The sequence below is a fragment of the Puntigrus tetrazona genome, chromosome 1 (assembly GCF_018831695.1).
Source record: "Puntigrus tetrazona isolate hp1 chromosome 1, ASM1883169v1, whole genome shotgun sequence".
Taxonomy (NCBI): Eukaryota; Metazoa; Chordata; class Actinopteri; order Cypriniformes; family Cyprinidae; genus Puntigrus; species Puntigrus tetrazona.
This window is the reverse complement of record NC_056699.1, coordinates 5,737,148-5,984,162: the sequence shown is the minus strand read 5'-3', so window position 1 is coordinate 5,984,162 and position 247,015 is coordinate 5,737,148. Positions and strand designations below refer to the sequence as shown.

Sequence of the window (247,015 nt, the reverse complement as noted above, 5' to 3'; positions counted from 1 at the left end):
TGAATTCTACACAGAGAGCATACAAATCTCTGATCACATGGTTCCACAGGCCTCACCAGATGTGGTCCAGAAGAAGCAGACCCCTCTTGCAGACGTTCTTAGATCCTTTGTTGTACACTCGCCCACACACTCCTCTTTTCTTCTTCTGTTGATCATCAAGATATGGAGTCAAACCTACCTGTACTTCTCAGCAAAAGAACCAATAGAAACCAACAGATAATTCCAACACATGCAGTCATCAGCTATGATATGCCATCCATGAGTGACTCAGACAAGGGCTGTGTGTCTGTGTAAGTGAGAGGATGTGTGTCAGGTTTTTAGTTCTGTTACAGCGCTGTAGAAGGAACCTTAATTTGTCAGCTCTACTTGCCTTGGTGTAACTTAAGCTTGGGTCTCATTCCAGCATAAATAATGTAAGCACAGAGGCCTGTTACTACACAAATTGCACACACACTCACACACACACAAACACAAACACACACACACGCACGTGACCACAGCAGAAACTTAGCAAAATTTGATTAAATTTCTTTCATCTAAATTTACCTTTAAAGTGCCCATATTAAAGTGCACGCTACCTTTCATGCAGTGTGTAACAATGACTGAAAACATCCTGCAAAGTTTGAAATCTGAAAGTGTGCTGTAAAATTTGTCTATCAAAACAGTTGACCCTGAATCACTGAAAGGAGGTTTTTTTTTAGTTTTTTTTAGTCAACATGAAGCATTAGCATATTGCACGCCAATTTGTTGCTTGTGCAGACTTGGGAAAACTTGAAAGTGTTGGTTTGAAATGCAAATTCATTCTTGGCCACTAGGTGTTGTACTAGGTGGTTAAAAATAGCGTTAAAAGTTTTAGCGTCAAAAAGTTTTCCCTTATAACGTGCACAAAGATTAGTCATGCAAAGGAGGAGTTTGGAAAAATTAATTGTTAAGGAAAATGTTAAACAATTAAAGTAAAAAAATGCCTATATAAGACAATGAAAGTATTTACTTTTTTATCTTGCATGCATGTCAACTTTTTTTGGGGACTCCAAAAACCAAAATATGAATCTTTTATAATAAATAATAAGCCCACTTTAAAAATGATTAAGGGAACAATGACTTTGATTAGTAAAACAAAACAAACTGTAAAATACTAACCTGAGTTTTGATATATTATGCTCATTTCTTGCAGAAATCGACTAATATGAGCAACATTTCACAACATTTCAGCATGTTATTCTTATTAAGTGAGGGTCACTTTTTAGGATTTTGTACCCAAACAAAATCTCTCGGAACCCGAAACATTGCACAAGTGGAGACTTCAGGAACGTTGCAGTTCTGGAAATTGATGGCACTGGAGACTAAATGGTTCCTGATGGATTCTCACCTAATTCTTGAAATTAATTTTATATTCTTTTGCAGTCTTTTTTTCTGACTCTGCTAACCCATTGCTAACCCAACGGTCATTCCTTTACTTTGCTAATTCTATTATTGCATTAATATTGCATTCTTCTCATGGGCATTTAATCATTTTTAACTTATAATCTGACACCTGAACATAAGGAGTTTTTGATTTTCAGCCTTCCAGGACAATTATATATCACTTATATATGATTACATAAAAAAAATCAATAGTAGTTATTAAGATTGATGTAGTTTGGTATTGGTAAAATGTTTTTGAGAAAAAATATGACCAGAATTTCAACTTGCATAATAATTCAGAACTCAATATATATATATATATATATATATATATATATATATATATATATATATATATATATATATATATATAGTTATTTCACTTTCAGTCTTATAAACAGCTTGCTGTGCGTTGAAAAGTAATGGCTTGTTGATTTATAGCTTACTAATTAGCAGTAGCTGAATATTTCATAAATGATCACTAACAATCAAAGTGTCACTGGAGCACTCGCACAGGAGTAATTACAAATATTGACGTAAGGTTGTAACCATAGAAGTGACCAGGTCAGTGCCAAGAACTGGTGTTACCTGGCATCTAAGAACTACTTAAAAACTGGAGTCCACGCTGACACTCTAATTTCAGTAATTAAAAATGTAGTGGCTTCGTCCCCAATTGGACTAAGTGCAAAGGTGAATAATGATAATTGTCTTAAATGAGGATATGGGTGTTTATGAGGGTGTGTGCACTGTTTCTTTGGTGACCTACTGACACCTATGAGAGAGAGAGAGAGAGAGAGAGAGAGAGAGAGAGAGAGAGATTAATGCAAATGCCAGTTAACTCTGCTGTTATTCAGAAATTCTTAAAGGCATTTAAAAAAAACAACTTAAAAAAACTTCATAACTATGTCAAGAAGTATCATTATGTTCAGTGTATGCCTAGGAAACATATTAAACTGTATATTAAAAATAGCCCATTAATGTAAGTCAATACTAAAATCCTGAGAGATTATTCAGTATATGCTAGTGCAGTCTACATTCATTTTTACCATGACTGAACTTCATATATTTATTAAAAACACGCCTGACACCAGTTCTGCAATCTGCAATGCAAAAATGGTTCATAAAAATGTAAGTTGGTTCAATGGAGTCTAATGTGATGTAAAACAGTTCATAAATTTAGACACGTGTGTGTTTCTTTAATGTAAGTAATCACTAGGCTGTAAAATTGAAATGTTTTTCAGTATGCTATACTGCCACCAAATGGAGTATTACGGTATATGCGCAGAAAAAAATAATGTGAGTCACAAATCATTATGATTTGTTATTCTCATATTCAGAATTGTAGTATACTTCACTTCATTAAAGAATATAGAGCTGCTCGATGAGACTACAAACTATCATATCAGTTTTTTTTATCATTTAAAATTCTATTCAACAAATCATTCATAGGAAAACAGTATTCTTAGACAAATTATAATGAAAAAAACATTAACATTAACATTTATATATCCATCTAATATATTCGAGTTGATGCTGAAGCCTATCCTTCCATTCAAATCTATTTTTATAATATTCTATATTTTGTATGTGATCCATACTGCAGATCTATAGCTACTGACAATTATGAATGTCTAAAAATGACTGATGACTATGAACAATTAAAACGACATAAGGACATTACGGAAATTCATCATTTATTTAGGCTATTATTGTTATCATTTTCTATAGCTGGATAAAAGTCATATTCCGCAGGTAAAAAAAAAGGTAGATAAAGTGATCTGATCTAGACGGTTAATCATCCAGATCACCAACATTTATGCAGTACAAAGCAGAAAAATAAAAGTAAGCTCAATTAAATGGCATGGTTTACCTGACCAACCAATGGTAATCTATTTCAGCCTTGGTTATAATAGCCTATCAACCCCAATTATTGTTGATATAGTAGTTCATTTTTTATTAAAGGAGAGGCACCGGCCAGCTGTTCTTGTCCAACCATTCTTGTGTGCTTTTTAAGTTGTAATATGTTAGACTAACTCTGGAACATATCAGAAGATCAAGATCCAGTCGGTGTTTTCTACCGGTGCTGCTTCAGTTGTTTTATTGCCTGTGCACAGCCACACATTTATCCCCATCCCAAACTCGCTTTTCGGTAACTACGTTTAAAGTCAAACTGACTCGTTTGTAAAGCGTTGAGTGGACTTCCCGGTAAAATTGGAAGCCGCCATCTTTGATCATTTTCTCCGAGCCGCCGTCAGGGCGGTTATATCGCAGAAAAACAAAATATAGCAATGTGAATTTTTTTCAGTTATCGCGCAGCCATAGTATAGATTGCAGAATCACCACATGTTGCTCAGAGACGCAAAATAATGCCTTGGTTATTTTTTTTGTGGACACAGCGCCAAAACAGGAACTATGGTGTCTAACTTGTCGAAAAAAATCTAAACAAACAAAACAGTATCACATTTGCAATCATGGCCATTTTTTGAGAAAATAAAAATTACATTCTTTTGAAATTAACTAGTCAATATGAATTTATAAACATAAATTTTCTGTCCCCGTGTCCTGAATTTGAGATTAAATAAAATAAAAAAATAAAAGTTTCCATACCGAATCGCTATATTATATTTCTAAGCAACGACGTGTTTTTGAAGTAACTAAACTCACAGCTTGTTTGTAGGGACAGACATTTAAAGCACACGTATAATCTCTAGCTCTCGCTCAAAATGGGACATATTTGAGAAAACGTCGAGTATTCGCTTCACTAAATTTAAATTTCTGATTTCTGTCATTTAACATTTCGATCCTAAAACACTTTGCTAACCTTAAATGATTTACAGGCTCTTGCCTCGCTCTCAATAAACTGACGCTTCGCGCTCAGCGTCTGCGAACTCTAAACCCCGCCTACTTTGATTTGATTGGATAGCTCAGTTATTTTGAACACTGAAAACGAATCCCTATTTTGCGAACTCAACTGATTCAAAAGATTCGAGTCACTGAGATGAATCACAGGCGCGCGCTCGACTCTGGGCGTGCACGACAGGGCAGGCACCCGTGCACGCGCTCGGCTCTCCTCTCTTCTTCCGCAGAATATCGCACAGCAGCAGCAGTCGGCGCGCCTCTGGGAGGATGGATGGAGCGGGCTCGTTCGGAGCGGGCCGAGCCGGTTCGGCCTTTGATCTGATTGTGTTCATCAAACAACCGCAGACGATCCTGAGAGTCCTGGCATGGGTAAGAACGGCAATCCTCTACGAATTATGATTGACAGAAAGATGCGTTGCCATTAATGGCCGAGCGATTATTTTAACGAGGTTGATTTTTCACCCCGCGTTTTATAGCTATGCTTTCTTTTTTTTGTATGTTGTCATTGCCTAGCGTTTCCCTGGCGTCTGTAATCGTTTAATGTAACGATCGGGTGTTATAGGATGCTGTCTTCTTTAGGTGGACGCGCGTCAGATGTTGCCGTGGTGGTGACGCACGCGCTGCGTGCGCGCAGATTTAAAAGTGCTGTAGTGCCACTGGTTGCAATGTTTGGGTCATTTTAAATATTAGTATTAATACTACCACTGCTAATAATAAACTATAGTGTTATTTAACAGATTTCAGATATTTAATACACCGTATAAAAATCTTTATTCTTTTATGTTTTTTTCTAGCATTGTAATAAATAATATGCTATTAAAAGAGATTGTTCACAGGCTGATTTTCCTACAAGAATAATTGATTCACCCATGAATGTCATGTTCTCACTTGGTTTAGTCTATTTATATAGCGTTGGTGTATAATATATCGATTTTAATCTGATCAATAGATTTGTCTATGCCGCTGTCAGTGATGTTACAATCCTTTCTGTATTTGTGCACTGCAGTTACAAATTAATTTAAAAAGGTTTTATGTCTAGTAATGTGCTGATAAATATGAACCGTTGACATTTATGAGGGGAAGTGTCAGATTTTGTCAAAAAGAAAGGTCAGCATTATTATTAGAAAATATATATTTTTCTTAATATGCAAATGGAACACCAGAGTTTTAGGGTATTGAAAATACTATTTAAAAAAAAAATGTTAAAAACTTCAAAATATAAATGTCAGATCTCCAATGGTGTTTTATTAAGAAATGATAAAGTGAGCTTTAACTATGAACTTGTATTACCTTCATGGATGACTGATATGTTCATAAATGCACACCCACCGAGCCACAGATCTGCGCCTGAGGACAGAGGAAAATTGTGTTTTGACTTTCGAAAAGCCTCTGCACAATGTAGAATGTTTTGTACTGGTTTAAATGAAGATGTGTTATTTAATATTACTGAATCAACCGGAGTACATTAGGTGACATCAGCAAAAGAGGGTCAGATGTAGAGCTTCGAGGCATGTTTAGAGACACGTTGGATGTTGCTTCTTCAGTGTATTATCTAGCCAGCCAATAGCCAAAGCAGCTGTAGCTGTTTCTATGACGACTATGTGATGTGATGTACACGTCAGTTTATGGGGTTTCATTGCCAAAAATAGCACATGGCACCACAGTAACTGAGCATTGCCGATGATTTTCTCTCACTTCAGCACACACTAAACTACACAAGATTTTTACTTTTTTGTTGAGCTCTCTTGTGTCTCTCTTCGGGTGGGTGTGGTTGTGCGTGATCTGTTGCATTAGTGTGAATTAGCCACATTTTCTCCCTAAGGTGCAAATTAAATTCTTGTCGGAAAAATGCATAACACGGCATCAGCACAAATAATGATGTGTCACTTCCATTTAGCATGCATAATATAAGAGAAGAACAGCCTCACTTAGATGCCTTCTGAGAATGCAAATAATTAAAAAGGGTTTTATTAATTTAACAGTGACCAGGGAGGAGGTTATATACCTATTGCTGTGACTCATGTCTTTTTTTCCCTGTCTCTCTCCAGATCTTCTCCATGGTGGTCTTTGCTTCTATAATAAATGAGGGCTATGTGAATATGGGCAGCGAGCGACTGCACTGTGTCTTTAATAAGAACGCGGACGCCTGTAACTACGGCATCACTATAGGAATTGTGGCTTTCTTAGCCTGCGTCTTGTTCCTGGCCCTGGACGTCTACTTCCCTCAGATCAGCAGTGTTAAAGATAGAAAGAGAGCCGTGCTGGTGGAGATAGTTTTTTCAGGTAAAAATATACACCCTTGAAACATTGTGATTAGTGTTAAAAGTTTTGGTTTATATAATATGTGAGTGTACTGTGTGTATTTATTATGTATGTATAAATACACACGCATTCGGTATATATTTATATTTGATATTATATCTAGATATTTGTCATATACATTTTTCTTTAATATGTGCATTTTATTTTTGTGTTTTCCATTTTCGTTTTAATTTTAATTACATTTTCAGTAACTCATTTAATTTATATCAGATTTATTTTTATGTCCACTTTCAGATATTAAACGAAATAGTTACATTTTTATTTATTATTTTATTATTTTTAGTCAAACTAAATTAAAATAAGAAATTAAATTGACAACATGTTTGCATGATAACAAAATGTAGTGTAGCCGAAAAGAAAATAAACCAAAAATCACTTTTGGGGACTGTGTTTGTAATTTCCCGCACATATTTTCCAATGTCCTCTCTTTAGGATTCTGGACGTTCCTTTGGTTTGTAGGATTCTGCTTTTTGGCCAGTCAGTGGAGCCGTACGTCCCCTGAGGAGCTGCCACTGGCTCAGGCGTCAGACGCAGCACGAGCGGCCATCGCCTTCTCTTTCTTCTCCATACTCACCTGGGTAAGACACTCCATCTTGTACATGCAGTACACCAATTACTTTTATATTTGACCTGCAGTGTTTTTGTTCCAGGTGTGTCTATGTCTGCTAGCAGTGCACAAATTTAAGAACACTGCTTTTATGGAGGATAAACAGAGGCTTTTGTCCAAACAACATAACGGTCTCTCAGTAGTGTAGATGCAGATTTCATGTGCATCACTAAGTACACACTAAACTGCTAGTCTGACAGTAGTACAAAGTGCTATTAGTATGGTAAGGTACGAATCTATCACTACTAGTACTACTACTACTACCTTTTTTCTTGGGTTACCACCTAGTGACAGCTTTGTGCTTTTTTCTTTGAGAGTGTACAGTGTGTGCACTGTTCAATGATTTGGATTTATAATAAACATTATAAATCTATGAAGCTTAAAAGCACAAGAATAACGTGTCATACACGTTGATAACATTTTATATAATTGAATATTTGTTATTGCTGAGTATTATGCTGCCTAACTTTATAGATATTAACCGACACTATGTATGAATGTACTATATTCTAATGATATAATATTTATCTGCCATCACAGTTAACCAGACAATATTTTAGGATTTTCTCAGATAAAAACTCTGCTAATAACCCAATAGAATAATTATTAGGAGTGATTATCAGAATTGATTGATCAAACAGACATTTGGCCACTGTACAGCATATACAGTAGATGTATAACTATAACATGCATTATGACACATTACGATTGCTATCAAACTAGAAGAATGGCAAAAAATATTTTGCGTTAACCTACCTCAAGTTTATCTTTTTTTTTAATGGGAGCAATATATTTTAGTCAGAGTAGATGATATATATTTTATTCTTAAATTATCACTCTTAAAAACTGTAAAAATAAAAACATGCATACACTTCTATCCCAATCATACAACTTTATATATATTGCATACTCTGGTTTTTCCTTCACAGTTGCAAGAATGAACTTGGTTAACACAAGTACTCCAACTAACCCTTGCTGCCTCATAACCATGATTGTCTTTCTCACTAACATGCTAATCGGACTAATATGCAATATAATATCCTGACTAGGCGGGCCTGACGGTGTGCGCCGTTCAGAGGTTCCTGCTCGGTACTGACATGACCCTGTTCACCACCGAGCACATGCCTGGCCAGCCGCCCAAGCAGCCGTACCCCTCCAACGACGTCATCGGTCAGACCACCATCCCCGTCAACGCTTACCAGAGTCCACCGCTCATCGAAACCGTGGAGACCCGCCCCCCCGGATACAAGATCCCGCCTGCGTTTTAATCCACAACCAATCAGAAGGCAAGGAATATAGCAGCGCTAAAGGACAGAGTATAGACTGCCGTCAATGTTAGCTAAATGTATCGTATTGTAACGCGTTTTAGTAACGGTTTGGCAAGGGGATGATGCTCACCTTCTGTAGTCCACACTATAATACAGTCTGATAATGTATAGTCTCACCTTAACCTGAGCAAAGATGGATGTTCTGGGTTGACTGTGATTGCCTACTCAGACCTTTTACATTCGGCTACCAATAGCTGTGAAATCACCACAAGGAAATTATTTTGTTTAATTAAAGAAATGAAAATTACTTACAGGTGCACTAAGTATTGGCTGTTGCGTCATTTAAAAGCAAAAGTTTTTGGTGGGATTTAATTTTGACAAATCATACAGATGATCTAAATGATGCCAGTGCTTATTAAAACATTTTTGTTCATTTAAATAAGGCGATTGAAATAACACTGATTAAATAAAATATAAATCTCACCTGAAAACTTCAAACTTGAAAAAAACTTTTGACTTTTTGGCCAATAATACGTAGTAATAATAATAATAGTCATATTTCATATCTAAAAGTTACTACATATTTTCCTTTTTTTCCAGGGTAAATTTTTTCCCATATGCAAAAGTTACTTGGTGCACGTTTAAGAATAACAAAAGTGAAGCTTAGATTGTTATTATTTTTGTGTTTCTGATTATCAAATGATGCAGTCTTGATTGACGGAAGTACCAAACGATACATCGATCAGCGTCTAATGCAGTTAAAGTTGTGTCAAAATCTGTTGAGAGAATATTAGTAAATGTGTTTATAAGTACTTAAGAGTATGTCACTATTAGGAGAGAGAGAGATAATGAGAAACGGTGAAGAGAATGAGCAAATGAGTGTGTGTGTGTGTGTGTGTGTGTGTTAGCTGATGGACTGTAGCAGTCAGAGACATTCCGGATGAGATAACTGAGATTACTGGAACAGATTGTTTACTTTAAAAAGCATATTTGTGCATATGTGTGTGAGTTTGTGTGTGTGTGTGTGGGAGTGTGTGTGTATAAGTGTGGCTGGGATTGTGTGTGCTTGCTCTAATTCTGTCTAATTGCATGATATGGTAAAATGCCACAAATTCCCACTGAAGCAGAGATGTAATTGTTATATTTTGTTAATGGAAGAAGTTACAGTGGTTATTAAAGTCTTTAAGATGACATATACAGTACCATGAGGTCCTGAATAAAGAAGTGCAGTGAAGCAGACGGCTGAATGATGTCATTTTGTGTGCTGGGATTCCAAAGTGACAAAAAAATATATATATATATATATATATATAACAAAAAATAATGACCGAATTTTTGGGTGAACTGTCACTTTAATTAAGTTGTAAAACTGTAAAGTAATATATGACTGGGGCTAAAAATAAAGTCCTTTAATTCATATATATATTATGGCTGCATAGATATATGCTATATATCAATATTAGCAAAAATAAAATAAAATAAACTAAATAAAAATATTAATAAATACGAATAATATTAATTATTAATATTAAAATGTACAGTTTAGCGAAGCATTTGCTTGTGTGCATTCAATGTGAGAAAATGCTTTAGATGTAGGCATCAAAAGACGGCATTCCTCCTAAATCATTTCAATCAATCCAGTTTAATAAGCAGACCTTCATGTTTCCATAAACCTAAATGCAATTAAATGCCCTTGAAAAGAAATCTGAAGCTATAAAATGTTTACAGGTATGTAGCTCTAACTAGATTTATAATACAGTGTGTCCCTTATGGTAGTGTGCTTTATTATGCCATAAGAAAAAACAACAGAAATAAGGGCAAGATACAGTTGGGTTGATATACATGCTATTATTACCAGGTCAACACCCAGAAGCTTTCCGGGGCTGTCCTTGTTTATCATTTCAAATACATTGGGATATATTACAAGGTACAGTAATGTTTGTTTTTCAAAAACCAATATGAATAAGCTGGATGATAAAAACCTCGCGAGTGAAGTTTGGAGGATGGACGTCTCCACAAATAGGGTACAAACTAGTGTCCTGTTACGCTTTTGTAAAATAAATACATATAAAAATATCATGATCTTCAGACAAAGAGCTATTGATGTTTAATAAACTATTTGCTAACATAAAATTCACAGCATGCCAATAGCTAGTTTCAAATTCAACCCTGTTATTAAGGTTACATTAAGAAAAAAAAGCAGTATTTTTGTTACTTTATGGGACATATACATTAATCAATAACTACAAACCAACATTTAAGTCTAAACTAAAGCTCCCATAATGAAAGATTTAGGCAAAATGCCTCCTTTTACTGACATAGTTTTATTTTTATTATTTTTAAATATTCCATTTATTATTTTAAGCCCTATTTTGTACCCTATTATTGGAAAGTATTGACATTTTGCCCTGTTTATACGCTGATCCGCCTCTCAAAGTTTTACACATAATGGCAATGGATTACAGGAAACATTGGGAGCAAAATAGAAATCTTTTCAAGTAGTTAACAGTCTCTAACCGTTTAATGTCCATAGTTTTTCAACAAAATGTATCTTGATGCTAAGTGGATGCTCTCATCTGTAGATGCACCCAAAAGCATCATGAATCAGTCAAACAGCATTCTGGATCTCACACTGCATACAGGACACATATCCTGACCTCAATACAGCGATACTCATTAATATTTAGCAGCCCTTGGTTTTCCCAGATACCACCATTACACTCTAGTTAATCACAAAATACATTTTTTTAAAGAAATGCCAGGCATAATAATATGGCCAGTACATAATGATATGTATTAGCATGATTTTGAGAATGCGTAAACTGCAATCAGTAAATCAATCAATCAATCAATCAATCAATCAATCAATCAATCAGACAATCAATCAATCAATCTTTAGAGGGCTTTTCACACTTTTCCCACAAATCATTTTAATGTATCGTTCTAATAACTGCTTATTTATCTGTAGAAATGTGCTTTACTGTTTAAAGGTTTGTGGTAGGTAAAACATAAATAAATAGATAAATAAATAAAAAATTGTAATAATAATTATTTAGTTTCATAAGTCTGTTATGCTCACCAAGTCCACATTTATTTAATTAAAAATATTATTATGCAATATTATAATATAAAATACTGAATAAAATAATGAAATCACTTTCTATTTGAATTTATTTAAAAAATTAGCTTATTCATTTTATGAAAAAACTGAATCCTCAGCATCCTCACTGCAGTCTTCCGTGCCATATGATCCTTCAGAAATGATTTAAATATGCTGATTCGCTCAAAAAACATTTATTGTTTCAAAGAGTTGTTAACCCAGGTTTAAGTGTGAAAAGCCCTTACGTGACTGGTAATGCAAGGGAATGTTTTCTGTGAGGAAATCACATCTGCACTAAACAAGCGTTATGTTGTTGTGAATACCGCAACACTGAAAAGAAAGGAAATAAGCTTATTCTCCAACTGCCCGATAGCAAAAGCACTTTTAGCATAGCTTAGCATTGATTACTGAATCCAGTTAAACCAGTAGCAGTGTATCATGTAAGCTGGGGACTATTTACTACAGGCGCTGAGTGATATCACTGCGCCTGCTGCGGCCATCTTACAGCAGCAGGATTATTACGCCAGTATGGGAGTGTATCATATCGGTCTATAAAATCACAACCTTTCATTTTCTGCCAGTCTTAGTACACAATATAATTACAAAAGAGCCAAGTTTTAAATAGGAAAAACACCGAAACTTTTGACAAGATGCTACTGGATACAATGACCTATGCTAAGCTATGCTATAAGTGACTCGAAAAAGACTCAAAGATCGGCTGAATAGATTCCAAAATGGTAAAACTGAACTTATTAGCCTATTTCCAAAAACAGTGGAGTGTTCTTTTAACGTTCATGGGCTAATTATTACTGAATTCATCCCACGATGGTCCAAAACACCAATGTTGTCAAACCAAAATAGGTGTTAGCATTCATGCTAGCTCGTTTCTTTGGAAATCTTTATGTTTGTGCATGGAAAAAAAAAGGTCCTGATTGAAAGTTTACATGAAGCATGTCAGTGAAATACAGTTCAAAAGAAGGAACACTTCAAATTTATGTAAAGACGTGTTTACAGTAATGCCTTACAATGAACGTCAGGGGGGAAAATATTTCAGAAGGTGTAAAGGAAAAGTTCTTTCTGTAAAAGATGAATTTCTGCTCACTACCCGTGTGTTATTAATCATTAAATTAAACAACATTACAAGTTAAATTAAGCTCTTTTAAATATGTGTATATATATATCATTGGCTACACTTAATTATGGTTAAACTTTATATTGACAGTCCACATATTCTACTAAATATAAATAACTTTCTAGCTACATGTCAACTATTTCTCAGAGTATACTATTAGGGTTTAGGGTTATTAAAATAAGTTGACATATACTTGTGAAGTTTCTAAAAGTCAGTATGTTGTTAGGGTTAGGGTTGTGAACCCATCAAAATAAAATGTTAGAAGTTATTAAGCAGACTACCGATACTCTAACGACTGCTAGTTGACATGTAGTTGCTTACCGTTTATAGTGGACTGTCAAATAGTTACCTAATTTTTCATTTATTGATTTCGCTCCAGGTCCTCCACAGACTGTAAAATTACATTTTACAAGAAATATTATTATATTTCAGTATATTTCAGTTCTGCTTGAAAATGTAACGCTCACTTCAATGCATTACTTGCCATGTGAAACAGCTTCAGTGTAGAAATTGGATATAACTTTGCATAGACAGGGTTATTAGGAAATGCTATTACACCAATGTCATGTCGACGCAATGCTAAAGTCTAAAAACAGTGTCTATTTTATCCTGCTGCAATGCTTTTCCCCATAGACGTCCACTGCATCACTGTACACACAAACGGAGGAACAAATCAAAATGATTTTCTGTAATAATCTGCAGCACAGATGTGGAGCTTGAACCCGGAACATTCCTTTAACACGTTTCTTCCTGAAGGCCAACAGCATGTAAAACTCTGACCCTTTACAAAAATATCACATGCCACGCATATATGCAGTAATCATCTCATTCATTCAGCTACACAATCTGCATTATGAAACATGCATGTTTCAGCTAAAATATCTCGGTGTCGTTTACTCTGTAAGACAATAGGGTGTTACAATTAGGTCATGACTTTAATGTTAAATAATCACGTGACGTAAGGGTTTGCTTGAAGATGACCAATATAGTGCTACCATTTAACCCCCATGTTTTGTTGAGATTGACTTACTAATAATTAGTCATTTCCCTTCTAGTTATTTTATTATGTTCCTCAGACTGAATCAAAACTATTACTGAAGTTGAACCTCTGATTTATTATTATATTATATAATCTGTTTGCGGTCAATGTGATTAAAAAAAAAAGTTAACACTTTATAATAAGGTGTCAGTTGGTAATATTAATTAATGTATTAACTAACATGAACAAACAATGAACAGTACATTCAGTATTTACTCATCTTTGTTATTGTTAGTTCATAAAAATACAGTTGTTCATTGTTAGTCAACGTTAGGTCACAGTGCATTAACTAATGTTAGCAAACACAACTTGTGATTTTACTAAGCATTAGTAAATGCTGAAATTAATAACTAACATCAATAAATGCTGGAGAAGTATTGTTCATTCTTACTTCATGTTTAACAATATTGTTAACCATTAACTAATGAACCTTTTTGTAAAGTGTATTATAAAATGTTTTATAATTTCTCAGTAAATCTTGACAGTGCAACAAGAAAAAGTAAACCTACACTTCTGAAAGATTATGCATGTTTGCTAAAAAAAATGCTCTATTACAATTTGTGTGTCAAAATTAAAAGACAAAAACAAGCCATCAGTGCTTCCTCCTCCTGGATGTGGTGTTTTATTTAGGTGAAATCTTTACTGGCATAAGTAAACTTAAAAATAATTTTTATATTTTATACATTTACTGGATTGAAGCAACTGCCCCCAGGCAAACTCAAAAAAAGCACTATTTCATCTAAACGTTCAATAAACTTACATTTCATTTGTCAGGTTTTACAGGGCATCTTTTAATGACACGTTTTGAGTTAACAAAATATGAGGGTTAAAATTGCACGATCATGTGCGGTAATCATATGCCACGATGCAACATGTTTCTGTTAAGGATGAACTCACATAAAACGTCACAACATCAGTGTGTGTGATGAACACTAATAAAAGTTCCCTAATCAATATGATCAGGCAAAAAAAAAACAAATCATCAGTTCCATCAGAAACACATTTGCATACTTTTGCCAACGCCGCCTCTTCCTGTTATTAAAATGCTTTGCGAAGAGGTGGAATGCGAGAGAGGCTTCCTGTGTGGTCGCCTAGGCAAACGAATCCTCATTTCCTGGATCCCTAGTGCTGGCCATTCTGACCAATACCTTCTTCCTGAGTGGACTCTGAGCTGCGTCTCCCAGCGCCCCCGAGCGCGCCTCGGGAGGGAAGGAGTGCGTCGACTGGTCACTGTCCGAAAGCAGTTCCGACATGCTGCTCAGCGAACTTACATCCGATTGGTCAAAAGAGAATTGTGGGAGGGGCAAATGACTTGGCAAAAGAGGTTCATCCTGCATGTCAGGAAGATCTATGGACTCCCGTGGGAGCGCGGAGTCGAAGGACGGTGTCCGTCGTCTCAGGACTGTGCTGCGCTCCTGACCGACCAACTCTGCGTCGGTGGGAGGGTCGATGGAGATGCACGGCGGGCTCATTTTCTCCTTCTTGGGCGTTGGAGAAGGTCCTGGGGGCTGCAGTAGCTCGTCCCCATGCGTCGAATGACGCCGAGGGACGTGGAGTTGAGATAGGAAGCCACTGTTTTCCATACTGTTGTACTTCCGTAGACATTGAGCTGGCTGGCGGGACGTCCCACCTTGCAATGAGTCTTCAGACTGGGCTTCTGAAGCGTAAGGGGACAAGTTATGGCTGCGTCCCACACGCTGAGAGGCTCTTCTTTGGGTAACGTTCGTGTTGAGTCGGGCCACCTCGTGCGAATCCTGTAGTTTGGTTTGTGCATGTGCGTGCATTATGTCTGGAGGTTTTCGAGATTGCGTCTCGTACGCAGCTTGTCGACAGGGGATGCTGCGCTGGCTGTACACGTGTCTGTTTGTTTGTACGCTCGCTGTCCGGTTGCGGAGGGGAGGGGGAGGGGAGGCCTGGGGCGAACACGGGGCGGATCCACCGGTGAGGGGAATGCTGGGTACTTTGAGGTGAAGATTATCACCGGAGCTGGGTTTGCTCTGGGTTTGTAAGGTGTCTCTGGAGTCAGCGTTTGTGGAATCGATGGAGTCGCTCTTTATTGCTTGCTGCAGGTAAGAACACATGTACTGTAAGAACACACATTTAAAAATTATAAACTGCATGACAATACTTCATTGCTCAAAAAGACTCAATCAAAAAGACTATATATGTATTAAATATTAAATATTTAAATTTGTATTAAATATTATTTGTATTAAAATTATTTATCAAACTGTATAACAATTAGATATAGATATAAATAAATTGATTTTTAATTAAAATATGCATTTATATCAATGTAAATGTATATATAAATATATACGTGATATATTTTTTTATCGATAGACAGATTTTATATTTATGATCTATTTATGTTTACCAGCATAACAACATGAATTACACAATGTTTTTGTATTTGGTTTGCTCTTTCTGTTTAACGACAGCAGCTTCAGTAAAATCTGATGATCATGCTCTTAACATTAATCGAGAAGGATCAAATAAAAGCAAAAGCATTTGACCTTTTTATACAAATGTTCACATGATCAATGTGGCAATCGATGACAAAGACATGCATTTTATGTAATTGAATCTATTGTCATCCCTATTATAAAACAGTTGCGACTCTCTGCAGCACCTGTCTCCGCAGGGCTCTGAAGGCATTGCTAGATCTTGCTCTTTGATTTAGAGGATGGGGAGCAGGAACGGCAGCCAGGTTTCTCTGAGACGCAGTTCCTGGAACCTGCATTACAGCACTATCTTCACAGGGATGGGTGCCAAGTGACAGAGAGGAGCCTGAAGAATACACAAACAGCTCTAGTCATATTCTCTCTCTGCACGTGTGCCATGACCAGTAAGAACTGCTTTCTATTTGTCACCTGGTAGTGTGGAGTCCTGTTTGGAGACTCTCTCATGAATGGACCCGTATACAGGCTTAACAGGATAGAGCATGTAACTGTCATTAGGTAAGGACAGCATCCGTGATATAGACGGCCTGCTAACTGTCAGGAAGTTGCCGTAATGAGAGTCTTGACCCTGTGAACACACCGCATCGATATTATGTGCTGTAACGGTTATGTTTTTCCTTGGTTTAAAAACAGGTTTGAAGACACAGCATATTCATATTAAAACGTGTATTATTATTATTTAAATTAAATATTCAATATAATTTTTACATTTAATATAATATGGAAACTTCCTGTATAAAAATAGCTTGAACTGCTTTAAAACTACACATGTTGATTTTAAACGTTAACTACAGATGAATTTTGAACCCTCTGATATTAAAGGAATAAAATATATTTATTATTAAAAATATTCAATGTTGAATTCTATTTGAGAGGGATTTCATGATAATAGATTTTATTGACCTGTAATTTATGCACTATTTCTCTCTCTCTCTCTCTCTCTCTCTCTCTCTCTCTCTATATATATATATATATATATATATATATATATATATATATATATATATATATATATATATATATATATATATATATATAATTTGAGGTTGTAAAAAAATCTAAATATTGAAATAATTGCCTTTAAAGTTGTCTAAAATGTAGTTCTTAGCAATGCATTTTACTAATCAAAAATGATTTTTGTGGGACTGTAACGTGAGACTATTTTATAGACCAATTTAAAGACAATCTCTAAAACTCATTATACTCCAAACAATAGCATTGCTCTACTGTAGTAATTTTTTTTTAACTGTACAGAACTGACCTGTTCATGTGAGAGAGTCTCCATTTTAACAGCTGTACCCTCAAGCCCGATGGCTCCGCCCAGAGAGGCGGTGCTTTGTCTACGACTGCCCTGAAGCTCTTCCTTCAACTCCGCCTCCATCTCGGCCTCCTCACGGGCGTCTTTGTTACTCTCCTCTAAATGTTTCATGAGCACAGCGACCACAACATTCACCAGCACAAACTGCGCCATCAGCACGAATGTCACAAAGTACAGAGGCGACAAAAGTGGCAGGTAACTCAGACATTTGTCATTTTTACATTCCCGCAGGGTATCCTAAACACACACACAAAAACACAGAAATTGTGAGTTCTGTCAAGCTCAAAAAGTGACAAAATACAGTAACTTTTATCCAAATAACCCAATTTTTTAGGCAACTAATAGCCGCACAATTAAACATCTGGAATGAAATGAGGGTGAGTTTAAGTCTAATTAAGATCTAGCATTAAATATCGGAATTCCATAATCAGGTATTTATGACATGCACAAATACCTTCATGATTCCATTCCAGTTGTCTCCGGTGGAAACGCGGAACAGAGTGAGGAACGCCATGCCGAAGTTATGAAATGTAGCATGTCTGCTCAGTCCCTCACACGGGTTTTCCTCAGTGCATTCTGATTTAAAAACAACTTGTTTTAATACTTCATCCAAAATATACTTTTATTTGTGTTATGCAACAGTATGCACTAAAGTTTATAGTTTTGGGGTCTGTGAGATATTTTTGTACTGAATTAATACTATTATTTGGCCAAGATGCATTGGTAACACTTTACAAAAAGGTAGGTGTCATTTGTTAACATTACTTAATGTATTAATTAACAGGGCTAAACGCTGAACAATACATTTATTACACTCTTTATTCATCTTTGTTAATGCTATTTAATAGAAACACTGTTGTTCATTGTTTGGTCATGTTTGTTCATGGTGCATTAATTAATGTTAACAAACAAAACTTGTGATTTTAATAATGCGTTAGTAAATGCTTAAATCAACATTAACTAAGCTTAATTAATGCTGTAGATGTACTGTTCATTCTTAGTTCTTGTTAACTAATGAAGTTTACTAATGTTAACTAATGAATATTATTGTAAAGTGTTACCAATGCATTCAATTGTTTAAAAGTATTAAACATTGTTTAAAATTGTTTAAATATATTTGTAATGTTACACAAAAATTCAAATAAAAGCTGTTCTTTTGAATCTTTCTAATTTCATATAAGTATATGTTTAGGTCCACGCAAAACTTCCTGACCCCAAACTGTTAAACAGTAGATAATAAATGAAAGGTATACCAACCGAGCTTGCCAAAGAGTTCGACTCCCAGTGCTGCATAGATGAAGAACAGCAGCATAAACAGCAGACCCAAATTACCGACCTGGAGAACCAGAACATCACCAGAATAAAGCCACATAAACACACATCATAATCTATCAAGTAATTCCACAGAAACAAAGGACGCAGCACACATATGAACTCACTGACCTGCGGTAAAGCTTGAACTACTGTATCCAGAAGAGCTCTCATTCCTGTGGCCATCTTCAGCAGCTTCAGCACTGAAAGACAATTTAAAGTGCCCTTGAAAATGACCTTCCATGCAACACTAAGTGAATGAAAACACCCTGAAAAGCTTAAATCTGAAAGTGCGCCATTATTCTCTCAAAAGAAAAAGTCGGCCCTGAATCATTGAAACTAGTTGCTTTTAGAATTAATTCCAGGCCAAAACATTATGATATTGCCTGCACACTTGATGCTCTGTTTGAGTTGGTCAGAATAAAAATGCTAATTCATTCTTTGCCACTAGATGCTGCTATTAAAGCCGTTAAAATAGTGGTTTCCCCGGTAACGCTGTACACTGACTTACAAACACTACTTTATCAGGCATTACAGGCGGGATGTAATGAAAATGAGAACCATCGGACCATTCACCAAAGATTAGCATCGTGCGAGGAGGACTTTGGAAAAGTGAATCGCTCAGGGAATCCTTGAGCAAGTGAGGTCAAAATAAATACATGTTTTAAGACAATGAAAGTGTTTTTTTACCTTGCATGCATGTCAACCTGTTGGGGACTCCCAAAACTAAAATATAAACCTTTCATTGTCCATAATAGGGGCACTTTAATATTACATTTCATTCCCCTTTTAGTCATTTAGACATTACTTTCCACCAATTTTGGAAATAAAACATTTGAAATTTCCCATTGCTGGAAATGCTGGAAATCTCTCTACCCTTTTCTTATAAGAACCTGTTTTATTTCTCACTTGTCAAGGCTGGTGTGTGTGTGTGTGTGTCTTCATGTATTTGGTACCTCTGGCGATGCGCAGCACCCTCATTATGCGTATGATGGTTGGGTTGATGGGTAGTGAGGCATTCAGGTCAATTTCCTCAAGTGTGATGCCCATGATGGAGAGAAGAACAATTGCCAAATCTAACTGATTCCACCTGACATTAAAAAAAAAGAATGAGAAAAATTCAAGGTCTTGCGAAACCATTTAATATTCGTGAAACCAGCTAATCTTGACCATTAGACGCTGTCAGAGGAAAGGTCTTTCTTTAACACCATTTTTCTTTTTGGAACACGAATGAAAGACAAAGGATGATAATGTTAGCATCCCGTATTTTTAATTCATAAAGAGGAAAGTTATTAATTTATAGACTTTTTGGGCTATTTTTCTCCGTCTCAACGTCACAGGATATGTCACAGCGGTGTCTCATAATTATTCATGAGTCTGCATGGCCTTATCTTATGAGAAGGCCTCGTCTCATTATTATTCATGACACCATGTGACCTTTCTTTATGATAGGCACTTCAAACAGTGAGTTGATACCATTTTGGAACATGGGTCGCAGGTATTCGCGTTTTCATGACATTCGGCGCTGACAGAGTGACAGGATTTCAGTCAAAGACTGACACATTAGGAATATTTGTGTAAAAATCATTTTTTAAGGTTTGGAAAAACATTGAGGCTCAAGATGCAGTTTTGAAATGAGACGGAGTTTGACACTCATAGTGTCGGCATCACAGACGCCATCTGTCCTCAGACTCACTTTAACACAAAAGTTGTTAATAATGTACAAGCACATTCACATATATTTTTGATGAAGAATGCACACGGTCTCTGTATTTATTTGTGTGCAATAAATCACGAATGCAAATTTATTTAAAATATAATTTTTTTGCAACAATGTAACAGTCTTTACTGAGAGAAATATATAATTTATAAGATAAATTAATATGTTTATTCAGCATTAAACTGATCAAACAAGACACTAGGCATCTATATTGTTACAAAAAATTACATTTCAAATGAATGCTGTCATAAAAACTATTAATCACGGAATGCTGAAAAAATGTATCACTGTTTGCACAAAAATACTTCATTTTTATTTTTGTGCTGCATTTTCAAATAATCAAATAGATTAGGCTTTGGTGACCATAAAAGTCTTCTTTCGAAATATTAAAAAAAACTTTTGAACAGCGGATTATATTAATGTATTTAGTTGTGGACTGCCTTTAAAGAGAAACAAAACTGAATGTAGATGTTTTCTCTACATATGTCGAACAGATACATGCTGGGATGTGAATTTAGGAATTCTACCAACTATTGAAATTACAGTCTAGAGAACATACTGTATATCTGCACTGTGTCCACATGATGGAGCCTTACCTCTCTTTGAAAAACCTCCTAAAGCCAAAGGCAACCAATTTCAGCGCAGCCTCGATCACAAAAACCAGCGTGAAGAAATAATTACAGTACTTCAGACCTTCATCCAGATACTGAGAAACACAGATACAGAAAGTCAGACACATAGAATATTAACTTGAATTCAAAAGAAATGCAAAACCGACAATTTATTTATATGATCCTGGTCTTTTAATGAATGATGCATCAGTCATATAGCAAAAAATATGTCTGTCAAAATCTTTCATCAAAATGTAATAAATTGCTATGCCTCAGAAGTAACATTTCTTTGCGGTTAACATCACAACTTATGTAACTCCAGTTTTTCAAGATCCAAACAGTTTCCGATGCATAAATCTATATAAATTATATAAACTATATTTGATTATACCGAATACTGTTTCACTCTGAAATATGTCAGTGAAGTAAATGGGAACCAGCCAGTGTTGTTATTGCTAACAAAAATAATATATATATATATATTTCATTTAGTGAAATATATAGTTTAAATATATAGTTTACAGTTTACTATTCACAGTACTAAAATGACTAAAACTTAAATAAGAATGAATAAAAAAATTGCAGATAAAAAATCAATAAAAATTACACAACTAAATCACTAACACTTGAACCAAAATTAAAATAGAAATATAAAAGATACATACAATTATATATTATAAGATAGTATAATGTGCCTCTCAGTAGTAGAGCAGCACAATGGTCAATTTTTGTTGACTTAAAATGTGGACTAAAATAGCTGATAGTATTTTCAAACAGGTTTTTGTTAACCTATTAATAGTGTTATTGCCCCTGCAGAAGTGTTGTGTGTGATGTGTGTACACCACACCTTGGGTTGTCTGTAGTGCTCCATTGACATCGTGAGCACATTAATGGCGATGATGATGGTGATGAAGAGGTCCAGGTAATGGCTAGTGCAGAGTGTGTGAATATAGAGGCGAGTTGGAGAGTAGTCTGCATAGTATGGCCTCTGCAGGGCCTCTGAAAGACAAAAACACACCGAGAACAATAGAACACCTTCATTAGAGTGTATTCAGGTCATTCAGGTACTTATAGACACACACACACATACACACACACTCATCTTGCATCGCAGAATGCTGTGAACGTCCTCAGACAGCATTTTAGGATTCAAATTGTCAGTTTTGTAATCCAGCGTTGAATGGAATACATGTTAATATTCACAAGACTTGCGAGGTTTCATGGAAAATAACTCAAGGGCAGGATGTGTGTTGTTAGTGTACTGTATAGGCTACTTTGTTGTCCCTGTCAAACACAAGCACACTGACCCAGTTTTTGTCTGGCCAGTAAATTGCTAACGTAGCAGTGTGTGTGTGTGTGTGTGTGTGTGTGTGTGTAGTCACAGTTAGCAAACAGTCGAGTCATCTGAGGGACGTTATAAATGTCCAGCCAAGCGTCCCCCCACATCCATCATGGCTCAAGACTGCTCAAGGTGTCTTTGAGAGAAGCTTTGTGAGCATTTGAGAGAGCGAGAAAGAGAGCAAGTGATGTCTCGAGACAGGTAACTAATTCAGTTCAGGTACTCTTACAAAAAGTACTGTGGAAGACCTAGGTAAACTGATGGTATATGAGATATACTACGACACTGTGAATATCTTTACTTATGTAAAACGTGGCACCTTGATGCTAGGAAGATGAGCGTCTTTTAGCATTTAGCAATCTGGTTGATTCTGGGATACTATGCATTTGTGAGTGTTATGAATAAGTTGCTAAGGCAGCTTTTGCCCCATGAACATGGCTTGGGTCCCTAAACATGTAGGGCTGGGTAAAAATATACATACTTCTTAATTGTAATTGATTTTCATTTTCACATTTATTCTTAAATCTCAAGAATCAGTTAGTCTGGCTTGTTCAGTTAACGAATGGAACATTCCAGCATGCCTCCCTCCTTATGATTGATATGAAACAAAGTCTCTGATTCAAAATAATGCCCATTTTATTACAATTTTCAAATAAATGCTGTTTTGGCACTGTGTGGAGTGACAGATCCCTGTAGCGCCTCAGTTCTGTGTGAGGTAAACATGAATGAAAGAGTAAAACCTAACAAAATCTCTATTCTACCTCATGTGATTGCTCAATCAATATTAAGCTTGTAAACAATGTCACAAAAAACATATTATGTTACCATAAACTTAGTCAGCTAGAAAAAGTATCTCTAAAGAGAGACATTTTTCTAAATAGGTATGTGCACTTTTTTATTTTATCAATGTTTTATTTATATTAAAATAAATACATTACGTTTTTATAACTTTTTTTTTTAAGTGAATGAATTGAAGTAGAAATATTTTTCCTTAATTATAAATGTATTATTCTGAAAACGTCATTGAGTTTAATTTAAGCACTGTATATAAAAATCATTTAATTTGATTAAATTAATTAGATTTTAACTATATTTTACAGCATTATTTAACACTTTTTTTTTTGAGAAAATCTGTCAAGCACTACCTACCTAATACCTAATTGGGCCTATTTAAAAAAAAATCGAATTGAATCGGAAATCGAATCTGATCTTGAACTTTGTAGCAAAATCCCGCCCTATGAAAAATACAATTCTACCAATTGTTTAATCCCCACTCATATATGTGTTACCTGACACTAGTGCTTCTAAAGAAAGGTTGTTGTTAATTATAACCAAAGCACAGGATTAAAGTGAGATTTGAGGAAAGAGTAAATGGTTTTACTCTTAGTTATAATTATGTGCCTCCTGTCTAATTAAATTCTGGTTTGGTGGTTTTGAAGTCAAACAAAGTCAAAGGGCTTTTGAAGAACATGGCTGTGGAAATCGGTACTAATTGTCTATTTCTCAAGCTAAATACACACGACAGCAATTAAACTGTACTGTGCTAACCATGTGTGATGCAATAAAGTTACAATCAATAAAACAATCTGTTCCTTGCTAGTTTTATCCTAACCAGCAGTGACAAGCCACAAAATATTTTGTGGCCCTCCGAATTTCCGAATAACGAAGTGGCCAAAATTGGGCCAAAATCCATTTTGTTCTGAATTTTGCTTTCAGTGAAAACAGAAAAATTACTTTTTATTATGACAAAGTCTGCCTGGTCTCATAAAAATATGTACCTCTGTGCACTTTTTGTGTAAAATACGCAGCTATACATTTATAGGACAAAGTTTTACATATGTCATTATAATTTGTGTTCTGTTTTCAATTGTAAAGCTAGGCCATGCTATTATAAAATAAAATACAAAATATAAATCACAAATTTTAGGCTTTGCTTTATTTTTATATTTTAATGAACTCTTTGCCTTTAGAGTGAAATGCATCTTTACGGATAGGCTAGTAAAAGAGTTTTTGCTTTCTCTTTGAATTATAGATTTTTTCATTTTAAAAATAGTAATTTAAAGCTTTCTATAGATATATTTATCATATCCGTGAGCCAATTCGCTGAGTTTTGGTTCATCATTGTGAAGTGCTCCTAAAGACCGAGACGTCAGAAACCCTTTCCTTTTTTAAAATTTTTTTTCTAAATTAACTTAACTTAAATTAACTTAAAAATCACGTTTTCATTACTTACAAAACAGAACTATTTAACAGTGATATAAGCTGTTTTGGGAGAATGGGAAGACGGGTGAGCCCCTGTTCTCACGCATACTACATCATTCTGAAACAGGGCACTCAAGTTCAAAGAAATTCAGCTTCTAAAAATGTCTCTAGACCTTGGGAATAAAAAAAAAAAAAATTCTATTCACATCCATACAAAAACATCTGTGTGAGCCCAGTATTTTAATAGTTGTAGCGGGTAGGGTCTGACACACACACACACACACACATATATATATATATATATATATATATATATATATATGTGTGTGTGTGTGTGTGTGTGTGTGTGTGTGTAAGCCATGAGGACAGACAACAAACACACTCTTACTTCTGCGTTTCTTCTCCATGCGTTTCTGTCTCTTCTCCTCTCTTCGTCTGGCTTCCTCTTCCTCCTGGTCTTGTCTGCATTTGTGGAAGTTCTCGACCACCACACCAACAAACATGTTCAGCACGAAGAAGCTGACGATCAGCAGGAAGGAGATGAAGTACAGAAGCATCCAGGGATTATGGTTCCTTATAGGCTGCAGAGAGAGGAGAAAGAAAAACGGAGAAATCACGTAGTTATAAAAAGGTTAAAGAGGTGTCGTTTTCATAAGAAAATATTTGTGTGTATATGTGATCAGAACAGTGATGTATACTAAGCTTACAAAAATTATTTACTATATTAAACTTGCACATTCTCCTACCATTTATTTTATTTATTTGTATACTCACTCGACATTTATTTAGTCGCATTTAAAGTACTCCGCACATTAATTTAATCTTAATTCACTAATTAAAGGCTGTAACAACACCTTGCAGTGAAATTAAAAAAGCAGGTCCTATGGCTTTTTGTATTCACATTAATTTACGTTCATTTTGATGCTTCTCCTGTTTGCAAAAGCATATTTCTTCAAATCCACTCATAACATTTATAGTTACTTTGGCACATACTGTAGCATTTCCAATGTAAATTAATAATATTAAGATAAAACTTAAATTTAATATATACTAATGTACATATTTGGGGTCTGTTTTTTATGATTTGAAAGGAGTTTCTTATTCTTATGCTCACAAAAGACTACACTTGTTTGATCGGAAATAACAAAACAGTGAAACATGTGAAATATTATTACAATTTAAAATACCTTTTAATTTAATTTATTTTAAAGTTTGTTATTGTAATGCAAAGCTGAATTTTCAGCATCATTACTTTTGGAAAATGGTACAGTTTTTCAGGACTTTTTGATATGAATAGAAAGTTTACAATAACATTTATAAAAAAAAGAAACAAAAATCTAAAATAATAAATAAGTTCACTTTTACCTTTGATCTTTTTAATGAATCATTGTTAGTAAAAGTCTTACTCTCTTGCTTGCTTTCTAAATAAATACATTTTAATTGCCCTAAAATTTCAAAAAGCAATTTATTTCCAGAGACAAAGGAGCAAGAAAGCAAGGACATGAAATGAAAGAAAGTGTAGGCTGGAATGGAAACTCTGTACTTCTCTTATTGTATACGCAACACAATTGGTGTTTGTCACTACACAAAAGATAGGCCGCTGTAAAGGACACTATATAAACCAGTTGTGTTGAGTCTGTTACTGTCCATGTTTCTGTGTATGTGTGCGTAAGAGAGAGTATATAAGACCTCTCAGTGGAATTAAATGATGAATGTTCTGTCTCTCCTCTTCAACCTGCTCATTCTGGTGTCCTCCACTGTATTTTTATCTGTTTCTCTTTTTTTTCTTCAGTTCAGAGCTGAATTAATCAAACACTCGCTTTACCTAAAAACCCACTGCTGCCTTTTGTGATTGTGTCATTTGAGCTTCAGGGAAGAAAAAAAGCAGTAAACACTTCTGGCGCCTGTGTTTTCCTTTGTTATAACCGACAGACCCAGAGTGAGGTGTAAGTGTTTCCACACAGTTATCTAAAAAATACACACACACACACACACACACACCTGTTGGTCCACAGCCACGGCATCTAATCCATCGTACATGATGTTGACCCAGCCATCTTTAGATGACAGGACGAATAATGACATTAGTGCCTGCAGAAAAGAGATAAAATGGATTAATGCGAACAAGAGAATATTTTACAGAATTACTGTATCACTGTCAACAATATTAATATCTGTAAAATACTGAAGGGAAGGTGAGATTATCAATTTTTTTCCGTTTTTGTGCTCAATTGGAAACCACTGAAAAATTTAACAAATAAAAAAATTATTTATATATATATATATATATATATATATATATATATATATATATATATATATATATATATATATATATATAATTTTTATTTATTTTATTTTCCAATTGGTTTCCAATTGAGCACAAAAACTGTGAAAATGTATTTATATATAATTGCATTTTAAATATATTAAAATAGAAAAGAACTGCTGATTTGCCAATCAAGAAACATTTCATATTACTAGCAACGTTGAAAACAGCTTTTTATTTATTGTTAGGATTTTTTACAAAATAGAAGTATCAAAATTCAGACGTATAGCATTTCTTCTATATTTAACAATATAAAATAATGTTGAATAAAAGTGTTTTATATGCGTGTGTGTAAATATGAGCTATAAATATCTAGGCACTATGTAGTGACTTGTGAACAAAATAAAAAGCCAGTGAATGACATAATGGTATGCAAGTTGTAAGTCTAAACTAAAAATAGCACAGGTTTCACATATGAAACATCAGAACAGGAATGAGAAACACAGTCTACCAGAACCCTGTCACCTTGATAAATTGTGCTTGTGTGACCTGAACCTAAAATATAATGGGTTGCTTGATGGTTTAGAAAAAGGGCAAATGATTTCTTAATAAAAGACACCACCGGTGGACATAATTCATTTTTCGTGAATCCCCCCTTAATGTCTACATCTATACGAGCGTGTGTAAGTGATTGTGAGTGTCCTACCTGACCCAGGTTATCAAAGTTGTACTTCCTACGGACCCATTTGTATTTAGCCTGCAGGCACTCGGATTTATTGGTGATATTTCTAGTGTCAAAGCCTTCACAATGATAAAACTTCCCCTTAAAGAGCTGAGTAAAAGAAAAATACCTTACATTTAGACAACATTAATACAAAATGAACTACAAAACAAGCAATAGCTCTGATCTGTGATTGCATCTCATAAGCAAAAATGAACTGAATTTCTTTTTAAATGTAGACAATAGCAATATGCGTGTACCTGAACTCCTAGAATGCCAAAGACAATGAAGAAAGCGCAACAGATCAACACAATATTTCCAATAGGTCTGAGAGATGTGATCAATGTTTCAACAACCAGCTTCAGTCCGGGAGCTCTGCTTATGACCCTGATGACACGAACACACAAAGAAAGGCATATTTGGTGTTGCAACAATATCTGAACACGATGCAAAACCACTGAACTAGAAAGTGTGTGTTAATAAAAGGGCTCAGTGTTGCACAACAAGCTGACGAGACGAGATGTTCTCTGTTAGCCTTGAAATGAATAGGTGAGTCTGTTCAGCAGAATCTCTCTCTGTCTGAGAGTTGCCGTTTTTGTTCAGATGTGTCTAGAGGAACAGTTTCCTGACAATAGCAAGAGATGAAATGTGGTTTCAGCACCACGGACAGCAGCATTATTAAAATTTAGGGATGCACTTTTTTCATATGATCAGTCAGAAGTCAGGTCTGGTGAGGAGCAGCTGATGAGGTGAAGAGCAAATGAAAGTTCGAGATTTGGCAAAAATTTTCAACATATTAAATAACACACACACACACTGTATATATATACAGTATAATTAAAATGTAAAATAATATAATTTACTTTTGCTGAAACACCAAAAATGTTAAACAAGTTCCTTTAATAATCAATACTGTAAAAATTAAATTATTAAAATAACTTATTTGCATATACTGTATAAGCAATTAAATTACACATAATTACACCTAATTTAATCTAATTTCATAATTCAATTAATTGTTGAAATATAAACATTTAAATGGTATCTGTAATAAAAAAACATGTTTTCATGACAGGTTTATTAAAACATACTTTTTTTTTTCATTTCATTATAAAATTGACAACATTTGAAAGCTAAGCCTTTGTTTTATATCAAAAGTTTAGGGGGATTTTTGGATTTTAGACTTGATAAATACACTGATGAAATGTTTGTGCATGACCTGAAAACACAGAATACAAACATAGAGTACAATATCAAATTGAAGACTGATTCAAAATGAGAAATAAATGTCAGTCCAGCAGATTCTGCATGTTTCAGTCAGCAATTTTGGCTTCATTTTGGCTCTGTTTTGTTTTAACCAATGGAAAATTGGCTTTGACCTGAATACTTTTGGTTGCCAAAATTGTGGTGCATCCCTATTTCAGAAAATTGGTATTGAGTTGGAGTATACACTACATGAATTAAGCATTTTTGGAGTTCACCAGCTCTGGCCCCATTTCACTTTCATTATAGTGTAAAAGAGCAGTGTGAACATTTTGCTAAACATCTCCTTTTGTGTTCCTCGGAAATAAGTTGAATGAATTCCCCCTTTAAGAATATTACAGCAGCCTACACTTAATGTACATCTACAAATTCACACACACACACACACACACACACACACACACACACACACACACACACACACACACACACACACACATTGGCATTTGTGGTTTATGAGGACTCTCCATAGGCATAATGGTTTTTATACTGTACTGTGCTATTGTCCTACACCTAAACCTACCTCTTAAAGGAAACTTTGCATTTTTAGATTTGAACAAAAACACAATTTAGTATGTCTTTTAAGCCTTTTGAATTAAAAGGACATTGGCAGTGTCCCACCTTCAAATTATTATACCTGTCATACCCATGTCATTAAACAAATAAACCACAAATACCAACACACACACACACACACACACACACACACACACACACACACACACACACAAGCCTTCGGTGAGAGTCTCAATTACCTCAGGGGTCTTAGTGTTCTGAGCAGTCGCAGTACTCTCAAGATACCCAGGATTCTGTTCCCTCCAGAGGAGGCGAGAGAGACCAGGATGTCCACAATAGACACAAATACCAGCAGACCATCTAGAACATTCCAGCTGCTCTTCAGGTACGAGCCTGGACCAGCATACAGCCCAAGAGAAACCACCTGCAACACCAGCAACATAGTAATCATAATCATATCTGCATGTCATATTATTTTCTGTACCAGTATAAAAAACTTATTTAGGCAAACTAAAATGCATGCATGTAATGAATATTAATGTTCTACCTTCATAGTCATCTCAGCCACAAATATCACAGTGAAGATGTAGTTAGACACTTTAAGAAACATCCGCTCCTGTCAAACAAATGAATAAATAATGAAAATGTTATTTAAACAAATACACCACATATAGTGTGCATTACTGTTGAAATCATAAGTAAATGTTTAAAGAAATTACTACTTTTATTCATCATGCATGCATTAGACCAAAAGCAACAGTAAAGACAATCATGCTACATAATGATCTGCTGATCTATTTATCAAAGAGTCCTGAAACAAATAAGTACTCTATAGAGCAATGATAATAATAAGAAATGTTTCCTAAGCATCAAAAGAGCATTATTAAAATGATTTCGGAAGGATCGTGTGACATCGAAGAACAGGGTAATGATACTGAATTTCAGCTTTAACATCAAAGAAATGAACTGCTTTTAAAACATTAAAACAGACAAAAAATTGTAGTAATATTTCACAATATTGCTGTTTTTGTTGTATTGTGGGTTAAATAAATGCAGCCTTGGGGAGCAAGGAGAAAAAATGTTTTTAAAGCTTCCTGATCCCAAACATTTGAACTGTAGCATGCATATATATATATATATATATATATATATATATATATATATATATATATAGAGTTTGAGCACTAGAGTGAGTGTTGTGTTTGTGTTCACCGTGCTGTCAGGTTGGATGTCAGGTCTCTCTAGAGCAATTGTGATGCAGTTAAGGAAGATGAAAAAAAGCACAATATGATCAAACATCTTATGAGTGATGACCTTTTGACAGCGCACACGGAACCTGCAGAAAATGTGGGAGAAAGAGCAGTGAGAATAGCATAAAAATGTGCAAGCGCAGCATATATTATGTGTATATATGTGTGTGTGTGTGTGTGTGTGTGTGTTTGGTTGGTCTGCTGTGTTAGCACTCACTTATTTTGAGGGGAAAATAAGTAAAGTGACCAGTCCTCATGGTCTCTACACCACTGGGGTTTATACGGCTCCAAAAGTCTCTTTGCAATCAGACACCAGCTCTAAATGAAACAAAAACATTATACCAAATGAAGAACAAGCATAAGGAAAATTTAGAACGGAAATGCATATTTTTGAATTAAAATATTAGAACATATATAATATAATAATATAATATTATTTGGATCAGATACGTCAAGACGTCTGCAACAAAATAAATGTACAAAAGTGATTTTATGTCCATAGAAAGTACATTAAATATAAGTGAAGTGTCTACTTTTAAGGTTTCAGATAGGTGTTTGGAGAATAAAATGTTGAAATTTGGTTGAAATTATGTTATATTGATTGTGTAACAGTGTAACACAATACTGTGTGTAAAAATTCAAACATGCTTATTCTGACTTGCAGATATTAAAATATATAAAAGAATAAGGAAGCATATAAAACATTTTTAATTAGTAATCAAAAAAAAATGTACATTTCAACTAATTAGAATTTGGGGTGAAAGTAAGTCTAAAACTAAACAATTTTAGTGGAGCGGTTTCTGTAAATCAGGGACAAATCAATGTGACAAATGTGTTTTTTGCTCAGAAATTAAAACAACAACAATTTAAAGCAGTATTACACTTGTTGTTTTAACGTTTAAACCATTTTTCATCTTTGATCCATCTGCAAGAATATCCAATCTACGTGACTGATATGCTACAGCATTATAATAAATAATAAAAATAATTAAAAACAAGGCCCCACCTCCTCAAATTCATCATCTTCTGCCCCCTGTGTGGACGATGGATCGGGGCGTGTTATGTTGTGAGAGGCTGGATAACCTCCATCTATTCTGCCGTTACACTCCAAATATGGGCGTGGAACTTGGAGGAGCTCTGGAAAATCAAACGACCCCAGACACGAGACTCCGCCCAGACTGCCAGTCCTGCTGGATTTCCCATCTTCTGATTGGCTGTCATCCATGCTGTCCCGTTCTCCTCCTGAAAGCAAAGATTCGCGCTCTCCTGACTGAGCGCGTCTCATTAGGCTGGGGGCGTGGCCAAGGCTGTTCCAACTGGAGCGGCGACTTCCCCAAAGACTGGACTGCAACAGACACACAGACCGTGGCTGATTATCACAGAAACGGACAACTGGTGTAGCATGGCAGAAACAATTCAAAGAGAAATAACCAGAATAAATACAATAATGAAAATTTCACAGTGAAACATTTATTTAATTTTAAAAATATAATCGAAAACTATTCATTATTCACTGCATCTATGGACGTCTATACTCCAGGAATGAATAAAAAATATAAATATACAATATTACAATATTTTTTTATAATAACAAAAACACCCTGCTTTGATGAGTGGCCCTATTCTATACATTTTTTGTTCCTTAATTAATATGTGTGATTACGTATGATTTATTTATATAGGTAATATAGCTTTTGTACTTTTTATTTATTAATTTATTAAAAATATAAATAGATAGCATGACATATTTATATTATTAATAATATAAAAATGCTTTTGTAATTTTTATTTATAAATTTATCCTTAATTGATATTTTCTCATTAATTTATATTTTATATGATGATTTATATTTTCTCATTCAAATATAATAACACAGCGGGTAAAGTTCTAGATGGGTTTTATGGTTTGCTTATGGTTCAATATTTACACCAAAATAATTATTAATTTAATTGATTAATTTAAATCCAAAACGTCTTTAATTTGTGTGAAGATAAACAAACGTCTTAGAGGTTTGGAACGACATGAGGGTGAGTAATTAAGGACAAGAGTTTTCATTTTTCAGTGAACTATCCCTTTAAATGTCATAATTACAACATGAATATATCAAAACATCAATTTAAATGCCTTGCGAAGAGTGCTATTTGTGTAGGTTTATATGTAACAGCATTTCCTCCTCACCAGGGATCTCTGGTCATGGGGCTCGGTGGAGGTGTTGCTGTTGCGCCGTGATTGGCTGTAGATGTGTGACACCTCAGTTCTGGGTGTGGCGTTGAGCTGCATGTGTGTGTTGTGAGGTGGCATAGACGCCCGGGGTTCCAGGTGTCCATTGGAGATGGGCATTAATGTCTGCATTTTCATCTCTGATCCTAATATCAACAAGAGATTAACATAAAATAACAAAACATATAAACAGCTGTGCACAAACACACACACACACACACCTGAGTTCAGCAGTTCTCTCAGTTTGTCCTCATCACCATAGTCAGACGACATGTCGTCATCAGTGTCTGATCTGCTAGCATCACCCTGAAAGAGAAACAGAAATGACATTTAAAGGCTAAAATTTTGAATTCATGATAATGAATCATCATATTTTCACATCAACCCAAACCGCACAAGGCCAGCATAAATAAATGCAGAACAAACACAATTACATTTGCTCTTTCAAGGGTATGCAGCTCTCTACCTTTTAATCTCATGCTTAGTTAACTTAGTTGTCCTCGTCCTATTTCCTGCGAGTCACTGAACTTCCTCTTTCCATGCATTTTTAAAATCAACATGAAACAGCATTATGACCCATTCGAAAAGAATATTTCTCTAGAATTAAATTAGAAATTGATTTTATCGTGAAAAGTGGGCTTTAATATCAAAATGAACCAGGCCGTGTAGTTCCTGGATGGGTTAAGCCACACAAGCAATGGCCTCATACTCAAATAACTGCTGCTGTAAATATGTCAAAAATAAAGAGTGAGGAAGAAAAGCAGGAACGAATGAGAATCATCTATTATTTATTAATGTGTGCAATCAATTTTTTTTTTCGAAATAGTGTGATGCATGTGATAAACTATGATTTATACGTTTTTATATAGTTTTTCATTTTTATTTATTTATTCATGCAAATGTGTATTTATGGCTAGATGGTTTCAATATTCAAAATTTTTAATAAAAACTGCAATAAAAAAAATGTCTACTTTTCATGCATTTAAAATCAATGTTAAATAGCATTCAGATTTATTTTGCTTAAGTATTTATTGGAGTGAAATTTTAGTTGAAACAAATCCAACAGAAATGGATTTTATTTTGAAAGTTAGCTGTTCAGTACCAAAACAAACCAGGTTGTCTGCTTCATAGATGGCTTACAGTTTGTCACACAAGCAACAGCAATTGAGGTCGGCTCTTTTATACTAAAAATCTCCTATACTGTATACACGAATGCATGAAAAAATAAATAGCAATGGAAAAAAAAACGAGCAAAAAAGCAGGAATGAATGAAAATCCACAATATTCAGAGGTAACAACCGGAAACGTGTGTGTAAATGTGTATTTGAGTATTGTGTGAGTAGGCAAAGTGTCTAGTGTGTATGTGTGTGATATTTGTACCTTGCGGACAAAAGAGAGGGGGATAAAAGATAGAGGGAAAAAAAGGAACAACAGAAGGTTTGAGTGAAAGCGTTTTCCTATGAAATACATCATCACACCAGCTGCAGCTCAGCGTCTGCGCTTATACACTGCAGAGGAGTCTCATCTACATGAAAATTACACACACAAACCAAACATACACCAATCCACACAATCAATCTCTTTGATGTGACACCAATAACGAAAGGAAACAAGAGCGTGTTTTTCTTCATTTCCATGCACGCTCAAAGGAAACCCCTTTTTTTCATGGCGTGCATAATGGTTACTGTGCCGTAATTGAGTTACAGTGTAATAATTCTAGTCCTCTGATAGCATCTTACTCTTAACATGAAAAATTCCCTCTTGGAAACTCAATTAAATGCAATATGGCCATATCTAATTCAGTCGTGCAGAGGATTCTAGCAGATGTTGCAAACTAGAGGAAGTAGTTTCAGAAAGTTACAGCAGTCGACGCCCCCTACCCTCAAAACCCCCTTCCCCCCAAAAATGTACAGACCTAAAGGAATAGGTTATCCGAGAATTAAAATTTGCTGAATTCAAGAGTTTGTTTCTTCATCAGAACAGATTTGGAGAACATTTCTCTTGCTCACCAATGGATCCTCTGCAGTGAATGGGTGCCATCAGAATGAGAGTCCAAACAGCTGAGAAAAACTAACTCCAGTTCATCATTAACATCTTGTGAAGTGAAAAGCTGCAAGTTTTTAAGAAATAAACTTTATGGTGACACCTATTAGTTGTTTATTAGCATGTTCATTACATGTATATATATATACTGTGGATATTTGTTGGTTATTATGATGTTTTTATAAGGTGTTTGGACATCATCATTCTGACGGCACCCATTCACTGCAGAGGATCCGTTGGTGAGCAAGTGATGACATATTAAACTTCTACAAATCTAGAAAAAAATGCTTTATATCCTGGATGGCCTGAGGGAGAGTAAATTTTCAGCTATTTTTTTGGGTCAAGTAAGTTTTTTCTCACTGCACTAGAAACAAAATATCAATGCAGCACAGGCATTTACTTTAAAGAAAGAGATTACTAGCACATTCTTCAAGCAAAACATGAAAAAACTAACATAATGCACTGCAGTCTCTAGTCTGGCATCTGACATCTTACCTCAGCTTGAAATCCCTCTACTAAGATGGCAACCAGTAAGTTGAAGAGGACATAATTCCCAAAAGTCATCAAGGCCACGAAGTACAGAGCCGCCCAGGGGGAAGTGGAGGCCATGCCGTTATACAGAACCACATTCCAGTCCTCCTGGGTCAAAATCTGCAGAGACACAGGACGACCGTCAGCACAAACTGTATTGCACGAAAATGCTCACATAAATATCAAGATTGATTAGTAACTATAAATATGATAATATGGTCAAAAACATACATACATGTTTAACATACAAACTAAAACTAAGGCAATCTATCCAAAAATTCAAACACACACACACACACACACAAGTACTTTCATCACTATTTCATTACATATTTTACATTTGTTTTCACTCCAGCACTTTTCACACAGTCATCCTCAACAGAACCCGAACTCATCTCTGCCTCTTCCTGCAGACTGATTTAGAACTGAGGAAAAACAGCAGGTTCAGTCTGGAGTTTATATTCTGCTTACAAACGCGCGCGCACACACACTCCCACCCACACCGACAGAAATAGAGATTAGGGAAATTAAAGGCTCCCGGTACCGAAGAAACCCTGACTCCGATGGCTTCCCTCAGGGCCTGGAGTTAATACAGCAACCATATCAGTATTTGCACAAGTGTCACCCCCAGTGACCTCATCACACACCCAATACTGCAGGGAGAGGGCTGATGACCTCATCATGTCTGCAATAATATAGGGCAGGTTTCCATGACCTCAGCAATTTCACCTCGTAGAAGTTTAAATAATCCCAGTCTTAAAAGTACAACTGACGCACACAAACACATACAATCATATACAGCGAACCTGAGCGCTGCCTAACAGACAGAGATGACCGCAAGAGGATTCGAGCACTTAGCCGTATTACATAATAACGTTTAGAAGGCAGAACAAAAATGCTTCACAATCTAACACCAAATTATTGAAATAAATCATAAATATATAAATGTACAGCGTCAAAAATGGCTGCTTTGCTCTGACACTCAAGGATTTGTTACTTCGTTTAGGGGAGGCTAAATACCCACAATCCCTTGCCTCAGCATTTTTGCAAAACGCTGCTGTTCCCACATCGAGGAGTGAGCATTTAATCAAAACCTGCCTCTGAAGACTAAAAATGCTATATTTGGATGTTAAATGAATACAAGGCTCTGTGAGATTTTAATAAGTTCAACCGTCAGTTTAGTGACCTACCAACTCCTGGTGGTCAGCAGAAATGTGCTGATTTCAGGAATAGCAGCTTCAAAAACTAGTTGTGTAGTGTTGTATCTTTCATTAAAGAGGACCTTTGCTACTTAAGCCCAAAAAAGCAGTTGACCCTGAAGTGTTTCTACTTGTTAATAGAATATAACCATATCCATATATTGCTCATTAAAAAGTTTATAGGGACAATCTTCTGACCTGGAACACGGTGACGATGGCCCAGAGAAGTGAGTCAAAGTTCTTCCTGTCTGACACAGTGTCTCCATTCTCCAACCGCAGGGTAAACTTACACCCAAACAGATGCATTCCTAATATACTAAAACACAGAAGACAAGCGAAAGGGGGTGACTTATGTGATAAAAAGCTGCATGAGAAAAAAAAAATATACTTTTTATGTTTTCCTAGGTAACAGTGACATTCGACTCCAACTTACAACAATATAATAATTATTATAATACAGAACTTTAGTCTGATTATTTGAAAGATGTTTATTTTGTTTTATTCAAATTGCAAGTTCCCATTTATGCCTGGTACATTTTAATTGAAGAAATAAAAGAATGTTTGTTTTTTTAGAGCATACTTTCACTATAAAATGTATTTATTTACCCAAATATACTATTTAAAAGACTGATACGTGCTATAGTTATGGAATTGACCACTAGGACAAGGTACACTAAAGGTAAATAAATTAATATAATTACTTGACTTTATTTAAAGATAATTAATTAAAAACTATTTTTACTTGAAAGAAGAGAAAAGAAAATTAGCTCCTGCCAATATGCTAGTAGTGCATATAATAAGCAACTAGTTAATAAGCAATCTAGTTAAACTTTCATTTCAGTCAGAAACATTTCTCTTTTGGAGTCCAAAATCTGAAACAAACACAATACACACAAACACACACACACAAATGACTAAAATGTTAAAATCAAAATAAAAAAAAAGAAAACATAAAAACCTAATTAAAAAAAAACATTGCAAACAAACGAAAAACCTATAAATCAATATAACAAATCAAACAAACAAAATGGATGTTATATAAATCAATGTAATAAATAAAATGAAAGTGTTTTCCCTTCAAAGCCAACTGGGAAATATTAACAAACTATAGTGCAGTAAGACTTGTTTGCTTTCAGTATACTTCTTGAATGAAGCTTCCATTCAAACCTAAAGATGAAGATGAAGAGCATCAGCAGCATGCAGAAGGTGGCCACATTGTCCATGGTCTTCATCAGTACCACCAGCTGTCTGCGCAGAGCCGGGAGGAACCTCACCAGCTTCAACACCCTGAGCAAACGAAACGTGCGCAAAACCGAAAACCCTCCGTCCGCTTGACCGACGATCTCACACACGCTATAGATCCAACAGACAGAACACGAGTGGTCAAAATACACAGTGTTTACAACGACTGTAAAGCAAGCAGAACAGCAAAGAACCTGATGATGACGATGATCCCGTCAAAGATATTGTAGAGGTTGCTGATGTAGTCAAACAAACCGCAGGCCGACAGCTTCAAGAGCATTTCTAACGCAAACAAACTGGTGAAGACAATATTACTGATCTCCAACACGTCTGTCAGCTCGTCCGGCTGAAAGAGACAACGGATATACAACATCAGTCCAGTTTTATGTGATACGTCAACAACTAGTGCTGTCCAGTGATTCATCGTGATTCACCCAATCCAAAATACACAAAGTTTGTTTACCTAATATGTGTGTGTAACACACACAGGTAACAAAATAGGTTATGCTTATATATTGAAAATATTTATCTGTAATAAAATGCTATAAATGTATACATGTAAATATTTTTAAGATATATACTGCATCTGTGTGTATTTATATATACATAATAAAATAACACAAATACATTATGGAAACAAAAACTTATTCTGGATAAGATTAATTGTGATTAATCATTGGACAGCATTAGCACATAATTAGTGCTGGGAAAGGATTAAATCACATCCAAAATAAAAGTTTTCGTGTACATAATATATGTGTGTGTGCTGTGTATATTAATTATGTATCTATAAATACACACATGCACGCATATACTTACATGCATAAGTATGGAAAGTATGTTTAATTACTAAATGTATTTATATATAATATAAATATAAATATATACAAGTAAATACACATATATACGTAATAAATATGCACACACATGTATAAACAAAAACTTTATTTTGGATGTGATTAATTGTTGCCCTGCACTAAAATATTTTTAACATACAAACATATTTTCTTAAATATATACATGTATGTATGCTTGTGTGTGTTTACATGCACATAATAAATATACAAAGTACACACACACACACACACACATATTATGTACACGAAAACCTTTATTTAGGATTCAATTGATCCCCATTAATTGTTGCCCAGCGCTACACCTATGTATATTTTTATACTTTTATGTCTAAAAGATGAAAAAAAAACACACTTCTCAACAGGTCATGTGATCTGAGGCACTCACATCTGTAACACATATGCTTTTAACACGAATGTACACAAAAGCTACACTAGTGTTGTTACTGTCATGACATTGTATTTATGCTTCTCTTCTTTCACTCCATGAGGCTTTATTTCTTGCCGAGGAAGAGCAGGCGAGCGCTGTTATTAACCGTGTCTACTGTAATGTAAATAATCATTTCCCTGGCAACAGTGTGAATGTCCTCTGCCTCAAACCGGTTAATCTCAGACTCCTCTCAGTCTCACATAGACACACTAATCCTAACCAAGGGGGTTAATTAAATGCAATGTGAGCCAAAAACATGCATAGAATCACAGCGCTGTGGGATCATGTCGGGTTACAATGAGTGTTTTTGACACTGGGGGATTTATTTGTATGTGCCAGCAAAAACCAGACACTAGAGGAAAACGGTTTTGCTCAAAGTCACACAGTTTCATTTCAGGGGATTAACAGAGTTATTCATTACGGCAGTTTCTCTTAATATGTTTCCTCTTACATATTAGATATTAAAAGTTATAGTTTTTAAAGTTATAAATCTGTTTTAAATCAATTTATTTCAAGGGTACAATCTATATATATATATATATATATATATATATATATATATATATATATATATATATATAATTTCTATATATATGTCAATTGAATATAAAATGTAAGTCCATTTAAATTAGGCCAACATGTTTTTTGGTCACAAACAAATTGCACAAATGCATTGATTCAGATCCAAAATGACACAAACACACTGGAAATTGCAAGCATTATTATTTTTAATCTAACATCATCCATCCATTTAATTACATTATTTAAGTACTCAACTAAAGCTTAGTCCTCGTTGTCAACTGAAACAAATCCCTTTAAACATAACATTTCCCTTTAAAAATTATTTTATTTTTAAATTGCTTTATTTATTTATTCATTTATTTATAATCATTATTGTATGTTCAGTATTTGTGCTGGATTACTTTGTGTTATTAATATTATTATTATTATTCATTTTTACTATTAATTACATAATAATAATAATAATAATAAAAGCTTCATTTATTTATGTGTTAAAGTTCTCCTATTATAATTATTGTTTATTTAATAACGAATCTGTGTAGTTTGTGAAACTTTTAAGACCTTTTTTTAAAATTAGTAGAGATAGCTAGAAAATGGTGTTCATTAGAAACAGCCCAGGTGTTAATTAATGTAGAAAATCTCTAATTTGTGTGTAAATGAAAGCATTATACTCACCTGCTCATGGTACTCCACTCCCATGCTGAGTGTATTGATAAGGATTGCTATCATTATCCCTCTGTTGAAGTACTTGCTGTCCACAATCCGCCTCAAAACGGCTCTGGCATAATGAGCGCACATACACACACAGTTCTTATTCCCAGACTCCTTTTCGTCCAAATTCTGGTTTCTCCTGCTCTCTTCTGAGCGGATGCCTGGCCCCTGTTTCTCCGGGTCTGATTCACTGTTGGAGTCGCAATTAACACCATCACCTTCCTGGGCGCAAATTGGGCAGGAAGATGACTCTGAAGACACCAGTCCCGCCCTGCTGTCCACACACACACTCGAGCACGTTCCCGTATACACACCTGCAGTGAAGGACGACAGTTGTTAATATCACACACAGGGAGGCTGGGGCTAGACGTCTCAAAAACTGTCCAAGTCCAATTTACACTAATGCTTTTCTACAAGGTTTTCCAATATGTCTATACAGAAACTGTCAAAACTACTCCTATTCTCTATCTTGTTTACAGTAGTAGTCTAACAAACTTGGTGTTGTGTTTTATAAATTTAGTTGGTTGTAATGAATCGCTTTTGCAAGTTGCTTTGTATGATGAATGCATAAATGTAAATGCAAAAAGTAAAAGTCTGCACTTAATAGGCCGACAACTTGCCCCAAAATTTATCATATTATAATATGTGATATAACCTGATAACTAGGCAATGCAGTGATGCATTAGTGACCTGATTTACAACACTGTGACTTGCTTTGATAACAGTGATCGATACTGTAACTCTCCCATAATCAGGGCAAAATCTGTCTGCATTTGTCTTTTGAGAGGTTCAATTATCTCTTACATGAAAATCACAATGTGCATGAGTCACATATAAGTTCATTTCAGATATATGGTATATTAACTTAAGACACCCAATCCAGACAAAAAGGAATATGTACAGAGCTCGGTGAACGCTGATACTTTAATTACACTAATGGGATCAAACTGGACTTCTCTAAGGTTTTATAGTCTTCAGTGTTAGCTAAAATCACTGTTCTTTCATTGTTTTTGTCACCACTGTTATTGTGTTGGAATTATTTGGTTCCTTGGGGAGCTATAGGATTTTTTCAAACTGTTGTGAAATTAAATGCTCTTGGCTTTCTAAAAGGTGTACCAACAAACAATCTGTATTAATAAAAAATTCACTTTTTTTAAAAAAAGGAACACTTTCATTAAGCAAATATACACTCATTTGATCAAGAGTGACAGATTCCTAAAATGTTACAAAGGATTTCTATTTAAATAAATGCTGTTCATTGGCAACATATAAACATAAATATCAAAGCTTAATGGCATGATTTTTAGAAAGGAAAAATTTAAAGAAAAACCTAAAAGAGAAAAAAGAAGAATTAGAGAGAATCTCTGCAACTGTGTCAATAATAGCAATCATGTAATTGATAAAAAAGTAACTATAATTTACTTAATTTTTGGAAAGTTTATGTAATCCATATTACATGTAATCAGCTGCTACCCAGCTATGATGAGATCTATTAAATGCAATTGCCCCAGAAGTGTGGGTGAGGATGTACTTTACCTACAGGATGCTGAAACGAATCAAAGTTATGAATACATTTAGACCAAAATGGTGAAAAAAACCCAAGGCTTCCTCTCCAGGTAATTTCAGGCAGAAGTCAAGAGGCACAAAAATAATGACTAGACAGAGTGTGAGTTTGTTCAAACGGTTCCCTCAATTCAATTTGGAATTATTAGGGCATGTCAAGTGCGCAAAGCCAAGGAAAAAAATAAAGAATTCCATTATCTACGTTATTAAGTTAAAACCCCAGAGACAGAATTTACTCTTAATCCACAAACTCAAAGTCAAATTTTGAACATGACAGTAGGGCCAAAACACTTCACTTTTTGCACAGAGATTGCAATATTTGTACCTTTAAGCCACAATTCATATAGCTCACACTTAATTTTGATAGTCCACTTTAGTCATTCTCCTAACTCTAAGTAACTTTCTATCTGCATGTCTAACTGCAGTTAATTTGAATCTACATGTCAACTAAATCTCATTAGAGTATTACTAGACTGTCAGTTTAGGATTAGGGTTGGTAGAATAACTAATATTTGCAAAGTTGATTTGTTGATTATATTTTTCCGATGTGTGACCCATATCCAATATACGCATTCACAATACACATGGTGAAACAACCCAGGCTATATGTGTTGACATGGGAAGAGAGATCACTTTAACCGGCGGATTAAAAACAAACAACCCGTGGCAATAGAGTAAGAGTATCCCAATTCCACAGAAGAACTGCAGACTTGCTTAGTGACCTGGAAAAGCATCCACCTGAGTTGCGTTTATTTAACACTGTGGCGTTTTCTGTGATGCACAAATCTCATTAACAGGGGAATCTGATCTGTCTGATTAAAGGGCGAACACAAATGCACATATCCAGTTCACATCAGATATATTTTCACATATGAATAAGGTCCGAAAACAATCTGAGAAAATCGGAATCCTGGAGTTTTTTTTTCCTGCTTATAGGTTCATGGGTCATTTACGATTTGTCCCTCACAGGAGAAAATTGGAACTGGGTTGCTTGAACCATGTAATGTAAAAGCAAAAAAATATAAAATAAATAAAGTGTTAGCACATTGAAACAGACAGTCTAATGCTCTACTGTCAGTTAAAAAGTAGTTGCAGTTACTTACAGTTAGTAGAATGTCTGTAGATTATTAAAATAAAGCTAAGGTGAAATAAAAGTTCCTGATTATTTATTCACCCACAGGCCATCCAAGATGTTAATGAATTTTCTTCTTCAGTCGAAAATAAATGAAGGTTTTTGAGTAAGACATATTCTACTTAAATAATACACGCATATGTGTGTATTTCTAGACACATATATACAATAAATATACACTAAAAAAAAAAAGTTCCAAAAAGTTGTTTCAACTTAAAATAAAGTGTAACCCGCTGACTAAAATTTTTTCGTTTAGTCAACTAGAACGTTTAGTTATTTAATGTTAATTTAGGTGACAACTGGAATATTTTAGCTGACTAGACTAAATATTTTAAGACAGCGGGGTAACATATTATTTTAAGTTTGAAACTACAAGTTTTTTTTTTAACAGTGTACAAGTACACAAGTACGCGCACATATATTATGTAAACCAAAAAAATCATTTTAGATACAGTTAATCGTTGCACAGCACTATATAGATATAGTTCCATCTATCTATCGTGCCTCATCCACATTCTGTCACACTAAATTCACGCATTACATAATCACGTTAAAAAAGTCATTCGTGGTACGTTCTCTGTTTGTGTACTTTTGTTCGAAAAGGTAGGGTAGGGTGAAAAACTATTTTCTCCTATAATTTAAAAATCGTCCAAAAATCCTTTTTTTGTCATTTCAAAATTGTCTGACGTTGTTTAACCCTTTTTTTGAAAAAAGCGACCGATTTCCTTTGCATGTTCTCTTTGTAAACACTGCGTCAGTACATCTGCATGCATCACTATATAATGCGTGAGGCCAAACCAGCTAAGACCCTTATTACTCAGCTGGGATTGTATGAAGCTGCACTGAAACGGCAATTTTGACCTTCAACTCATTGATTCATTCAAGTCTGTTTTAAAAAAAATCCTAGAATGTATTTTTTATTAACTGAAGAAAGAAGGCACGAACATCTTGGGTGACATGGGGGGTGAGTGAACCATCAGCAATTTTTTATTCTAGAAGTGAACTAATCCTTTAATATATGAACGCAATTGCATTAGATAAAATACAGCTTATCCATGCTCTTACCGTGCTGCAACTTGTAAGTATCATGGTATCCACCACAAACAGAGATCTTCCTGCCATAGAGTCCATGATGGAAAGCCGATGCTTTGACTCCACTTGTCGAGTGTGAGCGATTATGTGAGTTTGAGTATAGTTTGGAAGGCAGGATGGTGGGATAGTTCATGCCGAGCCTCAAACCCTTTAAATTTTGTAGTGCAAGAGGAAGCGATGGGGTCTTTTTGGAATTCTGCGCATCTCTATCGAGATGAAGGGTTTTCATTTCTATGCCGTTGCTGATGTAATGTTGATGCTGATGGGGATGATGATAGTGCAGCATACAGTATTGGGTCGGACCCATCTTTGCCCCGTTGTCACTCCAATATCCATTAGTCCCGCCCACCGACAGGGAGCTGCTAGGATTGGCCACACCCCTGTGTCTCTTGCGGCATAATTCGCCGCAGAGACGTGCGGCATGTCGGAAAAGTTTGCGGCAAACGTGGACGAGGTATTTCAGCATTTCTTCGTAACAGGATCCCGGTTCGGTCAGGCTAGCTAAGGTGGATTCGTTGCTACGAAAACGTGCCCGCTGCTCCTGCATCAGCTGGTTCTCACGTTGTTTGGTCTCGGAGAACTGTGTTGCTATGACAACGAGGCACAGGTTGATCATGAAGAAGGAGCCTACCTGTGGACAAAACAAAATATGAGTAACGCAGAGATAAACAGAGATATTGAAAACAATAATCCAAAAACAACGGAGGATTAACCTAGTAGTTATTACATTTCATGATCTTGACAGTCTTGTGGACAATATTGTTGTGATCTGTATGGCATTTTTATGAAAAGTATACTTAAACTACAAAACAATTTCTCTCAGAAATGGCTAAAATTCTCAAATAACTACAAAGAACAGCAAGCAACACATTGCATTAAATGTGACATTTTGAAATAATCATTCAAATTGTAATTCCTGTAAATATAATCCAAATTATTAACTGTTATTAACTGTTATTAACAACTCTTATTAAGCAGCACAATGCTTATAATTTATTATTACTGTATAAGAAATCTTTCTTGATCAGAAAATCTGCATATTAGAATCATGTGACGCTTAAGACTAGTAATGTTGCAGTAAATCATCAGAAAAAAATACATTTTAAAATATGTTTAAATAGAACAGATATATTAAAATGTAATTATATTTTACAGCATTTCTTTTGTTTTACTGTACTTATATGAAAAAAAATACAGCTTTGATGAACATAAAGTGCTTTTTTAATAAATGACAATATTAATTTTTTTATGGGAAATATTTATTTTTTATTTTCTAGGTTTTAAGGTTTACATATTTTAGTCAGTCAACTAATTTAAACACAATTTTATGCTGAGTTTTGTAGTCGCTACCAGACTAAAACATGTTTCAATTTTTTAGCACTTTATTTAGCTGCAGATGATTTAATAGTTGCTTATGCAGTATAGTTCTTTATAGACCGATCAATAAACTTGGTTGTACTTGCTTATAGGTTAAAACAAAAGAAAGTGATTTGATTTTAGTAAGATATAAAATTATAATTAAATGAGTACATTAAAGGCCTAAGATTGTATTACTTACAGTAACCCAGTAGATTTCTTAAGTACAAGCATTCAGTTTCAGTTTCATAATTCTCATTACAAATTCCTTAGAAATCCAGACAGAATTTTCATCTCTTTAAGTATGGTTATCAAGTAAAATTACTTGAGTAAATTACACAGCTGATGATAGCAAAAGCCATTTCCATGCAACTAATGAAAGCAGATGACTCCAGCAGAGGTTAAAAGAGAGTAAGACGTATCAGTTAATTAATTACTGTGCACTTACAATGATAAGAAAGATGAAATAGATGAAGTTGTAAAAGGAATGCGCATCCATGACATAGTACATGATATCCACCCATCCCTCTAACGTGATGACCTGATGAGAAAACACAAAAATCATCCACCATGCACGTAATCCTTAAAATACAGTGCCAAAACACAAAGGACATCCTGGGATATTGTTCATCGCTTCCAGAGAACTAGGTCAGGAAACTCTACGCAATGATAAACGTCACGCTGCGGTCAATCCAATTACTCAAAAACCTGATAAATGTCCGTGTCCATTCGCAATCAGATTACTAAAGAATATGATAAATATTGTTGCCCTATAGATTCGATTAGAATGGAACATGATAAAACTTGATTTCCTAGGACAGGTAAGTTGGTTATTGATGTAAGAGGATTCACTCTCGCTGTAGCCCCTGGCAACCATTCACTTCATTTTCTGACTCTGAAACTAAGTGTCTCTCGGCGCCAGAAGGATATGTGAGGATAAAAAATATCACCGCCTGCCAGACTGAATATATACTCAGCGAAAATTTTAATGAACAACTTGGAGCGGATCTCTAAAGCACATTCATCTGAGTAAAAAAAAAAAAAAAATTCTTGACCTGCCTTCTGAAAAATTATTGATGACTATGCATGTTTTTTTTTTTTTTTATAAACTCATTCAGTACCCTTTCATCTTTTTGCCGACACGCGTACACACCTGAAAGATAGCAATCCAAGCATATCCAATGTTGTCAAAGTTGATAGCCCCATTATGTGGATTGTGTTCGCTTGCATTGCAGTTGTTGTAATACAAGTTCCAGTTTACACATCCATGATGAGGGGGGTCTTTGAAAACAAGATCTGTGACATTATCAGCCGTGAGATTACAATCGACCCCTCCAACTCTGCGCTTCGGGATGTTGGAGCAGTGCAGCATGCCGTTGTCCCGGGTGGTGGAGCAAATGAAGGGGATGTCATCGGTTTCGTCCGCTCGGTAGTATTCACTCACAGACTCGGAAACATTGTACAGCCTGCAGAGAGACCACATGGAGTAAGTTACGGAGAAACACACATACACACTGTGCAGGGTTATTATCACGAATTGAAACAAACAAACCAAAAAAAACCAAATATTTAAAAAAATCTAAAAATTATAATTAAAAAAAAAAGAATGACTTTAAGGTTTTTAAAGTAAACTAAAATAAGTATAAAAAATTCAATTGCAGTCAAAACTGTGAAAAAATTATTAAGTAAATCAATACTATAATAATAACACTGGCCCAGACAGCAGTTTTTTGATATGTGATGCATTATTTTAAATTGGACCTTGAATGGGTCGAGTTTTCTATCACGCATATTATCATTTTCATATTCATTGTAGTAAAAGCTGATTAACTTTGCTCTTCAATTATTCACATTATTTATCAACTAAAGTCATTCCAACATTCATTGTCTCATATAATATTTAGTTTGACATCCTGAGGCTGGCCATCAATATTTTGTTGGTTTATTTATTTATCTTATCTAATTTATTTACTTGCTTTATTTTTTAAAAACAGCAAAAATCTTTAAAAAAAAGACCAACTGATGTTTTCGTGCACCTTTTATCAATACACTAAACTCAAAACAGAATGCTAATTTGCTTGACATTTAATATTTGCAAATCGCACTGCATTGCATTATAGCCAAAATGTCCCATGTTCCTATCACAGAAATGTAATCAATTTAAATCCCATTCAAAACAACTCTATTACGAAACGGTTCTTTCAGTACGATTATAGAAAGAAAATGTAAACAGCAATTTATATATACTAATTCATGCAAATAAGCAACACCTCCATACATTGCGGATCAAAACGGTACTCTTTTCAAAAAGAGCAATCAAAATATCTGCATGCATGGAGACGTCGACCTCCAATCACAGGATGAATAACTTGAAATATAAGAGTAGGTGATTAACTGAAGAATTTGTAAATATTTTCAGATCTGCACTCACATCAGAAGCACTACATTTGTATATGAAGTTTCTATTTAACATTGTAGCAGCATAATAGGCTTAAGAGTCCTCTGACTAATGCTAACAGAAGCATTCCTCCGTCACCACCTCAAAGCTACATAATAATGTGCGATAGTGTGGAGCTTTTTGTTCTCTGAGCATTTACAAACCATTTGAGCCAGGAGAGCTTCTGCTTTAATCTGTCTCACATCCTGCTTATTAAACTGAAAGAGCCAGAAGAGCTTAAAGCCGAGCTATTAGGTAATCACATCATCTGCAAACATGTTTATATTAGCTTTTAAGAGAGGATGTTGAAGAAAATGGTCTCAGAATTGGCCTATATGTTACTTACCGTAGTTAACAATTCCAATCATACAACATGAAATATGTAAATGGCCTAAAAATAGACCTATGGGTAGTTCTGTGCACCTTTTATTAATGCACTACACTCACAACAGAATGCTAATTTATCTGACATTTAAAATTAGCAAACCGCACTGCAATGCAGTAAAATGTAGGTCCACCTATCATAGTCTAAAGCGGTCACGTGCCATTCTACAGAGATGCAACCGATTTAAATCTAATCTAACAGTTCCACTGAAATAGTCCATTTTAAATAATAATAATAATAAAAGCATCAACAGAAATTCATTAAATACTAAATGAGGATGTCAAAGAAAACGGTCTGAGATTTGGCCCATGTATTATTATTCGCATCAGTTACAGGCTTATAAATATATATTTTTTCCCATATACTGTAGCTAGTTTTTTCTGAACTACAACTGCGCATATTTTAGGCCTTCCGCAGCAGATTTGAAGCCAGCACATTCAGAGGGCCTGGATCCAAACCATAACATTTGTCATTTCTAGTGTTGTAGCATTTGAGATAAAACAATTCCCTCTTTTGTCACACACAAATTGCCCAGAGGTCATCAGTTTTTTTTTTTTTTTTTTTTTTTTTTTTTGAGCTCATGCACTGAATGCATTACACGTGTACTCAGCAGTTTAGCATAGACCTGACAGAAATAAGAATTTACTTTATAATTTCGGTATTAAATTGCACACAGGTTCACATTTTGGAGGACGGAAAGATGAGAGGGTGGAGGACACTAATATGACTGTTTTTCTCAGATTAATTAGGTTATTACAATTTCTGGGTATCTTTAAGAACAATACATTAATAAAGAAATAAAAAAAGAAAGAAAGAAAGAAAGAAAGAACAGAAAAGAAAGAAAGGAAAAGAAAGAGAAAGCATTCATACATCAAAGCATTTATACTTTAAGAAAATTCAATCGAACTGCAGTGTCTTGAAATGGTAATTAGTCAGGATAGTCGTTTTTCTTTGTTAAAAATTAATTAAAATTAATATACAAAGGAGTGGACTTCTTATGAAAGTGCCAAATCTTGTGGGCAACAGAACTAGCTGCAGGCTCCAGAAATAATGAGTAGATGTGCAAACAGACAAATTTGCACATCTCATGGGATTCACTTAGACAGAAAGCTATTTTCACACCTGAGATAGGTGTAATGTGACTGGGAATTTTAGTATTTGTGCTGCAAGCCATGGTAAACATTTATTAACTGGGTCATTCCATAAAACGAGTGCCTTTTACAGTTTTACAAGAGAATTTAAAAGTAAATATTGATATGATTTTATACATTCTTTCAAGCGTACAATGTGTTTGAGAGTTAATAATTAGGTCGTGACATTAAGATCAGCCAAGTTAATTCTTTTCAGTATATACTGTGATATAATTATGCCTTCGTAAAGATAACTAGATAAAGGTTGACTATTTTAGATTAATCTGACATTCTAAGCCTTGTGTTTAAGGTCATGAAATTACAAAGTGCTTCTTATGAAGAAAATAAATGTTTTACATTTTTTTTTCATTTGTTAAACAAAATAATAGTAACAAGGTTTAATTTTTTTAATTTGTAAAATGTAAAACTCATTTCTAAAAGATAATAAATTAATGCAAATAAATAAAAAATAAATAAGAAATACACATTTAAATTTTAGTAACAAAATCACAGTAACGGTGAAATTTTTCAGATTTGTATATTTCACATATCTATAAAAAGAAATATTTTATTTTTATTATATTCAATTAATTTTATATATTATAAAATATTTATTATTTATTTATATTTATTTTTTCAATAGTTTTTTTAACCAAAACAATGGTGAAAGTTTTTTTTTTTTATTTGACCCTATTTGACCCTTCTTTACAGGAAATGTTATAAACCTATACTTTTAAAGGAAAAACACAAAACATGAAGTCACTCACTACCTTTTATTTGGTTTTTATGAAATGTGAATATTTGCCACTACAACAAGAACAGGTCAAAAGGGCAGCCGCACAAAAAAGAAGAAAAACACAGTTTAGCTAAAGTTTACACTAGTCATTCATTGTTAAAGTTATTAACAATGCAGCTGTTTTGTAGAATGACAAAAAAAGTTTCAAGAAAAAAAACAAGACTTTTCTGAAGTAAAGGCCAATTCTTTTGAGTTTTGAATGCGGATAGCAGCAGATGTACATAGACTGAAGTGGATATTGTAAGTGGTTTTTGACAGACAATGCAATAAATGTTGTATGCACAAGAGAGCTGGATTTTTAAAAGGGCAGCATAATTTGAGTGAGAGAAGCATTATTGTAACAGACGTTGCTTGGATAGTGTTGGGCTTTGGGGAGGGAGCTGGAGAGAAGCAGCGATGCACCTGAACGGGTCAAGGCTTCTTTCAGCACACTGGCTTTTTGGTATGTACTACATCAGGGTGGACAGTTGTCAGAATGATGCACTGGTGCAAACTGCCTTTATGGACACTCATTATTCAACTCTTTAGTTTGTACGCTGTCTGTGATCAATGAGACCCTTATGGCATACATAATGCGAAAATTGATATCTTGTGTCAGCTTACGCAAAACAATATAATGCAACATTTATACTTGGCTTTGCTGTAATCTGCTGAGAAAATATATATCCTTCTTAGACGAATCCTCATTAAAAGGTCATTCCAAGTCTATTACCACACAAAAAATATATTTCACGTGTCTCACTAAGGGAAAAAGTGTGTTGTGTGTGCAGGAAATACCTTTAAAATATGAATATTATAATACAAATGCAAATATAATTAAATAATAAGTATAATTAGTTAATTTAATTAATTATTTAAATAATTATTATTAATTAATTAATGATCCTGTAAATTTGGTATACCTAAAACTTTTGTGGCTTTCATGTTGTGAAAAAGAAAATAATGCCTTTATTCTGCAAGGACATATTACATTGATCAAAAGTGACAGTAAAGATCATATATGTTACAAAAGATGTTTACAAAAGATTGCTTTTTTAATAGAATGATTTCTGATGGACCATGTGACAGTGAATGGCTGCTGAAAATTCAGCTTTGCTAAATATATTAAAATATAAAAATAATTTTTATTAAAAATGTTAAATTTTTAAGATATTTTAGTACTTTTTTAAATGCATTTATTGGTATTATTTTTAATTAAATAAATGCAGCCATGATGAGACAAAAAGATGAAAAACTTTATACTAATATTATTCCTAATAATAACCCCAGGAAACCCTCCTGAATTACAGCAGTATCACAACTAAAACTTTAAAAGGCAATTTTAAAAATAAATCTTAAAAATTAAGTTAAAAATGTTTTAAAATGGAGAGTTTATCCAATTGTGTCATAATTTAGTCACCCTCAAAAGAAGATACTTTGAAGAAGGTTGCTAGCCAAACCAAACAGTGTGAAAAAAGTCAATGGCTACCAGCAACTGTTTGGTTACCAACCTTCTTCGAAGTTTCTTCTTTTGCATTCAACAGAAGAAAGAAATATATACAATAAACTATGAGAGGGTAGGTAAATGACAACATTTTAAATTTGGGGTGAATCATTGATTTAAAGACTCCATTGTACTGTAAGTGCATAACTGTGCACACTTGTTCTTTGTTTTTCACAAACTGAGGGCTGAGTTAATATAATTTACTACAGTAATACAGTGTAAATTCAATTAACAAATTAAAACCCGGAACGTGGCCTTCAAAACCCCCCAAAAGTCATTCTTCCATCTGTTGACACAACATACACAGGTTCCACCGAGGAACAAACCCGTGTGGTTTCAGAGCATTTAAGACTGCAGCAGCAATTGTGCGAACCCCTGCAATTTGCATGTATAGAACAGCTTGCATTAAAAAGCACTTACATTCTGACATTGCTGTCAAAAAAGCAGCGGTTGCGCAGAAGCCCCGCCCACAGCTGCACGCCAACAATCCCGAAGATGAAAAACACGAAGAAACAGAGCAGCAAGACATTTCCCAGCATCGGTAAAGTATCCAACAGCAACGTCACCAGGATTCGCATACCTACGAGACAGAGGCACACGAACGCGCATTTAAAAACACGTGCAATGAAGCGTCAAAGCCATCGAGGTTCACTAGACACGTTTACAGACGAGACCGCGGTGTTGCATTTAACTTTGATAACTCTGATCTGACATTCACACACTTCATGAACACATTTTCTCAGTGTCTGATGTGTATTCAGTAATTGAGCCAAGAAGTGAACACACACACACACGCATACACAAACACAAACTTGCAGGGCTTTGGCTAACGCTCGGTGGTTTGAGAATAATCGAATTGGAAACTTAACAGCCACGGGCTCTCACTCCTCACTGAGTCCAAAATCTATTACTGCTTTGCTGAACCCACACACACACACACACACACACACACACTCAAACTTATTTGGTATGTGTTGACAAAAAGAGTGAGCTATAAATGGTAAGAGTATCCGTGCATGTCAAGAATTTACTGTCTCAGTCTGCATTAAACAAAACAGACACTTACTTTCACTGCTGGACTCTATCCATGACTGTAACATACACCAGCACCTCTCTGAGGACTAATAGCAAGTGTGCGTGAGTGTTTGTGTATCTTTTGCGGTCCATCAAGTATATGATGTTAGGTTGGGGGCACTTAACTGCAACAATCAGCGTCAGTGACCATGTTAATACATCATGGGAGTCTTGTCTAGTCTGTGCGTGTGTGAATCTATAAATACAGCAGGCATGCTTTTTTTCAGACCAACTCCAGACCATTCGTATCAAATCAATAGATGTGTTGTAAAACTGTGACGCTGAGAGAGAAACGGTAAAGACGGAAACGATAGAGAGTGAAAACAGTACTCACTGGGAACTCTGTTGATGGCTCGTAATGGTCTGAGAACCCGTACAGTTCTGATGGCTGAGAAACTAACGTTATGACCGTCTAAAGAATACTCCAACATCCTAAAACACAAGCAGAACAAGCTTGAACAAACTTGAACATAATAAGGCATATATATATATATATATATATATATATATATATATATATATATATATATATATATATATATAAACACACACATATAATTAGCCCTGTCAAACAATTAATTGTGACTGTATCCAACAGAAAAGTTTTTGTTTACATATGTATGTGTACTGTGTCTATTTATTATGTATATATAAATACACACACATACAGTATATATTTTGAAAATATTTACATGTTTATATATATTTATATATTTGTATTATTATATTTTCTATTATATACAAATGTATTTAACATATAAACATTATATACACATGTTTTCTATTTTATATAATATACATGCCTAAATATAATATAATAATATAATATAATATACTGTATATTTCCCAAACATCCAATGCCATTTCAATATAATAATAATAATAATAATAATAAATATATTAAAATAATTTGTAAAAAATGTATAGGCAGATCATTAATTTTATGATATTAAAGTACAGTAAAAACAATAAAATTATATATTACGTTGACATATTATTTTGATTTAGTCTATTGCATTTAAATTCTACTGTAATATATTTTCAAAGTAATATATTCCTGTGAAGCTGCATTTTTAGCCTCTTCTGTCTTCAGTGTCTTCATGGCGCTTCATAAATCATTCTAATAAGCACAATTTGATTTGCTGATCAAGAAACATTTCTTTTATTATCAAATGTTTAAAACAGTTGTAAATGTTCAATATTTTTTCTGGACAGTGATATTTTTTCCGGATTCTTTGATGTATAAAAATTCAAAAGCATAAAACACCGGGCAGCTTAAACCGCTTCATGAATGCCACACATCTCTTTCCTACACCACTTGACCTCTAAGACCCCTAAACGACTCAACCCAGCAGCACGAGAATATTGAACATTACTAAACTGATTTAGAATAATTACTCCACACTGAAAAGTAAAAAAGTGAATCTTAGGCCAACATATAAGCTATTTATACAAGTTAGCGTTGGTTTAGTGCTCTTCAGCCGTACTTTTCGCCCTGACTGATAGGAAGACTAAAAATAACTAGCTGGTTACGCTAGTTAGGAAGCCTAATGGAAACACCAGCACACAAGAAATGTGTTACCTTTGTCCGAATTCATGAGCAGCTAGCTACTTCCTCACTCACTCAAGAGCACATTACCGTTTTAATGAGTTCTAATGAGTGATCAGGCACTTGAACTGATTTTTGGACAGAGAGGAAAACTGCAAATCACTGTGTCATGACAGCACAAATGACAAGAGAGACACGATACAGACAGACACAGAGACACTTGCCTGGTGGTAATTGTCATTCATGAGCTTAGCTGTGACACATCGACTTGACATTACAACCCGACCTGACATTAAAACTGTATTTGACATTAAACAAACACACACACACACACGCACACACGCACGCGCGCACACACACACTGTAATAGTTAAGAGTTTAATGACTCATCAAATTCTAGGAATCGCACACTAATAGCTGACTTTTTAGATTTTCAGAGCGTGTTGCTCTCAGCTTTGTGATTTGTCACTCACCCAGCCATGACGATAAAGAGGTCAAGGCGGTTCCAGGTGTCGCCAAGGTAACATTTCGGACCAAATATGCCCAAGGCCACCATTTTAACCACCATCTCCACAGCGAAGAATGCAAATATGAAATCATCGAAAGCCTGTGGAGAGAATCATGAATACATTATATTAAGAACTACATTACATTACATTCAGCACATCTGTCATGCCATTTAAAGTGTTTTTTATACCGGCTTTATTAAATAAAATTGTTCCGTTAGTCTAAAATTGATAATAAAAATGGATAAAAAATGTTTATTTTACAATGTATTATTTAAATAATTATTATAATACTGATTTGACTCACAAGCCCAATGCAGTTTTTACATTAAGCATAGTTTGGGAAACGTAATGTTGTTAATATAAAAACAAAAGATATAGTCTAAAAGTAATCTAAAATGCAGTCAGAATGCATTAACTAAAACGTGTAACTTAAACTAAAGTTAGTAATCAGCATTCAGTAGTGGATTGCAATTTGTAAGTAATCTATCAGCATCACCAGCAAACTTTAAGGACTGCTTTTAGACAATAGAAAATATGATGCATATTTTAAAAAGACTTCACAATAAACCGTTTCGAAGTTATCTTTATTTGTATTAAGCAAACAAAATTAAACATGGACTAACACATCATTCCTGAACGCCAGAAGCAGGCTAAACACAATAAATACATTTTGATAATAATATTATGATAATGATGTGACTTATTATGTTTCATTTTATTTATTATTATTCAGTGTCCATCACCAGCGCATCTGGGTTGTAGGTTGCCAGGTTGAGGTCACAAATGGGGTAACATTTGCAGGATGTGTCTATTGTTTGAGTTGGCAGCATTTCATATATGATGTGGCAACCAGACAAACTTAGAATAAAGTATTGATGTGATTATTCAAGAGGTTTGGGCCATACAAATTACATGGGTTTCCCGGGAGAAACAACAAAGCGGGAGGGGAGCGGGATATGAATATGAAATGATCAGAGTCTCCTGGGAAAAATGTTGAGTGTTGACGAATATGCTCAGATTTAATACAGTTCATGTTACATAGAGTAGCCAAACAAATATTTGTAGACTTCTGGAAAAACTAAAAACTTGTTAATTTTAGTGACATATGCAAAATAAATGATCTAACTTCACTTTTCTAAACCGTTTTTTATCATTTGCTTTAGACTAATTTTACCCAAGGTGATTATTAGCTTTTGTTTGAAGTCGGTTTCCCTCAAGTTCACACAGCTGTTCTGACAGAGAAACCGCAGGTTTCATCTCCTAATTGATCTCATTTAAAGCAGTACTTGTGTACAAAATTCGCCGGCTTCAACAATACATTTCAAGACAATCTCCGTCGGACTTCAAATTGCCTGTTGTGAGCAATGTTCCCGTCATTATGCGGATCCACAGGTTATTTGCAAGTTGTTTTGGAGAGATTACAGATGCATATTTTTGGGAGTTTGCGGCTGATGCTTCACAGTGTTACTTGTGGGTTTCTGAAAGAACTGACAGTTGATGGCATTTGGGATGCGTAATGCTTTCACGCTGCTCCGTATTCCAAGTTTTTCTCGATAGTTTATTGTGCAAATCTTTCAAAATCCTATTTATTTGTTTAATACACTGTATGCCAGTTACTAGGCCTTACTGTACATATTAGTAGTCCATCCACTGGCTAGTCTTAGATGTAGTTTCAACTTTAGTATATATTTTAAACAATTTAACTAAAGAGCGCTGTAGGGTTTTTAAACAGTATTTGGAATAAATGTCTGCAATCCGCTTTATACATACCACAAGCTTAAGATATTTTTTATTCTATATCATAAAATACTGTAATGTGTTGTGATTTTCAAAGCTTTTCTTTAGTTAGTCTACACAATAAATGTGTATTAATTCTGGATATATAAACGCACACACGCACGTTTTGCAAATATTATTTTAGCATTATATTATCAAGTATATATTTGTACTGATATACATAAATATATTTCATATATAAACTATATATACGTAAATATATACATATCTTAAATATATGCATGCATGCATGTGCATTTAAATATACTGTAAATAATAAATATACACAGTACACACACATTACGTAAACAAAAACTTTATTTTGGATTTGATTAATCATTCGACAGCACTGATTAAGTGCCTTCGACAGCCTTCAAAATTCATTAAGCTTGTGTTCTGAAAATTATCAAGAACAAAATGAGAAGAATTTGCTGCATTTCAGCAAAAATCTAAAATCCAAATGGAAAATTGGGTTTGTGTCGAGCGAACCAAGATGATATGGAAGCTTATTTCTGCCACAGGATAAAAAAAAAAAAATCTGAATTGTGATTTTAAAAAGTCGTAATTACCTTTTTATCCTGTGGCAGAAACAAGCTCACAGTAATGCTAACTCCCGGGTTTGCCTACAAAAATATGTCATCGCTGCACTTGCTTGATATGTGCATTTCTGCAAATAGCACTTAGTTTGATATTTTGTTCATTGTAATCCAAAGAAACCTTTTAGTTAAACAAGTAGCTTAACTCTTCCGGACGCTTTAAATGCTTTTTTTCCCCCAACCAGTCAATCAAAACTGCAGGTAGAATCACGAAATCGCGGAGATTGAAGTCTTTAGGTAATCAATCCACGTGTGTGCGTGTGTTATGTAAGTGTGTGTTACCTGCAGGATGCTGCACCTGTCAGAGTGGCACTCCAGGTCTTGGCAGGGCTGGAACATGCCGAGCGTGACGCAGTTGAGCAGAATCACCAGCATGCTGACTCGCTCAAACCACGTAGAGCTCCAGTTAAGGTAAACACAGCTCACAAGGAAACCAAGAGCGCAAATAATCCTTCATATTCAGCAGGCATTTGTTTTCAGTGGCAGAACTAAGAGATTTTATTTGTCTGTTTCTGCAAACTATAAAAACCGACTATATTAATTGCTAATTATTTCTTAATTAATGAATTGCCAACAATGAAGAAGCCTTGTCTACCCTGTTATAAATAATATAAATACTGTATAATGTTTTCTTTTAAAATGGAATGAGCTACTGTTCAAAGGTTTAGGGTCAGTAATAATTATTGTTTTTAATTTAATTGTTTTTTTGTTTTTTTTTACGCCTCTTGCTCACCAAGGCTGCATTTATTTGCTGTGAATTTCTATTATAAATAATAAACATGTATTTTAATATTTTGAACAATTAAAGCTGTCTTTACTCCATTGTCACGCTCCTTCAAAAATCATACTAAATTGTTAATTTGTTGCTCAATAAACATTTTAATTATGTTTAATTATTATGTTAAGCACAAATATAAAAATATATGCATTTATGGAAACCTTGACACATTTTTTTCTTTATATTTTAATGAATATAGTTCAAAAGGAAAGCATTTATTGAAAAAAATAAGAGTATTATCAAATGCAATTAAATTAATCATTTATTTTAAAAAATCTTACACACTCAAACATGTTGAACAGTAGTGTATAGCATAGCAGAGAAAGGAAGAAACAGAGCAGAGTAAAATAGATGTAAGTAGAGAAGGGCACAATTACATTACATAATTATATTAATTTCATGCTTGCATAATTTGCATCATAACACTTTTGATCCTGTACTGTATCCTGTTTGGAGAAAAGCTGCAAAAATTTTCCCATCACCGACTGATAGAACGGAACAGAATTGAACAGCTTTTTAACACACAGCTAAAAAAGTAGTGAAATAGATGGAACCTAGCATGAATAATGTACGCCATTTGTAGATTAATAATTGATTTTGTTCTCAAGAAGGTTGAAATAATAGAATTTGGATTGCATAAAAAGCCATCATAACGCTTGCTTTAATAAAACGTCTTTTTTTATATACTCAATTCCAGTTTGCGACCAACATAATAAAATGCAATAAAGCCATTTTGTTTTCATATGGGTCTAATTAAAAACTGCAATTACATTTTCACATTACAGTGCACTGATCTCCACACGTACCTGCCTCTGTAAAGGCAATCTCAGCCCCACAGGCACGGCGATCAGACCAACCGCTTTACCTCATTAATCATAAACCTGCCACGGAAACACGCGGCTCGCACCATCTCAATCACCACGCTAAATCCTGCAATTATCCTCATTTACATCGGGATACACCACAGCCCGATCAGGATTTAAAAAGCTTCTTTAAACCCCAAAGACTATATCCATCCGAGTCTCAGAGCAGCGTAAACAGACGAGGGGGATGTGATCAGGCCCCTGCTGTTTCTCCGGGTCTCTTTCTTACCGAAACCCTTCTGGAATTCCAGCAGACTTCCCTCTCGCTAGAACTGGGACAGCGTTCCCCTCATCAAACATTTATCCGGAGCCCACACTAATGCATACAGACAACTACAGCTCTCGTCTCTCATCCTCAAGATTGTTGTGGTCACATTCATGCCACTTCGGCTGAGGATAATCACGATGGCGACGGAGAAAAGAAACGGGACGAAATCTTTACAGATGCGAAAGCACTGACCAGCGTCGGCGAGCAACCAGTTAAAGCTTCACCATGCTCTTTCTTCCGTGGAACACAAAATTTCGAAAAATGGCGGGGTGCAATGGTGCAATTATATAATTAAATATATAAGATTTATTTTGTGTTCTGCCGCAGATCTCATTTTAGCTTTTTGAACAAACTACTTTAATTCATGTGTGTCTTTCCTAGTACTCCGGTTTAGTCTTTTTGCATTCACTACTTGAAATAAAGCTGAAATAAGAGAGGAATACTTGACATATAAAAATTTAATATTGGGTTAGAAAAATGTTAAATGCTGAACTGGCAAATAAATTAAATGAATTAGGAAACGCTGAAGTGCTAAAACCGAAATAAAAATGGTAGAAAAATTCTAGAATAAATAAAATTGATGAAAACTTAAGAACTTAAAACTTAAATTACTAAGTAAATACTATTAAAATAATACTTCTTGCGCATTTATTTGTAAAATTGAAATATGTAATAAAAAGAAAAACAAACTAACTAAACTGAATTGTTTGGTATTATAAATATGTTTATATAGCAGTAAACTGTTTTAGGTAACATTTTTTCTGATTTATAAAGAGATACTGTACAAAAAATGTTTGATTTATTTTGTTCAAACAATGTATGCAAATTTAATTAGTGCACATTTAATTAGATTATGCTTCATTTGCATATTTCAGAAAACGTGTAACACTCAATGTAACGATTAATCAGCTGGGAAAGTACGGTGACAACTATTATTTAAAAATGTCACCCCACAGTATGCACTCTTAAAAATATATATATTTTTTTTATTGGCCTCAATGGTTCAGTGAACAATCTTGAACATCCATGCAAACTTCAAATTTAGAAAAGGTTCTTTATAGTCAAAAAAGATTCTTTAGATGTTTAAAATGTTTTTTAAAATTGTTCTTTTAAGAACTTATCACTGAATGGTTCTTCTGGGAACCAGAAACGGTTCTTTTGTGGCATCACTGCAAAAAACACATTTTGGAGCCTTTATTTTTAAGAGTGTATTCACCTGTAGTGTCTTGCCTTAAATAACACTGACACAGTATAAACACAGAGATATGCTTAAGTCCAGAGCCTTAAAATGCCAAATGAAAGCCTGGAGTACTCTGTCATAACGCATTTAAAAATTAGCAACTCACCCTCGCATCAAATTAGTGGAAATCAAAGTCATGCACCCCTCGACTTCTTCATAGAATAGTGCAGAAGGCATGAGTATATAATGGTTGAAAACACAGATATGAGATTTCTTGAGATCTCCAGGGCCTAATGTGCTGGAAACACACTGATTTGGTTTCTGGCAATATGGTCATAACCCCTTTCCTCCGGGGACTCTACAGCACAAACTGAAATTTTTTTTTTCATAGTGCACAGAATTTTTCATGCAATTGTGTCGCACACACAAAAAAAGCTGTGTTTTTAGCTTTTATAATAATCATAAATGTTTCTTGAGCACAAAATCTGCATATTAGAATGATTTCTGAAAAAAATATATCACACGCATTTAAATACAAAAGAGTTTTAGGCTGTAATAACATTTTACAGAATTATTGTTTTACTATTATTGAACAAATAAACTTCATAAGCATAAGTGATCTATTTTTCTAAATTAAAAACCCACCACTGAATGATACTGTATATGTATATGTATACTGTATACGAATCCAGAAAATAAATCGGTATGCATCATTATTTATTGACATGTCTAAGACTGGGAAATTCTGGGATTCTGGGAAAAACTAGGACTGTGCATGTGCAGACAGTGTGTAATCGCTGCATGTAGATGGATCGTGTTTGCGCAAGCGCATGCGATGTGCTTATTTTTATCTTCTTGAGGTGCATCTGTACCCAAACATAAACAAAGCGCACATACTGTATACACACACCGCGTAGGCTCATTATCCTGATTACTCCAACAAACCATAATACACAACTGTTTCTATGGTTGCTTGGTAACAGTTTGGTGGTTTTTGATGTGAAGGGAAGAAAAAGACAGCTGAAAAGCTGAGGGCTCAGTGGGTTTCATGCACTTCAAGTCTACATATTTAAAAGGTCATTTCATGTCCTGGCGATATAGGAAAACAATCTAAAAGTTCAAAATAAAAGGGACACACCCCCTCCATCCATCCCACACACACACACACACACACACACACACACACATTTATATATTCACACCCACACACACCCACAGCTGTCTTTCCTAAAAATAGATAGATAGATAGATAGATAGATAGATAGATAGATAGATAGATAGATAGATAGATAGATAGATAGATAGATAGATAGATAGATAGATAGATAGATAGATAGATAGATAGATAGATAGATAGATAGATAGATAGATAGATAGATAGATAGTGATTTACCACAAAAAGATAGATAGATACAGACGTGGACAAAATTGTTGGTACCCTTTGGTCAATGAAAGAAAAACTCACAATGGTCACAGAAATAACTTTAATCTGACAAAAACATAATAAATAAAATTCTATAAATGTTAACCAATGAAAGTCAGACATTGTTTTTCAACCATGCTTCAACAGAATTATTTAAAAAAATAAACTCACGAAACAGACCTGGACAAAAATGATGGTACCCCTAACTTAATATTTTGTTGCGCAACCTTTTGATCACTGCAATCAAACGCTTCCTGTAACTGTCAATGAGACTTCTGCACCTCTCAGCAGGTATTTTGGCCCACTCCTCATGAGCAAACTGCTCCAGTTGTGTCCGGTTTGAAGGGTGCCTTTTCCAGACTGCATGTTTCAGCTCCTTCCAAAGATGCTCAATATGATTGAGGTCAGGGCTCATAGAAGGCCACTTTACAATAGTCCAATTTTTCCTCTTAGCCATTCTTGGGTGTTTTTAGCGGTGTGTTTTGGGTCATTGTCCTGTTGCAAGACCCATGACCTGCACACTGAGACCAAGCTTTCTGACACTGGCTAGTACATTTCTCTCTAGAATTCCTTGATAGTCTTGAGATTTCATTGTACCCTGCACAGATTCAAGACACCCTGTGCCAGACGCAGCAAAGCAGCCCCAGAACATAACAGAGCCTCCTCCATGTTTCACAGTAGGGACAGTGTTCTTTTCTTGATATGCTTCATTTTTTCGTCTGTGAACATACAGCTATGTGCCTTGGCAAAAACTTCGATTTTGTCTCATCTGTCCACAGGACATTCTCCCAGAAGCTTTGTGGCTTGTCAACATGTAGTTTGGCATATTCCAGTCTTGCTTTTTATGATTCGTTTTCATGGTGTCCTCCTTGGTCGTCTCCCATGTAGTCCACTTTGGCTCAAACAACGACGGATGGTGCGATCTGACACTGATGTTCCTTGAGCATGAAGTTCACCTTGAATCTCTTTAGAAGTCTTTCTAGGCTCTTTTATTTACCATTCGGATTATCCGTCTCTTAGATTTGTCATCAATTTTTCCTGCGGCCACGTCCAGGATTGGCTACAGTCCCATGGATCTTAAACTTCTGAATAATATGTGCAACTGTAGTCACAGGAACATCTAGTTGCTTGGAGATGGTCTTATAGCCTTTACCTTTAACATGATATATTTTCTTTCTGATCTCTTGAGACAACTCTTTCCTTTTGCTTCCTCTGGTCCATGTCGAGTGTGGTACACACATATCACCAAACAACACAGTGATTACCTGGAGCCATATATATAGATAATGATTACAAGGTTGTAGACACCTGTGATGCTAATTAGTGGATACACCTTGAATTAACATGTCCCTTTGGTCACATTATTTTCAGTGTTTTCTAGGGTACCATCATTTTTGTCCATGCCTGTTTCGTGAGTTTATTTTTTTAAATAATTCTGTTGAAGCATGGTTGAAAAACAATGTCTGACTTTCAGTTAACATTTATAGAATTTTTATTTATTATTACTTTTGTCAGATAACAGTTATTTCTGTGACCATTGTGACTTTTTTTTTCATTGACCAAAGGGTACCAAATAATTTTGTCCACGTCTGTATATAGATAGATAATTTTGACTTATCATAACTAATGATAAACAGATAGATAGATAGATTATAGATGGATAAAAAATTCATATAGTGTTGATTTATCATAACTAATGATAGATAGATAGATAGATAGATAGATAGATGATAGAGTGTTTATTTACAACAAATACATAAATAAAAGATAGATAGATACATAGACAGATAGTTCTGACTTTTCAAAACTACTTATAGATAGATAGAGAGTGTTGACATAACAAATGATGTATGATAACAAATAGTTTTGCTGTTTCGTTATGAATTATCTGGTTAGCTGTTATAAATCTGTTTACTGTATCTATTATCATTCATATGCGTGATATTTTAATCGTTTTTATAGCATGATCATGCAGAGTTGACATGATTTGTGGTTACCAAAGCAATATAATACCATTTACAGGGCCATCACTTGTGGTGTAATGCATCATATACAGTACACTCTCATATTCTTTGCTCAGTGTGTTTATTGGCAGAATTACAGCCTCTACCGGGGATGTAAATATAATTTTAAGCATTAAATCATTATAAGTGTGTGGAATTAGTTGGTGTTTAAGAGGCAGGTGAGCAAACAGGAGAAGGCACAGACAGAGGAGAGAAAGAGAAAGAGGAAAAGACAGATAAAGCGACTGTGATCAAGAGCCAGACAAAACAGAGACAGAAAAAAAGAGACCAATTATGGTAGCTTCCGATTCTCGTGTTACCATGGGAACCTCCCACTGGAACTTCGTGGGAAAGAGCAGTTTCACTCCCCTAGGACACGCGGACACACACACGCTTATGAATTGTGATAAAGCAACATGAACCTCTGAACTGCGCCTGTCATGTTGAGCTCTTAAGAAGGTTTTAGGAGAAAAAGATCAAAAGCAAAAATGCATCTAAGTGAAAATCTGCTGGGAATGACATGTCGAGCGAGATTAATTACTTGACTTGAATAATTAGAACAACTAAGGAGAATTATCCGAGTTGCTAAGATTTCCTCTTTTTAATGCCAAGTATTCATTATCGGGATTTCCAGTAACATAAAGTATGCTTCCTCTAATTCAATTTTTTTTTTTGTCACAATGACACATTTTCAAAGCTCAAAGGAAAGGAAAAATCGGTAAGTGCTTGAACACAAACCCCTGGTCAAGTATGTGCAATCCTTTTGAAGTATGTTTGTGCTGTGCTATAGCTATGCAATCAACATGCATTAGAAAGAGTCTCTTATTTCTTTATTTCAGTTTGAAAGTGTAGAATTGCATGCGATGTCCTCACTGAAGGAACCTGTCGTTGCCTCATAGCTACAGAGCGTGAAAGAACAAGTGTGGACCACCCTCATTATTTATGAATTACTGCAATAGTGCCTTCCTTTTTACAGAGCTGGTATGTACTCTGATGAATTACACTGAACTAGACTGACCTCGTCCAGTTGGGATGAGTTTAGGTTTATTACGACTTGAAGGGTTGGAGAGAGAGCTTTTTTATTGCGGTACCATGCAGCGCTGTCTGATTCTCAAACGAATAATTCTTAATGCAATCCTGTGACCACGAAGGCCTATGAACTAAAACAATAGTGCACTGTAATAATACTCCGAACAACTTTCTGCTTATGAGTTTATTGGAACCGCTAAACATAAGTATGAAACATCTGCAATTACTTCAGCGTCAACCACTTTAACTGAATTGCTTTAACCGAACTATTGTGGCTTTTTATAATTATTATTAGTTGGAGCGAATTATAAACATTAAACAGTTGTTTTAGAGCAAAAGCAGATAACTCCAGCAGTCGCTTTTTGTCAAAAAGAAGAAGGTGTGACAGGTTCATCAAGTTCGCCAAAATGATCCATCCTTGATCACTTGATCACAAAAATCCTCTCAGCTAGCTTGTTTTTTGAAAGTAAAAATAGCCTTGTCACCTGACCTGAATACAGCATGCTGATTCGCTAATATTGTCCTTATTGGCTTCTGTTAAGGGCACTTGTTGGCTACAACATAAACTCACGATGCCTAGAAAGTGGAAAATACTTTTTGTTTTGACAAAGTGTTTAGGGCTCAGAATGCACTATATGTGGAGAATAATGCATAGCATTCAATGGTGCTTAACTTTTTTGCAAATAAACCCTTCATATAGTACATATAGTACATATATACACACATACACACAAACACACACACACACATACATATATATTTACATATTAGTGCTGTCTAATGAATAATTGCATTCAAAATAAAAGTTTTTTGTTTACATAATATATGTGTGTGTACTGTGTATATGCATATATAAATACACACACATACAGTATATATTATGAAAATCTTTTCAGTGGCTTTTCATATCATTAGCTGTCTCAGAAACATGATTTGTGCAACATTAGCAATGCATTATCAGCTGGTTGATAGCATAGTCAAACCAAAGGCTACTGCTATCAATTACTGTTATGTGTCCGGCCTTGTAGACAGCCAAACATAAAATGCAGTAGCTTTCAGACACATCATCTGATATGACCTTGTATAATTCATTCTTCCTTCTCTTCTTTGGAATCTTCTGGTTCAAACATGTATTGCTGAATGAATATAATATTGACATTTGCCATTGTGTAGCATTTACTACTTCAGTTAAAAGAGTGAAAGTGGAGCAGGTAGTTCAAGCTGGTGCAAGTGTGTGGGGGCGGGGCTACTTTGCATATTAATGTTCCCACTAATATTAAATGAGGTAAAGGTGTAGATTAGAGAAAAACATTTAAATATGTTATCGCGATTATCAAAGATGGGTTTAAAGGGAGGTCTTTAACAGTTAAGGGTGAAACATAAATACTAGTGATGTTTTCATATGTGACCAGGTAATTGTGTTGTAAGTAACTGAGTCATTGGTGTCCCAATGTTTAGATATATTGATTCACAACATAGGGAGCGGAAAGAAACCCAGCAGTTCTTTTCCAAGAAAACAGACCAATGACTCATCCTGCTCTCAGGAGCATATACAAATATTTGTCCAATAAAGTTCTCTCTAGAATGAAAATGACTCTACTCTCTCTGACTAGCACTATTAGTAAGTTGCAAATCAAAGTTCATGGCGATGGTGTAAACTAGTAAGCTTCCTGTTATAGAAAATAGAAAATACACAAGTGGGAAAGAAAAATAAATATAATAAAATTAAATTAAATGTAATTCATAATATAATATATTTGAATTTAAATATCATTTAAAAATAATTGACAAACAATAATAATAATATTAAAGGATAAGAGTCATTTACATTTTTAAAGACTCTAAATATTTTTTTAAAGATGTTAAATAATGTTAAAAATTAAAAAAATGTTAAATGAATACATATACATATATACATACACACACACACATATATACATACACACACACACACACACACACACACACACACACACACACACACACACACATACATACATACATACATATATATATATATATATATATATATATATATATATATATATATATATATATATATATATATATATACACACACACATATATACAGTATATTATTGTAATAGAATAAATTGTGAAAATTTCCCTTGAATGTTCAGCATTCAAAATGGAAATGGAATTGGTTTTATTGCTTATATTTTTTGCATATTAAACTATGACTGGTCTTGTCATCCTCTATAACCCCTCCTCATCAAAGTCGCCACTCACATGGGTTGCCAGATTGAGGATATGCAGCAGGAATGGGCTCAACTGACAATGGCAATCAATGAGCCTCACACTGTAAGTTGTAAGTCGCATTTTAACATTACTCTGGTAACAGCTTTTTAGTCAGATGTTAAGGTGATCCGCGATCTCCTACCCAGTTTGTTTACTGGCTTCCATGGTTGCAATACAATGTAATTTTCAACAACTGGCAATCTCGAGTTTTGAAATACTATTTGGTAAATTGGCAGCGGGTGGAATCACGCAGACCAAAACAAAAACAAACATTTTGACACGAAACACACATTCACAGTTAAATAATTGGCTTTAGCGTTGTTTTTTTCCAGAAAAGCAAATATGTTAATGCATATTTAAATATCTGCGAATGCATTTTACACTTAAGTTCAGTAAAAACTGCATTTAACCATTGACAGCAGCCTGTATATGCAGCAAAAATGCACTGTCGCATTGTGTGGTGAGTCTCCTCCACAGCTGACAGAACACCTGCTGTGTGCTGAGTGTCCTGACAGTAGAAAAGTGTCTCTGATTCTGCATTTAATTTACCTAAACTTGTACCTGAATCTTCAATATTCATATGTTGACTTGCCAACACCACCGTTTCCTTCAGCAAATGCAAATCCACTTTTTATTCTATTACTGATAACATGTCTTTATTAGCATAACATGCCTCGACAACATAGACTCTTGCCAGATGCGACTCTGTATACAAACAGGATATGCCATAAACTAAAAACAATATTCTCCTCTGCTTTTAAAATTGAGTTGCGGTTGTCAAAATATGCTCTTAGTCCTCCAAATAAAAACCCAACTCAAACTGACGCAGTGAAGCCATTTCAAATGTGTGTGTGGCTTACAATAGTTTATAAAAGTGCTTACTATGGCACTACTTTCCTCGCTGCAGTAAGTCACGATTCATAGAGGGGGATTTAACCATACTTCAGTGTTTTGTTGATGCAAACTCGCTTGCAATCCCAGAAAAGCAAGATATCACATACGCTTTGTGCTCCCATACATCATGCTGCATTGCAGTAACACTCCTAATGCGGACCCAAAGGTTTCGGACGTCACACACATATATGCACCCTTCATCAGAGGACAGAGGGACAAAGGAACGCCCCTCAAACTTGCTCTGGCGCTCAGGGGTCAGACTAGAAAGGGCTGATGGATGGGACTGGGCAAGCGGATAGCGATCACATCTGTCATAGGTACACCCATTAGACACAGAACACACCCACACACACAATCACACACACATTTTGTAATCATATCAAAAGCACATTAACCGAAAATAGAAGGTAAAGAGAGATTGCTGAAAACGGAGAAGGATATGAATTAGCTTACTCTGTCATGAGTGGGAAAATGTTGAGGGAGCTCAGTTTTTGAACGAGTAAATTAAAAGGACAACCTAAACAGGTTTAAACGGCTACGTATATTCAGAGAAACACGCATTCATGCAATGCCTGAACATGTATGTGTTCTGCTTCCTCAGAGTTGTTCTAGTGTAAGTAAAAATCCTCTCAATAACAGTGAGTAAATAATTCAGACAGACTGCATGAGAGAGGGAGGGAGAGAGAGAGAGAGAGAGAGAGAGAGAGAAGTGGAAGAGAGTATATTGCTGTCATCAGGTCATGAAGCAAAATAGTACTGTACAACCATTACTAGGGAAATTCAAAAATTCTGGCTACCTGCATATCTGAAGAATATGGAGCCCCTAAAGGGACACGATAATAGAAAAAAATGGCTCAGTCGCTTGCGAAACTTTTGTGATGGAAATAATATCAGGTGGGAGGAAAAACTACTTTTGAGTGCTTTTTAAGCAAACAAAGTTTCTCAAGAGATCGCAAATGTTTTGTATAAGAATGTAATATTTCTTTCGAGAGAATGCAAAGATTTTTTGGGAATAATAAAAGCAGTGTCTCTCAAGGTAATGCAATGCTTTTGTGAGACAACCTAAATTATTTGCAGGAAAAATAAAAGCTAATATGTTATACTACATTACCATTGGAACAAGACGAGTGTAATTTATATACATATCTAAACTAAACAAACATAGCATAGAAGAAGAATGAATGGCATAGAATTTTTATTTTAGTTCTTAGAAGATTTGTTTTAGATCACTAAATTTATAAAGTGAACTGAAAAACCCAGTGTTCAAAGAGAGCCAGTACACACTCAGTGCCAGCAATCCTGCGCTGTTTTTCTGCAGTACTAGAAATTATTCTTGCATAGCAGCAGCTCAAATGAAATGTTGGTACTCTCTGCTGTCCTTAGTGGACAAGACAGTATGCCCTCTTGCTCTCATTAGACCATTAGAGAGGCTGTTAGTCTCACAAGCCAGCCAATGCTTTGACTACCATCATTAAATCCGGAATAAACTGTAGCTCATTCTGATCAAGAACTTTCCTTTCAAATATGAGAGGGTCACGTGACCAACAAGTAATTTAGGAGAAGGTAAGTGACTGCTGTGTAGGTCAACAAATCATGTGTGTGTGTGGCTTTGCACCCAAAACACAGAGGAAGAGGCGTTTTAAAGGTTTTTAAAACTTCTATGGTGCAAACAAGTCTCAGTTCAAATTAACTTATTTTGTATGTGCACACCAAATGTGTGTGTGTGTGTGTGTGTGTGTGCGAGATGAAAAAGGAGAAAAATCTGGCTGATATTGGAGAGTTAATTAAATTGTGTGAGTAAATGTCACACAGTATTAGAGACAAGCTGCTCTTTCTGTCATCCACACACACTCACAATTAGATATGAACTCCGGGAGGTTTATTAAAGCAGGAGACTGAAGCAGAGAGACATGCTGACAACAACATGCACACATGCGCATAAACATACGCACACACTATTTCTCCAGTGCAAATCACTGGAAAACATCTGATAGAATCTTCACGATCAAGATCTCAGTTGTGTTTCGTTTAAGGATCGGCTTTGACTTATGAGTTTCTCTAATGTACAGTACAGTACAATATGGATAACTTACATCTCTTGATCTTGTAGCAATTCAATGAGAAATATCTGAGTTCATACTGATGGCACATTTTGGTATCCTAACAAATCCAAGCACAGTGTGAGACATGATTCAGATCTTCTCTGAAATGTTAGATTACTAAGATTTTTCAGCCAAAAATGAAAATTCTGTCATCGTTTATTCCCCCTCATGTTGTTCCAAACCCATATGTTGTTTTTTTCAGGGGTCCACTATGACCGCTTCTGCCAGCTCTAAAAAAAATATGAAAACACACTGAAACGTAGTGTGTGTGTGAGAAAAAAACGTAAGCCCGGTTCTGTTTTGGCATTAGTGATGTTGACATGCCATTTTTGTATCTGGATGCAAATGCTAGTAAGCTTCAGCTGAGCGATTTTCAACGAGTAATGAGTTACATTTTGCTCAGTTTCAACTGTAGCTATTATATGGCTTCAAAAGGCTTGAAATAAAACCACTGATCTACAGTATATGACTGGATCGATCACTGCGTTCTAAACTGCCGACATATATTGCCAATAATAATACAATAGCCTCTGTTGCTCTGTGTTGTACTGAAATGAAAAGCTTAACATGCATCCATCAACTTGAAATAAGGCTCTTTTTTACTGTATGTAGTCAGTTATTTCTCTGAATAAATTGTGAGGTGTATAATATTATTAAGAAATAACCCTTTACATGTCTATGGTGTTTGCATTATAAGAAAGTACAGGGATACTTTGGATTTAAAAAAGTTTACTTGTTAGGTGATGTTTTCTCATTGAGTTCTATTAATTCAGTGGACTGTATGAGAACAGTGGGGAATATGACGTCACAAGCAGTCCAGGTCTCTATTACACATCAGTAAATATAACATATAAATCCCATTTAATATATTGTAAAATATCAAACATAAGACCTTAAGACATTTTATAGACCAGCACACATAAAATTAATACAGTATGTCCAAATTTAACCCGTGCAATCTTAAAATAAATCATGCATGCCTATACTACTGTCAGCTGCTCTTTAAAAAATATGAAGATAAAATATGCATTCTTTCAACCATCTACAAGACAGTGCAATATAAACATCATAGTATCATTATTCATAACAGTATATCACAGAGAATCACTTGCATAAATGTGCAGTATTCATTGATTGAACTGCTCTGAAACGGCGAGCCTGCAAAAGTCCTGCTTTAGTACTTTGAAACATGAAAACTCACAATTATTTAATGAACTGGTAGCCTTTTGAAGTTTAACAGTCAAATTGGCCTTTTATCTTAAACTGTGTGACAAAAGTCTTTATTATCATTGTAAGAGGTCTTAAAGGGATAGTTCACCCAAAAATGGAAACCCTCATGTCATTCCAAACCCATAGGACTTTTGTTCATCTTTGGAACACAAATTAAGATGTTTTGAATTTAGTCCGAGAGCTTTCTCATCCTCCCATAGATAGCAAGGGTCCTTACAAGGGTCCAAAAGTATTCTCGTTGCTTCATAAGTTATAACATTCAGATTGAACCACTGATGTCACATGGACTACTTTGACAAGGTTTTTGGTTCCTTTCAATTGATTTCATAGCTGGTATGATTTCATTGATGTCTATAGGAGGATCAGAAAGCTGTTAGATTAAACCCAAAATACCTTTATTTGTGTTTCAAATATGAACGAAGGTCATATGGGTTTGGAACGACATGATCCCTTCAAATTTGGGGGTACCTAAAGAGGTCTCCTAATGTTTTACCTCTTACAATAACAATTAAAATTATTTTACACAATTTATAAACTTGATTTAAGGCATTGGGAGATTTAAGAACCTACAAGAACTTAAACATTAAAGTTATTATAAAAAGAGCTGGCGTTCTAAAAAAAAACAAAACAAAACATATTTTTACTAAATCTGCTCAAATTGCCAACAGAGGCTAATGAAAAATATGTTTTGCGGCAGTTTTAAAATGCAATGTCCAGTGAACGGCGTGTTCAATTTTCTCTGAAAAAAGATAAAAAAATAACATACACTAAATCTTACCCTAAACTTAACCAATGGTGTTAAAAATGTATTTTCTTAAGCAACCGTGATGTTTTATCTAGTGGCTTTGAGCTCTTTTATTCAACTATGTTTCACAGGACTTGTACTTGAAATCTCTGCATCCAAAATGCAATGATATACCAATTGAGCTCAAGTTTACTACATTGGAAAAGCCATGCATACAGAGACAGATATGTGATGCAAATGTTAAAATGTATTAGCTTACAAAAAATAATTTTGTTCAAAATATTTTGAGTTGATAAAAATACTGCGCAAAGAATCATGAAAGTGAGTCTGTTTATAAAGGGATCTGCTCCTGTAATCCTAATTTGTGGGAAAAGGAATAAAAGTGATACTGCTGCTGGTGTTCAAGATCTCAGTGATGTCTTAAAGAAAAAGTTGAACTCAGTTGTATTTGTTCTTTCGTCTGTATTGCTCTTTATGTGACATTTATGTCACAAGTTACTGTATAAAGAAACTATTGATCAAATCTGCTGGGCTTTTCTCAAAGATACGTTAATATAAAGGATTGTCCACGAGAAACCACTAGGCAAAGAAAAAGCAGGCTTCTAAATTCGGTTTGTCTTTTATGAATCCATCTTTGTCACTTTGACGAGGGCTGTATAAATCGAAGAGCTGAAGCTCCAATTTTATGCACAAAACAGTTACAGACTGTTCTGACAGAGTGTTGCTTGCTAATCCATCAGTACCTCATTTGAACATTAAAATGTAAAACATTCCCTTCAACGGTGTACTGTGGGCTTAGATGGCATTTGTGGGTGACATTAGTGAGGACAGAGTAAAGGACGATGCTCAAGGACTGCGAATTGGAAAGATGACATTGCTCTTCACGTCCGCGCATAACCTGAGCGAGTCCAACCGCTGGCTGAGTAAATGCAACAAAGATTCAAAGAGGAAAGTGAAAGTCGATCAAAAGTCTGGTACACCACGGGCACAGAACATCTCCAAAACTGAACGTCCCCTAGGAAATATTCATGCAGGAGTGTGACAAGAGCTTTAGTCTGGAGATATTTGACAGGCCGAATGATAAATGTCACTCAAGGCAACTGTCTAACTTAACATCAACATCAGAACGACCTGCTACTTGCCACAACTGGACTGTCTGCAATTGATTATGTTAAAGATAATATTGCAATAGTAGTATAAATGGTGCAATAATATTTATAATAGCTGCAACTGTATACAATGTTTGTTTAACAGTTGGTATGCAGCAACCAGAGCGAACCTTTAAAGGAAGCATTAGAATGAAGGATTAAAGGCAGTTAGCAAACATGATTATAATTAATTAGGGTAGCAGTAATAATGTCAATGTATAATTATGGGTGTTCCATAACAAAATTGCAGTACATTTTGTTCATTAATATAACTCAATATAGCATGGTCAGTGTAATGTGAATTATGTCCCACACACACAAACAAATCTATTTAATATATCACTTGATTCTATGGAAGCCCGTTTCTGCCACAAAATAAGAACAGGTATTTTTGACTAATTTCACAATAACAAATGTCAGATTCTGAATTCTGAATTACATCTCATAATATTTTTGCTACCACCACAGAATAAGAATTATTGTGAGATAAGCATCTTTTATTTCATTTATATTTATTTTGATACCTTTAAATGTGTTGAATTGCGTGTGTAAAGGCTTAATATACATTTATATATACATTTTTCCGTCACGCCATATAGGACACATCGATACGTCAACTACCCACTTACGGTTGTTTTGACACATTTAAGTGGGATAGAAGGTATGTTAACATTTAAAATCATTCCCTTCAACTAGAAGTCTCCTAAGCAACCTCTGAGCACTGAACTTTTCCTCTGGGCAGACACACACTCACAGGACATTCTCTGACTCATAATTTCAGCATCATCAGCAGTTACCGTCCTTTCACCCTGACACTGAACCTCAGGATGTGCCGCAACCCCAGTATGACTAATGATGCTGTATGTTAGCATATGGAGAGTGCGACTGCAGGTGAGCGAGTGTGAGCTGGACAGGGAGGAGGTAAAGATGGAGACTGTTTGTATTTAATAAGACAGAGTGCCTCTCTTCATAAAGAGTAGAATGACTGATGAATGACTGAACGGCTGCCATTCATTCCAACTTGGAACCCTCCGCAAGGACATCGCTATGGTAACTCTGCCTTCCTCTCTCACTCCACTCTTGTAAGTCCATCATCCTCATCTTTTTATTCAAACGCTGCTTTCATCAGTAAAATTAAATTTCGTAACTTTGGCCAGATAGCAGGGCTTTTCCTGCACACAATCTATCCGTCCATCCATTTGTGGGCTATTAGGCTTTTAGCAGAAACTTGGCACTTTGCATATAGATGCACATAGTTATACTAAAACACCTCACCACACACACACACACACACACTCACTCACACCTCCTTTGTTCAAAGGGGTCAAATCATGATTTTCCTTGATCTTTTGATATAACAGAGCTCAATGTACTATGTAGGCTAAACGGGCTCTAGCTTTTCTGCTCATCTCATTAGTATTCATAGGTATTCTTACGTAAGGTGTACTTCTAGCACACATGGGTGAATCTCATGAAACCTGTCAAGAACCTGTCTGGGTCACAATTCGCCCTAAAATCCAAAGAGAGAAATAAGTCCTGTTTTTAGGACTATTAATGGTATCTTTTAGTTAATACGATGGAATCATTTCTGTTTTTTGGGGCGTGTGGGTGACAATACATAACCATACACCGCCATTCAAAAGTTTGGTGTCAGTAATATTTTTGAAAAAAGTCTCTGAGGCTACATTTATTTGCTGTAAAAACTGTAGTAATGTAAAATATTCTTGCAATCTAAAATAACTGGAATCCATCTTAAAAACTCAAAAAAAAAAATTAAATATATTTTAAAATGTAATTTATTTATTTTATTTATTTATTTCTGTGATGTCAAAGCTGAATATCCAGAAACCGTCACTGTGTTACATGATCCTTCAGAAATCATTCTGCTTTTTAGTTTGTTTTATTTTATTTCAGCAATATTTGATGAACAAAAAGTTTAAAAGAACAGCATTTATGTAAATGTAAAACTTCTTATGACACTTTTCATCATGCTTGCAAATACAAGCATTTTTAAGCAACTTGAAGTTAAAAATGTCTTTTTTTCATTCACATCACAATTTTAACGTTTGAATAACATTGAATAACATTGATTGGAATATATATATATATATATATATATATATATATATATATATATATATATATATTCCAATCAATGTCATTCAAGTCACATATAACAGCATTTAGAAAGAGGACAGAGAATTCATATAGATAGAAAGTTCAATATGTTTAAAATTTAAAAAAGCAGTAACCCACATCACATTTTGTATGCATAAAAGTTTGCCGCTCATGACAAAGTTTACTAAAATATTAGAGAAAGTGGCCACATTAAACTAAACAGAAACTAAAAGAATAATAAAAAACATTACAAAAAACTAATGACACGGCCCCTTTAAAAACGCAAGTGTAACAAACTGAAGGATTATACAAGCTTCACAATACTTGAGCTGACAAATAAACATCTCCTGCTTATCAACAAGGTTTAATTCTCCCATCACCGTTTAGAGAAATTCAGAAATTCGTGGTGTGATCTGTTGACATAATTTGGGGTGCAGTAAAGAACATTTTAATTGTGGGTACCCGGGAACTGACACATCGCCGTTCTAATGAGCTGTGAATATGATCAAATGATCAGATGGCTAAGAAGCACAGAGACGAGGGTCATTATAGCTGACACCCTCTGCTCATAGCGTGCACCGCAAAACTCCGCTCAGTGGGAGTGGGCTTAAGATGTGCGACTGGACTGTTATATTAGTACATACTGTGCTTTGTAAAAGACCCTTTAGGACTGTTTTAGAACTAATTCAAAGCATTAAGCTTAATTTTTTAATGTCATTTTTTCTGGTTTGAAAATATTATATTCCAAAAAGGAATAAATATATTATTTGTACAGTTTTATTGCAGTTTCTGGGTGAAAATGAGTTTTAAGTGAAAACGATCATTTTTTTCAGTGCCTTTGAGAACTCCACATGCCGGTAAGGTGCGATTTTGGCTTGTTCTTCCAAACAGCTTGGCTCCGGGTTGTTCAGGTTAATAGGATGAAGATTATGCAATTTGCAAATTCAGTGTCACAGATTCTCATTTGGACAGAGATCAGGCTTTGACTGGGACTTTGTAGAACGTTCCCCTTCTTAAAGCGTTCCAACTTTATTTTGGCTTTGTGTTTGCCGAAAAACAAACCTTGTTCCAAACTTAAAACAGGTTCTCTGTGTTTTGCCGAATCCAATCTTTGTATTCATTTAACAAGATGCCCCGGTCCCTGCTAATGAAAGGCAGCCCACAGCATGCGGCCACTGTAGGCCGGTGCAGTGTCCTTTGAGGTGTGGGCAGTACATTTGTGCCATGTATAATGCTTTGCTCTTGGTCTCATTTTATCATAAAAGCTTTTCCCCACATTGCAAATGGGTCACTTAAATGCTTTTTAGCCGACTCCAGACATGGCCCCAATTTACACATCTGTTGTGCAATATCTTGTATTTGTATGGATTTTAATAAAATATCATCCACAAAACGTGTTCTGAAAGGACCCATTGCAGATTAATCAAACATGTAGTTCACCACATTAGCTACAAACTTTGGACATTGGACAGCCAGAAACGTTTTTAGGGATGCACCAATAAATTCTGGCTAATGTCAAATAGCGTTATTGTAAATTGAAATATTTATAGGAAATATAAGAATAACCAATTACAAATATATTGAAATATTTAATAAAAAATACTTTGCAATTGTACTTTTAGTTTAGTACTAATCTGGTATACTTCTGTTGAATTGGAACAAATTTTTTACTTTAATTGTGTGAAAGTAGTGCTATACTGAAGTACATGATATACTGAAGTGTAACTATTGTAAGCATACTTCAGGTACACTTTCCGTAAGTTAGATTTGAACTATATATATATATATATATATATATATATATATATATATATATATATATATATATACTATACGTGTCACGTTCTCTGGACGTTGTTTATTGTTTTTGTCTCGTGCCACGTGCTCTGTGCCCTACCTTCCCTTTGTGTTTATTGTATAATGGTCTTCAGCTGTGTCTCGTTAGTTTAATCAATTACGTTGTATATTTAAGTCCTGTGTGTTTGTCTTCAGTTTGTCCGATTGTCGAGGTTGCTTGGTTTATGTCTTGTCTGCTTGCCTGTAATTATTATTATTTTACCCTTTTGGAATTATATCTGTTTAAGTCTATTTTATGTCTCGAGTGCTCAGTCTCGCGAAAGCGTGAACGTGACAATATGAAAGTTGGCACTCTTTTTCTAATTTTATTCTTTATATATTTAAGACAGCACATGCAAAGAAGCCCTATGTTTAGTCCAATGAAAAATAACAGTTTAAATAAAATAATAATATATAATAAAAATATAATATAAAATAAAAATTCTGTAATGACTGAATAAAATAATTTTAATTAAATTAAATAACATGAATTTTGGATTTTGGAACACTTTTAAATATTATGTATTACTGATAATATATAACTGACAAAATACTCCTGTTGTAATGAAGAACATTTCAACTTATTTGAAGCTGCCCTGCAACAATGTATATTTTTGAACTGCACAAACATACACAAAAAGTGAGCATTACAGTAATGCGAATACAAAAATAGCACAAGCAAGCACACTTAAATATCCAATATCATATATGTGATCAAATGCCTAAAAAGGAAGGACTAAAACAAAAGTCCGACCTGCGAAATTATGATAAATTGACAGTAAATCGCGAATAACCAAAATGACAGAGCGCAAAGCCTCAAACGGGCACCGGAGAGTCAGCAGCGGTCTGTCTAATGTGGTCAGACAAAGCAAAGCAGAGGAGTGTGGAGTTATTGATCCGTGACAGGTCGAGAAACTGGAGAGTGATCGATCTGAACAAGGCAGAGAGAAAGAGTGAAAAGAAGGAAAGAAATAGAGAGTGAAAGAGTGGGGGGGAGGAAATAGAGCGATGAATAGACGCAGAAAGATATCTGGCTGATTGTGAGCACTCTCAAATAAACAAGGGCTTTTCCGACCATCAGAGCAATTCAAGCTTGGATCAAAGTCCACCAAAACAATTGAATATCTCATATCCTATTTGTGTGTGTGTGTGTGTGTGTACAGGCATCCTTATTATAAGCAGTTGCGTTTGATTAACCCTACATCTTTCTCCAATGAAACAGATTTACTGTAAGACGTTAAAGACTCTTTCCATTTGGTTTTCAACGAGCCACAGTTTTTCCACCATAACGCTTTTGTAGCATCAATTAAAATCCATAAAAACACACACACATACATTACAACTCAAACTCATCAGCATGCATGCGGACAAAAACAATTACGCATTCAATTTACCCTAATTTACCATAAAACTAATATTTCAGCCTTAATGGCAAATTAGCTAAAGTCTGTAATTATCTGACATCATTCCATTAAACTGCTGCTATCCCGATTGCACTAACACATCAGCTATTAGATTAAAACCTCTCCATAAACCATTAAGCCCACAACGGCTTGTGATGCTGCTTCAGGATGAGCCCTAGAGACAAAGAAGAACAGAAAAGCATGGAGAACACATGGACAGAGGGAATGGAGGGAGACGGGGAACCGTGCCGGCAGAGTGTTGCAGTTCTTTAGAGGTGATTGATGAAACGCAAGGTGATAGAGGCAGAACGCAGGGAAATGAAGCCTAACTTGCCCTCACCAGCCTCGCGGATTCGGCCACTGACATACCGTACTTGTTTGGATTATGAATTGGCAGCCTGCAACGAATGTCAGAGGGAAAACGCTCAACATAAAATGACATCAAACTGTTTTCTATTATAAACGCTATTAGCCCCTCCTCCAAAACGCTGAGTCAACCAATCAAAGGTTGCAGAGGCTTTGGGGATGGAGTGGGGTTTTAGCTCATTTGTTGCCTGGCAACCAGGTGCTTTCCAAGGAAGGGTTGATCCCAAAGAGAGACCAGATAGTGCTGTAATATAGTGCAAACCCCCTGCTTCCTCCTGACTAACTCTTATGTCCACCCACCCGCACACACACACACACACACACACACACACAGGGAGATGTAGAGATACACCGGTCTCACCTCACAGGAATCTGTCAGCACTCTCACTAGAATCACCAACAGAGACGGGCCCTTGGGGGCTACACACTTGGTACATGAGTTTGTGATTATGGGCTGCTCGCTTGGGATTTCTCCAGCTTTTAGTAGAAAAACACTGTTTTCAGTTGTTTTCTGTGTACATATCCAAGCTGGTCTTTGCTTTTAAAAGAACCAGAAATGAACACTCTGCAGCTACAAACCCCTGTGACACTCCTTATCCTGTGAATTGTTTTTGACATTTTATAAGAAACTGATTCGCTCAGTGAATTATCAATTCTACACCTGATGTTTTTTTGTTTGTTTGCTTTTTTAATTATCATTTTTTGCACTCCTTTTATTGCTTACCAAGTAAAAAATCTAAAGTACTGGGCTAATTGGACAATTTTTTTTTCCCATAGAGCTTGATTTAATTTAGTTAAATTAGCCAAGATTTTGATGAAATACCTGACTATAACAGTAATCAAATTAATAAAATAACATTCTCCTCTAATTAATATTATAAGTAGTATAAATAGCATTATTTTACAGTGAAACTATACAATTATAATACTAATATTTATAGCTTAATTTTGTTCCTGTTCAAATGTTAAACCATCAAGCTTTTATTTAGGAGAAAACAGTAGGGAGCTCTTGTGCGGAGCAAGTTATATGCTGGGGTGTGACAATACATAAAAATGACAATTTGGTTTTAAAGTCACGGTCGGGCATGTTTTCAGTACAGCGGGGGAAAACAAAACACGAAATTGCTTCTCTTTTATTAAAAAGTGGTTTGCTGAAAAAACTATATCTTTGTACTTCGGTTTATGGTGCTGTTGTGAATTAGGGAAGAGATTTGAAGACATTTGAATGCAAAATATTTCAGAAAAATGCATAATTTAGTCACTGTTTGCTACACATGTGCACATTAACACTCACTCAGTGAAGTCTGTGAAGTTTAATTGAGACTCGCTTGCTATCAGGCCAAGCATTTATGCAAAATATTTATATTTACTATTACATCCCTATTAAGCTACTAAGGGCTAAGGGTTTGCAACAAAACCAAATAATATATATATATATATATATATATATATATATATATATATATATATATATATATATATATATATATATATGCAATAATGGTAGTGATGTTTGCCTTAGCAAGTGCATCCAATTACCCAACTCTTTTTTGTTATCCGATCAATAAATAACCAAAAGGTAATGAATTCTCTAAGACCCAAATAACACAACACTGTCATTGTAATATCCCATTTTGCATGATTAATGTAAATTGCACGCAAATAAGTTAAATCATTCTTTTTCAAGTGTTACGAAGGGTGTCCAAGTGAGTTAACAGTACAATTAAACAGCAGCATCGCAGTAGAGAGCCTTTTAGTTACATATTAACAAGAGCTTGTTTTATGTATTTATTTATTTAGGAGCGAGAGTGGCAGCACGCATGCAGCTATAATGTCGCCTAGGGCTTCATATTCAGCCTCACTGTCCGAGGCTCTTGCTGGGTCAGTGTTTGCGCTCGTGTGTGAGTGTGGCAAGGTACTGACACAATACTCAAACAGGGCATACCCATGGTGACGTTACCGTAGCAACCATCCCCTTCCTGCTGACAAAAGAAGTTAAACTGTGTGTGTGTTGTGAAGTGCACTAGTACATCCTGATTTTTCCTGTGATGTTGTCTGCATGCGTTCAGAAATTTATATCTCAGAAAGTACACGGGCTGCAGCGACTGTCAGATCGGAGGCATAAATATCGCAGAAAGATACACACACGTTCATAAAACAAGCCCCCTTCTCCAGTCTGGGTGTGTTCAGGCTGGACTGATGCTAGCTGACAAGGGCGTTACATCACCGAACAACACAAATCTGTCTGTCAAGAGACACAGTGGAGAAGAGTGATTTTCCCTGTGGCTCACTGGACACTGGACAGAAATTACTTGAAATAATCAAAAAAGATTCCAGGCGTTTGGATTTACTGGTCCATCATGTGTCATATGACAGATCGCATTCAATTCTCTGTTCGAAGACATCTTTGTGTAGGGTTCACTCTAACTTAAATAATATGTGAAATATAAAAGTGAAGGTAAATGCAACATTAAATCAAACTTTACAGAAAAATTTACGGAATAAATGTTGAGTAAGTTATTGTTTATGATTACAATAAGAACGAGTATGCGCCAAAAACGTCGTTTTTTTTTTTTTTTTTTTACCTAATTGTCCCTTCTCAAAGGCCTGCTTTCATTACTGTTGCTATGTCTGACGAGCCATGCCGCTCTCACGATACACATCGTGTTCTCACGCAAGACGGAGCAGGTTACTTCGGTGATGAAACAAAGTCTCACCTTTTTGTCGTTTCGTGGCTCATCTCACATTTTTAACAGTGTGTCAGTTCAAGTGTCTCTTCCTCTTTAGTAGTTATAGCATTAAATAAACATGAATGAACGTTTCAACTGCAGAAAGATGTCACTACGCATCATTTTTCGAGTTCAATAATCTACTCTCTGTTCTGGTTTGTTTGTCAGACAAAAATGTCAGATTCCTCATTGTGATTAGATGGATCGCCTGTCCTCCTCCTTGCGAAGGGTTAACTGATAAATGTTTTAAGGATACTCCACCATTTTGTTCAATTTCTCAGAAAACGAAACATGCCTTCACTTTGCATCTCAAGTAATTGTATCTGAATCTAAGGCTCTTTAGATGTTTTGTACTGGAAAACAAGACCAAAATGCTAAGAAAGAAGAAAGCTTACCCAAAAGATTCTGTCATTGAATTGCTTTCCAAACCCGTAAGACATTCATTCATCTTCGTAGCACAAAGACATTTCTGATGAAATCCAAGAGCTTTCTAACCCTGCATAAACAGCAACGTAAATGCAATGTTCCAAGATCCAGTAACATAGTAAGGACGTTGGTAACGCAGTCCATGAGACATCAGTGGTCAGTTTTGTTTTCATTGCACACAAAAAAGTATTTTTGTAGCTTCGTAAAATTATGGTTAAACCACTGATAAGCTACTGCTACTGCTAGGGAACATTTTACTTGCACTGCTGCTAAGCAGGGTCAGAGAGCCCTTGAATTTCATCAAAGATATTCTAATTTGTGCTCTGAAAATTAAGATCTTATGGGTTTGGATCAACATGAGGGTGAGTAATTAATGACAGAATTTTCATTTTTGGGTGAACTATCCCTTTAATTTGTGGAAGGGTTTCAAATCTAACATTTCCTTTTCATTTGACTTATTATAGCCATTGGAAAATATATTTAAAGCATTTTTAACATTCAATAAGCAAAGGCTGCTGTATTTGTTTATCCATGACAATATTAAAGAACATTTTCAATCATGTAACAACTTTTAATTCCAATAATAAATGTGTGTTTGCATTTATTAATGAGAAAAACACTGAAATGTTTTAGTCTTTGTCATTACTATTTGCTTCTGCTTAATGAGAGTTATCTGTATTTTTATATGGATTTTACACCTCACATTTCCTTCTAAATAAGTAATACATTTACTATTTATAACGCATATTATCTATATTTTCATGGGTATCCTCTGCTGCCTGATCTCTTTTACTTCACAAGGTCGAGTTCAAAAGGAGAGCATATAACGCTAGCAACAGAAATACATCGAAGCCATTAATTACACCACTTATTTTAATGCAGCACAGTCAATATTATAATTGCTAAAAGTGCTTTTAATTCCATTTATATACATTTACAAATATACTCAAATAGAAATGCAAACATTAGCAATTGTCTTGAACAGCCTTTTTTTTTTTACTGTCTCCCTTTCACATTCTTTGTCAGTATTCCTTTCCAACTTCATCACTTCCTCTCCCTTCTCTCTCGGTCTAAGTCGGATGAACTCTGAGCTTACATTAGTGACTCCCGTTGTCTTGGAAACCAGTACCGTTACCCTGACAGCCATGACAAGCACCTGTAACCCCGGAGATTCATTAGTGACAGTAGCCATGGAGATCGCCAATCAGTGAAGTTTTTGCACCAGTGTCATTAAGAGTTTCCTTGGGGACTGTGTCTGTGTGCATATATATATATATATATATATATATATATATATATATATATATATATATATATATATATATATATGTATGCATGTACACTTGAGATATAAATGCCGTCATATCTCCCTAGAATGTAATGTCATCATCTGACATTCCCTCACTTTCTCAATGTCTCTGTTCTCCTCATGGACATACAGTCACACACATACACACAGGTATTGGCGAGCTCTGGCTTGTTATTTCTGATTAAGTGTATCAGGGCTTCCCCTGGGATTGCCCTTGCAATTAAGCAATAAACCACACATATGCACACAGGAATCCAGGTTTCAATTAACACATATAACCCTCCGCATATGGGATAAAACAATTAAAACCTGTCAAATCCAACACTAGAAGCTCGCAATGTAACATATGCATGCTCTGATATGCTAGGTATCTTGAGTGTGTGTATTTAATCCAATATACCATATCAGTTTATGAATGTTTACTGTGATATTTATTGCAGGCCGAGAGACAGATGTACTGAACAGAGCTGAGGTTTTTCTTAGATAAGGACAGCGGTCTCTAATAATTAGTGGTACTTTTTAACGACATACATCACTAACTCTATAGAGTGTAACAGTCAGGTTCCAGAAGGAAAAATCAGACTCATTTTCTCCATAGGGAAATTGATTTTTAACGAACTTACAAACCGTTAAAGACAGACCTACTGTGAGCTACCGTGAGATTTTTAATCGATGGCATATGTTTTTGTTGAAGCCATATGTGTACATTACTTCAACTTGTTTTTGAAATAATCGTGTTTAACAGCAGAATTCCTGGTGAAAAATACGTAACCCACGATTCTGCAAAAAAATCACCGATTAGAGAATAGCGACAAGAAAAGTACATAACAAGAACATTTTTAGCACCTGCTATCTCTGATGAAGCACTGCAAATGTGTGTGTATATATATAAATCATTTTGCAATAAACAAAATATATTGCTTCTATATGTAAGGAATATTTATTTAATTTGATTATGTCTTTCACAATGTTTCATATGACTATAGTTATTTTTCTCATTATTGTACCTTCATACAATTTTTAAATAGTCTATACTTGTGCGTTTTCAAAGTCATTTCTTGTAATATTATGATTTACCTTGTAGTGGGTCGTTTAGGTAGTTCATGGCTTATAACTCTTTAACAAAGAAAAAAAAAATTCAAATATTTCAAATTATTCATCACTTAGATGAAAAAGTACTGTAATAAATGTATTGATCATTATTTTTTTGTGTTAGTTAACACATTAATTAATGTTAATTGACTACACAGTCCTAACAAACTGAGTAGATCTCATCATTTTAAAACGATAGTGTGGACAGTCAATCCTAACGATCGCATTGAGAACAATGGCATACAGACCCTATGATACCGGCTAACTATTTAAAACTTAGCAGTCATCGTCTCAACCTGACTCAGAACCTGACAGCCATTACATTCATTCAGAAAATGAAAATATCTGTGCATTCTACAAATGCACAACGAAGAGAATAGAAAGAAAATAGTCACTGCATCGATTGCATCATTTATTTACCTTCTTTTTGTGACTTGTATGACTTGTGTTTTATGTTGAACATAAAAGACGATTTGAAGAAAATGGGCAACAGCTGATGACTCCATTGATTTCCATAGTATGGGAGTAAAATACAATGTAAGACAATGGGGATCATCAAATGTCTGGTTACACACGTTCTTCAAAATATATTCTTGTGTGCAGCAGAAGAAAAAATAGTCAACATGTCTGAAAGAGTTTGAAGGTGAGTAAATGATGGCAGCATTTAAATTGGCTGTACTATCTCTTTAATATTTTCAGACGCAAACACATCCTCAGCACCGTCGTTTTAAGAAGTTCCCTTCAGAAAATAAATCGACAAATGCTTCAAACCCTGGGAAGTGCATGAAATCACACACAATCATACTCTCACGTCTCACGGTTAACATCAAAGGGCATGAAAGGAGACATGAGACGCAAATACTCACTCACGGGGAAGACCAGCGGTTACATAACGCGGCCAAATTGCTTTGTTTCTCTGCTGCAAGTCAAATAATGTCACTAAAGGGACAGAGTGACACTACTATGGTAATTTCCAGGGTAATCCTTGTGAGATATACACAGACTTGAGTTGATGAATATAATTTTTTTGTGTCATAACTTTATGCACATGAAAAGCTCCCTGGATGGAGTTTATGACGCAACATGGAGAATTCGCTCGTAATTTTTTTCTTCGCACACAGGCTGCCTAGCCACGCAAAGCCCCTTAAGAACTTAAGAAAATGCAATACATTAAAATTTTGATGATTTTTTCATTGCACAGAGGGGAGAAGCAGGTGAACAATACGGGCAAACCGTGCTGCATGCAGCAATTATTCATCAGTGTGAGGCTGGCTCACGGCCACGGCGAACATCACCAAGTGAGAGGGACAACAATGAATGAGTGAGACAGAAACAAAAGCAGTTCTCCACCCAGATAAAGACTGAGAGGGAGAGGTGTGCTAGCAGCACAGCATGTCTAATTGCCAGTGTTTAATTACTGTATACTGTAAAAACAAACAGTTATTACCGCTTTAAGAGGTTTTGTTTGTACCTAACATGAAACTGAAATGCCTTTTGTTGTTTTATTAAGGTATAATTATTTAATTTTAGATTTAATGAATAAATAAACCAAAAAAAATTACACTTTGCAGTATTTTTATTGACTATAAATTGATGACATAAACAGTCTGTAGTATATAACATTTAGATCATGTGATGGGTCTCAGGTTCTCATTTTTGTTGTAACGAGGTGTAATAATTACTTTACTTTTACATTATTTATCAAATGCTACAACTACAATATTTTATATTAATTTACTTAATATTTAATGTACATTCTATTATAGACTACATTTTGAAAGTTAATATATTGCATATAATATATAGTTGATACATATTACAAATTATTATTCTGAGGCTATTGAAAATTACTTTTGCTATTCAGGGCTATTTATTTGATTATATTATCAGTTTAATTAATAAATAAGCATAGAAAATGTATAAACTTTGCGGTATTTTTTGTTTTCATGAATTAGTATTTAGTATTTATGAATACATATTGGCAATAATACAATTTTAAAAATTTTGTTAATGAATAGGATTATTTATGTGTGTTTTTTTCAATCTGGTCCAAACTTCTGTGCACTATACTTTTTGCAACACTGTTTTCACTGCACGTTTCAAAGAGAACACAGGTCAAACACAGGTTAAATACGTGAACCCTGGTATGTTTTTATTACGTTGGTATAGGTACATATTGCTGTTTTTATTACGTTGCTTCAGGTAAGCATTGTGACATTTCAATATACCCCAGGACTGTCGCTAAAATCTAATGCTCTATCATGTTGAAAATATTCCCTATCAAACCATTTCAACATCCTTTTATGCAGATTTGAACTGTTTTGTTGAACCATAGTTACACAGGGTTTAAACAGGTGCTCCTCGCCTCTCAAACACGTCTCTGAACAAACCGCCTATTAAAACCCATACATAGGAAGCTGGATATGTGCGATGCTAACATTCAAAGGCACCCGTTTTTAAATATCCCAGTATATTAATATAGTTTTGAAGTCATAACATGATATTCTTCAAGTAATTGTGTGAAAATTAAGCTTTATTAATCGAAAAGGAATAAAAGGTGTGTGAGTTTTACTGCCTCTAATGTTCATTTCTTTTGGAAACTGCAGTGATACGCATTTCATATTTAGCTAACGGGTTTTATTTATTCTATGAAACCTGGTGGGTTTCTCTAGCTGTTTTATAACTTACATTTCATCAATTTATGTAATAAAATTTTTATTCTATTTATTTTGTATTGTTATTTTCAATGACAAAGTTTTGCACTATTTTCATTGTAAGTGCTAACAATAATTAAATAAGTGAGGGCACGCACATTGAAAGGATATGGGCTGCACACGAGTGCAAGGCACCAGCTGCGGGGTCGTGTGCTCTGGTGGAGCCAGAAGAACACCACTGGTGCAAGGGACGGATACGGAAGCTGAACATTTTCCTTCACCTCTGCCACGCTGCCAGTGGACTCCCAAGATGCTCCACCACTTCCAGTAAGGCCACCGGGCAGGTCCTCTGCCTCCTCGAGGCATGGGCTATCAGCCTGAGCCGGTGCAGTCAGGCTGGTCTGGGCCCGATCCGGCCACAGGGATGGTTCTGTGTCCTCACCGGTGGTCATGATGATAGAATGGTGGGCAGCAATGCGACCCTGCTAATGGGAACGTCACTCATATACCAGTCCTCCATCCTACGAATATTTACTTACACAGATTATGCATTCAGCTTTCTCTATATAGGTCCATTTAGTCCATCTAAACAAATCATTTACTTGCCCTCATGTTCTTTATATATATATATATATATATATATATATATATATATATATATATATATATATATATATATATATATATATATAAACATATATAAACTTTAGCTTATTAAGAGATAGCAAGTTCCATTTATCAAAAGGTAAATCAGAGGAACATCAATCACGCTCTCTGTTCATTACCATTAAGGCCATCACTAGAGTGGAGCCAAAACTGACGTCTCTTCCCTGCAGTAGGTTTTTAGATGTCCATGCAGAAAGTGCTGGCAAGCCTATTTTTTTGTCAGGGTTATTATTATTACTTTTCATGCCTTATAATGTAATCTAAAGACCAAACTGTAAATCAATGAAACTGAGAAACATAAAGTTTGGAATTAAGGCCAACTGCTGTGTAAGGAATACAAATTGCACAGTAAAGCGCAGCACGGCACATGAAAACAATGAACGAATACTGAGTTGCTTGGGCTGTTTTTGATATAAGGTCTATCACTGGCAAATAAGCGAACTTCTTTGGAAATGTGTTCATTAATAATTAAACTTTCTACATCGTGAATCTCCGCCGAAGCGTAAAACTGTTGATTAAAAACCAAAAACGCCTTCATCGGATAAATAATAATAATAATTAAATATTAAAATAAGATCTGATTTCAGAGATTGCATTATAATGTCTTGTTTCATTGGCAGTTCTTTTTAAACTAATTTCATTATTGTAACATTAGTCTTACAGCTACAGTTTAACAAGTCTACAATAAAGAGTAAAACGTTTAGTAATTTCGATAGGAAAAGATTGCAAAAACGCTATTAAATTAGCCTAACATATGTGATTAAAAGTATTAACTTTAAAGGCAATGCATGCAGTTGTACAGTAAAATAGTGTGAAAACACTGCAGTAAAAACCTGTTAAGTGGTAAGTTACATAACAGCAGACTTAAGACTTAAGACTTTTACTGTAAAATTAAATTATTTGACGTTTAATCAAGCAAAACAAATAAATACCCTACCTTTAACTATAAATATTACTGAAAATATGCTTTGCATGTACGAAAAGTATGACAATCAAGGGAATTCCCTGCCAAAAATGTCATGTTTATATTTGTTTACCTTTCATTCTCCTTTCAACAGTGATGACCACTTGAGTTTCAGTTTGTTATTGTGTTAATGTTCTGAATCATGTTTCAATGTCGTTACACAGGCGTTATTTCGTGTGACACCAATACCATTGCTATCACGTCAAAGTCATTACGTGGCCCTCCCGTGTTATTTTCGTTACATTTATCATCAGAAAACAGATTTATTAGATTAAACAGTTTGGTGAATTAGTGTTACATCATTTTATCATACTGTGAAATCCACAGTCAGCCAAATAATAAAATAAAATGCCGTTCCCTACCGCTCGCAACATCGTCACTGCATTCAATACGGTAAAGTTCGGCCAGTCTCTTACAGTAAATTGAAGCAAACCTTTTCACAGTGTAGTTTTCTTACCGTGTGTGAAATGACAGCACGTTCTGGCTCATGCTCTCAACTGCGGCTCCCAATCCCACATAAAATTAGTCCCATCACGTCCCTTCTTCATAAAAGGATCCGAGAAACAAGACGATTCGTCAAACTCTCAGTTACATCTGGTTTAGAGAACTCCTTGTGTGATAATACTCCGTGAAAAGCGCGAGGGTCAGCGCAGCGCGTCTTGGCTCAATCGCCTCAGAAGCCTGAAGTTTCTACTGGACGCGTGACGCGCTCGGTGTCGCGAGGAGAACTCCTCTCTCTCTCTCTCTCTCTCTCTCTCTCTCTCTCTCTCTCTCTCTCTCTCTCTCTCTCTCTCTCTCTCTCTCTCTCTCTCTCTCTCTCTCTCTCTCTCTCTCTCTCTCTCTCTCTCTCTCTCTCTCTCTCTCTCTCTCTCTCTCTCTCTGTTCAGAACAAACGCGCGTCGTCCACAGCAGCGCAGTTTATTTCTTCCGGAAGAAAGTGAGATGTAGAGGACAGGGATTCCCCCAGGAACAGGTCCAGATTCAGGCAAAACATTCCTAGCTTTTTTCACACACTCCCTCGACGGCATAAATTTGCCTTAAAGATCAGATGCATGTTATTTCGAGGGCACGGTTTTATTAGATGACTTGTCTTTATTCAGCATTAGGTGACCTGAGCACTTCTACTTCAGATGTGGTCATCTCAGATCATTATGGTTGTCTCTGCTACTCTTAATGAGCTCATCCCGAAGGACTTGTAGTCCATTCTAACCTCTGACCCTTCAAAGACTGACCTTTGATTACCCTAAATTACATTTTCACCTAGGCCTGGGTCTCCAGTAGGCTATTATTCTTAGCTTCTTTGTTTTGGTGTTATACATAAGCTAGAAGAACAACCAAACACGCAGCTTGATTCATATATTTTAATTGTGTCTCTTTTTTATAGTTAAAGTAAGAATATTTAGCTATTATTTGTATTTTCATTCATTTTATTCCACATTTGATGGTGCTTTTTTTAGATTGATGGAATTTTTTTTATTAGTGGACACCTTCGCAAATCTTGTGTATTGCGCTAGAAAAAAAAATCATTTCAGCATAATGTGAATAATTTCTGCCGTACATCAAACTTTTCATATGAGCGTCCTACAAAACAGAGCTCTGCATTCTCCATGTAGAACGTAATTTAATGAGAAGACGCAGAATGAGATCCCAAACAGATTAAAAAAACATCACAATAATCCACCTGCAATCTACATCACTCCAGTCAATCAAAAAAGATGAAGTGATAAATGCATATTCATAAAAAATATGCATCTTTTCTCCCATGAAAATGTCATGTGATTTGAACTAGTACATATATATATATATGAGGTGCTATTATGAATTATGGACTGGTATTTTAGCCAGAAGCCATTATTTAAAGTGAAAACCTTGCATTTAGGGATTTGTTTCTTACAAACACGCAGCTTTCACTTGATAAGAGCTTAACCAATGGACTGGAGTCGTGTGAATTATTATTATGATTATTATGATATTCTGACGTCACCCATTCACTGCGCTTTTCAGATGAAGAAAGAAACTCCTCTGCATCTCGACTGGCCTGAAGGTGAGTAAATATTGAGCAAATTTTCATTTTTGCATGATCTAGTCATTTCACAAATAATTAAATTCTTCTAACTGAGTGGAGCACCGAACTTCACGTCTTACATCACCATGCTGCTTTTGGCTATTAAAATACTGCGTTTTATTGTGATTTTTAATATGTTTATAATATCGCAGAGAAGGATGAGGATAGTATTATTCATTCATTTACTACTTGAAACAAGCAAAATCTGGCATTCTCCCTTTAGGGGCATTTGAACATGAAGTCATTTATAAATAAATATATTTTTTGCGTGTTTTTATAAGTTTAGAGTTAATTGTAACACTATTACACAAAAACATCAGAAGCCGTTTATATAGCTGAGTAAACATGTTTGTGTGCGATCTGATTCTTTGCCAGACATGTGATATCTGCATTCGTTTTGTGACCCGGGTTAGGTTGCCATAACAACCACTGCAATGACATCACCAAAAAAAAATGTATTCTGTGTGTTCGCAAATTTTCCGTTTTGGAACAAAGTAACATCATTCTCGACCGTGAGGAGTGCAAGCAGAGTCAAGACAAAGTTTAGCTCTTAAACTCACCTAAATCGGCGTCTGCGGGATCATTTGAACATTGCGGTCGAGTGTGATAGAGCAGGGCTGGAAGGAAACTCCTCAGGACAGTGACCCTCCAGAAATGAGATCTGAATTAGAGGCTGATAAGAATGACGAACCCAGCATTACGCTGAAAAAGGGTTAATGGCAAATGACGTGGACGCTCCTCAAACGATCGTGGAGATGAAGAGCTCAGGCTAATGGTGCATGTAAGCATCTATTAAACCAAGTGCATGCTTTGAGCTCTGTTTGTGGGAGTTTGAGCTTTAGAGAGGAGCGTTTATAGATTTAAACAGGTTACTGGCCTATAGCATTCCACTGTGACTGCAGTAGTTTAAAACTGCAACATGGGCAATACACCCTTACACACACACACACACACACTCCTTCAATCTCTTTCATACCTGTATGTATTTAAATGTCATTGACCCGTCTCATCTTGTTTTTTTTAAGTATAAAATGGCAATTATTAAATTTTTAAGTAAACTATTTTTAATTATTATAACCCAAATTCTACCTGTTTTGCATTTTTAGAATATTTTTTATTTTGCTTTTTTTAAATAGAAAATTATAATATTTATAATTATAATAGACTAATCCTAACCCTCTACTGAATTAAAAAAAAAATTATTGATAAATGCATACCTACTGCAGATTTTGTCAGATTTAGTTTTTAATATCAAATGATAATATTTAAATGACATTTAAATATTGTAAAGATTAATCCTAACTCATGCATTTATGCATTTAATAAACGAGTAAATGCCTGCAGAGAACAAAAGCACATATTCGTGCCATTAGAACCAAATAGAAGGATCACAGCTTGCTTTGCCTACAGTAAAGCAAAGTTCACATGTAATTTGGTAACTTTTCAGAAAAGGCTTATAGTCTGGTTTTAGCAAGAGGCCTGTGTGATGGATTGAGGACAGAGCAAAAATCAATGTGATCACTCAGTGGAGTAAATGAAGGGAAACAACACTATAGGTGATGTGAAGTGTTTGATCCACTGCAGTGCTTCTTCCTCAAGTAATTCACGAGCACATAGAGGGAAAAGGTCAACCAAGGTAAAGCACCGACTGCTTAAAAAAACTGTAACATGCATAATGTATAACAAGGTGGCCCTTGTAACAAATAGGCTTTGAAAATGACTAGTTAAAGTGGCAGTAAATTCACGTTGCAAAAGTAAGCTCAAAAGGTCAACGTAAATGTAATTTGTAGTTTTATTTTAAATTCATTTTTTGATATTTTTGGAACCCGTAGAACATCCACCTACCAGGCTGTAATAAAAAGGTGCCACGATTCTATAGAAATTCATTTTATTCTTCTATTTTTCTTAAATTTTCATAATTCAATCTCAAGTTATAATTCAACAATTACGTGAGCGTGCGTGCGCGCACGTTTATTTAATGTCCGATAACAGTTTTTGATTTTGGCCTTAAAAAGAATGAGAAACCAATTTGTACCCTACTGGTGAAAAGTGCCAGGTAATGATGAAATAGCTGGCAGTTACATTCTTTACATAAATTTGCATAATTGAGCTTCCTTTTATATGAGAATAATTCAGCTAAACTAAAATACATTAAAACTAGTGGCCCACTGATTAATGGCTCTCTTTGTAGTAACATCTCACCGCTCATTATAATTTGACCCGCAGCTAAGGCACAAGAATGTCAGTTGCTTTCTGCGCAATGGGAACATGCAGTGATTATTGTTTGCATGGATCTGGTGACTGAATGCTGTTTAATTCACACTCAGACACCTCCATTATTCTGATATAACATGATCTATGGGACAGAAACAGTGATATGCAATCAGCCTGACCCGTGACCTGACCTTTATTCACTAGGGGAGAAGAATAATGCGACACTGAGTAATGGCTGCTAAAAATTCAGCTTTGCATCAAGGGAATAAATAATATTTGCATATATATTAAAATATAAAAGTTATTTTAAATTGTGATTCTATTTCAATATTTTTCAGCATTTTTGATCAAACAAATGCAGCGCTCGTAAGCGTAAGAAACTTATTTGAATAACGTATTTATTGGCATTATATATGTGTCCAAAAACACATTAAAGGGACTTTAAATGGGCATTTTTAAATCTAGCCACTACAGCAAGGAACAGCAATGATAATCACATGCAAAGTGTGTGTTCACTTTAGTTTATGAATTTAAAGTATATATATACATCTGTATTCAAAGCCTCATCTGCCAAAAGGACAGTAACTGAGGGTGAGGTTGCTTAGCAACCTTTGGCCTTGATGGGAGAAAACTGTAGTCACCATTAAGTGATCACAGGTACACACTGACACACACACACACACACACACACAAGCGAATTCAAACGGCGGGTGATATTCCTTAGATGAATTAAGAGTTTGTTAACCTTCATTTTATCAGTAAAAGATTAATGAGGACAGAGGAAGCTTGTTCCGTAGGTAGAGGAAGCTGATAAGGGAGTTTTATGGCAAACACACAGTGCCGAATCAGCGACTTCCATTGTTTTAACGGAGACTGTAAAGGGGAGATGGGTGTGAGAGATATATCACATGCTCACTAATACACATGCAAAGACCTTCCCTGGTGTGCAGAAGCATTTTTATAACATAAAGCTGCTCCGTTTCCCAATACTGTATAAATTCAGACATCAGTAAAGTGTGTTTAGGTAGCTGATGATGTTCATACACACACACCGAGAATGACAAGTCAATTACTCTCATATCTGCTGACCCAGCATCTCATAAATGGTATTTTATTAAAAGCACTTAACACATCCATCTGTTCACGGGGCGATAATATATATTGGGCTACGGGCTTTTTATGATAACATCAACTGTCAGTATATTAAATGAGGTGGGTTTTTTTAAGTCATGGAAGACATATGTTGTGCTGTGTTTGTGTTAAGGACTTGATACTTGAAAGGTGTAATACCAATAATAATTTAATTGAAAATGTAAAAAAATTATAATAAAATAATACAGGTGTAATAAAAGCCAATCAAGAAAACCTGAAAGAATCACTGTGAGAGGTTGAGCTGTCTCCATGCAATAACGTAACTTAAGGTGATATAACTTGAATGTTGATAAGATGAAATAAGCATCTGCAGACTGAAGAGTGTGTTTTTTTAGAGGTTGCTAATGTTGTTTTCATCGCAGTACTGCCACCTAAAGGTCAACACTGTTAATATTGAATCTGTATTTTTTTTTTTCATTCTAATGCGTGGTGTCAGTATGAAAGGATGCGTATGTATTTATGTATGAATTTATTTAGGTGACTTGTTTTTGACAGAAATATCAAAAAGGGGAGTTCATGCCGAGTTTGGTGTCAAACTGAAGCTTCTGTCGTTTCTGGTATCTCACCCTCATCCTGTAGCAAACAATCACAGACCCACAGACATTTACATGTACCACACACAATACAATTCTAAGAACGGTAGCAATTTATAATAACTTTAAATAATAACTTTTTGTTTTTTAATAATTAAATCACTTAAAAGAGGGCTTATATATCTAATAACATTGCTACATTGTTTAATATACTTATATATTTTATATATGTTAAAACATACATTTCATTTTATTCAGTAAAGATGTATTAAACTGATTAAAAATAAATGTAAAAAATGTCAAATTAATTATATTTTTATACTTTATATTCAAACGAAAAAAATTATCTTGGTTTGCATAAAAATATTAAGCAGCAACTGTTTTCGGCATTGATAATAATCCTAAACATTTCTTGAGCAGCAAATCAGCATTAAGAATGATTTCTGAAGGACTAGAGTAAAGATGCTGAAAATTCAGCTTTGCATCACATGAATAAATTACTTTATTCAAATAGAAACTTATTTTCAATTGTAATAACATTTCACATTATTACTGGTTTACTGTGTGTTTGGATCATATAAATGTGGCTTTGGTGAACATAAGAAACTTATTTAAAGACAAAAACAAACCTCACCTTTTGAATGGTGGTATAGTAAAATACTATAATTTAACTTATAATATTGACTACTTTAAATATAGAATGTAACCATTGTATTATATTGTTATGGTCGCATTACCTGATCTCATGCAGTTTGATGCCCTCGTTGATAAAGACCAGTGGGATCAGCCAGAAGATTCCTAACACCCAGGATTCCATGGGAATATCAGAGATACAAAACATGTTGTGAAAGTCAGGGTCATGCCACAAGATGCGGGATGCCATTGCCAAAGAAGCATTAAGAACAGGCCTGTGAGGGAAACAGTGAGAGCCTGGTATTTAAATGTCCATGCCAAAAAAAATGTGCATGCTTCTGAAGTTAGGCTTTAAAGGCATGTTTGGAAAAAAATATTCATGTATAGTAAGAAAAAAAGCATGGAAGTCAATAGCTACACACATTCTTCAAAATATCTTATTTTGTGCTCAACAGAAGACATACATAAAGGGTTAGGAACAAAATGATGGTTAGTGAATGATGACAAAATATATATATATATATATATATATATATATATATATATATATATATATATATATATATATGTATATGTTTTGAACTATCCCTTTAATGTTCATCTACATGTTCAGAGCACAAAATATATAAATATGTCATGATAAAAGTCTACTTACACAATGCAGATGACTGCACACCAGCAATGGTTGCTCAGCGGGCTCTGTTTCCACATGGGAGCTGAGCGATGCACATGACTGATAGATGTACACACTTAACACACACACACACACACATACAGTGAACACTGGGGTCATACTCGAACACATCTTCGCTTTCAGTATGCTCAATGATTTAGTTTTAAAATATGATGCAAGCTTGATGTCGTTGAAGGAACTGTTCACCCAAGAATGAAAGTACTGGAAGAAAATGAAAATAGCACCACAAAGGAATTGGGACTGACTGGCATTGAGCAGCACAAGAAAGGCGATGACTTTCTGCGCCAGACTTAGTCCATCTGAGTGCCTGCCGTACCAGTCAGGAGACCACGCTGTTGAATTCCTGTAGTCAAACACGCAAAACAGATTCACTTTCACTACTATGCTCTATATTATTTCAATATCTCAAAAAATATGGTTAATTTATGTGCTATACAATTTTGTGATGATACATTACTTCATGATATGCAAAATAATTATAATAATTATTATAATTGTATCACTTGCTCACCAGTGTATCCTCTGCAGTGAATGGGTGCCGTCAGAATGAGAATGCAAACATCAAACTTAATAATCCACACCATTCCAGTTTGTTAATTGAAGTCTTGCAATGTGAAAAGCTATGAAATAAATTCATTTTAACATTTTAACTTTAAAGTGCCCAGTCCATAATAAAGTGCCCAATCCATAATAAGATTTATCGTCAGTAAAAAAGTCCATCCTCTGTTATCCTCTCACATCAAAATGACAGCAATATTACGGAAAGGATGGATTTGTTTCTTACAAACACACAAATTTTCACCTCACAAGGCATTTATTGATGGAATGGAGTCCTGTGTATTAGTTGCAGATTTTTATCAGATGTTTGGCTGTTTGGACCATATACATACATAGACATCCTCATTGGACCGCACCAGGCACGTAGATGCAGCCGCCATGTTGGAACTGTGAACGTCATTCGCCATACTGTAGATTCACACGGACCCGTTGAGCCGTGGTGTGCAGGACTGTAGCATCATTCGAATATTCTTTGATTACTATGGTGAATGATGTCAAAGCAGACCACTACGGTAGGGCAGACGGTTTACGTTTTGTGGCCCATAGAAACAGTCTCTAATGAGGCTTCTAGGTATATATATCCATGGTTTGCCTGACGGCACCCATTCACTGCAGAGGATCCACTGGTGAGCTAGTGATGCAATGCAAAATTTTTCCAAATCTGTTCTGTTGAAGAAGCTAAATTCCCTCCAGCTTAGATGGTCTGAGTGTGAGTACATTTTCATAATATAATATTCCTTAAATTTTTTTGGCAGACAGAGTGAAAAAAGTCTGCATTCATCACGTACATGAGAAGTGACGCTGGGTGACACAGATCTTCATCTTCATGGTTAATATCAAGACAGAAGCTGTGCAGTATGAGGCCAAAGCATGTGAGGAAGGTGCAGACTGTGAGACCAAACTTCACCAAGAAACACAGAACAAACAGCCGCAACGTCTGCAGAGAAATACAAAAAAGCACGGCACATCTCTTCAGCCGATCAATTATACAATAAGTGTTATGTGTATCAAAACAACTTATAATTAACTCAATAAGCAGATGCTCTCTTGTGAATAGGATCCAAGCCAATGAAGCATAAACCAAAATATTCAGGAAAAATACATTATGGACCCCTTTTTAAAAGCTTTTCCTGTTTCTTTACCTTTTTTGGTAGGAATCTGAGATTTTTCCCAGTAGGAACTTTCATGATAGAATTGTCAGATGGCTTTCCCAGGAGGGACACGCTGGAAAAAGAAAGGAATTTAGTTAAAAGAGAGTAAATAATAATAAAGTTGCCTTAAAACTGTACAAATTGATGAATAAATGGGGACAATTACTATACATATTTTATTTAACATTCAAGATTAGGTTAGATTTTAAGACATCTCATATTGTCTGACCACTCATTTTCTACCTCAGTATGGGAAAATAGAAACAGGACAGAAAGAGGACATCGCTTGTGCCCAGAGGAGGAGGAAGTTGACACACACATGCCAGAATCTGTGGAAATAAACAAACACACACCAGCTTACTCAGCTGCACCTGTCAAACTCTGAGCTTTAGATGGAAATCATGAGTGTGTTACTCATTACTTCTGACAGAAATAGCAATGTCAGAGTAACTAAGTGAATGCGGGACATATTAAACGAGAACAGTGATGTAAAGTCCTAAATGTGCCCTAAAAATTAACAATAAAAAATACTACTTTTAAATGATTTTGTCAAAATGTGAAAAATATAAATTTGCAAACAGATTAATCTATCTATCTATCTATCTATCTATCCATCCATCCATCCATCCATCCATCCATCCATCCATCCATCCATCCATCCATCCATCCATCCATCCATCCATCCATCCATCTATCCATCCATCCATCTATCTATCTATATCTATCTATATTGCCATACTACTCTATGTTAATTGTATTGACCTTAACTGGCATTTTTTTAAATTATATGTCTATTAATTAATTAATGCATTTTAGTTTTATTAATTATTACTATTTATTTTTATTATGCATATGCTTTATTTAGGTAACACTCCTGGACCTGTCTTATACCTGAATGAGGACAAGGGACAGCTGGCACTGGAGCAAAAACAGAAAACATTTTCTGATGCCCGCTGTGGTGTGACGGGCCTGAAGAAAACAACAATACTGCATTTATAAAAATTACTAATATATTATACATCCATTAGTGCACATGTGTGTCAGCGCGTGCCCACATTCACCTGTTTGATGAGTCTGATGAGGGTGTTGTTGTCTTGTTGGTTAAACTGTACTGTGCAGGCCAACCCACAGATGGCGCTAGAGAGCTGAATTACACTCAAAGAGTCTGATGTGTTCAAAGATGCATCAGCATTGGACCAGCAACATGTGGGAACCAGAGGATCTAAAGCAATGCTGTCCATTGATAGGTCAAAAACAAGGCATAATGGAAAGGATATAATATATAGTATGAATGCAGACAAAATTTGACAGTTATTGTACAGTATAATAAAAGCATAATGGCAAATTATTGCACTTTTAGCATATCAGGAAAACCAGGGCTAGTTCCGCTATGACAATTTAACCCGTATAGTGCAACAGCATGCTAAATAGGCTTCTAGCAGGTCACAAAAGGTCAGCGTGTGTTTAATGAACTGAATATGACTTTTACAGGTGGCAATTTTTAGCGCACAGTGTTTCATGCTGGCATTGCAATCAGCTGGGATTAGGGTGTGTTGTTAAAATATTAAAATAAGTCACGTCGTGTCATGAATAAATCCGTTCTTGGCAGGTTATTGAGACAAAGGGAAATGAGAGGAGGTGAGTTAAAGGTTAGACCGATCACCTGATATCACTTTGTAAGAAAATTTCATTGTTGTTGATGTTTTGACTGCTCCCGAGGCAGCACACGACCTCTCCATACTCCTGCATGATACACACCATCTCACATTCAGCTACACACACACACACACACACACACACAGTTTAGAATGGTGGCTTTGCTGATGGTGATATAAATAAATAAATAAATCTGAGCAGTGTGGCCAGAACTACAAAAAAAGCAACCAGTTCTGACAAAGCAGGCCTAAAACTAGTGACTGGAGTTTTAACTTTTCATCAGTCAGTTTTTCATAAATGCTCAATGCTCAATAAATGCTTTTTGTAATGAAAAATAAATATAAACTATTCATTACAACAACAACATTTTTCATTTATTTAAAAAAATAAATGTTGCAACACTAATTGTGTGTGTGTGTGTGTGTGTGTGTGTGTGTGTGTGTGTGTGTGTGTCTTACTCTGTGATGTGCAGTCTGTAAATAAAGGGACCAGCAACGGCACATTATCAATGTTCTCCAGATGTGGCCTGACATTCTCTATTCCTTTTGGAAGTTTGGCCTGGAAAATCAAGAATCAGGTTATCAGGCTTATCTCTATTCTGGGATCCTATCCCGGTTCCAACAACTTCTTAGAAAGTCTAAATAACGCCTTTATAGAAATCTGAAGTGTTAATATAGTGTAAATGAGTGGCACCCTGTTTAGGTCCTCGATGAGACAAGCTCCATCATGCTCCATTGCTCTCGACTCTGCCCTTTCCCTCACGCTGTCTCTCAGCAGAATTTCTTCCTCTGAAATCAATAAATGCAAATTTAAAAGGATAAAAAGAACAGAGCTGGTCATAACTGGCATTCATCTCTGCAGTGCATAACTCTGTCTCTCACCTTCCTCGGTCACCGGCTCCTCCACGTTATCTGGGTCGAGAGGGAAGCTCTCTGATTGGAGGGAGATGTGACAGTTCCATCCCGTCTCCAGTCCCATTTTCTCAGCAAACACCTACTCGCGGGGTGATTCAGTTTGTAAATAACATGAATAAAACATTTGTACAGTCGATCATCCAACATTGTTTGAATAATGAAAACGTTACACCGCAGCTGTGATGCAAATGACATGATTTAGGACATGTTTCCACATCAACATCCTGTGGTGGTCCTGCAAAAACATTCCTATCCAACAATCATAACATGATCTAAAGTCAACAAAGACCCTATTTACTTTTTCAATACATGCTCCTGGTATTATGGTACATGTTTTGTCAGTGTGCAAAAGTATACTGAAACTACTGTTCAAAAGTTAAAAAATTATTTTCAATAAATCAATTTCAGCAAAAATATTTAGAACAATTGCAGTTTTTTAGAATGTTGGGGGGAAAAAAATACTGAAAAGAAATTGCTATGGTTTCCACAAAAATATAAAAAATAAATAAATTACTGTCTTTTATGATCTAATAAATGCAGCAATGGTGAATAATTGCTGACACCTAAAGTTTGAACAGTAGTGTATGACATATTATATGATTAAAATGTATTGTATTTTATCCAATTATTGAAACTTTCTATAGCTCTGAAATGACTTCCCTTTTTATTTGATGTCACAAAGTCTTTTCAGGCTATTTGTTAACATAAGACAGGCTACAAAATACCTCTGTTACCTCTTTAACTGTGCATTTGTGTGTAGAAGTGTTTGTATCTGCTGACCTTACTCCGAACTTCCTCTTCACAGGAAAAATAAACAAAACGAATGCAAGCACTGTCCAGCCCTGAGATAAGCCTGACCACATCGGGACGGGCTTGGTACTGTGAGGACACCAGACCCAGAAAGATCTGCTGCCTGAGGGGTGTGACAGAGACGTCATCTGCACACACACACACACACACACACAAACATAAACTTTATACTCCCTGATGACGTTTCGGTCATATACATGATTATGTATTTTTACAAAATCATAAGACTTTATCTTTGTGTACCTGTAGTGTCAGTACTGTGGTCCAAAGGCAGTTCCACACAGGTGTCATCTATTTCCGGGTCATGTGGCTGTAACAGCGGCTTAAAGGAAACGGCAACACACTGACCAGCCATACAGGAACGCTGATAGAAATCCACAACTTTCTTCCTGAAAATGAACTCTATTTTAATAGAATGTCTTAAAAAAATAATAATAAAGTAATATATATATATATATATATATATATATATATATATATATATATATATATATATATATATTTTATTTATTTATTTATTTATTTTTAATTAGATTTTCCACTGATTTAGTTTCTATCTCAGTCTAACGAAGCCAACAAAGTTAATCTTCATGCAAATAAGCTGCGATGCAATGTGAATAGGAGTGGACTGTATTCAAACAGGAACTTAGCGACCTCCGGGGATTTAGTCGCTGTCAGTGTGAATGTACCTTTAGAGATTCAAGATTTGGACTTGTAATCCAAAGGCTGATGATTCAAACTGCCCGAAGAAGTGTTTTATTAATGTAGAAAATAGTGAGTTTCCTTAACACCTCTGTGTCCTTGAGCAAAGCACTTAACCCCCGATGCTCCAGGGTGCCAGCGCTGAATGTGCTTTAGGTGGAAACTGCTCACTGACTTTCTAAGAACAGCATGATGTGATGTGTTCACAGCAGGTGCGCTAACACACACACACACACACACGCATACAGAGTTCACAGCATGGATCTACATAAAAATCAGACCTGTCGGAGTCTGTGAGGGGTTGAATATCCTCTCCATCCCAGAATTCAGTGCATGCACCCAAAATTACATCAGCCGAGCCATATGAGAACAACTGAAGATCGCCTTAGGGCAAAAAACGTCATATTGTACTCGTTAGATAGTTTGTGAAATGATTAAAATGTGGATCTCAAACATGTTTGCTGAGAGAGATGTTCGGAATAACATATGACTCATACTATGTGCAAATTTTCTGTATCAGACTATGATGGAATGCGATGCCCCATAATGCAATGCTCTCAGCTTGACAGCGTAATGACCTGGAAGCTGCGATTTTTAACATATAACCTCAATAAAAATGAGATGAAATAAATACATGGACTAAAACCAAATATAATAAAAGTAACCGATAAATATATATATATTAAACAAACAATGAAAATGACTAATGCACAAAAAAACTTACATTAGTATATAAATAATACTAAGATTACCGAATGCTTTCGTATACAGCATCAGTTCTAGTTTAATGTAGCTTTTCTCCCATATAATAATTTACACATTTATGAAAACTATTATTTAAAAACATAAATAAAATTACATAAATATTTACTGTCCACTTATTTTATATTTATGCAGCTGTACAGTAAGCTTAATAAATTATAGAATAATTTCTAAATATAATAATAAAATAATTTCTATGTGCGTGTGCTCACCGTTGTACGTGTGGTGCACCAGCAGTGCTATGAGATGTGAGAAAGGAAGCCGTCTCATTGATACAGAAGGTGGAGCAATGATCCCTGGGTCTCCAGGGCAGGAGATGGAGGGCAGGGTGTAGGCTGCTACACTCATTCTCTGCTCAAAAGGCTCCTTTGCGGAGGTGGAAAAGCCTGTAGATTTGCATATACACAAACAGTTACCATGTCAGTGGGGTTTTGCTGGATGTTTATTTTTTTATATATATATATATATATTTGGACAATAATATATATATATATATATATATATATATATATATATGATAGCTGAAAATGAAGCTGAAACGCCTGGTTTTAGACCACAATAATTCATTAGTATGGTGTAGGGCTTCCGTTTGAGGCCAATACAGCGTCAGTCTATCTTGGGAATGACGGGTATACCCAAACCATCACTGTTCCACCCCCATGCTTCACTCTGGGCATGCAACAGTCTGGGTGGTATGCTTCTTTTGGGCCTTCTCCACACCGTATCTCTCTCAGATGTGGGAAAGAGAGTGAAGGTGGACTCATCAGAGAACAGTACATATTTCACATTGTTCATAGACCAAGATTTTCACTGCTGGCACAAATAAAACCGACCTGGTTTGGTAATTGACATGAGTGACCAAAGGTTTGGCTAAAGCAGCCCGGCCATGTATATTGGCCCTGTGGAGTTCCCGATGGACAGTTTTGGTGGAAACAGAAGAATTGAGGCGCACATTTAATTTAGCAGGGAGTTGCAATCTGGATGTTGGATGTGGATACACACACACACACACACACACACACACATATACAGTATATATATATATATATATATATATATATATATATATATATATATATATATATATATATATATATATATATATATATATATATATATACACCATGCCAGTATTTCTATGTAATGGGAGATATACCACACCATGAAAATTAATTTGGGTTTTTACACTGCTGTTCAGAAGTTCGGGGTCTGTACAATTATTTATTTATTTTTTTTTGTTTATTTTGACATTTTTGCCTCTTAAGTAAAAAGTAAAAACTGCAAAAAAACTTAACGAAAATAATTATTTTCTGTTTAAGTATATTTTAAAATATAAGTTGCGATGGTTATTCTTTCGCAAAGCTGAATTTTCAGCATCATTACTCATCAGTCACATGATCCTTCAAAAACCCCAAACAAGTGTACATAATATTCTTACCTATACATGGTATTTCCAAGAATTTTTGTTCTGCCTTTGAGATTTTGTTGATGCCTCTGTTTATGCTTTCTCACAGTTGTGAACAAAGGTGTAAATCACTGGAGCATTAAACAATCTGGCTTTACCCAGAATCCTCGGTAGATGGCAGAGGCCCCAGGGTGGGCGGACCGGCTGACATGGGGGTCGAGTGCGCACCAGCGCGGCATGGGTCAGGTGGTCCGAGAGGCGGAGTATGCGGGTGGCGACTGCAGGGTCACAGAGGACCAACTGCACAGCCAATCCAAGAGGCCGAAGAGAGGGGGCGTGCCGCTGCCAGCATGTGTCATCAAACTGCACCCGTGTGTCATCGCACTGAGCCTGACCCACCGACAAACTCAACATCTGCAGACTGCACAGTGAGCGAATCTTGAGGATAAAATCATCAGATGAGACATAGTGAGATGTTATGACTCATGAAAGCACACTCATTTTTATCTATCTATCTATCTATCTATCTATCTATCTATCTATCTATCTATCTATCTATCTATCTATCTATCTATCTATTTTTTTTACCTGAATGGTATCCTTCAGGCCGACATCTTCAGGTTCTTTGTCTCTTTCCCCCTTTGTGTCTTTTTGCCTCTGTCTCTCTGTGTCTTGTGATGAGGTGGACTTGCTGAAGAACAGAATCTTCTCAGGGTTTGGACTGGGCCATGAGAGAATGCCCTGCTTGTCAACACAACACAGGACCTGGAATACATAACCAAACACACACATACAGTTTGTGACATTTCTTCAATATTAAACGCAACACACATATTCTAAATCAGAGACGCCCAAATCAAAGTCGGTCTGTGATGACATTAGATTTGATTCATCATGCTATATCACAATTGAAAGGAAAAACTTTCCATTGTCAAAATTATACTTGCATCAGGGTTATAACACAGTATATTTTGAATACCACTGAAAATTAAATAGACTATTTATATTATATATTCTGTCCAATACCATTAAGACAATAAGTTTATTTAATGTAATGACCAATATTACAATTAAAGCTTTTATGTAATTTAGTTACGCAATTAACTTTCATTCATTTTATTTATTACATTATTGTATTGTTACATTATTATATTATTGTATTGTGTTGATGTATTCCATTAAAATGACTAGTGTTGAAATGAGATTCAATTATGGGAAAGATCATCTAAAATAGATCATATGATCCCCACTGTGAATATGAGTATGCCACTATAATCATTCAGTACTATGGTTTTACCTTATTCTGTCATAGCGCTTCTTACAGATATCTTGTTGCTTTTTTTCAGTTCGTAAGATATCCTGTGGTCCATTTACTCTAGATATTTCTTGAGATACGGAATTTTGTCGTATTTTTAAAGGCATTCTCAGAAATGTAATCATAAGAAGCTCAGAGTAAACAAAGTTCACATTAGTTCATGAATATTCTTGCATACTGATACTTTGACCAACTGCATTCTGGAACACAGTCAAAAGCTCTCATTACAGTACTGAATTACTGTGAGAGAGATAGAATAACATTTACCGCCCTAGCATCACTCAGCGTGTGTAGCACACAAAAACATAATGCAATGTGCAGAAAGTAAGCTATAACTCCAGCTGAACCCACACACACACACACACACACACACACACACACACACACACACGCACTATATATGAATGCCTTTGCGTTAGAATAAATATAAAAACAAGTTGGCAATTATTTTAAAGACAATTTGTTTGCAGATGTCAGTTGGTTGTCGTAAATTCAGTGACATGCATATATTTAATAACGCCTTGAATCTTTTGGTGCCTGATATCTTTTGCACTTACAGTTACAGATCCCAGACTGTGCAGCAAACTAGCAGTGTGGCAGAGTGTCGATGTTTGACCCCAGAACACCGAGTAACATTTCTTGCAGGTCAACTTCCACATTTCCTGTTCAATGAAATGGGGAAATCATTTTGGCATTCCAAATCATTACCAACAATGCATCCTTTCACATAGCTACAGTTGTAAGCAATAAATATACAGGCAGCTATTGTGTGGCTTCCTCTTTATTGAACATACCCACCAGTCCGCTGGCTGTGAGCCCATCTGTAAGAGAACACGGGCCTCTCCGTACATGCACACAAGAACCCAAAGCAGGGGGAACGTCAGGGGCAACAGAGGCAAAACACCATTCACCTGAAATACAACATTTCATGTATTTACCACAGCTGCATTTTTATGTTTTGGTCAATAAATTTAAATATACACTGTTACGGTTTGCATAAACTTTAATTTAAACTTTTTCAAATAAAGCATCAAAAATATGATGCACAACTTAACAAAGAGATAACTACTTAGTGCTGATAAAAGCATCATAATAATCCATATATAGTCCAAGTTCTTGTGGATTATTATGATGTTTTTATTAGCTCTTTGAGCTCTCACCCATTCACTGCAGAGGATCCATTAGTGATAAGTAATGCTTCATTTCTCTAAATCCATTTTGATGAAAAAACTAACTCACCTACGTTTCGGATGGTTTAGTAAATGTTTTTTTACTTTTGGGTGAGTTTATGATATCGATATGTTTACTATACATCACCAATATATTGCTAGTATTTGCAAGTGTTTGTGAATTTGCGTATGACTGCTTTTGGATGTCCTACAGGTAGCTGCAGGAGTGTGACAGGCCACGGTCCCACACCAGGAGCACCAAACAAAAAACGCAACAGATTCAGCACCAGAAGCAACACCTGGAAAATGAGGGACAAAAAGATTTGATGAAGGATGTCTGGCTGAACAACATACCAGGGACCAAAAGAACCATCAAGTGCATCTACCAAAAGATAATAAAAAACAAGTCTTACCAGCACAAAAGGCGCTGGGCCTCTTTCTAATAAACTTTGCACGGTAAATCGTTCATTATCCAGAACAGACACAGGTCTGTCTTGAGAAAGCTCCAAACACTTCCTACATAAAAAAAGATCCATATAAAAGAGATCAAATGAGATCAAATTCTGGGCCTCATTCCATAAATCCTGCTCTTGTGAACATCCGGAGGCCGTAGTTTAGAAGTTCAAGTGCATGGGATATACTTTACCGTTGTCTATGATAATTTCTGTCATGTTGTTACAAGCTGATCTAGTGACGGTGGTGTAATGATGACATATCATATTGAATGCAGCGCTTAAGCTCCTAAATCCCTCTCGAGGACCTCTGTTTTGTGACTGATAGATGAGCTAACATCAAAAGAATCTTATTCAAAAGGGAGCACACGAACACCAATGGAACACAATGGCACTTGTTAACTAAAACCCTTTCTCTTTTACTTGTACTTTAGGAGAAACATGCGATACTTCCAAAAAATATAATTGAGAGCTACATTAAATATTACTGGGAAAAATAAATAAATAAATAAATAAATAAACATACTGAACCACCTCAGCCGCTGGAGTCTTTGTTACCCTGAAGAGCTGTGGTTGGAGCAAACGATGTGGGCGGGGCCTTCCGTTATCCAATGGAGAAGGGGGAGAGGAGAGATGACTAAACACATCACTGCGGGATAAAACAACATGCTCTTCTTCCTGCCCTCACAAACCAGAGACAAAACAAAAAAAATCCCCACTGAGTCAGAGGTCGCAGTTTATGCTTCTGTACAAAAAAAGCGATGTAGCTCCAATCAGAAAATTTGGAAAAGAATTACATTTATCTGTTCAGAATAGTATAAAAGGACACAAAGTGCTGCCTTGGGTAGATCGTGGGCAAACTATATCTACAAAGCCATATTTATTAATAATAATGTTTCACACAACATTTTTATTTTGTTATTTGTCCATTAGTCCAAACCCTATCTATATCGTAAGTGGAATCACATCACGTTTTTGCACTTCCAGGTGAATTATTAATTTAAGTGTCTCATGTATTCTAACCTGAATTCCTCTTAGTTCAGTTGGAGCTTCACTGCCAGGGCGTAAAGAGATGATGTCACCCTCCACCAGGAGACTGACAGGTAGATTGACCAGTTTCCCATCACGATAGGTCCATTGTCGTGAAATGGCTGGGGAGGGTGGGGCGAACAAGTCCTCTGTGCCTCTCAGCCAATCAGAAGAAGGATGCTTTAAGAACTCTGTGATGCGTTTAAAGAGTTTCGTTATTTTTCTTGACATGGTATTTAAAAAAAGTGTAGCTAGCATAACAACTACTCTATCAACATTTTTCCTAACTTAGGGGCCACCATTTGTAAATTCTATGGGTATAGCTTCCGGTCTATTTTTTGCTCTACATAACAGTTTGTTTTGCTGCTTGATAATGACGATTGGTGTGTTCTATTTGTAGTGCAAACAGTTTTACAGTTTACTACACTTTATTGTCCTCGTTATCTACCTACAGCTTTTAACGAACCGGAAGCCGGTTCAAGAAAATGGTGGATAGGGGAAAAATTATTTCTTTAATAATATTTATAAAAAGAAAATAAATATATATATAAAAAGCTGTCCTTTGACCTAATACAGTATATAGTATAAAGTAATTAAGCACATGCAATAACTTATTTACATTTAATTAATTATTAGAATAATTAAAACAAATAATGGCTGTATGTTAGGCTACTTCAAGGGTATGACAAATAGTAGCTACTTGGCCAAATATGCTACATATGTCTTTATCTACAGTAAAAGGTTTTCACAAGCACACGCGGTTATTTTGTTGTTGGTCTATGAATGTCTTCGCATGCAACGTTATTGCAGTTCTCAACTGTCTATTTCATTCATCATTCTTCCTATTCTCTTTGTGCCAAGTATAACCACATTATTTTTCCCGTAACGGCCATTTTTAAATTTAATGCGTCTGGCTTCCGGTGTCATCTGCTTCCAGCTATTTTTAGCTATAAAACAGCTTGTTGATATTGAAAACAGGTGTATCTTACCATATTATTGGTATGAAACACTGGTTGTAACACAAACAGTTTTACCATTTATTGCACTTTTTCTTCTCGTTATTTCCCTACTGTGGCTAATGAAGCAGAAGTTTTGCACAATCACAGAAAACAGCTTGAGTAATATGTATGTTGGGCCACACAATAGCATAGGCTACTACAGTATTCTTACAATTTCTACGATAAAAATAATAATGATTAATAATAATGATTAACATTTGTATGCGGCCGCACCATGTTGATAACGGCATTTGAATAATTGAGAGGAACTAAAATATAATTTTAGAATGGCTGGTCAGCTAAATGGACTGCACACACACACACACACTTTTAGACAGAACTTTAAACAGCCTTTAAAAAAATTGCATTACAGACAGTTTGTTAGGAGGACACGCAAAAGAAAGAAACAGAGACGCAAGAAGGAAAAGGGAAAGAAAGGAAGATACACATACACCTTTACACAGAAACTGAGGGTGAAAACCGGTTTATAGGCTTAGATATGTATCCATACAAAATCTTATTTTTGAAAAGATACAAGCATGCACATACATGCACACAAAAAATACCAATGCATAGAAACACCTATATAACATACATGTATAAAACATTTAATTAAACATTCATTCAACTTTCTATTTAATGAAATACATTTATGGCATTGCTATGGCACACTAAAGAAAATAATGTCAGTTTACTGTTAAAAAAAAAGATGATTTATGCTAAAATCACTTGTTTAGTTCTCTTTTTACACTAGCCCTTTTTATACAGCTCACCCAATTTAGCTGAACGTTGTGTCGTGGCCCAAGAAGGTCCTCCAACTCTCAGAATTAAAAAAATTTTCACATTTAAAAAACATAAATATATATAAGAGACCCATGTTAATTTATAAGAAGAGCATTAGATCTCATGCACAGCTTATGTGATGTTATTATAAGTCATTTACCAAAATGTGGCTCGTTTTAACTGACTTCACCCTACATGCACTGAAAAAAAGCTTGTTTCTGCTTCCCCTCATTGCAGGCATTTTCATTTGAGCTGAAAGGTTAGAGACTCAGGGGACACCTGAGATCTATATTACACCTTGGTAAAAGGGGAATAATAGTTGCCTTTAAATGAATTCTCATAGATGTACATGAGAATAAATGAGAGCAAGTGGACTGATCTTTCAGTCCTGCTTCTGAGACATTTCTTTATTTTTTTTAATGAAGCGTAACTAAGATACACACACTATTAAGCTGTAAAACCGTCTAATAGCAAACTCAAGGCAATAAAATGTATTTTCTGGCAGGAAAGTAGATGATCATGCTTAGTCTTGCACAAGGTCAAACTAGAATAGCGGATGATTCAAACAAATGATGCAGTGGGGATGTTTGCTCAGTAGGGTGACTAACCCTGTAAAGTGTTCAGTAAAGTCTCCACTCTGCGGGGCACCTCCTCGCTCTTCAGCCACTGGAGGACTGCCATGGCAATCAGCCCAGTCAGTAGAAGAAGCAACACTGTGCATCCGCCAATCAAAGCTATGCTGTCGCTATGACAACCATACAAGATGATAACTTATGTAACGTTTCAGACTTTATGCTAATGACACATAATAGTGTTTAAGATTCATTTTTTGAGCTGATAACAGTGTTGTACATTTAATGCGTGTGTTACCTGTTTGGTTCAATCACATGGCAGGTGATCAGACTTGTTGCACACAGGATTGTCAGTAAAACCCCTGACCAGTGAAGACTGGACCAACGCACAGAGTGATGCAGAAAACATCTGCTCCATGCTGCCTGAGCAACATCATACCAAAAGGTCACCTTCTAACAATGGTGTCAGGTTGTTGAATATGTCTTCATTGTTAAACACAGACATGCATTACGAATTGCACGCAAGCCCACTCGCCTTCCAGCGACCATCTTTTACACAGCTCTCTCTGTGTTGCAGTAGGACAGACGACAGCTGAGTGTGCAGCAGAGACAGAGCCTCCACCGAGGACAAGCCGAGTTGTCTCTAATAAGAGAGATATGTTACAAAATCTGATATGCATGCAGATCATCTTTGGTGAGCTAAAATACAATACACAGACCCCTGCTGTGACACTAATATGCCAGCAAGACCCTTTAAGGGACATGTTGTCTGTACTTATGCTAGGTTTTAACACAGTTTTAGTTTGAGCTTTTTTGACTGGCTTTTAATCTGTTCTCTCTTATTTGTGCGGATTACATCGTCACATGAGTAGGTGGCATAATTATGAGAGAATCAGCAGATTCATTATAAACTGATTCATTCAGGAACAAAACAAGCATTTTCATCAGTCAGTAATTGACAGAGTTGGGGTAGTAATGCCGGTTACGTTTAGATGCATTTAGGTTACTTTTTTAAGAACTGGCACCAGTTTTGCTTTTTTAAGTTTAAATTGTTGTCTTATTAGTAAATAGAACATGCATTTATCTCACAAAAACACAATTCAATCAATTCAATATTCCTCAAAATGAATTAAAACCGTGATAAGGAAACTCGGAATATTATGTAAACCAGGAATAATTTAATATGCTAACACAAAAAGTATTTACATATTTAATCTCATTTTATTAATCTGTGTCTTTGCTGCAAATCTTCAATGATCCAATTGAACCATAATAATATATTTATATATTATTAGGTGGTGATATACGCTATCGTTACTTTCAGTGATGATTATGATTATGATTATGATTATGAACACAGGAATAAAGACTTTGTTGATAAATTGGGTAAAGTGCAAAGCGAAATATGACGCCAACAGGTCTAATAAAAAGAAGATTCCAACGGGTCTACTATTACTTTAAATGTTGTTAAAACTATAGAAGACTATGTTAGCCTCTTTACTATTAAAACTGCTAGGATTATATGAACGTCTATCTTTCTGCCTACATGAATCCTCACTGTTAGCATGCACTATGCCAAACGCATCCAGTGTTATTATTTTACATTTCCATAAGGATTAAATATTCTTTGCACATTTGGAATACATAATAATATCAGTATTCTATGCACTGGCTTGCAGTATGACTTCATTAACTTTTTTTTTTTACTCACCGGTTTGCAGCTATCATCCATAAATGTTCTCATTGTGAGCACTGAAAGACACTATGACAGTTTTTTTTTACATGTTTGTGTGTGTTGTGTGTGGTAGGGGGCTGGGAGGATGCTGCCACTAGCACATGTTCTTAGAGATGCCAACTAACTGTCAGCTGTCAGATACAGAACACTGAAATCATCTCCATGCAAACATGCACAATCTGAAATTAAATACTCATTTTAGTCACGCATTTGAGCTATACAGCTCTGAAATGCCATGAAACGAGTTAATCAAGCTGCACTAAGTGAAGAGGCAGCTAGGGAGAAATAAGATATATTGTGTGACCATGTGTGCTTATTAAATGTCGTGTCATCTGAATCAGAGAGAACGTGACCAGCATGCATAACAATCAAATACATGCACAGCTGCAGCAAGCGCACTTAATAAGGGTCATGCTGTTGGTTCAAACAGAAACTTGCCAGAGGATATCAAACATGTGCCCCCTCCAACAAGAGTTACCATTTATTTCGCACATAAAAGAACTTTATAAAATGAAATAATAGTTTCTAAATATATTGTGTAGAATATTTAGTTACACAACAATATACAATATACCCCCAAAAAAAAATATTAATCAACCTAGTTTTTATTTAGTTTAAAAAAGTTAAAAATAATGAGTATTATTTATAATAAAATGACATATAACTTATATATGATTTATAACTTATCGTTTTTAAAATGTTTATTTAAACTATAAATAATAAAACAACTGTGTGAGTGCATTTTATTATAAATGTACATATTGTTTATTATATATGATATATGACATAAATGTTTTAAAATAATTGTATACACAGTAAACATAAAGAAACACACACACACACACACACACACACACACACACACACACACACACACACATATACGTATATATATATATATATATATATATATATATATATATATATATATATATATATATATATATATATTTATGATATATATAATGTATTATTATAATGATCATTAAAATGACAATTGGAAACAAATCAGAAACAAATCAACAAACAAAGTGTGTGGGGTTTTTTTGTTTTATTTTTTTACATTATATACATCACATTATATAGTTATGTTCTGATCTGGTCACTGGTTTCCTGCCCACTTAATTCTCAGTTTTTTTCTCACTTACTCTCTCTCTCTCTCTCTCTCTCTCTCTCTCTCTCTCTCTCTCTCTCTCTCTCTTCTCTCTCTCTCACTCTTCCTCTCTCACACTCTCTCTCTCTCTCCATCCTCCTCCATTCCCACCATGCACAGCTGTACTACGGCAGACACACATTTTCTCTCAGATTCTCTATCATCATTGCGCTTCCTCAGTTTTCCACTCAGTGTTATTGTTGCACCAGTTTTTCTGCGCTGAAGGCTACTCATCATTCCTCTACAAATTATTCGTCTCATTCACCATCTCCATTACACATCTCCATACTCCATCCTTTTTTAATCATCTTCTTTACCATTTCATCTATTTCCATTTGCGCTTGTCCTTTCCCATTCCTCTCTCTCTCTGAACTCTTTCTTGTTTTAATCCCGGTCTCATCTCCACTTCACTTCACTTCACTGCCTGTCTGTCCTGTCTGTTTTTTTATGTTTTTTCTTCAATGGAGGCTGAGGCACTTTACAGTTTCAGAGCGACTGAATGTGATGAGCTCAGTTTCCAGAAGGGTGACATCTTGAAGGTGAGTCTGTGTGTGTGTGTGTGTGTGTGGAGTAGTTTACTGTGGATATGTGGCACACTTAGATGAAACTATGAGGATGCTAGTCTGCATGCTGCACGTTTACAGAAAATACTAGACCAATGAGTCAGTTTGGTGGGAGTGTGTGCATTCAGTCTTAGCATGTATTTCAGAATGGATATCTGTGTGAATAGGTGGTGATATATGTAGCTGGGCAGCTTGTGGGATGGTACGATACAAGGTAATTCTTGCGTGAAGATATCTTTGTAGGTTCCTTTATAAATTAGATATCTATTAGCAAAACTGCATTCCAGCAAACGTATGCAGTGAAGGAAGCCAAACACTATTTGCTTATGTATAATTTGCATTGGTTTGCAAACTTCCTTTTTATTTTGATTACCAAATTATGTTATCTGGGGAATTGCATGCATAATATGTACATGGATACTTGAAAAGTCTAAGAGTAAGTCTACAGTGTAATTATAAAGGTAATTACAGAAATTAATTACATATGTAATTACATATAAACATTTTTTAAGAATTTTTAAGCATTTTTTTAAGTATAATGTTGAAATGTACACAGGAAGTACATCGTATCAAATGATTAATTAAAATGTAAGTACATAGCAAGGCCTCCTAATATAAAGTAGGGCCAAAGTTTGTGGTTTGTGTTATGTTTTTTTGCAAAATATACTTTCAAAGCAATTCATGAAAGCATATGCAGAAATCTCAGTTACTCTACTTTGTATATGCACTTAAAATAGCCTGAACCAAATGGTTTTGTCAGCTGAACTCCTTTGATGTAAAAAGCTTTAAATATTTTATTGTATTTCAGTAGTGAAAAGTCAACAAGTGTTTTATCATTTCAAGGTATAAAATCAATCAAAATAAAATAGTTTCAAAATAAACATTAAAATATCATTTGCAAAATATTAATTCATTTGACTTTTTAAAGATTTAATTTTTGATTTTCTTCATTTCACAAAACCCCAGTGATTCAGGAACCATAGGTTTGGAAACCCTAGTCTACCTTAAATATGGAGAAAAAATATCTAACCTAAGCTGATAGCGGACATCCGAATACCGGTCTTGTGTTTATTTTAGGTGACAAACATGGATGACGATCCGAACTGGTACACGGCCGAGCTGTTTGGTAGGCGGGGATATGTACCGAAGAACTATATCAATGTAAGACCTCACACGTAAGTATCACATGGCAGAAATAATTATAAGGTAGCATGTGGTTTTATCTTTGAATGACTCGGCACGACATCAGGCAAAAACAGTTTTTGTAATACATTATTCAATTTTGTCTTTGAGTCAAGTTTTCATAGTGTGTTGTTTCAGACAAGTTAGTGTTGTGGGTGGAAAGAAAACATGCAAAATTCAATTTGTTTTTCATTCACACTGTAAAAAATGCTGGGTTAAATACAGTGTCCAATCCAACCGCCGGGTCAAAACAACCCAATTGCTAGGTTGGACAGCTATTGGGTTGTTTTGACCCAGCTGTTGGGTTACTGCCCAGGTGAACCATTTAACCCAACTGCTTGGTCAAAACATCCCAGTTTGTCTATATTTCACCCAGCACTGGGTTTTATTTAACCCAGCATTTTTTTGAGTGATACCTTTATAGGCCATTTGATCAAAATGAGGTTAAATAGTGTTTATTCTAATTTATTATATTATATTATATTATATTATATTATATTATATTATATTATTTCATTCTAGAAACATGTTTTCTAAATTATTTTTATTTATGGAGTGATAAAAATAGATATCCAAGAGACACACTTCTGTAAAAAACTTGAATGTGTTAACACAAGAATTTTGAACATGGCATTGTCCATTGTTTAGACTTGTTCTGGAAATGCAAATTGTTCATATTCACCTGAGGCATCTTAATGTTTTGGGAAACCTGCAGTCTTTAAAAGGAAATGGTATAGTTCTGGATAATAAAACACTTCAAGTGGAGACAGCCTAGTCATAGAGTCTGTTATTGAGATTGTTTTATGCAGTTAGAAACTAGGACATTTCTGTTAATGTTGTAGTGTTGCAGTGCTGATATCTCTGGTGGATTACAAAGTATTTGATAGGTGTTGCTTTCTCCATGGTTCAAACTGTGCTGGGCAAGCTGGCAATTGCAAGTGTTAGGAAAAGGTGCTGTTTAGGGTTGGGTTTAGATTTAATATGTATTTAAGAATTAATCTGTGTCATCCAGACTAGATGACTTTCCTCCGAAGTAAGGATTTCCCAGCAGTTCACCTCAATGTGATGTCATACGACATTGCTGTGGGTGTGGACTTCCCAATGATGTGAGAATGAGTGAAACTGCTTGGGAGGGACATATAAGGACTACAAGGACTTCCTGCAGTTTTACCATAAAAATGGAAGATTGAGAAACTTGTGAGGCACTGAGGATAGGTGAAAGTCAAATCCTAGACCAAACCCCAACGAACATGCTGTAGCTTGATCTAAAGATAGCAGTTTATGACTGAGAACCTACCAGTCATTCTGAAATAAAAGAATGAGTCAATTAAAAATCACGGGCATGATAAAAAGAGTGGACTGAATGAGATCAGTCATAGGTTATGATAGATGCGGGTGAAGCTATTTATTAAGTATAAGATGGCTGAATGTTTTCACGCAATTAAACAGTTCAGTTCAGTCAGTTCACTATCATGCAGGCACTTGTGTCTCTAAAAATCTGGAAAATGTACATTGATTCAAAAGAAAAAAAAAATTTAATTAATTAAATGTGCATGCATAAATAGCAATTTAATAGTGGCCTATTTAGATGAAGTGTAACTTCAAATCATAAGAGCAGACTATTCCCTTTATTTACGGGATATTAAATGATTCAACATTGTGTGCTTTTTCTAAATGTGCATGGAGACTAATAGAGACGAACAAAAACCACTCATAAAATATTTTAAAAAGTCACATATTGTAAACCTCAAAAAACAACAACAAAACCAACTAGTCTTTTAAACAGAGGAATAAATTTATCCCGACAGCACAAGATACTAAATGTGACAACAAAATCAGCAACAACGAAGTAAATATAAATGGCAAATGGTCAAACTATGCAATTGTGTTAATTATTCATGCCCTGGTGCATGCTGGGAATAAACAGACAGGGACAAAACCGCAAATCAATTTTTCAGTGTAGGCCTATTTGAACAGCAACAAAGCATTAGGATTTCGTACTTGCTGGTCTGACTTAAAACACAGAAATACTACATCTTGTGAAAGCTAGTGATGCACTTTAAAAAGTAATTTTTCATAATACTAAAAAAGTTTTTCACACGTATTTCACATTTAATGCAATGTGTTATTTTTAAACTTTACTAGCGATTTCTAAGTGAAAATTGTTAAATAAAAAGTCATTTTCAAAGTGTACTGTACCAGTAGTCCCCTTTCAATCCGTAAATATACAATATGATGTAGAACTGACAGCTGAGCTTGTATTTTGCAGGTGGTTTGTGGGCGGAATATCACGGCAGGCTGCAGAAAACCGCCTGAGACCTCTGGAGTGTGGCGCGTTTCTCATTAGGGAGAGCGAGAGCACACCGGGAGAGTTTTCCGTGTCTGTCAGGTCAGATGCACCCTTACATATAAAACCTGCCTTCACCGGACGAAACAGAACACCACAGACATATACGCTTCATATACCGCGTTCCCTATTAAAGCTTATTAGTACTATTCCCAGCACTTGCTGCATTTAAACGGACGAGAGCGTACCCGCATATGCGTGTGTGTGTTACAGTGTGTCTTTGTTACCCTATCTGGTTCTTCATTAACACACTCTAATTAGAGTGGAGTGCATGGTAGCGTGTTGCTGTGATGTAATCTTTTGCTCTCAGCACTCCAGAACCTATTTAAACAGTTCAGAGTTCTCTAGGTGGAAACTGAAACCTTTTAGATAAAGGACCTCTATGTGGAATAACTATAGGCTATTGATTGGATATTAGATTATAGATGGTTACAGTCCAATCAGAAGAGCTCTAGGTTCTATTAAATGATCGCTTACCCCAAAATTTAAATTCTCTCATCATTTAATTGGTAGTTTTAAACCTGAATGCGTTTTTTGTCTTCCGCTGAGCACAAAAGAATGTATTTCCGAACAATATTGGTAACCAAGCGGTTGACGGCAGCCGTTGAATTACAGTGCTAAAAATGCAATGGACAACAGCTATATGTTTAGTTACACATAGACGTTCTTTTGTGCTACACAGAAGAAAAACTCATACCAGTTTGAGGGTGAGAAAATGATGAACTTCATTTTTTTCTTTGAGCACGCGAAAGAAAGGTTCTTCAGATTATAAAAAAGGTAAGAAAGAGATGGTTCTTCAAAGGACTGAATAGTTATTTGTAGAACCAAAATGGTTCTTCTATGGTGAAGAACCTTTTAAGCACATTTATTTTTAAGAGTGTAGGCCGTATGGCTTCCGGTATCATTCATTTCTGTGGCACAAATGGTGATAGAATTCTAGCGCGTAATACTCGAACAATCCCTAACTTTATTTTAAAGAATTATAATAGCAATGCATGCCTTAGAATCAACAACGTTTCTTCTTTTAATTACAGGTCGGTAAAGAATTCTGTCGAAAATGTTTGCATTGGTTGGGAGGGTGGACATGCACAGATTATTTTTAGATCGCTTTGCTGAACACCTCAGAAGACCTGACCTAAAACGTCAAATCCTACTGAGACAGAGAGAAAGAAATAGAAAGAGAAATCGAGGGACAGTTGGAACACAATCGCAGCGCAATGAATCCAATTCTACCATGTATTATTAGCGCAGTCCTTCCTAACAAGCTTGAGTACCTGAGGCCAGCGCAGATGTTTCTGTGTGTGTTTACATGTGTGTGATAGAGAGAGAGAGAGAGAGAGAGAAAGAAACAAAAGAGAGGGAAAGAGTGACAGATAGAGTAACAATCAGCTATATGTGCCTTTAATGCAAGCTTTACAGACCCCTGTATAAAAACCGCTTGATTTATTTTACGATTGGTCAATGTTAATGCTCAAATAATCAATAGAAAATGTTGATTTAGGTAGAAATTTAAGGAAATGCTTATATATCATGTACAGACCCTCTGGGGATTTGCTCGGTAACACTTGTGAACAGGTGTTTTGTGTCATAGCTGGTAAATTATTGTGTAATTTAACACAGCTGGAAAGCAGGATTGACTAGACTTAACACATGGGTCACACATGGGTCAAAAAAGACATTTTCTTTAATGATTCATATAGGTTTCACCAATTTATTATGATTTTAATACACTTTGGTGTGGTCACTTTTATCTACAAGCCAGAACAATGTTGTTCAATGTTTACATAGCCTGAATATGTTACATTACACATGTTACATTATTTCACCCATTTTATTTTCACAAAAGTTATTTAAAACATTTAAATAGATGCATGCATTTATGTTTTCTGTGAATGTAAAATCACTTTTGTACACGAAAACAATGCACATTTATATACAGCGTTATCCAAACGCTTATTATCGCTTAGTATTCTCTTTAAATCAATTAAATGCAAAAATTCACTTGAAAATGTTATTGAAAACATGACTGCATTTCTAGGTTAAAATTATATTTTCAATTAAAGATTTTTAGAGAGTTAATAATTTAATTTGGGAGAAAAAAACTTTATGATTTAATGTGATTTTATTTTAAATAAATAAATAAAATAAAATAAAATAAAATAAAATAAAATAAAATAAAATAAAATAAAATAAAGGAATGTTTCTCAATCAGTAAATTAGCATGATTTCTAAAGAATCATTTGACATCGCTTTGACCTCACATGAGTAAATCATATAAGGCTTATTTTAAAAAAAAAAAAAAAAAGTAATCCCAAACTTTTCAACACAGATATATTTAGGCTCTTTGAACCTATAGAAAATTACATAAAAGGTTATTATATCAGATTAAAAGCTAATGTAAACACAAAAACCACAAAGCTACACAAAAATCTGAGAATTAATGTGAGACAGCATGAGCTGGAGTCTGAGAATTGCTAATATGGCTCTAGTATAAGTCATATCTAATGACTGTGATTATACTGAGTCAGTCTTGCTCTCCCTGTTGTTTTGATGAGCTTCAGTATATCTCACACACACACACACACACACACACACACACACACACACACACACACACAAATCCACATCCCTGAGGCAGTTCCTCATTCTGTCAGCGTTTCTGTCTGAACAAGCTGAGTGATCCATTCTGTGCTGCTTAGACTGATGAGCATCTGAGTGTGTGTGTGTGTTAAGAGCAGGTGTGGCAGGGTGGAGTCACCGGGTGATTAAAGAAACCTGCCGCAGGCGCAGGGTGTGCGTCAGTGCCTGCACATTTCTCAGTAACCCAGAAACAATTATTAGCATGTTTTCAAATGTATTTTTCTGTAGAATGATTTACAGTGTAATGAACCTTCTTCAAAAGAAAAATCGATCATTTTTAAAATGATTTCTTATGTTTATATTTTCTAATATAAGTAATTTTCGGGGGTTGTAAAATACAATAAATTTTTCAAATAAACACATGAAAATGATTTAAAAAATACATAACGTTTTATAACAGACTGACAATAAATTCCGTTCCTTTAAACTTTCTATAAGTAATTTCCACAAAGTAAACTATATTTAAACATATATATATATATATATATATATATATATATATATATATATATATATATATATATATATATATATACATATATACCATATATATACCTTTTAATGATTAAAATGATTATACAAATAAAATAAAAAAGATATATGTATGGCTGAGGGTAATAGAGGAGCACTTTATCGCGTCTTGACAGGATATGCATATAGATATTTATCCATAATGGCTTGTTTTTTATTTTAAGTGGGGTAAGTGATTAATAAAAAAAAATCATTTTGGGGTGGAGTAAAAAAAGTAAGCATATTTAACATTATCATGCTGTTTAATGCACTGTAATAAGCATTTGATAGGAATATTCTTTAATATATCTACAAGAGAATAAGCACTGACTTGTCTAATTAGATGAAAGTTATTAACTCTCTGCTTCTACATCATTGTGATGCAAGAATTTGCTGACAGCTGAAATGTCAAACTGTGATTTATTAGGCAAAACCTTTAATCAAACACTGTTGTGTTAAGTCAAGCCAAGATCTTGAAGGTAAATAACCCTTTCTTCTCTCTCTCTCTCTCTCTCTCTCTCTTTAGTTACGGAGACCACGTGCAGCACTTTAAGGTTTTGAAAGATGGACTGGGGCAGTTCTTCATATGGGATGAAGTCTTCAGCTCTCTCAACCAGCTGGTGGACTTCTACAAAATCAACAGCATTGCCAAAGAGAGAACTGTGTTCCTGAAAGAGCCTGAGGGATCATTAGCTGTAAGAGCTGTCACATGTATATGAGCGCATGATGTCTTTATACAGAGGTGCCAAAGTTTAACTCCGGTGAACTCTGAACTGCAAATTTGCGAAGCAAAAGGATGTTTGACCAATGAAGGTTATAAATTCAAACTTTGATCTCTTGGCCCAACGCACAGTGCAAACCTATGCTTGAGCTTGACATCACATCCTGTTGCTGATATCAGTATATCATCAGTGTAGAGATTTGAGGTTTTGGGATAGGGTTACCTATGGAACCTATATATTCCTCATTAGTTTATATCTAACTATTGTGGCAGACTTTTTTATGTTTTTGATTCACAATTGCAACTTTATTCCTCATATAGTCCTTACTTTATAACACACAATTTTGGCAACTGTTTTTCTCTCAATTGCAACATTATTTCTACTAAAGTGTGATTTTTTTTCTTAAAACAAACTTTCTTATATTTGCAACTTTATACCTCAGCCTTGACTTTGTTCCTTAAAATTATGACTTTTCCCCACAACTGAGACTCTCATAATTGTGATCTCACAATTGTAAATTAATTTCTTCTACATTTTTATTTCATTTCTTGCGCCCGTGACTTTATTTCCGACAAGCATGACCTTGCGCCTCACAGCTGCATCCCTCCTGTAATTGTGACTGCATCTCACAATTGCATCTCTATCTCCTAAATTTCAGTTTTATTTCTTTTCAGTGCAACCTCGTTTCCGTCAAGCACGATTTTACGTCTCACAAATGAGGCAGCTTCCTCATAACTGAGGCATTTTTCCTATAATTGCAACTTTTTTCCTGTAATTGTATTTCACAACTTAACGTTTTTTCACCTTTGTTTTTTACATTTTACATATTTTGGCAAACTTTTTCAAAATCACTTTTTTTCTTCTAATTGTGACTGTATTTCACAATTACAACTTTATATCTATTAAATTATTTATATCTATTAAAATTTCAATCGTATTGTTCTATTAAAACATCTATTTTATAAAACATCTCTTCCTAATTAAGTTTTTTTTATTATTATTGTGACTGCTGCAACTTTGTTTCTCCTGAATTTGGATTTTATTACTTTATTTCTCATAGCCATGCTTTAAATCAAACAATGTGACTTTGTAACACGTTGTATTTTTACTCTGAGGTGGAAACAGGCTTTCGTAGGTGTTTTGTTTGACTGCTGATCCTTGTCATGTGTGTGTGTGTGTGTGTGTGTGTTTTCAGAGGCCACGTCATGCCCATGCCCTCTTTGACTTCACATCCAATCATGCGACTCATCTACGTTTCTTGCGCGGTGACATCATAGACCTGCTCGACTGTTCGGATGCTCAGTGCTGGAGGGGCCGGTGCCGTGGAAGAGTGGGCGTGTTTCCACCAGAGTATGTGCAGCCAATTTATCACTGAATTTGTGTCACCATCCTGTACAGCCCAGACTCATTCATCACTCACGCATATTCTTCATAAATCTAAAGGTAAACTAAGCCTCATTCATCATTGTTTGGTGTATCAGGCGATTATATTTTTAAGGTTCGAATTTAACCTCATGTCAAAGGTCAACCTTTGCCCATCCTCTTCTTTTTTGATCACTTTCAGAAGGCAAATTAGAAATCAGTTATAACTTGTCAACAAACCAGTTGTATAACACCTTTAATGAATATAACAATTGACTATTCAATGTCATCATCAGCCATTATCTGAGCTTCCTGTCTATTCTTCTTTCAAATACTTTAAAGTCCTTTCAAATAAAGGCATGCCATTAAAACTAGTATCAACACTGCATATTTTAATTGTATTTATTGCTTAATGTTTTATATTGATACAGTGCAAAAAATGCATTATCATGTCAGAAGTGAGCCAGAAATACTATGTTTCTTTTATGCAATATAAAGCTCTATATGTAAAACAATTATATATATATATATATATATATATATATATATATATATATATATATATATATATATATATATATATATATATAATGTTGGTTTGTTGGTTGTTTTTTTTTCGCTTTGTTATGCTTATGCCATAAACACTTTTGAAAATAATATCATAGCAATGTATGGTCACATTTTATATTAGGTGGCCTTAACTACTTATATAATGTACTTAGATCCAAAAATAGTCCATACTGTATTGCTGCTATTTAGGTGGAATACGGATAAGGTTAGGGACAGGTTTGGTGGTGTGGGGGTGGTTTAAAGGTGGGTTAAGGTGTAACGGATGGATCAGCAGTGTAATTATAAATGTAATTAAAGAAATTAATTACAGATGTAATTACATAGTTTTATATATATATATATATATATATATATATATATATATATATATATATATATATATATAGAGAGAGAGAGAGAGAGAGAGAGAGAGAGAGAGAGAGAGAGAGAGAATGAATGAGTGCATTGTACCAAATGATTCAATTAAATGTAAGTGCATAGTAGTTAAAGTCACATAATATAAAGTGGGGCAAAAACTATTTATTTCTGTGAAAAATTCTCCAGTCCCAGATAAATATGCAGGGACAGCTTTAAATCATGTGCACGTTGATTTCTCTGTAAACACTGTGGCTTTGTGGTGCTATCTGAACATCTGCTTAACCAATGATGTGAGTTTGGGGTCTCTAGTAATTATTATAAATGGCTAATTTAATTTCCAACAGATAATGTATGTTGTTAAATACAGAGGTTATAAAAGTTTATTTTATTGAATACATTACAATAATATATATATATATATATATATATATATATATATATATATATATATATATATATATATATATATATATATATGCGTGTGTGTGTGTGTGTGTATTTTTGTTATTCATTTCTGTACTTATTATTACAATGAGAGGGGGATATTTTATTGTATGTCTGTTCAGGAAGACCGCTGACTGATGTTCTAATGGAAAACACATGTTGGATCCTCCTATGCCATGTGAAAACATTTGGAACATTTAGTGCTGTTTACGCCATGACCAAAAAATAAGCAATAATAAGCTGATAGTATTTTTTTAGTTACATAATTCAAATAATTACTCTCTACTGATTAGTTCATTTATAACAAGCAATGTAATTTCACTTACGTTGTCATGAACCATGTGTGAAATTAAAGGCTAAACCATTATTTTTCTCTTGAACATACTCCTGCTGTTCGGTGATATGCAAAATATACAGTATATCAGCAAGCAAGGCTTTGCCGCTGTTCTTTGCTGCTGACATGCAATGCAATAAAATACGAGACAGTCAGATTGCTGACTCAACTTTAAACCTATTAACATATAAATTGCCTGTACACGTTTAGAGAGCAAGCATTGCTATTTATGTTGTGTTATGATAGACACTTTAAATCCATAACTTTTGTAGATATATAGCAGATGTAATATTGTGCGATGATGTAAGGCTGTATTTTACAAGCACACATTGTCTTTATGAACTGTCAACTCAAAGGAAAAATAAACTTTTATTTACTAAGTGTATTATTTGTACTTTGCATTTCAAATGTATAGGAGGTTTAGTACATCAAGCCAAAAATGTAAAAAAACACTTGGTTCACACGTTTGCTTTGTGATTTTAATGTATCAATTTGCATTTGCGCATTAGCAATAAAACAAAATAAATTAAGAGAAAAATGTTAAACACCCACAAATATTTAAGTTAGCGTTTCTTACAAATTTCTGTTCTTAAAATCATTCGCAGGCTGTTCTTACAATCATATAAACTATGGCTACTCTCACGCTATTGTTGAAATAATTATTTAGACACAAATTACACAGTCATTTACATGCTGTACAGAAAATTATAGTTTAATCACTGATCATTTATTTCCAAGAAGCAAAATGGCAGTTAAATATACACCCACATCTTTGGGAGTATCTAATGAGCATATTTATTTTTTTCCCAGTCAATGTGAACATATTTATCAAACATACGCTAAAAGCTCTTGCTATAAGCGTAACGTGTGACCTTTTAAGCATGCACTGTGAGAAAACTCATGCTCATTTATTTTTTGCTTAATCCTCAAATGCAAACAAACTCTTCTTTTACGTAGTGCATATAAGCATTATATGTATATCTGACTGAACAGCTATTAAAACACAATCTATAAACTATTCTATGTAGCCCGATACTTTAAAGGGACTTTATGGAAGCTTGTTTCCTCCATAAAAATAAAATCCCAATTGCAAGAAAGTCTAGCAGAAATATACTGTAGGTGATGCATTTGTAACAAAAAGACAAAAAAACTGCGTGTGGGGTATGTGTTACGCATAGTAGGCGTAGAGGAAGATGTTGACACACATGAGAATGATGGCATTGACGCAACAGAAACGAGACCAGAAGGGGTCTTCTCTGGTGCTGTGAATGGTAGGAGGTGGTGTCCCGTTTGCAAATCGTCCCGGTCGAGGGCTACAGAACCCGACGGTGCGGACACACTTACCCCTGCGCACAGGCTCACAGCCTAAACAAAAACGCTGAATTACAAGTGACTTGTACAGTGATAGTGTAAAATGGTACAGTAATACCATGCTGCTTTGCTATATACTAGAGTATTGAATGATTGCATGCTCATAATCTGTGGCATTTACTTGTTTTCTCTTAAAGGAATACCAATGTATCATCATGACTTATAAGGCTTTACAGCCGATTTAAATGACATACTGCATGATCGAATGCTCATTTTAAACTACGTTACAATTTTCTAACATTGTGTTTGGTAAAATAATCCACTGTATGCATTAAGCTTTCATTCAAAACCAAGAAAATGACAATTGGTATTTTCTCAGTTCCTTGTGTGTGTTCTCACGCATATAAGACACTTTTGTTTTGTCAACTGATATACAAATGTAGAACAGCACCACACCCTGATGAATAGGCCACAACAATCCTCATGAGATCTATCATGCTGTAAACTCCTCTCACACACCTCCGTTCTGTATTAGGAAGCTGGATTAGTGTGTGTGTTTGCGTATAGGACTACTTGTGAAGTCTAAAATGTCCTCACTATTCATAAAATGTCCTTACTGATATAGTGAAACCTGTTGACTGACTAGTCCATACTAGTATAAGTCAGCCAAATCATGTTTCTATTTAAATCCAGCATTATATTTAGGGCTAGAGTTCTGTTTAGGTGATGGAAAATATGACTAAACCCAGTTTAAAAACAATGGAAGTCTATAAGATGTCCTCACTAATATCATGAAACGAGTGTGTGTGTGTGTGTGTGTGTGTGTGTGTGTGTGTGTGTTCCATACCATCTGTCCTGCGGCTGAGTGTAGTTACTTTCTGTAGAGGTATTTCTCTCTCAGTGCTGTTATGTAGAGTCCACCAGGTAAGATTATGTGTCTGAAACAAAATCAAACGCAAGCCATTCGATACATGATATACCTAAATATATATAAATGATATACCTAAATAAATAAATACACGCATGCACAGATTATAATTTGAAATGATTTACATGTATTAACATATATAATTTATATTATAGAAATATATTTAATATAGATTTTTTTCTTAAATATATACATGCATGTGTGTGCATTTCTATAGAAATGATAAATATACACAGTACACACATTATGTAAAAAAATATTTGATTAATCGTTTGACAGCACTCATAAATATACTACAAGGTTTTATTAAATTTAGTAAATTTCAAACAAATCCCAAAGCAATGGACTGATTAAGTATTAACAGGATTTATAAATTGAAAGAGCAAATTAGCAAATCGAGGTACGATTTAGCAAATCAAGGAAACAAAATAGTAACCGTGCACGCTTTAGTAAATCGTGCACAATTTTTTTCTTGCACATCAGGTGCGGGGGCTCTGTAATAACGCAAAGGATTTTTTTGCAGTACATTTATTCTGTATAAAATCTGCAGTGCACTTGACTGGGCCTTCCTTTTCCAGTCAAACAACTAAGGTGAAATTTTCTTTACTTGAACGGTTAAAACATTTTTAAATGTAGCAAAATAAACCAATAAATTGCAGAATTAAACATGCTTGCAGGCCTTGTGGCAACAACGTAGCATATTGCACTACTGTTTGTATAATGCAAAACAGTTTGACATACCGCCTCAAGTACAGTATTTAAAAGTCTGATGACAGTAAGGTTGTACTGAACGAAATTAACAGTACAGTTAGCAAGGATGCATCATGAATTAAATTAATCAAGATTTATGATGTTACAAAACATGTCTATTTCAAATAAATGCTGCTCTTTTAAACATTCTATTCATGAAAGAATCCAGTTTTCACAGAAATATTAGGCAGCTCAACTATTTTCACTTTGAAAGTAAGAAATATTTATGATTTCTCAAGTATCGTGTGACACTGAAGACTGGAGAAATGATGCTAAAAATTCAGCTGTTCCATGGAATACATGACATTTTATAATATATTAAATTAGAAGACAGTTATTTTCAGATGTAACAATATTTCATAATATTAGTCTTTTGTGCATTTAAGTTTAAATAATGTACTATACTTAGGTAAAGTTACTTTTTAAGTGGGGAAAAAAAACATTAAAAATAAATCTTACTAAGAACTTTTGAGAGGTAGAAAATGCCATTCTGAACAAACTCTAAAAGCCAGACCAGGAGCTACAAGAATTATTATTTTTTTTCTTTTTCTTTTTATTCTTTTTTTAATCTGAAAGCATTAGAGACTATTACCTGTTCTTCGTTGGGTGGAGGGGTCAGTAGACTGATCACAACCACAACAATAACAGTCAGGGCACAGAGGATGATGGCAAAGTGCAGGTAGTGTACGCTCCTCAGGACAGAGGGAGCAGGGTCAAAAACACCACAGCGGGGTGGAGGGAACGCAAACTCTAGAACCATCCGTGTCAATCCCACCGCTAGACCCACCATCAGACCCCAGAATGCTCCCTGCATACAAAATACAAGACTCCCTTTACATTTAAGTTCATGACCTTGGCAGACACTTTTATCCAAAACTTGCATTGCATTTAAGATACACATTTTATCAGTTTCTTGTTAATCGAACCCATGACCTAGGCATCGCTACAGTCATACCCTACTGTTAGAGCTACAGGAAGACTTATCGTTCTCTGTTGCACTACATGCCACCGGTGGCGTTCCTCAGTGTGTTATATGAGCGTGGGAGGCTTTTAAACTAATTATTTATTTTTGAACATTCCAGGTATCTTCAGAGGATGCACTGAATGAACTCTGAGCCGAGATTCCTTACATGACAGGCCCTCATTTGCTTATTTAATGTACTTAAGGGTGGAGTGAGATGTGAAAGTCCCTTGACAAACAGCAATTCCTGCGAAGCATGTCATATTTCAGTGACATTTATTCAAGTGTTTTGCCAAAAATGTGCTGCGTGTAAAGACAGCGGATAAATTCTATTATGCAAGTTAAACTGATTTTATTCTCGCACATTTTGTGTCACTGACTCACACGGATGCTCTTACACAAATACGCTCACTGTAACGATTTATTTCTTACCCTATGAATGTCACCCGGCCAGTTTTAGTTTCTTTAGGCAGTCTTCTTTTTCTCAGAGAAACATATCATGGCCTAACCTAAAAGCAACGTTATTTTTTTTTCAGAGCAATTATACTTATCTGAGATCTCACAAATAAAATGGGTATTTCCTTTATGCTATGGGGGACGGAGGATAGCTTTGCATTAAATTACCCTTCAGGGGAAAAACTACCAGGAATCCTGAGATCCCACCCTCCCAGTTTTAAAGCCCTTAAATGTTTAGTTCAACAGGTTTTCATTCTTTTGTTAAACTGCCTGGCTGACAGCTAATATTTGTTGCAAACGATGTGAGCAGATACGGTCACTTTAGTGCAGTCACTGAGAAAACGGCAGTTTTGTTCTTTGCTCAAAGTAAAACCAAGTAAAAGTAAAATCCAAGATAATCAGCCTGGTATGCCGCAATCGTTCTGAAACATTCATTCTAAGCATATTTTTCAAAGCACATTGGGTTTTGGGGGAATTCAGAGAATCACGGGACGTTTTTGATCATGACTATGACACTATCACACAATGTTTCTCCTGTTCTATGAATATATCCTGTTTATTCTTAGCAAAGATCTCAAAGAAACATTCCACACTGGTATCTATCTATCTATCTATCTATCTATCATATTAATTTCTCTATAACATTATCACACTAATAAACAGGATACAAGACTACTGGAATAAAAAATAAAGTGCAGCTTATACACAGGTGTGACTTATAAAATAATCATATTTTTTCCGTTTGAAAAACACAATACACAATGACTCAGCGACACCAATAAAATGTCTTATGTTAAGGTGTGACCTACTTTCTCCACAATAAAAGTATCTATCTTCTCAAACACTTCCAAGTGAAAGTTACGCGCTCTTTTGCTGTCATTCAGACATGTGCTCTTTGTGTGCTTTAGCAGACAAACACACACACCCTCACTAATGTGCTACAACAACATAGGCAGGCATTCCTTCTTCATGAGAGAAAAGTGGTTTCTTCAAATGCATGTGAGTGTTTAATTTTGGTATGTCAATATGTGCATAGTCCTCAGTGTTTATGTACGTGCATTACCGCTTCATTGGTTCTTTTCCAGAAAACGGCCATTACAAAAATGGCAGTAACAGGAGGGGCTAGATAGCTGGTTACTGACTGGATGTAAACATAGAGCTGACCGCTGTTAGCGCTCTGAAGGATCGGGATCCAAACCACGCTGATCACCACCAAAATAACAGTCACTATCCTGGTAAAACAAATGGACATGCATTTCAGCAACATCTCTTAATATGGAGAATAAAACTCATTAAGTTAAGTTGTGCTACAAAATCTAACCCCTACTAGACCCTATTAGTAATATTTGCTATTATAATGACTATTGTTTGGCTTTTATTGTTCTCTCCATTATCTAGTTCTATAAATACATGTCTGTGGTTTTATTTCCATTTAAATAGATCTCAACCCAATGACAGGCCATAAATATGAGCTAATCTAAATGATTAATCTACCCCTTAATGTCTAGCTCAAGGCTTTGAATCATTTCTGCATTCTTTCATGTAATTGCTTTTGAATAAAAAGACCATGATGTTGTGTCTTAGACAGCAAGTAACCTTTACGCATTACATAATGATTAATGATTTTATAGTCAACACAATCCCGTGCATGAAACGCAAACAAACACAGTCATAAGCACCTGCCAACCAGCAGCAGCTCCTTTTCACTAGCACCTCTTCTATACTTTTTCCAGATGTCCATGGTGAAGAGGGTGCTACTGCTGTTAAAGATGGAGGTCAGTGATGACATTAAAGCGGCCATCATTACAGCTATCATTAGCCCCCTGAGGCCTGGAACACACGTGTACGATAAAATCATTTACGCTAAAAAGATCATGACATGGACTGCACGTTTGGTAAAGCATTCAAACATATACACGAGTTGAAAAAACAAATTTAAAGTGATCCTGATTACCGCTGGGCATGAGCTCGATGACCAGTTTTGGAAAGGCAATGTTGGAACAGCCCACCTCTGCCCCACACACCTTCACACACTCTTCAGGGTCTACACATCCCACCGTGTCTGGAGAAAAAAAAAAGATACAATGATGAGGTTTACACACACACACACACACACACACAAACACACACACAGTGGAGAACAAAATTATTAAAACGTTGGTATTTTCACCAGCTAAAAATGGTTTTAAGAAAGTTATTTCTATTTTTTGCTTCAGCGTGTCAATAGGAAATATGAGTCTACATTTCCAAACATTAATTTTTGCATTAATTGTAATAATCCAGTGAGATTTTTGTTTATACATTGAGTCTGACAACAGTCGGTCAACTAAGAGATCTAATCTCATCATAATCCAGTCTCTCTAAAAATGACATGAAGAAAGAGAACAAACTGAGACAGACTAAACCCACAAAAACTGTGGCAACATCTCCAAGATGTTTTAATTAGGCCTGTTTATTTATATGTGATTTATGATTAAACATCAGAAAACCACGAACATGCAAATTTACTTTAGAATTATTTCAATATTAATTTGAAATCTGAAGTAAATAATTTAGGTCAAAGGGGTTCGGCTGCCAAAAGCATTTGAGAAACCCTTGCTATAAAATAATAAAACCAATATTAAAAATAAACATAAATAATAAGTGACAATTATGAAACAAATTATTCCTTAGTAGCCAGAATAGCAGACTATATAAAACCATTGCTAGAAGGAAAAATGCACGTTCATGCAAATGGGTTCCAAATAAACTTCCTGCGGCAGCTTCCATGTGCGAAACCAGCCCCAAAAGCCCATTTAAGTGCCTGCATGCTTATACAAAGTCAGAGGGCGGAAATAGGAAGCGTTTCTTTCACTTTCTTTGGTTTCCTGCTACTTTTTTCTTCCCGGATACCCCGCCCAAAACCCGCGTAACTGTTGACTCAGCCGCTCGCCTCGTCATCGGCGCTCGAGCCAGCAGACATCCAGCCTCTTCCTCTTTCCAGCTCCACAGAAGTAGGGCAAAGTAACACAAAAGCCCCACAGGACCTCACTGGACAACAAGCCCGAGGCAACATTTATACCGGGAGACGGGGAAGAAAGTTTTGTTTGACTTGCAACGCCCTTGTAAACAATCCGGAAGCTTGTTTTGGTCGTCGGAGGTTTCCATGCTTTTGTGGAAAACCCTAAACTCGGATCCCGTCGGTTTGGCTGCTATCTGTTGCGCGCGCGTATATGTGTGTGTGTGTGTGTGTGTGTGCCTCCCGGTCAGGTGACTGAGGTGTGTCTAATCACTAGAGCCTGTGGAGATGCTTTGTTCTATTCTACCTGTTGGTTAACTGAAAGATGATCTCCGGCTCAGCGGTCAACTGCGTCCTGTACTGAACTAGGACTCGGACTCTGCTCGGGGAAACATGATCAAACAACACGCGAGGCGTCTTTTATCTTTATAAGAAGCAATTTCGGCTTTATCTTTATGGTAAAACGAGCTTTTGGTGCGTAAGTTCACAAGAAAAGAATCCCCGGGTCTCACTTTACCATGGAAACCCTTTACCTCGATCGCAAAAGGAGTTTTTTCTAGTAGTGAACAAACTCTACGAAGAGTTCTTATACTTTTCTGGGGTCGCAGTGACACTTAATAGCAAGGAGAAGAAATAAGAGTCCGTTTTAATTCGGTTCGCGTGCGGAAACGCTATGGCTCTCTCTCAGGTTCAGTGTCTGGATGACAATCATGTGAACTGGCGTCTGAATGAATCCAAACCGGAGTTTTTTTACAGCGAGGATCAGAGGCTCGCGCTCGAAGCGCTTATTACGAAAGGACGCGACGCGTTTGACGCCTACGTGAAAGAGCGCGAGCTGCGGTCTTTTCTGTCGGAACCCGAACTGGAGCGGTTGCGTCGGAGCATAGAAGATTATAAACCCGGCTCCGAGCATCAAAAACCAGACGGTACTACAGAGGGAGAGGACGGCGCGGTTTCATTGCAGTATTGGCCGGACCGCTCCGATATCTCCATACCCAATCTGGACCTCGGATGGCCAGACTGCAATTCTTACCGCGGGGTGACGCGCGTCAATGTGTACACACAACCGCCCGTGGACGGACAGACGACGCATATAAAAGAGGTTGTGAGAAAGGCCATCGCGCAAGCACAGAAGGTGGGTGAACTAGAGAAACTTGAAAAGCACGATCGTACGGTCAGTCTGCCGCAGAGACACCGTACACTGTTCTCGTAGGCTCTTCTGTGTTTCGAAAGTTCTGTTTTTCACGAAGTAGGTTATAATGCAAATTTGTGAACGCAACCTTTTCGCTTTCTTTTCGTGCAGTTATGCAAATGTTTTACGACTGTTTTACGAGAGAATTGGTTTCAGATTTGTGATATGTAAAACTATGCTAAATTGTTAAATAGTGGCAGAGTTCACTTATTTGTGTCGTCTAAAACTTACACTGAAAACCGCTGAAGCAGCCGTCGGTTGCTATGGTTACATCAGGAGAAAGTGATTTCTGTTCACAGATCCTGACTAACTTGTAGTCTAGTGCATCAGAAACCGTACACGTTTGAAATGTTCTTGGAATATATATATATATATATATATATATATATATATATATATATATATATATATATATATATATATCCGAACATAGTTATTTGTTGACCTTAAAGAGTTCTCCTTTCACTGTAACACTTTTTTGGTCAAAAAGGTTGAACTATTAAGTTGCTAAATTATATGGTCTGGCTCTTTAATATGTTAAATGTTCATCTAACATCTTAATTACATCTTAAGTTATAGTTTTAAGTTATGAATAATAATAATAATCAGTGACGATGTTAGTGGATGTTACGGCTCTAAACAAAAGAGCTGCTTTGCTTATGTACGTCAACACACACTATTCAGTGCAACTCTTCTCCTATAAGCTGATTAATTTTTAAAAAGATAACCTGGAATTGTTACGAATGAACTGAATTCGGCAGAAAATAAACGAAACATGTTAAATGTCTAAATATCAATCACGTTTCACAATCTTACTGGTTTCCATCTGACTCAGTTGTCTTGTTAGAACTTGCTTGAACCCATCAGTTCGGCCCGTGACACATACCGGCAGAAATTCCCTTCCTCCCCCTCTCTCTTTAAGACACACACACACACACACACACTCAAATACTCAATCAAAGAGATTCCTTTATCTAAAGACATTTCACACAATGAGAGCTTATAACGAGATATGGGTCTTAATAGGTGTAGTACAACAGATTAGGGGTGTGTATGAGTTGTTTTGTGTAATCATGTTGTCTTCTTAATAAAGAGAACATGCTCCATTCTTACAATAGAATTGGAATTGGAAAAAGACCTTTTTGTGTATAATCATTTGTACTCGGAGAAATAATACAAAACCATTTGTGTTTTTGCAGATGATTGCTGTGGTGATGGATGTTTTCACAGACGTTGACATTTTCAAGGATTTAATAGAGGCTGGTTTTAAAAAGAAAGTAGCTATATACATTATTATAGATATTGCAGCTATACAGCACTTCCTATTTATGTGTGAGAGAGCCAATATGCACAGAGGACACCTCAATGTGAGTAAAAGACAAATGCATGAAAGTCTGTTTTGTAGACTTTTCTTAAAATTAGGGAATACGTAGTTTGTGTGTGTTAGTGTATGAATGACAATTTGTGTTTGTAGCATCTTCGCGTGCGATGCATTGGTGGTGCCGAATTCTTTTCACGCTCAGCTCAGAAGTTGTGTGGCTCGTTGAATCAGAAATTCATGTTTGTGGATGGAGACCGTGCTGTGTCCGGATCATACAGGTTTGTTTGGTGCTCTAACATATGTGTGTGTGTATGTGTGCACATGAAACAGTTTTTTTTTTTTTTTTAAAAAATCAAACTAAGAGTTTATTAAAAAATAACTGTCTGCCTTGCAAATTGCAAGTTCGATTCTGTATGGGTAAGAGAATCTCATGAACCAAACTCAAAGGAATTAAACTAGAATCTGAGCTCTAATCTCTTATCTCGCCAAAACATCTGATAGAGAACATGGGAAAACGGTCAATACACAATGGTAAATTAAAAGCTAATAATTTACAATGGTGTAATATGGTAACTAAACAATCAAACGAAAAGCTGAATAAGGAAATCACAAGACCTAAAAAATCAATCATATGCCATGAAATGCCCGAATACCAAAATAAAAGGGAAGTGTGAACATACAAAACAAGAACAGAAAAGCTAGATGAGTGAGCTATTGTCACACAACTGAAAAACATGCCATCACCTCAACAGTGGTGGTAACACTCAAAAAAATGTTTGTTTGCTAGCTTAAATAACAGTTTATGTGATTGTGCTGGGCATGTTACTCGTTTATTCTCCTTTCTGACTCGGCATGTTTATGTTTCAGTTTTACATGGACAGCTTCTCGTTTGGATCGCAACATCATTACAGTCCTGACCGGACAGGCTGTTGAAACTTTTGACAAGCAGTTTCGTGAACTATACCTGAACTCTCGTGGGGTCAATCTAACCAAGATCCCATTAGCGGACCCCCCAGAGCCTGACCCTGCTCCAATCACTGTTCCTCCTCCTGTTCCAGTATCTGTTGCAAGAAAATTAATTAACCCCAAATATGCATTACTTAATATAGATTCAGCAAGCAAAGCCTCTTCAGACAAGGCTAGTGCCAAGAACAGTAACTCCAAAAATCCAATGGTCCAGATTCCCAAGCCTCAACGGGAGTTGATAGAAGTACCGCAAAAGCACCCAGGACTTGTAGGTCTGCCAAAGGCAGATCTCATTCCCTACTTGCCCATCTGGCCCGAACCAGACCCACCCAGTGATGTTATTGGGTTTATTAATATCCGTGACACAAGCAAGCCAACGCAGGTACATTTAATGCGCTCACAAATGTTCGAAACATCTCAAGCGATCCGTTTTAAAGACCCTTTCACTGCCCCGCCTGAGGAACCGTTACCAGATAAGGCAAGTCCTCGTTCTAAAACAACACAATTGCCTAAAACAGATACTGTAGATGCAAATGTGCAATCGAGCACCAAAACTCAGCCAGAAACTGAGTCTAGCGTTGCCCATCAAGATGCCACAGTGAATGCATCCCATTCGCCAAGCTTGCCGATCCAGCAAGAAGAACCCAAACCCAACCCTCCTCCACAAGAGCAGCAGTCCAATCCTGAACCAGCAGAAGTCAAACAGACTTTAGATCTGCCCGTGCCCAAGCCACGCACTCTTCAGTTGGTGGTTAATAGACCCGAGGGCTCTGGAGATGCAGAGGTCACTTTAGTCAGAAGGGACGAAAACCAGACAAAGGAGGCAAACACGGACACTCGCGACAATGATGCCGACAGCACCGCTGTCACCTGTGCACATTCATTAAAGGATAAAGATGAGAATTCCACAACGTCGGATGAATACTACGAATGTACTGACTCTGACAGTAGTGACAAACTCCCTAACGGAAGGTTAACGGGATCCGGTCGTGTTAGAGACCACAGCACTGATGCGCTTAACGTGATGGCCCGTTTCTCTCAATCCATGCTGGACTTGCGATCGGATGATGTCGAACAAAACACTGCTGAGAAAAATCTGCTGAACAGGGATAAAGCAAAGGTATGTTTAATTTAATTTAGAGTGACTGGATGTGAAAGCGTTTTTTTTTTTTTTTTTTTTACTCTACCACTTTATAAACCTGGGAGTGTCTCAAGTAGATGAAAAGAAGCCAGGCGTGTGTTATGGAACGCACAAGGGCGTGCCGGTGTGCGTTCCCGGACTCTGTTGACATTTCCAGCACGCCTGAACCTGTATAAGTGCTAAAACAGATGTATAGGGTACTGGGTGGGAGAAGGGGAAAATGCAAATGAAGCTTTGTATGAGATGAGAGTCAGAGATAGCTTGTTATTAGGGTTTGCCAGATCTTCATTTTGGTGGGATTTCCCAGTGGAAAAAGTAATCTACATGTGGCTCTGATGTTTGAGGTGTCAAGAAACTTGTTTAGGAGTAAATAATCTATCCGCTGTAATCTAAGTCAATATACTGTATGTACATAATAAAAAAAAATATATATTATGTATGCATTGGCTATTATTGGATATTTATTTGTACTTGCTCCTTTTCCAAGTTACAAAATTATTTACATTTAGACTGTGCTTAAATCTCAAGTTGTTTAGATGTTACAAATTTAGCCATTTAGTTGATTTGAACACACATTTATGCTATATGTTCAGATGAACTTGCCTAAATTTGTAACATCTAAAATGTAGTTTTAATATATTTTAGCTTTCGTTTATTTTAGCTTTAGTTATTATTCATTGTTTATAAGTGAAAGAGTTTTTAATACAATTTTAATACCGTATATTTAAAAGACCTACTTTTCTTGCATAATTTTTACAGTCACACTTTACATTAGGTAGCCTTGACTACTAAATACTTACATCAAAAAAAAGTACATGCACTTATTGTGTTCATATTGTATTTCAAGACACTTTTGCAGCTTTTGGGGTGGAATACAGGTTTAGTGCTATTGGTAGAGTTAAACATGGGTGTAAGGGATTGGTCAATAGTGTATTTATGTAACTAATTACAGTTGCAATTACATGCAGGTATCTTTTAAATATAAGTTCCAATGCATGTATGTACACAAAAAGTGCATTGTATCAAGTGATTATTTTAAATGTAAGTACATAAGGCCACCTAATATGAAGTTAGACAGTTCTTACAAATCTTTGTTTCAATATCATATCTAATGTTTCAATAAAATGCTTCAGTTAAGTATGATGTGTATTATTAATATTTATATTGCTATAAACTACCTTAAGGTTGTAGCTGGTTTTTGTGTATTTGCTTGACTAGGTCTGGTAGTCCACTTTGGACCAGTTACAAACCAGCTACCATTTACCAAAAACCATCTTGACCAATTTAAGCTGATAGGACCACATTTTCTGTAGGCTTAAAAGGTGACAAAGCTTGTACAAAAGATGACACAGCACTGAATTTTTGCAGCACTAGCGGAAACAGCAGCTGGAGCGTGTGTGTAGTACCTGGGTAGAGTGCCCTGCTGATCATGCCAGGTAGGATGATGAAGATCATGGGAAGCATCTTGAGATAGCTGGCAAAGATTGACGCCCCTTTGGCGTGACTCAGATTCTTGGCTGACAGAGACCTCTGGACAATTACCTGCCAAGATACAGATCAACCAACATTACCTTTTGTTTTCAGAGTTCATATTGAAAAATTCACCAGAACTGTTTATAATTTGTTAAATCCTACATTTTATCCTTTTTCTTTCTCACATACACCTTCCTCCCTTTCAGCTTTACCACATGGGTTCCAGGTCACCCGTTCGAGACAATTATGGCCGGGCCAAAGTGGTGATTGCTAAACCTGGAGTTTTCCATAGACCTCCCAAAAGCAGCGGCCATGTGATCGGGGGCCACAGGTACTGGCAGGGGAAGGCGTATCCTGACCTCCCCTCAAATGGATCAGGCCAGCAAAATCTAAACCGCTCCGGACGGTCCCCTCGAAGACAAAGCCCTGCCTATACGATAGAAGGACTGCGAACCGGCCAAACACCTGCTCAGCGGCTCATGCACTCTCAATCAGTTTCTCCAGCTCATCGGGCTCCTCAGACAAAGTCTCCGTCTCCTCGTAGACGGGTTGAGACTCGTATGCCATTAGGAATCTCTTTATCTAAACTCGCCAGCTACAAACACCACAGGGGGAAGGTTCCATTGAACGCATCTGGTTTTGCTTTGGGGGATAAATTGTTAACACAGAGGCACAATGAAAATTAACCGATTTATGGTGGCTTTCTATCAGAAAATGAACAACTTTGTATCGAGTACAAAGGCATGAATGTGCAATCATGTAGCCATTTCAACTGGATCTTTAAACTGGACCGTCGCAGGCAAAACTTGTTACCCTCTATTGACGTGCCTTTATTGAGTAATGTGGACTAGTGCAGGAATTTGGTGGTGGATTTGTGACCATGGTGATGGCGATTTCACATTCATCCCTGTTGTTGACTAATTATTGTCTCAGCTTGTGGGAAAAGGACACTGAAAAGGTTAAGGTACAGTACAAACTGACAGTTTATTTTAAAGTCTGCATTTGTCCATTGTTTTATGTAAGACTGTCGCAAGGCCTGTTCACGCTGAGACGAATGTTTGTTGTGATTGAACATGATTATTTAAATCGCTTCAGACTGATATAAACATTTGCATGCTGTCAGTATGACAGGTTCTTCCTTTATGGAGAGGCGTTCTAATCTTTTGGTCAGAGGTGCTGCTGTTACATAGAATTAGTACTTTGTGGTACTATACAACAGATGGAAACAGTGGGGGGAAAAAGCTGGGTATTTTAGTTTTTTTTTTTTGTGAATTTGTATTTTGGTTCAGGTTTTCAGAAAACATCAGAGCAGACTTTTGTGCTGATTATTGTTGGTGTGAACCGGTCTTCAGAACTGGCATTTGAGTTGGAGTCGAGACCCTCCAAGATCCAGACCAAGATCCCTCAGACCTGAAGATGAACTCAAACCAAGACCTGTATTTTAACAAACTAAAACTTACTCAGAAAACTGATCTGATTTATTGCAGCACTGAGCCACTTTGTGCAGTGTTGAATTGACTGTGGTCATGACTGAGACCTTTTGCCAAGATCCAGACCAAGTTTTGAGCCCCTAACCAGAAGACCGAGACCAATCCCACATTTATTGGGTTTTGAGGGGACTCCAACTCAGACAGTATTTCCAGGAATTTAATAATGTGCTCTTTTGGTAATATTGGTAATGTAGTTTTTTTTTAATTGTTATTTTTTTAAGATGCAATGTGCACTGTACATTATAGAAGGAAAGTGTTACAATTTTAGATATTGCAAATACAGTCTTCTATAATTTTCCACTCTTTTTTGATGCAAGTCTGCACAAAACAGTTTTCACAGTTTCTGTGAGAATATACTTGAATCATTTGGAGATTTTAGTGACCCAGGATTCATTTTATATATATATATATATATATATATATATATATATATATATATATATATATATATATATATATATATAAATCCTCTTAGCCTCATTATCATTTGCATAAAATTGCAAGGGTCTACCATGAATTGTCTAATCGTGGAAGATATTTTTCCACGGTAGATTGTTTTCCTCTAAGGCCTTTACATCTGTCTCTAAAACTGCAGTCTTTGCAGTGTGATATGTTAAATATCTTCTAGCAGAATGCAACTCATAATGCAAAATACATTTGCAACACTGTCCTTTATGCAAATTCGTTTTTACATTGTGATGTGAGAAGCAGCGTAGCTTTGTTATTCATTTTTGAGAGTAAGTGTATGTGTGTTGAAGCATACCTGATCGGTGCACCAGTACCATGTTGCAAGAATGGTCAATCCCAGCGTCATGCCTGGCCAGGGTAGATCTCCATGCACAGGGTCTCTGAACAGGTGCATGGCATCAGGCCTGGGCAGGTGACATGTTGTGTTTGGGATGATCTTAGACGGCACAGCTTTCAAATACACACTCTCCAGGTTACTGTAGCCTCCAATCTTATTGAATGCTGTAACATGTACATAAATGCATATCAGCTAAACTACTACTTTTTGGGTAATGTGTAGAGGTTTAGCTTTAATTTGTTCTTTCTAGTAGCATCAAAATGGAATGTAAATTTTGAATTGATTCCAATTAAAAAATATTTAAATTTATTTTACCTTGTTCAGACTTGTTTTTTCACATTAGGTTTATATTTAGTTTGCTTATATCTACATGCATTTAATTTATTTATCAGTTCTCAAAAACGATTAGATAACGTTATTGAAGACTTTAATGGGATTTTCCCATTTCCACACCACCATACAAACAAGCCATGCAGGTTTAAATGTGTCTATCTTTACCGGATGTGGTGTAATAAAACCTGTCTAGCTTTATATTTTATTTCTGGTCACGACAGCCGTATTACAGGACATTTTTTTTGTTGCCTGGTTTCTATTTCTGTGAAAGTCACAGTTAAATCTGCTCCACATCACACCAAATATGCTGTTATTTTTGCCTGTTTTCACTTTAACTGAGTTAAGACGAATTCCAGAAGACAAATTACTTGAGAAGGCATAAAGTTTGACCCTAATGTGAATAGCACCACGGGAATGCATTTGTTTTCATTAAATCTCATTTGCATTGAATCTTCACATTTAGCGAATATTCTAAATTTGATGCGTTTATGCCATAAAATGTAAAACTTTTGTGTTTACTTTGTTTTTGTTGCAGTCCATCATTATAATTTGAATAAAAGTTATATATTTAAATAATAGATATATATAATGGAACCAGATTTCCTTATCAAATTTTTTTTTATCGCCATCAATAGGGAGTTTTACAACATGTATAATCGTTTTGCATATACAAGCAGACCAGAAGTAAGTCGAGGTAAGATTTAGGATTTCTAGACATACAATGAATGAATGTATGCAAACCACATACTGCGGAAAATGTGCCTGCCAAACACATTCTTTTACAGCTGGCATCTTTTTCCAGCAGTGCCGCTTTCAAAATTGTGCTTCCCCAGTGACAGCTGACATGAGATCACTGCCAGAGGAGAATAAAAGAAGAATCCTGAGACTGACTGACCTGTAATGGTGAGGATGACTGCTCCAATGATCATGATGAAGGTCTGAAGAGTGTCGGTGTAGATAACAGCAGCCAAGCCACCTGGTGAAACAGAGGACTAAGCGGGTATTGCTCAATTCTCTCATTATGGTTTAATGTGATATGAGTCAACGGGGTCACGTCTGAATCAGCGCTTGCAGACAGAAGAGCGAATAGAGTGACAGCGTTGCGGCGGATTAAAGTAATCATGCAATTATGCTGCAATCAGTCATTTAGACCGTAATTACTACTGCAGAAACGAACTGATAGCGAACCAGCGGGCTTCGGTGAGAAAGTTTAAACAAGTAATCATTTAGTAGCAGCTTTTATTCAAACAACCGGTCAGCAGTTGCTAGTAGTTGACTCGAGGACTCTCCTAGCTCATAATTTACGCTACGAGGAGTTTCAAACCCTGAGCTTTTCCCATTGCACCACCCCTTCCGGTTGCACGGCATTACTGTGCAAAAGGAAGACCGCAATTGATTATTGCTGCTTGCTCGGCTGTAAATCTGTGTGTGCAACACGGTGAGACGTCAAAAGCTGTACACTGCTGCTTGTTGGGAAAAGAGCTCGTTTACCGCAAATACTAATTATAAAGACTGCTCACTACTGAAAAATGTAGCGGCGCCACTTCACGTAAAGCATCGTGAGCACTTCTTAATTCATTGTTAAGTTACAAATATACTATTGTTTGTTGTTGATTCATCTGTTAACACTTTCATGAACAAATGTTAATTTATACAGCTTGATTAGTTTATACAGTGCATTAGTATATATGGAAGTCAACATTAGCCTAAATAAACAAAGGCTCTAAAAATATACTTAACTGTTATTTTATTATATCTAATGCATGTATATCTTAAACTGATCAAAAATGAGAGTAAAGACATTCACTGGGGTATATTCGCAGCAATAGCCAAAAATACATTGTATGGGTCAAAATGATTGATTTTTCTTTTCACAGCCTAATATCGTCCCAACAAGCCACACATCAAAGGAAAGCTTATTTATTCAGATTTCATATGAGGTATAAATTCACACTTAAGACTGGTTTTGGGGGCCAGAGTCGCATGTAGTTAATTAACGATAAACTGTTTAAATCGTAATAATACTTCACCAAAAGAAATGATTAAAATAAATAAATGAAATAAAGGACTGGTGAGCAAAAAAACATCGAAACTTACCCACCCCAAACTTTTGAACAGCGTACATACAAACCTGCAATAGTGTAGAGGGCAGTGACGACCAGCATGAGCACAGTGGACAGATAGAGATTCCAGCCCAAACAAACCTGGACAAACAGAGCTCCAGAGTACAGATCTGTCTGTAAATGATACAGAATTGGCTCAGTTATTCTGCTTTTGATTATCAAACTGCGTACTTTGTCGCCAATCTGTGTTTGTCCTAAAATGACTCGGCGAACAGAATAGTTAAAAAGTACAGCATATTGAGCTATAAAATGAATGTTGGCGATGCAGCTTTAGATCAGTCAGTCTTTGAAGAATTTATTAAGAAATAAATGAGGTCTGAAGTATTTCTAGACTTTCTAGTGAAATCTATAGAAGGCTTGTTCTGTTGAAAACTTGTTGAGTCTCGTTTAAGAAAATCAGAGAAATATAGAAGGCTTAAGGAAATGTCTCAAATTTTATTTCCTTACTGTCTGATAAAAAATCATATTTTGTTCACTTGTGAAAAAATGCTAAATCTAGCTTTCTATATTTCAGGTAAAATGTGGTTTTTCCTCTACGAAACCGGTCAAGTTTCATTCTGTTTTTTTTTTACATATCAATGAACACACACACACACACACACACACACATACATATATATACATATATACACACACACATATTATCACTGTTAAAAACAATCAACAGCAACATGATGCACATTTAAGGTCTCTTAATTAATAGCTACAATAGCTTTTAAAACAACATTTATTTAAAATAAATGAATAAATGTTCTTGCTGAATCAAAGTACTAATTTCTAACTGAGCCAAAATTTTTATATGGTAGTATAACATGTAACAATTTTATGACAAATAATGATTATTTCCTTTAAGTGCCAAAGTTTAATACCTAGAATTACGGGTTTGTTAGCAGGCCAACAAGGCAGCGTTTGCATGTAAGTGTTTTTGTGCGTCTGCAGTGAGAAACAGATGTTGAGACACAGCTAAACTACATTCTCTTTCACAACTTCAAATTCCTTAGGTACAAAAAAACATGCCAGCGCAGCAGTGCAGGTCTCAATAAATGAAGCCTTTTTTAGGTTAATGTTTGACTTTTAGCTTTGCCGGAGTGAAATGGCGAACAATAAAAAGCATTGTATGAAACATTATGAATGTATGTGTTTTGGTGCTCACTGAGATCTTGGTAAACACAGACAGCATCAGACTGAGAGCTGACAAGTACATGCGAATTCGCTCTCCTCCAAACCGCCGACCCAGATATTCTGGCATTGTGACAATCTGTGTGTGTGAGAGAGAGAGAGAGAGAGAGAGAGAGAGAGAGAGAGAGAGAGAGAGAGAGAGAGAGAGAGAGAGAGAGAGACGGGAAGTGCAGAGGGAACTAAGCAAATTATCAGCCATATCTGGGAAAGTAGCACATGTGGTGAGAAAGAAAGAGACTGCGAGTCTATGGTGCATGTGGAGGCATTAAACACAAGTTCTCAATTATTAATTCACAGACTAAATAGCTCACTTGGCGCTTTGGTATAAGCGGTGGTTGGGTGTATGTCTAAAACTCACCCCAGAAGACACATAAACTGGGACAAAGATCCAGGCAAGAGCCAACAGGACATAAGTTGCCTAATAGAGAGAGAAAGTACCGCTGCATTAAATCGCTTTGTTTTTCAATGAAGCGTTTTTAAACAAGATCAATTCTCATAAGAAGAAAATCCACATTAGGTGCTATGTTTGCTTTGAATCGGAAGCTGCAGAAAGGATTTAGAAAATGAAGGCACATCTCACTATAATATAACAGTCAACATTTGAAGTGGAGCAAAAAGGTTCATCAAACATCAAAGGTTCTGCTACATGTCGTATGTTGCATATTACTAGAAAGTGTATTTCTTGTTATATCTTCCAGTGTGAAAATAGTCACTATAAGTATAGTCATGAAAAACTTTTTATTTTATACTTTAGTTTTGTGTCTCTGCTGCTAATTTTGAACGATGATGGAGAACATAAACATAGGTGTTTTCGGCAAATTGCATTGAAACCAATGTGTGTCAACTTAAAGAGAATGATTCAAATAAATAACGGTTGTATGATATTTTATTGGCATTCAAGGAGTTAACAGCATATTCCTATTCTTAGTTCTGCTGTATTATGAACAGATATATGTAAATTTCTACCTTTAACTTATAATGTTTAGATGCAGCTTTAAATTTGAGTTAAAGTATAATAGTTTTTGCAATTTAAATTTAGCATGTTTAAAGGTTTTTGTTACTTTTTAACTTCGCTTATCTATTATTTATCTATAAATTTAGACAAAGGTAATTCAGACACGTCTAAGTAAAAAAAACTAAATACCATTGGAACAAGTAAAAATGCGCATCTGTTCAAAGCACATGCTTTAAAAAACAATTCAAGGTCTTATTTATAGAGCGCTTTTGTCCGTCAGGTTCATCAATCTTGTTGTAAAGATTTGAGAAATGACAGACTATACAAAAGACTGACAGAAATCACCAACAGTCTAGACAAAAACTAAAAATAGGATATTCACCAGACATAAGGCCTGTTTTAATAGAGAAGCTGGTCCTCTTTCTCCCTCTAGTGCTGATCAAACGCAGGTGCATCGACAAAGCCTTGACATAATGTCCTATAACAAATTATGACAAATACATATTTTGCACTTGTTCAGAATAAATGAACACTCACATTCCACTCAAACCCAGCGACAGCGATTCCTCCAGCTGCTCCTGTCCCGGCCAGACCGATGAACAATCCTGAGCCCTCACTGCTGGCAAACAGAGACGCTCCAATCTGCATCCATTCATGACACATATTAGTGCAGTTCTCTACATAAAACAGATTCCCAGCAGACAGCGTCGGCCTTCATTTCTGCAGGCTGCATTTCTTTATTCTAGCCGAAGCATTCTAATCAACGTTGTTTTAATTCTTGTGCAATATATTATACACGTCTAATAGCCTATAATAATTATGTACAGGCCTACATTTGTATGAATTGATTTTAATTTAGATGCAAAAGTGCAAAAAGTTGGTGAAAACAGTAAGAAATTGTACACCACTTTACATTTTTTCCACGAGTGTCTGAAAACCACTTGTTAAAAAGATAAATAAAAACTTTTGGATTATGGATTATATTTAACAATGTACGCTAGTTTTGATATCTTATTAAGTAAAATCTGAGGATCATTGAGTTCAGCGAGATGAGGTGAGATGTTAAAGCTGGAGGTTTCTTTTGTTCACTAAATAAATGTCAAAAATATACCTACTGATTTGATCTGATTATAGCAAAATTTCATAATTTTCATGTGATGTATTTGCTTTATATACATTTGTCCATTTCTTTCAGTTGATTCCGCTTTCTGTGGTTTGACTTTTGGACCTCAACATAGATATTTTGACTTAAAGTCTGCATGTTGAAAATAAGTAGCTCACGTACATGTTATTTTTTTATTTTCTATTTTAAAAAGAAGTCACATTTTACATTAGACATAAAACACTAGCTTTAAGATCAACCTTTGCAGTAGTTTATATTACTGCATTGCCTACATTTATATCTTTTTTAGGTAGCAATTTGTTTTTAATAAAAGAAAACAAGCAGGTAAAATAAAACTTTTAATTTTTAGATAAATAAATTCCAAAGGATCAGTGTTTTTAAAATAAAAAAGAAACTGATTGTTTGTCATTTAATCTGCTCGTTATTAGGATATTTTTAGGCATTAATCATATTAAACCATGGTCGATTTTTAATGTCATAATTATTTTTAAGTAGTTAAAATATTTTTAATAATAGCAGATTAAAAAGAAAAATATTCATAGAGGCTTTAATTCTAAAAAAAAGATTAATCATAGGTAAAAATTCTATATATATATATATATATATATATATATATATATATATATATATATATATATATATATATATATATATATATATATATATATAAATAATACATTTAAAGATTGAAATATTTTTTTAGTTGGGTTAGTTTAAAGTAATTATCACTCACCGGCCACCAAGCCATGTCTCTGCCAGCCAGAAAATATCCACTTAGTGTGTTTCGGCTTACTCTGCAAGACGACTGAAACACACACACACACACACACACACACAAACATACACAGAACAATTTATGCAAAATTTATATGGAGTTTAGCATAGATAATGTTACAATAGTGCTTAGTTTCAAATAGTTCCTATTTCCCCAGTTTGCATCCACGTTTTTACATAAAATTGAGATTTATATTTCAAATACATAAACACGGGTAACAGAAAATTCTTAATAATTATTATTTTTTTTTAAATAATGCTTTATCTACAATGCATACAAACACAGAATGATCCAAACACACTAATACACCTCACCCATATTCCAACAGCGACGTTCAGTAAAAAATATGCTCCGATTACGATGATATCGGATACACTGAAAGACTGGGAAAGGGCGAAAAAGTTAGCGGTGGAGTTAGACGCCATGTCCTTCCTTCACACACACCACACACTGACTAAGACAACAAGCCAAGGAGGACAGAGAGACACAAGGCGTTCCGGTCAGTCAGCTCTGTGTGTGAATTGATCATTAAACGCATCAGTTTAATGAACCAAACCTGCACCTTACATGAAAACAAGGCAGATGAAACACATCCCCCAGAAGACACACAACGCCTGCTGCTTGCTGTGGCTTGAGAGAGGAACACATGCACCTGCACAAACACTCATGACTACACACACTCATGCATACATACATGCTTAATCCAATAATCAGAGCATTTAGACGTGTGATCTAACTAACCTAATGTGACTGACACAGTCTAAAAAACATCCCTAGACACACTTAACAAAGTCAAACATTTACTTAAACACTCAGTGGTGCTACCCATTAACACACGCACATGCACTAACCATTAGCATCAATCTTACACACGGACATAAGTATACTCACCAGCGATATCTTTAGTATTAACTGGGGTCACTGTTCACATCGGGTGCACTTTATTTTACAGTGCGGCAGGGGTGTTTGCTTACTTCTTGGAAATACAACAATAGATGAACCAGATGAAGTTACAGTAATTCATTTTTGGAGTATATTCATTTTAATTCATTTTGGTATGTTCTGCTGATTATTCAGTAAGCTTTTTAGTTCATATTGAGAAATATGTTTTGGTGTCTTTGGCTGAATCTATTATTGCTTTCCAGTATATTGTGCATTGGCATTCCTAAATTATAATGGCGTATGTATTTTTTTTTTTATTTATATTTTTTGATTATTATATTTTTGAAAGCAGTCTTCTATGCTCACAAGCATTGGTCAAAATTACAGTAAAAAGAGTAATATTGTGAAATATTATTGCATTTTTTTATTTTAAAATATAATTTACTCAAATGAAAGTAAGGCTTTGGGAAAAAAGGCATTGTTGAAAAGACACAGTTGAAAAGAACAGCGTTTATCTTTATGTTTTGTAACAATGTGATAGTCTTTAATGACAGTTTTGGTCAGTTAAATGCATCCTTGCTGAATTTCTTTTATTTGTATATAAAAAAAATAACAATAAAAAATGATGGCAGCTTGAACTGTAGCTTCCATACTAAGATTATGGTATTAAAACACAAACAGTTTGTGTGTGTGTGTGTGTGTGTGTGTGTGTGTGTGTGTGTGTGTGTGTGTGTATACCCACATCAGTCTACAATCCATACACCATTCTAACAAAGCAAAAATAGAATTGTCAAAACTTAAATTTATCAACAACAAAAGACTGAAATAAGCTGGAGCTAAATGCATAATATTTTAAAACCTAAAATAATATCTAATAAGAATAAAATAATAGTCATTATAGTGCACATTACTGTAAATAGAATAGAACATCACTCGTTTTCCTGGATATCTACCTTGGAAAGAGTTTAGTTCCAGCCCAGTCAACACACCTGCTGAATTTGTTGGTTCAGTTGTGTTTAATTAGAGCTGGAGCTAATCTCTGCAGGAAGGTAGATCTCCAGATCTCCAGGAGTGACTTGTTGGTGAACTAGGTGATAAATACAAATGTAGCAGATCCAGGTTGGAGAGAGCAGGAACCGATAGAAGAGGGATCTCCCTGCAGTTAAATTGGATAACAAGCTTTTGTTTCGCAAATAACTGAGTGTAAATTTAGCCACTGCAGTCCTTAAAACTGACAGTGCAAAATAAGTAAAGAACAGCCAATTACCCACTGACTGATGTGGGTTAGAATGGTGCCCAAATTAGACATCTGCTCCGGTTTTGCTGACACCCTTAGGGAGTAATGTATCGTATCACAGACTTTTAATTGTAAGATTGTCACCAAAATTATGTCTGAAATGACAGATAGAGAGAATGGGAGCGGTTAAATTATATGATAATAATCAGTGGCTATCAGTGTCTGAGGGCCACCAGTGAGATTTAAAGGAATAGCTCACACTTTATTTCCCAAAATATGACAACTACGTGGAAAACACAAGAAGGTCTTTTACAAAAATTTTGAGATATTTTTCATAAAATGAAGGTATATTTTGACCAGGGACTGTCATGCTCCAAAAAATATGCCTTGGGTTCTGCATTTGTTTTGAAGCCATACAGCAACTTTTTGGACCATGTGGTTGACGGTGTGTATAAAACTGCATGAACATTGCAGAATATTCAATAAAAGAAAGAAGGTTGTATAATCATATAACAGTGTGCTTTTTCCCCTTTTTCTTTGGAAGACCATGTGCTTTTGGCCAAGCGTGCACGGTCAGTATCTACTCTGCTAAAAATCTGTCCTGTGACCTTTCTCCTCAAAAACATGCTCGCTCACACACACAAATACAACACTCGCTGCTTTCCTCCTTTTTAATCTGTCAGGCTCATGGGAAAGGGTCTATTTAGTCACGCCCCCTGATTGATGCAGCACCATCAATTTAACCAAGCAGTCTCTCTCATACACTCCCTATGGCAAGCTGCTTTAACATCTATTTCATTTCTTCTTATACTTTACTAATATTTTAATTACTAGCAAGTCATCAGTGATTAGTGTTCATTTTTAAATTAGTCACTACAGAAGCAATTCAGAGGAACATTTATGAAAACATAAAATAAATGATTGCAATTTAAAAATGTTGATGTATTGTAATTAAACCCTTCTGTTATGTTGAAGCTATTGGGGGTACCACATTAATGCCAGTGGTAAGTAGCTGTTGACTTGTTTATTAAACTTAAATTAACCTTGATTTTAACTGAAATTGATTAATTGGCTTCTGGGCCACAATTCAACTAGTTGGAACATTGATCTCAAGAGTTTACCACAACACATTCAGACTTAGAACATCTATCTCACTTATTTCACAATTTGTATATTCTTGTTTGAATAAATAAGGCTGGGCAAAAAATTAAAAGTCTCCTTTTCTGTTGAAACCTTCAGACATGTTTATGAAGACAGTTTTATGCATCTTTCTCTGCTGGTAAACGAGGCATGGCTCATCAGGGGTTTATGAAAAAAATAATCACAAAAACAATGACCTTACTGCCTTTCTGGGCCTTGGACGTGGTAGTTGCTTGCATTGCTGTCTACGTAGGGTCAGAAAGCTCTCAGATTTCATCAAAAATATCTTAATTTTTGTTCCAAAGATGAACAAATATCTTACATGTTTGGAATGACAAATAATTTTTTGTGGGCTATCACTTTAAAAAAATGTTTTCGAGTTTCACTAGTAAATGCGGTTTTTCTAATACTAAGTAAATAGAGAGTACCTGTTAGAAAATACTGTGTCTTTTGAACCGAACAAACTGAACAAAGATAAGTAATCACTGGTGTGTTATTTAAAAGTATTAAAATGTGTTAAGTAACGTATAATAGATGCCAGTTTTTGAAGAATTAATGTTAAAACGGCTTGCCATACATACACCGATACACAGACAGACACACACACACACACACACACACACACACACATGCGCGCACACGAGAAAGCGACAGCGGATTACAACCTCCAGCGGCCGCGCGCACATCTGCCTGGATGTTTACGTAATATATACGGTCTCTCTATGAGCTTCGGGTCAAAGAGACGTCTTACGTTTCGATTTACAGAGCATCTGCTATTTTTGTAGCAATACAACCATGTCGCCGTGCGTAAATACGCGCAAGGTTTCCGCGCCGTCCCTTTAACCTGAAAACGATTGGACTCTGTCACCTCAGCACGCAATAAGACCGTTTTTCGTCGTTGGGGACTGCGTGGACGCTACTGGTCACTCCACTGGGCATGTAAACGCGTCTTAGTGTCTAGCGCGTCTCTGCGCACTCGACCTTTTTACGATGTACGGCGAGGATGCGCTGCCGTTAACGGCACCGTTATGGTCGCCCGGTCCCCTGAAGATGCGCTGGATGTAGAAGTATAGCCATGACCGCATGTGTGAGAGAGGGTGCTTGAGTGTGTGATTGAACAGGATGGGAAAAGAACAGGAACTCTTGCAGGCGGTGAAGACGGAGGATCTGATTACCGTCCAGCGGCTCCTCCAGAGACCCAAACAGGGCAAAGCGAGTGAGTATCACACCCACCGATCTCTAAACGTCTCAGCACACCCTCCACACACCCCCTTGCTACAGCAGAGCTTCCCCGATCGCATAAGCACACACGGCTTTGGGATCATTGATATAACATGGCGAAACACTAGGCTTTGGCGAAATAAATAAATGTGTCATTAACAATTTCGTGCGTTTTCCCGGTAAATCCCTCGTGCAGATAAAATGACTTTGTAGGCCTTACGCACATTGGTGTCGCCGTGAACCGAGAACCGGCTATTTATCATCTCTTTTTAAAACATTGAAACTAAACGATTTCAATCACGTTCGCTAACGGTTCTCTGTATTGCGTTTTCCGCCGAGCGTTCTAAACGCTTATCAGCCCCTTTCCTTTTTAGCGAATCGCGCCGGTTTCGCCCGAATGACTCCGGAGTGAGTCGGTTCGTTTTTAGTTAATGTCAGCGCGGATATGGACGCTCGTTCGTTGTAACGCGAGCGTTCCGCTTGTGTCGGTGGGTTGTCAATGCTTGACGCTCGCTGTGTGTAACGGCATGAAAGTGGCGGGCCGCGCCAAATCCGCTTTGATGTCCAGATGAGCGCGCGCTCGGATATGGCAGGTGGCTCAAGATCGCTAAAGATTAAAGAGATGAAGTATTGAAGGAAACATGTGCAGATGGATATTGCCATTTTTAAATTTGCGGTACATAAGATGCTATATCTACTTGTTAATACTATATATATATATATATATATATATATATATATATATATATATATATATGTGTGTGTGTGTGTGTGTGTGTGTGTGTGTGTGTGTGTGTGTGTGTGTGTGTATATTTGTGTTGTTTATGGATACCGTCTTTTTTTTACTTCAAGTAAAAGTAGGCTCTATGTTATTTATATTAGTTGTGCCTACTTGATTTAACTAGCTGTCCTTCAAATGAGAAAGACAGACAGACAGATAGATAGATAGATAGATAGATAGATAGATAGATAGATAGATAGATAGATAGATAGATACCATCTTGTTGTCCTTGTTGGGAAGCACGAGGCTCAGGAAGGGAAAAGGGATTATATTAGTGAAAAGCGCCAGATGTCAGAGTGATAAAGTGTGTGAGTACATGAGAGAGAGAGTGAGAGGCCACTCACTCACTTGGGCTTCTGTCCATCATGACGCGTACAGGGGCGTTCGTACTGTCAGAGGTTGCCAGGTCACATTAGTGTCGGTCGTAATTATGAGTATGGCATGACCGTGTGTCTGTGCTCGGAGAGATTAAAAATTAAAAACTGCTCAGAAGGAATGCAAGCGGATGGTGTTCTTTGTAAACAGCGCTCTTAAAGGAATAGTCCACCCAAAAAATGAAAAATGACTCCAGCTGTCTAAGATACAGATGAGTTTGTTCCTTCAGCGGAACAGGTTGGTAGAAAGGTAGCATTACTTCACTTGCTGACCGATCGATCCTCTGCAGTCAATGGGTGCCGTCAGAATGAGAGTACAAACAACTGATAAAAGCCACGCAACTGCTGTCCATCGGTTAATGTGTTGTGAAGTGAAAAGCTGTGTGTTTGTAAGAAACAGATCCATCATTAAGTTTTTTTTTTTTTAACTTTAAATTGTTGCTGCTGTCTAAAAAATCCATAATAGTCCCCTTTTGATCTCTTCAGTGTAAAAGTTGTCTCGTCTGAATCAGGAGAGGTGTAGTATATATGTGCACAGTCCTATACAAGTAAGTTAGTCGATACATTACAAAAGGGACATTTCTACTGGATAAGAAATGGACTGGAAAAAGTTATGGACTTACCAGAAGCTACAGTCTAGAGATAAAATGCCTTATTTATGGATTTGTTTCTTACAAACACACAACTTTAATAAGACGTTAACTGATAGACCGAAGAGGTGTGGATTACTTGTGAATTATTGTGATTTTTAATCTGCTGACTTTTAGTCTGACGGTACCCATTTACTGCAGAGAATCCATAAATTTCTCCAAATCTGGTGCAGAACTTTGATCTCAAAATTCTGCTGCCAAAACAAACTCATCAACATCTAGTAAAGCCCGTTCACACCAAGTAATATAGCGATAAAGATAAAGATATAGCCTAGTTTTTAAAATTGTTGCGAATGTATAAGAATAGCACCATCACAGCGCATAACTGCAGTGCATGTGTGTTGGTCTGGGCACTCGTAATATTGTAATAGCTATCATATCTTTGTACGAACAGGCCTTCAGAGCACGAGTGAATATTTTACATGGCAAGCAAAACGGGCTGTCGTCGCTGTCTCAACCCAGAATGTCAAAAATTATTCTCAGCTGGAACAGATTTCCCTCTCCATTTTTACAATAAATAGTGTCCTGCACATTCGGCGACTGTTGCACAAGATCAGACACACACACACACACACCCAAACATACGCACACATGTCTATAATTGAAATGCAATTACCACTTTCCAGTGCCGGGTAACATCCCAGGTGGTGAGAGATGCATTTCCTGCTACGGTAGGAGGGGCGACCTGAAATAAAAGCAGGCCATTCTGTGTGTGTGTGTGTGTGTGTGTGTGTGTGTATGAGAGAGAGGGAGTTTTACAATAATAGCTATACTGAAGATGCCCTTCTTTCCCTTGTGTTGGTAAAGAAACCTTTTTTTCAGGTACAGTTTTAGGCATTTTTAGAAAAAGAGAGGACTGAAATTTTCATGTATACCTCTAATTTGTCAAAATTAGGCTATAGAAAATTATAGAGTGCACGACACAATACAAGAGCATTATCTTTTAAGAGAGAAGTTGCTGTTTTTCTCTCTTGGCATGGTAAAAGCGAGGATCAGCTGGTATGTCGATATGTCAAATTGCATACATACTTTCCGTGATTGTTGTTAAAGCCTTTCTAACACCTTTACATCAATGTCCAATATGTTCTGTGCTGCTGTAGTATGTCAGTTAGTGTATACCAGAGGTGTTGATGTTCCTGACTCAGATCATCTCTCGAGGGACTCATGAACGAACTTGTATGTTCTCTGAAGGCTTATTACATGACATCCTTGAACTTTGTCTTCCTTGACCTTTGTTTTGATAGCGGCTTCCCTGCATCTCCCCTGAAACTACAACATTCTGTTTCCATTGGTTTTGCTATAAAATCTAGTTTATAATATGTAATGCCACTATATCAGTCTTCGTTTTGAACAATGTAAACGGCAAACTTGTAAGTCGAACTGATAATAAGTGATGGTGTTTAAGGGAGTGATTATTGGCTCTTGCAAATATGAATATACGGGGAAGAAATGCATTCCTTAGATGACATCGCATCCAAGTTGACTGCGTTCCAGTACGCAAGCGGCAAAAACCAAGATGGAGGCATCAACTGTCATACATTAAGAATAAAGATAGTACTGGGTTTAGTGAGACACGGACACACAGAAGTGCTAATTAACAATATATTACTACTGTTTCACTTCTGCCGATGTGCTAAGTAAATTCTGAAATCATGGTTGTTGCATTCATTTTTCATTCGACTTGGGGTTTGGAATTTCCGGTATCTGTGTACAAATGCAATGCACCTTTATAAGGATTGCAAATAGTTATTAATGAATAAGGCAGTAATTGGGCTCATGGTTCTGTTTAGCGTCACATTTTTTTGCTCGAATGCTAATGTGTGGTGTTTTATTTATAGAGGTTAGTGCTTGTTCTAATCAGTTCAAACCTTGTTCACATTGGAAAATGATTTTAATGCTGAGCAAATCCTCTGCCCTAACAATTTAACCTGAAACATTGCACGCTTTTTGTTAATTTGGGTTTTTAGGATAAATAAACGTGCATATAATCGAGCCAATATAAGTTATATTTAACTAACAATTTCTTTATGTTGCCCTGGACCACAAAACCAGTCATAAGTGTCAATTTTTTGTTTCAAAATGTTTTGAAAGCTGAATAAAAAAAAACAAACTAAATATTGAGAAAACTCGCCTTCACAGTTGCCCGAATGAAGCTTTTTTTTTTTTTTGAAGCCATGCATATTACTAAAATTAAGTTTTAAGATATCTACGGCAGGAAATGTACAAAATATCTTCATGGAACATAATCTTTATTTAACATAAATATAGTTTTTGTCATAAAAGAAAAATCTATAATTTTGACCCATTCGGTGTATTTTTGGGCTACTGCTACAAATATTCCCATGTTACTCAAGACTTGTTTTGTGCTCCAGAGTCACATATAGATAAAACATTTGCATGCTTCCACATGCCTTTTTATGTCCTAGTTCTCTTTTTGAATGTGTTCCTCACCAGTATCTGAGCATATTGATTTAGTAGAGCAGATGTCCATAGACCTCCCAAAAGATTAAATTAGTGCCTGTAAGAGTTCTTATATATTAAGCGTGCTGTTTTGACTCCGCTATTTCAAGAAACTCTGTTCTCTTGTTCTAGAGCAGTTAAATGTCGCTCTTACACGGGCAGTTAACCACTGATTGTTGACACCAGGGCACCTAAAGCACCTGCTACTGTGATTAGCATAGAGAACAGGGCAGCAAGTAGCTTTCAGTTCAGTTTGAGCATGCTAAAGTATGTTGGAATTACTGACTACAGCACACACACACACACATCACAAATGAATGTCATTTTAAAGGGCCAGATCGGCTGTGAATACTGCCACCTCATTAAGTAATAACACATAGTTGCACTTAGTGTGTGAAATAAAATGGCCCGGACAATATAAAAATGTAAAACTATTCATTACTTCTCATGTTATTCCAAGTCTTTTATGAATGACAAGCCACCCACAGATTCATTCAGGCGGCAGAACAGATGGAAAGCAGGGAAAAATCAAAGCGTTTCAGAAATGTTTGTTCACAGCATAAACGATTCTCAAAACCCCACGACTGGAACCGGTTCATACGAGGTGGCACATTTGACCTATTTTTAGTATATTCCTGTCACTGATTTCATTTTCACATGTTTCCCAAAGGTATTAAGAGATAAAAAAGAAAATCCAAGCGGACCAGATGTTTGATAATTTACTACATAACAGCATTTGTAATAGTTTTAAGTACTCATTTTGATATCTACAATATGTGCACGCCTGTGTGTTTTCATCTATACAGTAATATAGCCATAAAATGAAGGATGGATTGTTGCATCATAAAATACGACTGCAGAAAACTTGCTCGGGGCTAGCAGAGTATTAGCTTTCCCGGAAATGTGAATTTTTTGACTGGTTATATGCATGAGTGTCACTTTAAGGAATGATGAGGACGGTTGAGATTTTGCTCCCAGGATGTTGCTGGATAGTGGATTGAATATCAAGTATTCGTCTGTCTGGTGCCACGGTTTTCAACTGGGGGTCTACAGACCTGTAAGGGGCCGTAAAAGTACTGCGTTGGGTCAGTGGGCTATAAAAAAGGGTTACATTTTTTATCAGGTGACCTACTGATGTAAAATGTAACCCAACTACTATGTACTTTGAAAAACTACATGAGTTGGAAAAACGTGACATCCTTTATTTAAGTGTTTTCACTTTGTGTATGAGGCATATTGTTTCGTAATCTTTCTGTTTTAGTAAACTAAAATCCCATTTGTGCATCAGTGGATGTATGTCAGGGGTGGCGGCACAGTAGTTTGAATTTTGTGTTGTGATTTCAGTACAATAGATAGCGAAATGCAGAAATGCACTGACGCTTTCAGCTACTGATAACAACCTCACTGAGCACTCAGCAAAATATTACAAATAAACCGACTCACCATTCATGAACAAAATGAAACCTAAGCTTGACAATTGGAAATGTTTCCTCTGTATCAGATAAAACCCTATTGTTGTGGGACAAACTGACACCTACTGTATGATTATGTGAGACAGGAGCAGGCGTTGTGTTGAATATTTATAGATGCTCAAACTCGAGTGATGTTTTTGGACTACGATTACATTTCTTAACATGAATGTATCTCATTCATGTGTATCTGTGTTTCTGCAACTGTGCTTCCTCACAGGGCCTCATTTCTGATTGTGTGTGTGTGTGTTTTCTAACCATCCTGTGTGGTGTGAGCAGGACATTCCCAAACCAGAGAAAAGAAAATGCCAGAACACATCAGCTCAACCAGCCATGAACATCAATGCACTCACAGAAAAAGGAAGAGGGAGGGAAAGACAGAGAAGGAAATACCATTTAGCTCACCCTAAAGGAGAGAACATGCATCACGCAGAACTTTATAGACAGGACTTTTGCAGCAATTCAACTCAATGGAGACTAGGAGGCTACATTTACATTATTTAACCCTTTGATGCGTACTACAGATGTGTAAGCATCAGAATTGATCATTTTGAAATTATTTATTCCATATCAATGATTAAAATGAGTGAAAAAAATGCAAAACCTTAAGATTTAAAAGCTTAAATTATGTATTCAAAATTATTTAGTTAACTGACATAAAGCTGAAATAAATAATACGCAAAAAACTAAAATGTTCCTTTGGCAATGAACGGAAATTAAGTCATGAAACTAAAATAATTATTACAAATAAAATCAATTAAAAATATGAAAAACAAAAATGAATACAAATGATAAACGATCATAGAAACAAACTAAAACGTAAACAGTAATTAAAATGAAAACTTTTTTATATAAAATGTAAGCTATTTCAAAATATGAATAAAATAATTGTACTGTTTAAGTACTGATATTCCCTGTTGGTATGTGTTTTTATTAGTGTGGTTATTTAGTGGAAAGAGTTGATGTATAGTTGCATGGCCACAGGTTATGAGTTAACCTTGTTTATTCAACTTTTTCTGAGAACTTTTCTATTTATTTGTCCCTTGAATGCTTTCTGACCTTGAAAAGCAAAAAGATAGAGCAATATTGTTTCACAGCAGTTGAATTACTTGTATCCAGCAAGATTTATTAATGTTTTAATCCCGCTCATTTCATGCATTCTTAACTGTCGGATCTGTAAAACCCAGTGCTAAAGTGTTTTTCACGATGGCTTCCTCGGCGGTGGTTTTGTCGTTGTCACTGTCAGATCTTCGCATTGTAAACTCGAGCTGAACCGTCCCCAGTTACAGCTGACACTGATTGCTTGGGCCGTAATTTTCCCAGACAAGGAGGTTTCATTGGACTTGAGGCCAAATGTGGAGCTGAGAATGTGAACGCTGAAGATTCATCTGTATGTACAAGGCCAAGTGTGTGCGGTGCTGCAGGATGAACCTGCGCTCTTAACAGGGTGACACAGATTCTTGCACAGGCCGTTTCCTTTGACCAGAGCCATTGTGTCCTTGAGAAGGGTGCTTAACCTCTGTGAGTCCTTGTTCTTTCTTATTGTTCCATGTATTGGTGATTCTCTTGTAATAAATCAATAATAATAGGTTAAATATATATATATATATATATATATATATATATATATATATATATATATATATATATATATATATATATATATATATATGTGTATGTATTATATATATTAGCATCATTTTCTTGTCTAAAGTTCTACTGTAATTAGTTTATGACTTAAATAAGGCATTTGTTGGCAGATGTATTTCCTTTATTTATTAATTTATTTTTGCTTATCCTCCAGGGACATGGCAAGCAGTCAAAACAAAAAGTGGTTCATGCATTTAAAATGCCAAAATGTTTTTATTTTTTCTTCTATTGATTTGAGTTGTTCACTCCACCGTGACATTCTCGTGACACCACTGATATGTAGCAGACATTATTTCCCAAGTAAATTGTATGATTGATTGGTTGGACGTAACAGTGGTTGATTGATTGATTGATTGATTGATCGATTCTGTTAAATACCAATCTTACTTCATATACTACTGGGTATATCTTAAGGTTATTTCAGATACTTCTAGGTATTATATTTTTTTATATATATATATATATATATATATATATATATATATATATATATATATATATATACAAAAATTGTAACTATAACACAAGAGTGTATGTATTTTATGTAACTGGGTGACGTGTGCTTATTACGTTCTTGTTTACGGCCATGCTCTGGAGCCAAAACAATGGCGGTCGGACTGTTACAGCTCGCCACAAGGTAAAACGTCAATCTGTGTGACGTAACACAGAATATCTTGATATGAGAAATAGGATATTATCCAATGGGTGGATTTTTAATAATAGGGGTAGTTGTGTACACAAACTGCCATCACACATTTATCTTCAAATAAGTTGTAAATGAAGACCTAGGAAACAGAAGTGTTGGAAAACAACGCATGCACTTTCTTGCTCAACAGGCAGCAGAAGCAGTATGTGTATCGTCTAGCACCTGAAACTGTTGATGTTAATGTGTAGAAAGATATTCCAGGGGTCGTGGTAGGTCAGCTGAAGTCTGGACATCGCAGGTTTTCGCTGCATTGAGCTGAGCTCGACAAGTCTTGTCTTGGAGATGAAAACAGGAGAAGGCAGCCCTTTGTGCAAGATGACTTGTGCTGGTTCCGCTTGTGTCGTTTTACAAAGCTGTCTCGGGTTCATTCTGGGCTTCGGAAAAGAACAATATCTGAAAATATACATTCTTCATCATTTAATCATCCTCGTGTTGTTCCAAGCATTTAATTAGCTAAAAAAATGTTATCATCCTCAGATGTTTTTTTTTTTCACACCAATAGATCCTCTGCAGTAAATGGGTCCAAGCAGCTGATAAACAGCACACAATAATCCACAAGTAAACTACACCCCTCCAGTCCATCAGTTAACATGCTGTGAAGCAAAAAGCTGCATGTTTGTAAGAAACAAACACATCATTGAGACTTTGATCCATAATAAGTCCATGATCCATAATAATATTTTACATTTCCATTGAAATACAGTACAAGACGTTGAACATTATAGTTGTTTATATATTTGTATTTTAAATTAAGGAGTTATAAATAAGTACAGAAGAAGAAATGACACTGTCATGATGTATTATGAGACACAACATGGAGCGATGCACACAGCGGTGTGTGCTTTTAAGATTGGGTTTGTGTTGAAGAGCCCCTTATAAGTAATTTATTCAGTGTTCTTGTTCTTGTTACCAAGTGTAAATGTCAGCATCGTCATATATGTCTGGAGGATTGAAGTCTGGAAGGTAAAACATCCGCTTACTGATAGAAATCAATCAGTTTGTTGCTTTATGCCAACCATAACTCCTGACTGGAATCTTCCATAAATATTCAGTTTATAGTACATGTTTAATGGGGAAAAAATAGAAAGCAGTGTGCTGAAACTTAGTGTCCCTGCATCAATGTTCTGGTTGTCTTTACATGTTCCTCATGTACATAATATGTACGTATTGTAGTAATTACAACAATTAGGTAGTACTAACCCTGAACCTACCCTGAAACCTAACCCTAACCCTACCCCATGTAGTCGCTTTATTTTACCAGTACTTTTTTGTAAGTACACTATAAAAACTAGACCTACTGTAAAATAAAGTGCAACCCAGAATTTTCAGGTTTGGATGAAACTTTTCTATTTGATTCTGACTTCATAGGACTCAAACACAGTTCATCTCTTACAAACATGATTTCAACATTTATTATCATGATTATCATTTCTCCTTAGCTTAGATTGTCTCTCAAAAAAACAGTGATTTTAATAAGGATATAATGTTCACAAAAATAAAAGAATAATAACACAGCATGATAGTTTTTATTGTAGTTTGATAAAATAAATATGAGCATTTTTTCAATTAAGTTTTTTTATTTTTATATTGTATTGTGATATTGATTATAAAATAGTTTTTCATGTCTAAGGCTTGAGAAAATTATTTTCTAAATGCTTTTTTACTGCATCCATGTTTCATGTTGTTCTCAGGGCTGAGATGAACTACTGATTTTTTGTATTTGGGGACAGTGTACATGCTTAAATACTATTATTCATAAAACCAGACAATCGCGTTTCCATGGCAATGCTGAGCATCTGTATTGGCTGAGACTAGAGCCGTGTGTCTGGGCATCGACATATTGCACATCCGTTTTTTATCCTCTTAAGGCTTTGTGTCGGTGTGTGTATTTGATGGAGGGACAGGCTAATCCCTGAGGTGACGAGAAATGACCAAAAGAACACAGCAGCACTGTTCCTGCTAAAACTCCAGATCTGAGACGGCCTTTTCTAGTTGTTAGACTCGCAACATTACTAATTTTAATTTGAAGCAAGCATTTGAAAATATACTTAACGTCTAATATGATTGCTAATAGGGTTGTGAAAGGGTAGAAAATTTCCAGTAAATTTTGGAAATATTCCAGAATTTTTGGAAACCTTTCAGCATTTTTTGGAATCTTACTGGGATTTTTAAAAAGTTTATTGAAATTCAACAGACATTTTCCACCTGTTTGTAACCCTAATTGTCAATGAAATTAAAAACATTCACAAAACATAAAACTGTGGATTTAGAGATGTTTATTATATGCATAGAAACCATATGTTTTATGTTCATTGGAAAATATGCATATACACAAATGTACAATTAGTTATTAATGATACAGCGATTCTGAAATAAGTTATATATTTTTAGGCAATCCTATAATGATGCATCATGCTATGTGTGATTAAATTTTCTTTCTTTATTCAAGTCCAAACAAAAGCTGTGTAAATCAAATTTAACTAGCCAAGTGATATATGTTGTGTCACCCCTACTATATAGAGTGGAAAGAAATTTTGAACCAATGAGATTTATGGTGGGCGGGGTCATTCAGCATTGCACCACAGAAATAGAAACTGACCACCTGGTCAAAATGTACCTAGGGACACTTTTTAGCGAGAAGTGAGGAGCTCCGGTTCGAATCTTACGTAACTATGGTTCAACAAAGCAGTTCAAATCTGCATATAAGGAACCTGAAATGGCATGGTTGCATCAGCAAATGCATTTTTATACCGTTTTATATTCGTATATTTCGCATTTGTTAATATTATGTGGTAGGTTTAGGGTTGGGTTTGGTGTAGGACTATTTCCAACACGATAGGGCAGTGGTTTTTAGCGACAGTTCCTGGACATTTGAGTTTCGAATGGCCGCAATACGTACCTAAAGCAACATAATAAAAATACAGCAACACGTACCTATTTCAACATAATAAAAACATGCCAAGGTTCTCATATTGAATTTTAGTGCCGCATAGTGAATATTTCTTTTGAAAACCAAGGTGATATGTACTTTGTATTTTGTGTCTCGTTAAAAAGCGCCCCCAGGTACATTTATGTCATGACACCAGCTTGAAAACTAAATTGTCCTGTAGCTCGTCATGACCAAAAATGTAGATTTACATTGACGAGATATAACTTCATCAAAGATGACGCAATTATTCACTGAAGAAGGTCATGTTGTGGAAATGATTTGCTGTTTTGTTCAATCTAGCCATTTGCATTTTTGTATTCTTTTTTTCATCTTCACGTGCAAGCTTTTTCGTCTCCATTTAATGCCATTGCTGCCCAGGAAAAACATTGGGAACATTAAAGAGACTCCTTCGTGATTTTTCTTTTCTATGGGTTTCCTCGTATATATTTTTAGAGCCTAGTGTGAAATTGACAGTCACGTGTATGGCACGTGAGACCAAACTAGTGGAAGAAAAATGTTGTTCTCTCCATGTTTCTCTCTCTCTCATTTTCTTTTCACAGTCAGCTTGCTCAAGCTTCAGGCCATGGCTGTTTTAAACTGCACACAGTTAGATGATGCTGAGGGATGCTGAGGGTTTGTGTGTGTGTATTGTGAGAGTGTATGTAAATATGCAGTGCACACTAGTCCTTTTTGGTGGTATTGAAAAGACCGCGGTACATTTGCTGTGACACAAAGAACCAAATATAACTCGCAGAATTCAAAAGGAGTGTAGTGTGGCAGTATATGTTCAGCACGTTTTGTTTTTTTTTGTTTTATTTCAGTTCTGCCCACTTATAGCACTCAAGCTTTCAGGTCATTTTAAAATGGTGATCATTAAATATCTATAATTATAGCTGTGGGTTCAAGCATGATAATGGGGGGAGGGAGATGATGTGTGTGTGTGTGTGTGTGTGTGTGTGTGTGTGTGTGTTGTTCAGATTACTGTGCTTGTCCCAGATTATGTTTCAGAGCTGAGAGATTAAATTACTTTCTTTAAAAAAAAACAAAAAAAACAGGCATGGTGGAATTCCATTATTATGTGTATGCTTTCTGAATTAAATATTTGCTTCCTCAGATAATTTAATAATTTAAGGAAATACATTATATGTTACATAAAGTAAACATTTGTAAGAAATTAAATTACAAACAAAGCATGGCACTAATGTATTGCTTCATTTGTTCTCAAATGTAATTAAATTACATTACATTTTAAATGAAATTAAAATAAATTACATTTTAATAATTAAAGTAAGTGCTGATTTTGCCTTTAAAGGTGAATATTACGTCACATTTCAAAATATTATATTAAGGCAAAACATTAGTCCAATTTGTTATGAAATGTACAGGTGTGCACCCATGAAACATATCACGTCCCCAGAGTGAACCTTATCCACTACTATATATAAATTATACTCCTTTTCCAGTTCCTCTTGAGGGAGTACATCGCCAAGTGTTAATCTAATTCCCAAACAGGGAATATTAACCTCAGTGTCAGTTGCATTAAAGGTTTGCAGCTCTTGTCATCTCTTTTGCACCGAACTTATGCTGTATCCTTTAGTATCTTCATAACCAGTGATACGGCTGGATAAGTCTCAGCCCGTCCCTGCTGAGGATTTGAAGCTCAGTAAGTCATATTCTGTGTTCACCCCATCTCGAGGTCCAGCGTCCATATCATAGAGCTTGACAGATTAATGTCACGTCTGACCGGAATGTTGAGCATTCCGAGGTCCTTGAGTATTCAGGGGAACTTTTCTCCACTATGAGGTTTTCAGAAAAATAATAATAACAATGAAAGACACAAAAGCACAGGTAAGAATGCTGAAAAAGCTGTAAAAACTCATTTTCATTGATAAGATAGTAAATGCACGCACTGTAATGTAACACTTTGAAAATTTGAAGAAAGGTTGAAAAAGTCATATATGAAGACTAAATTAGCAAAAATAGATTTTAAAAATAGATCAAAATCGTGTTTTTTCATTCCAAGTAATCTCAATCAAACTGGAGTTAGTTCATTTTGATTAGGTTAAGAAATAACTAAAAAATACAGCAAACTAACACAATAAAACACATTTTATTTATTTATTTATTCTGAGATTTTCATAAAAAAGAGAGAATCAGTTTTCTGTATAAACCCCAACAAGCACTATATCACTTTCAGGAAACCTTTTATAATAGTCAAATCCTGTAAAACACTGATATCGGTCATATTATTATATGTGGTATGAAATATTCATCACAGCCTTTACCCAATGTAAAAGAATAGTACACTTAAATATGAAAATTCCTTATCCTCTTATTCCTCACAACTCATGCATTTTTGCAATCTAACAATACATAACAGTTTTAAATGTTTTTCTTGCAATTATGAGTTTATATCTCACAATTGTGACAAATTTTAAGTTGGTATCTTACAATTTTGACTTTTTTTCTTGAAAATATGATAAAAAGAAAATCGCCATACTGTACAAATTGCAAAAAAATTGCACCTTTTTACAGTTACTGTTACAGTTTTTTTTACACTGTACACTGTTGACTTGAAAATAACTTGAAATAACCCGGCTGCTTAATTTTTTTTTTTGTTATTGAGTCGACTGAGATATTTTACTCATTTACATTAACATTAAGTAATAATATAGAATATATTAGAATATGTTCTAAAATATATTTGTGGACTCACCAAAACATTTTAAGCAACGGGGTAACAAGTTATTTCCAGTTTGAAACGACTATTGTTTTTTTACAGTTTATGCAGGAATGGTGACTTCCAAAGAATGATGCACTGTCCTAATTAAATCCTGCCTGCATTACAAGCATCCTCTTACAGAATGTGACACTGATGAACATTTTTCCGTAATGTTCCTATTGTAAGCCACACCAGATGAAATACAGTGAAGTATCAATACACTGATACATTTCTGTCCTTTGGATCTACAGTAGTTAGTGCCTGTAGGGCTGTGTGGCTCATTTAGAATCTATCTGCGATCGAGTAGCTGATGTCAGTCACTTGTTGTCTAGGCATGGGCTGTCGATGAATTGATTACTAAATTACCAACAGAATGAAGCACAATGCAGGGACTTTAAAACTGCTTTAGTTCAACGATTATCCTCTTTTCTTAAGTCCTGGAGACCAGCAGACTAAATTAAGCACAATAGCCCCTAAATGTTAACAAGAGGCGAGATCCATGGTAATTAACTTAAGCTCTGTCATGCAGAACTGTAGTTTGTCTAGAAAGTCAAGAGTACGCTACACAGAAACAGCGTGATTTGAAAGTGAAGTCTGTCATTTTTATTAGCAGCAGCAGTTGTAAATGCAACAATAATGACTGCCCCGTGAATGTTGTGTGGCCATGCATGGTGTCTTTTGGATGTGTGCCCACTCACCCATATGGTTAATCTGGCCCACGGCCTAACTATGCCTAATTTATTTATTTTTTTTAAAGGAATACTGCTTCCTCACCATTAACAGAGGTCAATGAGGGCATCTAAATTCTGCCCACTATTTGAAATGATGAAATCTACAGGTGATTTTTGTCAGCAGCTGCTAAAATGGGAAGGGGTAAAGGACTTCAGAGATATATTTTGCATATATATTAGACAATTGTTGCATTAGATTCTCATTACTATTTAATTTTATATTTAATAAAATGTCTTTTTTATTTTTTATTCCATTTTTAATTCAACAATTTAATTAATAGTCATATTAGAATGAGAGTGCTGAATATTGTGGCATATTTACATATTTACTGACCTAAAATCATGAATAACAATTGAATTCACCGTTATTTCTATGGTGCTTTATACAGTATGTTTCAAAGCTTCCTGCTTCAGAATGCAAAATGAATCAAATACGAGGAGAATCCAAATAGTGCTGTAAAGCAGTTCTAATAAGACAATGGTGTCATTATTCACCTCCAGTCAGTTCAGTGATGGTTCAGTTCAGTTCAATTACTCTATTATCAATTATGAAACAAGTTCATTTAGCTGTAAGCAGGTTCAAGGGTCTAAGTGCTGCTGGAGAGACTGTAGGATTATTAGGAACTGTTGGAGCACTTATATTTCCCAGCTTTGACTTTCTGATTTATCAGTGCGCTGCATAGTTAATGAACTTAACTGGTTCAAGGATAGCTCGGTGATGCTGTAAACGATTGAACTCTAGTTTCTGTTTGGAAAATTTTGTAGCTAACTTCTGTGCAATCCAGGCTGGATTAAGCATATGGGCATTTGGGCATGTGCCCAGGAGCACCACGTCCAGGGATGAGCATCATGCAAGGCTGTCATCATTTACTCACCCTCATGCCTTCCTAAACTCTTAAGACTTTCTTTCTTCTTTAGATCACATCACAAAAAGTATACCAGCATAGTCAACTCTTTTTTGGGAATGATGACCGTGGATGTCGAGCAAGTTATTTAACTTGCAAGTCTGTTTCACACACACACACACACACACACACACACACACACTCAGCTACACACAGAATGAAGAAGACTTAGGATGCAGACAAACTACAGACAACATCTGGTCTTGATTCACTTTTATTTGAAGGAAGAGAGTGGCTCAGGCATTCTGCTAAAATGTAGTGTTCCTCTCATTTTGGAACTTGTGCAGGTAAATGATGGCAAGATAAAAAAATTTGGGCTACCTTATCCTTTAAGGAGCATCTGTTATGCGAACTTCACTTTTACATGTCTGTTGGCAGTGTGTGTACACATCCACTCTGTAATGATAAAAATCATAAGGAGTGTTTCAGAAAAACCTGACGTCACTTTGCGCAAGCCCGGCCCTTAACTGTTGAAAGACAAGCTCTCCAACACTCTCCTTCTCCTTCTTGAACGTTTCTCTCAGTTGATGACGTCTGTCATGCTGTTTTGAATAATTAGGCGAAGTCCCATGTGTAGTTTAATAGTAATAATGAGTAGTAATGCTCACTTTCTACACTACTAATCTTTAATATGACTTTTAAACATGGAAGTCGAAGTCTCAGCGAGGGATTCGTTAATTGTGTGTTCACATCCTATCGGTTTTTTACAGGAAACATAAATGATTAGTCCACCTCTCAAATGTTTGGGTTTGAGACGTTAATCCCATGGCAGCCCCATTCAAATTCACTAGCGGCTCATTTGCAATTAAAGAAACATGTTTCTACTTTCACTTAAAATAGGCATTTGAAATTATATAATAAATGGTATTTTGAGCTAAAACTATCTAGGGACACCTGAGACTTATAATGCATCTCGTAAAAAGGGGTATAAGAAGACTCTTTTAAAGAAGAGAGCAGCGCAGACATTCTTCTAAACGTTTTTCATTTTGTGTTCCTCTCAGTTCAGAACAACATGGGCAAGTCAAGATTTTTATTTTTGGGTGACCTAATCCTTTAAAAGGCCATAAACTGTATGAAAACAAATGCCAGGGATTTCTGTACTTTTTGAGCATTGCTCAGGGAGAAGTCTTGTTATGTTTATGAGCAAAAATGTGATTTCGTCATGGCAGATGATGGATTATATCATCTTAACCTTTAACCTCTCGCAGATTTCCAAGTCTTAGACACTCTGAAACACTCCAGCTGGGTCTTTTGGAGCATAAAGCTGTATATTAACCAAATGCATCATTGAAAGAGGATCCAAGAGGAGGATGAGTATTAAAGAATGTTTGAAACACAGAAGATTTTGTGTGCTCGTGAGCAGGGGCTGGGCAACACCGATTCTTATTGTCATGGTTAAGGTCAAGGTTTCCATAGCAACAGGCACCAATGAGGTTGCGGTGATAATGGTATGAATAATTTATCACATGGAAGGATTATGACTGAGTTCCAAAACACCTCATGGTGTGCGGCTGTATGGGTGCCAGCTTGTGAATGTATACAAAATGTACGTATCTACCATAACTTCCTCATTTATCACGATACTAAAGAGGCATTGCATGGCAACTCCAAGTGAGGCGTTGCCATTTCCGTTGCATTCTCTAATTAGCATCGCAGTGACATTGAGTCGTCATGGAAATGCTCATTTGCGTTCTTATCATTTCATTCCGTAGCGTTTCTGAAGGTGACTTAGACTGTCTGGGAGTGTGTTTGTACAAAATGAGATGCTTAATTAGTTGTTGTATATTAAATGTGCACTAATTGCGTATCTATTAATTTACAGTTTTCAAGAGATAATGTTGAATGGGGACATTAATTAATTAATTCATCATTCTCACCAAGTCATAAGCATAATTGATTAGGCTGTGATCAGCGAGTATGAATAATAACATAATTTATGCATAATAGCTTAAGCATGTTTAGTAGAATAAGACTGTTATTAAGGTCAAATGATCAGCACACACATACAGGTTGTTTATTTCACCGTTTAGTGATATTTTCCTGCATTATACATTTCTCTCACTTTCTGTCTGCCTCTGCGCCCCCATCGCCTGTCTCACACTCTGAGAAGGCTGCCATCTGGACTGCTTTCATTTAGCACGCGCGCACACACACACACACACACACACACACACATACATCTGGAGATTAATGTATCAAGCCATAGACATTTGATGGAAATATCACCCAGAATTTAATGCATAGCTTTGATTTTGATTAGGATTGTCAGTGTGTTGGTAATTTGCGTGGATGTGTGGCTCATAACCAGCTGTGATTAAACAGTTTTGCTTGAGTTTAATGAATGGAAACTTTACCTGCTGGCTTTGACTGAGAGGAATCCCCTCTGTGACTGATCCACATCTTGCGTCGACGTTAGACCTCGATATGAACGAAAGTATTTTATACCTGCTAATTAGCGTTCTGCTTCACAGCAAGAATCGCTTAAAATGGAATTAAGAATGCATTTTAAATTTGAATAACTGAATGTGTATTTTTATGTGATTTCGGTACATTTTCAGCATGAAATATATAGCATTTAGTATATTTTGAGTATTTCCAGTGTTTCTGATACCGATAGGTCAGCTGCATAATAACTGTATATAAACAACATTTAAAATACTTTGTTGGTCTATAAAAAAATGTCTCAGTTTAGCCTTACAATTATAATAATTAAAACAATCGAAACTGTTTCCTCTTTTCTCTCCAGAGCTCCTGGGTGCTGCTAAGAAGGTGAATGTGAATTTTCAGGACACAGACGGGTGAGTTTCATTTGTACTCATGCATTAACAACTAGTGATCAGTTGATGTGGACTATTCAGCGGCCTTTGCCTATGTTTTAGTCAACAGGAAACTGCATTTGCAACTTAATGTGATGTATTTCCAAGTAACACAGATCAGGACTTTGTATAAATTAGCCATCGATCGGATAGTGAATTGTATTTACCCAAATAACTGTTTGTTAGGTGGCTGGAGGAGAAGACTTAAAATGAGAGTGCTTGGTGACGTCAGTATGATTCAGGCTGCTTTCATTTCATGGTTAAATTATCTGCTGGACAGTCTGGTATGATGTTGAATTAACTTTTGTACTGTATGATTTTTTTTATACAGTGCAGAATACAGGTGTGTTGTTATTAGAATGCTACAGTGTATTAGAGTAAGATTGAGAGAGCTAGAGAGTGTGTGTGTGTGTGTGTGTGTATACACACGTGGCCTGGGGCTCTGGCAGAGAAAAATCTCTTACTCATGGAAGTAGGTCATAGCCTCCTGCTCAGTTAGGCAGTGAGGGATCGGAGTGAAGTGGTAGAGTTGAGCTGCAATGAAGTCCGATTAGGGACTCTCTATAAAGTTACACAGGAGGCTGAAAGCACTTGGGCTGGAAACGAGACATTAGGATTAGGGTATTATGTGGAGATATAGCCTGTTTTGCTGAAGATATTTAGACCACATAATAAGAACAGGCTTAGTAATTAGTAGACCCACACGGATGCAACTAAGGTTTTTTTTACCGAATAATAGTGACTGCGATTCACGAGTTCACAAGGTCTACACATCATCTTGTTTTTCCTTATTTATTTGCATTTTAAATACATGTTGAATACATGTCATTCATTAGAAAATTTTAGTATCTTTGGTCTTCATGTTTCAGTGGTGACTAAGGGCAGATGCAACGCACAGCGTGAAAAAAATAAGTATTGTTTGAGAAATTTAATCAAAAACAGATTTTTAAAAAGTCAGTTTTGTCCTCTGCTGCCTGAATGCCTGTTGTCTTGAATCCATAGTAATATCTATCTAATATCTAGGTTGTTGGTTAGACATTAACATGAATGACAGATGCCAGAACTGTTGCTGACAGCTACCGTACCAGATTGTAGCATGGCTTTAAGGTTTTGAGCAATAGTACCTCCACTCGTGTTATGAAACAAAAATATATACCTGAATTGGGAAAAAAGAATCTTTAAAATGTGCAATGACTATTATTTCATCAAAATGTCTAGCTTGCAGAGTGTTTTGGTGCAACAGGCAATCGATATATTTTATTAAAAAAAGATTGAACTTATTTTAGATACCTATAATAGGTCACATTCTACATTTTGAACACACAGTATTTCTAAAAGCTACATTTCATCTGTTACAACATAAAATGTGAAATATAAAAATATAAATATGTATAACTCTTTAAAATCTTCTAAATGTCAAAATTGACATAGCTTTTCATAGGCTTTTCATTGTGATCTCATAATTTAAACATTTCACCTCATATATAGACATTGTCATAATTATGATGTACAAAAGTATGATTTTAGGGCAGGAATAGGCTTCAATGCATATTTGAGATATAGATTAATTTAGTTAATTAAATTTTTGACAATTGCACCCAATAACGTCTATTATAACAATGACTTTTTTTTTTAATGTGACATTATGTTCTGGTCTTTCTCATATTACAGTAAATCGGTTACTTTCACATTGATACTCTCCATATTTATCTATTCCACAGCTTTCCCTCCTGAAACCGATACAGATTGTAAATGTCAGTAGAAATGGTTAATGCATTATGTGTTTGTGTTCTTTGTTTTATAGGTTATCTGCCCTGCATCATGCTGCTCTTAACGGTAACGTGGAGGTGATTTCACTTTTGCTTGAGTCACAAGCTGTCGTAGACATCAAAGACCAGAAAGGTACAAACACACAGCACCACACACACACACACACACACACACACACACACACAGTAGTAGTACCCATCTCATGCTCATATGTAAGCATGCATAGATTAATCAACTGTCAAATCAGAGGTGAATATTTAGCATCATTACTCCCAAACTTCAGTGTCACACGATCCTCATGAAATCATTGTAATATGCTGCTCAAGATTTTTTCAATTTTTCAATTTTTTGTTGAAAAGTGTTGCACAGCATTATTATATTATATTGCATTACAGCATTACGCAACATTTTTGTGTGAACAGTGATTTTTACTGGGTTTTCAGATGAAAAAAAGTTCAAAAAACAACTTTTATTCAAAATAATAATATTTTCTAACATTATAAATGGTATACTGTCACTTTTGATCAATTTAAAGATACATTTTTTGGTTTTGGGAGTCCCTGACAACAAGTTGATGTGCAAACGTCAAAAAACGCTCTTTAAGTTATAATATGCGTTTATTTTTTTATCTCACTTGCTCTTAATGGCTTCTAAATGTTTTTCTCAACGTTGAATTTTTCCAGTAATTTTTAAGCATGATGCTAATTTGCAGCGTTACCAGGGAGACAGCTATTTTACCGCTCCAATAGCAGCACCTAGTGGCAAAGAATGAATTTGCATTTTCTGTCAAACCAATGGGAAAAGACCTACAAGTAGGCAGCAGTTTGTTAACGTTTTATGTTGGCGTAAACAGGAAACGGCGTAGGATTTGTTTTAATAAAAGACTGGTTTTAAAGATTCAGTCGACTGTTTTTTTGAATGTGTATTTGATAAATAAAAGTATTAATTTCTTACTGACCCTAAACCTACGAATGGTAGAGTGTGTGTTTCTCATTCTAACTCTCTTTTCCCTTTTTCTGAAGGGATGCGGCCCCTACATTACGCTGCTTGGCAGGGCAAGTGTGAGCCCATGAAAATGCTGCTCAAGGCGGGCTCATCAGTCAACAGCCAATCAGATGAGGGACAGATCCCTTTGCACCTCTCATCACAACACGGCCATTATGAAGGAGTCAGTACTCACACATATATATCAGACTCGTGCTGTACACACACACACTCACTGTACTGCGCTGTGTGTGTTTGCAGAGCGAGATGCTGCTCCAACATCAGTCGAACCCCTGCCTCAGAGACCACGCTGGGAAAACCCCTCTAGACTTGGCCTGCGAATTTGGACGAGTCACGGTCAGTTACGCTGTGTTTGTGCGTGTCTGTCTGCGTGTGCGCAGGGGTTTGTGATAGATAGACCAGAAACGGTGCTCCCCTGTGGGATTGTGGGAACTGCACTTCGTCTCACGTTCCCAGCCAAATGCAGGAAACCCCTTATTCACTTATTTTCACTTCACTTATTTCGCTCTTTCCGAATGAGCCCAAGAGATTACCATAACAGTTTATTAAAACGATTATTCAAAATATTATTTTCTGCCACCATTCGTTCAACTTCAAATCTTTCTATCTTCCATTGAACAAAATGGTACATTAAAATATTAAAAGAGCCATAAATGTGTTATAAATCCAGATGAAGCATATTCCAAATCATCTTATAGCTTTATGTGAAAACTTATTCACCGACTGATTTAATACTGAAAGTACTGAAAACTCAGTGCTGCTTTGTGTACAGCATTGCCGGGGAAAGTGCTTTTTACAGCGACACCTAGTGGCAAAGAATGAATTTGCATTTTCATTAAGACCAATGCGAAATAACCAAGAAGTGTGACATCAACATGAAACGGCTTGGGAATGACTAATTTAAATGACGTAGAGTTGAGTCTTTCTTTCGAGATACAACAACTTTAAGGTGCGCTTTCAGATTTAAAACTTTGCGTAATGTTTTCATTTATGTAAAGCTGCCGTACACACTGCATTAAAGGTAATTTTCAAAAATCCATAATAGAAGGACTTTAAAATAATTTTCACACTGAGAAAAATGCTTTTGGCTATCACAGCAAAAACTCCCTTTACTTTACTTCATTTACTGATTATCTTCACCTCAGTAAGCAGCTAACCATTCTAACTGTATCACTGAATTGCCTGAGATCATTCAGAGAACTAAATCAGTCTGATTTGTCAATGAAGCATTCGGTCTGTGTTTGGGAACGGGGTGCGTTTCACTGAGAATATCTTAATCTTTAAAATAATGATTCATTTGTGAATGAATCACTGCTTGTATGTGAACACAATAAGGAGAAAATGGTTTAAAATTCATTCTGTTTCCCCTTAAACCTATCAGCTTTAGAGGTATTGCACTATGCATGAGTCTGTATATGAATTTATGAGTTTATGATACTTTTATGATGTTTTGGGATCCCTCTGAAGCTTGAAAGCCTCCTTTATTGTTATAGAAGAAGTGCATTTCTGGGTTTGGAGGGCGAGTCATTAAGGGAACTATTACGTACTATTCATTTTTTTTTTGTGTTAAAGTTGCAGTTGAAAATGTTCTGCTTTGCTAACCTCCAGCCAGACTCAGATATTGAATTAGTTCACTCCCTCTCTTCAAAATATCTCGCTCCAAAAACATGTCAGCAAACCGAATGTCAGCTTACCCGAACGCTCAAAATGACTGACAGGTCAAAGTGACTCAAAGTCTTCTGATTGGCTAAACAATAGCGATCGAATCCCTTTTCGCTGTTGACAGAGCTTAAAGTTGTCAGAGAGACAGGTGTGATTTCTCACGAAACCTATTTCATATCTGTCAGGTAGTAGGACTTTTATTGCAGCCTGTTCCATAAAAATATATTTATAGCACCATTAACTTACAAAACATTTTAACATAAAGCATAAAAGCATATAATAAAAGCAGATTTAATGTATTGTATATTATATGGTGCGCTTTTATAGTTAAATTCTGAGTGAGTTACTAATTGATCATTTTGCACAGGATTTGATTTTTATGGGCAATAGTGACAGCATTTAATCCAACCATTATTTACAATCAATGCATCTTAATTTACTGTGGTTATCTAGTTAATTCAATAATTAAATTTTTGGAGCATATGCATATTAATATACATAGACATTGTAGTAATTTTTCCTTCAGTCTACATTTTGTTTTGAGACATTTATAAGGATTTTAATATCAATTTTATTCATAAAGAAGATATTTCGAAGTATATAGGTGACCCGATTTTTTTTCTGATTCCCAATAAATTCAGTATTTCCATAATATGGAAGAGAATGGAGACGAGCAGTTATTTGATTACATCTTGTTTATGTTCAGCAGAAAAAAGAAAATCAAACAGTTTTGAAACAACATGATTTGGGTGAACTATCCCTTTAAATAACTAAAGAATGAAAGAGTGAATAAGTAGCTGATCAAACAGGCATTGCACAATTATGTAAGCTGTCTTTGTGCGGTATGCATGTGTCTTTTCTGTGTGATCTACAGGTGGTGCAATTACTCCTGAACAGTAACATGTGTGCTGCTATGTTAGAACCGAAGCCCTCTGATCCCAACGGCATCAGCCCGCTCCATTTAGCGGCTAAGAACGGACATATCGAGATCATCAAGTAGGTTCTCACTGGACTTTGCCCCTCTGTGCTTTATTGCTAGACATGCACTGAAGTCGTCATTTAGGTTACATATGTTGTATTTTAGTATGCATTTATCATGTACTGCCTTTATATGTATTTTAATTTAAATATTGGTAACACTTTAGAACAGGTGGCACTTGTTAACTATTAACTACTACTTTTCCCTCGATAAATTATTAATTTGATGCTTATTAGTAGTTATCAAAGTAGTTGTTATATTTAGGTATTGGGTAGGATTAGGGATGTAGGATAAGGTTATGTAGAATAAGGCATTAATATGTGCTTAATTAGTACTTATAAATGGCAAATATTCTAGTAATATGCATGCTAATAAGCAACTAGTAGGTGTAACTGTAAAATAAAGGGTTATCAAAATATTTTATTCAATTCATTTTTACAATCGTGAAAGATTTTGTGAAATTCTTCACAATTTAGACTCACATGACTTCTATGTAGTACATACAGTGCAGTAAAAACAAGCCTGCATTTTTATTTATTTATTTTATTTTTAATTTTTTGGAAGAAATTAATACAGTGAGATCAAGTAAGACAATTAACTTCAGAAAAACCACAATAATCTGATCAAAAGTGACAGCAATGCCTGTTCTGTTAAACTTTTCTTAATCAAAGAATTCTTTTTTTTTAATAAATCTTCTATTAAAATAGAAAACAGTTATTTTAACATTAATACCATTTCATTTCTATATTATTGTTAGTAAGCTAAAGAGACATTTTTAAAAAAACATTTTATTTTTAACTGTTAATTTGCAACTTTGAATTCAAAATACTGGAGTCGTGATTATTATCTGTGTGTGCGAACCGAAAGCTTCAGCTTTTCAGATCTGTGAGTGTGAATTTAAACTTAAAAATGCTTATTAACTTTATAATGACGAGTTCTCACGTTCAGATCAGCTGGCTCTCGAGTTTTGCTACTAATTAACTTCATAATAAAGTCCGTAGGAACATAAAAAATAACTACGGGGAATTGTACTAGTTTTATTATTGCTTTAATTTGAATTCTTTTCAAGGGGACAGACATTGATGGTGTGAAATCCTGACACAGCATTTAGCTCACTGACACAAAACCGCATGACTGATGTGCTAAGACAGGTCAGGAGCAAAGGGATTGAGGATGATGAGAGAAATGAAAGGCATTGTGGGCTGTCCGATCAGTCCCCGGAGGCTTCATTCATTAGATCCACACACACACACACACACACACACATTTAAAGCTTGTGTCCTCGTTTTTCCCTTTGATGGACAGTGCCATCACTGCCTAGTGACGCACAACGTTAATTAGTGACTTCATCACTCAACGCACATATTAGGTTGTTTATGGATCGATACGAATGTGTGTTTGATTGGAGGGTGTGAAGGGCATATTTTTTTTTACTTGATTTAAATAGCTGAAAATTGATAATTACTTGCTTTTCATATATTCGGACACCTTCAAGTTTGTATTTTAATAACCTCTTTTCTGGAAAGCAGTGTTTATTAGAATTTTTTTTTTTTACGTACAGATTAATAAACGTTGTTTTTATGAGGTTTTCTTGTGTGTATGTGTTGAGGTTACTGATCCAGGCTGGTATAGATATAAACCGACAGACGAAATCAGGCACAGCGTTGCATGAAGCTGCTCTCTGTGGGAAAACTGAGGCTGTACGACTGCTGCTGGATGTGAGTAATTCATTTGACTGCTTGCCAATGGTATGCATTCATATTTTAAAAATATGCACTGCCATTCAAATGTTTGGATTTGGTCATGTTTTATATTGACGAAAGATGCCTTTTGAGCTAAGCAAAACTGCATTATTTTAATAAGAATTACAATAAAACTGTGAAATATTGTACTATTTTTGATATGTTTTAAAATGTAATTCGTTATTTTCACGCAAAGCTGAATTTTCAGTATCTTTAATGTCACATAATTCTTCAGGAACCATTATAATATTTTTTGTTCATTTTAGTTTGAGAGTTTATGTTCACATACTGTATATGAATGTTTGCGCTCCTCAGCATGTCTGTATGGACAGCATAGCATTAACATGGCAGCATAACATATTTCCTGTCTCTTCAGAGTGGTATCAGTGCCGGGGTGAGGAACACGTACTGTCAGACAGCGCTCGATATTGTTAACCAGTTCACCACAACCCAAGCCAGCAAGGAAATCAAACAGATGCTGAGAGGTACAATAGGGGAAAGTTTCTGAAAGCACAAATTCACACAGAAATGTCCAAGACTTTTTAAACTGGCTGGTATCTGTGTGTGTTCCTGCATACAGATGCATCGGCTGCCATGCAAGTGAGGGCTCTGAAGGATTACTGCAACAACTACGACCTGACAAGCCTCAATATTAAAGCAGGCGACATTATCACGGTAAAGAAGCAACTGTGACATCGTAATGTGTATTTCTGAATTTTAACTAAACTTTACACCCAGTGATGGCATGCATATTTTTCAAGAAGAGAGAAACACTTTTTTTTTTTTTTTGTAGTGGTTCTTTATATACAATATTATTAAAAAGTATAAATCAGTAAGATTTCATTTAGAAAGACATTAATACATTCATTCAGCAAAGATGCATCACATTGACTGAAAGTAAAAGTAAAGACATTTACAATGTTATAAATTATTTCCATTTCACATAAATGCTGCTCTTTTGAATATTTGAACGCTACAGAAACAAGTAAACAAACAAACCAAAGACCAAAACAGTGTTGTTTTAGTTTTGTCACATGTCTCGTTCTGAAACATTTCTGTTTGTTCCTCAGGTCTTGGAGCAGCATTCTGATGGACGATGGAAGGGCTGTATCCACGACAACCGAACAGGAAACGACCGCGTGGGCTATTTTCCATCCAACATGGTGGAAGTCATCAAAAGGGCAGGTGTGCCATAGCATCACCACATGAGCCTTGTAGGATGTCATGTGACACATATGCACATATTACATTAAGGTCAATCTGAAGCTCGTCTACCTGGCACTTTAATTTGTGTGTGTGTGTGTGTGTGTGTGTGTGTGTGTGTGTGTGTGTGTGTGTGTTTACGTGTGCGTGAACGATTGTGATTTAGTTGCATGCATATCTGCATACACAAGTGTTTTATGTATTCATTTGTGTGTGTGTGTGTGTGTGTGTAAGGGATGGGAATTTTGTTTATTTCATCGACTTGAGTAAATAAAAGAAGTAGAAAAATGAACTCATTAACTACAGTAGACATCACTACTAGTATTGGAACAAACCTACTGACATAAATAATACTCCAAATTATGCAGCTTGTGATCAGACAGTCCTGAAAAATGACAAAATCCAATAAACTTACATAGTTTTTTAAACGTTTGAGATCAATACGATTTAAAATTATGGGTTTTTTTTTTGTATTTTATTTTGGAACCTGTGATTCTTTTTTCTTTGATTCTTTGTTAAAAAGGAAAAAGGCTTTTTGAAAGATGTAACACTGGAAGACTGGAAAATTCAGCTTTTCTTCGCAGGAAAAAAATATATTTTAAAGTATATTAAAATAGAAAACTGTTTATTAGTAAATAACTTTTAATGTTTTTAAATTGAGTTGTATTTTAAATTGCAACTCAAAAATTGCAATTTAAATTATTTTAAATACATTTTTTCCTGTCTTTTTGTTAAAATAGATATAACATAAGAAACTTTTTAAAAAGCATTAGAAATCTTACTGACCCCAGACATTTGAAAAGAAGTGTAGATTGATCACAAGACCAGAATATCGGTTTGAGTGACCGCTAAATACACTCTTGGCAAGCACGCAACGCTTCATTAATAGTGCAGTATGTAATATTGACAGCTGGTGGTTTAAATGGGTACTGCAGTCCAAATTTAAAATACTGGAGACATTTGTCATCCTCAGTCTTTAACACTCACACTGGTTGCCAGATTGAGGATACTCAACAGGAACAAACATAACTGATAATGGAAAGTGACGTGCCTTACACTGTAAGCTGAAGACATGATTTATCCATGTTTAAATATTCATTCGTCTTTTTAGATGCACACCAAGGCTTTTTAGTTCAGGTAGAATCTGCGATCTCTCACTGAGTTTGTTCGCTGGTTTCCGTGGCTTCAATACGCTGTGATTTCCAACAACTGACAACCCAGGATGACGAAGTAAAATCGAGTAAATTGGCAGCAGGTTACATCACACAGACCCAAACAGACACAGGACACACATTTCAAACTAGAACAACCGGGCTGTACCGTTGTATTCAAAGTGCTTAGCATAAATATATATATTTTTTGCATAATTATATACTTCGATAAAGTTAAAACACCTAGAATACTTCGTGCTACTCAGAATACCATAGAGATGCATTAAACAAAACCACCACAAATGCCGTAACCTTTAAGTCAAACAAAATGCAGTGTCACAATTATTACATCTTCATAACTGATCACTGCTGTCTGTGCTTCAAAATGCATATTCATGCTCATAGTGGATGTGTGTGTGGGTGTGTGGGTGGTTGTTCATTCGCTCTGTATCCAACTGTCCTGCCCTTTATCACCAGTCAAGTGATTCTAATTAGAAGCGTCAGCTTGAAGAGATGAAAGAGGGAGTGACAAACAGGGCAGATGAGAGTGGCTCATCTATCTGTCACTGTTCGGTCATCTCTGAGACCACCTGCACCATCGTTTCATGCCCCCATTTATTTTCCTTCAACTCACATCAGTGAATTCTCGCTTTTGCGCAACTGCACACATGCAAACAGGTTTTCACACATTCATACATGCAGATCAGCGGCGGCTGCTGCTTCTCGGAGGTGAAGAAGCAACATCACTTATCGGCGTCAGAATATGCATTCAGATTTACATTTTTTATTCTAGCGGCCGTAATTTGTTATGCATATTTCTCAAACTACTACTCATCCAATGCCATGGGTTGTGCCTTTGAGGCTGTGTTGCGCTGGCGGGGATACGGTCCATTAAAGAGAAGCTGGTCTTTTAGGCAAAACGTAAAAATACAGTAATTAAGAAATAGGGCTGCACGATTAAACATACCTTAAAAAAATGGCTAAATGTGATTATTAAATCTAAAATGTTGCGACTGAATTAAATATATATGCACTGCAGGTTACATGTGAGCAGCTCATGATTCAGGGTTTTTTAGTTTCTCGAAGTGGCTCAGATTTCAGTAACTGCTTATCTACATTCATCCCTGCATATGCTCTGAGTTTGGGTTGCTTGCTGTGCAATTATTTATATGAGATATTATACACTTTAAAATGGGTAATAATTGATAACTATTAGGATTAGGGATGTAGAATAAGGTTATGTAGAATAAAGTATTAATATGTGCTTAATTAGCATTAATAAACGGATAATATTTATAATAATAGTATAACCTGTTTACCACCAATTTGATTGGCAAATTACTATTTTGATTTTCTTTTTACAAAAAAAATATCGTAATAGTAATACATCTTACTTTAATATTAATTAATTAAGACAACTACTGCTACTAATTATTATTATTATAGTCATATTTATGTAATTGCAAAATTTCTGGCTAAATTGTGCAGTCAATATTTGCACCATTAAAATCTGTGGTACAGTTATGTGCCATAGACTCCTAGCGGGGCTCTATGGGCTTGCTTGGTTTTATTTTCGTTTTTTATTTCGTTTGTTCGTTTTAACATTTTTTCTTCAATATTGAAACATGCCAATATTGAATCGTAATATATTTTGATTGATGTACATAGGCCACACTCCAACACACTTCCGGTCTCCATTACCTTCCTTTTTCACGCATGAATGTAGTCTGCATGCGTAGCACGTAGATCAGCTATAAATATGTTTTTTGGCGGGAATGCATTGCAAGTATACTGTATGCTGTGGAAATAGTATGCATGAGTAGTTTTTTTTTTTTATTTTGTTTTCTAAACTTAAGCGTACATATAAGTTTTTTTTTTACCTTGCATGTTAACTTACAGGGTAAAGTTAAGCTCAACAATAGAGTTAGACATTTTTGCTTGAACATGTTTTGTTTTGTGTTTCCTTTCCTGTTTTTTTGTTGTTGTTCTTGTTGTTGTTGTTTGTGTTTTTTTGGTGTTGCCGTTCTGTTGTACCCAGGTCCCTCAACCCAACAGTATCTTAAGATACAGATCCGTCCGCCAGCAATTGGTTCAGTTGTCATGGTGAACGGTGACTCCTCCCACATTTTTTCCCTGCCCCTCACTCCCCTTCCCCCTCCTACCCAGCCCCTTACCCATCAGCCCCTCTTCACCTCATTTGGCTATAATATGCCTACCTGCAGCACATTTGGGTATGAACCAGCCTCCTCCTGCTCAGAGGAGCCACAAAAAGAGACAGGTATAAACACACACTTAACACAGTCAGAAAAACACACACTTTTACCCATCATGAGTGTATCATATCATACACCTGGCTTTTTTTTTTATTCTTTAAACTTCATGAGCATAGTAAAATGATTCTGAATGTTTTTGGAAAACTTGGATGTGAAAAGATTTGTGTGAATCTGACTAAACCTATCAAGAGCATTTCCAGGTCATATTTCAACTCAAGAAAAAAGTTTTAAATAATATTTAGCATGGAGAAAAATATTTTTTAATCACTGTGACATTATTTTTATGTCAGTTAAGGAACTTTCTCCCCGATTCTCTTTAACATTATAGTGAAAAAATATAATAATTTGAAGAGGCATATATTATTCAGCATTTTATGTGTTTTATGTATTCTTTATAAATTTTATATTTTACTTTATATTATGTATTCATTTTAATTACTGTTTAAACGTTTAGGGTTGCTAAGATTTTATAGGTAAATACAAATGTGTAATTTGTGAAATTGATGATAGTTAAAACTTTTATGATGTTGCAAAAATTAATAATAAACACTATTTGTTTGAACCTTCTATTCATCAAAGAAACCTGCAGCAATATGAATAATAATGAATATTTCTTGGGCAGTAAATCAAAATATTAGAATGATTTCTGAAGGATTATGCGACACTGAAGACTGATGATGCAAAAAATTCTGATTTGACATCACAGGAATGAATTGCTCAGTAATATGTTAGCATATAAATAACTGAAATTGTAAAAATAATTCATTATATTACTGTATTTTATAGCACTTAATGCAGTATGCATAACAGATTTCTTTCAAATTGTTTAAATTGTTATTTTTTTAACAATGATATATTGTTTGTGGGACACTGTTTTAATTATTTTAATTCATTATAAGTTTTAGTTATGAATATTAACACTTTTCTGCAAATTAATTATTACGGTAATAAGGATCTTTTTGTTTCCGTACTACACGGAAAGTTCTTGGAGTTGTCTAATTCTTTAAGGGGTCTGAATAGTTTTACATAATGTATTTGAAAACATAACATATATTTTCATCAGCAAGGCTCTCAGATTACTGACGGACATGCTACAGTCCATTTAAACTGCCCTAAATGATCCCTTTGCTATCTGCTCCCTCGGTGTGCATCTGTGGTCGCCAATTAGGGGTTTTCAAAGTAATGTTTGTATTCTTACATCACTGTGTTTGTGTGCTTCTGATATCTTTCAGGCTCAAGGGGATCTGTTTCCAGCCCTCATGGTTCTCCAACCCTTAGCGGCCAGCAGAGTGGAGCTAACGAGGAGATTTGGGTGCTGAGGAAACCTTTAGCTGGTAATTTTTTTATTTGAGAGTTGAGTTGACATGCTATGTGTTATCTAACAAGTTTTTTAATTGTACATATTATGTTCGAAGCAATGTTTTACCATGGCCCTAAATTGCATTTTATTTTTACAACAGAAAATAATCCAAAAAACTTTACTGTATGCGTTCATATAAATTAAAAAATATGGTAATGTTATTTTTCAGCATTTTTGGAATAGCTCATGTTTCTCTTTAAAGTTGTTAAAGCAGATATATGCACAAACATGGACATACTCAACGTTTTTTTTCTTGCATGATGACTTGTGTCTGCCAGCAGGGGGCAGTGTTGGCAGTATGGGCAGCACAGGCAGTCTGACCAGTGGACGTTCATCTGCTAGCGGACAAAGCAGCAACGCCAACGCTCACCTCACCAACTCACCTGTGCCCGTGCCAACCACCCCCACGCACTCACCCGGGTTGAACACACATGGCCTCAACGTCCCGGGACTGCATGCTCAGGCAGAGGGCGTGAAGGTGGGGCGCACACGAAGCCCAAAGATGCACACAAGGACAGACGTGTCTGTCTCTCTCTTTATTTCTCACGTTACTGATCATGTGTGTGTGCATTTGTGTGTGTGTTTTAGCTGTTGGCCACGGTGCTGTCCCAGTCAGCCAAAGCAAAAGAACATCTTATGGACCAATCTCAGTCTTTAGATCCTAATTCAGGTACTGCGATATATGTATATATATATTAATATATATACACCAGTATTCTCAGGAACTTTTTTTTCTAAGAAATTTGAGTTACTTTTGAACATGTAATGGTGTTTAGGTAGGGAATGTGTGAAACAAGTTAAAAAGCAAAACTATCTATCTATCTATCTATCTATCTATCTATCTATCTATCTATCTATCTATCTATCTATCTATCTATCTGTCTACCTATCTATCTATCTGTCTGTCTAGGATTTATCCATGTCTCATTTGTATTTTATATGTCCATACTCATAAGCCCAAGTCATAATAGTAAAAATATGAAATGTAATTTTTTTTGTTTTTGTTTTACATTTAAATTTTTCTCCATAGTGTCTTCTCAGCGCACTCAGAGTGCATCTGCTGTCCCACGTCAGCAAAGGAAGAAACCCTTTGTGGATCCATTGCTGCAGAGGAAAGACGAAGCTTCAGCTGAGAGCAAGGCAAGCGTGCGTGTGTGTGTGTGTGTGTGTATGTGTGTGTGGTGGACCCAATTTGTTTATGTGAATTATAAATTGTCTATATTTCTCATTTGGGTGGTCATATATATATATATATATATATATATATATATATATATATATATATATATATATATATATATATATATTATATTATTTTTTTTTTTTTTATTTATTTATTTATTTTTTTTTTTTTTTTTTTTGAGAATGAATATTGTAAAACATTAGGTTATTCACTTTGAAACATACAATACTTTCCATATGTTTGTATGAATTTTAAATGTCTTTAAAATAAGTCTCCTATGCTGACCGAAGCATTAAACAATATTGTGAAATATTATTAAAACTTGAAGTAACTGTATTAGTATTTGTTGCTTTTTAAGGATTCCTTTACCAATATAAAGTTTAAAAGTGCATTTATTTAAAATGTAAATCTTTAACATTAATATCATAAATGTTGTAACATTTATGTTGCAACGTCTTTACTCTCACTTTTGGTCAATTAATGCAATGCATATCTGTGAATAAAGGTATGATTACTATATTCATATGTTAGGGTTTATATCAATGTATTTTAAAGAATGTATCCCACAGTAAAGCTACGGTATTGCCATGATACCTTTTGGTCAGTGAAGTAAGATTTTGAAGCAAGGATGTTATTTGCTGCCACACAGTGGTTACAGTGTGTACTGCCTGACACACTTTGATAACATATCTGGACTGAAACATGAATCTATCAAAGGAATATCTGAATTATTGATACATTTCTGTCTTTCCGTGCCATGTGTGTGTGTGTGTGTGTGTGTGTGTGTGTTTGTGTGTTTCAGAGCTCAGAGGCTGTTGTTGAATGGCTCACTAGTGCACAGCTGCAGTTCTACACAACAAACTTTCTCACTGCTGGTTATGACCTGCAAACCATAAGCAGAATGACACCAGAGGTAATGTGAAAGTCTTTCAAAGTATTAACATGATAGATTTCTTTATTCTGTTAAAGACAGAATAAATGTTGCATCCTGTAACTAATATATATATATATATATATATATATATATATATATATATATATATATATATATATATACATACATATACATATATACGGAAGACGTCTTTCTGGTTTTCGCACATTTAATATGCAAAGTGGCCCCAAAAAGTATTTTGACACTTTCAACACGAAATTTTATTATGACATAAATTATTTAAAGAGTGACTTTACATTATAGGTACAGTCAGAATAGTAAAATACATAATACATTTTGGCAAATAGTTTTTCTAACTGCTTATATCAGGTTTGAGATTTCATAAGCTGTGTGTATGTGTGTGCTCCCCACAGGACCTCACTGCTATTGGAGTGACAAAACCAGGGCACAGGAAGAAAATGCTTTCGGAGATCAGCAAAATAAACATCCCAGACTGGATACCTCAAGAGAAACCTGTAAGAAATCTGGAATTCAAAATATAATAAAATAAAAAGGAAATTCTATAGAAAGCTTTATTATATTGAGAATATGTGGATTATTTTTTGGTCTCTAATCAAATATGTGCATTTATATTGCTAATCATATTTCTAATCAAATATATCAATTCATTTAAAGCTATATTAATGAATATGATTATCAGGTATTACATGAACTTCATGCTCAGTAGTTTGCAGATTATACAGTATGTATATACACACATGTACAATTTTATGTGATATGTGATGTGAAATGTGAACTTGCTCTTTCTTCCATCTTATAGTCAAATCTGGCTGAGTGGCTGTCAGCAATTGGTCTCAATCAATACTACCAGACATTGGTTCAGAACGGCTATGACAATATGGACTTCATTAGTGATATTACCCTGGAGGACCTAAAAGAGATCGGCATCACTAAACTAGGCATGTATACTACACATACTTATGTTAATATTTAGAATTTATGTAGGAAAGACTGGCATGAATGATCACCAGAATATTGTGTTTTGGATAGAGGCATGTTGGTGCGTCAACTACATTTTGCTACTACAGTAAACAAATGGTCAGAAATGTCATGATGAATAGGAGAATTTGAATACTCCAAAGCATAGATGTTAAGTTAGTTAGATTTCAGATTTTCTTTTATCAGCTCTTGTCTTAAACCACATTAAGGTGCCAGTGATGCTATTCCAATAATTCATGCTGGTCTTTTCAGAAGGGAAAAGCTTACAGGTTAAAATTAACAGACAAAAATAATAACTTTCCACCTCTGCCTTTTCTTTCCCACCAAGGACACCAAAAGAAGTTGATGTTAGCTGTCAAACGACTGAGCGAATCTCCAGAAGCAGACATTGTCACCATAGAGAGACAGTTAGAAGAAAGCACAGATTCAAAACAATCATTAGAAACCAGCACAGAACCAGATGAGAACTCTGTCCCCTCTGTTCGAATACGTAAAAAATCAGAGGGGCGTTCGGAGGGGCGTAGCTCTCCCCGGCACAGCACTCAAGGGAGGGGCATACAAAGAGCTAATGCCCCTCCTCCTCTGAAGAAACCCAGTTCAATTGAAAGTCCCACCCCAACACCTCCACACACCCCTACTAAAGGCAGAACTTCATCTTCTGCTTCAAATTCTCCTTCACACATTTCTTCCTCCCCACTAAAAACACAGAGCAGGGCTAGAGGGATTTGCGACTCTCCGCGTTCGCATGCTCACCCTCGTACTGTCCCTTTACTTTGCCTACCACCTGAGGGAGAAACTGAAGAGGGCAATAGTCAAACTCTGCCCCAGCCAAGACGTGGACATTCCATTGTTACTGATGCTGAGCATGACTTACCCATGCCAGACTCCTCTGTGAAATATGCCACACTAGGTGGACACAGGGTTACACCCAGCAGCTCTTCGAGAGCCTCTAGTGAAACTCTTGACATTAACAGTGTCAATCGCAGTCAGTCATTCGCTACAGCTCGGCCGCGCAGACGGACTCGTCCTCCAACTCCACCAAAACGTTCATGCTCTTCAATTTCCACTGGTAACCTGACTGACGAGGTTGCAGCAGATGATGCGAGGTCTAGTGAAAATAGGGCTAACAGTTTGCTGCTCAATGTAACATACAGGGAGCGCAGACGTAGTGACTGTGGCATTGCCTCTGAAAAAACTTCATCTGGGGGCAGCGTAAGAGACATTGCTGCCATGCTTGAAATGTCCAATCTTGGAAACAGTGGCAAAGGAAGTGGTTATCTGCAGGTAATTAAACTAGTTTAAGACATTGTTTTAAGCTACCATAGCTAATGGTCCATTGCTTGTTTTAAAGGGTTAGTTCACCCCAAAATGAAAATTCTGTCATTAATTACTTCCCCTTATGTAGATCTAAACCCGTAAGACCTTTGTTCATATTCAGAACACAAATTAAAATATTTTTGCTGGAATCAGAGCACTATCTGACCCTCCAGCAACACGACAACAGTTCATGTGACTGTTTTTCAGTTATTCAATTTCAGTTTTGCCACACTATGAGAATACTTTTTTTTTTGTGCAAAGAAAACAAAAATAACATAATTTACTCAACCATTCTTCTCCCCTGAGTTACAGCTTCTGCCACTTTGGAGAATACTTAAGTACATATTTGACATAATTACTGTTGTTTACGTTCGGAGGGAAAGCGTGCACATGAACTTAATAAGCGCTATTTACGCTTAGAGGAAAGCAAGTATATTTGTGATACTCTCTAAAATAGCAGAAAATGTAACTTGGGGGAGAAGGGTAAATTATGTCATTTTGAATTCTCATAGTAGCATGAAACTGAAGTTGAGCCACTGATGTAACATGCACTGTTTTACAGATATATATACTACATTTCTGGACCTGGCAAAATTTCAGTTGTGTTGCTGTGTATGGAGGATCAGATAGCTCTCCGATTTCATCAAAAATATCGTAATTTGTGTTCTGAAGATGAATGAAGATCTTACAGGTTTGGAACAAAGTAATTAATGACAGAATTTTCATTTTGCAGCGAACTAACCCTTTAACACAAAACAATGATCTTAAAGTGCAGTTTAAATCAATTTACATATTAAAATGTTGTGCATGGAAATACATGAGTTTAGTGAGGGGGGCAGGTGTTGCTCATTACCATTAACTCCACCAGCCTCATTCCCATGGCTCTCTGCCCCACCCCACTCAATACAATGAGCTTTCTTCTTAATTTTGATACATACAACATGTAACTGGATAGACAATGTAACTAGAAACTATGCAATGCATTTAAATTTACATACTGATGTCCATCACGGTTTTGATGTTTTACCTGTTCACCTAGGCAAGCCATAATCTCCTGCGGCAGAACCGTGAAGTTCTAAATTCTGATGCAGATAGTCGGCGCCGCACAATCAGTGAATTTTATGACTCTCATAAGCAGTCTGATGATGATATACAAGAGGAAGAGATGAACCGAGTCATGCAGGACTCCACACATCATAGGCCAGCACCTCGTGAAACCCAACCAGTTAAACAGGCCCCTGAACCACGTCCACGTTCCATGATCACTCATCTGGAAGCAGGAGTTTCCTCTCTGCCACAAGAGGAGTGGTCACGGATGGATGCCACAGCAACTTTGAGAAGACCACGACCACCGCATCACTCAGATGGTGAACATTTTAACCTGACAGAAACAAGTACTATAAAGCGAAGGCCTAAAGCATTGGCTCCACCACAGAGTAATGGTACTGATAAAGATGGGCCAGAGAACTTTCGGAGAAGGCCTGTATCAGAAGCTTGTGTTGGAGATGGTGGTAGGGAGGAAGAACTGCATTATGATGGCTTTGGCTCCCTTCCCAGACAAATACTAAAACCCCCAGTTTCACCTAAACCAGCAATGGCCCTTCGAAAACCAGATCCCCCAACTCCTACAAGGAGGGTTCCCTTACCTGGACCAGAAGGTCAACATAGCCCAGGTAACAATGCAGTCTATTAGTTCTATTAATTTCTCATTTCTTTTCATCTTTTGTCCTGCAAATTGGTCTGACTGTAGCAAGCTAGCATATAAACCAGTCTAGAAATTGTTCAGTGCATGAAGTTCATGGGTATTTTTTTCACAGTTGCTCAAGGAAACCAGATCTCTGCTTAGTTTGTATCTCATTTAAATAGTCAGATTGCAGCAGGCACCTTCCTGGTTAATAAATAAAAGACTATTATGAAATGATTTGAACAAGTTTTACATTATGCTTTTTTGTTTGTTTCTATATAGTGGAGATTAAAAAAGTTCCACCTCCAGTTTCTCCCAAGCCAAGTCCGCCTCCTACACTTCCCAAACCGGTAAAAATCAAACCAGTCCATACAATTGGAACTCCTGGCTCCCCTCAGGCAGATGTTCTCAGTCCATCCAGTGCCTCCTTCAGCCAAGCTCTATCTGATCAACTGGAGCATCCACCACAGACTTTGAGTCCTGTCACCCCAAAAACAGTGGATGGGAGCATGCTTTCTCCACGTGCAGCAACTTCCCCAGCACAGAGCCCACAAACTCCTCAGACACCCCAAACCCCACAAACACCCTCTACACCAGGTTCAGGATCAGCTCCAGTGAAGCCCCCAAGGTCTTCCATGGCTGGTCTCTCAGTGGACATCCCAAGCCCTTTGGAAGTAGAACTGCCTGGAATGGATGTGCAAAAGAAGCTAAGAGAGGTAGAGAAACAAAGAGAGGAAGATGACAGTAGGAGGCAAGAAAGAGTAGAGGAAGTTGGAATTGCCAGAATGGAAAGGACAGGTCTGATCCAGGTGGATCAAATGTTCCAAGGTGAACAAGGCCTGATTTCAGATACAGGGGAGGGAGCAGGACCTGTGGTAATGAGAAGGAGGAAGGTAGGTGTTGCCAGACAGACACAAGTAGAGGGTGAACCACAAGATGGAGAAGGAAACACAGAGGTGGAAAGCCAAGGTTTACTGAAGGCTGCTGAAACAGGGGGCTCTGCTTTAGGTGACATGGTACAACTCAGACTGGAGGAGACCAGTGCATCCCTGGCTGCTGCTCTGGAAGTAGTGGAGGAAAAGATTAAGAAGGATGACAGGTACACTAAACAAATAATTTTGTTCAAATCATCTTTCTTCTAGTGACTATGCTACTTGTTGAAATCTCTTCCATTCTGTCTACTCTAGTTTCTCTTTTCTTTCCTTTTAAGCTCCATTGTGGACAACAAGAGCACAGTCAACATTCTTGATGACATTGGCAGCATGTTTGATGATCTTGCGGATCAGCTGGAGGCCATGTTAGATTAAAATCCCAAAGGTATACCAGATTTCATAGGGAGTGTGACACATTTAAGCTTCTTGAAGTTTCTCAGTGAGGACCACCGGGATGTCATCTCAGAAGGATTGGATTGCTTAAAAAGGGCAAATGAATCTCTTCCATTCCAACATTAAAAGTTTAAAGGTCAAACTACAACTGAGCATCTCAAGAGAAAGCCTAATTGTTGACTAACGTTTTTCTCAAACCCCTTTCATTCTCCACCAGCCTTTCCAGCCAACCAGAGTAGGTACTAAAAGTATGTATCCTGACCTGCTGCTTCCAGAGATAAGCACAAAATTAAGTGGGACTATGTGACAAGCTTTCTAGATATTATTTAAGCAGAGAAATGCTAATACGTGTGCGTATGTGTACATGTTTGTACTAAATGTGGGGTGAGAGTTGAATATCTAAGACCAGTAAAGGTAAGTCATTTTCTCTTGACAATGATGTTAGGAGGCTGTATTATTCTTTTCCACATCTCTGCTGAGAGCTTGTCCACATGTAAAGGGGGACTTTGAATTTCACCTTGTGGTCTTCAGCTGAAAAATGTACTAAACACTTGGTTTGGACTAAATGTATGAAGAGCACAACCCCATTTATGACCCTGAAGATATTAAGACTTTTTTGGACTATTTTGTCCAAGGTTTCTTTGTTCCCTTAAAGTATAATGAAGAAAAGCTTTGGACTTGAAAAGGTATATTGTAATCTTTATGTATGTTATTATTGTTGTTGCTGTTGTTGTTGTTGTCAGTGTGTGTGAATGTTTGACTGTGTAGTGTAGTTCTTGCATTGACAAATCCCACCCTGCCCAAGGTATAATACATAGATATAGACAGAATACAGACTAAGATGCTGGAAAGAGTAGTGTATATATGACATATAGGTTATAGTTATCATTGATAGTCTAGAGTATGGAATGCATCAATATGGAATGCTACAGACACCTGCTCATTCCTAATGTGCTCTAATAAGTGTTTATGTGTGTGTTTGTTTGTGTGTTTGGAGGGGAGGTCAGTTTGAGAGTGAGAGAATTACGAAGTGTATGTTTATAGTTTGGGGAAAGAGACTGTATGTTTGTCTTCTCTTACAAAAATGTGCCATGTTTTTGGACATGGTACCATGGTATTTTTGAAGTAGCTTGGATGACCATGTTGATTCTACAGTACATGTATATTCTACTCATACAGTACTGTTGTATTACCATCTGATACCATAGTACCACCACCGTACTTTTTTGTAAGGGCTGAGTGTGTGTTAACCTCTCGGACAGTGCAATTATTCCTGTTTTGTCATGCAAACAAACAAAGGCTTGCTGACAGGAGAAGTTGCATATTCTATACAAGTGGCTAAAATTAGATAATATAAGACTATGTCATCACAAGATGTTTAAGACTACAGAGCAATATTTTTTATCCATGCACCATGTTATTAATTTTAGCTTTATAAGTGATACTTTAAAACCAGCCATCTGGGATACAACAGAACTGAATATTTTCCGACAATCATGACAATGTTGTCCTTGATTATGACCCTGCAAAGTCAATGGAAATAGATGTTGGAGTATGAAATCTTTTACAGTGTAAAACTGTGTAATAATCAGTTGTTATTTTGTGTAAACCTTCAGATGGCAAATGTGTTTGTCTGACCCTGGTGAAAAAAAAATATCATCAAAGACCTCTTCCATGTAAAAAGCATTGCGAATATGTGGAATTAATATAAATAAATTGTTATGAATATAACCACAGTGGCATCTGAGAGTTTGGTCATGCATTTTTTTTTTAATCCAGTTATGGAGTGTTATTAAACATTTAAAGTAGTTTGTGATATGCAATTCTTATCAATTCTTCTTACGCAGTTATTGTTAAAAAACAATGGAAGAATCACAATTGGCAGAAACTGCATCGGGTAAGTTTGGCCAAGCAAGAATATGTCTAACAGCCATTAAATATTAGAACAACTTTCTATTGTACTTTATTTGTGTTTTCATCATCTTGAAACAATCCTATTCAGACAAAGCAGAAACTAACACTCATTTCAATTATTATAAATTATAAATGCCTTAAATTACATATTGTGCTGAATCAAGTTACTGATTATTGATTTATTAGTGGCATGACTAAAGCTAAGTTCTTGACTTTTAATTTCTTTCTTTATCACACAGATACATTATTTCTATTTTTATGTTAGACTGCCTCCTATAGTTTTTCCATCTCTTTACAGTGTTTGGGTGACTTATCAGTTGTCTTTCAGAATTAGTTTAGAAACAAACAAAGAAACTAATAAAAACATATACATTTGCTGTATACATGAATATCTGTGTATATATAAATCTCTTCTATTTGATAAGGCTTCGTATTGCCCACTTATTGGACCCAGTCGAATGCCTTCTCTAAATCCACAAAGCACGTGTGGACTGGTTGGGCAAACTCCCATGAACCTTCCAGTACAGCAGAGGGTATAGAACTGTTCCAGTGTTCCACGACCAAGACGCATTGTTCCTCCTGGATCCGAGGTTCGACTATCGGACAAATTCTCCTCTCCAGTACCTTGGCATAGACTTTCCCGGGGAATCTGAGAAGTGTGAACCCCTATATTTGGAGCACACCCTCCGGTCCCCCTTCTTAAACAGAGGAACCACCACCCCTGTCTGCCTCCACGTGATGCTGCATAGGACAGGTTGTGCATTTAAGCTAAGGCATAGACAGCTTGTGCAATTGAAAGTGAAAATAGAAATGGTTGCATATACAAAAAAAAAGAAATCAGCTTACTCTAGACTTTAGGACAGGCAAATTTATTTTGATATACTGTATTAAAGCACTGCTAAAAAAAAATATTGATATCAGATGTAATTAAATTGTTAATTTTATTTGCATATCATTGAACATAATTCGTGCACTGTTTTACAGACAGTTTTGCAGTCGGTTTACAGACAGTTTTTGTTTTGCAGTCGGTTTCGGTCTTTTCATTGAGGTTCACACAGGATGTGTCTATGTACCTTCACATTGTCACTAAGACATCCTGTAAAAACACACTGTGCTGCCTGCTCTAGCAGCATGATTTCCTGTCATTTTTTGTTCGGCTGAAAGCAACTTTCCCTTTGTATTGGACATCTCAGCAACTGTTTTACCATTTGCACCAATATAGCTTTGACCACCAATATAGAATTTCCTTAAAATATTGAATTCTGCTGTTTACTTTTTTATCAAGAAATAAACATTATGACAGCACATAAATCTCAATGCACTTTTCAATTTTCCATCCTTTAACTGATTTGTCTTAATGATAAATGCCATGTTCTGTCATTTAAACTCTTGAGGCTGTCGCATTTGTTACCATGCTGCTTAACCTGGTTAGTGATGTGGAAAAGTTTCCTTGTTGTGCAGCATGGTCTCCAGGTTCAGCCCTAAACCCACCTGATCCAGCTAATCAAATGGTGCATCTCAATCTGCTTTCTAGCTTCCAATGTCGTGAATCGGTGTATAAAGTACACAATAAGTGTAATTCACACAATAAGGCACCAGCCAGCTCAAGCATTTCCTAACAATGTTGGAAATGATTTATTCTAATTTATTTTACAGTATATTCCAAACATATTCCAAACATATTTAGTGATTACCTTTTAATAAATATTCGTGAGTTGTTTTGTTAGATACATTTTGAAATACTTAATACTAACAAAGAAGTTGTTATAGTTGTTATTTGATTAAGGCATTTAATTTAGTTGTATTTGGTTTTGCAGTTTCAGTAGTTGTTGACAAAATAATGCAAAAATTAAAAAGTGTTTTTTAAAAGTGATCATCATTTATTCACCATTTCATATACTTTATAAAAACAAAAGCAGACAAAAGAGGAGCATTACCAAAATATGCATAATACTAAACAATAATTTCCTACTATAGCTCATTTAATGTTATTCATTTTTGTGTGTGTGTGTCCATCTGCATATTATGAATTGCATGGGACAGTAATGCATTAGTGAAGTCAAATTTAGGCTTTACATCCAAATCCCTTTCAGTTTCAATTTACAGTAAATGCAGCCTCATCTCGTAAACCTGTTTTTAACAGCTTATGTTTTCAGGAAATGATTGGTCAAATTTGAGATGCGGTTGATTGCAATTTACTTTTGGTTACAAAAGCAAAATCTTGTGTATTGCAATGTAACAGACTACTGCTAGCAAGCTTACCACATCCCCTTCGTGGCATTATTTTATTAGAAGATGTTATTTGCTTTCCGTGCTTTTCTGAATACAGACATCAACCCATCCACCCACTTCACATCTCCTTCGCAGCCTGGAACATAACATTTATTTCTGCCATTTTCATTGTTTTCCTCACTGGTGGCTGGCACAGAACATGGGCGAGTATATGTTATGCAAATGTTGCACAATCAGTGTCATGTTCTGATTCCCCTCTTTTTCAGTGGTCTTTCTCATGCGGGAGATTGACATAAAGAGGAGGAAACGATGTTTGAGGCTCTATATGTCATGTACAGAACTCTTATTATTTACCTATGCTAATATAAATACAGTTTTCTATGACAAATTTTTGCACCTATTGAAGACATCAAAGCTTTGTACATTTGGGAGTGTACATGTATATGTGGTCTAATGTTATATTAAGCACGACAATATGTCGTTGACAGCTGGCACGACAGATAAGAACAAGAACATGTTGGGGTGGGGTGTTTGATTTATGCATACCAACATCTTACATAAGGCTTGCAAAAGTGAAAGTGAAATTGAAACAGACACCTCTATATAATGGTTCTGGGGGAGATCTGACTTTAATAGCTTAGGTTGAGGCAAAACAGCGGTGTTCCAGCGTAGAGCTAATACAAATATATTGGGAAAAAAATGGGATCATCAGAGTCAGTGCCGTTGCAAAATCCAGGTTAAGGATCTCTATATGTTTTATTTTTAAATATCTATACAAATATATATTTTCAGAGAAATATGCTATTCTATAACTATTGTTAACTGCTTTATATGACCATATTTTTCAAAAGAACTGGATCAACCATGGAGGACATTTGACTGGGGGTAAGTTAAATATATAATAATAATAATGATAATAATGAATATAGACAAAATTAAAAATACATGGTGATCAAAATATATGATATAATAAATATAGAATTATGATTGTGCAATGATTATTAATTATTATAAGAATTATGAATGTGCAAACAAGCTATTACAGATTTAATCCCGAGTAGGGGTTACCCAAAAACGTACTTATTAAAAGTATTAAAAAAGTAAACATACTTATTAAAATATTTAATAAGTAAAAGTAATAGTCTGAATAGTAACACGCACTGCAGATTCAAAAGATTTGAATGCTTTTTAATTTATTTCAGTGATGCAAGTCAGATTTTTTTAATCAGCCTTTACACCAGTCTTATGTGCCACATAATCCTTGCAATATATTGCTTTATTATCAGTGTTTTTATATTTCTATTTTTAAAAGAATCCTGAATAAAATATCACAAAATAGCAGAAAAACTGTTTACAATACTGGTAATAAATCAATATATTTGAATGATTTTTGAAGGATCGTTTTGAAGACAAAAGACATTGACAGATCTTCCTTCGTCTTTTCTGCAAAATGCAAATAAATGCATATTTCTAATATATATTTCTAAGCTTAATTCTTGTGAAAATATCGATATCAATTGTGTCTAGGCTAACCATTCCTCAGAACAGGTCTGCACAGAGCTAAAGCAGGTTTGGCGGGTATTTTATGTTGTGTTTATTTGAATCACAAATTGTACCTTCTATTTAATCATAACTGGGGGAAAATCAGAAACATATTTGGAGCTCGCAGTCGCCGAAGAAGGAAATGTAACCTTATTTTTCCGATTTAAAACTTTACTCGTCTGTAGTTATCGTGTACTGAGACTGGTTGAAAATTAAAAGTTTTGTTCTAGGCTGATCTAAACAGAACACACTTCTGCCTATCCCTGCCGTCGAGCATCGACTGACGGAGGGGGGATGTGGTCAGCATTTTCAAAGCCGCATTGAATATTGCTAAAAACATCCCATGGCATTGTGATGAAAATGCAGTGTGTCCTAGTGGTTAGTCTAAATGCATTTAGACCAATTGATATTTAAATTATCCATTTACTTTTTCTGCTCTGACATCTTACATCAAATCAATTTGGGTTATACATTTTCATTTTGCAACTTACAAGCGATAAAATTTGTCACGGGGTGATGTTGGGGAAAAAAGCTCAAAGAAGATGAATAACAGTTTGCAGTCTTTAATACTCTGCCAAAGGAGAGGTAACGTGATGAGACACACCTGAACATAATCACACAATCAAACAAGGGAGAGAAACTAGGTAGCACATGGCACATATTACATAGAATTATATAATAACTTTAACCCCAAGGAATGAAAAAACACACTAAACAGGGGCCAAGTTGACCAAATAAGCCAGGCTTATTTCAGTTAGTCTGACTTTTTGTCAGTTGATTTGGTTCAAAGTCAGACTAACTGGCATAAGCCTGGCTTTTTTGGTTAACTTGTTTTATGGAATATGTGAGAAAATTAGAATGCAATTTACATATTAAGACTACTGTTGGAAAAGGCAAATGCAAATCATTTTATTTCATTTTAAATTTAAATTTTGCATTTCAAATTGAATTTTGCTACCCAAAAGCATCCATAGGCACCAAAGTTAAGTATTTTTCAGTACACAGAAACTGCAAATATGCAAATTTTTTTTTTTTTTTTACTTTTTTCTTAATTACAGAAGTAAGCATATAAGTGAGTTTGGCGGTTTCTGCCCGCATAACTAGATCTGCAGGCAGATTACACTGCTCTGCTAGAGCACAAAAATGCATTGCAGAACAAAAGACTTTGCTTTCGCAGCCAAAAGTAAACTGCAATCAAACGCATCTCAAATTTTTTAAACGCATCTGATAACAGGTTTACGAGATGAGGCTGCATTTACTGTAAATTGAAACTGAAAGGGATTTGGATGTAAAGCCTATATTTGACTTCACTAATGCATTAGTGTAGGAAATTATTCTTTAGTATTATGCATATTTTAGTAATGCTCCTCAATGTCTGCTTTTGTTATTATAAAGTATATGAAATGGAGAATAAATGATGATCACTTAAAAAAATAAACACTTTAAAATTTTTGCATTGTTCTGTCAACAACTGCTGAAACTGCAAAATCAAATACGACTGAATGAAATGCTTTAATCAAATAACAACTATAACAACTTCTTTGTTAGTATTAAGTATTTAATGTATAATAAATAAATGTAATAAATGTATCTAACAAAACAACACTGTTAGGAAATGCCTTAGCTGGCTGGTGCCTTATTGTGTGAATTACACTTATTATATATCTCATAAATTTTACAAACGGCCCGCCTATTTTTATGTGAAGAAAAAGTTGGATAGAAGTGTATGTTTTTACTGTAGTGAAGTTCCACAGCATATGTTCCATAGCATATACCTACATGATGCATATAACAATTTTGGAATATGAACATTTGAAGATAAGATATGGTCTAATGACCTAAAATAACCTAAAAAGAAGCGCAGAATTTATTATATATAATTTCATTTAAGTAAGAAAAATATGGTGATATTTTATTCCAGACACAAGCAATATGATTAATTTGTGCCACATACACAAATCTGGAAGGCCGCATACATCATCAGGAAAAGCTCATTGAAGAAAAGTAACTGTTCAATTGGAAAGTAAAAAAATAAATTATAGTATTTTACAATTCACAATTCAAATTTATTATGGTTACTTTTCCTAAACAAGGCATCTTTAATGACTTGTGCAGCATTCAAATGCGACCCCCGGAGGACACAACCTCCGAAATAAGACGCAGCTTGGTTTTTTTTTTTTTTACAGACAGAAAAAAGCCCTAAAAGAAAAGCTGGAAAACTTCACCCCGAGTCATCCAAATGTGAAGAACATCACGATCCTGGTAGCTGGAGAGATTGGAGCAGGGAAGTCCAGCTTTATTAACTCTATTGACAGTGCCTTTCAAAACCGGATCACTTCTAGAGCGCTGGTTAATTCAGCTGCCACTGGTCATAGTTTCACTCAAAAGGTAGGTATTTGCCACCTATTGCTGTTTTTCCAGAAGACCCAAAAAATTCTAGTTGACCCACATTTGATGCATTTTAGCTGATCTTAGGATTTGTTCACAAAAATCTTCGCTCTTGATTTGTAGCTCAAAGGATTCACCATCAGAAGTGGGACAAAAAATTTGCCCTTCGTCTTCAAGGACATCATGGGCCTGGAACCTAAAGCATTGGCTGGGTCACAAACAGAGGACATCATCAACGCTATGTATGGCCACGTGAAGGATGGCTATAAAGTAATCAACCTTTTCATTAATTGATCAAATAACATATGTATGTGTGTGATAGCTGATGTTTAACATATTTTGCTTTTTCTTAATTTCTTAACTTAGTTCAAAGAAGATAGGCCAATCTCTTGTGAGGATCAACAATACAGCCATGATCCCAGCCTCTCCGACCAGTCTTTCTGCCTGGTTTACGTCTTACCTTTAGATATGGTCCAATACACAGATGATCGTCTTATTGATAAGCTGACGATCATCCGCCAGAGAATCAGTGAAAAGGGTAACAATGACCCCCTAAATAATTTTCACTCATGAACTCACATTGCATTACGTTAGAGATAGAAGTGAAATGATGTAACTTTCAAGCTTGATTATTTACATGGCCCGCACAGTCTAAGTGGATCATTTATGTAGCTAGACATATGCCCCTTTCAAACAATGCTGCCACACATTTTCTCAATTTTAAGAAAAATACTGAACTGTTACCTTGCTTCTGTTTCATTAGGTATTCCTCAAGTGATTGTCCTGACTAAAGTGGATGAAGCATGTCCGCTGGTCCAAAAGGATCTGAGGAAGGTCTACACTAGCAAGAAAATCAAGGAGAAGGTGTGTGATATAATTCAAAGACATGTGACATAGCCTACATATGGCACTGCGACTTAATAGTCGATATTTATGTGATTTATGTGATTTTCTCTTATTTTGTTTCTGCCAGATGGAGTTGTGCAGTGCTAAAATAGGTGTACCAATGACAAACATTTTCCCTGTGAAGAACTACCACAATGAGATCAACACAGATGATAACACTGATATTCTGATACTAAAGGCACTTGAACAGATTGTTCAGACTGCTGATGACAGATTGCTGGATAATGAAAGCTACTGACAAAAATAATAAGCATGTCTTTGCTCATCACTGTGCATACCGTGAGCTCTCGCACTGATCTGAGATTTTCCCCTCAAACAGAAGAAAATGATATAATAATTCACAATATAATGTGAACAAAAAAACAAACACTTTACAAATAGGCCAATAAATAATCCACATATCAGACTAAATTGCACTGCTTCAAATCCTTTACATTTTAAGATGTTCAGAGTAATAATAATATACTTGAATAATAATAAATCTATTTTACACTAGGTACAAAAAATAGTTCCTCTCAGGACATTTAGGACAAAAAATGTGCATATTGAAACTACTATTATTAACCACAGTGTCTGTAAAAGGATGCAATACTTTCATTCTGTTAGCAAGGCTTCAAAAATAAACTCTTTACTGTGTTATACCAGATTGTGCCATTTTTTTCGTAAATGTGTGCGTGTGTTGGTATGGATGTTAGAGTGTGGTTTGTATGTGTGTTATAAAAAAACTGTGTGTGTGTGTAAGTGTAACCTTGTAATGCTTAAGAGAGACTCTTCACTGTAAAGTTCTGCTGGCATCTAATGTGGAAAATTTGGTATGCAGTAAAAATGTTACTGAATGCTCATTTAAAAAAAAGGAGTGATGGCTTTAATTTTCTAACAGGCTTTAGAGTTCAACATGTTTCATAAAATATATATTTTATATTACCACTTATCCGGGGCCAGGTCGCAGGGGCAGCAGTCTAAGTAAGGACCCCAAGGCCAGCAAAGAGACATAGTCTCTCCAGCATGTCCTAGATCTTATTATTTTGCAGAGTGTGTCATTAAACTGAGTTTTATCTTTGTTTAACTTTTCTCCATTTATCTTGTTTAACACATGGCTTTGTCTTTGTCTGCCATGTGTTCCTGTTGTCCCACGGCCTTGTTTTCCTTGGTCACGCCCTGTTGTTTGGGCCTAGCTTTTTCCTTGTTTCCTTTAATTGTGCTCAGCTGGCCCTTTTGTACTTTTCACCTTTGTATACTGTGCCTCGTTTCCTCTTGTGAGTGTTGGTTTGTGTGACTTTTACCTTGCTAGTCTAATCCTGTATTCTCTTGAAGTTTTTGTTGTATTTTATTTCCTAACTTCATCAGTCTTGCCAATTTAGCTAATACTTTATTTTTTTTTTTACAATATTGAACACTGAAAAAGGACTGAAAAAGAAAAGTATGCATTGCAAGAAAAAAAATAGTTTTAGAAATAAAATAGAGAATTGAAAAAAAAATGTAAGAAACAGAGCAAAAGCAATGATTTTGCAAGACATGGCCATGGCTACTAGTCTATTAGCTACTAACTAGTTACTTCTGATATTAAACAAGGTCTCATTATAATTATAAACACCATTTTGTGACAAATAACATTGCAAAACACATCATAAGGTTTTTTATAATGCATTATGCGTTCATTAGGCTGCATAGAAAGTGAGTCCTAAAAGTTTATTAAGAAGTAAAACCTAAAATTCTATTGCTATATCATTAGTACTTCTTGAGTTAAAGGCAAGCAAACTTTGGAAAAAGAACATGTATGGCACAGATATGTTTAATGCAGTTGTTCTGACAGAAGACCACAAGATACATTGCTAGTTTCACCATTATTTATTCTTTAAACATTATTTAAAAAAAAAAAAGTAGTATCATATTTATTTGAAGTGATTGACCACTGAATATGTGTACAATTTCTGAATTACTTCTGGAGCCATATTGAAATTAAATTTAAATAAAAAGTAAAGAACATATCTTTAATAATTCTTGAGTTACATGCATACGAACTTTGGAGGGAAAATGTTTAAGTGCTCTTTTCCCCTTTTGGAATGGTCATCACTGGAACATACTCCAACACTGATTGCTGAAGTCAAAAGATTTTACTAACAGAGCTACCAATATCATTTAATATTTTTGCCTTTATCACTATACATCTATACAAAAATTTAACCAGGGACCCCTCATCCGAAAGCATTTTATCTGCTGAAATAAAATGTTGATCAAAGTCAAAACTATATATATATATATATATATATATATATATATATATATATATATATATATATATATATATATATATATATATACACACACTACATTAGAGGAGCAAGCAATGGAACCAACCATTTTTACAGCAAAGCCTGTTTTAATAGCAAGCTATGTTGGCAAATGCAGATTTTTATTGGAATGCTAGACTGGGGAATCCAGCAATTACTGTAGTATATATATATATATATATATATATATATATATATATATATATATATATATATATATATATATATATATATATATGATTCTTTTCAGTAGATATCACTATCCTCCAGTCTATCATCAGCAAGCTGAATAATCTGTTCAAGTGCCTTTAGTATCAGAACATCAGTTTTATCATCTGTTTCAATCTCATCGTGATAGTTCTTCACCGGGAAGATGTTTGACATTGGCACACCAGTTGCACTACTGCACAACTCCATCTGGAGAGAAACAGAAATTTAGGTCAGTAAATTATATAGGACAAAACCAGGTCAAGATGGGCTTTATTTAAAAGTCACAGCTAGTGTCGCATGTATGTCTTTGGATGATATCGCATACCTTCTGTTTGATTTTCTTGCTAGTGTACATCTTTTCCAGGTCTTGTCTGACCAGTGGACATGTTTCATCCACTTTGGTCATGACAACCACTTGAGGAATTCCTACACGAAATGCATAAAGGGTGTTTATTTACTTTTCATCTTTAAGCACATTTATATATAAATGTATGTATTATGTATTTTTCACAAATACAATGCCAAATAACAAAACATGTCACACAAAGCTTATCCTCGCATAGCCTGACCTTCGGACTGACAGTGGAAGGTATGGGAACTGTGTTTGCTTTGAATGGCTAAGGCCTGCCCATAAGTCCATTTGACTGACAGGTAAAGCAACCAATCCCGTTTCATGTTTAGGAGGGTGGAAATAGGCTTGTTTGAGAAGCACCTCATCTCGCCCCAAAATGGAGACGAGAGTAGGCGGCTGCAAAGGAAGGAGTGAAATACACGCACTCCTAGAGAACAGAACTGTCTTGACTGCGTTTATTTCACTCATGCCCTCACTCGGCTATATTTCAGGTGAGGCTAGGCGCATCTAAACAAGCCTACTAACAGACTATAATTTAGAAATTCATATATCAGGACACCGTTTCCATTTGAAATATTTAGCCAATGCTCTGGGAGCGTGACAACACAAACCCGACCCACTATAATTTCCGATGTAATGTATGCACGCTTATTATTTAAAATCATATCTAAAATCATCACCCTTATCGCTGATTCTCTGCCGGATGATCTTCAACTTGTCAAGAAGTCGATGATCCGTGAATTGGACTGTATCCCCGGGTATTATGTAAACCAGGCAGAAAGCCTGGTCGGTGAGGTTGGGGTCAAAGTTGTAATGTTGATCCTTATGAGAGAGGGCCTGGTCCTGGTTGAACTAAGGTGGGAAATTCAGCAAAATGTGTTAAACATCAGACAAATTGCACACACATATATCGATTTCTGTCGCAATTAACGTTAGCAGTTAATCACTTTATAGCCGTCCTTGACGTGTCCAAACACAGCATTGATGATGTCTTCCGTTTGCGACCCAGCCAAAACTTCAGGTTCCAAGCCCATGATGTCCTTGAAGACAAAGGGCAACGTTTTTTTCCCACTTCTGATGGTGAATCCTTTGAGCTGCAAAGCAACACCAACATTATAGAAACACAAAAAGCGTATGAGCAATATTCACATAATCCTCCTACATAAACATGTTTACAGGTTTCAAGACTGGGACATCGCACCTATTTTAAGTCTATTTTAGCGTAGGTGACAGATAGATACCTACACTTTGAGTGAAACTATGACTGTCGCCAGCAGATGAATTAACCAGCGCTCTAGCGGAGATCCGTCCTTGAATGGCGCTGCAGATGGAGTTAATAAAGCTGGACTTTCCTGCTCCAATTTGTCCAGCTACCAGGATCTTGATGTCCTTTGCATTTGGATTAGCTGGGGTAAAGTTTTCCAGCTTTGCTTTCAGTTCTTCTTTCTGACTACCGAAACAAAACAAAGTTCAGTGCACTATTGAACTTCAGAGAAAGCTTTTTTGTCATATGCGTCACAATGGAGCTGTAGCCTATTGGCTGTTGGAAAATAACGTGTTACCACACTTAGGGCCAGTTATACTAAATTAAATAAAATGTATTTCCTGAAGCAAATTAAACAGTAGCATGAATTGGCAAGAGTGTGGAAAAAAATCCTCTCACTCTGTGTTCCCTGCCCTCCTAATGATGATTGCAGCCATTTCAAGCTCAAACTAGTTTAAGACATGCTTTTTTGGCGTTAAATAATGGCAGAAATGCCAGCAATTTGACAAGTGCAAACATTAGTAAAATGTGTTGCGTGATTCATTTTGCCTTTTACATTAACTCCACCCACCAGCATGCGATTGGGCTAGTCACCATTATATAAGACAGTCGACTGTCGTCAGCAATACAAAAAAGCATTTATTATCAATAAAAATTAAGGAAATAATCAAAAAGTTTGAAATAAAGTATCGGGAAGGATTAAAGTAGGTGCAGGGAGGGCCTTGTTGTCTCAATAAGGTGGCATTTATTTAATCATTTTAATTAAAATTACAATTTACACTTAATAATGTATTATTGCACGTTGTTTTATAATGTAATACAATACTGAGATGCAGATAATTGCCACTATTTGCATAAGCATGCAATAAATCCTGCTGTTTGTAACTAGAATCTATAGCTGTTTGCATTTAGTGTAAGTATTGCGCAAATAGCCACTGCCTTTATTTTAATACTCTCTTTCCATAAATTTAGCAATTTTTTAGAAGACAATCCTACATATAAGTACCTTTTCGTAATTGGTCGATGATTAGTTTTGGACATTAGTTCTTGTTGCAGTAATTTATTAATATTAGTACATGTTTAGTCATATACTATATAGATATTAGTACATGGTTATTTATGTACCCTTAATATAAAGTGATATCAATATACTACCCACGAAAATGCCAAAAAAAGACATACAGTTAACCCCCACCCCCATTAGGTCTACATATAACAAACTTACTTCCAATTGAATTTCCTCCATGGGGTTTCCAGCTCTCGGACTACTAACAGACACGCAGTTAAGCTTTTGTGTATGGTTTGCAGAAATATTAATACAGCTTTAATATCAGTCATTCCTATAAAATGCCCCTCTCACCTTGTTTGTCCACTGGTTTTGGTTCAGGAGTCAAGACCTCAGGATGTTGAGATTTTGATTCAGATGAGCCCATTTTAGTTTATATGTTGTTAATCTTGACGATCAACATCAGCAATATGCGTTAAATTACAGACGAAGGCTTGTTTCTCACTCTGAAGACTAATGTCAAAGATCGTATGTTTCAACTTTTATATAACACTTTTTTGCTTTCGCTTTTTACTTTATCAGCTATCAGATACCACAAGTAGACAAGTCCTTGAAATATGACATAACAGCCTTCATTTAAACATTAACAAAGATGTGTGATGCACATTTGTAAGTGCAGCAATATTCTGCATGCCTTTGTAATATATATATATATATATAGGCATTGAACTATAGTTTTATGCATTAATAGTGTTATAATGTGCATAATGTTATATAATGCAAAAAGTGATGTTATAATGTTTATAATCATAGTTAATATAAAGCATAGCCTGATTTTGACAATGATTTGTTCAATGTGATAAAATTACATTTTTGTAGTTCATACAGTCTAACCAAAATTTATCCAGACACCTTTAACATTTCTCACAGTAATGTAACAGTAGTTTATTTTAGAAAATGTTAATAAAATATGAAGGATTAAAATGTGTCCGGACAAATTCATCCTGATGATGTCAGGCAACTTTTATAGAAAGGTGTAACAAAACATGGACTGATCAAAGTGACAGCAAACATTTTTGGTCTCAATTTTTTTTATCAGTTTTACTGGTAGTCCACTGTATGAAGAATTTGGGGTATATTATACCAAGTTTACTTTATTTTTGTAACCTCACTTACACACATGAACTAGTGTCATGCACCCCAAAAAAAAAAAAAATATATATATCTGTATATGAATACTATGTCTATGAATAATGTTCTAATGCATCAGACTTACAAGAAATGGTTCTCTGAAAGAGTTGAAGTCCAAAGGTTTATATTGGGAAGACTGAAAGTAAAATCTTGTGAAATGATCCTTATAAAATGACTCAGAGTCCTTTGAGTTTATTGAGGCTAAACTGTAAAAGTCTGTAAAAACGATACAGATGCCTGGTTAACAGTAGGTTTTCAGTTATCAGTTGTGCACAGTCGTCTAATATGGTTAAATGAATGTTATTTTAGGATCGTGTGTTACCATGATGGTATTTTGTATTTGTGTGAATGACACATCATGCATCCTCTATATCTAATAATTTTTCCCCCGAGCTTGTGGAAGATGTTCAGTTGCAAAGCATTCATAAGTGATCAGTTAGTGATAAACGAATCATTTACAAATCACTCACAAGCCATTAATAAGTGATATGCTAACACTCATGTATGTTTTGTTAATTCATCTACAAGTCATTTACAAGGGATTAGATGTCATTAACTAATCATTTACAAAACATCCACATAAGTGATTATATTTTTGTCTTTGTGAAGCATCCTCGAGCTAAGGAGGTATTTAAATGATTCCAGCATTTATTATTAAACAGAGTCCATCATGAAGCAGGGTGTCAACATGATAATCGACTCTAATGTAAAAATCTACAGGTATTCTCTGCTGTTAAACGGTTTACAACATATGCATCTGGATATAATTTAGAGCAGCAATCGCGGTAACATCGCAGGGATCAATTTCTGGATTTTGCGCGAAGACTCGAGGCAACCAGCAGGGGGCACGCACGAGCTTTGAACGCGTCTCTGAAACGCCGGTGGACGTCGCAAAGAAGACTTCTTATAAAATCCGTGGCGCAGCGCTAGTCGTTCTTTCTTGTTCAGCGAACTTTTGCGCGGCGCAAACGTCTCCGCGCAACATGTCAGAAAGGCGCTTCGTAATCGCAAGCATGTAAGTGCATTTTCTCAGAACCTCAATACTCGCTTATGAATCGAGCGTTGATTTTTATTTGAGACCAGCAACTGTAGCGATTTAGGAATGGCGTTTTATGCGCGCGACTGCGTTAAAATCCCAAATCTTCGAATGCGTTTCGTTTGTGTTGGGTTTGTACGCGAACGACATGCGAACCTTTCTTTATGTTCGGCTTGCAGAGTTCCCAGCCTCCCTCGTGTTGGGACCGCTGAAGCACGTGGCCTGGGATGACTTCCGCCGCAGACGTCTTGGAAATGTTGAGCGTCTGCCTTCGTTGCGTGGAGTCCTAGTTAACGCGGTGAAGAGTTAAGTTGGTGGTGAGTGAACTAAGCTTGGTCTTGAATAAACGAGACTTTGAGCCGCTGATGACTTTCACATACTTTTCTGACACCTCGTATGAACGCTGTATTACAGCAGCTGATTATATAGTCTATTCTGAGGCTCTTTCGCTTAACTTTATTTTATGGAACGTTTTCAAACGTATTCCTATTACTAACGTTCCCTTTTTGTTCCAGCTTTAACCGACGGTATGGATGGCGTTCCCAACTGGAAACGTTACAGCCAGCGTGAGAAGGTGAGACCTACCATTTTTCTATCCACTTATTTTTTTCTGTTTTATTTTAATAGCCAATCATAATGTTTAAGATGTTATGACTTTAAAAAAGGCGTAGATTTATACAAAAACTCCCAAACGCCACTAAAACGCATCTCCAGACTCCACTCAGTGCATGCTTGGACACGGTGCACCTTTTTTAACATGTACATCTTTGTGGTTGTTTTCAGATGCAAGAACGCAAAGTCCGTTTTGGAGAACGCTCCTCGACTTCGTGTATGTTACTAATGTGCGACAGACTTTGCAAACCTCAATACGGTGTTACAGGATTTCTAAAGCTGCAGTAATGTAATTTTTTTTTTTAATAAATTGTATCTTGTCATCACTTGAGAAACTGGCGTTATTAATTTGTTCTTGTGGTGGTCTACTTGGGTTTGATCCGTTCTAATAAAATATGCACAGCGATAAATGGCGTCCACAGCGTTATGAATATTTAATCTAGCAGATACTAGGGCATGAGTGTGAATGCGCCGAACTAGCAGGCGATGCTTTGTCTGAAGCCAGCATCCTACACGGATTGAGTATAAAGCGGACCGGACCTGGACGATCCGCTCGTTTCTCTCAGCAGGAAGACCGGGGTCCTGAAACCGTTACATGCGCTCTACTTCCGGATCACCACTAACGCTCGCTTCGTTGTAGACCTCATCCCACGAATGTTATTTTAAGAGTGATTGTCTTTTTTTCGTTTTTTTTTTTCTTTTTTTATAATCGGCGTGTGTCTGAAAGACGAGCCGCTCCTCGAGATCCCGAACCGAGCCGCGCGCGTTACCCATACTCGAGCAACTGTTGGATTTACGCGTTTAAATGAAACTTGTAAGGTGAGTAAATGCTGTCTGAGATTAAATTTGTTGTGTTTAGCGCGTGAGCTTATTGTCAGAGCTGTCTTTTATGATGTGCCGCCCACGCGTCACAAAGAAAGGCTGTGTTTGCGCGGACAGCGTTCATCTTCATCGTTAACGGCACGAGTGTCGTTTTTGATAATGCGCGTTATGCCGTTTTACACGGTGCTTAAACGAGCGCCTGGTCGTTAATAAACACGCGATGTTCTCTGAACGGATTTGCGTGATGTTTGAGGGAGTGGTAGAAAAGGGATGGTGTTTTGATGCTTATTCACGAACGACCGACTGTTCTTCGCGTTCGGCCGTGAACGTGAACGCAGCGGGTGAGATCAAACTCGTGTTCCGTGTAAAAGCAGCTGGATCTGCTCGGTTCGTTATTCCTGGCTTCGTGAGGATGCGCCGATAGCAACTGATAACGCTGGACCGGCTCTTACGGTTTCAAGTTAAAATCGTTTCGGTTCGGTTAATGTTTATGGCTTGACGTGGGAGGGAAAAAACGTCAAAAATGCGGTTTAGGGTTTTTATTTTGTTTTTGTCCCTTTCTGTACTGTATGTCTGGGTGGCGTTACATGAGCAAGACTAAAAAAGTGAAGTGCTCAAATTATTAGCATATCCTTAATTAAAATAATATTTTGGCTTATCAGATCACTGTGGCATAAACAGCAGAGAACCGTCAAAAGTAAATTAGTTTTTTTATGTTTATGTATGCAGTTTATTTGCAAAAACGTTTTAATTAAACATTTTTAGGAATCATGTTATGATTCCTCTGGCTTTTGTGTTAGTTAGCTGTGTTTTTTTTTTTTTTTTTTTTTACGTAATTAAACCTAATTTATCCAAAAAAAATTTTTTACCCAATCAAAATAATCCCTCTATAACTTTACAAGTTGTTTAGTTTCATCAGTGTTTCAAACAAACCATTAAGCCAGCTTCCTTAAATGTTAAAATAATTGTTTTTGTTTTCTTCTAGTAAATTAATACTATAACTAAATTTAGGCTGCTTTATTTGGGTTATTAACAATTAGGACACATGGGTTATGTGTTGGACTGGATGTGGTGCTTAAAAGAAACGATCATACTAAGTCAAATCAGTTCTGTCGGACCTAATTGTAGGTTTCTGTCTACGTTGTTTAACGTCCTAATGCAGATTTCACACAACATGAACATGTGAGACTGACATCTCGAAACATTATGCGCTAATCATCCTGCTAGTTAAATTGGCATAATGTCTGTCTTTGCATAACAAGATATTTACTGTACTGGAGTTTCTCCGTTTGGCAGAAAAACTAACATAAACTAGCGGCCCTCGATTCTAAGTGTCACTTTTGTGGTACAAAAGAAGAAGAATAAAAGAAACCGCATGCAGCCTCATTCCTTTTTCGTCACAGTCTCTATGTTTCCATGACAACAGTGACATCAGCGCTGTGCAGGGATGTGTGTGAGGATGAAAGACTCCTCTGCTGTGGTTCTCTGGTTACTAGCCTCTGCCAGCCAACAGCAAAAGTTATTGTCAGTCACATGATCATTTGACCTACATGGTGACTAACTCATTAGCAGTTACATTAAAACAATACAATAATGCATAAAATTACTCGAAAGGCAGATTTTACTTTGATGCATCAATCGAATCTGTGCATTATGCCTATGAACGTTTTAGAATTTATTAGAAGGTTTTTACTGAAATGACCAGTTTTGGACGTTCAATTAAAAAAAATTCAAGAGCAACACTGTCTTTTAAGTATGCTTTAGGTACTTGGCTTTACTTCATCCTGTATATTCTAGCTCTTCTTTATTTTATTACTGTTATAACATTTTTTTTTTTAGATTTATGAACAATCGTGCACCATCTAATAAGAGATATCAGCCAACAGAATATGAGCACGCTGCTAACTGTGCCACACATGCGGTGAGTTGTATGTTTACAGCCTTAAAGGAACAGTTCACCTAAAAAAGAACATCCAAATATATATATATATATATATATATATATATATATATATATATATATATATATATATATATATATATATATATAGAGAGAGAGAGAGAAAATAGTATAGAGTTTGTTTCTTCATGGGAACAGATACTCTGCGGTGAATGGGTGCCGTCAGAATGAGTCCAAACAGCTGGGAAAAAAACCCCCCAATAAATATTCCTCCAGCTCAATCAATTAAAATTTCATTATCCATAAATACATTATTAAGAGGTTGTTAACTTCAGACTCTTATCTGTAGTAGTGTGGATTATTCATAGATTATTGGGACAATTTTAGCAGCTGTTTGAACTCTCATTTTGATGGCACCCATTCACCTAGATGATTAATTATTGCACTGTTGAGCAAGTATTGCAATCTTAAAGTCAGATGAAGTTCAGCTGAATAACTGATATGAATGCCAAAAATTTCTGCTACTTTTCCAGAATTTTTTCTTTTTGAACTCTACTCATCCATTTTGGATGGCCTGAGGTTGAATACATTTTTAAGCTAATTGTAATTTTTGGGTGAACTATTCCCTTAATCAATGTGTATATTATTATGTATATATAACAATTTTGTAATGATTTCCTCTACAGGCGTGCTTACGATCTGCTTTATTTTATTCTCAGCTCTGGATCATTCCCAGCATTGTGGGTGGGATCTTGTTGTACCTCTTATCTGATGACCACTGGGAGGAGATTTCAGCATGGCTCTATGGGGCAGGACTATCAAGCCTTTTCATCATATCCACCGTTTTTCATACTGTCTCCTGGAAAAAGTCTCATCTCCGGTAAGAGTATGACCTAAAGCTGCTTTTTGAGTAGTACGTTTTCAGCTTGTGTTCTTTGAATCAGGACACAATCAAGAGTTGCAAGGTTGGGTTTTACGAAACCCGTGTAGCTGTAAGCGTCTGCATGTACTTGTGTTCTCAATCTTTAAAGCCTGAATGATAATCCAGCCGATGAACTGGAGAAGTGAAATCTAATAAGCGTTGCTTTACTTTTTAGATCAGTCGAGCACTGTTTCCACATGTGCGACAGGATGGTGATATATTTCTTCATTGCGGCGTCCTACACACCTTGGTGAGCTCACGGCGACAGCGAATGTGGTTTTCAGCAATTTGACCAATTGGTTTTTAGTCTGCATTAGAGATTAATGGATTTGTGTTTAGGTGGGTGGGTAGTTTTCGGTGGGTAGATGGATAACAATGTAAAGACAAAGGGTTTTTACAATAGTAGCGTTCAAGCCAGTATTTTTGAGATGGAGTGAATGGGGAGACAGCAATGTATTCAGACTGATTTGATTTCAAGCCAAACCTGTGTTTTCAGAAATGTAGACAATTTTCTGAACAATGTTAAACTGATACATATTTCAGTTTCTTTGGGTTTAAGTCATATTATCTGTCATGAAAGCTATGAATATCACTTAGACTTTTATTATGCCTTTATTTAAAGTGACTTACTGTATAGTGCATTTAGGATTTGCTTTTCTCATCCTGAAAATTAAAAATTAAGACTCACAGATAGTTATTTGTTCCAAATACCTTTGATTAAGGATTGAATGTATTTATGGCAGGCTGACGCTGCGGGATCTTGGCCCATGGGCTGCCCACATGCGTTGGGTGGTCTGGGTGATGGCAACTGGAGGAACCGCCTATGTGTTCTTCTTCCATGAAAGGTATGCGTGTGTTAATGGTATTAAACGAATCATTAGTTTAGTTGAATCATTAGTTTTTGAAATCATACGCTAAATTTGAGGTGCTGAGTGAATTTATTGCACTCGCATTTTTCTACAAAACATGATTTCACGGATTTTTTTTTTCTTTCGACAACCTTTTGCCAGGGGAAGAAGTCTTGTATTGTAAGCAGAGAAGCTGCCACGCACAGACACAGTTTTTCAGTCTGCAGCTGTTTGCTCAATTCTCAGCTGATTTTCACACGATTGATTCTGAAGACGTTATTTTGTGCCTAAAAATTTTGAATACTATTTTTTTTAAGACATTACTAAAAAGTGCATTAAAGGATCAGTTCATCCAAAAACAAAAGTTGGCTGAAAATGCGCTCACTCTCAAACAATCCAAGATGGGGTCGGAGTACATTTTCCTTAAACCTTATACAAATCATTTGAACGATCTTGAAACGATCCTAAATTCATATAATTTGTATTGCGTGGCTGCACGAGCATTCATGACTGTGTTATCTTTTTTTCTGTAACGATACAAAAACACATTTTCAGTGTTAAAGGAGAACATGTTTCCTTTGTGTTACAGGTTTAAAGTTGTAGAGCTGATCTGTTACATAGCTATGGGTGTTTTCCCAGCTCTTGTCATCCTCTCTATGGTAAGAAAATGAACGCTCGTTAATTGAAAATGTCATGACAGACTTATTAGAAACGAATGAAATGTCTGTCTGTTTTCTTTATAGGCAGACAGGTCAGGTCTGTGCGAGCTGTTGGTTGGCGGCGGGTGTTATGTGCTGGGCATGGTGTTCTTTAAAAGTGATGGAATAGTGCCCTTTGCTCATGCTATATGGCATCTGTTTGTTGCAATGGGAGCAGGCGTCCATTACTATGCCATCTGGAAGTACCTGTACACGCCTGTCAATCAACCAACCAGTACGGCTCGGTGACACACACACTCACACACCTAACCTAACACAATCATTCGAAGATATATTTGTCACTAAAGTGCTACTAAAGCATAAGCGGTATTGTTTATTTGCTCTATTGTGTTTTTGCTTGCGAGCGGTTTGACCGATGTCGTTCTTGTCACTTATTAATAGGTCTTTAACTAGCACACACAACAGAAATTACATCTAGCCTTTGCGAGACAGCAGGAAGCAGGGGTCATTTCGGACCCGAGGCCGTGTGGATCCAGAACAAGAACGCTTCTAGAAAACCGTGGACGCGTTGCATGAAGGTTTACTATTGTTTTCAAAAGCGAAGGTAAAATCACTGCCAGATATTTGTAAAAACATTCATCCTGGATAGTAATTACTTGACGACGTCGATGAGGTTTTTCTGTAGTGTCTTTAAACCGACTTGGGATTATTCCACTGAATCTGCCACTGCCAGTGTGGAGATTGTTTTATTCCTGTCAGAAATATGAGCGCATTTCGTATTACTGCACACAGTATCAGCTCTCCATGCTTCCAGTCTAGTGCTAGTCTGTCGCATTTTTGGATGTGTAATGTCTTTGGAAAATGCCATAAGTGCTTGATGACTGTGTCCAGGGAAAGGTTTGCCTGACTGGTCATCTGATTACATTATTCAATGGAAAAGTTCAGGCTCTCGTATTATGATTGTGCATTTTTTTTTATTTTAAGACGTGTTTAATGTGGTAACATCTATTTATTAATTTTTAATCAAGTCAGAGTATTATTTAATATTCTAATTAATATTTAACGACTGAATCACAATGGATACATCATAGGATTACACCAACAAACCATTTTAAGCTTTAACACATTTACAGTTTTTGCGCCATTGAGACTTGCTTGGTGCCAATGAAAACGCGTTTTGGTTGTTATTTATTCGTTTCAATTTACAGCTGCTGTAGATGTTGTGTTACAGATCATTTTATAAGGGAACTTAATAGGGTGTGAAAAACATTGTACACTGAAAATCATCAGCTACTCATTTTTATCATTTAACTAATTCACGAACAGGAACTACATTTTGAGAGAAAACTGATGCACTGACTTCACCTCAGATCAGTTTGAGTGTCATTAAAGAAACAATGCATCCAAAACTGAAACCTGTCAGCATTTACTCACACGTTTAGTTCCATACCTGCGTTTTTTTGTCTTTCTTTTGTAGAATTCTAAATGAAACATTTAGCAGAATGTCCAGGCTGTTTTCTTTTTTTTTTAATTAATCGCATAAAAAAGTTTGTTTTTAGGGCAAAATATTATAATCGCATTAAAAAAGTTTGTTTACATATGTGTATATTCATTATTTATATATAAATGCACACATATATATGTATATGTTTTCAAAAATATATATTTGTAAGAATATATATTAATATTTGAATATAAATTTTATATTTTATATAAATATTTTATACATGAATCTAACATTTTCTGTAATACATTATATACATGTATGTGTGTTTATTTATACATGCATAATAAATATACACAGTACACACACACAAACTTTTATTTTGATTGCGATTCGTCACGATTAATTGTTTTGCAGCCCTAGGCTTTTTTTTTTTTTTCTAACAATTTGGACTATTGAAACTGAGAAAAGAAAAAAAAATCAGAATTCGTAGAATTGTGGCTTTTTTCCTTGCAAGCTTTAGTTTATATCTTGAAATTGAAACCTTTCTCTATGAATTCTGCTCAATTCTATTTCTTGCAATTGCAACTTTTTTTTTTCTCACAATTGCGAATTTATGTTTTGTAACCGATGGATTGAAAAAGAATTATTGTGAGATAAGTCGCCTCAAATAATTTTATCCCCCTCCCTATGTGGAAATAAGCTTCCGTACTTATTGTAACCGGGGTCATCCAGCTTCACAAACAACAAATATACAACAATAAAATACCATAAATGTTGTATAGCTCCTTTTCTTGTTTTGTGCATGAAAGAAAAACAGGTCTGGAACAACACGAGGACGTAAATGATGACAGATGTTTCACCTTTGCATTAACAATGATGCATGTTTAGCACATCTTGTGGCAGTACTTACTATCTCAGCTTCATGGTCTGTGTACCGCTGGTCAAAGTTTTGCAAATTAGCCATCTGTTCGCTGGACTGATCAGCCAAAGCTCTTGCTCTCAGGGTCGTCATCTCACTGGCTGGAACCATCGCAGTTTCTTAAACATTGCATTTGTGCTGTGCTCCTTTAGGCCGTACACGTTTTAATAACTGTTTAACATAAAAAAAAATGAACTTGAACTTTGTGGATGACCTGTGTTTTTGATCAGGGGCGAGTTCTGCAGTTGTCTCAAACTACTAAACTGAAGTCTATTAAACAAGTATTTCAATTTGTATGGCCTTCGCAATCACGTAACCGTTACTGGTTCTAACAGAATTTTTCTAGATGTGTATTTATTATTGCTTTACATCTTAAAAGAAGTAATATTTCATGTGTTGTGAATATAGAAAGTGTTTGGTCGGTAGTTGTAATCCAAGTGTACACAAACATACTTAGCTACAAATTCACGATAGTGTTATTTATGTTGATATTAAGCATCTCATTAGTGATTTTTGATAACGATGTTTTATCTTATTATGAGTGAATTTCAGCTGATATGTGTATGCTATTGAAACACCTGGCCTTAGTAAGTGAACTTGTATTTACGCTTTTACTGTTGCAACACTCTGTCGGGTACGTTTTTGCATTTAGATGATAGTAAGGGCTGTTTGTGAAGGTTTCGGTTCGAACTTGAAATTTTGATTTATTTTATATTTTATTCTGTTGTCTATGAGTTGCATTGACGATATAATTTTATGTAGATACACGAGACCGTAATTCTACTTCTGTGACCCAGCAAGTGTTATTTCATTGGTGTTATGGGGGTGTTTTGCATATAATGTAAAATACATTTTTGTATGTTTATGTACGTTTTCTAAATAATCGCATTACTTTCCGTTATTCTGTTGGATTGTACGTGTCTCGTTTTTGCCATTGTTGATCGTTTAAATATCTTTGTTTGGTGTGCTATGCTTTATTACAGTGTGTATACTTGGGGTTTTAGTTGTTGCGATATGAAGTTTACATCCATCTTACAGCTTTCACTGCCACTCAGATTTCCATTGACCTCGAATTTTGCAAAACTACACAATTTGTTGAAACTGACGTGATGCCTGAGTTCGTTATAAGTAAGAGTGCATTCTGAATGTACAAAAATCCTTCCTCTTACATTTGAGTCACTATAAAATGCTGGATGGCTGGTGTTTGATTAATTGCGGGTTTAACACGCAAAAATGATTTAAAGCATACAGTTTACCTCTGACTCAAAGCCAAAAGAAAAAGACCAAATTATAGCACAGTTTAATGCCGTTTTGCCCTGACGAATCTCACATAATGTATAATGTAGAATTCGGCGTGGTCTGGTTATGATACTTGACACCGAACTTTCATACCTGTCCTTGAGCTCTGAAAAATATGAATTCGGTAAAAACGAAACCGAATCCACTTGAAACCTAACCCTGACCTCACTGTAAATATCATTTGTGCCTTTTCTAGTTTGGGTGTGTTTCAGAAAAGTTCGAGGCTTTGTGTTGTTATAGCCGTCCCGCTGATTTGCTCTGCATAAAAAAACGCGAACTTTTCACATGAAGGTATTCGTGATTGTGATTTTGCTGCAATGTTTGTATTGCCCCGGTTTTTGTATTCGTATTGAGACCATGTTATTTCATACCGATGCTTTTTATCAAGGAAACGTCCTCCTCTTTGAGTCATTATTTGAGTCCTGCATTCTATGCATTTTCTATGTCTGTGGTTGATCAATAAATGAAGAAAAACTTGCACACTGTCGTATCGTTATGCACACTTTCGCACTGATGATTCGCTACATTAAGCGTGCTTGATATGTACGTAATACTGCAAGTCAAATTTGTGTTGAATGCCGACGATTTTCACATTTTAACCAAATTATTCTACAAAATACATGTTCTCTGCTAGACTGAACATTTCTTGGTTAGCATTTAATGTAAATGTCATTTCGTCTGCCGTATGTTTTCGCCGATTTAAAGCAATTTCAGTAGAAATTAAATTTACAGCATCAACAAACATCTGCACTGATAATACATCAGACAGCAGTTCCACCACCACACCACCAGATGTCGCGGTTTTAGTTTGGTTTTGCTTAGTTGTTGATGCCTTGTGATCATTTTGTGTTTTTCAGGACAAGAATGTCAGTGTTCTGACAAAATTAGAGGGTTATTAATTTCGATATCAGGCATCAATCCATTCTACTAATTTAAACACTAACGTTTCATTTCACAAATGAGTGGGAGCCAAAATGGCGTGGGATTTCAACGCTTCTTTCTGCTCTGCCGAATGTCCCAGTAGAGGGCCCGCTTTACACCCTCAGGAAACTACAAATCTATTACTCATTCCACTGCACTTAATTATTCATAGAGATCTGCCATGTTCTTAAAAGACATTTTCAGTAAAGTGCCCAAATTACATTAAGTGGCTATTCCCAATCTCCCTTACGATCATTTGCATGTTATCCATTTTTCAAGTTAAATTTGCCCTTGTGAAAATTTTTTACTCCTTTTTAAACCGCTGTTTTTATTAAACAAATGAACAGTATATCCAAAATAATGAATGAAATATCAATAAATACATTAACTCTTACATTTGTCGTTGAAGTGCATGCTAGTTAGTAGTTAAACAGATTAGTTCATTCGTAGTTTGGATGATTTGAATGTTCTGAAAGCGAGTGTTCTCTTTCAGAGTATGGGTGTTCTCTCCTCTCTTTTTTTCAGAAACAGCGAGTAGATAAATATGGATCATAGCCATCTGAATATAGCTCAGTAGAGCTGAACTAGGCTATGCATGTTGCACACAGTGACACCGAAAGGTAGAGTATATCATTAAAATTTTGCAACGACTTTCATCAAGTGGTGTGGTACTTTTAGTGGATGCATTAAGTCGGTGGTAAAAAGAAAATGATACTTTCCAAGATAATTGAATCATACGCATTTAAAAAAAAAAATATAGGCCTAGTGTAAGTTCATTGCATGTTATTTGCGACTGCATGAAAATGTATTTATAGTTTAGAATATATGCAATTAAGTGAGCTTATAGTGTTTTTAACCAAACATCTCTATTTCATCATTTTTATTGTCTCATGAATAATTTGTTGTTTAAATTCAGAACGTACGGACAAAATATATGATAAATGAAAATATATTTATATACTGTCATTGCTTAGTAAACTTGTATGCCGTGCTATTTAAATACACAACATTTTGCAATGCTGAATTTCAAGTTTATATAATACAATAACTTTAATTGTAACACTAAATAAGACTAGCTTATAATCACATGCACATCAAAATAGGCTCTGTCTTTCTTTAAAAGATTCTTTAAACGGTTTAAAGATAAAACATACTTTTTGTACTTGTGTACTCACTCTAAGTCGTCTTAAGTAAACACTTACTTTAGTAGCATAGGCCTATTATACATTTATTTAATCCATGCTGTTACTATATTATGCGTGTACATGTAGTCTACACACATTTAAGCACACTTCTTTTTAAAGTTCAGTAAGGTGTTTTAAAAAATCAAACTGGCTGGTTCATTACATTAATATTAAATTAAACCTGAACGGTGTATTTATATTTGATATGCTATATTTTAATTGGCCTGCATTGGTAAGACGCCATATTTAATTTAATTCAATATGTGAATTAAAGCGTTGCACCAAACTCCCAATAATAATAATAATAATAATAATAATAATAATAATAATAATAATAATACAAACATTGTCTCGTTGTCTAAACATTGCGCTACAGTGTAAGCGTAACACTTCGCGAGAGCTTCGAGTTCTCGGTTCGGCTTTTTCCGGATACACTCGGCTCCGGGAATGCAGACGCCGAAGCATGCAGACTCTCGTGTAGCCAGTGGAGACGGGCAAATAAAAGAAGGGGGGGAAAGGATAAACAGCTCAAACGACTGCCCAAGAAGAGCGACGAAAAATAAAACCAGCAGGTAAAGCATTCAGAACGCACCATCAGTGAATTTCTCGATATTGATATATGTTTGACACCTCACTGTTACTGTACAGGTAGACGTTGTCGCATTCCATGACAGTGACTGGGCGGACCTAAACTGTATCCCACCGGCCCGGGGAGCTAATTTAACATGTGAACAAGAAGGAATACTGGCAAATGTCAGTAACAGGAGTCAAGCGAGCGGCTTGCGAGGGATCAGAGCTCTGAGACTGGCTGGCGGAGCCCCGTTAAGACGCACAAGCGGATTAGGACTCGCGAGCAGGTGCCTTTGTTGGCTCGCGCCGTTGCTAGTGGAGACCCGCAGTAGCCCGACGCGCTTCTTTAAAATGAACGCCTCCGAATGAGCGTCTCTTCAGCGAACGGGGAATAAAACGCGCTTGCCAGGTAAGGGACGTTCTGCTGCATCGAGTTTGACGGTTTTGGCGGTCTTCTCGAGAACAAACGCGAAACTTTCTTCATCGTGCGTCGGTTAAAAAGTGTACGTTACAGTGCGGCGTGAAATGTTTATGAAGGTTAAATTATTCATTCGCGTTTAATGCCCTGCGCCTTTAAGAATCCTAAAACGGTCCGTTCAAATATTTGTGCGCAGAACAGAAGGATGCAGAACGGGAACGAAGGAGCGCTTTAGATGTACGCAGTACCTGATAGATTATTTAAATGAGGGGCAGCATGTCAACTACGTGCAGTTTGTGAATAGGCTTCACGAGCGCACGGTGAAGTATTTTCACGCACGAGCAGATGGTCTCCGTTCAGACTGCCGAGTAGTGGGTATTTTAGCTGATGCAGTCTCTCTCTCTCTCACACACACACACACACACACACTGACACACTGTTAGAAGGTGTTTCTCATGTCTGCAGCATTGAGACACTCATCTCTGCAGTCTGTCTGTATCTATCTATCTATCTATCTATCTATCTATCTATCTATCTATCTATCTATCTATCTATCATATCTTTCAAGCACCCATCTGTCTCTAATCGTCAAGCAATGAGCGGCTTTAATTTTCTAATGCAAATCTTGAATTATTGAATATTCTGAATGATTGTATCATAGCTGGCCAGACACATACCTCATAGTTTCCATCAAGCTGCATTTTCCATCATATACTTGGCTACATCCCTGTTTGCTTTACTCAGAAATTCAGCCTTGCCCATCCTGTCTATTCTGTCTGTCTTTTTGACTCTAGGTGGGCATGCGTGTTAAACTCATTTATATCTCTGGTTGTACAGCACTGCCATGTTCCCCTGACTACACCCAACATTAGATTATAGCAACCTGGTCTCGTAAAAATATGTACATTTAGTGATATGTAATAAATATGTACACCCAGGTACGTTTAAACCACGAGACCAGGTAGCTTACCCTATTGCATATCTAGCCGATCTGGTGGCCAAAATTATGAGAGCACTAGTATTTTCACCAGCTAAAAAAAAGTCAGTTATTTCCATGAATTTTTGGAAATGTAAACTGATATTTCCTAGTGACATACTACAGCACAAGATAAAAATAAACACATTTTATGTTGTGTATAATTTGTTGTTTTCTCAGTTTTAGGACTTTTTTAACCAATGCGAGCTCCGGCACCATGTTCTACGGTTCCTCATCTGCCAGCATGTCTCTGCCATCCAAAAACCGCCTGAAGCGTCAGAGTCGCACTTTCACCCAGGTTCTGTACCGGACGCTAAGTTACCGGGATCGGCGCTCTGTGACCGACCTACCCGAGCAGGTACGGGACGATCCAGCTGAGCTTTCCACCCAATCATCTGCGCCAGGTGTGCTGAAGATATTTGGGGACGAAATCAGCGCCGGCGCTAACTACAAAAGCGTCCTCGCCACACCTCGTTCCAGTGCCCAAGAGCTGATCAAAGAGGCGCTCGAGCGCTATTCTCTAAACAAGGCCTCGGCCTGCAGCTATGTGTTATGCGACGTGATTGGACGGTTTGAGGGCCCGGATCGACGGTGGCGGACTGAGTGCCTTCGGGCTCTGGGGAACAATGAGAAACCTCTCCTCTTGCAGGACCTCTGGAAGCCAAAGGAGGGCTACTCTCGCCGCTTCGAGCTCAGGCGAAGAGCTGAGGTTGAGGAACTGGCAGCAAAAGAGAAGGACACAGTCACTGCAGGTAATGCACAGATGCATTCACTGAGAAACATATGCTCAGCAGAGGACGTTCTTGTCACGCGAATTAACTGAAAAACAGCACAAAAAAGCAAGATTTAGTTTTTCTTAATTTTAGTATAAACCTTTCAAGACATGAATGAAAACACTGCAGAGAGAGAGAAAAAAACTATTATAATGTTATGGAATATGTTTAGAGATGTTTTAGAATACTAAGTAAAATGATTTAATAGCAATAATTGACTTAAAAAAATTTGTAACAATTATAATTTATTTTTAAAATTAGAATAATATCATATAATAATAACAATAATAATTTAATGCAATAAATGATAATTATATAATAAATAAAATTCTGATTTTTGTCTGGAAAGCCGTATTAGCAGGACTGTCATGATCAGTATCAAGAGGATTGTTAGCTTCCAATTCAATCACACAAACCATAAAAACTTTGAGAGCTCTAGTAGTTCGATTTTATCGTATATTTCAGATTATTGGATAAGTCAGAGGTGGGAAGTTAGAAACTTCTGACCATATTACTTTCCAGTTAATCACACAATTTTTTTTACATACATATTTTGTATTTTAATGCCAATTATGGCAACGATAAATACTCCAAAAAAACATGCATTACAATGCTCTTTAGTCGCGACCATCAAAATTGCATCAGTTGACGCTTTGAGTGTTTTTTTCAATATTTCCAATCGCTATTTTTAAGTTTGAGGTCCAAGTTGTGAACAATATTAAGCTAACTGTTAGCTCCCAGACTAATCGCACTTTTAGGATCAAAATAAAAATATAACACTGTACTTTTACTGTTGTGTAAATGTAAAACTATACTGTTTTTAAACATTTGGTTGCCCACATTTGCAAAACAGAAGCTTACAATTTGGTAAAGTGCTGATGTAAGAGTTGTGTTGAATGTATCGCTGCTGTCAACACTGTGGTGCTATGATAACTGCCACTACATCTTAATTGCTCTTTGACGTTCAGGGCTGCTCAGGTTCACTAATGCCGACACACAGATGTCAGAGCAGGTGCCAGAGATAAATGCCCGATTGGGTCTGCGGTAGTATGGCCGGCCTCCAGTAGTTGAATTGAGGTCTCGGTTTCACTATTTTATTTGCGCTCTTTTATTGCAGACTAGTCATAACACTGACATGCATCTCTCTCTCACTCTGTCTCTCTCTTTCTGTTTGTGCCGGGATGCTGTTGTACTAAATTACAAATTCAACAAGGTGGCCATTGAGCCAAAACACAGGGTGGAAGTTAAATCAATATCAGCAGGAACATTACTCAGGATAATTTATCCTCAGGTTGAACTGCTTTTCTTCCTGGTGGGGTGGAGAAAATGCATGTGTGTCGGTTTCTTACTTTGGGGCCAGTTCTTTTCTTACAAGTGTGCTATATTTGATAAAACCTTACTTTAGAGACATCCTCAATAGGAATTTTTATTATTCTAAAATGCAAAATTGGGATTGGGATCATGTAGTACTATTTAGAATTATTTTTAATTAGTCTTAATTTTGATTGCTTTATAAGGTTATTTTGTCGATTTTTAAACAGCTTTGTGTTATTGCATTGTTGATGTTCACCCAGCGTGTTGTTGTTTAAATGTTAGTAGCATGTGTACTTTTTCTCTGTAACCTAAACCCAGATATATCCCATTTACTTAAGCACCAGTCGGCCAGATGATGTTTTACACCATTTAGCAGACTTTTGAAAGTTTCAGCTACAGAGCATTTGTTCCATGCTTTTGTATTCCTGTTCACAGACAGCCAAGCCCAGTGCATTATGGGTGTTGAAGTTTTTTTTATATAATCGCCACAGCCCCTTTTTTTTACCACATTGACACCGAGCTCCAGTGAACTGGTCCTTCATGGTCACTCTACACCTAGTTCTCTCTAAAGGCAAGCCTGGTTTGTGTAACTAGAAGCTCCAGTTAATCTTACTTGCTGGAAAAACCGTCTGCTCAAATTTTCAGAGTGATCACATTAGCTTGCTACTGTTTTATTTGGCGCGTAATTTCTCATGGGGTGCATGTTGTATATACAGATTAATGGTTGCTCTCGTCTACATGTGACTGCATTTTAATTAATGAAGATGTCACAGGCTTATTTGAGGATCTTAGTCGTTAAGCTTGTTCAGAGTGGTCTTCTTAAACTTGGCTTAGTGTCCTGCTGCTTCTTCATGGGAAGAGATGCTGCTGCTGCTGCTCACGTTGGGACGGCTCTCAAAAATGAGCGCGTCTAGTGATTTTCACAGTCAATCAAAAGGGCAGTGATGATTGAGAAGGTGGGGGCATTTAAATCAAGGGTTTATGAAGGTCACAGATGAGTAAAGGTGAAGAAGGGTTGGGGGATTACATTTGCAAGTCAGCACACCATCTGCACACACACATATTTCTCAGTGACAGATGCTACTGGGGGCTTTATGGATAGCGTTGAGGTATTTACCAACACATGCACGTTTTATAACAGGTTTGGATTGGATTGGCAGTCGTGTCTGCATTAGCACCATGTCAGAATATTGTAGAACAATAATTAAATTGACCTATTCCAGTTCATTCCTATTTTGACCTATTCCAGTTCATCCCTATATCAACTATTTCTTGAATAATCAATGGTTCCTGTTGCGTCGATGCCGTGTTTTGGTTCCCTAAAAAACATTTCAATAAACAGTCCTCAAAATAACAATTTTTACTTATAAGCTTCCATTATGAAGAAGCTTTAGTGCTTGTTCCCATTGGTAAAGGTTATTTATTAAGTGTAGATGTCGTTTAATATTGGCTCAGGTTCAACATCTATGCTGCTAGGCATGTAAATAATGGTAAAGAATGAATATAATTATGTGTGTATATTCATTTAATTTTTTTATATATATATTTATTTGTGATTTGTATTTGTTGTGGTGTTTACCCATGCCCAGGGACCCACACAAACTCCCCTGTGCTATCTTCAACCTTGAGTAGAAGTGGGCATGGTAGATGCCATCGGAGCTCCCCCCGGGGCTGGCGTTTGATACAGCCCTGTACAACTATTGTTAAAGGTGGGGACTGTCCTCAGGTATGGTGTCAGCCACCAGCCCCACCTCCATATACAATACCATTACTTTGCAGAACCATTATTTACTGTATTGCTTCATCAAGTGCTGACTGGCTGTACCCAGCATTTTACCATCATTTATTACCCCCTTTGCAATTATTAGTCATATCCCTCATTGCATGTCCCTCTCGGACAGGAATTTTACCCTTACTTTATAATGCTTCTATATATTTGATTTAATTTCTGCTTTTCTTTCCTTGGAAATATTTGATATTTGTCCAGTCTTAAATTAGCTTAGTATAATTAAGATTTTTAGTGTTTTTGAAATAAGTCTCACCAATTATTTGATAAAAAAATACAGTAAAACAGTAATATTGGGAAATATTTGTACATTTCAAAACAACTGTTTTCTATTTTTTGAATGGATTTTAAAATAAAAAAGTGATGGCTGAACGCTGAATTTTCAGTCATTGTTTCTCTCTTTATTGTCAATCGAGCATGTGCTAAATGCATGACTGCAAAAATGCATGTACATATATATAAATAAAGAATATTGTTTGGGCCTAAAAGATTAGCTTTTTGTCAAGGTCATATTAAACAGCTAGTTGAAAAAAATGAAATGTCCTCATTTACTCAGCTTTATGTCATTCCGAACCTGTATGATTGTGAACACACAAAATAAAATGTTTTTGCAGACATTTTCCAGACATCGAATGGGTATGTGAACTTAGATATTAAAAAAGCATCCAATTTCATTAATCAAAATGACCTAAGCACTATTTTCCATATCATACAATTGATTTGATTAAAATGAGTTTATTTAATATGGCATAAAACCTGAAATCATTCCATCTCCATATTCACAAATTTTTTGTTGTTCTCTAATTCTTTAAATATACTTGTGCGTGCTTTCATGATTTAAGATCACTGGAAACTTCTAATATCAGACATATATTTCATTTATTATATTTTAATTTCTTTATTTTTTTAACAAACAATTTTCAGTCAATATCGTTTGTTAAGCTCATCTGTTCAGTTGAACCCCATATTGTTAGTTTTTGGCTTATGACAACGAGTCACAATTACCTAAGTGGTTTTCTGTCCCCAACAGATATCAATGCCCAAGCAAGGAAGCTACAAAGAAACCGTGCTAAAGGAACAATGACACTCCAGCACGGCTCCACATTTTGCCGCAGCCTCAGTGAAACCAGCCTTAACTTGGTGGGTCTGCCTGGTGAGGAACCTAAACGGTACTACTCCACCCTCCCAGGACCAATCAGAACTCGCTCGGCACGAGACTCTGAGACCCGTAAAGAACGAGATGGAGGCGGAGTTAAACACTCTCTCTACCAATCACCACACTTGCTGCTCCTTCAAGGGTACAACCAACAGGTATAAGCAAAATCACCTGTATCTATCTATCAGTATCTTTCTCTGTCTTTCTCTCTATACACATGCTACCTTTCAAATGTTTGGGATCAGTAAATATTTTTTAAGATATTAATACTATTTATTCAGCACAAGTGCATTACTTTAATCAAAATTGGCAATAAAATTTAGTATTTAATGTAAATGTGGTCCTTTTGAACCTATCTTGGAAGCACCATTTTTTATATTCATATCCATATTCCTAAACACCAAATAAGCATATTAAAATGATTTCTGAAGTCATATCCCTGAGGACTATAGTAACAGCTACTGAGAATTCATCAGTATTACAGTATTTTTCAGTAAATAAATATAGTCTTGGTGAGCATAGACTTTAAAATCTTTAAATTGCCGCATTTTGATGATAAATGTCCACTTTGATTTAATATGTCTAATAAGAATGTGTTCTATTATATATCTGTGTTTTTATTTATTGCTTCAATCTTGTATTTCTAGAGGTGTTTATTAAAATTTTTTCCTTTTTTTTTTTTGTCAGGATTGCCTGGTTTACCTGTTGAATCGAGAGCAACACACAGTTGGTCAGGAAACAGCATCAGCACGGCCAAATATCTGCCTCTCATCTCCGGATGTGCTTCCACTTCACTGCCGAATACGTCGTGCTCCGCAACGGCGCTCTTCCTCGGACCAGCGACTACTCCTGGAGCCCGTCGCTCACGGCAATGTACTGGTGAACTTCATGCGCATCGAGCGGCCCACTCCACTACGTCATGGGGATTTGCTGTCCTTTGGTGCTCATTACATCTTCCTGTACAAAGACCCACTAAATGCAAAACCTCTTCCTGCTCAAACTCTCACTCGACTTCGGGCGCTGGCACGACTATGCGATAACGAGTCGGGTGGTGTGCCTGAGAAAGGGGACGCATGTCGTATGTGTGGGGCTGTGCTGCATGAACCGGTGACATCTCGTCGCAGCTCTAAGGCCCCTGCACGAGGTGCACAGAAACGAAAGCTCGCGCTGGAATTTGAGCGGGCTCACGAGGATGCGCTGGTGAACCGGGTGCTGACGCTTATTGAGCCGAGCGGAGATGACCACAAGCTGACACCAGCATATTTGCTTTGTCTATGCATCAAGCACTCAGCTAATACATTTCCACCTGGCAGCTTCGGTAAACTATTGCTGAAAATTGCCAAGAGGATTCAGACCATAGCATGGGTTAGTACTCACATCGACAACTTGCGTTTGGGTTATTTATTTATCTTTTTATGTTAAAATTAAGTTAATTTTAGATTTATTTCACTGAAAATTAGGGATGCTCGATACATATGTGCCATATTGGATATTTACTGTAGTTGATCCGTATTGGTTGGTATCTGACCACAATCATGGCCACAATTTAACTCAAACCTGGAAAAAAATTCTTCTTTTGTGGAAACACATTTTTTTTTTGACCACACTGAATGTATTTTTGTCTGCGTGTCATGTGCAGGGCTCCCAGACCAATACATATTTGATGCCAACCAATACCAGCAAATGAAATATCCAATATGCTGTTGACATATTGTACTTTTCACGGAAATAAACATACATTTTAAAATATTTTTAAATTTAGGTTACCTTTACCATCATCTAATGCTCACTTAAAATGAAACTTTGAAAACTCCCGTTATTAAAGTATTAAATTAAATAAATAACATGCTGTTAAATGTAATCTCAAAATAAATAATAGTTTTGCTGTACATTGGAGTAATGTTTAAATTCACTTGCATCATATAAAACAATTGATTTTACTATGTAGGAAATTATGCTCTTTAACTTTTAGAAAGGTATTGTTTGAAAAATGTTATTTCCTGCAGCAAATACTCGCATTTGGCCTACTCAATGGTCACCTAAACCCAAAATATATGATATAATTCCTGTTACTGTTACACTGAAGTCCATATCATGTCCCTGAGACTGATTATATTTCAGTATGGGAGAAGAAAAAAGGAGAAAAAGGCAAACAAAGCAACTTTTATTCCCATGACTTTTCAGTGATTGATTTACAATGTTGCGCATCAAAAAATATCAAATACTGCATGCGTGCAATGTTACAAGTGCAAGTTTGTTTTTTATTTACATAATGCACAGCAAAAGCGTTAGCATGACGGTGATAAATCCCAGATGACCCATTGATGGATTTTCTGCCGTGAGGGTCAATACTGCAAGTTACCTCACATGCCCTTTTGTCGTTGTTTGCCTATGTTGATTTAAACAGCACAAAATTAGTTGAATCGTGTAATTTGCCAACGTCCCTTTAGCTCATACCCAATTAAACTAGCCCGAAGCTTTTAATGACTGTCTTTAAGCTCATTAATTATTAAAATCCAATTTTAGAAGGTCAGCCGTCAGCCCTAACATTAACCAGCCAAAGAAAAGAGCAAGGACGAAAAGTCTGAAAAACGTAGGAACGATACCAAGGTATTATACCTCCCACGTGAAGCTATTCAAAATTTGATGACATTAATTGCCGTCGGTGTCTGTGTCTCGCAGGAGAAGACAAAGGAGTTGGCACAGAAGCAAGCTCAGCAGTGAGTATCATGTTCCTCCTTGTAATACGCACATGTGTGCACTTTGAACGTGTGACACTCTAAGGTCGTGCGGTGCTGAATAGGCCGCCACTTCTTCTGAAGGCATTGTCACTGAATCGAACCCGTGAATGTGTGTTTTGCTGCGCTCGTACAGTCAGGATCCTGCCTCGCTGTCTCTGCTCAGCATCTCAGACCTGGTACCTGATCTCCAGTTCATTTTCTTCTGGATGTCCAATGCCATCGAAATACTGTATTTTATCCAGCAGAAATCACCTGCGTATATGCAGACTATCGAGCTCATGGATGATAAAGGTATGAAACACCCTCTGCATGGGTCTGTAGGGCCCGATACTGACAAAATTAAAAATAAAAACTAATTACACGTGAGGATTAGAAAGATTAGAAATACCGCATTCGGTCTAATTGCATTTTTTCTGTTCGTTATTGCAGCGGGATCTAAAGAATCTCTCCTCTCTGCAACAATATCAGCAAACGAAGAGGCTATGACCATACTAGAGGAAGTGATCATGTACACCTTTCAGCAGTGTGTTTACTACATCACTAAGGTAAAGGGTAGTGTTACGTTATATGTGTGGCGCCACCGTTGTAAGATGTTACCAGGGCTGCTGGGAATGAATTATTTAATGTGTGTTGCTGCTGGTTTGCTTGTCTTTATGTCTTCTTCTCCTCCACCTCTTGTCCTCCTTATTTATAGCCTGAAAATTATTTTTGAATTGTAAAAGTAGTAGTTAAAACCAGCAATAGAGATTAACAGTATTCGTTATTAGTTAACAGTAATTGTTTATTTAATGATATAGTAGTTCATTTTCTAAATGAATGAAAGTTTATCAAATATAAGTGTTTTGTATTGCAAAATGATAACTGAAAGACATTACATTATGTACTAAATGAGTAAAATAAATTAAAATAATATCATGTTTTTGATAGTCTGTTTATTAACAAATCCAACATGCATGGCTTATAACTATATACTGTAAAAAATACTGTAAAAACAATAGTATTGTTAAATATTAAAATTAAAGCTTTCTATTAATATATGTGTGTGTGTGTGTTTGTGTGTGTGTGTGTGTGTGTGTGGTGTGTGTATGTGATGAAAGAAAATGTTACAAAAGAAAATCAGAAATTCATACAGATTCGGAAAGACATAAGGTTGAGTGAGGAACGTTTTATTGAGTTTTTTGGATAAACTAGCTGTTTAATATGAATTTGGCAAAAAAAAAAAAAAAATACTACATTTTTAGGGCCAAACTAAATTCTGTATTATATATAATTATACATTTAGCACATGCTAAAGACTGGAGTAATGACTGAAAATTCTGGCTTTTCCCACATAATTAATTATATATATATATATATATATATATATATATATATATATATATATATATATATATAAATATATATATAATATTTAACATTAGTTAATTTTAATATTTAACATTAGAGTTTTTACTGTATTTTGTGCTGAACCACTTTTATCTATATTAAACATATTAACAGCTCTGTTTATAATGTGCATCTGTAGGTATCTGTTTGTTCATGTTATAACAGCTGTCTGTTCTGTACATTTCAGACCTTGTACGTCGTGTTACCGGGGCTGCTGGACTGTAACCCATTTGGGACGGAGTCTGCATCAGAGCAGTGCCGGCGGGCTGTTGGAGTGTGTGTGTGTGCTGTGTGTGTGATGCCAGAGGCGGTTCGCAGGGTGGTGAGTGTGTTTCAGACCACATCAGACCTGCTGCAACAGTACCAGGTCCATTCAGAGATTCAGAGTCAAATGTTTGCCTACCTCTTCTTCTTCACCAACGTCTCGCTCTTCAATCAACTCATCGATAAAGGTTTGTTCAAGAATGTTTCCCTTTTTGATTTCTGTGTAGCACGCACACAGATTCACAGAATTAAATAATGCTGTCATCAGGGCCCAAGCCTTTATGGGGCCCTGAGCAGAATTTTATTTGGGGGCCCCTCAATATGACTGGTTATTGTCAAAGCTAGTTTATTCACACAAATCTAACACAACCATCATCAGTTTTGTTTGTGTAGTGTTGCTTAAATTATATATATTTTTTGCCTAGTATGTTTTTCTCCTTTTGTTTTCCTTTATTGTACTGGTCATGTGTTCATTTGCATTTGACATTCAAAGTCTTAATGTATTAAAGGGTTAGATGTTTTATGATAAATATTAAACTGCAGAGAACATCTGGAAAACAACAGCTCTTGATCTTTATCTAGCTAACTGAGGCATAATGATATTGGAATATAATAGCACCCAAAAGGTAGCCTAAGATAAATAATGGCAAGCTGTTATCAGTTATGAAACAGAAGCCTATTTTTATTAGTTATATAATCAGAAAAGTTGCTTTTACGCAGAAGACAAAAAACTTAAATCAAGTAAAATGTTGTATTATATTAATATGTCTATTTATTTGTTCAAACATGAATTTCACCAAAATACTCTACCTAGGCTATGCTAATTAACTGAGGCCCCCATGTTGAATTTGTCCCCCCATCACTCCCAAAACGCGATCAATTTAACCCTTTGACGCACCATACTTTGGCTGATGCTCAGCAAGAGAAAGACTAAGAAAAAAAAACGGAAACGGAAGTGGAAATATATGTATAGATGTGCTTTCGGAAAATTACATTGCCCATAGACATAATATATCACAAATAAATAATATAAAATGTAATTTCATGTAAGCTACTCTTAGGGGCCCTCTGGTGGCCACGCTTAGTTGGCTTATGCCTTGGGCCGGCTCTGACTGTCATATATTTTCATTAAGCATGCTGCTATGGCAACGACAGGGCTTAGGTATTATGTCAGCAATTGCAGGCAGAAAGGGCGAAAGATTTAGAAATAATGAAATAAGATATCAGAATGGAAACTGATTATTTGGAAGCAAGTATTTATTCTGCCCTCTAGTGTTGAAGATACTCTGACCCGTGAGCCAAAGGGCTATTTCAATAAGTTCTAAGGGAATAAATATTTAATTTATTTATTATTTTCCAGATTTCCTTTTTTTTTTTTCATGGTACATGGCAAGAAATATTCAGCAGAATGTCCAGCCTGCTCTTCTAACACAGCAATAGAATAAATACAAATATGTAAGATAGCAAGTCATTGTTTAATTGATTAACTTAACTGATTCATATATATCATATATGGTTAGTGAGATTTTTATTAGTGAAAAATGTAAGGATACTGAAATGATGAAAAAATACATAAGTTATGCTGAATATTGTTCATTCATTCATTCATTCATTCATTCATTAAAAAAAACCTAATAAAATTCAAAAGAACAGCATTTATGTTCAATGCAAAATAATGTAACATTATAAATATTACTGTAATCTGCTGATCAACTGAATGCATCTGAAAAGTAGTGTATGTTTAACTCCGATACATTTAATGACCATAGTTTTTTAAATGGTTTTGACAGTATTGCTTGTTACAAAAGCAGTACCAGTTTCCTTTTTTAAAGGGTAGCGCGAAACATATGTCCTTTTTATGTGCATTACTCATGGTAAGGTGAAGATTATTTCCCCAGACACCCATAATCCTCTTTATGTTATAACAGACAGAGGCTCAGAGCTGGTCTTACGCACAAACACCTACTTAAACTCACACAGTTTGACATGTAATACTCTAATAAACTGACTATTCTCCCGGAACCATCTTCGTTTCATTACACGTATGCCATGGTTCTGAAAAGTGTTTGTTTAGTGTTTTCATATGCATCATTTGCATAACAATCGTACGTGTGACTGTGTTTTTAGGCCCCGCGCGTGGCTGGTTTCAGCGTTCTCGGGTCCTGCAGATCCAGGCTAGTGTGAAGATGCTACTGGACTGGGCTAAAGGAGCGGGGCACAGTCATCTCGCCCAGAAATTCTTCGCCAAGTTCTGTAGCGCTGTGAGCATCCTGGCCACACCCCCACAGCAGCTTTCACAGGTAACACAGTTCATATCAACTTCATGTGTTTTATATAGTAAATCAGGTTCTTCAGATAATATTCAATCTGTTTGTATCAGTGATCAAGCATCAAAAAAAAGAAACAAATTATGCGAAGTCATTAGCTAAATGAATATTTAGATAAATAGTGTTTTTGTCATATTTACAAAGTCATATTCTGATTACAGTATTATTTATAGTTAATTATATGTGTTTCACTGATAATATAACATATATCTTGATATAAAGCAAAAAAAAAAAAAAAAAAAAAAAAATATATATATATATATATATATATATATATATATATATATATATATAAACAAATGATCATTAAATAAATTAATAGTAATTTTATAGTAGTGTAGGAAACAATTTTAAAAGATATACTGACTGCAGTTTAACTTAAAATTATCATTTTTTTAGAGTTAAAAAAACCCTTGAGCTCTTTTCAGAACTAATTACTGAGGGGAAAAATCTCCTTGATTTTATAAGATTATAAATCAAATATGAATGATCTTTTTTGAAAATCTAAAATAGTACATTTTGTAGAAGGTGTAGTTTTAGGGGTACATACCCTTAAGGACATAAATACCATAAAAACCATTACATCTGTGTCCCCTTAAAACATGGAAACCCATTGTGTGTGTGTGTTTGTTTGTAGATGAGCTGGAAAGCTTTGTGTGCAGAGCATCCATCTCTAAAGCCTGTGCAGCTTCACAGAATCCTCACACAGTACCAGCTCATGGCCGAGCTCGGCCCTCTACCAATCTGGCAACCAAGCAGTGAAGATGAGGCATATATCTACAGAACAGGTAGACACATTAAAGGAATATAAATTGGTATTGTCAATTTGAAATGCCTGGTATTTTGTGCATATTATACATGTGTTTTCAATAGTTGATCTGCTCGAGAGTTTTGAGAACCACCCTCCGATTGTGCTGCCGAGTGCTGGATTCAAGGTGGACCTGGAGAGTGACAGTGTGGAGGACAGTATATACCGCCAGCTACTTTACGTACGGCATTTCATTTGGGGTATTCGCTCCAAGACCCATCCTTCTAACGGCTGTGCAGACCGTCAGGATTCCCAGGTAAATTGGTCATATGATGCGATTTCTATTCTCTTTAGCGTGTTATGTACCGGAGTTACAAAGCTTAAAGTCTTCCACAAAAGTCTTCCATTTTAAAAGAGAAGGCTGATCCAGACCGGGCAAAAATATGGCTCCACATATCTGCATCACGATGTGAAAATTTTTGCTTAATGCAGCCCAAATGTTCATGTTCACGCAAAGAAAGATTTATGATAAGGCTAAGAAGTTAAAAAAGTGTGTTGAGTTTCTTAAAAAATCATTAAGACTTTTAGAAAAAGTCTTTTGCGTACTAAAACGTAGTAAAACTGTAATATTGTAACATAACTGTGTTCTTTTTTATTGTAAAAAAATTCCTGGGAGGCCAATTTTTTTTTTTTTTTCAGCAGCCATTACTCAAGTATCAGAGTCACATGGTCCTAAAGAAATCATCATAATATGCTGATTTGCTGCTCAAAAAGCAATATTATTAAGATATATTCATCGGCATCTGGCTCTTGCTAGTCATTCTTAAAAAAAAATTGAACTAGCTTAAGGACTGTAGCTCAGAACACTTAAGATTTAAATTCTAGACATGAGAGTCATTCTTAATCTGATTACAAGATTAGCTGTTTAATTAGTTGCTGCCGGCTAAATTATGGCCATGTGTGAGTCAGTCTACAAAGAAAAGCTGCAAACTTCCAGTGTTACGACATTGTTTAGAGATTATCCAAGCCTTGTTTTATTGTTTATTTGTTTCTGTCATCAGTTTAATTGCCATATGGTATAATTCTTCCTCCACCAGTGTGCTCAGTGTTGATTTATCTTTCAACTACTTGTGCGATTGAAATCAACAAATGCACTTCCCTATTAGAAACCCTTTAATAAAACATCTTTCTTTTTATAACACTGGGAGATCATAAAAAACATGATAATAAAATTTCTCCAATATATTGTGGGTTTCCATCAGAGGGCAGCCCGTCCAATAAATTTATATAGTAGTCATCAAATGTGACCCTCGATCACAAAATGAGCCATAAGTGTAGGTTTTTAAAAAAGCTGAATAAATATGCTTTCCATTGATGTATGGTTTGTTAGGATAGGACATAATTTGGATAAGATACACCTATTTGAAAATCTGCTATCTGAGAGTAAATAAATCAATAAAATAAAAAAAGCATCTTTAAAGTTGTCTGATCTAAATACTAATTTTTTTTTTTAATATTTTTTATTTTTAAATTTACTAAATATCTTCATGGAACATAATCTTTATTTAATAAATAAAAATTTAATTGATCATTTTAATCCACAAAATGTATTTTTGGCTATTGCTACGAATATTCCCATGCAACATAAACCCGGTTTTGCGGTCCAGGGTTACAAGTTAATTTTAACTGGAGTGACCGTGTCTTCAAATTATTGTAGAAAATAATGTAAATATGAAGCCTTTGACATTTTTAAAATGCTATTTTTTTTCATCCACCACAGCATTCTATTCTTAAATAAGGAAATAATTGCCATGTTTGATATCTGTTTTTTTTTTTACTAAGTGTTGTCAACGTCTGCTTTGCCCTATGAGAAAATATGGATAATAATAAAAGGATAACTTGTTCTCCAGCGTGAGCCTCCTCAGCCTCATTCCAGTCCACATCCAGCACCTCCTTTGCGTGGGGAGGGAGAGGGGGAGGTGCGGGGCTCTTCGGCAGGTCTCGGAGGACGAGGAGAGGGAGCCGGAGCCGAGGAACGACCCAGAGACAAGCCCCCGCATAGCATTCACTACAGAAACGGGACCAGCATCCGTTACGCCAACCAAACCCAAGCAGACTCTTCCTGTATACTGACTCCACCTAATACGCCCCTCTATCCGGAACACACGTATATACACTCCAACACACAGTCCAATCCAGCCCACTACCCCGAGCATGCTTCACAAGAGCACACACATACACACTCTCACACAAAGTCCAATGGTTGCATGCGTTCAACTCCAGAGCACAAGAAAATCAATGGCTTCATCAGCAATGGCATTGAAGGCAAGTCCTAAACGCCTTTTGGGTCGTGGATGTGTGTGTTCTTTCGGCTAGATTTTGTCTCTTCGGTCATTCCTGTTATACAGTACATATATATAAAGAGTTTAAAGAAGCTTTACTTTTATGGAATAATGAACATTGGCTGAAAATGTACTCGAAATGTAGATGCTCATCAAAAAAGATTTGGACTTGCCGCAGTGAATGGGTGCCGTCAGAACGAGAGTCTAAACATCACAATAATCTACCAAGTAATCCACTCCAGTCCATTAGTTAATGTCTTGTGAAACAAAAATCTTTGTGATGTTTTATCAAAAGTCAAGAAAATGTTTCCATCATCAACAGGATAGAACAATAAAGACCATTTTTAAATATATAAAGTATATTCTGAATGATCAGAGCAATTTATTACGTTGAAAGTGTTTTTTTACAGACAAACTAATACCGAAACCTTCACAAATTCCATTATTATTACCTTTACTTTTTTAAATGCACATTACAAAATATTAAAGCCATAATATAAAAGATTTACACAATAAAAATACTAATTTCTCAATTGTAGTAAAAATACTACATTATCTCAATTGTGGTATTGCTATAAAAGAAAATGAATAGGATAGTTAAAAAAATAATGCAAATGTACTGTGTAGTACGAATGACTCTGTTTGCACATGTTAGTTTTGATTATTCAATGGCAGACATATAATCATGCTTGATTTGTGTACATTTCTTGTATTTCACTTGAATGAGTTCATGTGTGAATGCATGTGTTTATTTCTTAGAAACATGTGCACATATTTTTCTGTGTGTAGTTCTGTCAGTTTTCTATGCGTTTACTCTCCGCATCATTTAATAACTTTGTTTGCATGTGCGGCAGATGCATTTTGAACATATTGAACATACAGAACATATTGATTTTGTTTACTGTCCTGACTACGGAGTCTGTGTGTAGAGTGTGTGTGTGTACGTCCAATGAGCACTTAGTCCTGTGTGTGTTTGTTTGTTTATCCCTGCCCCACTCCAGGCCCTTTGAGTGGTTGTGGTTTTCCTTTCCCTGTCCCTGTCTCTCATCTGGCCCCAAACTCTGATGATATCTGTTCCGTCTTTGTAGTGGACCTGGATAAAGGACCTTACGGCCTGGGAATGGGACTTATCGATGGGCTTGTGAGTCTCTGCACTATTGCTCTGCTGAAATTTAACACTGGCGGTCAATGTTCTATAAATAAAACCCATAACACTATAGATTTGTTACAAAACCTAGACAGCATGATGCTCTTACATATACTGTAGGCTCATTGGGGGAAGAAATGTGCCTCTACTTATGTCTGCACGATTTGTACATTTATTAAAACTATCATTATGGCGTTTTAATCACATAACAGCCCCATAATAATGGCCTTTCTGGTGCAGTAAACTTGCTCAGTAGCTCACCCGGTGCAGCATAGCATTACAGTTGGGTAAGAATCCCAATAAAGAGCTCAAAGACTTGCAGGAGCAAGATAACTGATCATGGTTGCTTCAGCTAATGTGTTTATACTTTATTTTAACACTGTGTTCGATTTCAGTCACATTTTGTCCTTTAGCTCCGCTTATGAACATTACACTTTGAAAGCGTAAGGAAACATATTGGGTATCATACAAAAGCAATCTTGATGTTGCCAGCAAAATGTTGCTGCTGTATATTTAGCCAAATTGTTAAAAGCTCATTAAAATCATCCAATACAACTGACAAGTAAAGATAAATTATTTCATTTATAGACAGCATTTATAGATCTTCATTCTGTGCTGATCAGTGTCTATTAACTAGACAGATGTCTGATTGCGGTATGCGCAAAATTCTGATTGATATTATGAGCTGTAAAAAAAAAATACTACTATGATGGAACTGATACTTTGGCTGTTTTAAGAAAAAGGCAAGAAATAGGTCTGTTTTCTCATTCTCTCTGCACACAGCATACTCCTCTGAACTCTCCTGGAATCTACATCAGGACACTGATTCCAGATGGACCAGCTGCTGCAGATGGGCGACTTTGCATTGGTGACAGAATCTTGGCAGTGAACGGGACCAGTCTCATTGGAGCAGACTACCAGAGGTCAGTGCTCTCTATACATCACTGGCTAGCAGATAATGTTTGCAATCAAAGTGTTAACGCGACATTTTCACCAGGCACGGTCCTTTGCCATATAAATATGTTCTTCCTACCCTGACATTTGAATCCCGCTTCGTCCGTCTCTCGCAGTGCTGTGGATTTGATTCGTCTGGGGGGAGGACGGCTCCGGTTTCTTGTCGCCAAATCAGATCTCGAAGTATCAGAGAAGATCAGTGCCTCTTCCTGCTGAGAGAGAGGCTGCAAGTGTGACCCTCTACCTAGACGAAATATGAGGAGGACAGCGATTCCTTCTTTCCGAGACTGGAGAACAAGCACATAGGACCTCTCAGCGACTATAACTCAGCCCTGTACAATACTGCACTCTTTCTCATTCAGAAGGACGATTTGACACCTCTGTCTTTACCTCTTAGCCGATCTGGTTTCGTTTCTTGAATGTCAAGGAACACTGAAGGGGAAGGGATCTGTGCACATAATCAGGCTGACGATGCTGTAAAATCGGATTAACATTCACATGAACAGAAACGTGGCAAAAGTGGGGTTTTTAAAATGGATCATTTGCTTTATAAAGCATACAAACAATCAAGAGAAGAAATCATTTCAATATCCTAGCTAAAATCTTTATCTTATCCTTAAAAAGATCTGAGATTAATCTCTTCTTTTTCGTCGATAACAGCTTATCTCTTTCAAATTGTTAGTGAACCAAGGTTTGGCTCAAATACTTGATGATTTCCCCATTGAACGTTGTATATGCTGAACAACTGAGCCTCATTTCACGGTGCAACTTTCCTCCTCTCCGCGTAAATATTCGAACAAAATTCTCCGTTTGCTATGTTAGCAGTATTCGCAACTTTACGTTCCGCATATATACAAGCATATCATTTTCAAAATGTTAATATAGGACATAGAATTCATACTCTGTTTTGTTTATATCCGAGAGGACGTGATTGCACAAGTTTTTGAATACAAAAAAAAGGGTTTATTTTTTTCCCATTATTTCATGTTTGTACTAAATCCGTATTGCAGTATTTCATAAACGCATTTTTTTTCTCAGTTGTACTTGTATTTGGAAGATTTATAATGCAATATACCTTGCTATTAAATCGAACATTGAGAAGTCAAACTACATTTGATTATCATGGTCTTTAGTGTTTTAAAGCGCTGGCTTCAACATTGTCCGGCAGAGGGCGTCAAAACACTGCAAATGCGACAAAATCGACCGCTTCTACTAATTATGGAAATATTGAATTATTAAAGTAAGGATAGAGCCGGCGTTCTACAAAACAGCTATTTATTTTGATTTACAATCCGATGCTGAAGTCAGGAACCTCAACCTCTTTTTATCGTGGGACTAAAATGGTAAAGCCTACAGAAGAAAAACTTAAAAACTACAAATGTGAAGTCCAGCAGAGAGCAGTATTGTCCCACAGTTTGATCGACACTGATGAGCTTTTAGAGGTAGGCCTACTCGCTTTTTCACCTGAGGCGATTTAGGCTGTTTAAACGTCTAGTTATTAATGCATCGTTTGTTTTTGGTTGAGACATCAAACCATATTAGCAGACGCTTGAACGTATTTATTTATTCACGTTTTACTTAAGCTTCGATCGACAGTAACCGAAAACTTCCATCGAGGTGAATTCTTGAATTCAGGCGTAAGCCTGCTTTGGTCCGAATGGGGAAATTACTGGATCCTCTGAAGTTTAGGAATATCAGAAGAAATGTGGGAACGCTTACTGTAAGCGGGTGCAACTGAACGCCACGTTGTGACAGACCATGCACAGAAAACACTAACCTAAAGCCCATCCTGGCAGATATGGTGTGAAGGAATGTCGATGCGTTGGTTTTCAACGAGTTAGTTGGAAAATCTTGACCGATAGATCTATGCTGACAACCCACAAACTCTATTTGACGCTCTGCGGGTAGTCACGGACAACAACTCATTTCCGCCAATCGATTCTTTTAAACCGTTCATTTCAAAGAACCAGTTCGAGACTGTTCAAAGAGGTGAGTCAAATATTGTTTTACGTCATTCTGTAAATAAGTCACCACGTGACATCTTTGACATGGCTTTATATTTGACATGCCATGCTGAAATGATCTCAGTCGGGGCTGTCCAGACTCGGTCCTGTAGGGCCGGTGTCCTGCAGAGTTTAGCTCCAACCCAAATCAAACGACCCCAAGCAGCTAATCAAGGCCTTGCTAGGCATGGACAGAGTTCGGACAGCCCTGTAGATGGCTTTTAAAATGGTGATAATTGGGCTATTTAATGAAATAACACATCTTTATTGTAATTTTACGTGTTCCAGTCATGATTAAAAACAAGTAATTTATCCAAAAAGGATTGCGTTTAGGCTACACTGAATAACAGGCTACAAGTCAGTTTACATATATATTCGCTTTAAAACCTTTTGATATAGCCTGTTTTGTTATTTTCCGTTGTTAAAAACAAAACATAGCCTACAAATAAATCATTTTAAATTGTTAGGTATCCTAGCCTTTCGAATGCTATCGATAGCCAATCATTTCCCTCCATTAACCGCTTTTTACAAGTCGGATTTTGGTTAAATTAGCCTAAAAAAGGATTCAGACCGGTTTGCGAACCGGTTCACCCGATTCACTGAAAAGAGTCGACTTTCAAAGAGTCAAAGATTCGAAGAAGCATTAGCTCTCGACGCTCGCGAAGGTCTGCGTTGGTAAGAATGCTGTTTAGGATGCAGTAGACGGCGAGTTAGCTCGCTAGCTTTGGAGACACGGCCTTACCTCAGCAGCGCACTGACAGGTGTAAGATTAACTTTGTTAGGCGCGGGCGCGTCCGTGCGGGACAAATTAAATTAATGGAACAAATTTCCCCCGTAATTAAGATAAAAATTCGTGTCAGCTATAACCTTGCCTAGCGCTAATTATGTACAAATGATTTATCATCTGTTTCGGTCGGAATATTAATCTTCGGCTCGTTGCAAAGCGTGGCTTGTGTTAAGAGATGAGGCTTGATTAACACTGACAGGTCTAGTAACTGCTCTCTCCCTCGCCTCAATTAACAGATAGTGGATGCGCAGGCAAGCAGAACCCTATCCTGAATCTGCAGTTACTAAAATACCCGAGCTTTCAAACAGCTGCAATACGAAATCCTTATTATGGACCTTATTTAGGCTAGACGCCATATTTAATTGTTCGCAAATGAAAGCGAGGCGGTGAGGGGAAAAGCCCGCTCGATACTTCAGCGCAGGGTGTCTGTCATTCAGCTGACATTCAGGGAAATTGAAAACGCATATTTTTGTATTAAAAGAATCTGGTGGCACGCTGGAAAACGCGTTGTGAAAATCACGGCTCGGCGTATTGAACGAACTGCACGTCTGCCTCGTTTTTATTCTTGATAGATTAAATATGGCGTCTACGCTGCCAGAATAGGATACATTGTCAACATGAAGACTTTCAAACATATTTGTTGAACCACGGTTCTTACTCTGACATTTATATGGATATTGTGTTCCCTAAACGATTTAAACCGCACTTTCTGGTGGATAATGTGGCCCACATAGTCAATCTTTTCTCCATTGTGTTTACCCATTAACCCTGATATATTAATATCAGTCACATCGGTGCACGTTTTTCTTACTGTGGTTGTGATGTTTTTTTTTCTGAAGCAATTTGCGAGGTTAAGAAATACATCATGATACCACCTCTATCATCACACTGCTGCTGATACAGAGTGACAGGGCACTAAGCTGCTTTATAGCAATGTATGGGCTCGCGAACTGTATCGTCCATCATGTAAAATGAGCAGAAAGCGCTGCGAGGAACGACAAAGCCAGGACATAGTCGACATTAGCTCATTAGTTTATCCACTGGGCCCCAGACAGCGAACCCGGTAATCTTGAAATCGCCTAAAATGTGTTTCATCAACACTCAGACTGCATCGGTCCATTATCGACATTCAGTTTCCACTAAATTAGTGGAAATATGGACTGTTTCTGCATATAGTTGTTATTTGTTATTTATATGTGCGTTAAGGTGAGGTTAAGTTTAGTTTCCATACAGCGGCTCGTAAGAGAGGTTGATGTGGTGATCAAGCAGGACCAAGGTCTTATAATGGTGGATCAGTCTGAGGTAGATGCTGAGAGGGAGATTTATTCAGGGGCACTGACATTCGGTCTATATAGTGCTGATAACAGTGAAGACCCTGGAAACTGCACACAGCAGCAGATGATGAATGGAGCGTCTGACCGTAATCACTTATCGTTTCAGCCTCTTCTTCTCCTCCTCCTCTTCTAGTGACAGGAGTACCATCTCCGTATTGCCTCTTCCTGCCTAAATATTCACTGTCTCTTCAAGATCTCCTTATCTTGGCAGCAATGAATCTCACAACAATCGTTTTGAACCGTAGTGTCTTGTAGCATGAATTCATTTATTTCAGGCAGCTGAAAGTGGTCATACAAATACTGTATTGCTGGATTTTTATTAGTTCGGATATGTGTTTGTAAGGAAATTAAATGTGCATATTTGTGTGTATATATATATATATATATATATATATATATATATATATATATACACATATATATATATATATATATATATATATATATATATATATATATATATATATAATGTATGTGTGTGTGTGTGTGTGTATACAAAACAAATATACAAATTTACTTTAGACAAAAAAAAAATATTCTATATCAATTTTTTTCATTGTAGGGCAGATTGGATACACTGATAGATAGGATGTTTTAACTGGAAAGTTAAACCTTGTTCAGAGATTTCCCCACCCACCTTAGGTTGGGGCAAGTTGTCACATGAGATGTAACTTTTTAAATTAAACAGTTTATGTTGACCAAAAAAATGTAATAATAATTCCAGCCATAAGCAATATTTACCGAAAGTAACAATTATGCCGCTATATGTCCTTTTAAGACAATTTAATGTTTACAATTAGAATAAATATGCATCTAGAAAAGGCAGTAGACCCACTGTAAGTTGGGTGGGTATAAATGATGCAAATGCAACCTAAATCTTGACATTTGTATTTACTAAGTGTATGGTGGTTTGCTGTGAGAAAGCCCACCATACTGATAGGGCACACTCTTGTGATCAGGAGGGCAGAACTGCTCCCTGCAGAGGGTGAATAAATCCATTTTTAATGACAGTTGCTTGTAACTAATAATCTTCACCGCAGCAGGTATACGACAGCATATGGGTTGAGAAAACTGGGACGATGGCTTCAGCCACTGGAATGCGTTTTAGAGCAGCAGTCTCGAGCAATCGTACAATGCAAGCTGCTCGTGAGTTTGATATAAATATTCGCTTTCAGAGGATCGAGCTGCACACAAAAAGCAATAACCAATAAACATATTTATAACTGACGTGTCTTGTAAATTGGCTAAGGTACGTATAAATGCACACGGCCCTCCTGATTGCATCCAGTTATAGCGGTTACATCCGAAATACTATATTTGACCAGTTTAGCCTTAATCTGCAATGGCTGGCAAATGTTACCGACATCTATTCTGTATGTATCTGCCGTGTGGCTTGGTCTTCAAGAATGTTTGTTCTATCTCAAAGGGATTTTCACACTCCACCGGACACAAAATCTCTATAGATTCTCATTGAAATGGGAACCTGGAGGCCGGTGCTCTTCATTTACTAGCACAAACCCCCCCCTCACAAAACCCTCAGCCCTTGCTCCCTCCTCCCCCCAATACACTTTCCCTCATACTTTGAGGAATAGGAATCTCTTCCAGATGAAATGAAGGAACGACTTGACACAGTTCGCTTTAATGGGGTGACAAAATGAATCACGACTCCTCCAAGTATCCATCACGACCAAAAAGGTGACCACAAATGATCTGTGAACCACTATATATTGATTACCCGTGTACTACAAGTGTCGGATTTAATGTTCAAAAGGGCGCCTTGGACAGCTGCAGCCTTAACTCTTCTTTGATAGATTTTAATGGTGAAATATTGATTTCTGTCTGGTCAAGGTCTACTGGTAGGGGCCAAAGTCATTTGTTGGGCAGAGCCGGACACCCGGTTTGCGAGTCACAATCAATCATGTTGGCACAGTGCGCCAAAAAAGGAAAGAAAGGGAAGAAAAGGGGTCTGTGGAAACGCGCGGACCAAAATACGATTCCCTGGCCGTGCTAGTCTCGCGCGGCACTCCTTTTATCGTCGGGGAAATAAAAGGAAATATGAGCGCCATGTCAGTTTATTGAGTGGAGAGGCTCGGGCAAATTGCACATGACGTTGGGTAGGTGGAGTGGCCCGAGAGTGAAAATGAAGGTGTGGGGAGAAAAGGGAGAGAGAAAAGGAGCGACTATGTTTTATTTAAACATCCTTCGGGAGACTACAGGCTCAGGTAATCTGTTGTGTTACAACTCAGTGCCCCGTTCCCCTCCATCCGCCGCGATAACAGCGAGCGCCTAATAGGAACCCATCAATCACAATAAGCTTCCAATTTCGCCCGGTGTCTCTACACTCTCAGCCACTGTTTAACGTGCTCTAATAACGGTGATAACATACTTCTATAGCCGCAGATAGCGACCCGAGCTCATCCGAGAGGTCATTTACCTCGCGCAGATTAAACAGCGGTGAAGTCAGCATCTCTTTTAACTGGAGGATGTAATATACGAGGAGGAAAGTGACAAGATCCCGAGAAGAGTGAGGCAGAAGCTCAAAAGTGCTGCGTAAAAAACATAGGCTATCCTTGAGAGAGGGCAAAGGTACACAGATGGAAGCGGGAGATCTGATTGTGATTATGTTGCTTACCTAATGATTTTTGCTCCACTGGTTTGCTCGATCGACGAAAGGCGGTCTATTAGGGTGTCAAGGTAACTGGTATCGTCTGTGGCCCCTCCAGCTCTCGTCCTAAACGTACACGACGAGCCTACGAGGTGAGAAAGACCTACTCGAAGAGATAAATGCGTAGTGGCTGCAGTAGTGGCGTGCTAATGAACATGCCGCGTTTGCAAGCCCGCGCCGTCAAAGCGCGCTAATTACGCGCTTTATCCTTGAGGTGTGATGGGGTCAGGTCAGCAAGAGAAAGGGCCTTCTTGGTATAGTGCGACATGACGTTTATTATTGTTTCCTTTAAAAAAACACTATTTTTACACCAAACTGTAGCCTGTGGGATTACTTCTTGTATGTTGGACGTGCGTATTATATCGGCCAGGAACGTGCCGTGGCGCTCCAAGGGCGTCAGGAAATGAAATGACAATTAAGAAACCTTTTACGGGTAATTTAGATCAACTTTTATAACGGTTTGAATGTTTTGAGTTCTTCAAAATTTAGTTAAACTGTATTTCAATTATTTTACCTTCACAAACGATATTTGAGAGGCGCCGTTTTGTTCTCCAAAGTTTTACGCCACTGTAGAAACCCGAGGAACCCAAAGAATGCATGAAGAATCTAATTGATTTATTTATTTTATTAAGAAAGCAATGCTTTCTGGGGCAGGCGCGGGTTCTAAATTAATTCTACCTGATTCAGACCAAGGGATTTAGCTTCTCTCCGAATTTTCTCTAAATCCCCGGGAGGTGGCGCAAAGTCACTTATTTACGGAAAGCCGTGCAAAACACCGTAGCCTTTTTTTTTTCGCACTCGTGAAGATTCACCCGTAGAGCTTCAAGAGGACTAAGGCGACACGGATATCGTTCGGTATTGAGCAGGCAATCACACAGCCATACACACCGTGTGCATGCGAGAAATAACGTATGCGTTTTACTTAAATCGCTTCGGGCTTTTAAATGGGGTTTTATGCAGTCCGTCTTTTATTGACGCATAATACAGGCTCTTTGTGAAACGCGGGTTTAAACGAATCAACGCTAACAAATAAAATAAATAGGCAAATGACATGAAAATTCGCTGTCGTTAATAAACGGCGAATTATAAGCATAATGCCAATGCCTATTGCATTTATAACACCACGGCGGACAGATAAAAACAAAATTATAACCTAGCGTAGATTTTAAATACAGTTTTATTAGCGAAACGCTCCAAGTTCAAATCAGTTTAAAATGCGCTGAAGTGACTGAGTATAAATGAAGCCCATGCTTCACCTTATTAGGCGATATGGGTGTTGATTTAAAAGTGGTATTTATTGAATTATGTATTGTTTGTATGTTGCCATACTATCTAAAAAAGTATTGTTGTAATTATCTGTGTCCTGTTTCTATCTCTTCAAAAGTGACAAATTATTGTTTCGCAGTCAATGCTCTTTATATATATATATATATATATATATATATATATATATATATATATATATATATATATATTAATTAAAAATAAATATTTCATAGTTCCGTGTATAATAAAATGTAATAAACATGCAAGTGTCCGAATTTTCTGTATTTATTTTAAAGAAAGACTGACGTCTGAAATTGAATTATTTGTCAGCGAAAGGCTATTTTTAAGATGTCAGATCGGTTTTTAACAAACCTCTGTTTACACCATCTCGGTCACGTTAAGGTCTAATTATATTTCAGAGAGGCTGATCAACAGAAGAGTTATTTTGTGTGGTCTTGCCTCAGACACCGCCCTCTTCAGCGAATCCTACACGTCCTTGCTGCATTTTCACTTGCGCTTGACCCTATTCGGAGTTTCTGCGTTTCGTTTTATTTCTAACGGCACGGTGTCATTGTTTCGTGAGCGGTGAGTGTTTGCTTGCCATGTCTAAGACATAGTTTCCCCCCTCCCTTTCAAGTTAACCTGTTTATATCACAGGCCGTTTATGCTTCTCCGTGACCTATATTTCCATTCCAATATTTCTACCTAAATTTCCATTTGCTAAAAACGTCTATAGCTGTAATAATCATTGGCGTTTAACGATGATAAACGTGATCACAATAACTGCTTTTCTGTAGGCTGTTGTTACGCCAGCTAAACTGTTGGGCACGTTAGAAATAAATCTTCTGTAAAACGAAACCACCGTTTGGCAAATAAAAAGAATAATTAACAAGCGGTGTTGGTAACTGAGGAAAGAAGGACTTCCTATTGGTGTCCTGTTTCCATTGTGGATCTTCCTAATGCCATGGACCTGTCAGTCAACGATTTGATCATGAGTCATGTTGTCTTGCAGAACAATACAAGAGTCATGTTAGGATCTCCCCCAACAGAGGTTTTCAGCTCCAGTTCTTTGGCAATCTCATTACGTATTACAATGCATCTAGTGATCATGCATCATGAAGTGGAAGCTGAATTAGTCATTAAACAGAATGCACGAAATGCTATTTTAAAATAAAGATACAGATCATAACTCTGCCTATACTGAACACATATAAATTTCTTACTTAATGCTTCTTTTTCGTCATATAGCTTTAGATTCCAAAGTAAATTGCTCTTATGCGTGTTACTTAACGTAAATCTTGATATCTGTGTTTTGCAGCTTAATAGCATAAAGTTAAAAAGTTCTGTCTGCTAAGCGGGTTCTACACATCAATGTGAGGACTTTGTTTGGCAGAACAATGCTTGCAGTCACACTTGAGAAAGCTGATCACTGTAGCATGGGTGCACCGGGAGGCCCACAGCCTTCAGAATGCACCACAAACAGGCCCACAGAACACCTTCAGAATCACTGGGATATCACACAAACAGATGCTGCATATATATACTATGCAAAAATATAATTTAAAAAAAATATTCGGCTCAAATATATTCGGATTTCAATATATGAAGCATTTAACAAAAAAAAAAAAAAAAAAAAAATATATATATATATATATATATATATATATATATATGCATTTTAAAATATAATTTATTCTAAAATGTATTTAAAAATAATAATAATGCACAAAGTGTCTTTCCTACATTACCTTCAAAACATTTCGAATAAAACTAGCGCTCTTTGCAAAGCCCTTGTTATACTTCCGCGTCAAAAAATATATTTTATGATTATTTGCTTAGACGTGCGATTATTTAGGGCCTGCTGTCAAGATTGCGCTCGTGGACAAATATCATATTTTATTTTCAGAAAATCCCCTAATCTTTTCTCCACACTCATGGTGGGATTCCATGTATTTTGTTGTATATTTTTGGTTACTATTGCAGAGCAGGACAGCTGTGACCAAACTCTATCATATGTGGACCGCATCCATCCTAATGGGGTTAGGGAGATGGAAACGGACAGTTAAAAGACAATGGATGGATTCAGCGTTTAGTGCAAGCGAAGCATGTGGGATAGTCATTACAGCATGATTTGCAGTGTTGACATCCATATAACCTCTATGATGATGCAGTCATGGAGGTCTAGTGAGGGAGTTAGATCAAAAACCCAGGTTCTGGATGGATAATGTGAACCACTCCAGCACCAGACCTCCTCAACGATCATTAAAGTCTTCACACCGTGGGCCAAATGTAACCTTTTGGTACAGTTCACTTTCAGAAGTATTACCGTAAGTGTTATTATCCAGAAATATAACAGCCGTCCAGACGTGGTCTATAT

At 36.0% G+C, this 247,015-nt stretch overlaps 12 protein-coding genes and 1 non-coding gene across 31 annotated transcripts; 8 read left to right on the top strand and 5 right to left on the bottom strand.

Moving 5' to 3' along the window:
• The first annotated feature begins 4,459 nt into the window (after nucleotides 1-4,459).
• On the top strand, nucleotides 4,460-9,694 carry syngr3b (synaptogyrin 3b). Its single transcript, XM_043242231.1, has 4 exons — nucleotides 4,460-4,632; nucleotides 6,312-6,546; nucleotides 7,018-7,163; nucleotides 8,242-9,694. Exons 1-4 carry the CDS (start codon nucleotides 4,531-4,533, stop codon nucleotides 8,458-8,460), a joined length of 702 nt encoding a protein of 233 aa, XP_043098166.1. The 5' UTR covers nucleotides 4,460-4,530; the 3' UTR covers nucleotides 8,461-9,694.
• A 1,268-nt stretch (nucleotides 9,695-10,962) lies between these two features.
• On the bottom strand, nucleotides 10,963-89,570 carry cacna1hb (calcium channel, voltage-dependent, T type, alpha 1H subunit b). 3 transcript variants are annotated; one of them, XM_043241541.1, is made up of 35 exons: nucleotides 89,287-89,569; nucleotides 87,371-87,684; nucleotides 57,627-57,738; nucleotides 54,937-55,070; nucleotides 53,249-53,346; nucleotides 52,261-52,420; nucleotides 46,763-47,075; nucleotides 46,058-46,150; nucleotides 44,227-44,884; nucleotides 40,431-40,780; nucleotides 38,144-38,295; nucleotides 37,875-38,060; nucleotides 36,906-37,023; nucleotides 35,473-35,628; nucleotides 33,156-33,240; nucleotides 32,893-33,080; nucleotides 31,720-32,058; nucleotides 30,931-31,031; nucleotides 30,676-30,799; nucleotides 30,011-30,079; nucleotides 29,703-29,887; nucleotides 27,945-28,071; nucleotides 27,670-27,795; nucleotides 26,696-26,785; nucleotides 25,083-25,275; nucleotides 22,001-22,152; nucleotides 21,139-21,248; nucleotides 19,779-19,912; nucleotides 18,955-19,025; nucleotides 18,769-18,847; nucleotides 17,966-18,087; nucleotides 17,455-17,748; nucleotides 16,605-16,761; nucleotides 16,364-16,521; nucleotides 10,963-15,794 (listed from the first exon to the last, which is right to left on the bottom strand). In XM_043241541.1, the coding sequence occupies exons 2-35, from the start codon at nucleotides 87,649-87,651 to the stop codon at nucleotides 14,823-14,825; spliced, it is 6,687 nt and encodes a 2,228-aa protein (XP_043097476.1). In that variant the 5' UTR covers nucleotides 87,652-87,684; nucleotides 89,287-89,569; the 3' UTR covers nucleotides 10,963-14,822. The 3 variants fall into 3 exon arrangements, with proteins under 3 accessions (XP_043097476.1, XP_043097468.1, XP_043097483.1); XM_043241533.1 differs by having other exon boundaries at nucleotides 87,371-87,681; XM_043241548.1 differs by lacking the exons at nucleotides 16,364-16,521; nucleotides 16,605-16,761 and having other exon boundaries at nucleotides 87,371-87,681; nucleotides 89,287-89,570.
• A 5,940-nt stretch (nucleotides 89,571-95,510) lies between these two features.
• On the bottom strand, nucleotides 95,511-103,468 carry LOC122342401 (transmembrane protein 94-like). Its single transcript, XM_043236176.1, has 16 exons — nucleotides 103,309-103,468; nucleotides 102,886-103,059; nucleotides 101,453-101,611; nucleotides 101,180-101,337; nucleotides 100,367-100,478; nucleotides 100,179-100,273; nucleotides 99,944-100,043; nucleotides 99,493-99,601; nucleotides 98,891-99,062; nucleotides 98,721-98,798; nucleotides 98,073-98,158; nucleotides 97,821-97,902; nucleotides 97,467-97,615; nucleotides 96,366-96,463; nucleotides 96,082-96,175; nucleotides 95,511-95,701 (listed from the first exon to the last, which is right to left on the bottom strand). Exons 1-16 carry the CDS (start codon nucleotides 103,466-103,468, stop codon nucleotides 95,527-95,529), a joined length of 2,001 nt encoding a protein of 666 aa, XP_043092111.1. The 3' UTR covers nucleotides 95,511-95,526.
• A 703-nt stretch (nucleotides 103,469-104,171) lies between these two features.
• LOC122342392 (transmembrane protein 94-like) lies at nucleotides 104,172-107,457 on the bottom strand. Its single transcript, XM_043236166.1, has 7 exons — nucleotides 107,438-107,457; nucleotides 106,976-107,078; nucleotides 106,775-106,861; nucleotides 106,188-106,304; nucleotides 105,951-106,055; nucleotides 104,667-104,843; nucleotides 104,172-104,516 (listed from the first exon to the last, which is right to left on the bottom strand). The coding sequence occupies exons 1-7, from the start codon at nucleotides 107,455-107,457 to the stop codon at nucleotides 104,172-104,174; spliced, it is 954 nt and encodes a 317-aa protein (XP_043092101.1).
• Nucleotides 107,458-113,405: 5,948 nt separating this feature from the next.
• grapb (GRB2 related adaptor protein b) lies at nucleotides 113,406-123,137 on the top strand. Of its 5 annotated transcripts, none has more exons than XM_043242272.1 (6): nucleotides 113,406-113,823; nucleotides 114,015-114,061; nucleotides 114,925-115,008; nucleotides 117,299-117,418; nucleotides 121,053-121,221; nucleotides 122,444-123,136. In XM_043242272.1, exons 3-6 carry the CDS (start codon nucleotides 114,938-114,940, stop codon nucleotides 122,621-122,623), a joined length of 540 nt encoding a protein of 179 aa, XP_043098207.1. In that variant the 5' UTR covers nucleotides 113,406-113,823; nucleotides 114,015-114,061; nucleotides 114,925-114,937; the 3' UTR covers nucleotides 122,624-123,136. The 5 variants fall into 5 exon arrangements, with proteins under 5 accessions (XP_043098207.1, XP_043098188.1, XP_043098198.1 ...); XM_043242253.1 differs by having other exon boundaries at nucleotides 114,925-115,022; nucleotides 122,444-123,135; XM_043242263.1 differs by lacking the exon at nucleotides 114,015-114,061.
• Nucleotides 123,138-124,004: 867 nt separating this feature from the next.
• slc5a10 (solute carrier family 5 member 10) lies at nucleotides 124,005-147,050 on the bottom strand. The gene is made up of 15 exons (XM_043241855.1): nucleotides 146,910-147,050; nucleotides 146,554-146,625; nucleotides 145,235-145,339; nucleotides 144,101-144,160; nucleotides 143,717-143,821; nucleotides 142,572-142,677; nucleotides 141,336-141,416; nucleotides 140,066-140,271; nucleotides 137,746-137,881; nucleotides 130,676-130,783; nucleotides 130,401-130,551; nucleotides 129,785-129,953; nucleotides 127,897-128,112; nucleotides 126,474-126,564; nucleotides 124,005-125,680 (listed from the first exon to the last, which is right to left on the bottom strand). The coding sequence occupies exons 1-15, from the start codon at nucleotides 147,018-147,020 to the stop codon at nucleotides 125,484-125,486; spliced, it is 1,914 nt and encodes a 637-aa protein (XP_043097790.1). The 5' UTR covers nucleotides 147,021-147,050; the 3' UTR covers nucleotides 124,005-125,483.
• LOC122346875 (protein FAM83G) lies at nucleotides 130,914-140,019 on the top strand. 3 transcript variants are annotated; one of them, XR_006251180.1, is made up of 6 exons: nucleotides 130,919-132,854; nucleotides 134,111-134,278; nucleotides 134,386-134,510; nucleotides 135,100-136,318; nucleotides 137,708-137,775; nucleotides 138,019-138,087. XR_006251180.1 is itself a non-coding variant. In XM_043241733.1 (5 exons), the coding sequence occupies exons 1-5, from the start codon at nucleotides 132,393-132,395 to the stop codon at nucleotides 138,496-138,498; spliced, it is 2,454 nt and encodes an 817-aa protein (XP_043097668.1). In that variant the 5' UTR covers nucleotides 130,914-132,392; the 3' UTR covers nucleotides 138,499-140,019. The 3 variants fall into 3 exon arrangements, 2 of the variants coding, with proteins under 2 accessions (XP_043097668.1, XP_043097677.1); XM_043241733.1 differs by lacking the exon at nucleotides 137,708-137,775 and having other exon boundaries at nucleotides 130,914-132,854; nucleotides 138,019-140,019; XM_043241742.1 differs by lacking the exon at nucleotides 138,019-138,087 and having other exon boundaries at nucleotides 130,918-132,854; nucleotides 137,708-137,843.
• A 3,419-nt stretch (nucleotides 147,051-150,469) lies between the features above and the next one.
• On the top strand, nucleotides 150,470-191,547 carry si:dkeyp-9d4.3 (caskin-2). Of its 4 annotated transcripts, none has more exons than XM_043241569.1 (22): nucleotides 150,470-151,070; nucleotides 169,199-169,250; nucleotides 171,073-171,170; nucleotides 172,061-172,206; nucleotides 172,284-172,379; nucleotides 174,580-174,701; nucleotides 176,294-176,402; nucleotides 176,803-176,911; nucleotides 177,007-177,101; nucleotides 177,497-177,611; nucleotides 180,819-181,058; nucleotides 182,286-182,387; nucleotides 182,695-182,891; nucleotides 183,002-183,083; nucleotides 183,444-183,553; nucleotides 184,399-184,509; nucleotides 184,905-185,006; nucleotides 185,312-185,450; nucleotides 185,819-186,774; nucleotides 187,847-188,480; nucleotides 188,774-189,590; nucleotides 189,702-191,547. In XM_043241569.1, the coding sequence occupies exons 1-22, from the start codon at nucleotides 150,977-150,979 to the stop codon at nucleotides 189,796-189,798; spliced, it is 4,623 nt and encodes a 1,540-aa protein (XP_043097504.1). In that variant the 5' UTR covers nucleotides 150,470-150,976; the 3' UTR covers nucleotides 189,799-191,547. The 4 variants fall into 4 exon arrangements, with proteins under 4 accessions (XP_043097504.1, XP_043097495.1, XP_043097518.1 ...); XM_043241560.1 differs by having other exon boundaries at nucleotides 182,692-182,891; XM_043241583.1 differs by lacking the exon at nucleotides 180,819-181,058.
• A 2,994-nt stretch (nucleotides 191,548-194,541) lies between these two features.
• On the top strand, nucleotides 194,542-199,442 carry LOC122347093 (interferon-induced protein 44-like). Its single transcript, XM_043242124.1, has 7 exons — nucleotides 194,542-194,698; nucleotides 194,814-194,847; nucleotides 197,691-197,892; nucleotides 198,016-198,162; nucleotides 198,259-198,430; nucleotides 198,656-198,756; nucleotides 198,866-199,442. Exons 1-7 carry the CDS (start codon nucleotides 194,662-194,664, stop codon nucleotides 199,034-199,036), a joined length of 864 nt encoding a protein of 287 aa, XP_043098059.1. The 5' UTR covers nucleotides 194,542-194,661; the 3' UTR covers nucleotides 199,037-199,442.
• Nucleotides 199,443-201,301: 1,859 nt separating this feature from the next.
• Nucleotides 201,302-204,466, bottom strand: LOC122347080 (interferon-induced protein 44-like). Of its 2 annotated transcripts, none has more exons than XM_043242102.1 (7): nucleotides 204,276-204,466; nucleotides 204,141-204,183; nucleotides 202,897-203,101; nucleotides 202,599-202,745; nucleotides 202,332-202,503; nucleotides 201,625-201,725; nucleotides 201,302-201,506 (listed from the first exon to the last, which is right to left on the bottom strand). In XM_043242102.1, exons 1-7 carry the CDS (start codon nucleotides 204,346-204,348, stop codon nucleotides 201,336-201,338), a joined length of 912 nt encoding a protein of 303 aa, XP_043098037.1. In that variant the 5' UTR covers nucleotides 204,349-204,466; the 3' UTR covers nucleotides 201,302-201,335. The 2 variants fall into 2 exon arrangements, with proteins under 2 accessions (XP_043098037.1, XP_043098045.1); XM_043242110.1 differs by having other exon boundaries at nucleotides 201,304-201,506; nucleotides 204,141-204,180.
• A 2,039-nt stretch (nucleotides 204,467-206,505) lies between these two features.
• LOC122353693 lies at nucleotides 206,506-206,592 on the top strand. Its single transcript, XR_006252050.1, has one exon. It is a non-coding gene; the product is annotated as a small nucleolar RNA SNORD60 (small nucleolar RNA).
• A 624-nt stretch (nucleotides 206,593-207,216) lies between these two features.
• Nucleotides 207,217-213,460, top strand: LOC122347131 (monocyte to macrophage differentiation factor 2). Of its 2 annotated transcripts, XM_043242216.1 has the most exons (8): nucleotides 207,217-207,579; nucleotides 209,422-209,503; nucleotides 210,202-210,362; nucleotides 210,580-210,654; nucleotides 211,148-211,249; nucleotides 211,842-211,911; nucleotides 211,996-212,185; nucleotides 212,353-213,460. In XM_043242216.1, exons 1-8 carry the CDS (start codon nucleotides 207,566-207,568, stop codon nucleotides 212,358-212,360), a joined length of 702 nt encoding a protein of 233 aa, XP_043098151.1. In that variant the 5' UTR covers nucleotides 207,217-207,565; the 3' UTR covers nucleotides 212,361-213,460. The 2 variants fall into 2 exon arrangements, with proteins under 2 accessions (XP_043098151.1, XP_043098144.1); XM_043242209.1 differs by having other exon boundaries at nucleotides 207,226-207,579; nucleotides 211,996-213,460.
• Nucleotides 213,461-218,059: 4,599 nt separating this feature from the next.
• Nucleotides 218,060-237,693, top strand: radil (Ras association and DIL domains). 6 transcript variants are annotated; one of them, XM_043241639.1, is made up of 17 exons: nucleotides 218,121-218,253; nucleotides 218,330-218,660; nucleotides 219,826-220,397; nucleotides 223,322-223,441; nucleotides 224,549-224,829; nucleotides 225,362-226,039; nucleotides 227,357-227,394; nucleotides 227,549-227,706; nucleotides 227,845-227,960; nucleotides 228,989-229,253; nucleotides 231,193-231,365; nucleotides 232,030-232,180; nucleotides 232,266-232,456; nucleotides 234,051-234,465; nucleotides 235,484-235,623; nucleotides 236,413-236,552; nucleotides 236,700-237,693. In XM_043241639.1, exons 3-17 carry the CDS (start codon nucleotides 219,863-219,865, stop codon nucleotides 236,797-236,799), a joined length of 3,501 nt encoding a protein of 1,166 aa, XP_043097574.1. In that variant the 5' UTR covers nucleotides 218,121-218,253; nucleotides 218,330-218,660; nucleotides 219,826-219,862; the 3' UTR covers nucleotides 236,800-237,693. The 6 variants fall into 6 exon arrangements, with proteins under 6 accessions (XP_043097551.1, XP_043097556.1, XP_043097569.1 ...); XM_043241645.1 differs by having other exon boundaries at nucleotides 218,140-218,253; nucleotides 218,334-218,660; XM_043241616.1 differs by lacking the exon at nucleotides 218,330-218,660 and having other exon boundaries at nucleotides 218,060-218,253.
• Nucleotides 237,694-247,015: the final 9,322 nt, after the last annotated feature.

Coding starts and splice junctions, on each gene's coding strand:
- syngr3b (XM_043242231.1), top strand. CDS start 4,531: ATGGATGGAGCGGGCTCGTTCGGAGCGGGCCGAGCCGGTTCGGCCTTT. Junction 4,633..6,311: donor TCCTGAGAGTCCTGGCATGG/GTAAGAACGGCA, acceptor GTCTCTCTCCAG/ATCTTCTCCATGGTGGTCTT. Junction 6,547..7,017: donor GGTGGAGATAGTTTTTTCAG/GTAAAAATATAC, acceptor TCCTCTCTTTAG/GATTCTGGACGTTCCTTTGG.
- cacna1hb (XM_043241541.1), bottom strand. CDS start 87,651: ATGACCACCGGTGAGGACACAGAACCATCCCTGTGGCCGGATCGGGCC. Junction 21,249..22,000: donor AGCACTACAGACAACCCAAG/GTGTGGTGTACA, acceptor TGTGTTTCTCAG/TATCTGGATGAAGGTCTGAA. Junction 16,522..16,604: donor ACAGGACTCCACACTACCAG/GTGACAAATAGA, acceptor TGTATTCTTCAG/GCTCCTCTCTGTCACTTGGC.
- LOC122342401 (XM_043236176.1), bottom strand. CDS start 103,468: ATGAACAATGTGAAATATGTACTGTTCTCTGATGAGTCCACCTTCACT. Junction 98,159..98,720: donor TGTCCCTTGTCCTCATTCAG/GTATAAGACAGG, acceptor TTATTTCCACAG/ATTCTGGCATGTGTGTGTCA. Junction 96,464..97,466: donor CACCCAGCGTCACTTCTCAT/GTACGTGATGAA, acceptor GTTTGACTACAG/GAATTCAACAGCGTGGTCTC.
- LOC122342392 (XM_043236166.1), bottom strand. CDS start 107,457: ATGTTTCTCCTAAAGTACAA. Junction 106,305..106,774: donor TCACACTCCTGCAGCTACCT/GTAGGACATCCA, acceptor GTTGTATTTCAG/GTGAATGGTGTTTTGCCTCT. Junction 106,056..106,187: donor CACAGCCAGCGGACTGGTGG/GTATGTTCAATA, acceptor TTCATTGAACAG/GAAATGTGGAAGTTGACCTG.
- grapb (XM_043242245.1), top strand. CDS start 113,746: ATGGAGGCTGAGGCACTTTACAGTTTCAGAGCGACTGAATGTGATGAG. Junction 113,824..114,924: donor AGAAGGGTGACATCTTGAAG/GTGAGTCTGTGT, acceptor TGTTTATTTTAG/GTGACAAACATGGATGACGA. Junction 121,222..122,443: donor AGCCTGAGGGATCATTAGCT/GTAAGAGCTGTC, acceptor GTGTGTTTTCAG/AGGCCACGTCATGCCCATGC.
- LOC122346875 (XM_043241733.1), top strand. CDS start 132,393: ATGGCTCTCTCTCAGGTTCAGTGTCTGGATGACAATCATGTGAACTGG. Junction 134,511..135,099: donor GCTGTGTCCGGATCATACAG/GTTTGTTTGGTG, acceptor TTTATGTTTCAG/TTTTACATGGACAGCTTCTC. Junction 136,319..138,018: donor TGAACAGGGATAAAGCAAAG/GTATGTTTAATT, acceptor CCTCCCTTTCAG/CTTTACCACATGGGTTCCAG.
- slc5a10 (XM_043241855.1), bottom strand. CDS start 147,020: ATGGCGTCTAACTCCACCGCTAACTTTTTCGCCCTTTCCCAGTCTTTC. Junction 128,113..129,784: donor GGAAAAGAACCAATGAAGCG/GTAATGCACGTA, acceptor TTTTGTATGCAG/GGAGCATTCTGGGGTCTGAT. Junction 126,565..127,896: donor CTCCACCCAACGAAGAACAG/GTAATAGTCTCT, acceptor ATTTTGTTTCAG/ACACATAATCTTACCTGGTG.
- si:dkeyp-9d4.3 (XM_043241560.1), top strand. CDS start 150,977: ATGGGAAAAGAACAGGAACTCTTGCAGGCGGTGAAGACGGAGGATCTG. Junction 182,388..182,691: donor GCTGAGGAAACCTTTAGCTG/GTAATTTTTTTA, acceptor TGTGTCTGCCAG/CAGGGGGCAGTGTTGGCAGT. Junction 184,510..184,904: donor TAAGCAGAATGACACCAGAG/GTAATGTGAAAG, acceptor TGCTCCCCACAG/GACCTCACTGCTATTGGAGT.
- LOC122347093 (XM_043242124.1), top strand. CDS start 194,662: ATGGGATCATCAGAGTCAGTGCCGTTGCAAAATCCAG. Junction 194,848..197,690: donor TGGAGGACATTTGACTGGGG/GTAAGTTAAATA, acceptor TTTTTTTTACAG/ACAGAAAAAAGCCCTAAAAG. Junction 198,163..198,258: donor ACGTGAAGGATGGCTATAAA/GTAATCAACCTT, acceptor TTCTTAACTTAG/TTCAAAGAAGATAGGCCAAT.
- LOC122347080 (XM_043242102.1), bottom strand. CDS start 204,348: ATGGGCTCATCTGAATCAAAATCTCAACATCCTGAGGTCTTGACTCCT. Junction 203,102..204,140: donor TGGAGGAAATTCAATTGGAA/GTAAGTTTGTTA, acceptor TTGTTTCGGTAG/TCAGAAAGAAGAACTGAAAG. Junction 201,726..202,331: donor GCAGAGAATCAGCGATAAGG/GTGATGATTTTA, acceptor CATTTCGTGTAG/GAATTCCTCAAGTGGTTGTC.
- LOC122347131 (XM_043242209.1), top strand. Junction 209,504..210,201: donor CTAACTGTGCCACACATGCG/GTGAGTTGTATG, acceptor TTTTATTCTCAG/CTCTGGATCATTCCCAGCAT. Junction 210,655..211,147: donor GCGGCGTCCTACACACCTTG/GTGAGCTCACGG, acceptor TATTTATGGCAG/GCTGACGCTGCGGGATCTTG.
- radil (XM_043241616.1), top strand. CDS start 218,129: ATGCAGACGCCGAAGCATGCAGACTCTCGTGTAGCCAGTGGAGACGGG. Junction 220,398..223,321: donor GAAGGACACAGTCACTGCAG/GTAATGCACAGA, acceptor ACCCATGCCCAG/GGACCCACACAAACTCCCCT. Junction 227,961..228,988: donor GTGTTTACTACATCACTAAG/GTAAAGGGTAGT, acceptor TGTACATTTCAG/ACCTTGTACGTCGTGTTACC.